This window comes from Prionailurus bengalensis, chromosome A3, assembly GCF_016509475.1.
Source record: "Prionailurus bengalensis isolate Pbe53 chromosome A3, Fcat_Pben_1.1_paternal_pri, whole genome shotgun sequence".
In the NCBI taxonomy this organism is placed as follows: Eukaryota; Metazoa; Chordata; class Mammalia; order Carnivora; family Felidae; genus Prionailurus; species Prionailurus bengalensis.
Window position 1 is genome coordinate 43,722,864 of NC_057354.1, and position 288,358 is coordinate 44,011,221.

Sequence of the window (288,358 nt, forward strand, 5' to 3'; positions counted from 1 at the left end):
CTAATTCCAATTGTGTGTCGAGGGGGGAGGTTCCCCACACCAAAGCAATTCTTGGACACTAGCTGTGGGTCCTACAGTTCAACTCCACTCTGACACTACCCAGAGAGAGCATCAGATCCCACAGATCAAGGGCTCCATCCTGCAAGACTGTCGCTTCTCCCCCAGATGCCAGTCACAGCCCAAGTCCTTCTCACCTGTACTTCTGCCTGTGGCAGTACACTTCCAACTCTCTCTTTGGACTTCAGACACCAGTCTCAAGTCCAGGTTGTTACCTATATTTTGACCCACCGGCTATATATAGATCAGAGATTCCCATGACCCCCTCCTTGGGTTCCATTAATGTGCTAGAGCAGCTCACAGAAACTCAGGGAAACATTTTACTGACTAGGTGAGTGGCTTAGTATGAAGGGAAGTAACTCAGGGAATGTACATTTATTCCAATCAACCATCTAATGTTTTAAATTTTTTTTTAACGTTTATTTATTTTTGAGACAGAGAGAGACAGAGCATGAATGGGGGAGGGGCAGAGAGAGAGGGAGACACAGAATCGGAAGCAGGCTCCAGGCTCTGAGCCATCAGCCCAGAGCCTGACGCGGGGCTCGAACTCACGGACCACGAGATCGTGACCTGAGCTGAAGTCGGACGCTTAACCGACTGAGCCACCCAGGCGCCCCAACCATCTGTTTTAGATGGAAGCACAGGGCCAGGTGTGGGGAAAGGGAGCAGAGCTTCCATGTTCTCTCCGAGCACATGTCTCTCCAATATCCATGCATTTACCAATGTGGAAGCTTTCCAAACCCCATCCTTTTAGGGTTTTATGGAGGCTTCATTACATAGGCATGACTGATTAAATCCTGGGCCATTGTCAATGGAACCATATCTCCAGCCCCTTTACTCTCCCCAGAGGTTGGGGGTGAGACTAAAAGTTCTAAGCCTGTAATCACATGATTGGATCTCCTGACAACCAGGCCTCATCTTTAGGTGGAGTCCAAAAATCACCTCATTAATGTAACAAAAGACACATTTATCACTGTCATCACTTAGGAAATTCCAAGGATTTTAGGAGCTCTGTACCAGGAATAAAAGAAGACCAAATATATATTTCTTATTATAAATTACAATATCACAGATTATTAAACACATTAAAAGCACTTGCTAGGGGCACCTGTGTGGCTCAGTCGAGTGACTTCGGCTCAGGTCATGATCTCACCGTTCATGAGTTGGAACCCTGCGTTGGGCTCTCTGCTGACAGCTCAGAGCCTGGAGCCCACTTTGGAATCTCTGTCTCCCTCTCTCTCTGCTCCTTCCCTGCTCGCACTCTGTCTCCTTCTCTCTTGAAAATAAATAAACATTAAAAAAAAATTTAAAAAGTACTTGCTACCTTCTTTTCGCCTGATACTCCAAGTTTAGGATAATTTTTCTTTACAGCATCCTGACAGCACTCAGTCATTGGCAGTGTCAGGACTCAGGGGCTCAGTTTCCAGCCCTGCCTGGTAATTGCTGCCTCACCAAACACCACAGGTGAGTTGAGGGTCACATCCAAGGTAAGGAAGTAATTTGAGAGGATTTTGTGGAAGGGATCAGATAGGCAGGGCTGAGATGTAAGGGAGATGATTCACTTTCAGAAATACCAAATAAAAGCTATGCTGTCTAATTAATAATAGGTTTACAACCTATTGGAAATATGTACAACACCCCCCCCCCCCATGGAGTCCCAAACCTTTAGACACTTCACTTCCAGGTTCTTCTTCCCGTCTCCCTTTTGTGGGCTTATTTTTGCTGGCTTTGCAATGAGCATGCGCCAAAGAACAAAGGGAGGAGGGACTGTAAGTCTCTACATCACCTCAGGGAATGTACATTTGTTCCAGTCGGACTACTTTTTGCCTTACATGCGCATAAGCAACATCTGGGTAAGGCTGTAACCTCTGTAGTACTCAGCCAATAAGGAACCAGGGGAGGGACTTGCATGCTAGGAGATAAATTGTCTGTTGTAACTGCCCGGAGTGTGCCTGTCCATCAGACACCTGCTCTTACAAGAATGTTGATTAAAGCCTCACTTCACCATGCTCTGAGTCTCCGTGTCTCTCCTTTGATTGGGTTGATGGGCTTATTTCTAACAGGGTCTTTCTGGTGATAGCGTATCAGAGGGCTATCTTGCCATGTTTATGTATTTTTTCTGTCACAGATTCAGCCTATGTCAAAATGAACATGAGACTCTCCTGACCTTTGTCTATTTTCAGAGAAGAAAATCATACCCAATTGTGTACTGATGGAACCAGAAATATATCTAAGTGGCAGAAGTCAAAGAAGCAACAGTTAAGGTTCTCCTAAGCCATCGAGATCCACCTACTGGGGCTGAAAAATAAGCTTTTGGGGGGACACTGCGCCCCAGAGTGCTCTAGCATGCAGAGTGTTGGGCTTTAAACACTCAGGGAAGCTCTGCTTTACCCTGAATTAGACTTTTATTCAAACTTTTTTTTTTTTTTTTTGAGAGAGAGAGAGAACGCAAGATGGAGAGAGAGGCAGAGGAACACAGAGAATCTTAAGCACTGAATTAGAGTTTTTAAGATGAATTACATGATCTATCATCATTTCCAAAACGACAGATTTGGCCCAGACAGATATGATGGATATATGTAATTGTAAAAATATGCTTAGGTTATTTGCTTCAAGATCATTTTTTGAGATCTCCTGTATTATGTTTACTCCTCACCACAATCCAGATAAGATATTATCCTCACTTTACAGATAAGAAGACTGAGGCCAAATGAGGTTAAACCATATTTCCTAAGGTCACACAGAAAGGCGTAGACCTGGGACAGAAAGCAAGGGTTTTCTGGCACTAAAGCTTAAGCTTTTTGCATCATACCAACCTCCTCTCATAAAGCAGAGAGGGAGCTATTGACTATAAGCTTTGAAAAGAAACACTGAAAACTTCTTATTTTTCTAGAATCCAAATGCCAGAAAGTTCAGTTACCGGAATGTTTTATGCTGTTGTGAGAGCCAGATCACAAATGAAAAACTACCCAGGGTTCTAAATTTATTTTTTTAATGTTTATTTGTTTTTGAGAGAGAGACACACACACAGAGTGCAAGTGGGGGAGGAGCAGAAAGAGGGTGAGACACAGAATCTGAGCAGGCTCCAGGCTCTGAGCTGTCAGCACAGAGCCTGATGTGGGGCTTGAACCCACGAACCGTGAGATCATGACCTAAGCCGAAAGTCAGATGCTTAACTGACTGAATCGACCAGGTGCCCCTTCCCTCCCCCATCAGGGTTCTATTAGAAACGGAAGTTCAGGAGCACCCGGGTGGCTCATTCAGCTAAGTGACTCTTGGTCTCAGCTCAGGTCTTGATCTCAGGGTCATGAGTTTGAGCCCAGCATTGAGCCCTATGTTGGGTGTGAAGCCTACTTGAAAAAAAAGTTCAGTGAATTTAAGATAATTAACAATTTGACCACATATTCTATCCATTGGCTATATTACATGTTATCTAATAGAATGGTGGTTGATGATTTGGGACAGAGCAGCATCCTGTATCATCAGAGAAAGGATGAAGGTGCAAAGGGAATTTTTAGTATTACGTGTATTTCTAGTGCTAAAATATGTCATATCCAGATATTACTATACACAAAAAATATCTCCCATAGCACAACTAACTCAGAAGCAGAAGCTGTCTAGTTCATTTTTCACTTATTCTTTCTTCATTTGTTCATTCACCTATTCAGGTCATGTCCATAGAGTACCTACCATAGTCACCACCCTGGAGGGAATGTAAAAGTAATTATTCTATGCACAACTCACAGGTTCTGGGATGAACAGTTACTTCTTTGTCTCCAATTTATATCAGGTTAATAACATCTTCCATTTAAAATGGCTGGAAATGGACAGTTCATTAACACAGTGTCTTCAGAAAAGTACTCCTATTTGGAATTTGTGGCAGAGACTGTTGACTTTTTCTTCCACAGGAGTATTTGTCAAAGTCTATTGCCTCTTTGAAAGGAAAGTGGGGCCACATCAGTAAGAGGGTGTGAGTGAGTGATGAGCCATTTCCTGGGCATGGGCTCCTCTTCCTGAGGCCCCTCCCACTGGAGGAGCAGGAAGGTGGGCCTGAGCCATCTGACTAGACCATTCGATAAAGACAACTCCTAAAGAATGGTAGAACAACAAAACAAGGGATGCCTAGCTGGCTCAGTTGGTAGCATGTGCAAATCTCAGGGTGTGAGCTCGAGCCCCACGTTGGGTGTAGAGATTACTTAACAAGAAAAAAAAAATTTAATATGAAATTTATTGTCAAATTGGTTTCCATACAACACCCAGGGCTCATCCCAACAGGTGCCCTCCTCAATGCCCAGCACCCACCCCCCATCAACCCTCACTTTATTTTCAGTTTTTAAGAGTCTCTTATGGTTTGGCTCCCTCCCTCCCCTTTTTTTTTTTCCTTCCCTTCCCCTCCCCCCATGGTCTTCTGTTAAGTTTCTCAGGATCCACATAAGAGTGAAAACATATGGTATCTGTCTTTCTCTGTGTGACTTATTTCACTTAGCATAACACTCTCCAGTTCCATCCACGTTGCTACAAAAGGCCATATTTCATTCTTTCTCATTGCCACGTAGTATTCCATTGTATATATAAGCCACATTTTCTTTATCCATTCCTCAGTTGATGGACATTTAGGCTCTTTCCATAATTTGGCTATTGTTGAAAGTGCTGCTATAAACATTGGGGTACAAGTGCCCCTATGCATCAGCACTCCTGTATCTCTTGGGTAAATTCCTAGCAGTGCTACTGCTGAGTCATAGGGTAGGTCTATTTTTAATTTTTTGAGGCACCTCCACACTGTTTTCCAGAGCAGCTGCACCAGTTTGCATTCCCACCAAAAGTGCAAGAGGGTTCCCGTTTCTCCATATCCTCTCCAGCGTCTATAGTCTCCTGATTTGTTCATTTTAGCCACTCTGACTGGCATGAGGTGGTATCTCAGTGTGGTTTTGATTTGTATTTCCCTGATGAGGAGTGTCGTTGAGCAACTTTTCATGTGCCTGTTGGCCATTTGGATGTCTTCTTTAGAGAAGTGTCTATGTCTTCTGCCCATTTCTTCACTGGATTATTTATTTTTTAAATTTTTTTTTTCAACATTTATTTATTTTTGGGACAGAGAGAGACAGAGCATGAACGGGGGAGGGGCAGAGAGAGAGGGAGACACAGAATCCAAAGCAGGCTCCAGGCTCTGAGCCATCAGCCCAGAGCCCGATGCGGGGCTCGAACTCCCGGACCGCGAGATCGCGACCCGGCTGAAGTCGGTCGCTTAACCGACTGTGCCACCCAGGCGCCCCTGGATTATTTATTTTTCAGGGAGAGAGAGAATCTTAAGCAGACTCCATGCCCAGCATGACTGTGAGATTATGACCTGAGCTGATATCAAGAGTTGGATGCTTAACCAACTGAGCCACCCAGGTGCCCCTTATTAGTGTTGTTTGTAAATGTTATAGAAATCAATATTTAACAATTTTTCTTAGTTGTAATTTCTAATATAGTAAATCTCCTTGGATATAAGCTAGATAAGCAAAAGCTGTTTGGGGTGTTCCATAGTTTTTAGTAATGTAAAAGGGTCTTGACATGGTTGTGCCTGGCTGGCTCAGTTGGTAGAACATGTGACTCTTGGAGTCATTGGGGGCAGAGTTTCTTAAAAAAAAATTAAAAATATGGGGCACCTGGGTGGCTCAGTTGGTTGCTTAATTGATTCAGCTCTGACAGTTTGTAAGTTTGAGCCCTCAGCTGAGAGCCCTCTTCGGATCCTTTGTCCAGCCCCCTCCAACGCACTGGTTCTCCAGTTAATCTTTGTCAGTTTAATTGTCAGACCCAGCCAGAGACCCTAGGAGTGAGAAAAACTTAAAATCTGAAATTTGTTTACATTAAATCAGCAGAGCTTAAACATTTCACCTCAAGACCCCTTTCAAGTTTTTAAAAAAATTTTAAGTTTATTTATTTTGAAAGAGAAAAGTACAAATAGTTATTTAAATTTTACATGACAGAGTGGCCTTCATAAGAAAACGAAGACCCGAAGAAACAGTTAGACCTGTGTATTCTTATGCGATTTATTTTTTATTATTTTATTAAACATTTTTTAAAGATGTTTATTTTTTTTGAGAGAGAGAGACAGAGTCTGAGCAGGGGAGGGGCAGAGAGAGAGGGAGACACAGAATCCAAAGTAGGCTCCAGGCTCTGAGCTGTCAGCACAGAGGCCAACGAATGCTCTCCAAGCACAGGGCTGGAATCCATGAACGGTGAGATCATGACCTGAGCCAAAGTCAGACGCCCAACCGACTGAGGCACCCAGGCACCCCTTTTACGCTATTTTTGATGGAGAGTGGACATCATGGAGGAATATGACAGGCCAAGGAGTATGAGGTAAGCATAGTAAACTGGAGGAAACTTTGAAAGGCCTGTTTGTTCTTGCCATCCCTTTGTCTTTGGAGATAAGAGTGCACCTCTCACCCATGGGTTTATGGCCTGTTTCAGGATAGAAGGGTGGGGGGAAGGTCAGAGTGACTTTCCTGCTTCTGCCTCTTTCTCAAGCTCCATTAAAGTATTCAATATGCCAATGTGCCTTATTTTGGGATAGCCTGTTCTTAATACCCAGTAATACTAGAAGGCACACGGAAAGGGGCTTTATTTTTATCAGTGATAATAATTTGTTAGGGTAATACTTGTACAGTCCTTTGCGGCTTTCAAATCATTTTTACACAGTCTATTTTATTTAAACCTCCTCTAACAACCCTGGATGGGGGAGCTGCCAAGTATTAGTATTAGAGAAACGAGAATTACAGGATCATGTATCTCCGCACTACCATGGCATGGTTAAGTCGAATGAATACTTACATACTGTAGTTAAATGGTATTTTAGGCAGCAGATTCTGTTCTGTCTGGTTTCTGAGAAGCACTGAGGCAGGAAAACAAGAGAAAAGGAATTTGGGAACATCTGGATGGAAGGGTGGAAGGAGGAACACGGGATTAGGATTCAGGACAAAGCTGGGATTGAGGGATGATTGGCTCTTAGGTCGGAGATGTGAGAAACATCCGGTGCATAAACTGCGGTTTGGGCACAACTGAGTCTGGGTAGGGGGTGACAGCTGGGCGCGGGTTTCTGGGTCCCAGGGTCCGAGCTGGGCCCACCTGTGGCCTGGGCGGGACTGAGGGAGGGGCGGGGCCTATCACCAGGTGGGCGTGACCTATGCAGGCGAGGCCAACCTGTAGGTGGGCGTGGCCGACGTAGGAGGGCCGCCGCCAACAGGGTCTGACTGGGCCGTCCGGCGCGCTTCCTGGTGTCACCCCCAGAGGGCGCCGGCCACTGAGTCGCCCGCAGAGTCGCGAGGCCGGAAGGAGCGCGGCGCCGCCCCACTCGCCCCAACCGCCGCCATGAAAGCCGTGGTGCAGCGCGTCACCCGGGCCAGCGTCACAGGTCAGTCGGGCGGGGCCGGGGCCGGGCCCGGGAGGAGCCACCCCTGACCCCGCTCCCGGCTGTCCCCGGCCGCCCCCGCGAGGGTTCCCCCGCGTCGTCCCCGGGGCCCTTCCAGCCGCCAACGGCCCTGGCGAGCTCGGCCCCCGCAGCCCCAAGTCCCCGGGCCGGCTCCGGGCGTCGCCGCGGCTGCAGAGCCGTCCACGTGCCCGGCGGGCCCCGGCGCGGCCCTGGCTGCAGGGCTCCGTTTTGGGTTCACGCTAAACGCGCCTTATTATTACCGTTTTTTGTTTGTTTTGTTTTTTGTTTTTGTTTTGTTTGTTTTGGTCCTGACTACCGGGTGGCAGAATCTCTGAGCATCCCCGCGGCCCGTTCTTCTGTGCAATGTTGCACAAACAACACGTAGGCAGCATTTCCGGAGCAAGGACCCCCTCCCCCTCCCCTTTATAATCTTCTATTTTAAATTTCCTATTTTTGCCCATTGTCTAAATGTCCCAATGTTTATGGAGCTTGACTGCCAATAAAATGCACAGATATGAAGAGTTGTTCTTACGGTTCAGTTGTGACAGTTATGTACACGTGACCAGCGCCCCATAAGACAGAATGTTCCCCGCGTGAGGACACCTCTCACTCGCCTAAGCCTGCAGGGATGGGGTCAGAATCTAAAGAATCTTGGATGAAATGTTTCTCTTTGCCACCAGTTTCTTGTGGACCAAGCCACCCGACCATTAGTCATCGCTGGATCTACTGTAGTCTAGTTTGAACATCAGGGGTGCAGATGATTAATATATATAAGGTAGTCGTTTTAAAAACAAACCCAGTTAAAAAGATGTTAAAAAAAATTAATGACTAATTTTAGATTGTCTTCTAGACTTCGGTTTGTTTTGTTTTGTTTTTGCAGAATTATAGTATTGTCTCAGTCCAAGTATTTCCAGATAGACTTTTCTTCCAGCCGAGTCTACACCAAGTACATGTTCTTATGTCCATAAAAGTATAAATCTAAAAAAAACGAAGCAACAGAATCCCGTAAAGAAACAACCAAACCCAGGAAAACCATATATTTACATCAGAGGGTCTACTTTTCAACCCTGCCTAGTGATTTCTAAGTTGTTCTGTTAACTCGTTTTGGATATGGTCCTGAAATAGCAAGGAACAGAATAGCATTGGGATTTATGGGATTTTAAAACGAAGGTTTTTTGGTATTTCAGTTAATATTTAAATTCACGAAAACTGGGAAAATTAGTAGATGAGAAGATTTTTTGCCTCTTTGAGCAAAATTTTACATTCTACTCCATATGGTCATCACCAATGAGTGAAGTTTGGAGAATTTTAATCTCTTACTTGAATTCTTCATTCTGCTGATCTGGAATATTGAAAACATGTGTTTTGTGAGATTTGCTAAATTGTTTGATTTTAATTTACAATTTAAATTGTATGCTCTTGTTAAAAACCAACAAACCTGCCTGTTAAACAAGTTAAGGGTATTAAAAAAAGATACAGGTATTAATTGTGGGAAGGTTTTGAATAAAGTGGAATTCTTTCTCAGTGCTGGAGGGACCTTCAAGGTAGGCAGGCCTTCTAGTTCAATTGTAATGGAAAGACATTTTCTGATTCCTTTAGAATGTGACTGGCTTCACTGAAATGTGGTTGTACATGAATGGCATTTTATTTCAGGGGTTCTAAAATGTCACTTCTGATTTTATGGTTGGGACAGACTACAGTGTTAGGATTCATATTTTATTATATGGCAGGCTCACTTAATGAGATTGGTCAAGCACATTTTGATGCCTTAGCATGGTTATTGTGATAATCTAATTTTAAAAGCTTTATTATGGAACACTTCAAATGTATTTGTTTGGTTACACAGGCAGCAAAGTGTGGTAACCATGTCCCATTCTTCAGCTTCAGCAGCTAAAATTTGAATAGAATCATGTTGGGAAGAGGTTCTGAAATGCGTTTGAATGAATGAGTTAATTTGAGAGCTTGTGAATTCTTCTCAAAGAAGTGGTCAGAGGTGATGCCAGTATACATGGGAAATTGACCAAAGATCTCAGGTCTTTTCTAGTCCTGTGATCTGTTGCCTAAAATGGTGATTCTCAAGTTTTTTTCCCTTGAAAATCCATTTGCCTATAATAAAAGATCCTTTTGAACCTTCTGGTTCTTCTACTTGTCGCTGGAGGTGGGGAGAAAAACTACTCTAGCATAAGAGAGCAGCTGTGTCATATACAGGCTTTGGGGCATAATTTGTTTCTTATTAAAACAATAATACATTATAAAAATGTTGAAACTCCTCAGATAGTGATTTGAATCACTTTAAATACTGATTCTGCTTTTGAGAATCTATTCTAAGAAGAGAATCCTAATTATAGGAAAAGATTTAGAGGAATGAATAGCAGAGCATGGAGCATTCTTAGAGGGCAGTGAAACTACTCTACGATAATGTAAGGTGGATACATGTCATTATATATTTGTCCAACAAATCTATAGAATATGACATCAAGAGTGAACCCTAATGTAAACTATGGATTTTGAATGATAATGTTGTGCCAGTGCAGGTTCATCAATTGTAAGGAATGTTCCCCTTCCGTGGGGGATGTTGACAATGGGGAAGCTATGCATTATGGGGCAGTGAGTATAGGGGAATCTGTATACCTTTGCTCAATTTTGTTGTGAACCTAAAACTGCTTTAAATTGTAAAATGTAAAGTCTAGTATTCAAAGATTTTCACCACAGTGTTATTTATTGAAGTGAGAATTTTGAAACAAGCCATATATCCAGCCAAATGAGATGGTTAGTTGGTCCATTGGATGGAATGCAACTGTTCGACTTGATGGGATGCAACTATTTAAAAGATGTTTAGGAAAATCTTATAACGTGAAAAAATCCTTATGCAATGTTAAGAGAAAAGGTGGAACACAAAAATTTATGTGTTATTGCAGTAATTGAAAACAAATATAAAGTAAAACGTATGAATAGAGAAAATATCAAAGGGAAATTATTGAAATATTGAAGCGCTTGTCTTTGGGTGTTCTTTTGTCCTTCCTGTTTCTTATATTTTCCGAATTTTCTATATTGTGTATGCATTAGTTTAATGGTGGATATAACTCAATAACCATTCTTTTTAAGCTTTTAAAACATACTATGGGGAAAATTTGAAAAATATTTTGATATTGTAAGAAAATAATACTGATTTATTTAAAGCACAAATAAAGCTTGATTGTGTTCTAAAGCAACAAGCCAGCCACCCCAGTTGTTTACTGCTTATTTCAGGTAGATTATTCCTGTTTCAGCTTCTGAGTCATTGGCTCAAAGGACAGTAAATCATTCATAGTCCATTGTAAGAAAAGTAGCACAGAAGAAAAATTTTTTTTAGCATAAAAAGAAGAGAAATTAAGCTTTACTGATACTTGGTTTGGAATGGGTTGATGCTGATGCTTCCCTGGGGTCTGCATAGCAGGTGATCCCTTGTCAGGGTGAAGGAAGGGGGGGGGGTTCTCATTCTTTCCTTAACTTGCTGGATATTATAACATGTTACAGTCTATGATGCCTTTTCAGATATATTTATAGATATTATTATCTAGCAGACGCAAACAAGAAAATGGCAGAGTTGACCCTTCTCCTGATTGGAATGTTAGGTTAATAGATGGTAAAATAACAAGATGTCAGTAACATGATGAGATTTGGCAAAAAGTTGGCCAAAAATATGGACAGTTATGAAGATTAACATTTGAAATATGGATTTAGGTTCACTGTAACAATGATGGATCTTAGCCTAAGAACTGAACCAGCACTGAGATACTGCCTAATGGTGGTAGAGCTATGCATTTGACTATAAATACATACACAAATGTTTGGAATATATGTTTAGAGATTTGTTTTTTTGTGGATGAGGTACATGATTGAAAGGGATTTGGAGGTCATTGGCTTAGAATACAAACTTGAGTACTAAACTAGGACATAATAGAAGTTTGCTGACTTGAAGCTTAACTTTTAAACTATGGTTTTTGTATATATTTATCTTCTTGCAGTAAGTAGAAAAATTCTTTTTCTGACATAAATGTTTATTATTTTGTACTATCTGTATATTATGTACCATATTTGCTAATTCTGAAGAAAAGCAAGCATCTCCTTTCAGAGAATTAGTGCAGCTGGGCTGGATTCCCTGGGGAGGAAAACTCTTGTGTTTTTACAGATAGGCAAACTCTATCATGGAAAGTTTGAGGTATCCTGCCCAAGGTAACAGAAGAAAATGTGGCCCTAAAAGTTAGCTTAATGGTTGTTAACAGCTCGTTCATTCCAGATATAAAATCAGAAAGGACCTAAATCTTGATAGTCTTACTGCATTTATGAAACTCATTTTTCAATACCCACTGACTTTACCAAAGAAGTTCTAAGAAGTATGTGTGATGTTTAAACATTCTTGTGGTTACTTAAAAGTTCATCATGGCACCTGTTTGGTTCTGAGTTTCTTTCTTCTTTTGTTTCCTTTCTAGTTGGAGGAGAGCAAATAAGTGCAATTGGACGGGGAATCTGTGTGTTGCTGGGTATTTCTCTGGAAGATACACAGAAGGAACTGGAGCACATGTAAGAGGCCAATTTCTAAGTCATTTCTGTTTGAATGGGATATGTACTGGATATATCTGTAGCTCTGTATTTCTACCTGCCTAGCTATCTGAATTATGTATATACATACACTGGGAACTTCCATGATATTTTGTTCCTGTGAAGTGAGCCCCTGTTACTTTTTTTTGTCTGTCCTGTTTGATGTAATGTGGTTATCTCTGTGTTTCAGATGAGGGGGCCAAGGAAGAGTAATTTGTCAGATGATACCCACCAAGTCAGCAGCAGAGCTGAACCCAACAGCCTTGGTCCCTATTTGCTGCTATATCCATGAACCATTCTCTTAATGCAAAACGGAACTTGTTTTCTTATGAATGATTTCTGTTTCCAGTTTGAGCAATATGATCTGGGCACCATTTATCCATTTAAAAAATGTCCAGTTGTTCATCGTACACATAGGATCTGGAGCTCTGATAATTCACTGACTTGCCTAAGATCATGAAATGTACTTAGCAAAAAGCCTGAATTCAAATTAGAATCTATGCTACGTGGGGCGCCTGGGTGGCTCAGTCGGTTAAGTGTTTGACTTCGGCTTAGGTCATGATCTCGCCATTGATGGGTTCAAGCCCCATGTCAGGCTCTGTGCTGACAGCTCAGAGCCTGGAGCCTGTTTCGGATTCTGTGTCTCTCTTTCTCTCTGCCCCTCCTCTGCTCATGCTCTGTCTCTCTATCTCTCGAAAATAAATAAACATGAGAAAAAAAAAACAAAAAAAAGAATCATCTAGGCTACCTGACTTGGAAGCTGGTGCTCTTTTTACTGAGGTAGAGGAGTTTGTCGTTATGTTCTTTTTCAACAGGTGACACTTTGGGGGTATGGAGTGTGTTGGGGGCTTATGATTCTTCAGGTTTCTCTAACCACTGTTTTCCTGCTTAGGGTCAGAAAGATTTTAAACCTGCGTGTGTTTGAGGATGAGAGTGGGAAACACTGGTCGAAGAGTGTGATGGACAAACAGTATGAGGTGCTGTGCATCAGCCAGTTCACCCTCCAGTGCGTGCTCAAGGGGAACAAGCCTGACTTTCACCTGGCAATGCCCACAGAGCAGGCAGAAAGCTTCTACAACAGCTTCCTGGAGCAGCTGCGCAAGACCTACAGGCCGGAGCTCATCAAAGGTAGGCAGAAGGGTGAGCCGCCCAAGAGAAGAGTCTCTGGCACACTTCTAGGCAGGTCAAAAAGAGAATCTGCGATTATGGCATCTCTTTTTCCAGAAAGTTTGTTGTTTGTGCTTATCACTTAAAACAACGTAGTGGCTGCTGCTACTGCTGTTGTGGTAGGAGTTCTCTGAATGCCACGGATACTGTTTACTCTTTTTCATTCTTTCTTTATTTTTTTAATGTTTATTTATTTATTTTGGGAGAGAGAGAGACTGTGAGTGCCTGCATGTGTGAGGGAGGGGCAGAGAGAGGGAGAGAGAGAATTCCAAGCAGGCTCCTTGCTGTCAGTGCAGAGCCCCATTAGGGACGTGATTCCACGAACCGCGAGATCATGACCTGAGCCAAAATCAAGAGGCAATACTTCACCAGCTGAGTCACCCAGGGCACCCCACCCTTTTTCATTCTTCTGTTCACATTTGAAATATTTAGCAACCCAGAAGTGTGTTTGATATAGTGGTGTTTAATTTTGCTTGCTTATGATGTCTGACAGAGAAGACAGTGCAGGTACAAATGTGAGTCAAGTGGCATTTTATTTAAAAATTTTTTTAATTACTTATTTTTGAGAGAGAGAGAGAGAAAGAGAAAGAGCATGAGTGAGGGAGAAGCAGGGAGAGACAGAGACACAGAATCTGAAGCAGGCTCCAGACTCTGAGCTGTCAGCATAGAGCCCCGTGTGGGGGTCAAATCCATGAACTGTGAGATCATGACCTGAGCCGAAGTCAGACGATTAACTGACTGAGCCACCCAGGCGCCCTATAGCCATGTGTCATTTTAAATTTCTAGTAGCCATATTAAAAGAAAGTAAAAAGAAACAAGTGAAATTAATTTTATTTAGTTTTATTTACTTATTTATTTAAAAGTTTATTTACTTATTTTGAGAGAGAGAGAGAGAGAAAGAACATGAGCAGGGAAGGGGCAGAGAGAGAAGAAGAGAATCCCAAGTAGGCTCCACACTTGTCAGCACAGAGTCCAATGTGGGACTTGAAATTATGAACCGGGAGATCATGACCTGAGCTGATGTCAAGAGTCAGATGCTTAACTGACTGAACCACCCAGGCGTCCCTGAAATTAATTTTAAAAGTATATTTTATTTAACTCAGTATATCCAAAATAGTATGATTTCACCTTTTAATCAATATAAAAAGTTATTGAGATAATTTTCATTCTTTTTTTTGTGCTAAAGTCATCTAAATCTGGTGTGTAGTTTATACATATAGCCCATCTAAATTTGGACCAGCCACATTTCAAATACCCAATAGCTGTGTGTGTGTAATGGCTATCATATTGGATAGTGAAGGTTTAGGTCTTTACTTAACTGTTTATTGGAAGGAATGCCAACCTAGTTTGAGATTTAGTCTAGAAAATGCCTTGTTCTAGTGGTCTTGGTTTATGGGAGAATTATGAATCTGAAATTATGTGTCTTTTTAAAAAGGGGACCATTCATTTCTAGTCTGTTTTCAGGTTTCTGGAGGGCAGATTGCATTTAATACCATCATGTTTTGTCTTTTTCTTCAGTTATTAGAATGTTTAGCCTCCTTTGGTAATACATCTCAGTGTGAGACTTTCCTAAGAATGTCTCAATATCTAATTACAATTTCTTTTGCTGCCATCATACCCTTTTATAGACATCTAAGAGTTGTTAACAGTTAACTCTGTGGTATCTCCTATACTTTGACTTTCTCTGGAAGAAACAAACCCTGATCCCTTATTTATTGTATCTGTTTTCAGCCATAAGTAAGAAAAGTTACTGCCTAATTTTGAAGCTCTGTAGCAAAGCCCCACATTGAGGATTATCAGCTCATCAGATTACTTACGTTTAGAAGAGTGATATTCCTATTCCTCTTTGGCATTTCCTTTTATCTTATTTCTCCTCTTACTTGTGTAAGGTGTCTCTTTGCCATGATCAGGACATCCCTGCCTTAAATCCCACTCTTTACTTGGGTTCTGGTTGAACGGAATGTATTTGCCTCTTCTGGAAATAATCCAAGTTTAGAGCTCCATTCACAAGTCTGGTCATGGATGTCTCCAGTGTTTTCTCCCACCCTGTGTCAACGGGGTTCCTTCTGCATGGCCTTGCTGCAGACATATTTCTTCCCAAAATTCAGTAGTTAAGTCAAGTCTTCTGAATAATTATTTTTCTTTGCTGAGCTGGGGATTAAATGCTGTCATCATTGTCTCCTCTGATTGGTATTTGTAGAATCATCCCATTGCTGAGTAATCTCAGACAAATTTTGGAACACCCTGAAGTCCCTTGAAAGGACGAGCACAAGGAATACCATAAGAGTGTAAGTGAAGGCATTTTAGGTGGTGGAACACTGGTGCTTGTTAAGGAATGCCCAAGTGAAAATAAATGAGCATTCACCTGAGTCCTTAAAGAGGAGTGTTTTGTGTAGTATTAGGTGTTTTGTTTTCCTGTTACTTTTTTAATAAAGTTTACTTATTTATTTTGAGAGAGACAGAGAGCACATGCGCGCTGCATGAGTCGGAGAAGGGCAGAAAGACAGGGAGAGAGAGAATCCAAAGCAGGCTCTGCACTGTCAGCATGGAGCTGATGTGGGGCTCGAACTCATGAACTGTGAGATTATGACCTTGAGCTGAAATCAAGAGTTGGGTACTTAACCAACTGAGCCACCCAGGCACCCATGTGCCTTTTACTTTTTGAAATGATGTGTATTTTGTCCAGGTAATTCTGTGAAGTGCCTGAAGCAGTGTACTGTTAACAATATAATTTTATAATGGGTCACAGTTTAAGTTTGTGGGGATATGATATATCTGATCGTTTTGATGAAAAATTGATGTGATTTATTCAAAAAGTTTTAATCAATTTATTTCCAAATCCTTCGGGCTTTCAGAAACAACTACAGTGATATCAGTAGGGTCTCTCTTGTTCTTTCAGCTTTTTATCTCTTTTGTGGTTTTTGATGGAACAAGACGCAGAGAGTATGTTGTACACACTTGCTCTGTTTTGGTTAATTTTGAGTTTTTGGCTTCCAGCTCCAGTATGGAAAGCACCCCCCCCCCAGAGCTGAAGGGATGTTGGAACACAAACAAATTGCTAATGAATACATTTTATTTCTTTTTTTTTCTTTAAAAGTTTATTTTATTTAAAATAAAGAGAGCACAAGTGGGGGCGGGGAGAGAGAGAGGTGAGACACAGAATCTGAAGCAGGCTCCAGGCTCTGAGCTATCAGTGCAGAGCCTGATGTGGGGCTCAAACCCACAAACCGTGAGATCATGACCTGAGCTGAAGTCGGATGCTTATCCGACTAAGCCACCCAGGAGCCCCTATATTTTCTTTATTTTAGGATTCTCAGGGCCACTTCAGCAATTTTAAGACTTAAAGTAGTTTAATTTGTTTTTTGGAAAAAATTAAAATTTTTTTCTAGTTTTACTGAGATACAATTGACATATGTTAGTTTTAGCATTAGTTTTAGTTGTACCACATGATGATTTGATATGTGGGTATATTGTGAAATGATCGCTAATGTTAGTTCAGTTAATGTTCATCATCTCACATAGTTACAGTTTTACTTTTCTTGTGATAAGAACTTTTTTTTTTTTTTAACTTTGTTTATTTGGGTTACCTGGGAGGCTCAGTCAGTTAAGTGTTGCATTTGATTTCCCCTCAGGTCATGATCTAATGGTTTGTGAGATCGACCCCTGTGTTGGGGTCTGCATTGACTGCGTGGAACCTGCTTGGGATATTCATTCATTCATTCTCTCTCTCTCTCTCTCTTTCTCTCTTTCTCTCTCTCTCTCTCTCTCTCTCCCCTTTCTCTCTCTTCCCCCCTCCCCCCCCCCCCAGCTTGCACACATGCGTGCATGCTCTCTCTCAAAAATAAGTAATTCAACCAGAACAAAGTTTATTTATTTATTTTTGAGGGGGGGTGGTGGGAGCGTCAGTAGGAGAAGAAGGAGAGAGAATCGCAAGCAGGCTCAGTACTGTCAGTACAGAGCCCAACTTGGGATTTGAACTCACGAACTGTGAGATCATGACCTGAGCCAAGATCAAGAGTGGGATGCTTAACCAGCCACCCAGGTGCCCCTGTGATGAGAACTTTTAAGATCTACTCTCCTAGCAACTTTCAAATATGTGATACGGTATTGTTAACTTTGGTCATTATGCCATATCTTATATCCCAGAATTTATTTATCTTACAATTGGAAGTTTGAACCTTTTGACCAGCTTCATTCATTTTACCCACCCTCCACCCCCTGCCTCTGGCAACCACCAATCTGTTCTCTGTATCCATGAGCTTGGTTTTTTAGACTCTGTGTATAAGTGAGATTGTATAGTATTTGTCTTTTTCTGTCTGATTAAAAGCCCTTAATGTCCATCCATGTTCTTGCAAATGGCCAGATTTCCTTCTTTTCTTATGGCTGAATAGTATTCTATTGTGTATATATATCACATCCTTTTTTAAAATGGCTTTGTTATTATTATTCTTAATTATTATTATTTTTTTTTCAGAGAGAGCATACGAACAGGGGAGGGGCAGAGGGAGAGAGAGAATCTAGAGCAGGCTTCACTCTCAGCATGGAGCCTGATGCAGGGCTCGATCCCACGACCCTGGGATCATGACCTGAGCTGAAATCAAGAGTCAGAGGCTCAACCAACTGAGCCACCCAGGCCCCCCTCCCACCCCCCTCCCCAGACCACATCTTTTTTATGCTTTCATCTATCAATAGACACTTAGGTTGCTTTCATGTGTTGGCTGTTGATTTAGTTAGATTTAGCATTTATTTTCACTCCCTTCCTCTTCAGTGATTGAACTTTATTTTAAATTTAAATTGTTTAAATTTAAATTTAAATTGTTTCTCTTACTTTTTAAGGATCGAATAGAGGGAAGATTGTCCCTCCCACCCAGTGCTCACACCCAGTGCTCATGTGCTTTCAGGCATTTCCTCACCAGCCACAACTCTTCCACTTGGACCCCCGCCCACTTGGACCCCCACCAGTCTTAAATGAAACAGGGTTTATTGCTATATGACTGAAGAATGCAGAGGTATGATGAGTTCAGGTTCAGCTTGCACTGCATTCCTTCTGTCATTGCTGTAACTGTTTCTCTGGGATTCACTGAGCCCTGCTTTCTCCCATGTGTGTTAGCCTTGTCTTCAGGCTGGCCTTCTGCAGGATGGCCATGATGATTGCAGTCTTCACAACTTACAATCCCAAGGAGAACGAGCCTTTGTCTCTTCATGTCAAGCAGAAGTCCTGAAGGTCACTTTGGGCCAGCGTAGGTTGTATGTCAACTCTGAACCAATATGGGATGGACTGCATGGCTCAGCTTAGGTCATATGTTTCGTGGCCTATGGAGTTGACTTCCCGAGGACCACCGGAGTCACAGTGGAGGTCTGGGGCTCTTGGGAAGGGGGATGGAAGAAGTGGCTCTTGGAAGGCTGCTGAAAGTGCCATTGTATATCCTTCAGTTGCTTTTTTGGTAGCCGTGGGGAGGTGGGATAAATAGAAGGGGTGTGGGCAAGAGGAGTAGGTAGTCCTAGCAGTGGGGATAGAGGGGATGGAGAGGGGACTGTCATAGATGTGTGTGCAATTAATGAGGGTGTCCTTTTCACCTGTGTCTCTTTTCTGGGCACCTGGGAGGGAGGGGCTAGTGGCATAATTACCCCAAATGGCTCTTTGAGGCCTGCTCTGCCCCAGTTGGCCTTGAGTTGGTCCTTGAAAACCAGGCTGACCCACCACACCTACATGACCAGAATTCTCAGCACCTTTGGCCCGTTTGGGTGTAGTCTGTTTGGAACCCCCTTTGCTTTTGCTGTGGCACACCCCCACTCTGCTCTCATTTGGCTGGCCCCCTGACCCTTTGGCTTTGTGAGGGCATCTCCTCTTCTCAAGAACTTGCCTACCTTGCCTTCTGCTCCTGTTAGCTATTGCTGCATAACACACCACCCCAAAATTCAGTGGCTTAAAAATAACCATTCTGTCTTCCTTTTGTGGGTCAGAAATTGAGGAGGGGCTTGGCTGGGCACTTGTCTCTGATCCATTTAGTATTAGCTGGGGCTGGGGGATCTACTTCTAAGATGGCCTGTGTGCATCTTGCTCCTCCCCTCCTCCCAACTTATCCTCCAGGGTCTCCCCCCATCACTTGGGCTTCTCATAACCTGGTAGTCACAGGGTAGTTTTTCTTTCTTTCTTTCTTTCTTTCTTTCTTTCTTTCTTTCTTTCTTTAGTTTATTTACTATTTTTGAGAGAGAGTGCACGTGAGCAAGCAGGGGAGGGGCAGAGAGAAGGAGAGAGAGAGAATCCTAAGCAAGCTCTGCACTGTCAGCACAGAGATGTACAGGGGGCTTGAACTCACGAACCGTGAGATCATGACTTGAGCCAAAGTCAAGAGTTGGATGCTCAACCAACTGAGCCATCCAGGCGCCCCAGGGTGATTGGATTTCTATCATTGTAGCTGGCTTCTCCCACTACAAGCACTCCAGGAGCAGGTGTTTCAACAGACAGGAGATGAAAGTGCCAGCCCCCTGAGGCCAGGCCCGGAAAGGGGTGGAGCATCAGTTCTGCCATATGCTATTGGCCAAAGTAGTCTCATAGCCCATCCAGATTCCAGGAGAGGGATGTAGACCCACCTTGCAATAGAAGGAATGTCAGAGTTTGTGGCCATTTTTAATCCTGCACAGTTCATAACTCTGGTGCTTTCAAAGGGTTTTTCCTGTTCTCTGGCTCTTCTTCCATAATTGCTTTAGGGGTGATAAACCTAATGCATACATTCATCAGTTTTTGCCCTCTACTGCAGGATGAGCCAGAGGTTAAGGGTGCTTTATTGGCCACTCAGACTGATTGAGTGGACCCAGGAAACTGGTTTCAAATGTGCCCCTCAGCAGCCCCTCGGGAATCCCCATCCTTCAGATGGGCGCTGAAAGTGGTGTTCAGTGGAAGGCATTAAATGCTCCTAAAGTTGAGTATTGAGCATGCATTGCTTTTATAGTTAGGAAAAAGTAAGTGTTATACCAAAATGGAATAATTGAAAAGAGAGATCTCTGCTCTCAAGATCTCTGTTTCTTGTTCCAACTTTGAGACATTTGTAATGGGCCTAGGAAAGCAATCACCTGCAGGCTTCGTTGAGCAAATCCAAAGCTGCCATGACATTAAAAAGAGCTACCTGTGTATTCTCTGTGGGGACTGATCTGTTGTGGGCTGCAAATGGCTAGAAAAACGTTGCACGACATTTCAGGAGTGCAGCAGCTTTGTGATTGCCTCAGCTCTGTTCACTCCGTGGGGCATCCATTATGTCCAGGTCTCCTAAAGGTTCATAATGCAAAGAGAAAGCACAGGAGGAGGAAGCCCACATCTAGTGTTTGCTTGTGGTTATTGTTTAATTTAGTTTATAGATTTGTTTAATTTTCTACTCTTTTTACTGCATAAAGCACGTTAGCAGCCTGAGTGAGCTTTCAGTGGAAGCCTGTTTTGTATACTTTGGCAAGGGCTGTGATGCCAGAGGCATTACTGTTGATGTAAATTTAGGAAATCATAACGTGGGATCACATCTTCATTGATGATAAATGGCAAGCGGCGCCTGGGTGGCTCAGTCGGTTAAGCGTCTGGCTCTTGACTTTGGCTCAGGTCAGGATCTCGCAGTTCATGTTTTGAGTCCCATGTCGGGCTCTGTGCTGGTAGTGCAGAGAAAGCCTGCTTGGATTCTCTCTCACCCCCCGCTCTTTCCGCCCCTCCCCTGCTCATGTGCTCTGTCTCTGTCTCTCTCAAAGTAAATAAATAAACTTAAAAAAATAATAGTAAATAAATGACAAGACTGGTGGATGGTGACACAGGCCGATGGCTCTCGTGAAGTGTGATGCATATGTGTGACTGATGTTGGTCAAATCAGTTAGTTTTCTGTCACTCCTTCCTTTTCACTCATTCTCTTCAGTGATTGGCTAACCAGCTTCCCTATTTATTTCTGCCTGTCTCTTTTAGGTCTCAGACTTAGACTAACTGCATCATCTCTGTGGCTACAGTTTACATTCCGTTTGCCCAAATGGCAAAACCATATCTGTTTTTGTTTTTAAATCCTAGCTTTTCATGATTCCTTGATTGGCTTAGTTGATTTTCCAAGGTGAACAACAGCCTACTTTTACCAGTTCTCCTTTCCCCACCTAACTGTCTGGGGCCACCTTAAAACCAGTGTCATCATTGTGGTGGTGGTCCAGTACCCTGCATAATGGCACCCTGCATAATGGCCTGTAGGCACTCAGTTATTTTGTGTGACGAGCGTCCCTGGGCCCAGGGTGATGAGGACAGGCAGTGGGTCTGCTGTCCCATTCAGCTGCTTCCTCTCTGGGCTCCTTCTCCCACCTGTCTTTATTCCCCTTTACCCCTTTTATTTCAATTCCTGAGCCCTCTTCATACTTTTGTCGTGAATTGAGGGGTCAGCCCCCTTTTCTTGTGCAGTGAAGTTTAAAATAGGAATATTTTAAAACCGTATTGATTTGGGGTCTACAAATTCAGAAATGTTGATAAATTAGTTGGCCCTCTTTATATTTTGTGCAAACAAAGGGTCTATAAAACAAATGAATAGTGTACATGATATGGTATCTCAGTTGCTTTCTCTCTCTTTGTTGTGCCCTGAGGGGATCCTCCAGTTTACTAATTTTTCTTTGACTGTATCCAGTCTGGAGTTTAGCTTGTCATTTGAGCTTTAAATCAGTCACTTATTTTTTATTTTCAGTATTCTTTCTTTTTTAAAAAAAAATTTTTTTTTTTCAATGTTTATTTATTTTTGGGACAGAGAGAGACAGACCATGAACGGGGGAGGGGTAGAGAGAGAGGGAGACACAGAATCGGAAACAGGCTCCAGGCTCTGAGCCATCAGCCCAGAGCCCGACGCGGGGCTCAAACTCCCGGACCGCGAGATCGTGACCTGGCTGAAGTCGGATGCTTAACCGACTGCGCCACCCAGGCGCCCCCAGTATTCTTTCTAAAATTAACATTTTTTTTATTGTGGTAAAATAAACATAACATGAAATGAAGCATTTTAAAGCATAGAGTTCATTGATAGTGTATTCACAGTGTTGTGCAACCATCACCACTGTCTAGTTTCAAAACATTTTCATCACCCTAAATAAGGAGACCTGTACCCATTAACCAATCACTCCCCATTCTCCCCCACTCCTAGGCCTAGAAACCATGAATCTGCTTTTGGTCTCTGGATTTGCCTCATCTGGATGTTTTGTACAAATGGAACCATACAATATGCAGCCTTTTGTGTCTGGCTTCTTTGTCTTAGCATAATGTATTCAAGGTTCATCCTTTGAACATACATTGTGCGTGTCTATATGCATACATTGTAACATTTATCAATACTTCATTTCTTTGCATGAAGAATATTCCATTGCATGAATATATCATGTTTTGTTTATCTGTGCATTCATTGTTGGACACCTAGCTTGTTCCCAACCTTTTAGCTGTTGTGAATAGGGCTGCTGTAAACTCGTGTACAACTTTTTGTTTGAACACTCACTTTCCATTTTGTTGGTTATATACTCAGACGTGGAATTGCTGGATCATACAGTAATTCTGTTTAGTTTAGTGAGGCACTGCCAAATTGTTTACCACAGTGACATTTTGCATTCCCACCAGCAGTGAGGGTTCTGATTTCTCTGCATCTTTGCCAACACGTGTTGTTTCCTTTTTTTCTTTTTTTAATGATTATAGGCATCCTACTGGGTGTGAAGTGCATCACTGTGGTTTTGATTTGCATTTTTCTTTCTCTCTCTCTTTTTTGATAAAATATTAATTTTTTTTTTTTTTTAAGTTTTAGAGAGAGAGAGGGCTGGAGCTGGGGAGAGGAGAAGAGGGAGAGAGGGAGAATCTTAAGCAAGCTCCACTTGCAGTGCAGAGCTAAATCCCATGACCCTGGAATCATGACCTGAGCTGAAATCAAGAGTGGGACACTCAACCGACTGAACCACCCAGGCATCCTGTATCTTTTTTCCCCTCCCCTTCCCATGTGTTCATCTGCTTGTTTCTTAAACTCCACATATGAGTGAAATCATAGGTACTTATTTCATGTGATACAATACACTCTAGTTCAGTCCACGTCATTGCAAATGGCAAGATTTCATTTTTAAAAAAAATTTTTTTAACGTTTGTTTATTTTTTGAGAGACAGAGACAGAGCATGAGTGGTGGAGGGGCAGAAAGAGAGGGAGTCACAGATTTTGAAGTAGGCTCCAGGCTCAGAGCTGTCAGCACAGAGCCTGATGCGGGACTTGAACTCAAAAACTGTGAAATCATGACCTGAGCTGAAGTCAGACACTTAACCGACTGAGTCACCCAGGCGCCCCAAGATTTCATTCTTTTTGATGGCCGAGTAATATTCCATTTTGTGTATATGAGTGGTGTGTGTATGTGTGTGTGTGTCTTTGTGTATACTACATTGTCTGTATCTATTCATCAGTCAGTAGACATTTGGGCTCTTTCCATAATTTGGCTCTTGTGGATAATACTGCTGTAACCATTGAGATGCAGGTACCCCTTCGAATCTGTATCGTTTGGGTGAATACTTAATAGTGCTGGGTTGTAGGGTAGTTCTGTTTTTAACTTTTTGAGGAACCTCCACACTGTTTTCCAGAGTGGCTGCACCAGTTTGCATTCCCACCAGCAGTGTCAGAGGGTTCCCCATTCTCTGTGTCTTTGCCCACACCTATTTCTTGTGTTGTTCATTTTAGCCATTCTGACAGATGTGAGGTGGTACCTCATTGTGGTTTTGATTTGTATTTCCCTGATGGTAAGTGATGTTGAACATTGTTTCATGTGTCTGTTAGCAATCTGGATGTCTTCTTTGGTAAAACGTGTATTTGTGTCTTCTGCCTATTTCTTTACTGGTTTTTTTTTTTTTTTAACCATAAATACATACAATTTTTATTTGTCAATTATAGATTGATAAAGCTAGAAAAAAAAGACAAATGCAAGAATGTTCCAAGTAGCACTGTTTGTAAGAGCAAAAAATCTGAAACAATCAAAATGCCATTGACAGGAATATGATTAATTGTGGAATATCTTTTCAATGTAGGTGAAAATAAATGAAGTTACCATTCATGTATCATTATAGATGAATACTTGAATGCTAAATGAGAACAATAAGTCATAGAATAATACATACAGCATGATAACATTTAAAAAAATGCTTAAAAATAAGAACAGCTAAACAATATATTGATAAAGAAGCTAGGGAATGAATGAGCTAGGGAAAGGACACATATGGATACAATTCCAACTGTTAAGTGGATGACAGTTCCATACATGTTCATTTTTTATTATACTTCTTTATGTATGTATCACGTATGTAATAAATCATATATATGAAAAAATATAAAATATCTATCTGTAAGATCCCAAAGACCTTACATAGAAAAGGAAGTGTCCAGTGAAGTTTAAACAAAAGATATCTCTTCATTGGGAATCTCTTTCCAGAAACAAAGAACTTCATTGTCTAAGTACCTTTTAACAGTATTAAAAATTAAAGTTGTCTTTTCCAACATTCTTTATTTCTGATTTTGGTGTTTATGAATGCCTCTGAAATTCTCGAATGATAAATAACAGAGAAACTTACCCTGGCAACCTATTCTTTTCCTCCTTTTTCTTCTCCTCTTCTTCCTCTCTTTTCTTTCCAACCAATTATCAATCATTTGTTGCTTTATAATTGTTACTGATTTTTCTTAGTTGGATATACATCATTTCTAAGATGTTTGCCTCTAAAATACTTTTTTTCCAACATAGAACACTTTCCTCAGATGATAGCTTGTCTTTTCAATATTTTCACTTAACTTTTCAAATAATTCTTCCATGGCTCTGTCAGAGCTTGGAATTTCCCTGGAACTCCACAAACTACGATAGCCAACATTCATGTAGCACTTACTATGCTTTAGGTTGTAGTCTGTTACTGCATTCAGTCATCACGAAAACCCTACAGTGTTATCCCTGTGTTGCAGATGAGAAAGCTGAGGCACAGAGAGGTCAAAAATCACAAATGACAAAGCTAGAATTCAAGCCAAGCAGTTGAGTTATAGATTCCCGCTCTTAACTAACTACCACATCATCATGATGTCCTTTCGATTTTATATCAACCAGTTTTCTGTCTGAAGCAGTAAGAGTATCTATTGCTTATAAGAACAAATTTTCGGTATCTTTCAACTCACCGTTATTATTTTTTAAAACTTAAATTCAATTTCATTAACATACAGTGTAATCTTGGCTTCAGGAGTAGACCCAGTGATTTATCTCTTACGTATGATACCCAGTGCTCATCCCAAAAAGTGCCCTCCTCAATGCCCATCACCCATTTAACACATTCCTCTACCCACCTCCCCTCCAGCAACCCTCAGTTTGTTCTCCGTATTTGAGAGTCTCTTATGGTTTGCCTCCCTCTCTGTTTTAAAAAATCCTTTATTTTTCCTTCCTTTCCCCTCTGTTATCTGTTGTGTTTCTTGATTCCACATATGGTGAAAAAATATGATCTCTTTCTCTGACTGAATTACTTTGCTTAGCATAATACTCTCTAGTTCCATTGACATTGTTGCAAATGGAAAGATTTCATTCTTTTTCATCACCTGGTAGTATTCCATTGTGTGTATGTGTGTGTGTGTGTGTGCAGCATACATATATACGTATATATGTGTATGTACATATGTATGCATGTACACATGTATGTATAAATGTATATACGTATGTGTATATGTACATGTATACATATACATATAATGCATATGTAAGTATATGCATATGTGTATACATACATATGTACGTATATATACCACGTATTCTTTATCCATTCATTGGTCAGTGGACATTTTCCATATGGGCAGTGTAGTCTTTCCATACTTTGACTACTGTTGATAGTGCTGCTATAAACATGGGGGTACATGTGTCCCTTCGAAACAGCACACCTGTCCCGCGTGGATAAATGCCTAGTAGTGCGATTGCTGGGTTGTAGGGTAGTTCTATTTTTAGTTTTTTGAGGAACCTCCATACTATTTTCCAGAGTGGCTGCACCAGCTTGCATCCCCACCAACAATGTAAAAGAGATCCTCTTTCTCCGCATCCTCGCCAACATCTGTTGTTGCCTGAGTTGTTAATGTTAGCCATTCTGACAGGTGTGAGGTGGTATCTCATTGTGGTTTTTGATTTGTAGTTCCCTGATGATGAATGATGTTGAGCATTTTTTCATGTGTCGGTTGGCCATCTGGATGACTTCTTTGGAGAAGTGTCTATTCATGTCTTTTGCCCATTTCTTCACTGGATTATTTGCTTTTTGGGTGTTGAGTTTGGTAAGTTCTTTATAGATTTTGGATACTAACCCTTTATCTGATATGTCATTTGCAAATATCTTCTCCCATTCTGTCGGTTGCCTTGTAGTTCTGTTGATTGTTTCCTTTGCTGTGCAGAAGGTTTTTATTTTGATGAGGTCCCAGTAGTTCATTTTTGCTTTGGTTTCCCTTGTCTCCAGAGACATGTTGAGTAAGAAGTTGCTGTGGCCGAGGTCAAAGAGGTTTTTGCCTGCTTTCTCCTTGAGGATTTTGATGACTTCCTGTTGTAATGTTTAGGTCCTTCATTTTGAGTTTATTTTTGTGTCTAGTGTAAGAAAGTGGTCCAGGTTCATTCTTTTGCATGTCGTTGTCCATTTTTCCCAGCACCATTTGCTGTAGAGACTGTTTTTATTCCATTGGATATTCTTTCCTGCTTTGTCAAAGATTAGTTGGCTATACGTTTGTGGGTCCATTTCTGGGTTCTCTGTTCTGTTCCACTGATCTGAGTGTCTGTTTTTGTGCCAGCCATGCTGTCTTGATGATTACGGTTTTGTAATACATCTTGAAGTCCGGGATTGTGATGCCTCCAGCTTTAGTTTTCTTTTTCAAGATCGCTTTGGCTATTCAGGGTCTTTTCTGGTTCCATACAAATTTTAGGATTATTCTAGCTCTGTGAAGAATGCTAGTGTTATTTTGATAGGGATTGCGCATTGAATATGTAGATTGCTTTGGGTAATATTGACATCTTAACAATATTCTTCCTATTCAGGATCATGGAATATTTTTCCTCTTTTGTGTCTTCTTCAATTTCTTTCATAAGCTTTTTATAGTTTTCAGTGTACAGATTTTTCATCTCTTTGGTTAGATTCATTCCTAGGTATTTTATGGTTTTTGGTGCAATTGTAAATGGGATCGATTCCTTAATTTCTCTTTCTGTTGCTTCATTGTTGGGGTATAGGAATGCAACCTATTTCTGTGCATTGACTTTATAACCTGCTACTTTGCTGAATTCATGAATCAGTTCCAACAGTTTTTAGGTGGAATCTTTTGGGTTTTCCATTAGAGTATCATGTCGTGTGCGAAGAGTGAACGTTTGACTACCTCCTTGCCAATTTGGATGCCTTTTATTCCTTTTTGTTGTCTGATTGCTGAAGCTAGGACTTCCAATACTATATTGAATAACAGTGGTGAGAGTGGACATCCCTGTTATGTTCCTGACCTTAGGGGGCAAAGCTCTCACTTTTTCCCCATTGAGGATATTAGCGGTGGGTCTTTCATGTATGGCTTTTATGATCTTGAGGTATGATCCTTCTATCCCTACTTTCTTGAGGGTTTTATCAAGAAAGGATGTTGTATTTTGTCAAATGCTTTCTCTGCATCTATTGAGAAGATCATGTGGTTCTTGTCCTTTATTTTATTGATGTGATACATCACGTTAATTGTTTAGTGGATATTGAATCAGCCCTGCATCCCAGGTATAAATCCCACTTGGTTGTGGTGAATAATTCTCTTAATGTATTGTTGGATCCAGTTGGCTAGTATCTTGTTGAGGATTTTTGCATCCATGTTCATCAGGGAAATTGGTCTACAGTTCTCCTTTTTAGTGGGGTCTCTGTCTGGTTGGAATCAAGGTGATGCTGGCTTCATAGAAAGAGTTTGGAAGCTGTCCTTCCATTTCTGTTTTTTGGAACACTTCAAGAGAATAGGTTTTAACTCTTCCTTAAATGTTTGGTAGAATTCGCCTGGAAAGCCATCCAGCCCTGGACTCTTATTTTTTGGCAGATTTTTGGCCACTAATTTTTTTTTTTTACTGGTTATGGTCTGTTCAGTTTTTGTATTTCTTGCTGTTTCAGTTTTGGTAGTGTATATGTTTCTAGGAATTTGTCCATTTCTTCCAGATTACCCATTTTATTGGTGTATAATTGCTCATAATATTGTCTTATTGTTTGTATTGCTGCTGTGTTGGTTGTGGTCTCTCCTCTTTCATTCTTGATTTTATTTATTTGGGTCCTTTCCTTTTTCTTTTTGATCAAACTGGCTAGGAGATTATCAATTTTGTTAATTCTTGCAAAGAACCAGCTCCTGGTTCATTGATCTGTTCCACTGTTTTGTTGTTGTTGTTGTTGTTGTTTTTTGTTTTGGTTTTGATAGCATTGATTTCTGCTCTAATCTTTATTATTTCCTGTCTTCTGCTGGTTTGGGGTTTTATTTGCTATTCTTTTTACAGCTATTTAAGGTGTAAGGTTAGGTTGTGTAACTGAGACCTTTCTTCCTTCTTTAGGAAGGCCTGGATTGCTACATACTTCCTCTTATGACTGCCTTTGCTGCATCCCAGAGGTTTTGGGCTGTGGTGTTATCATTTTCATTGGCTTCCATATACTTTTTAATTTCCTTTTTAACTTCTTGGTTAGCCTGTGCAGTCTTTAGTAGGATGGTCTTTAGTCTCCAAGTATTTGTTATCTTTCCACATTTTTTTTGTGGTTGGTTTCGAGTTTCATAGCGTTGTGGTCTGAAAATATGCACGGTATGATCTTGATCTTTTTGTACTTGTTGAGGGCTGATTTGTGTCTCACCATGTGATCTATTCTGGAGAATTTTCCATGTGCACTGGAGAAGAATGTGTATTCTGCTTTAGGATGAAATGTTCTGAATATATCTGTTAAGGCCATCTGGTCCAGTGTGTCATTCAAAGCCCTGTTTCTTTGTTGATTTTCTGTTTAGATGATCTGTCCATTGTTGTAAGTGGGGTGTTGAAGTCCCCTAGTATTACAGTATTATTATTCATTAATTTCTTTATGTTTGTGATTAATTGATTTATATATTTGGATGTTTCCACGTTTGGAGCATAAATGTTTACAATGGTTAGATCTTGGTGGATACACCCCTTAATTATGATATAATGCCCTTCTTCATCTCTTGTTACAGTCTTTATTTTAAAGTCTAGATTGTCTGATATAATCCGGCTTTCTTTTGGTGACCATTAGCATGATAGATTATTCTCCATATCCTTACTTTTAATCTGAAGGTGTCTTTAGGTCTAAAGTGGGTCTCTTGTAAACAGCATATAGACAGATTTTGTTTTCTTATCCATTCTGATACCCTATGTCTTTTGATTGAAGCATTTAGTCCATTGACGTTTAGAATGAGTACTGAAATATGTGAATTTATTGCCATTATGTTGATTGTAGAGTTGAGGTTTCTTGTGTTGTTCTCTGTTCCTTTCTAGTCTTTGTTGCTTTTGGTCTTTTTTTTTTTTTTTTCTTGCATTTTCTCCCTTCAGAGAGTTCCCCTTAAAATTTCTTGCAGGGCTGGTTTAGTGGTCATAAACTCCTTTAATTTTTGTTTTTCTGGGAAACTTTTTATCTCTCCTTCTATTTTGAATGACAGCCTTGCCGGATAAAGAATTCTTGGCTGCATATTTCCAATTGAGCACACTTAATATATCCTGCCACTCCTTTATTGCCTGCCAACTTTTTGTGGATAGGTCTGCTGTGAACCTGATCTGTCTTCCCTTGTAGGTTAAGGACTTTTTTTTTTTTCACTTGCTGCTTTCCTGATTCTTTCCTTGCCTGAGTATTTTGTAAATTTGACTATGATATGGCTTGTTGATGGTCGGTTTTTGTTGAATCTATTGGGAGTCCTCTGTGTTTCCTGGATTTTGATGTCTGTGTCTGTCTCCAGGTTAGGGAAGTTTTCTGCTATGATTTGCTCACATAACCCTTCTACCCCTTTTTCTCTTCCTCTTCTGGGACCCCTATGATTCTGATGTTACTCCTTTTTAATGAGTCACTGATTTCTCGAATTCTTAAATCGTGCTCTTTTGCCTTAGTCTTCCTCTTTTTTTCTGCTTCGTTTTTCTCCAGAAGTTTGTCCTCTGTATCGCTGATTCACTTCTATGCTTCATCCATCCTTGCTGCTGTGGCTCCCATTTGAGATTGTAGCTCAGTTATAGAATTTTTTATTTCATCCTGACTCACTTTTACTTCTTGTGTTCCACTATGTGATCTGTTTTGGAGAATGTTCCATGTGCACTGGAGAAGAATGTGTATTCTACTACTTTAGGATGAAATTAGAATCCACAGAAAGGGATTCTGTTTTCAACCCCAGCTAGTATTCTTATTATCGTGATTCTAAATTCTGGTTCAGACATCTTGCTTGTATCTGTGTTAAGTCCCTGGCTGTCATTTCTTCCTATTCTTTCTTTTGGGGTGAATTCCTTCATTTTGTCATTTTGAAGGAAGAAAAGGAATTAACAGAGAAAAAAATAATTAAAAACAACACAAAAAAATCAATAAAGGATGGTAGATCCTAGGTGTGTTATGGTCTGCTTGTTGAAAGGAGCTTGATAGATTAGAGAAAAAAGGAAAAGATAAGAAAAAAAAAGGAAAAAATAAAAAGGAAAACATTTGAAAATTTGAAAAAAATGAATACAGTAAAACAAAATGAAATGATGAACATAAACTAGAATTTAAAAAATTTACAGGGGCGCCTGGGTGGCGCAGTCGGCTAAGCGTCCGACTTCAGCCAGGTCACGATCTCGCGGTCCGTGAGTTCGAGCCCCGTGTCGGGCTCTGGGCTGATGGCTCAGAGCCTGGAGCCTGTTTCCGATTCTGTGTCTCCCTCTCTCTCTGCCCCTCCCCCGTTCATGCTCTGTCTCTCTCTGTCCCAAAAATAAATAAACGTTGAAAAAAAAATTTACAAAAAAAAAAAAATTTACAAAAAAATAAAAAACATACTAGGAAAAAATTAAATAAAAATCTTTTTAATAAAAATGGAAAATAAAAATGATTTTTTTCTCTTTCTGTATTCAAGAATAAGAAAGAAAAAAATTAAATAGATGGACCAGCAAACAGACTAAAATATGATTAAAATTACATCGGTTTCCCCTAGAAGTCAAACTATGAAGCACTTTATGGTCTGTAAACTAAACAGGCGGAGAGACTTGTGTGTTCCTCAAGAGCATAGTTGGCCCAGTTGGGTGGGGCTTAGTGCTCTGTTCTTCACTAGATGGCGCTGCTTAGTTTACTGGGGTGGACCGTTGTGGTGCATGTAGTCGTGTATGTGCATACATAGGAGGGGTGAAAATGATGTCACCCCGCTACCCAGTCTCTAGTATCAGAGCTCTGTTTTCTCCCCTCCTGGCAATCAAGCACCTGCCTTTGTCTTTGGCTTCTGTTCACTCCAGCTTTTACACTGTCCGTGATCAAGCTGTCAGGCTGCCAGGCTCCACCTCCCTCCTGAGTTTTATCTCAGATGCAGCTGTTTCCCAACCCCTCACATCTGAAGGACTGCAGCTATGACCTGTTCTCACCCTCCAACGGAGGATCTCACCAAGCAATGGCTGGGTGCCCACCTGACCCCAGGAATGTTCGTGGGATCATGCTGCGGCCAATGCCCAGAGACTGTGGCTACATGCCAGCCTGCCCCAGAAAAAGTTCACACAATCGTGTAGCAGCAGCATTTCGGGGATTATGGAAAATCACAACACACATCTGACATGAGACTTCCCCCTTAACGTCCTTGTTCCAACACCAGCAAATGTGGTTCCCCAGGGTCTGCTGGGACCTTTGCCTGTTGGGGAGCCGCACAGCCTCTACCAAATGTCCTCCCAGCAGGGGAATTGCCTCTCCCTCTGTGGCCCGAGGACCCCTTGGACCTCGCTCTCTGCTCTTGGGAATTTGCCCTTCCCACTAGAGCAACGCCAGTTATCAAGCTGTGGAGTTTCAGACTCTGCACTCCCCCTGTTTATAGAGTCTTAATGGAATTTAAACCCTCCCTTTCGCCTTTCTCTCTTTGTTGTTCAGTCCCTTGCATACTTTTCCTTTCCTTTCCAACTGCTTATGGAGGTGGGGGTGCTTTCCCGTTACTTCCCTCCCCCCTCCACCCCGTCTCTGTCCTCTCTCCGCAAGCAGAAACAGTTCCCTGCCCTCCGCAGCTTCTCTATCCCCCAGTTCACCTCTCCATGCCATGTACCTGCTGATTTCTGTGGTTCACGTTGTGCTAATTGTTGTGTTAATCCTCAAATCAGTTTTCAAGGTATGCAAGATGGTTTAGTGTTGACCTGGCTGCATTTCAAAGACGAGAGATGCAAAAAAACTTACATGCTGTTCTGCCATCTTGCCCCCCGCTCCTTTTTTTTTTAAACATTTATTTGTGAGAGACAGAGAGACAGAGCACGAGTGTGGGAGTGACAGGAAGAGAGGGAGACACAGGATCCAAAGCAGGCTCCAGGCTCTGAGCTGTCAGTACAGAGCTTCACTCAGGGCTCAAATCCACAAACCATGAGATCATGACCTGAGCCAATGTTGGATGCTTAACCAATTGAGGCACTCAGGCACCCCTATTTCTGTGAGCTTTTAATATATGCTGTGAGTTGTAGATATTTTTCATCCATTTTGTTATTTGTTCTTTGACCTTGCTTTAAGGGATTGTTTGCTGGACAGACTTTTTTTTTTTTTTTAAATGTTTATTTATTTTGAGAGAGAGAGAGAGAGAGAGAGAGAGAGAATGAGCAGGGGAGGGGCAGAGAGAGGGAGAGAGAGAGTGAATCCCAAGCAGGCTGAACTATCAACACAGGGCCTGATGTGGGGCTTGAACCCTCAAACCGGAAGATCATGACCTGAGTTGAAACCAAGAGTCAGACACGTTAACTGGCCGAGCCTCATGGGAGCCCCTGAGTGATGATATGGTGGTGGAAGGGTGTCCTTGCCCCGTGGGATCAGGCTCTTTCAGTAGGTCTGCACAGGCATTGCACAAGGCCCATGTAGGTCCGCTGGGGCCTCAGACATTACATTGTCCCCACACAGGCTCACTGGTGCCTCAGTGTGGAGACCTGGTTGCCTTCCATGCAGTTATCCCAGATAGAATGATGCCTGGGACCCCAGTATAGCTCAGAGATATCCAAGCAAAGCCCTGATGGTCAGAGAAAACTTTGCCTTGAGCTTCCATGTAATGCAAGGAGGGCTATAACAATTGCCTTGAATCTGACTTCAGAACTTTAGCTCAGATGAGAGTTTAATATCCTAGTGAGAGATTAATTGTAGGCCATTTCCCCTGGAAGCCCCTGTTTCCAGCTCTTTGGTTTGGAATTGGGCTGGCCCCCTTTGGTGACAGGTACCCTGACTCCTGGGAGTAGGCACTTTCCATCCTGGGCCACGGGACTCGTTCCCCATTTTCTCTGGCCATGGAATCCCACACGTGAGACATCTGCTGCTCAGAGGTGGTATTTCTCTTGAGTGGATTGAACCACAACAGAGATAAGCACAGATAAGCAGAGACCACTGGTAAGGGGGACAGAGTCTGAGGAGAAGCCACAAGTTCCAGAGATCGCTGTTTGAGTTCCCTCCATGGGCCTGGACATGGAATGGAATCTGACAGTGGTTCTAATGCTGTCGACCTAGGCTTGGCTCTCATTCTCAGAGAAACTTGGCTGACAGGGCCTGCCATGTACTCTTTCTCTGATAACTGAATAATTTCCCAGCTAAGTCATTTAGGAAGTGCCATTGCTGGAGCTGCTGGTCTTTGCTGATGGCTCCCAGAGCCCATGCCTCTGCTTTACAGGCTCCCTTGAGCCAGATCAGCCCACCTGGGAATCCGTGCCCTACTGGTGGCACCCTGAACTGGCTGAGCCCTCTGGGGATATAGGGCCAGGAGCACTCTAGAGAAGCAGTTCTGTGCTGGTGGACAGAGCTGCCATAGTACTTGTGGCCCACCAGGGTCACACTCCTCTGGGCTCCAGGTGTGATGCAAGCCTGTGGGTCTAGACCACACTCCTTTAGCTGCAGTGGCCTTCGCCTTGCCACATGCTTATTTTGAGTACCTCACTTCCACACATTTTCTTGATTTCTTGGTTCCCAGCCTATGCACCCGATGTTGGGTCCCCCATCAATAACTCTCTTCTGGGGTGCCTGGGTGGCTCGGTTGAGCATCCAACTTTGGCTCAGGTCATAATCTCGCGGTCTGTGAGTTCAAGCCCCGTGTCAGGCTCTCTGCTGACAGCTCAGAGCCTGGAGCCTGCTTTGGATTCTGTCTCTCTCTCTCTCTCTCTCTCTCTCTCTCTCTCTCTCTGCTCCTCCTCTGTTCATGCTCTGTCTCTCTCTGTCAAAAATAAATAAACATTAAAAAAAAATAACCCTCTTCTGTTCCTGCCCAGGCTCTGAATAGCTTTAAGGTAGAACAAAGAGGTAGCCTTGGTGGTGAGGACTTTGCCTTAGTGACAGAGGGAGCTGCCTTTGGGGATGTACTTAGATGGGCTGGCCCAAAGGTAGGCTGGTCCCTAGAGGTAGGCTGAGTCCTAGCCTGATCTTGGCCATTGCAGGCTGGCTCTGGAAAGCAGAATGAGTGGGCTTGCTCCCAGCCAGGCCAAGAAATGACCATCATGCCTTTTGTTCTCCATTTTTCTTCAGTAGCATGTTCTTTCGGTGTGGTTTTCTTGCCCCCTGCACTCTCCCTGCCCCCATTTGTCCATATTCTACCATGGAGAGTGGTGGGAATGACAGTAGTAACAGAGACTCAGATTTCCTGTACTCTGACTGCCTGGCTGTGGACCCAGTGCCATGCCTGTACTAACATGCATCTTCCTTGTGGTGACTGTCCTGCTATCATCCTTGAACAAATGGGCACGGAGAGGCAGGGCAGGGCTTCTCGGGGAGTGGTGACTGTCAGTCAAGCATTGTTGAAAGGGAGGGATGTCAGCCTTTGCACATTAACGGGGCGCATTGGTTTGGAGCTGGTAAGGCCCTTGGATAGTGGCTGCTGGAAACCAGGTCACAGCAGGTTTGGGGCTCATAGCTGGGAGTTTTCCAGCTGGAGCATGTGGCACAAACATGCCTGACACGTGCTTCTCCTCCAGCTCTGGATAGAACCCTGGGACTTATATTTAAGGACGACTTGATCATATCACCACTTGAGCCCAGATGTAGTTTTGCAGATTTGTTGCTGTCTTTTAAGATTATTTTTTAAAAATGTTTTTATTTCCCCTGGCCAGTATAATTTTTCATGGGGCTTTACTCTTTGATCTGAACTGTAAAAAATGTACCCATGTTAAGACCTCTTAAAACATGTCTTTGGATTTATTGTCTGTACAAATGGAAGTTCAGATAATAGTTCTGTTCATAACTGAAGAAAAACAGGAAAAGAAGATAAATTTCTCACTACTTGGAATGATAAACACGGTGAAGCATATGCTGTAATCCTGGCAACAGAAATTCAAGGTTGGAAATAATTCCTTTCCTCCTAAGTCTGCCTTCATCTTCCCTGAGGAGTGCAGCGGCTGAAATTTGCTACTAATTGTAGCCATAATTTTAGCATGCAATTAAACACATGATTTCCTTCCCAGCTGATGTCTTTTTTGCTAGTCTGACATGGATAAAACAAACGCTCTGTAGATTTGAATGGCCACTTTAATCTGATAGGAGTTCAAGAAAAGTCACCATTGTTTGAGCACATTGGGCTACCCAGTAGGAACTAAGTTAATCTTGCCTGTAAAAGTTGTGAACAACGTGGGTGCTTCTAATGTATTTTTTAATGCTGCTGTCTGTACGTTGAAGAAAACATTGGTGTGCCCATTTTGCTAAGACCCTCCATGAGGGTAAGGATCTTTGGAGGGAGTGATACCAGGGGAAAGAATCAGAGATGAAAATTGTGCAGTTGTGGTAGGAGCAAATGCTCACAGAGATCTCCTCATGCAATGGTGGGTCTGGTACTGGGGGGACCCCAGGACCTGAGAGCATAGCTGCTCTCCAGGAAGGAAAGGAGCCAGAAAGGCTCCAAGCTGGCCTGCCCTGGGTTAGTGTGTTCATTTAGTGCTTTTCTTTTCCTCGACCTCTCCCAGAGGGTCGTTTGCCCTCTAAAGGATGTTTTGTTTGAAAATAGAGCTCCTTGCCTAGGGGAGTTTGGGAACCAGCAGGGTAAAGAAACGAAACAGATTTCTCTACTCAAGGATGTCTTGACAGCCTATTACTTGCTGCTGTGCTTTGTGATTCTCTAAGGGAGAGTTCAAACAAATGTGGTTTTCCAAAAGTATGTGACCGTGGTATTCTTTATTCAAGGCATACCTGGCAGGGCACAGGGAAGCATGGTTCTGGTTGTGTGGAGCCTCTCAAACATGACTTCTTATAATAACAAGAGCAAATGCTGGTTTTGCACACACCATATGTGAGCCGCTGTCCTAAGCACTTGCATGCACTGTTTCATTACATTTTCCCTGTGATTTAGTCCCTCTTGTTAGCATCCCTGTGATACAGGCAAGAAACTGAGCCATTGGGAGGTCAGGAAAATTGCCCCAGGACTCAGAACTTGTTGGGGCGGGGCCTGTCCTCTTCCAGCCTGGGTCTTTGTTGTCCTTCAAGTCCTGGACCTTGTGAAGCTTTATCCAAGAATCCCCCAAGGGGGATTTGTACCCTCCTCTGGCCTGCAGAGCCAGAATCCCTCAAGGTCTCTGCCATGCTGCATTGTCACCACAATGTGCCCAACTGTCTTCCATACTAGACCACAGGGTTCATGAGCGCCAGGGCTATCTGTGCCTTTGAGCTGAGTCTTTGCTCTCTAGCGCCATGCCTGGCACAGGGTTGCTATGAGTGAAAAGCGGTGAGCGATTTTCAAATGTGGACTGGATCTCATATGCTCTCTTTGCTCCTTAATGGTGGGTGGCAGCAGAAGAGTTCCTGATGGTTCTCAGTTTCTGAGGACTTCTATTTCACTCTGGACCCAACTCTTTTCTTTCTTTCTTTTTTAAATGTTTTTAGTTTTGATTATGTTGAGAGACAGAGAAGAGAGAGAGGGAGAGAGAATCATGCACAAGCAGGGGAGGGGCAGAGAGAGAGAGAGAGAGAGAGAGAGAGAGGGAATCCCAAGTAGGTCCCATGATGTCAGCATAGACCCCCATCTCAGGGCTGGAACTCACAAACTGTGAGATCATGATCTGAGCTGAAATCAAGAGTCAGATGCTTAACTGACTGAACCACCCAGGTGCCCCAAGGACCCAGCTCTTCTCTTACTTTGGATTTATTAGAGAGAAATTGTCATGACCAGTGTGTTACTTTGAGTAAGCATCCGTATGTGTCATCAACAGTGTTTAGACCCAGGGCTTAACATTGGTACTTGGATGTGTGGAGTTGACATTCTGATATTCCATGGCATCATCTCTCAAGGCATATTCTTGGCTTTTTTTTTTTTTTTTAAGTTTATTTATTTATTTTGAGAGAGACTGAGGTGAGGAGGGGCAGAGGGAGAGAGAGAGAATCCCAAGCAGGCTTGCTTTGGTAGTGCTGAGCCTGATGCAGGGCTTGATCTCACAAACCATGAAACCTAACCTGAGTCAAGAACAAGAGTCTGATGCTCAACCGACTAAGCCATCCAGCCACCCCTTGGCTTTCTTTATAAGTGTAATTTAGCATTTGGGGATTGATAGACACAATTGAGTGGGTTTGAGTGTTAGAAGGTTTGAAATAGGACATAGAGAGGTGCTCTTTTCTGGGGCAGCCCATAGCCATTTTGAAATGAGTCCTAGGGAGCTGAATGGTTCCAACAGTGAGGAAGCAGGACCTCCCTCCTCACCTTATCTTTTTCCTTTTCTATTTAATTTGTTTGAAAATTTTAAATTATGAAGCATGCAGAAAGTAGATACTAGTGTACTCACTACCCAGTTAGTCATATTTATCTGAGGTCTGTCTTTCTCAAATCCCACCATCCTCTGCCTTCTCTTCAGTATGAATGTGGCTCCTGTCCTGTGTTTGGCATTCACCTTTCCTGCTCACATTTTTTTGGAGAGAGGTATATATATATATATATATATATATATATATATATATAATATGTATATATATGTAATATGTATATAATTTATTAATATTTATAATAAATAACTTAATTATTATTTAATTAAATAATGGATATGGCTGCCACACAGTATTCCACTGAGGAATTAAAGTAGAGTTTATGCATTTATCCCCCAATGAGGGGTAGATTGTGTCGACTTTTTCTGTTATAAACACTGCCATAATAAACACCCTTAAACATTCCTTTTGTATAAGAGTTTCTGAGTAGACTCTTCAGGGGGGAATTCCAGACTTGTAGAGTTTCTTCAAGCACCACCATGCCCTCCAAAGTGGTTAAACCAATTTACCTTCCCGCTATTTTATAGTCCCGTAAGCCCACATGTCCCCACCCTGGTGTTCTCAGATCTTTTCATTCTTGCCAAGTCTGTAGGGCATGCAGTGGCACCCCTGCTGTTTAATTTTTCATTTCCCTCCCTATTTTTGGAGTTGATCACCTTTCCCCATGGTTACTGTCTAGTCGTATTCCTCCCGTTTCTGATCCCATTGATCTGGGTGGCTTTTTAGATAGGAGTAACCTGGGGCTTCCCTCTCTCATAACTGTTTGCATTGCTCTTTCAGATGGCAAGTTTGGTGCCTACATGCAAGTCCACATTCAGAATGATGGGCCTGTGACTGTAGAATTGGAGTCCCCAGCACCTGGCGCTGCTGCCTCTGACCCAAAGCAGGTAAGCCTGGACTCTCTTGGGTCTGTCTTCTGGCTTTGGTTTCACTGGAATCCCTGGAGCAGTTCTCAATCTGAGGTGGAGTAAGGACTTCACTGTAGTAACCTGATACCTATTTTAATGCATCCCTTCCCAAGAATGCATCTGTTTACACTGCATGTCCTTGGTGCTGTGGTAGGCTCGACAGCACTTCTCCCTTGACTTTGTGTTCCAGGGAACATGTCCTTTACAAGAGCCAAGCTCTTCCTCTGGGCTCCTTTCCCCGTGAGGTGCGTTGGTGCCTACACGCCACTGGGTGGCAGCAGAGTAGTGGCATAACTGCACTGAGCCCTGGACTGACCTGTTCACCAGTTCGGAATGGTTTCCTGGAGTGGGTTTTGTCCCAGGTGTCGGTACATGTGTCACCTGAGGTTGGTTGTGAATCCTCATTTTTCTAAAGTACTGTCTCATCAGGATTTGCTGCCAGCTCTCTCTAAGCTTCAAGGAAAATTTTTAATTAAAATAGAGAAAGGAAATCTGTGATAGTTCTTGCAACCTGAATGGTTCTTATAGATGCTTAACACTTCTTAAGGCTTTAATTCATGTGCCCACTTAGCCTTCAAGTGGGCAGAGGAATGAGAACTGAAGGGACATTTCTTTCTTCCCCTTGTCTCTCCCTCCCTTGCTAGAAAGCTATGAAGTGGAATGATGCAGTAGGTGGGAGAAGTATTATATAAATTTAAAGCTGTATGTCACCTGTTTAAAGTTATAATGTTTTTTTCATTGGTATTTATTGAATAAAATACTTTTGAGATACTCTCTTCACAAGAATACAGTATGAGAAATGACAGAGTCCATAGTGTGAATCTTTTTCTTTTATGTTTATTTATTTATTTTGAGAGAGAGAGTGCATGTGCGCACGCAAGTGGGGAAGGGGCAGAGAGAGAGAGGGAGAGAGAGAGAGTCCCCAGCAGGCTCTGCACTGTCTGTGGGGAACCTGATGTGGTGCTCGATACCACGAACCCTGAGATCATGACCTGAGCCGAAACCAAGAGTTGGACGCTTAACCAACTGAGCTACCATAGCCTGAATCTTCACAGACAGTGTCTGAAACCTACATAGTCCCCAGTCCAGCCACTGGGACAGAGTACTAAGGCTCTGTAAGCCTTACAAAACAGTTTGTGTGAATTATTTTGTGCCTGTTTGCTAATAAATTCTTATCTTAAATATCAAAGACTGCGGAATGGCAGAAGTTGATCTGAGATTTGCCATTAGTATAACCTGATACTAGTCTATAGGAGAATAGCAGACTCTCATCCATTTTGGGTCCTTATTGTTATCAACCAAGAAGAACCTAATAGTTACGCAAAATCAAACTGGCTTGGGTCCATTCACAGATTGCAGCTGATGGTCCTCTCAAATGCAGAAAACTAAAACTAAACTCCTGCCGCCCCACCATCAGAATGTTCCTTCTGTCTACCATTTATCTTGTCATCCAGGCCAAAATCTGGTGTCCTCCTAATTTCATCCCTGCCTCTCCCAATATAATTTCCCACATGCCAGTATTGCTCTCAGTTTTTTTTTTTTTAATGTGTTAAGTAATTTAATCTTTATCATTGGGTATGTTGAGGAAGTTGCAGCACAAAGCTTAAGCAGCAGCTTAAGGTAACATGGCTGCTAAGAGGCAGAACTAGGATTCAAACCCGGTTTTAAAAATCAGAAAGCAGAAAATTATTGCCTAAAATCTGAGGTCACTGGACATTGTTTTTGAAGAGATATCTAGTAGTCAGTCTCTGAATGCTTGCCACCTCCCAGCCTTTTTTGGAGAAAAATGTCTGTGGTTCCTGTGCATTGGGGGGGGCATGGTTTATTTTTAATTTTTATATTCTTATTCAGTGTATTTAAACTAAAAAAAAAAATAAGCAGTTTACCCATGAGTGATTTTTTAAAAATAGTTTAGCTGTTGTCTTTTTTTCTTAGGTCAAAGTTATAATTTTTAAGGGGAACATAACCATTCTTTCTTGTTACTGATTCTTTGGATTGATAGAGAAGCAGGAACACGTCTGACGTGGTAGTGCTGGACTTCAAAGGTGATAATCAAGGTTCCTGGAATTACTGATAACATTAAAGAAAATCACAAATGAAAAATCTACGTGAAAATTTAAAATTTATTTTGGAATAATTTGAGATGTAAAGAAAAGTGTCACATTTCCCATGTATACTTTACCCAGCTTGCACTAATTTTACTGTCTTACATAATCATGTCCACTGATTGAACATTGAGATTAAAATTGATATAATACCATTAATTACACTACATACCTTATTTAAATTTCACTAGGTTTTTTTTCCCTCTAATGTCCTTTTTCTATTTCAGGGTGATGCCACATTGCACTTAATTGTCATTTCTCTTCTCTAATCTGGGACAGTTCCTTAGCCTTTCCTTGTCTTTCATAACCTTGACAATTTTTAAGAGTACTGGTATGCTAGGGGCGCCTGGGTGGCTCAGTTGGTTAAACGTCTGATTTCGGCTCAGGTCATGATCTCGCGGTCTGTGGGTTTGAGCCCCGCGTCGGGCTCTGTGCTGACAGCTCAGAGCCTGCAGCCTGCTTCAGATTCTGTGTCTTCCTCTGTCTCTGACCCTCCCCCGTTCATGCTCTGTCTCTCTCTGTCTCCAAAATAAATAAATGTTTCAAAAAAAATTAAAAAAAAAAAAAGAGTACTGGTATGCTGTTTTGTAGAATATTCCTCAATTTGGGCTTTCTCTGTTTACATTGAGGTTATGTATTTGACAGGAATAGCAAATAGCACAAAACTGATGTGCCCTTCTCAGTGCATCATAAGGAAGTACGAGACTGATTTGTCTTAGTATAGCTGATGTTACCCTTGATCATTGGGTTAAGATGAAGTCTACCAAGTTTCTTCACCCTACATGGAATATTAACCTTTTCCTCCTTGTCTGCTCTCTTGCTTGTTCATAGGAGATGGCTGTCTTTCTGCTTCACAGAGAAAGAAGCCACAGAGAAGAAGGGCAGAACTGCCCTTCTCAGTGCTGAGGCCAGTGCCTCTCCTAGGCCAGGACCAGCTCTGTAATTTGTGAGGCCTACTGCAGAATGAAAGGGAGGGACCCCTTGTTAAAAAAAATAATAAAGAATTTCAGGATGGTGACAGAGCATTAAGCCAAGGGTGGGCCCTTCTACATGTAAGGCCCCATGGGACTGCATTGGATGGGGCCAGACTAGTCTGGGCTGTGGTGCCTTCTCCAACCTCCTCCCTTCCCAGCAGCCTCCATTAAGCCCTTTGTCATCTTGTCCAGTCAGTGTGTCTCCCTCACTCATCCATCTGATTCCCTTGGCTTTTAAACCTTCCTGAGTATTTCCAGTTGAGAAATGCCTCTATTTCCTTTCTTCTTGCTGCCTGCTCAGTGTATACTGTAACCTGCAGAGGCTCCCGCCAAGGCCCCCGCCAAGGCCCCCACCAAGGCCCCCTGAGCTCCACATTGTCTGACTCGGGGCTGGCAGGCCCTGATGACATGACCACTCAGCAGCTCTTGCCACTGTGGCCCGCTTGCCCCTGGACATGGTCTTGAACCTTATTTTCTGGGGCACCATTCTCTCCTGGTTTTCCTCTTGCCTTTGGCTACTCTCTCTGGTTTGGTTTGATTGCTGTTTTGTAGTTCTGATTTATTATTCTGCTTTAACTCTATTTGAAGAAAATTTTCAGTCAGGCTTTTTTTTTTCATTCTAAATGTCAGACGCCCTTCCACCTTTTTCAAATATTTTATTTTTAAGTAATCTCTACATGTAATGTGCCGCTTGAACTCACAATCCTAAGACCAAGAGTCTCATGCTCCACTGATTAGCCAGCCAGGTGCCCCAGAAAGTCTTTTATTTTAGTTATTTCTGAGGCTGTCTTTTAGGAGCTTTCTTTTCAAACGCATGAATTGTGCTCTATCAATTTCATTTGTTTTACTAGTTAACTGGCCTGGGAGTCTCAGACCCTGCAACAGTGCGCAGATCTGTGTCTTTCACTCTCCAGTAGGTGGTGGCAAGTAGGCATGGAGGGCTGTTGTGATGGTGGATGCCGGCCTTTGCCTATGGTTTGTCTCTGCCTTTCCATTCTCAGTAAGATGGGGGTTCCTCTTTGGGCACATAGCTAGTTTGCTTTTGTGTTGGTAGGAATACTGCAGCCAAATTCTTTTCACTGATAGGTAAGTATGACTTTCTATTCTGAGCTTTTAATTCTGTTTTATTTTCTCAGTATAACCCAGCTAGTAGTGAAAACTACATACATTGTAGAGAAATGGTTATTTTTCTATTTTTAAATACAGGCTCTTTAAACCATCTGAACAGATGTGCAGTGTGTGTGTGTGTGTGTGTGTGTGTGTGTGTATTTATGCATCAAGTGTCATTTTAGTACACGAGAGTGTACTGGGTACTTGAGGGAGAGAAAGAAGTGCTGTGACCCAGTTCCTGCTCCTGGTGGTAGATCTAGGGCAATATAAATCTGGAAGGTTAATAACAGAGAGAGGGATGAAGAGTAGTTATATGGCAGAGTAGGCTGTGTCACAAGACTATCATGTAATGCTTCTCCTGGAAGCCCTTCAGTGCCTTCCAGATGCATTTAGATTACAATCTAAGTTCCCTCCTGTCACTTACCATGGCCTGAATGCCCAGACTTCTGTGGCTCTGCCTGCCCTGCTCCGCTGCCATCTGCCTCTGAGTCCCTATGCTTTACCTATTGTCACTGCCTCTCTGTTCTGAGAACAGATTGAGCTCTTTGCTACCTTTGGCTCTTGTCTCAATGTCAGTGTCTCCTCCTTCCTCAGAAGTGATCCTCTGACCCCCTCAATCCCAAGTAAGCCCCTGCTGGCTACTCTCTCACGGTGCTCTGATGATTAATTTCATAGCACTTGGCTTCCTATTATTATCTGCTTGTTTCCTTGTTCCTTATCTGTCTAACCCACTCCTAAAACTCAGGCTCCCTTGTTCTTGTTCACTGCCATGTCCTGGAAGCTGAGCCCGGGGTGTGTCATGGGCTGGGTGAGCTGTGCTGTCTGCGAATGTCCTAGGTTCTCAGAAGGCCAATGCCACTGCTCTTGCAGTCAAGTTGGGCAGGCCTCCCAGAGGATTGGAGGTTTCCACTGACCTTTAAGGACCCTGAGGGGAGGAGGCATTCTTGGTTATTGTTTCCAAACTTGCACTTCAGTTAGAGGTAGATTATTTCCATGAGTGCCAGAGCTCTATGGGTGATGCAGCTACTTACTGCTAGTGAAGCCTGGGCTGGTGCAGGTGACTAGTGGTTTGCCTGCCTTAACTAGATCTCTGCTTGCTTTTGGAACGGGCCCTGCAGCTTCTGCCTGCTTTCCTGTGGTTACATTGGCAGCACGCCCCATGCGTTTATAAGTTGCTGTGTGGGTCCCACGGTATGTTCTGACTGTGAGAAGAAGTTGGAAGAAGAGCCTTATGTGGCTCTGAAAGAGGTATTTCCAAAAGGAACAGGGCATGGAAGCAGTAGCAGAACCACCAGACGGAAGTTCTTTTCCTTGTTGCATTCTTGCGGAAGAACATGATTCTGGTAGGAACATGCTGATGATTACCTAGAAAAGATCGCTAGAGCATGAGTTCTTCCATGGGTGGCTAGATATTGGGAGATTTCAGCCCCCTACTGAGCCATTCCTGGTGGTAGAAGGTTATTCCTGCTCTTGTTTTAATTAAATACTCTTCCCCTTAAGTGGGGGATGTTTGCCTGGGTCTCATGTAGATGGGGTTGCATGTATATGTGAGCAGATGGGAAGGTATATTTTGTAATTAAGGAGTTCTTCCCTGAGGCCCAGAGCCCACCTAGTTTGTAGTGTTGCCATTAATTATTTATATTCTCATTTATTTAGTGTGCTTGAAACCCTCACTTAATTGAAATACTAGAAGGAGGTGAAAAAAATGAACTTTGAAATACGCATCTTTGAATTAGCTCACGTGTGTATTGACACATTGCTGGGGTAAAGTTGGCCAGTGAAAAATGGTACCAGCGCTTTTAATTTTCTGCTTGTCTGAATATCACCATCATTTCATATATAACTTTCTCCAAAGACTTGTTTTATCAACAAGTATCCATCCCCATGCCTGGGAACCTTGGAATGCCTAGCTTCAGACATGCATGGCTTCTGTGGGATCAGAAAGAAATATGTAGGGTAGAGAGGTGGGTGGGGCAAAGAGCTCCATTTGGTTTTATTGGTACTTTTTATTGGTACTTCTGGAGACGAGGTACCCTTTTTAGTAGTACATGCTATGGAAGCCAGAAGGTGAAATGGCGGACAGACTAGGACACAGGTGACCGCCTGTCGCAGGTGCAGGGAGGAGGGCTCTTCATTCCTGCATGTTCCACTTTGAGGTTCAAATCTAATGAGAATTATTTTGACTATAAGACAGAATTATGTTGATGTCCGTAAGTCTGTTTTCATAGAAAAAATTTTATTTAATGTAGGTTTTTCTTTTTTTATTCTTTTTTTAAGGCTTGAGTTCCCAGTTTCTATTGGTTTCCTCTCAATTTTTGCATGACCTGAACCAGGCTTACCTTGTTGACTTGCCACAGGAGTGTGCTTCCAAGTCTGGTTGCCAAAGTGGTACCCAGATCCTGTCATTTATTCCAGTTGTTAGTTCATTTTGTCATATTGATTTATCAAACAGATGTTGACAAGAGTCCTGCTTTGTTTATACAGAAGTGTTGCTAAAACAGAAGCAGAAACTTAGCCAGAGCTTCTTCATTACAGAGTTTTTGTTGTTGCTGTTGTTCATCTTTGTCACGGTATCATGGTGGGCGTGCTGGTGACCCAGAGTCCTGGGACTTCACCTGCCTCACAGAAGGCTCCCAACAGGACAGGGATGGCACTTTGCCAGATCTCTTGGGCTACAAAGATCATTCTTGATTTTCTTTCAGTGTGAACACTCACTTTGCTGAGTTAGGAAAGCAGCATAACCCTCTGGGGAGAGAGTTTGGTGTGGAGGCTGGGTGGGTTCTTGACCTCCCTCAGCCCTGCCCTTTGCTCACCAGCAGTCACAATCTCTACTGAGTCCATCAGTATGTGTGTGTGGGTGCCCTGCCCTGGGCGTGCAGACAGAAAGGTTGGGAGCCTTGAAGATGTTTCCAAGAAGGCTGGCTTCTTCCTAGTTGGGGAGCTGCAAGGGGTTGCTTTTGTCTTTAATTTGTTTCCGTATAGATGATTGTCCTGCGTTGGTACACCGTAGAATTAAGAAGAGGCCTTTCCAGGGCACCTGGGTGGCTCAGTCAGTTAAGCATCTGACTCTTGGTTTCTGCTCAGGTCATGGTCTCATGGTTCGACAGATCGAGCCCTGTGTCGGGCTCTGCAGTGACAGCATGAAGGGTGCTTGGGATTTTCTTTCTCTCTCCCTGTCTCTCTGCCCCTACCCTGCTCACTATCTCTGTCTCTCGAGATAAATAAATAAACTTAAAAAAAAAAAAAAAGGCCTTTCCAAGAGGTATATGACTGTGTCTCTGCTTGAGGGTTCATTGATTGATCGATTGATTGGCCTTCATCTTATCTTCTTATATTCATAACATGTGTTACTGAAATTACAAAAATTGAGTTTGTTCCCTCCTAGTGAAATATGGCTGGTAGGGGTGCCTGTGTGGCTCAGTTAGTTAAGCGTTTGACTCTTTCAAGAGGTGGGTTGTTTTTTTTTTTAAGTTTATTTATTTATTTTGAGAGAGTGAATGGGGGAGGGGCAGACAGAGAGTTAGAATCCCAAGCATGTTCCATGTGGACAGCACAGAGCCTGATGTGGGGCTTGAGCTCATGAACTGTGATGTTCAACCGACAGCCGGATATCCAGGTGCCCCAAGTGTTTGACTCTTGATCTCAGCTCAGGTTCAAGTCCCACGTTGGGCTCTGCACTGGGCATGAAGCCTACTTTAAAAAAGTATATATGGCTGGTAAACTAAAAACTATGAGCCTCTCCTTTTCTGTCTTTGACACATAAAACATTTGTAATCTTTAACTAGGTTAAACAACTCTCTTGGCAGTAATGTTTTAGTGCATTTGAAGTTTAAGGGCTTTATTTATTTGTTCCTGTGTATGTATTTTGGGAAGATTCTTAGTTATCTTAATCTTCTAATGTTATTTGTGGATGTGTTAAAAACACAAACTCCTTACCTTACTGACTTGACCTGCCAAAGATTAGCTTTTCTTTTTCCCAAGGCGGGGGAGGTAAAGTTTATCCTCCCATGGATTTATACTTTGAGCAACAGCAATACTTTAATTATACAGACTCAAGATTTTAATTGGGAATTTTTAGCTTTTTAGCTAATTTATTAGGAGGTTCATAGTCCTGGATAATTGTAGAAAAATGTTTGGCAAATCAGTGGTGTTTTGTAGAAGGGCTTGTTCAAACATTCGCATTACTAATGGAGAGAAAAGAATGATGTGGAAGAGATAGAAATAAAAAATGGGCTTTCATCAGATTCTCAGAAGGCCCTAAAGAAATGAAGATACTGGCGGGCTGGGGGCTGTTGTGTGCAGGGATTCCACACTCTCTTTTTCCACCAAAGTCACTCGGGCTGGTAGTCGTGTTCTTCTGAGGGCTTCAAGCTGCACAGGGTGCATATTAAAATGCAGAGGCTTGGTACATCCTCCCTGTTCCCCCCCCCCCCCCCCCCACCTTTTCTGAACCAGAGTTCCTGGCATGTCTAGATGTGGAAGGCAGAAGAGTAGCATATTTATGTTTTTAACTAGTTCTTTGTGTGTTCTTCAAGTACACTGATGTTTGAGAACTACTGGACCAGAGGAAATTGAACATTGCCATTTTTATCTGCTCCAGGCATTGGTCTCTCTGGACCACCCTGCCTCCCCCCGCCACCCCCCTCAGCTGCAGTGTCTAAAAATACTTTACAACCTGTGTTCCTGCAGCTGCCAGGAAGCAAGATGGCTGGGCTTGATTATTGAAGTCACATATGAGGCAGCTTTTATTCATCAGTGTCCCCTCAGTTCCTCACTCCCCTACCCTCCGTACACACAGCGATGATGAAAATATTCCCAGAGCCTTCTTGACACAATTGCAAATGTGTCAGGGAAAAGCCGATAGAGAACAACAGCTCAGTACATTAGTGATGGATGATGGGCTTCTCTGCCGAGTGCCACTGAGGCATGTGCTGGTGGAATAACTTCTTTCTTAAGGCACACCCAATGTGTGGATTGCCCAGTGGCTCGATGAGCTTGCCTCTTAAGAGTTTTGGTTTGAAAAGCGGTATATAGTTCTCTAGGTTTTTTGGGTATGAGGCATGGCTTACTCACTGGTTGATTTATTCATGGGACTTGAATAAAAACCCAGGGTGACCATCACCCAGGCCTTGGCTGGGAGAATTACAATTTAATGGAATGCATGAATGTTGAGGCTTTGTGGGCAGTTGGCTAATCATTTACTTTTAACGTTTATTTATTTTTGGGACAGAGAGAGACAGAGCATGAACGGGGGAGGGGCAGAGAGAGAGGATAACACAGAATCGGAAGCAGGCTCCAGGCTCCGAGCCATCAGCCCAGAGCCTGACGCGGGGCTCGAACTCACAGACCGCGAGATCGTGACCTGGCTGAAGTCGGACGCTTAACCGACTGCGCCACCCAGGCGCCCCAATCATTTACTTTTAAACACAGGGGACGTTGTTAGGGGTTCATATTTTATGATGTATTACTTGTTAAGTTCATGGTAAAAGCTTTTCACATTAAATTGTAGGATTAGTTTCCTGCAGATTGCTTACTATTTTTTGATTTTTTTTTTTTTCCTGCTTGTGTTCTTGGTCATCCACTTGAAATGAACTCCTTCCCTGTCTCCACCTGGTGCTGTCCCCCCCACCGTCTTTTAAGGTCCATTTCAGATAGTGCTTCATTCATGATGCTTACCTCAGGGCTGATCTGAGCAGGCTCTTCCTGCCTTTGAATCCTCACTGCATGGTGTGGCACTGGTTGCATAGTGGTTAATGCTTTAAATAATGACCCATCCTTATTTATTTGTTAGTTTGTTTGCTTGTTTATTTATCCACCATGTGTCCATCCATCCATGTACCTATTCAACTGTTCACTCACCTACCCCACCCACTCCTCCATCTGTGTAACAGATACTGATAGGGTGCCTGCTCTGCGCTGGCCTTGCATATTAAGTACAGTACTGAGCCGAGAGTGCCCTCGTGGAGGCTGTGCCCTCATGGAGCTTGCATTCTAGTGAGAAATATACAAAAACAAGCATAATTTAAAGTTGTGATTATATAAAGAAAACAGGGTGAGGTATAGAGAATACTGTTGGGGTCAGGACTACCTTAGGTATGAGGGCTAGGGAAGGAGGTGGAGCTGAGAGGGAGCCAGGCACATGAAGCCCGGGAGAAGAATGTGCTTGATGGAGGGGGCAGCAGGTACAAAGCTCTGAGGCGATCAGTGGAAGAAAGGCCAGTGTGGCCGGAGCTTGGAGGGTGTCAGGGAGAGGGTAGGACAGTGAGGGCAGAACTGTGACCCAGGCCTAATGGTGCGAGGCCTTTTGGCCAAGGCAGTAAGCCAGATGGTTGTTGGAATTTGAGAGTATCTATCTGTGTGTGTTTGTGAAGGTGGCTGAGCTGGACTGTAGTGTAGCTGGAGAAGGGGCAGTGGGGAAAGCAGTTAGGAGCTCGTGCAACAGGTAGGTGAGAGGCCTTGAGAGAGTCTGGATGTACTTTGGATGCTTTTGACCATTCTGGTGTTCTGCCTTCCACAGTAAGACTTCTCTATAAATGATTCATGTTTGAATTTCTTTTATACAGGGGTTTGAGCAGTAGGACATACTGTAAAGTCTAACCTCCCACAGTTCACTACTAGAAAGACCCATTTCTGCCTCTAGTGGAGGACAGTGAGGGGATTCCGTGGCACAAGTTTCTTTGAGTTTCTAGGATGAGATCAGACATTTAGACATCAAGGGGTATGATACTCACCCCTGGTTCTGCGTGATCCTGGGGCACAGTCTGGACATAAAACCAGAACCTCTGTTTGATGATGTCAAACAACAGAAAAAGCATGTTTCAGGGATTTAGGTCCCCTTCTTCAAGTCAGCATGAAGCCACATGTTTCACTATCAGCCAGCTTTTCCCCAAATGCAAACAACTTTAATTATAAAAAGAAATCATAAAAAGCCCCAAAAACATTTATGGTGAATTTGATTTACATATGCTCATGTCGTCAGGACAATTTCTAAATCTAAGTGTTCAGAACTTGTCGAGGAAAAAAAGGATTTATTTTTGGAAAAGTATGTTTCCTGGTATTCATTGATCTTGGAAATTATGGAGGTAATTGTCAGAAGGGCGGCAGCGGCTCCAGAGGTAGAGTGGCAGTCCAGGGCTGGAGGGGGCTGCTGTGTCGGGTGGACGCTAGCATACTGCTTGCTGGTAGCAGGTCAAGGGTTTCATAATCGCCTTTTCTGCCTGCTTTGTTCCACCATCTTACTTATTTTTGTCAATACAAAATGAAAAAGAATCGCACTTCTATTAAGATTCTTCACATTAAATGTATTCCTTTGACTACTCTCCATAAAATGTGAAGTCAATTTCTTTTTCTATTTTTAAGCATGAAAGTGGAGCCCAGAAGCCTCAATTTCTGTGCAGTGAAAAGATATAAGTTTGTGGCCTTGTTTCCATTCTGCCCTCCTCTGCTCGGGCAGGAGCAGGATGCCCACAGAATACCCCCAAGCAGTGGCTCTGTTCAGGAATTGCAGCACTGTTTGACTGCAGGGAGGGCAGAGGCTGTTGTTAACTGTTGGTGGTGTCATTGTTGGGTCATGAAACCCTCAGGGGATGAGTACAAGTCCTATAAAATTTCATTTCAAAATCCAGACTAGATCTGGCCTTATGCTCTGTGGATTCTTTTTTTTTTTTTTTCTTTTTTTTCTGTTTCATGTTGTGCTTGTGCCCCCTTCATTTTCTCTTGGGAAGAATCTCCTATTATTGTTTTTTAAATTTTGTGCAAGCAGTGTATTAACTGGAAAGCACCAATATAGAAATGTTATTTTGTTACTAGTGAGTTTTTATAGTATTCCTGTGTAGGAAGTTATTTTTATAGAAGTTCTTTTCCTGTCTTTAAATTTTCTCCTGTGCTCATAATATGCCATTTTCATATAAAAATTTCTTATATATAATATGTAAAATCAGTATCCTTTTAAAAATTAGAAGTTTAAGATATACTAACAATGATTTTGACTATAATCTCTCATTTCCAGAGGTGGCACTATTTATACCTTTTCTTCCAGACTTCATAAAAATATGTTTATCCACATTTACCACATACTCATAGAAAATATGTGGTATCTCTGGGAGTGTGTATATCATAAGGTTTTTTAAAAATTATGGTAGGTGGGTGATGGGTACTAAGGAGGGTACTTGTGATGAGCACTGGGTGTTGTATTTGAGTGATGAATCACTGAATTCTACTCCTGAAACCAATACTGCATTGTATATTTTTAAAAAATGTTTATTTATTGTGAGAGAGAGAGAGAGTGCATGCGCAAGCAGGGGAGGGGCAGAGAGAGAGGGAGAGAGAGAAAAGCCCAAGCAGGCTCTGTACTGTCAGTGCAGAGCCTGACATGGGGCTTGATCTCATGAATCACGACCTGAACCAATATCAAGAGTTGAACACTTAACTGACTAAGCCACCCAGGTGCCCCTGCTAACTAACTAAAATTTAAATTAAAAAAAATTTGCGGTAAAATATAAACATACTATTTTAACATGGAGGTTAAAGAACATCCTACTAAAGAATGAAAGGATTAGCCAAGAAATTAAGAAGAAATAAAGTATATGGAAGCAAAATGAACTGTTGGGACCTTATCAAGATGAAAAGCTTCTGCACAGAGAAAGAAATAATCAATAAAACTATAAGGCAGCCTATGGAATGGGAGAAGATATTTTGCAAATGACATATGAGATAAAGGGTTAGTATCCAAAATCTAGAAAGAATTTACCAAACTCAACACCCAAAAAACAAATAATCCAGTGAAGAAGTGGGCAGAAGACGTGAATAGACACTCTTCCAAAGAAGACATCCAGATGGCTAACAGACACATGAAAAGATGCTCAACATCATTCGTCATCAGGGAAATACAAATCAAATCCACAATGAGATATCACCTCATTACACCAGTCAGAATGACTAACATTAACAACTCCGGCGACAACAGATGTTTGTGAGGATGCGGAAAAAGGGGAACACTTTTGCACTGCTGGTGGGAATGCAAACTGGTGCAGCTACTCTGGAAAACAGTATGGAGGTTCCTCAAAAAATTAAAAAAAGAACTACCTGATAACTCAGAAATTGCATTACTAGATATTTACCCAAAGGATAAAAAAATGCTGATTCAAAGGGGCACATGCACCCCAGTGTTTATAGCAGTGCTATCAACAATTCCCAGATTAATGGAAAGAGCCCAAATGTCCATTGACTCATGAACAGATGATAAAGAAGATGTGGTATATATATATAATGGAATATCACTTGATGATCAAACAGAATGAAATCTTGCCATTTGCAATGATGCAGATGAAACTAGAGTGTATTATGCTAAGAGAAATAAGTCAGAGAAAGACAGATACCATGTGATTTCACTCATAGGTGGAATTTAAGAACAAAACAGATATGGGAAAGGGGAAAACAAGTAAGAGAGAGAAACAAACTATAAGAGACCCTTAACAATAGAGAACAAACTGAGTTTTGATGGAGGGAGGTGGGTGGGAGATGGGCCATACAGGTGATGGGTATTATAGAGGGCACTTATGATGAGTACTGGGCGTTGTATGTAAGTGATGGATCACTGAATTCTCCTGAAACCAATATTACACTGTATGTGAACTAGCTAGAATTTACATCGAAATTAAAAAAAAAAAAAAGAAAAAGGAATACACTTCTCTGGTATAGAATATTGATGAATCATTAATTATACACCTGAAACTAACATAACACTGTGTGTTAATTATACATGAACCAAAAAAAGACATGGATCTTTTGAAATATAATATTCACTAAAAAATATATCATTGTAATGTTAAATAAGTTTAACATATGAGAATTATTTTTCATGCCAAAGAAAATTCTGGTTATGTAACATTAAATACAAACGTAAGACATATAAGTCATTATACAGTAGACCAATGTGTGATAGTATGTATAAAGAACAAAATATTTTCCAAAAATTAAAAAAAAGCCATTTTAACCATATTACCATTTTTGAGTGTACAATTCAGTGTCATGAAGCACATTCATGTTGATGGTGCAGCCATCAGCAACATCCATCTGTAGAATTTTTTCATCTTCCTAAACTGATATTCTACCCATTAAAGTCTAATTTCCTATTCCTTTCCATGCCCCTCAGCCCCTGGTAACCAGTATTCTACTTTCTGTCTCTGTGAATGTGAATACTCTAGGTACCTTACGTGAATAGAATCCTTATAATATTTGTTGTTTTATGACTGGCTTATGTCACTTAGCATAATATCTTCAGAGTTTATCTGTGTTGTAGCATATGTCAGAACTTCCTCCCTTTTTGGGGCTGAATAATAGTCCAGTGTAGGTATATGCCACATTTTGTTTAGCTGTTCATTAGTTGATAGATTATGGGTTGTTTCCACTTTTTGGCTGTCAAGAGTAATGCTGCTGTGAATACAGGTGTACAGATATCTGTTCGAGTTCCTGCTTTTAGTTCTTTTGGGTGTATACATAGGAGTGGAATTGCTGGATCATAATCATAATATCTTTAATTTTTCGAGGAATTGTCCTATCATTTTCTGCAGTGGCAGCACCATTTTATATCCCACTCACAATGGGCAAGGTTCCAATTTCGTCACATCCTTGCCGGCACTTATTTATTTTTTTCAAAATTTTATTTAAATTCTAGTTAGTTAACATACAGTGCAGTATTGGTTTCAAGAGTAGTGTTTAGTTATTTCCTGTTTTCTTGATAGTAGCCATCTCAGTAGGTGTGAGGTGGACCTCGTGATTTGCATTTCCCTTTTGCTTTGTGGTATTGAGCATCTGTTCTTGTGCTGATTGGCCATTTGTGCATCTTCTTTGAGGAAATATCTATTTGTGCTTTGTTTATTTTTGAATTATTTTGTTGACTTGTAGGAGTTCTTTATTCTGGAAATTATCCCTTCATGAGGTACATGATTTGCAAATATTTCTCCCATTCTGTAGATTACGTTTTCACTTTGTTGATAGCATCCTTTGATACATAAAAGTTTTACATTTTGATGAATATCACTTTATCTGTTGTTTCTTTTGTTCCCTGTCCGGTTAGTGTCATATCCAATATATAAGAAGGTTATAAAGGCTTTCTCCTATGTTTTCTTTAAGAGTTTTATAATTTTAGCCTTGTTTTTCCTTTTAAAGTTTATTTACATATTTTGGGAGAGAGAAAGAGTGTGTGTGCAGGCACGTGCGCAAGTTGGGGAAGGGCAGATAGGGGGAGAGAGAGAATCCCAAGCAGGCTCCACACTCTCAGCATAGAGCCTGATCCGGGGCATGAACTCAGAAATGGTGAGATCATGAGCTGAGCTGAAATCGAGAGTCAAATGCTTAACCTACTGAGCCCCCACCAGGCGCCCTGAAATTTTAGCTCTTAATGTTTATTTTGACTAATTTTTGTGTATGATGTGAAGTAAATATAAGGCTTTACTTTTGAGACAACTTAAAACAGATATTTTTTCTAAACCATTTGGGAGTGAGTTGCTGACCTGATGTCCTATCACCCCTGAAAACATTGGTGTTTGCATCCCTGCAAACAAAGACATCTCTTACAAAACTCCAAAGCACCCATTAAAAACAGAAAATTACCATTGCCATTTCAGTACCATCTAGTCCTCACCTTTGAGCGGTTATCCCAATAACTGGTCTTTTATAATGGTTTAGAACCATGTGTTGCATGTAATTGTCATATGTCTTTAGTTTCCTTCATTCTAGAGCAGTTGCTCAGTCTTTCCTGACGTTGACTCTTTGGAATAGTATAGGCCAGTTGTTTTGAAAAATGTCCCTCAATTTGGGTTTCTTTAGGACTAGATCCTGTGTGTGTGTGTGTGTGTATGTGTGTTTGTGTATACATGTATATGTGTATGTGCATGCATGTTTGTGCATGTCCTTAACCTAAATGATACTGTTCTGAGACATGCTTCTTCTCCCAAATCAGCAATGTCATTTATTTTGTTACATCTACAACTAGTTCATTCATTTTAACTGCAGGAAAGGATTCTGTTATATGAGTATGCTGTATTTTGTTTAGCTGTTCTCTCTTTGATGGACTTACAAGGTTATTGGCAATTTTTGCTGTTAGTAATGATGCAAAAATCATCCTTGTTTACATTTCTTTTTGTGGATGTGGATTTTCTAGGCAAGATATTTTTATTATTTTTAAAATTTGAAATGTTTCAAACATGCAAAAAGTATAGAGAATAATACATTAATACCCAACTTTAACAGATGTTAATATTGGCTCTGAATCTTTAAGTTGGTAAAGTTGTCATCCTATTCAGTGAGTGGGAGTTTTACTGGGATTTGCTCAAAGTTAGCATCTCACTGAGTGAGAATTACTATTAATGACAGATTCGATTGCCTCAAAAGTATGTAGTTTTATTCAAGAGAGAGATATTTTGGGAGAACCCGTCAGATTTAAGAAGCAGAAAATGTAGGCCTTCCACCCAGATGTGAACTGTGAATAAAATACCAGGTAGGCTCAGCCAAATTTTCTTTTAGGCGTCTTTCATGTCTTTCTTAATAGAACTTAATGAAATGAAACAGGAGGAGGAATCACGAAAGGTTAAGAATAATAGACCTGAAAAAGTTGTTCATTTCTCCTCTTGGATCCCTTCCTTGGCTCTGGTGTTGAGTGAGGTGAGAAGTGCATCCAGGAATTCATTCCAAGCCTATTTTAGTACCCAGGATAGATCTGGATAAATCATGCATGACATTAGGCCAATCAAGGGAAGAAGAAGGAAAGGAATCAGGTCAGAGCCCAGCTTACTTTACGAAGCTATGGGAAATGGAATTGTCTAAAGAAAATAAATACATAAATTCAGGACTCTTGGACCTTTTGCAGCCCTCAGCCAGAGCCTAAGGCACGTGGCCAGTTGTATTTTCCTGTAAGTCCTGGAAAAATGTGACCCACTTAAACACCAGCTTCTACGGGCCTTGGAGATGTGGTCTTAGTACCTAGAAGCGAAGTCTCTGTGTTACTGTCAGAGGGTGTTTCCTGGATTTGTTTTTAATGCTAAATAACATCCTTGGGAAAATTCTTTCTGGCTTGTCAATTAACAGTGGAATACAAAGGAACCACAGAATTCTTAACATTTACACTGCGTTGGGATCCCATTCCTGGCTGAAATAGTGTTTGGTGGTAATGTGTCTTTCACTTTTTATGTTATGATTCCTGGAGAAAAGGCCTGTGGCCTCCAGCCTGAAAGACAGCAGTAACCACAACCAGGAGCTGGTTTGGGGCTTTCGTGGATTTCTTGTCCACGGTATTTGAAGTACTATATATGGGATTTTTTTTTTAATTTTTAAAAATGTTTATTTATTTTTGAGAGAGAGAGAGAGAGAGCGAGCATGAATGAACAAGTGGGGGAGGGGCAGAGAGAGAGGGAAACACAGAATCTGAAGCAGGCTCCAGGCTCCCAGCTGTCAGCACAGAGCCCGATGTGGGGTTCAAACCCATGAACCATGAGATCAGGACCTGAGCTGAAGTCAGTCGCTTAACTGACTGAGCTACCCAGGTGGCCCTGAGGTATTATATATGTTAAGACTATAAAAATGAAATATCAGTATTTCAGTATTCAGTGGAGTGGACATAACTTGTCTCAGTCATTGGTTTAGGATTGTGGTGTAGATGGGAATTCTGAGGGTTTTTTTCTGCATCCTTTCTAGAAAATCAGAGTATTTAGCATTTGAAGTGATGCTGTTCGGGGCCTCAGATTGCTGCTGCTGGTCTTGGAGATGTCAGTCTAATGAGCACCAAGTCACATTTGTCCCCAGGCTCTGAGAGACCAAGGCAGAAGTGAACCCTCATTGGAAAATGATGAGAGCAGGACAGCCATGCCAGGACAGCCATGCCAGATCTTTGCTGTGAACTGTGCTTTTGTGGCTACAGGGCTTATGTGCTGGCAGCTGGCATTGGTCTGGCAGTTTTTCTTGTAAGAGGCTAACGAGCCCACTGTGGAAGGAAAATGTCTTTATGGACTTGAACACTGTGCTTGTGCTGTAGGTGAACACTGGTCAGCCTGTGGTGTGGAGGGCAGGACTGCTCCCAGGTACACTGTCTACTGTTCACCCCACCTGCCTCTATTAAATGCTGGGAGAATACACACAGCACAGAGTATAGATTTTCCCTCCTTTTAAAATTTTCTCTCCTGAAGTCTCTTGAGGAGTTTGAAGAAAGGAAAAGAAGAGTAGCCCAAAGCAGGACTGGGAGTTGGGTGCTTGGGAATTCTGGCTTGACTGCTGCTAGATGACCTTGGCCACATCACAGAACCCCTCATATTTGGTGTCTTTGTATTTCAGGTTAGAGGGTTGGGCCAAGTGATCCTTGGGGCCCTTTCTGTTTCCAGAAATCTGTGATTCTGTAATGTTGGTAGTTGGCCATTTATAAGACCTCCTTCCTCATCTGCCCTCATTGACTCTCTCTGTTGATGTATTTTTCCTTAGGCCTTTATTCGCCACAAGAAACCTACAACCCCAAACGGTTTTGCAGTCTCCACTGGAGATCATTAGAAACTGTGCAGGCATTGGTCTCTGTGTACTTGATGGAAATCAGATACCAGCAGAGGAGGGCGCCCCTACTCTGATCACATGTTAATGAGCCTTATAGGCTGATTGCGTTTTGGGTTCTTCAGCCTTGACCTGAGAGAACCACTTACATTTGGCTTTAACTTCAGCTCAGCAGAACAAAGTAAAAACATGACAGTGGAGAAAAAGAATTCCAGCTTTCTCTGCTCCTCTAATCAACCAACCTGAAAGTCTCAAAGGCCAAGTATTGCACAAATAACAAATGCAGATAACATTTGCATTCTGAGTATGTATTTCAAAATGTACATCTTCCAAAATGTATTGGCATTTCTATTTGGTTTGAGTAGGAGGCTGATGTCTATACTTGATCCGCACCTATATATGTAGAAATTGAGCCAGTTACCTCTTTTCTTTTTCCTTTTCACAAATATTTGTTGCCTACCTTCATGTCCAGATTCTGGCTTAGTCATAGGTACAAGAAAGAGAAATAAGGCATGGTTTCTTTCCTCAAGGAGCCTGTCCTTTTTTTTTTTTTTTTTAAAGTTTATTTATCTTGAGAGAGAGAGAACGAGCGAGCACAAGAGGGGGAGGAACAGAGAGAAAGGGAGAGAGAATATCAAGCAGGTTTACACTGTCAGCGCAGAGCTCAACACGGGGCTCGAACTCATGAACTGTGAGATCATGTCCTGAGCCGAAATCAAGAGTTGGATGCTTAACCAACTGAGCCACCCAGACACCCCAAGGACCTGTCCTTTAATGAGATGGAAATCCATAGGGACAGTTCTGAGAGGACATTGTTTGTTGTGGGAGTGAGTGGAATACACAGAACCTTTGGTTGGAGAATGTTCATTAGAACAGGTGTCCATGAGCAGATATCAAGCCTCCGAGTTGAGTCTTGAAGGGTGAAGAAGAGTCGGCTTGGTCTGAAAGATTGGGCAGGAGCTGGCATCTTCCTGGAAGAGCATGATCAAAGAGAGGGAGGCTTGAATCTACCCAGTGGGATAATGAGCTATTGAGTCTTGTGGCGAGAGGCTGCATGTGGGAAGGAGGGTGATGATGGAGAGGTAGGCAGATGGGATGAAAAGATGACAGTGCTATTCAGGGTCTTAGGAGTTTGGGGCTTGGTCCTTTGACAGTGCGCTGTCACCATGGATAGTTGAGCAGGATGGGAAGGTTACATTTGCTCTTTAGCTGTGACCCTTTTGGATTGGATTGGGCAAGACAGGAGAGGTGGGGACCTGAGAGGTGAGCACCACACTGGGTTAGGCTAGACAGGATCAGAATGTGATTCAAATGGGCAGCGGGGACAGTGGACCAGAAAGGAGGGGACTGATTATTGTGGAGGATGGGTGGCTTGGGTTTGTGGTGGAAGCAACTAGGGGATGCTGGCATCATCAACCTAGAGGGGACCCACATCAGGAGCAGTATCTTTTTTTCTTTGTTTTAAGTAGGCTCCATGCAGGGCTTGAACTCACAACCCTGAGATTCAGACCTGAGCTGAATCAAGAGTCCATCGCTTAACCAACTGAGCCACCCAGGTATCCCAGAAGTAGTATTTTTAAAAGGTCTTCTCAAGCGGTGCCTGGGTGGCTCAGTTGGTTGAGCGTCTGACTCTTGATTTCGGCTCAGGTCATGACCCTCATGGGATTGAGCCCTGCATCGGGCTCTGAGCATGGAACCTGCTTAAAATTCTCTCTCCCTCTGCCCCCTCCCCAAATTGTGTGTTCATTTTTTCTCTCTCTCTCAAATAAAATAAAAAAAATAAAAGGTCTCCTCTGTTCCTTAAATTACTGTGGCCCCCTATGCTTGCCATCCTTCTTCATAGTGAAGCCTGCCCTCCCTCCCTTATACTCCCACCCCCCTACTCTGATCACCTTACTTCATTCAGACTGCAGTCTGTCCCTGCCCCTTGTTCCTGCTCTGTACCCAGGGCCCCTGCCCTCTCCACTTCTTACTTCTTTTGCAAGGCTTAACACTTTCTAAAATATTATAACTGTGTCTGTAGGTTATTTATTTTGAAAAACTTACTGTCTGTTTCCCCTGCTAGAATGTAAGTTCCTCAGGGGCAGGGATCTTAGATCAATTAAAGGAAGGCAATAGGCAGTTGAGAATTGAATATGTGATATTTAGTGTGTAAGAGTATAATATGTTACAAAGTAGGTATTACAAATTAATAGCAGATGGAAGGGTTTCTCAGTAAGAAGTAATTGGGAAACCAGTTGGCAATTATGGAAAATTAATCATTTTAGATCTGTACTTTATACTATACCTTAAAATGAATTCCAATGGAATTAAAGAGATTAATTAAAAAAAATCTCACAGAGCATCCTGGCCTTCCTAGATATCAGAATGTATTACAACACTACAGTAATGAAAACAGATGGTGCTGGCAGAGCAGAAGAGAAACTATTAGACTAGACGAGAGACCTGAAAGAATGATTTAGGGGAAGTTTAGTATATAATAAAGACAGCATTTCAGATCATTGGGCAGGAGGTGGATTTTCAACAAAGGTATTACAACTGGCTAGTTAGTTTTAAAAATTGAATGCAATAGAGGTATATGGATTTATGTGAGAAAACATAATGGCTGTATTATTGTATGAAATAAGTATTTCTCCAAAGAATACTTGTGATTCCAGTTATATAAAAGCAAACACTGTTGGTACACAGTCCATTTATTTGCATCCCACTTTCATGGATCCTTTGTTATCTGTCTTAAACTTCTCAGGATTGGGCCCCTTGAGAGTGGCCTCACTGCATCTTTTGGCCTTCTCTGCAATGCTGAGCAGATGCACTCCTGGCCAGTGTTAGAACTCATGGATCCTGGTATAAGGGTGAGCCTGGGCAGCCTGTCCCACCCAGAGATAGGTCAATGTTATTTTGGGGAAAGTGGTCCAAACATTAGGACTTTGCAGAGCTCCTCAGGATTCTAACATGCAGCTAATGCTAAGAACCACTGTTGTAGTTGGATCTGGTAAAAATTCCTTCTTTTGGGGTATAACACAAGATGTAGGCCAGGAATGCTGCTCCAAAGGATTAGGGCATAGGGCTCAGATTCTTCTCGTTATGTAAGGATGGAGGTATATCTGCTATATTTTTAACCAGTCCACTTATTTATTTATTTATTATTTTTTTTAGCTTTCTTTTTTTTTTAATATATGAAATTTATTGTCAAATTGGTTTCCATACAACACCCAGTGCTCATCCCAAAAGATGCCCTCTTCAATACCCATCACCCACCCTCCCCACCCTCCCACCCCCATCAGCCCTCAGTTTGTTCTCATTTTTTAAGAGTCTCTTGTGCTTTGGCTCTCTCCCACTCTAACCTCTCTCTCTTTTTTTTCCTTCCCCTCCCCCATGGGTTTCTGTTACGTTTCTCAGGATCCACATAAGAGTGAAAACATATGGTATCTGTCTTTCTCTGTATGCCAGCCCACTTATTAAAGAGTGCAGAATGTCTTCCAGGGTTGTCTGTCCAGAGGATGGGAGGTGGGCCTTTAGCCACTGGTTCCTGTCCCCATTGGCTATCCAAGAAGGCCAGCAGGATTTCATGGCTTCTGAGAAGGCTCTGAGGCAAAAAGACCCTCAGTGCTTGCTTGAGGAGTCTGACTGTCAGCTGAGCTGAAGCTGGCATGGAACTGTCTGCAGCATCTGGGGCTGAGTTCAGAGGTGGGTCAAGGGGATGGTACTCAAAAGGGTCTGCATTTAAGTTTTTGTGTATTCTTATGCACCCTGTCCTTAGAATTTAAGTGCACTTCTAGGCAGTATGTGGGATTGTCAATAAATATTACCTGGAACATAATAGTTTTAAGAGTAAAATATTCTTTAAAGAAGTGAGAGAAAAGTCCCATTTCTGTTTTATATGTTTAGTCTGGAAGAGTAGCTCCTGGGAAGATTAGAAGTCAGTCAGGTCCTTAGCAATGCTTTTCCTTTCTGGTTCTGGTTTGGCTTCTTTTGGGAACTGGCAAGCTGAGCCTGGATGGGCCCATCAAGATTTTTGGACCAAGTTGGGTAGCCTGGAGGACTTAGCAGGTGGTGAGGGGTGAGGGGCAGGAGCAAGCACCCTTTCAGGGACCTATGAAGTGACCCTTCTGGTTCCTGTTTGTGAAGTGTGTCCCTGGGCAGAGTGTCAGGGATGGCCCTGCCACGTTCAGTGTTTCCAGCCCACCTGGCACTTGGGTCTGTCTTCTGAAAGGACATTCCCACCTTTAGTGTGGCATGCCTCAGATGTGAGGGACAAGATGGCACTGGGGATCAGGGAGGGAGATGCTCAGGAGCAGCTGGCTGATTTGCCTTAGAAGCCTAATTATTTTTTTTTTAACTTTTATTTATTTGAGTAATCTCTACACCCAACGTGGGACTTGATCTCATGACCCCCGACGTCAAGAGTCACGTGCTCTTCCAACTGAGCCAGCCAGGTGCCTCAGAAATCTAATTTTTGCCAGTGGGGCTGAGACTTTCTGAAGCAAAAAGGGTTCATTTGGCTGTGGATGTAGCTTTTAATGAGTGTGTTGTGGCTGAACATTGTGTTACCTAAAATTAAGAACAGTGGCCAGATTCCATAAATTATCATTGTTTGAACTTAAATATTAATCTAAAGTATATATACAAATATATGAAAGTAGTAGTTGAGTATGAGTTTTTGTGTATGAAATAAAAATATTCTTTTTTTTTAATATATGAAATTTATTGTCAAATTGGTTTCCATACAACACCCAGTGCTCATCCCAAAAGGTGCCCTCCTCAATACCCATCACCCACCCTCCCCTTCCTCCCACCCCCCATCAACTCTCAGTTTGTTCTCAGTTTTTAACAGTCTCTTATGCTTTGGCTCTCTCCCACTCTAACCTCTTTTTTTTTTTTTTTCCTTCCACTCCCCCATGGGTTTCTGTTAAGTTTCTCAGGATCCACATAAGAGTGAAACCATATGGTATCTGTCTTTCTCTGTATGGCTTATTTCACGTAGCATCACACTCTTCAGTTCCATCCACGTTGCTACAAAAGGCCATATTTCATTCTTTCTCATTGCCACGTAGTATTCCATTGTGTATATAAACCACAATTTCTTTATCCATTCATCAGTTGATGGACATTTAGGCTCTTTCCATAATTTGGCTATTGTTGAGAGTGCTGCTATAAACATTGGGGTACAAGTGCCCCTATGCATCAGTACTCCTGTATCCCTTGGATAAATTCCTAGCAGTGCTATTGCTGGGTCATAGGGTAGGTCTAATAAAAATATTCTTAAAGTGGCTTATAAAACTGAATAATTTTACTCACCAGAGGTTTATAATTAATGTGAGAGGCACATCAGTTGAACAAATGGCCTGCTTATTTGAAAGACATGAATTCATAAACTTATTTAAAAAAATTTTTTAAATATTTATTTTGAGAGAGAGTACAAGTTGGGGAGGGGCAGAGACAGAGAGGGAGACAGAGGATCTGAAGCAGTCTCCAGGCTCAGAGCTGTCATCATTGAGCCTGATGTGAGGCTCAAACTCACAAACTGTGAGATCATGACCTGAGCTGAAGTCAGACGCTTAACTGACTGAGCCACCCAGGTTCTCCAAATTTGTAAACTTTTAATCTGCCCTCTCACTTTGTATAGTAGCTCTGGTGTTCTTTTTATATTTTTATTTTGTGTTTATTTATTTAAATTTTATTTTTTATTTTTTAAAATTTATATCCAAATTAGTTAGCATATAGTGAAACACAGATTTCAGAAGTAGATTCCTTAATGCCCCTTACCCATTTAGCCCATCCCCCCTCCCACAACCCCTCCAGCAACCCTCAGTTTATTCTCCATTTTTATGAGTCTCTTCTGTTTTGTCCCCCTCCCTGTTTTTACATTATTTTTGTTTCCCTTCCCTTATGTTCATCTGTTTTGTCTTAAAGTCCTCATATGAGTGAAGTCATGTGATTTTTGTCTTTCTCTGATTGACTAATTTCACTTAGCATAATACCCTCCAGTTCCATCCACGTAGTTGCAAATGGCAAGATTTCATTCTTTTTGATTGCCAAGTAATACTCCATTGTGTGTGTGTGTGTGTGTGTGTGTGTGTGTGTGTATGTGTGTGTATGTATGTATATATATATATATATATATATATATATATATATATAGCACATCTTCTTTATCCATTCATCCATTGATGGACATTTGGGCTCTTTACATACTTTGGCTATTGTTGATAGTGCTGCTATAAACATGGGGGTGCATGTGTCCCTTCGAAACAGCACACCTGTCCCGCGTGGATGAATGCCTAGTAGTGCGATTGCTGGGTTGTAGGGTAGTTCTATTTTTAGTTTTTTGAGGAACCTCCATACTATTTTCCAGAGTGGCTGCACCAGCTTGCATCCCCACCAACAATGTAAAAGAGATCCTCTTTCTCCGCATCCTCGCCAACATCTGTTGTTGCCTGAGTTGTTAATGTTAGCCATTCTGACAGGTGTGAGGTGGTATCTCATTGTGGTTTTTGATTTGTAGTTCCCTGATGATGAATGATGTTGAGCATTTTTTCATGTGTCGGTTGGCCATCTGGATGACTTCTTTGGAGAAGTGTCTATTCATGTCTTTTGCCCATTTCTTCACTGGATTATTTGCTTTTTGGGTGTTGAGTTTGGTAAGTTCTTTATAGATTTTGGATACTAACCCTTTATCTGATATGTCATTTGCAAATATCTTCTCCCATTCTGTCGGTTGCCTTGTAGTTCTGTTGATTGTTTCCTTTGCTGTGCAGAAGGTTTTTATTTTGATGAGGTCCCAGTAGTTCATTTTTGCTTTGGTTTCCCTTGTCTCCAGAGACGTGTTGAGTAAGAAGTTGCTGAGGGCAAGATCAAAGAAGTTTTTGCCTGCTTTCTCCTCGAGGATTTTGATAGCTTCCTGTCTTACATTTAGGGTTTTCATCCATTTGAGTTTATTTTTGTGTCTAGTGTAAGAAAGTGGTCCAGGTTCATTCTTCTGCATGTTGCTGTCCAGTTTTCCCAGGCCCACTTGCTGAAGAGACTGTCTTTATTCCATTGGATATTTTTTCCTGCTTTGTCAAAGATTAGTTGGCCATATGTTTGTGGGTCCATTTCTGGGTTCTCTGTTCTGTTCCACTGATCTGAGAGTCTGTTCTTGTGCCAGTACCATACTGTCTTGATTACAGCTTTGTAGTATAGCTTGAAGTCTGGGATTGTGATGCCTCCTGCTTTGGTTTTCTTTTTCAAGATCGCTTTGGCTATTTGGGGTCTTTTCTGGTTCCATACAAATTTTAGGATTGTTTATTCTAGCTCTGTGAGAATGCTGGTGTTACTTTGATAGGGATTGCATTGAATATGTAGAATGCTTTGGGTAGTATCGACATTTTAACAATATTTGTTCTTCCTATTTAGGAGCATGGAATCTTTTTCCATTTTTTGTGTCTTCTTCAATTTCTTTCATAAGCTTTCTATAGTTTTCAGTGTACAGATTTTTCATCTCTTTGGTTAGACTTATTCCTAGGTATTTTGTGGTTTTTTGTGCAATTGTAAATGGGATCGATTCCTTGATTTCTCTTTCTGTTGCTTCATTATTGATGTGTAGGAATGCAACTGATTTCTGTGCATTGATTTTATATCCTGCAACTTTGCTGAATTCATGAATCAATTCTAGCAGCTTTTCGGTGGAATCTTTTGGGTTTTCTGTATAGAGTATCATGTCATCTACGAAGAGTGGAAGTTTGGCCTCCTCCTGGCTGATTTGGATGCCTTTTATTTCTTTGTGTTGTATGATTGCAGAGGCTAAGACTGCCAATACTGTGTTGAATAACAGTAGCGAGAGTGGACATCCCTCTCTTGTTCCTGAACAGACCCGTAACCAGTAAGGAAATCAAATTAATAATTAAAAATCTGGCAAAAAAACAAGAGTCCAGGGCCAGGTGGCTTTCCAGGGGAATTCTACCAAACATTTAAGGAAGAGTTAACACCTATTCTCTTGAAACTGTTCCAAAAAATAGAAATGGAAGGAAAACTTCCAAACTCTTTCTATGAAACCAGCATTACCTTGATTCCAAAACCAGATGGAGACCCCACTAAAAAGGAGAACAGTAGACCAATTTCCCTGATGAACATGGATGCAAAAATCCTCAACAAGATATTAGCCAACCAGATCCAACAATATATTAAAAAAATTATTCACCACAACCAAGTGGGATTTATACCTGGGATGCAGGGCTGGTTCAATAGCTGCAAAACAATTAACGTGATTCATCACATCAATAAAAGCTTTTCCCTTAGAGGGAAAGCTGTCAGTTTTTCCCCATTGAGGATAATATTAGCGTTGGGTCGCTTGTATATGGCTTTTATCATCTTGAGGTATGATCCTTCTATCCCTACTTCTATCCCTACTATCAAGAAAGGATGCTGTATTTTGTCAAATGCTTTCTCTGCATCTATTGAGAGGATGATATAGTTGTCGTTTCTTTTATTGATGTGATGAATCATGTTAATTGTTTTGCAGATATTGAACCAGCCCTGCATCCCAGGTATAAATCCCACTTGGTTGTGGTGAATAATTTTTTTAATATATTGTTGGATCCGGTTGGCTAATATCTTGTTGAGGATTTTTGCATCCATGTTCATCAGGGAAATTGGTCTACTGTTCTCCTTTTTAGTGGGGTCTCCATCTGGTTTTGGAATCAAGGTAATGCTGGTTTCATAGAAAGAGTTTGGAAGTTTTCCTTCCATTTCTATTTTTTGGAACAGTTTCAAGAGAATAGGTGTTAACTCTTCCTTAAATGTTTGGTAGAATTCCCCTGGAAAGCCACCTGGCCCTGGACTCTTGTTTTTTTTTGGCAGATTTTTAATTTCTAATTTGATTTCCTTACTGGTTACGGGTCTGTTCAAATTTTCTATTTCTTGCTGTTTCAGTTTTGGTAGTGTATGTTTCTAGGAATTTGTCCATTTCTTCCAGATTGCCCATTTTATTGGCATATAATTGCTCATAATATTCTCTTATTATTGTTTTTATTTCTGTTGTGTTGGTTGTGATTTCTCATCTTTCATTCTTGATTTTACTTATTTGGGTCCTTTTTCTTCTTGATCAAACTGGCTAGTGGTTTATGAGTTTTGTTAATTCTTTCAAAGAACCAGCTTCTGGTTTCATTGATCTGTTGTACTTTTTTTTTTTTTTTTTTTTTTGGTTTTGATAGCATTAATTTCTGCTCTAATTTTTATTGTCTTCTGCTGGTTTGGGGTTTTATTTGCTGTTCTTTTTCCAGCTCCTTAAGGCACAAGGTTAGTTTGTGTATCTGAGATCTTTCTTCCTTCTTTAGGAAGGCCTGGATTGCTATATACTTTCCTCTTATGACTGCCTTTGCTGTGTCCCAGATGTTTTGGGTTGTGGTGTTATCATTTTCGTTGATTTCCATATACTTTTAAATTTCCTCTTTAACTTCTTGGTTAGCCCATTCAGTCTTTAGTAGGATGTTCTTCAGTCTCCAAGTATTTGTTACCTTTCCAAATTTTTTCTTGTGGTTGATTTCAAGTTTCATAGCATTGTGGTCTGGAAACATGCACCATATGATCTTGATCTTCTTGTACTTACTTAGGGCTTTGTGTCCCAGTATATGGTCTATTCTGGAGAATGTTCCATGTGCACTTGAGAAGAATGTATATTCAGCTGCTTTAGGATGAAATGTTCTGAATATATCTGTTAAGTCCATCTAGTCCAGTGTGTCATTCAAAGCCATTGTTTCCTTGTTGATTTTTTGATTAGATGATCTGGCCATTGCTGTGAGTGGGGTGTTGAAGTCTCCTACTATTATGGTATTACTATCGACGGGTTTCTTTATGTTTGTGATTATTTGATATATATTTGGGTGTTCCCACATTTGGTGCACAAATGTTTACAATTGTTAGGTCTTCTTGGTCTATAGACCCCTTGATTATGATATAATGCTCTTCTGCATCTCTTGATACAGTCTTTATTTTAAAGTCTAAGTTGTCTGATATAAGTATGGCTTCACTGGCTTTCTTTTGTTGACCTGCATTAGCATGATAGATGGTTCTCCATCCCCTTATTTTCGATCTGAAGCTGTCTTTAGGTCTAAAGTGTGTCTCTTGTAAATAGCATATAGATGGATCTTGTTTTCTTATCCATTGTGTTACCCTATGTCTTTTGATTGGAGCATTGAGTCCATTGACGTTTAGAGTGAGTACTGAAAGATATGAATTTATTGCCATTATGATTCTTGTAGAGTTGGAGTTTCTGGTGGTATTCTCTGGTCCTTTCTAATGTTTGTTGCTTTTGATGTATATATATGATATAGTTGATATAGATAGAAAGATGAAAATTTTCATCTTTTCTCCCCTCAGAGAGTCCCCCTTAAAATTTCTTGCAGGGCTGGTTTAGTGGTCACAAACTCCTTTAATTTTTGTCTGGGAAACTTTTTATCTTTCCTTCTATTTTGAATGACAGCCTTGCTGGATAAAGAATTCTTGGCTGCATATTTTTCTGATTCAGCACACTGAATATATCCTGCCACTCCTTTCTGGGCTGCCAAGTTTCTGTTAATAGGTCTGCTGCAAACATGATCTGTCTTCACTTGTAGGTTAGGGACTTTTCTTCCCTTGCTGCTTTCATGACTCTCTCTATGCCTTGTAGATGGTTGGTTTTTGTTGAATCTAATGGGGGTCCTCTGTGCTTCCTGGATTTTGATGTCTGTGTCTTTCCCCAGGTTAGGAAAGTTTTCTGCTATGATTTGCTCACATAACCCTTCTACCCCTAATTCTCTCTCTTCCTCTTCTGGGACCCCTATGATTCTGATGTTGTTCCTTTTTAATGAGTCATTGATTTCTCTAATTCATAAATCGTGCTCTTTTCCCTTAATCTCCCTCTTTTTTCCTGCTTCGTTATTCTCTGTAAGTTTGTCCTCTATATTGCTGATTGTCTGTTCTGCCTCGTCCATCCTTGCCGCCGCTGCATCCATCCATGATTGCAGCTCAGTTATAGCATTTTTAATTTCATTCTATTTTTTACTTCTTTTAACTCTGCAGAGAGGTTCTAATCTATTTTCGACTCCAGCTAGTATTCTTATTATTGTGATTCTAAATTCTGGTTCAGACATCTTGCTTGTATCTGTGTTGGTTAAATCCCTGGCTGTCGTATCTTCATGCTCTTACTTTTGGGGTGAATTCCTTCGTTTTGTCATTTTGAAGGGAGAAAAGGAATTAATGAGGTAGAAAAATTGAAATTAAAAAAATTAAAATTAAAAAAATATTAAAATTAAAAATTGAAAACACACACAGAAATCACACAGATGATCTAGATCCTAGGTGAGGTTTGGTCTGGGTGTTGAAAGTGGTTTGACAGATGAGAGGAAAAAAAAGGGGGGGGGAGAAAGAAAAAGGAAGTTGAGAATTTGAAAAAATGAATACACTGAAGTAGACTAAAATGAGATGATGGGGTTTGTAAAATAGAATTTGAAAAAATATACACAAAAGTAAAGAATGTATTAGGAAAAAAATTAAAGAAAAATAGTTTTAATAAAAATTAAAAATAATGAATTTTTTCATTTTCTGTTTTTAATAAAGAAAAGAAACGAAAAAGAGAAAAAAGAAAAAAGAAAAAAAAGAAATCGTTTCAAAATTTGAAAAAGTGAATACACTGTAGTAGACTAGAATAAAATGATGGAAGTAAGATAGAATTTGAAAAAATTTACATAAAAGCAAAAAGTATAGTAATAAAAATTAAATAAAAATATTTTTAATAGAAATTGAAAGTAAAAATGAAGTTTTTCTCTTTCTGCATTCAAGAAAAAGAAAAAAATGAAAAAGAAAAAATAAAGAAAAGGAAATTGAAAATTTGGAAAGGTGAATACACTGAAGTAGACTAAAATAAAATGATGGAAGTAAAATAGATTTTGAAAAAATTTAGACAAAGTAAAAAATACAGTAATAAAAGTTAAAGATATTTTTAATAAAAGTTCAAAATAAAAAAAAAGAAAGAAAATTGAATAGATGAACCTGCTAACAGATTGAAGTAGGACTGAAATTGCTTCATTTTCCTCTAGAAGTCAGTCTGTATAGCTGTTTATAGTCCATAAATTAAGCTGGCGGTGAGACTTGTGTTCTTGAAGTTGGCCCAGTTGGACAGGGCTCAGTGTAACAGCTTCACTCTCCACTAGATGGTGCTGCTAGCCTACTGGGGTGTATAGTTGGGGTGCTGGTAGGTGCACATGTGTATGTGCATGCACGGGAGTGGTGAAAATGGTGCCACCCAGCTACCCAGTGTGCTCTCCCGGATCAGCAATCATGCACCCATCCTCTGTCTTCAGCTCTCGTCCACTCCACGCTTTTTCACTCTCTGTGACCAGGCCCCAGGCAGTACCTCTCTCCCAAGTTCTGTCTCAGATGCGGCTGCTTTCCCTGGCCCCCCACTTCTGAAGGACTGCGGCCCCGACACGTTCCACCCCTTGCCAGAGGGTCTCACCCAGCAATGGCTGAATGAGCAATGGCCGAATATCGGCTCCACCCAGGAACCGCCCGCTGGACCCCGCTGCTGCTGGTGCCCTGAGACTGCGGCCAGGTGCCAGCCCGCCCCAGAAAAACCCTAACCCTAACCCTACCCTAACAGTGTAGCAGCAGCGTTCCAGGGATTATGGAAAATCACAACACACATCTGGCACCAGGCTTCACCCTTAACGACCTTGCCCCAGCATCAGCAAATGTGGCTGTCTTCTGGGGTCTGCTGGGACCAGGTGGCTTCACCAGTCTCTACCAAATGTCTTTCCAGCAGTAGAACGCTTTTCCCCATGTGGACTGAGAACCTCCCGGACCCCACTCTGTTCCTGGGGATTTGCCCTTCCCACCAGAGCACCGCCAGGTATCGAGCTGAGGAGTTGCAGCCTTTGCGCTCCCCTTGTTTACAGTCTTAATGGAATTTAAACCCTCTCCTTTCTCCTTTCTCCGTTGTTAGTTTAGTCCCTGTGGCTGTTTCCAATTTTCCACTTTTTCTCCAGCTGATTTTGGGAGCTGTGCCACATACCTGCTGAATTCTGTGGTTCAGGTTGTGCAGATTGCTGTGTTAATCCTCCAATCAGTTTTCTAGGTGTGTAGGATGGTTTAATGTTGGTCTGGCTGTATTTCATGGATGCGAGACACACAAAAAGCTTCCATGCTGTTCTGCCATCTTGGCTCCTCTTCCTCTGGTGTCCTTTTTATTTTTTATTTTATTTTATTATTTAAAAAAAATTTTTTTTTTTAACATTTATTTATTTTTGAGACAGAGACAGAGCATGAACAGGGGAGGGGCAGAGAGAGAGGGAGACACAGAATCTGAAACAGGCTGCAGGCTCTAAATGGTCAGCACAGAGCCCGACGCAGGGCTCAAACTCACGGACCGTGAGATCATGACCTGAGCCGAAGTTGGACGCTCAACCGACCGAGCCACCCAGGAGCCCCCCTGGCGTCCTTTTTAAATTTAACTGTTTTTCTTCCAACTTTATTTATTTATTTATTTATTTATTTATTTATTTATTTACATCCAAGTTAGTTAGCATAGAGTGCAATAATGATTTCAGGAGTAGAATCCATGTATTCCCCCATGTATAACACCCAGTGCTCATCCCAACAAGTGTCTTCCTTAATGCCCCTTACTCATTTGCCCATCCCTCCACCCGTAATCCCTCCAGCAACCCTCAGTTTGTTCTCTATATTTAGAAGTCTCTTATGTTTTGTTCCCCTCCCCATATTTATATTATTTTTTTCTTTCCTTCCCTTATGTTCATCTGTTTTGTATGTTAAATTCTTCATATGAGTGAAGTCATAAGACGTTTGTCTTTCTCTGACTAATTTTGCTTAGCGTAATACCCTCTAGTTCCATCCACGTTGTTGCAAATGACAAGATTTCATTCTTTTTGATTGTAGAGGAATACTCCATTGTATATATATACACCACATCTTTTTTCTCCATCCATCCATCAGTGGACATTTGGGCTCTTTCCATACTTTGGCTATTGTCCATAGCGCTGCTGTAGACATTGGGGTGCATGTGCCCCTTTAACACAGTACACCTGTATCCTTTGGATAAATACCTAGTAGGGCAATTGCTGGGTCATAGGGTAGTTTTATTTTTAGCTTTTTCACGAACCTCCATACTGTTTTCCAGAGTGGCTGCACCAGTTTTCATTCCCACCAGCAGTGCAAGAGATCCTCTTTCTCCGCATCCTCGCCAACATCTGTTGTTGCCTGAGTTGTTAATGTTAGCCATTCTGACAAGTGTAAGGTGGTATCTCATTGTGGTTTTTGATTTGTATTTCTCTGATGATGAGTGATGTTGAGCATTTTTTCATGTGTTGGTTGGCGATCTGGATGACTTCTTTGGAGAAGTGTCTATTCATGTCTTTTGCCCACTTCTTCCCTGGATTATTTGCTTTTTGGGTGTTGAGTTTTATAGATTTTGGATACTAACCCTTTATCTGATATGTCATTTGCAAATATCTTCTCCCATTCTGTCGGTTGTCTTGTAGTTCTGTTGATTGTTTCCTTTGCTGTGCAGAAGGTTTTTATTTTGATGAGGTCCCAGTAGTTCATTTTTGCTTTGGTTTCCTTTGTCTCTGAGACGTGTTGAGTAAGAAGTTGCTGAGGGCAAGATCAAAGAGGTTTTTGCCTGCTTTCTCCTCGAGGATTTTGATGGCTTCCTGTTTTACATTTAGGGTTTTCATCCATTTGAGTTTATTTTTGTGTCTAGTGTAAGAAAGTGGTCCAGGTTCATTCTTCTGCATGTTGCTGTCCAGTTTTCCCAGGCCCACTTGCTGAAGAGACTGTCTTTATTCCATTGGATATTTTTTCCTGCTTTGTCAAAGATTAGTTGGCCATATGTTTGTGGGTCCATTTCTGGGTTCTCTGTTCTGTTCCATTAATCTAAGTGTCTTTTTGTGTCAGTACCATACTATCTTGATGATTATAGTTTTGTAATACATCTTGAAGTCTGGGATTGTAATGCCTCCAGCTTTAGTTTTCTTTTCCAAGATTGCTTTGGCCATTGGCAGGGGGGGGGGGGTCTGGTTCCATACAAATTTTAGGATTGTTTGATCTATCTCTGTGAAGAATGCTAATGTTATTTTGATAGAGATTGCATTGAATATGTAGATTGCTTTGGGTAGTATCAACATTGTAGCAATATTTGTTCTTCCTATCCAGGAGCATGGAATCTTTTTCCTTTTTTGTGTGTGTCGTTTCTTTCATAAACTTTCTACAGTTTTCAGTGTATAAATTTTTCATCTCTTTGGGTAAGTTATTCCTAGGTATTTTGGTGCAATTGTAAATGGGATCGATTCCTTGATTTCTCTTTCTGTTGCTTCATTATTGATGTGTAGGAATGCAACTGATTTCTGTGCATTGATTTTATATTCTGCAACATTGCTGAATTCATGGATCAGTTCTGGCAGTTTTTTGGTGGAATCTTTTGGGTTTTCCATATAGAGTATCATGTCATGTGTGAAGAGTGGAAGTTTGATGTCCTCCTGGCCAGTTTGGATGCCTTTTATTTCTTTGTGTTATCTGATTGCTGAGGCTAGGACTTCCAATACTATGTTGAATAATAGTGGCAAGAGTGGACATCCCTGTCATGTTCCTGATCTTTGGGGAGAAAGCTCTCTGTTTTTCCCCATTGAGGATGATATTAGCGGTGGGTCTTTTGTATATGGCTTTAATGACCTTGAGGTATGATCCTTTCTTGAGGGTTCTTATCAAGAAAGGGTGAAAAACAAAAATATTTTCTCTGTATCTATTGAGAAGATCATGTGGGTCTTATCCTTTCTTTTATTAATGTGATATATCACCTTGATTGATTTGCAGATATTGAACCAGCCTTGCATCCCAGGTATAAATCTCACTTGGTTGTGGTGAATAATTCTTTTTTGTTTTTAATTTTTATTTATTTTTTTAAATGTTTATTTCTGAAGGAGAGAGAGAGACCCCTGAGTGTGAGCAGCAGAGGAGCAGTGAGAGAGGGAGACACCGAATCCGAAGCAGGCTCCAGGCCCTGAGCTGTCACCACAGAGTCTGATGAGGGGCTTGAACTCACAAGCTGTGAGGTCATGACTTGACCGCAAGGTGGACGCTCAACTGACTGAGCCACCCAGGTGCCCCAGTGAATAATTCTTTTAATATATTGTTGGATCTGCTTGGCTAGTATCTTGTTGAGGATTTTTGCATCAATATTCATTGGGGAAATTGGTCTGTAGTTCTTTTTATTTATATTTTATTTTATTTTATTTTATTTTATTTATTTTATTTTGTTTTATTTATTCTATTCTATTCTATTCTATTCTATTCTATTCTATTCTATTCTATTCTATTCTTTATTTTTGTAGTTCTCCTTTTTAGTGGGGTCTTTGTCTGATTTTGGAATCAAGGTAATGCTGGCCTCATAGAATGAGTTTGGAAGTTTTCCTTCCATTTCTATTTTTGGGAACAGCTTCAAAAGAATAGGTGTTAGCTCTTTAAATGTTTGGTAGAATTCGCCTGGAAAGCCATCCAGCCCTGGACCCTTGTTTGTTGGGAGATATTTTGTTACTGATTCAATTTTTTTACTGGTTATAGGTCTGTTCAAATTTTCTATTTCGTCCTGTTTTAGTTTTGGTAGTTCATATGTTTCTAGGAATTTGTCCATTTCTTCTAGATTGCCCAATTTATTGACATATAATTCCTCATAATTTTCCTTATTATTGTGTGTATTTCAGTGGTGTTGGTTGTGATCTCTCCTCTTTCGTTTGTGATTTCATTTATTTGGGTCCTTTCCTTTTTCTTTTTGATCAAACTGGCTAGGGGGTTATCAGTTTTGTTAATTCTTTCAAAGAACCAACTCCTGGTTTCATTGATATGTTCTGTTGTTTTTTGTTTTTTGTCTTTTTGATATCCTTGATTTCTGCCCCATTCTGTATTATTTTCCTTCTGCTAGTGGGCTTTATTTGCTGTTCTTTTTCTAGCTCTTTTAGGTGTAAAGTTAGGTTATGTATTTGAGACCTTGCTTCCTTCTTTAGGAAGGCCTGGATGGCTATACACTTCCCACTTACTACTGCCTTTGCTGCATTCCATAGATTTTGAACTGTTGTGTTTTCATTTTCATTGGCTTCCATGTACTTTTAATACCCTCTTTAATTTTTTGGTTAACCCATTCATTTTTTAGTAGGATGTTCTTTAATCTCCCAAGTATTCATGGTCTTTCCAAATTTTTTCTTGTGGTTGATTTCGAGTTTCATAGCATTGTGATCTGAAAATATGCAAGGTATGATCTCAGTCTTTTTTGTTCTAGTTGAGGGTTGATTTGTGACCCAGTATGTGATCTCTTCTAGAGAATGTTCCATGTGCACTTGAGAAGAAAGTGTATTCTGCTGCTTTAGGATGAAATGTTCTGAATATATGTGTTAAGTCCATCCAGTCCAGTGTGTCATTCAAAGCCATTGTTTCCTTGTTGATTTTCTGTTTAGATGATCTGTCCATTGCTGTAAGTGCGATGTTGAAGTCCCCTACTATTATGGTATTATTATCAATGAGTTTCTTTATGTTTGTGATTAATTGATGTATATATTTGGTTGCTTTATGGGGGGGGGGACATAAACATTTACAATGGTTAGATCTTGGTGGATAAAAACCTTAATTATGATATAATGCCCTTCGTCATCTCTTGTTACAGTCTTTATTTTAAAGTCTAGATTGTCTGATATCAGTGTTGGTATTCTGGCTTTCTTTTAATGACTATTCACATGTTAGATGCTTCTCCATCCCCTTACTTTCAAACTGCAGGTGTCTTTAGGTCTAAAGTGAGTCTCTTGTAAGCAGCATATAGAAACTCATTGATAATAATATCATAATAGTAGGGGACTGATACCCTATGTCTTTTGATTGGAGCATTTAGTCAGTTTAGTGCTATTGTGTTACCTGTAGAGTTGGTGTTTCTGGTGATGTTCTCTGGTTCTCTGTAGTCTTTGTTGCTTTTGGTCTTTTTGTTTTGTTTTGTCTTTTCTCCATTCAGAGAGTCCCCCTTAAAATTTTTTGCAGGGCTGGTTTAGTGGTCACAAACTCCTTTAGGTTTTGTTTGTCTGGGAAACTCTTTATCTCTCCTTCTGTTTTGAATGGCAGCCTTATGGGATAAAGAATTCTTGGCTGCATGTTTTTCCAATTCAGCACATTGAGTATATCTTGTTACTCCTTCCTGGCCTGCCAAATTTCTGTGGATAGATCTGCTGCAAACCTGGTCTTTCCTTATAGTTTAAGGACTCTTTTTTCCCCTTGCTGCTTTCATCATTCTTTTCTTATCTATTTTGTGAATTGACTATAATATGCCTTTTTGATGGTCAGTTTTTGTTGAGTCTAATGGGAGCTCTCTGTGCTTCTTGGATTTTGATATCTATGTCTTTCCTCAGATTAGGAAAGTTTTGGTATAATTTGCTCACATAAACATTCTGTCCCTTTTTCTCTCTCCATCTTCTGGGACTCCCGTGATTCATATATTATTTCTTTTTAGTAAGTCACTGAGTTCTCTAAGTCTTGTATTGTGATCTTTTGACTGTTTCCCTGTTCCCTTTTTTCTGCTTCATTATTCTCTATAATTTTACCTTCTGTAGCACTGCTAACTGTTTTGCTACATCCATCCTTGCTGTAGTGCAGTCTTCATTTGAGATTGTGTCTTGGTTATAGCATTTTTAATTTCGGCCTGACTAGATGTTATTACTTTTATCTCCGCAGAAAGGGATGTGTCTTCTATGCTTTTTTAACCCCAGCTAGTATTCTTACTATTGTGGTTCTAAATTCTGGTTCAGACATCTTGTTTATATCTGTGTTGATTAAGTCCCTGGATGTCTTCACTTACTGTTCTTTCTTTTGGGGTGAATTCCTTCATTTTGTCATTTTGGAGAAAGAAAAAGAATTAATTAGTAAAATAAAAAATAAAAATTAAAAAATTTAAAACAACACAAAAAAAATCATATAAAGGAAGCTAGATCCTAGGTGTGTTTTGGTCTGCTTGTTGGAGGAAGCTTGATAGAATAGAGAAGAAAGGGAAAGAAAAGAAAAAGAAAAAAAGGTAGGAGATTTTTTAAAAATTAAAAAAGTGAATACAAAAAACAATACAGTGAAATGAATAAGGTAAAATAGAATGACAAAAAATTTATAAAAAATATAGTAGGAAAAATTAAAGAAAAATCTTCTTTTATAAAAATGGAAGATGAACGTAAATTTTTTCCTTCTGTATTCAAGAATAAGAAAAAGGAAAGAAAATTGAATAGATGGACCGGCAGACAGAGTGAAATATGAATGAAATTACATCCAGTTTCCAAAAGAAGTCAAACTTTGAAGCACTTTATAGTCAGTAAACTAAGCAGGTGGAGAGACTGTGGTGGTCCTCTAGAGCTTGGTTGGTGCAGGTGGCTGAGGCTTGGTGTAACAGCTCCATTCTCCACTAGATGGCTCTGCTTACCTTACTGGTGTAGATCGTTGTGGTGCCTGTATGCATGTATGTGCATGTGTGGGAGAAGTGAAAATGGTGTCACCCAGTTTCCCAGTCTCTAGCATCAGAACTCTGTGCGGTCTCAGATTGGCAGTCAAGCACCCCTCCTGTGTCTTTGGCTTCCATCCACTCCCTGCTCCTACACTGTCCCTGACCAAGCCGTCAACCTGCCAGGTGGCACTTCCCTACTGAATTTTATTTCAGATGTGGCTGTGTTTCCAAACCCCTCACTTCCCAGGGCTCTATGGCTTGGACCCACTTAGACCCTTTGGGGGAGGGTCTTGCCAAGCAATGGCCAGGTGCTGGCCCACCCCAGGAACGCTTGCTTGACTGCACAACTGCAGGTGCCCAGAGACTGCAGCTGGGTGCCAGCCCACCCCACAAAAAGTTTGCATGATCATGTAGCAGCAGCATTTCAGGGATTATGGTAGATTTACCAACACACATCTGGTGCTGGGCTTCACTGCCTCCTGAAGTCCTTGTTTCAACACCAGCAGACATGGCTGTTCTTTGGGGTCTGCTGGGACCTTTGCCTGTGGGGAGGCCCCTTGGCCTGTACCAAATGTCCTCTCAGCAGGGGACTGCCTCTTCCTATGTGGGCCAAGGACTCCTCGGACCTCGCTGTCTGTCCCTGGGGATTTGCCCTTCCCACCAGAGCTCCTCCAAGTATTGAGCTGTGGAGTTTCAGACTCTGTGCTCCTCTGTTTATAGAGTCCTAATGGTATTGAAACCCTCTCCTTATTTCCTTTCTCCTTTTTCCTTTCACTCTTTCTTGTTCAGTCCCTTATGGGTGTTTCCACTCTTTCTCTCCAGCTGCTTTCAGGGGGAGTACTTTTTCTTCTGTTCCCCGCCCCCCATCTCTGTCCTCTTTCCACAAGCAAAAACAGCTTTCTACCCTCCGTGGCTTCTCTCTCCCATTTCACCTCTAGGCGCCGCCTGCCTCCTGAGTTCTGTAGCTCAAATTTTGCAGATTGTGTTAATCCTCAGAGCAATTTTCTAGGTGTGCAAAATGGTTTGGTGCTGATCTAGCTGCATTTCAGGGACGAGAGAAGTAGAAAACTTCCATGCTGCTCCGCCATCTTGGTCTCTCCTCCCTATTTTTTTTTTTTTTTTAAAGCTTATTTATTTTGGAAGAGAGATAGTGTGTGGGGGAGGGGCAGAGAGAGAGGGAGACAGAATCCATGGCAGGCTCCATGCTGTCAGCATAGAGCCCAATGTGGGACTCGAACTCATGAGCTTTATTGACTGAGCCACCCAGGTGCTCCTTTTTTCAAATGAAATACTGTGAAATGGTTTCTTTTTTGAAACGTGTAACTCTAAAGGTACACTTGTGCCTTTCAAAAATGAAATTGTTATACATGAAGGAGGATTGTAATAAATACCAGACTATGATTGTTAATAAAAACAGATTTGAGAACTGATAAGTTCCACATCCAACCACGTGACCCACACAAGCACTGTGAGAGGGGAGCAGCTCAGTTTTCACTTTAAGTGACTGGTTCAAGGTCATGAGACATGGCCATTAGGTAGGAGAGCTGGGTTCTGACATAAGGGTCTTTTTAAATTTTATTTTATTTTTATTTTATTTTTTAAATGTTTATTTTTGAGAGAGAAAGAGAGAGAGGCAAAGAGGGAGCGAGATAGAGAATCCCAAGTAGGTCCTGCTCTGTTAGCACTGACCCTATTGTAGGCTTGAACTCATGAAATGTGAGATCATGCTGTGAGCCACAATCAAAAGTTAGGCACTTTAACTGACTGAGCCACACTGACGCCGCCACAGGAGACAGTCTTTCAGACTGCACTACCTCAGATTTCTGACTTTATTTTCTTAACTACCATCTTTCTGATTTATTATGTGGTCTGTTTAAACAAATGAAGCCTCAGGATTTCTCAGGCTAGTGGGTGCTTCTTTGTCTTCCAGCTAACTCCAGGAGACCTGAGGTTTATGGGTCTCCCCAAGGGTTGGATGGTATTGACCAAAGTCCCTCAGTATCTGCTTGCAAAGCTGTTCTTTGGAGCTTACCCATTCTGTGGTTATTTCTCCAGGCCAGAGCTCTGGAAATCACTGGTCCACCTCCAGAACCTCTTTATCTCACAGTCAGAGGCATTGTCTGAGTTTGACAGGCTGGAAAAAAAATTTATTTTGTAAAATGTTAGCTTAGTAAGGGAAGCTTCAGTTTTATACATATGCAAATAAGTGTCTTACACTGTTAAAAGACCCCCCTTTTTTGAACATTACTCAATATTAACAGTGCTCTTTTGGTTAAGATTGTATTATTGTTAGCATTTTTATTTTATTTTATTTTAGTTTAGTTTAGTTTAGTTTGCTTTAGTTTACTTTCTACTTTACTTTTTACTTTACTTTACTTTTTACTTTAGTTTTTTAAACATTTATTTATTTTTGAGACAGAGAGAGCATGAACAGGGGAGGGTCAGAGAAAGAGGGAGACACAGAATCCGAAACAGGCTCAGGCTCTGAGCTGTCAGCACAGAGCCCAACGCGGGGCTCGAACCCACGTACTGTGAGATCATGACCTGAGCCGAAGTCGGATGCTCAACCGACTGAGCCACCCAGGTGCCCCAGCATTTTTATTTTAAAAAATAATCATGGCTTGGAAAATGAACACATGTATATGGATCATGTTTCCACATTTTATTTTAATCTTTAATTTAGATTATAAAGTTATTTCAAAGAGTGTTTTTTAGTTATTATAATGTTTAGCTGTGTTATGATAATCACATTTAAATTTAATTTCAGTAACACCAAGACAAGAACCCTGAAATTTAGGGTTTGCAGTACAGTGTAGGAAATGAGGGTCCATTGGGAATGCTGCCTATTCAATATCTTTGTTTTTCAGACAAGCTCAGGAACTCTCTTAAGTTAATGTAGATACAAATAGCTTCGATTACCACTGAATTTATGTGAGTGATTATGGTAGACTAATGAGTTAATCAGCTAGCAGCCCATTCTAGCCACTGATGTACTAGACTAATTGCTTTATTTGCCTGGGTTAGTTTTCCTGCCTCTTTTAGTGAACATCATAATTTCTGTTTATTACAAGGGTTAGTCAGTTTTAATTATGGCAATTTTTTCTGAAATACACATTTTTAAAACTTTGTACTGTAGAAAACTTCACACTCACATAGAGAGGATAGTGTAACAAATCTCCATATAGTCATCATCCTGTATCAGTAACTATCATCCATTACAGAAAATTCACATTTCTTGGGTATTCCTGTATGCATGGCATGGCTGTGGGCCCTGCTGGTTGAGTTCAGCTGGAGAGAGGTATGGGGCAGAACACACATCAGAGAGGGACTGTGGTGGGGACCACAGAAAATTTTTCACTGAATGTCTTCTTTCCGTATTTGCTGTCTTCTTCCCTATTTGATTTAGTTTGTTTTAATTTTTTTTCCTAACACAGTCAGTGTAGCAGTAAACTTGCTTGTATGTAAATCTTTGCCTCTTTGTATATTTCTTTAGGACAATGGAAGGAACATCTAAATACGAAAGAAGCTTGAATATTTTCATTCTCCCCTATGAAGATATTATTGTAACCTGATCAATTTTAGCAATCTTGCCCTTTTCTTATTAGTTCTAGGTCAGTTATTTTCTTTTTTCCCTTTTTTTAAATGTTTATTTTTGAGAGAGAGTGAGAGAGTGGGTGTGTGCATGCAAGTGAACAGGAGTCGGGGAGGGGCAGAGAGATGGGGAGACACAGAATCCAAAGAAGGCTCCAGACTCTGAGCTGTCAGCACAGAGCCCAACGCAGGGCTCCAACGCACAGACTATGAGATTGTGACCTGAGCCAAAGTCGGATGCTTAACCAACTAAGCCTCCCAGGTGCCCCTAGGTCAGTTATTTTCTGAATGGAAATATCTTTATTGGGATTATCTTAAATGCTAGCTGCTACAGCACACAAACTCAGAATCTCTGTGGTTTAACTCACAGTTAATCTCACCAAAGTATAACATGGTTTGGAGGGGATCTACTCCATTTGCTGACTTGGGGGTCCAGGGTCCCTCCAGTTTATAACACTGGCCTCCTAGGCAGGGGAAGAAAGCAGTAGAGTCACCTCATCAACTCTTATGCATCACCTCTGCTCATGTTCCCATCTGAATCACTTCATGAGAGGCTGAGAACATAAAGTGTAATGCACTCCCAGACACTTGAAGTATGCCCACCAGGGAATAGGTGGTTTGAAATCAAGCGTTTTGACCATTTTGGCATAGCCTTTCCAAGTACATTCTGTAAGTCCAGCATCAGAGCCTTTCAAGGAATGGATTTAGTGTTATTTACATTTTAGTGGCAGTATTCTTTTTTGTTGTTGCTTTAAATGTATTTTAATTTTTAGACTTTTTAATTTTGAAATAGACATCTGTGGGTGATATGTTCCAGAATCCCTAGTAGATGCTTGAAACTGCAGATAGTACTGAACCTTACATATACTATGTTTTGTCCTATCTGGACATATATCTATGGTAAAGTTTACTTTATGAATTAGGCACAGTAAAAATAGCAACAACTAATGATACAATAGGAAAAATTATAACAATGTACTGTAATGAAAGTTACGTGAATATGGTGTCTCTCTCAAATATCTTCTTGTACTGTACTCACCCCTCTTGTAATGTGAGATGATAAAATGTCTATGTGATGAGGTGTGGTGAATGATGTAGGCACTGTGATGTATTATTGGGCTAGTATTAACCTTCTGATGATAATGTCAGAAGGAGGATCATCTGCTTGATGACCACATTTTACCACGGATAACTGAAACCATGAAAAACAAAACCTTTGGTAAGGGGAGACTACTATTTTAAAAAGTTGTGAAAATAGTACACAGGGGGCCTACTCAAACTTTCCCTAACATTAGCATCTTTCATAAGCATAGTATAATGATTGAAACCAGAAAATTAACATGGATGTACTAGTCTACAAATCTTGTTTGAATTTTGTCATAGGCAGTGGTATCATTATTAAAACCAGAGTTGTTCTCAGCTTCCTGTTTGCACATCCTCCTCTCCCATAGGTGGTCTGTCTTTGCTTACAGGTGTCACTTACTTTATAAGTCAGCAGGATGAACTGAGAATCCCCCAAGTACTCGAGTCTAGGCCCCACATTGCTGAGTAACATGTAAGCTAGCACTGGGCCTTTTGTAGTTCATGCATTACTACTTTGTTGTCAATATGCCAGAACAAATCAGGGGAAGGAAAGACTTTATTTATTAGACAGTAGACAGAGAACCTCCAGTAGTCTTGGGGACTTTTAAGATAAATATGACCTAAAACTGCTTTAATCATCACTTTTCCATAACCTCCTCTGTGGCCACAGATAACATCTCTAACCTTAATTAATTGGGTTATCCAAATATGGGCTTAGACACACAAGGGTCAGATTGAGGAAGTCTGGATCATTCAGCGGAAAATCATTCTAACTGCTGCCTTAATTCAAGTCTACTGAGTGCCTGGAACCTTGTAAAGAAATAGGGGTATGTATATTAGTGCTTTATTGCTGTGGAACAAATTACCCAAAACTTAATGGCTTAAAATAACAATAACTCATATACTTCTTGTGAGTCAGGGATTCAGGATTGGCTTCACTGGGTAGTTCTGGCTCAGGGTCTCTTGTGAGGTTGTAGTTATCAGTTGGCTCTGTAGTCATATGAAGGCTTGACTGGGGCTGGAGAATGTGCTTTCAAGTTGGTCCACGGGACTGGCAGTTTGGGCTTGGCTACTGGTGGGAGGCCTTGATTCTTCTCCACATGAGACTCTCTATGGATTTGTTTGATGTGGCTTATAATGTGGCAGCTGGCTTACCCTAGGGTAAACAGTTCAAGAGAGAGCAAGGTGGATCACAAGTCACACACCATCATTTCCACAATATCTGTTGGTTACATAGGTTAGCCCTACTCACTGTGGGAAGGGAGTATGCAAGGCCTGAATACTAGGAAGTAAAAATTCTTATGTGCTGTCTTGGCGGCTGGCTACCACAGTGGGAGATAGAGAAGCGACAAGGCTCTGTAATACTGTATGTGTCATTTATTGAAAACAACATTAATTACAATTACATACTACTGGATATTTGGCTCTTGTGGCCATTGTGGTATTTTGGATTTTAATGAAAAATCAAAACCAAGAACTATCAAAAGAAAGTAGGCCGGAGTACCTGGGTGGCTCAGTTGGTTAAAGCATCCGACTCTTGATTTTGGCTCAGGTCATGCATGATCCTGCAGTTGGTGAGATCCAGCCCCACATTGGGCTTTGTGCTGAAGTGTGGAGGCTCTTTGAGATTCTCCCTCCCTCCCCCACTTTTACGTGTGTGTGTGTGCATCTACATTCACTCTCTCAAAAAAAAGAAAAAGAAAACGGGTCTCATTAACATTGAAGTTTGGTAGGCAGAAGTAGAGAGTTTGAGTCAGAGGCTTGAATTCCAGTATTGACCTCTGCTGCCTGCAAGATCGTCATGGGGGTTAAAGAGGATGGTTATCTCTGCCCTGTGGACCTCATGGGCTGTTTTGAAGGATGCAGTTGAGTGTGAGGGGATACATGAATTATGCAGTGTGTTATGGGAATATCAATCGTGATAATGAGAGAGATTTAAAAAATGCAGTGAGATTTGTTCAGTACTTGGAAGCAACTGAGGTATTTTTCAGACTAGATGTTTTAGTATTGAGCTTTATTTATTTTTGTGCGGGATAGAAATACCAGTGACTACAAGTGCCTTTATTATGAGGAGCTGTAAGGTCAAAGCCATGGGCTTGGTGTGTGTGGAGGGTGGGTGGGGAACCTTCATAGTTCTGTAAGGAAGTTTAAATCTAAGTGACAAGTCCATTTGGAATTTTCTTTAGAGCTATTCTATCTAGGATTGGGCCTTTCCCCTCTTTGCCATCGCCATTTGGCCTGTCGCAAATGTTTGCCTCTGACTTCTTTTCGTAGATCAGTGTTTCAAATCTAAGGATTCTCTTTTGCTCTTTCATTGTGGGAAGGCAAAAATTCACTCAAGGGCCTCAGTCTAATGGTCGTTTATGAGGTCCATGGCTGAATGTGTGGGCTATGGTCCCTGAGATTTGAGTGACAGATCTTGGAGAAATGGCTAAAGAGTGAACTTAAGGTCAGGCAAAGATTTCTGAAAATTCATGTTAGAGGTAGGAAAAGCTTGAATTATCATAAATATTTGGTGCCCAGTGTTTTGCTGTAAGGTTTGCTCATTAGTGTTACATCTGTCCACACAAAGTTATTATTATTAAGCACCTTTACGTGGATATCTGGGGGAAGAAGCATTCCAGGGAGAGAGCTTAAAGGTTTGGGCTGTATGTGGATTTAAAGATGTAAAGGGGCATCTAGCTGGTTCAGTCAGTAGAGCAAGTGACTCTTGGTTTCAGGGTTGTAAGTTCGAACCCCACATTGGGGATAGTTTACTTAATTAAAACAATTAAAGTTTATAAAAAAATTTAATTTTAAGTCTAAATATCAAACTGTTACCATTCTCTTTTCTGTTCATGCTTAATTTCTATAACTGAATGCTTGTAATGTTTTATGTCTTTGCAATAGATATTAATACATGAAAGTGTTGATGAAATGTGCCTTTTTTTTTGTTTTCTGAAATGAAGGAATTGTGCCATCCAGTTTCATTTCTCAATGGCCGCTAATGATTTGTAGTTTGTGTTCAACCCCCAATAAATACACAGGTAATTTGGTTAGTAGGAGTATAAGAAGAGAGATTCATGACTTTACTGTTTTTCTTTTTTCTGCCAGATTTATTTCGTTTTTAAAAATTTATTATTATTATTATTATTTTAATTTTTTTTTCAACGTTTATTTATTTTTGGGACAGAGAGAGACAGAGCATGAACGGGCGAGGGGCAGAGAGAGAGGGAGACACAGAAACGGAAACAGGCTCCAGGCTCTGAGCCATCAGCCCAGATCCTGACGCGGGGCTCGAACTCCCGGACCGCGAGATCGTGACCTGGCTGAAGTCGGACGCTTAACCGACTGCGCCACCCAGGCGCCCCTATTATTATTTTTTAATGTTTATTTAGTTTTGAGAGAGAGAGAGAGAGAGAGAGAGAGAGAGGAAGAGAGAGGGAGACACAGAATCCGAAGCAGGCTCCAGGCTCCAAGCTGTCAGCACAGAGCCCTATGTGAGGCTGGAACCCCTACGTGAGATCATGACCTTAGCTGAAGCCGGGTGCTTAACCAACTGAGCCACCCAGGCGCTCCATTTTTTTGCCAGCTTTATTGAGATGTAATTGACATATAGCATTGTGTAAGTTTAAGGTGCACAATGTGATAATTAAATACACATATATATTGTGAAATGATTACCACATTGAGAATTACAAGTTTTCTTTGGTGGCGGGAACATTTAAGATTATTCTCTTAACAACTTTCAAGTCTGTAGAACAGTATTAATATAGTCACCATGCTGTACATAACATCCTCAGAATTTATTTATCTTATAACAAAAATTTTGTATTCTTTAACTAACATTCTCCCCATTTCCCCCACTCCCTAGCCCCTGGCAAGCATCATTCTATCCCTTTATTAGTATTTTGTTAATTTAGATTGCACATACAAGGAGATTATACAGTATTTGTCTTTGTCTAACTTATTCATTTAGCATAATGTCCTCATGATCCATCCATGTTGTTGCAAATGCAGGATCTCTTTCTGTCTTTTTTTATGGCTGAATAATATTGCATTAGCTAGCTAGCTAGATAGGTAGATAGATAGAGATAGATATATCACACTTTCTTTATCCACTTATCTGTTGATGGACACTTAGGTTGTTTCTATGTTTTGGCTATTATGAATAATGCTGTAATTAACTTAGGGGTGCAGATATTTCTTCAAGACAGTGATTTCATTTCCTTTAGATGTTTATCCAGAAGTGCAGTTGGTGGATCATACAATAGTTCTGTTTTTTCTATTTTTAACTTTTTGAAGAGCCTTCATACTGTTTTCCATCATGGCTATACCAGTTTCCATTGTCACCACTAAGGGTTCCTTCCCTTTTCTCCACATCCTCACCAGCATTTGTTATCTCTTGTCTTTTTGATGATAGCCATTCCAGCAAGTGTGAGTGGTTTGATTTGCATTTCTCTGATGATTAGTCATGTTGAACTTATTTTCATATACCTATTGGGCATTTGGAAAATGCCTGTTCAAGGTCTTCTGCCCATTTACAAAACAACATTATTGGGAGTTTTTTTGCTGTTGTGTTGTATGAGTTTCTTATGTATTTTGGATATTAACCCCTTATCTTATATATGACTTGCAAATAGTTTTTCCCATTCATTTGGTTGTCTTTTCATTTTGTTGATACTATTTGTTTTTCTTATCTCACTGTTTAAGCATGATTGACTTAAAAATTTATGCTTCTTGGGGCGCCTGGGTGGCGCAGTCGGTTAAGCGTCCGACTTCAGCCAGGTCACGATCTCGCGGTCCGGGAGTTCGAGCCCCGCGTCAGGCTCTGGGCTGATGGCTCAGAGCCTGGAGCCTGTTTCCGATTCTGTGTCTCCCTCTCTCTCTGCCCCTCCCCCATTCATGCTCTGTCTCTCTCTGTCCCAAAAATAAATAAACGTTGAAAAAAAAAAAAAATTTTTTTAAAAAAAAAATTTATGCTTCTGTTTTTCTGAGGTAATATTTATTTTACTTTATTATTTATTTATTATTTTTTAATTTAAAATACTTATTTATTATTATTTTTATATGTATATAATTTATTGTCAAATTGGTTTCCATACAACACCCAATGTTCATCCCAAAAGGTGCCCTCCTCCATGCCCATCACCCACTTTCCCCTCCCCCCCACCCCCCATCAACCCTCAGTTTGTTCTCAGTATTTAAGAGTCTCTTATGGTTTGCCTCTCTCCCTTTCTGTAACTTTTTACCCCCTTTCCCTCCCCCTTGGTCTACTGTTAAGTTTCTCAGGATCCACAATGAGTGAAAACATATGGTATCTGTCTTTTTCTGCCTGACTTATTTCACTTAGCATAATACTCTCCAGTTCTTTCCATGTTGCTACAAATGGCCATATTTCATTCTTTCTCATTGCCAAGTAGTATTCCATTGTGTATATAAACCACATCTTCTTTATCCATTCGTCAGTTGATGGACATTTAGGCTCTTTCCATAATTCGGCTATTGTTGAAAGTGCTGCTATAAATATTGGGGTACAAGTGCCCCTGTGCATCAGCACTCCCGTATCCCTTGGGTAAATTCCTAGCAGTGCTATTGCTGGGTCATATGGTAGATCTATTTTTAATTTTTTGAGGAATCTCCACACTGTTTTCCAGAATGGCTGCACCAGTTTGCATTCCCACCAAAAGTGCAAGACGGTTCCTGTTTCTCCGCATCCTCACCAGCATCTATAGTCTTCTGATTTGTTCATTTTAGCCACTCGGACTGGCGTGAGGTGGTATCTCAGTGTGGTTTTGGTTTGTATTTCCCTGATGAGGAATGACGTTGAGCATCTTTTCATGTGTCTCTTGGCCATGTGGATGTCTTCTTTAGAAAAGTGTCTATTCATGTCTTCTTCCCATTTCTTCACTGGATTATTTGTTTTTTGGGTGTGGAATTTGGTGAGTTCTTTATAGATTTTAGATACTAACCCTTTATCTGATATGTCATTTGCAAATATCTTCTCCCATTCCATAGGCTGCCTTTTAGTTTTGCTGATTGTTTCCTTCGCTGTGCAGAAGCTCTTTATCTTGATGAGATCCCATTAGTTCATTTTTGCTTTTAATTCCCTTGCCTTTGGAGATGTGTCAAGCAAGAAATTGCTGCAGCTGAGGTCAAAGAGGTTTTTTCCTGCTTTCTCCTCGAGGGTTTTGATGGTTTCCTGTCTCACATTCAGGTCCTTCATCCATTTTCAGTTTATTTTTGTGAATGGTGTGAGAAAGTGGTCTAGTTTCATTCTTCTGCATGTTGCTGTCCAGTTCTCCCAGCACCATTTGCTAAGGAGACTGTCTTTTTTCCATTGGATACTGTTTTCTGATGTGTCAAATATTAGTTGGCTGTACATTTGTGGGTCCAATTCGGGATTCTCTATTCTATTCCATTGGTCTTTGTGTCTGTTTTTGTGCCAAGACCATACTGTCTTGATGATTACAGCTTTGTAGTGGAGGCTAAAGCCTGGGATTGTGATGCCTCCTGCTTTGGTTTTGTTTTTCAACATTACTTTGGCTATTTGGGGTCTTTTGTGGTTCCATACAAATTTTAGGATTGTTTGTTCTAGCTTTGAGAAGAATGCTGGTGCAATTTTGATTGGGATTGTTTTCAATGTGTAGATTGCTTTGGGTAGTATTGACATGTTAACAATATTTGTTCTTCCAATCCATGAGCATGGAATGTTTTTCCATTTTTTTTGTGTATCTTCTTCAATTTCCTTCATACGTTTTCTATATTTTTCAGCATACAGATCTTTTACATCTTTGGTTAGGTTTATTCCTAGGTATTTTATGATTCTTGGTGCAGTTGTGAATGGGATTAGATTCTTTATTTGTCTTTCTGTTGCTTCATTATTAATGTATAAGAATGCAACTGATTTCTGTACATTGACTTTGTATCCTGAAACTTTGCTGAATTCATGTGTCAGTTCTGGCAGACTTTTGGTGGAGTCTATCAGGTTTTCCATGTATAATATCATGCCATCTGCAAAAAGTGAAAGCTTGACTTCCATCTGTGCCAATTAGATGCCTTTGATTTCCTTCAACAGCAGTGAGAGTGGACATCCCTGTCATGTTCCTGATCTCAGGGGGAAAGCTCTCAGTTTTTCCCCATTGAGGATGATATTAGCTGTGGGCTTTTCATAAATGGCTTTTATGATGTTTAAGTATGTTCCTTCTATCCCGACTTTCTTGAGGGTTTTTATTAAGAAAGGATGCTGACTTTTGTCAAATGCTTTTTCTGCATCGATTGACAGGATCATATGGTTCTTATCTTTTCTTTTCTTAATGTGATGTATCACATTGATTGATTTGCAAATGTTGAACCAGCCCTACAGCCCAGGAATGAATCCCTCTTGATCATGGTGAATAATTCTTTTTATATGCTGTTGAATTTGATTTGCTGGTATCTTGTTGAGAATAGTTGCATCCATGTTCATCAGGGATATTGGCCTGTAATTCTCCTTTTTTGTGGGGTCTCTGTCTGGTTTGGGAATCAAGGTAATGCTGGATTCATAGAATGAGTCCAGCAGCTTTCCTTCTGTTTCTATTTTCTGGAACAGCTTGAGAAGGAGAGGTTTTAACTCTGCTTTAAATGTCTGGTAGAATTCCCCTGGGAAGCCATCTGGCCTAGGACTCTAATTTGTTGAGAGATTTTTGATAACTGATTCAATTTCTTCACTAGTTATGGGTCTGTTCAAATTTTCTGTTTCTTCCCGTTTGAGTTTTGGTAGTGTGTGGTTGTCTAGGAATTTGTCCATTTCTTCCAGGTTGTCCAGTTTGTTGGCATCTAATTTTTTCATAGAATTCTCTGCTAACTGTGTTTCTGAATGGTTGGTTGTGTTAAGTCCAATTTCAGTAGTGATTTTATCTAATTGGTTCCTTTCTCTTTTCTTTTTGAGAAGTTTGGCTAGGGATGTATCAATTTTTTTTTTTTTCAAAAAGCAGCTCTTAGGTTAATTGATCTTTTCTGTGTTTTTGGATTCTGTGTTATTTCTGCTCCAGTCTTTATTATTTCTCTTCTTCTGTTGTCCTTGGGGTTTCTTTGCCGTTCTGTTTCTAGTTCCTTTAGGTGTGCTGTTAGATTTTGTATTTGGGATATTTCTCCTCTCTTGAGATAGGTCTGGATTGCAGTGTATTTTCCTCTTAGGACTGCCTTTGCTGCATCCCAAAAGGTTTGGACTGGCATGTTTTCATTTTGACTTGTGTCCATATATTTTTAAATTTCTTCTTTAATTACCTGGTTGACCCGTTCATTCTTTAGTAGGGTGTTCTTTAACCTCCATGCATTTGGAGGTTTTCCAAACTTTTTCCTATGGTTGATTTCAAGTTTCATAGTGTTGTGATCTGAAAATATGCATGGTATGATCTCAATTCATATTTCTTTTTTATTTTTGAGAAAGGGAGAAAGAATGAGTGGGAGAGAGGGGCAGAGGAGGGAAGAGAGAGAGAGACATAGAGGGAGGGAGAGGGAGAGGGAGGATATCTTAAGAAGGCTCCATGCTCCGTGCAGAGCCCGACTCAGGGCTTGATTCCACAACCCTGGGATCATGACCTGAACTGAAGTCAGGAGTCAGACGCTCAACCTCCTGAGCCACCCAGGTGCCCTAAGAGATAATATTTGTTACTAACATAGCCCATGTTAATATCAAAGGAAGAATTTTTGGTACAGCCAGCTTGCCCACTTACTTAAGGCTGGGACACTGGTTAGCAGTTGAAACTGTGGCTGTGTGGTGCAACATGAGCCTGCACTTTGAGGTGTAGCACTCTAAGGCATTCGATCTGGTTCAACACTGCCTAGCTGTGTGGCTTTGGACAGGTTACTCACCCTTCCTCGTAGAAAGTAGATAAAGCACCCGAAATGGCATCTGGCACATTTTAGGCACTGAAAATGGAACTTTATCATTTATAATGCTTTTAAGATATCTGGGATGTCTGAATGAATATGTTCTTTAAAAAAAGAACACATATAAGTACAGATAACTCAAATGTGCATGGCTGATTTCTTAAGAATCTACAATTTCAAAATAAGGTCTTTTTGTGCACCTCACAAGAAAAATGGAACAGGCATCTTTCTGTGATATAGTCTGATGGGTAGATCCTGAGTCAGGTGTTGAAAAACTTGACCAAAAGCAATGCCTGTTGTTGGTTTGCACTTTTGGCCCTGTTGCCCCCACTGTGACTGCTTACTTAGGCTGATATGGGTTGGGGGAAATGGGTGTGCTCTAACATTTACCTGGCTTTATAGAATCTTATCTCCCTCCTTCATGAGCAGCTACATACACATATGCTTTTTCCATTCTATTCATCATGTTTAATTTCTCTTTTCTTGTCATATCAATTAAGCCTGAAATTGAGATCACAAAAACATCATTTGTTTAAGATCATGTTTAGTAGGTTTATTTAATTTTATTATCTTTCATAGGGTTTCTTATGGCTAATTAAAACAGTACTTTTAAAGACTTCTTCCTTTAGCATAAAAGACTTTTTAAAATAGATGCTCTTTTTAGCAACTTCAAGAAGATTGCAAAGCATTAAAAAATTAGATAAATTCAGGAAACACAGAGAAGTAAATTTTACTGGATAAAAATTAACCCTTCATATATATAAAGAAATTTGGAAGATAGGGACAGCTGGCTGGCTTAGTCAGAGGAACATGTGACTCTTGATCTTAGGGTCATGAGTTTGAGCCCCACATGGGGTGTAGAGGTTACTTAAATAAATAAAACTTTAAAAGAAAAGAAATTTAGAAGATAAAAGTTAGACTAGGAGAGTCTTTGGCTTTTGGCTTGGAGGAGGCCAAGGTGCAACTTTCTTCGGTTCATTCGACACCAGCCGCCTAAGTTCGACCCCAATGAGATCAAACCATGTACCTCAGGTGCACTGGTTGGGGAATTGGTGCCACATCTGCCCTGGCCCCCAAGATTGGCCCCTTGGTTCTGTCTCCAATAAAGGTTAGTGATGACATCACCACGGCAGCCAGGGATTGGAAGGGTCTGAGGATTAATTACAGTGAAACTGACCATTCAGAACAGAGAGGCCCAGGTTGAAGTGGTACGTATGTTCTGCCTGTCTTGATTATTGAGGAACCACCAAGAGACAGAAAAAAAAAAACCATTAAACACGGTGAAAATATCACTTTTGATGAGATTGTCACCATTGGCCAACAGATGCAGCACCGTTCGGTAGCTAGAGAGCTCTCTGGAACCATTAAAGACATCTTGGGGACTACTCAGTCTGTGGGCTGCAATATTGATGGCCACCACCCTCCTGACATCATAGATGACATGACAGTGGTGCAGAGGAATGTTCAGCTAGTTAGGAACTACAAAGGAAAATATTTCAATAAAGGATCATTTGACAACCAAAAATAAATACATAAAGTTAGACTAGGAGAAAATATTTTCATCTTTTCTTTTCTTCTCTCTCTCTCACTTTCACAAAATCAGCTTTATTTGTACAAACAAGGATATCATGGGAGTGATTTCCAAAGCCTTGTCTCCTATTTTTAACATTTTAAAATCGAATTTTTCATTGAGGTAGTTATAGGTTCACATGCAGTTTTAAGGAATAATACAGTGAGATATTGCATACCCTTCATCCAGTTTAATGTCAGTATCTTATAAAAGTACAGTATAATATCACTGCCAGGACATAGATTCGGTTCACCTATCTTTAGGGTAAGTGATTTCTCTTTTTGCTTACTGATGTCCAATTGATCCAGCACCATTTGTTGAAAAGGCTGTCTTTTCCTCCACTTTTATCCTTTTGTCAAAAACCAGTTGGACTTGCTTGTGTGGATCTATTTTTGGGCTCTCTTATTTTGTTCCATTGACCTAGGTATATATCCCTCCACCATTATCATGCTATCTTGATTACTCTAGCTGTATAGTAAGCCTTAGTATTGGGTATAGTGATTCCTTCCACTTTATTCTCCTTTCCAGACTTGTTTGAGTCTGTGGCCTGTGCTTTCCCATATAAATTTTAGAATAAACGTATCTGATAAAAACTAAGATGGGATTTTGATAGGAATTGCATTAAACCTGTATATCACTTTGCAGTGAGTTAACTTTACTATGTTGAGTCTTCTAATGCAGAAACATGGCTCCCCATTTATGAAATATTTTCTTTTCTATGAAAAAATAACTAGTACTTGGAACCCATAAAGAGCCTCTACAAATCAATTTTTAAAAGGCCAGAGGTCATTAGGAAACTGGGAAAAGGCTATTTTCAGGCAGTTCCTGTATGAAATACAAATGGCTTCTAAGATTTGAAAAGATGCTCAATCTCACTGGTGTTCAGGAAATGCAAATTATAAGATCCCATTGTTGTGTGTGTTTAGATTGGTAAAAATAAAACAGAGATAATATTATCAGTTGATAAGAGTACAAGGAAAATGGGTACTGTAATATGCCGATGGTGGGAGAAAGCTGATGAAGGCTTTTTTTTTTTTTTTTTTTAAGTAGGTTCCATGCGCAATGTGAGGCTTGAACTCAGGATCCTGAGATTACAAGTCGCATGCTCTGCTGACTGAGCCACCAGGTGTCCCATTGGTGAAGACTTTTTTAAAAGGTTAATTACTTTTTTTAGTTCCAGTATAATTAACTTACGGTGTTACATTAGTTTCAGGTGTATGATATAGTGATTGAGCAATTCTATACATTACTCAGTGCTCATCATGGTAAGTGTACTCTTCACCTATTTCACCCATTCCCCATACCTGTCTCCCCTGTGGTGACTATATTTAAGAGTCTGTTTGCTGGTTTGTCTCTTTTTCTCTTTATTCATTTGTTTTGTTTCTTAAATTCCACATATGAATAAAATCATATGGTATTTGTCTTTCTCTGACTGACTTACTTCATTTAGCATTATATCTTCTAGATTCATACATGTTGTTGCAAATGGCAAGATTCCACTCTTTTGTATAGCTGAGTAATATTCCTCTGTGTGTATGATGTGTATCACATTTTCTTTATCCATTCATCTATTGATGGACAGTTGGGTTGCTTCCATAGTTTGGCTATTGTAAATAATGCTGCAATAAACATAGGGGTGTATATATCTTTTTGAATTAGTGTTTTTGTATTCTTTGGATAAATACCCAGTAGTGGAATTACTGGACCATATTGTAATTCTATTTAAAAACAAATTTTTTTTGATGTTTATTTTTGAGAGAGAACATGAGTAGGGGAGGGGCAGAGAGAGAGGGAGACACAGAATCTGAAGCAGGCTCCAGGCTCTGGGCTGTCAGCACAGAGCCCAATGTGGGGCTCAAACCCAGGAACCGTGAGATCACGACTTAGGCTGAAGTCAGACTCTCAGCTGACTGAGCCACCCAGGCGCCCCTTGTAAATCTAGTTTTAACTTTTTGAGGAACCTCATACTGTTTTCCACAGTGGCTTCACCAGTTTGCATTCTTACCAACAATTCACAAGTGTTCCTTTTTCTCCACATCCTCATCAACACTTGTTTCTTGTGTTTTTGATTGCAGCCATTCTGACAGGTGTGAGGTGATAGCTCAGTGTGGTTTTGATTTGCATTTCTCTGATGATTATTGATGTTAAGCATCTTTTCATGTGTCTCTTGGCCATCTGTATGTCTTCTTTGGAGAAATGTCTGTTCATGTCTTTTGCCCATTTTTTTAATTGGATTATTTGTGGTTTTGGTGTTGAGTAATATCAGTTCTTTATATATTTTGGCTACTAACCCATTTTCAGATATATCATTTGCAAATATCTTCTCCCATTCAGTTTTGATTGTTTCTTTTGCTGTGCAGAAGCTTTTTATTTTGGTGTAGTCCTAATAGTTTGAGTCTGTGGCCTGTGCTAATAGTTTATTTTTGCTTTTGTTTCCCTTGCCTTAAGAGGCATATCTAGAAAAATGTTGGTTTTTCGACAAAAATGGCTAATGTCAGAGAAATTACTGCCTGTGCTCTCTTCTAGGATTTTTATGGTTTCAGGTCTTACATTTAGGTCTTTAATCCATTTTGAGTTTATTTTTGTGTATGATGTAAGAAAGTGGTCCAGTTTTATTCTTTTACATGTAGTTGTCCAGTTTTCCCAACATCATTTGTTGAGGACACTTTCTTCTATAGCTGTTCAGTTTTCCCAACATTGTTGAAGAAAGAGACTTTCTCCTGCTGCATATTGTTCCCTCCTTTGTCAAAGATTAATTGAACATATAAGTGTGGGTTTATTTTTGGGCTTTCTATTCTGTTCTATTGATATATGTGTCTGTTTTTGTGCCAGTACCATACTGTTTTTATTACCACAGCTTTGTAGTATATCTTGATCTACCTTGATCTTTGTAGTATATCTCCACCTCCATTCTTCTTTTTCTATGTTGCTTTGGTTATTCAGGGTCTTTTGTGACTCATACAAATTTTAGGATTATTTGTTCTGTGAAAAATTCTGTTGCTATTTTGATAGGGATTATATTAAATGTGTAGATTGCTTTGGGTAGTATTCACATTTTAACAAATTTTTCCTTCCAATTCATGAATATGGAATGTCTTTCTATTTCTTTGTGTCTTCAGTTTCTTTTATCATTATTTTATAGTTTTCAGAATACAGGTCTTTCATCTCCTTGGTTAAATTTATTCCTGGGCATTTTATTGTTTTTGGTGCAGTTATAAATGGGATTGTTTCCTTAATTTCTCTGTTGTTTCACTATTGGTGTATTGAAATGCAACCAATTTCTGTACATTGATTTTTTTATCCTATGACTTTACTGAATTCATTTATCAGTTTCAGCAGTTTTTTGGTGGAGTCTTTATGGTTTTCTGTATATGGTGGCATGTTATCTGCAAATAGGGAAAGTTTGACTTCTTCCTTACCATTTTTTTTTTTAAGTAAGATTCATGCCCAGTGTGGAGCCTAGTGTAGGACTTGAACTCACAACCCTGAGATCAAGACCAAAGCTAAGATCAAGAGTCAGATTTTTATTTATTTTGAGAGAGAAAGAGACAGAGAGAGAGAAAGAGAAAGAGAGAGAGAGAGATGGAGAGAGAGAATGAGCAGGGAAGGGACAGAGAGAGAGAGAGAGAGAGAGAGAGAGAGAGAATCCCAAGCAGGCTCCACACTGTCAGCATGGAGCCCTTTGCAGGGCTTGAACTCACAAACCATGAGATCATGACCTGAGCTGAAATCAAGAGTTGGATGCTTAACTGATTGAGCCACCCAAACGCCCCTTCCTTACCAATTTGTGGATGCCTTTTTGTTGTTGTTGTCTGATTGCTGTGGCTAAGACTTCCAGTACTGTGTTGAATAGAAGTGGTGAGAGTGGCCATCTTTGTCTTCCTGTTCTTAGGGGAAAAGCTTTTAGTATTTCACCATTGAGGATGATGTTAGCTGTGGGCTTTTAATATATGCCCTTTATTATGTCGAGGTATGTTCCCTCTAAATCTTTGTTGAAGGTTTTAATCATGAGTGGATGTTGTACTTTGTCAGATGCTTTTTCTGTATCTGTTGAAATGATCATACGGTTTTTATCATTTCTCTTGTTGATATGATTTATCCTGTTGATTGATTTGTGAATATTGAACTACTCTTGTGTCCCAGGAATAAATCCCACGTAATTGTGTGTGAATGATTTTTTTTATACATACATTTTTTTTTTTTAAAGTAAACCCTACCCCCAACATGGGGCTTGAACTCACAGCCCTAAGATCAAGAGTTGCATGCTCAACTGACTGAGCTAGCCAGGTGCCCTTGGTTTTTGGTTGGATTTGGTTTGCTAGTATTTTGTTGAGGATTTTTGCATCTATGTTCATCAGTGATATTGGCCTGTAGTTCTTTTTTTTTTTTTTTTTTTGTGGTGTCTCTATCTAGCTTTGGTATAAGGGTAATGTTGGCTTTATAGAATAAATTTTGAAGTTTTCATTCCTTTTCTATTTTTTTGGAATAGTTTGAGAATAGAAGGTATTAACTCTTCTTTAAATGTTTGGTAGAATTCACCTATGTTGGTCTCTGCTCCTGGACTTTTGTTTGTTGGGGGTCTTTTGATTACTGATTCAATTTCATTGGTCTGTTCAAATTTTTAATTTCTTTGGTTCAGTTTTGGGAGGTAACATGTTTCTAGGTATTTATCCATTTCTTCTAGGTGGTCTAATCTGTTGGCCTGTAATTTTAGATATATTTCAAATATTTCAGATATTCTCTTATAATCCTCTGTATCTCTGTGGTATTGGGTGTTATTTCTCCTCTTTCATTTCTGATATTGTTTGAGTCCTCTCTCTCTCCCTCTCTCCCTCCTTTTCTCCCTTTCTCCCTTTCTCTCTCTCTCTCTCTCTCTCTCTCTCTCTCTCCCTCTCTCCCTCTCTTCCTCACTCCCTCGCTCCCTCTCCCTCTCTCTGTCTCTCTTTCTCTTTTTGACGAGTCTGGCTAAAGGTTTATCAGTTTTCTTGATCTTTGCAAAGAACCTGGTCCTGGTTGCATTGATCTGGTTTTGTTTGTTTCTATTTCAGTTATTTCTGTTTTAATCTTTATTATTTCCTTCTTCCTACTGATTTTGTGTTTGCTAGTTCTTGTTTTTCTAGCTCCTTTAGGTGTAAGGTTAGGTTGTTTATTTGAGATTTGTCTTGCTTCTTGAGGTAGGCCTTTATTGCTATTGCTTTTGATGCATCCCACAGATATTGTACTGTTGTATTTTGATTTGTCTCCATGAATTTTTTAATTTCCTCTTTGATTTAATGATTGACCTATTCATTGTTTAGTAGCATGTTATTTAACCTCCATGTATTTGTGGTCTTCCCAGATTTTTTGTTGTGGTTGATTTCAGGTTTCATAGTGTGTGGTTGGAAAAGATGCTCTACAATTTAAAAAAACAATTTTTTTTACATTTATTTATTTTTGAGAGACAGACCGTGAGTGGGGGAGGGGCAGAGAGAGAGAGAGGGAGACACAGGATCCGAAGCAGACTCCAGGCTCTGAGCAAGCTGTCAGCACAGAGCCTGATGTGGGGCTCGAACCCACGAACTGCAATATCATGACCTGAGCTGAGTCAGATGCTCAACCAACGGAGCCACCCAGGCGCCCTTTTTATTGTGTTTTTGTAATTTTTTTTAATGTCCTCTACTATTTTTTTAAAGTATTTATTTATTTATTTTTATTTTGAGAAGGAGAGATAGCGCAGGTGGGGGAGGGACAGAGGGGGAGGGAGGGAGAGAGAGAGAGAGAGGGAGAGAGAGGGAATCCCAACCAGGCTCTGCACTGCCAGGACACAGCCCACCATGGGGCTTGAACTCATGAACTGTGAGATCATGACCTAAGCCGAAATCAAGAGTTGGATGCTCAACCAACTGAGCCACCCAGGCACCCCTGGAGTCCTCTACTATTATTGTATTACTATTGATCACTTCCTTTATGTTTATTATTAACTGCTTTATGTATTTGGGTGCTTCCAGGTTGGGCACATAAATATTTACAATTGTTGTATCTTCTTTGATTGTTCCCTTTATGATAATGTAGTGTCCTTCTTCATCTCTTATTTCTCTTATTTGGTTTGTCGTTTTTGTTTTATAGTGTTTTAGTCTTTTTTGTTTCATAGGTATTGCTACCTCATTTTTCTTTTCACTTCTATTTGCATGATAAATGCTTTTCTGTTCCTTCACTTTCAATCTGCATGTGTCTTTAGGACTGAAATGAGTCTCTTGTAGGCATCATGAAGGTGGGTCTTGCTTTGTTGTCTATTCTGTCACCTGGTGAAAACTGTTTAGGTGGTGTTTAGCAATGTTGATCAAAATTTGAACCACACATAAGTGGCCTGAGGAATTTCACTTCTTTGAACCTCTTTCAGAAGTTTGTGCACATGTGCACGAAGTTATTGGTATAGGGGGGCTCAGTATGGCATTATGGAAATGGCTAGAATGCTCATCAGTAAAGGAAAGGTTAGACAAATCATATCTATAGTGTAGAATACTGTGCACCATTTAAAAAGAATGAGGCTGGGGGCGCCTGTTGGTTAGGTGTCTGACTTCAGCTCGGGTCATGATCTCATGGTCTATGAGTTTGGGCCCCACGTTGGGCTCTGTGCTGTCAGTTCAGAGCCTGGAGCCTTCTTCGGATTCTGTCTCCTTCTCTCTCTGCCCCTCCCCAATCACATTCTGTCTCTCAAAATATGAATAAACGTTAAAAAAAAAAAAGAATGAGGCTGAGGGGTACCTGGGTGGCTCAGTCAGTTAAGCATTTGACTTTTTTTTTAAAGTATATTTATTTATTTTGAAAGAGAGAGAGAGAGAGTAAGCAGGGGACGGGCAGACAGAGGGGGAGAGAGAGAATCCCAAGCAGGCTCCCCACTGTCAGTGCACAGAGCCTGATGTGGGGCTTGAACTCACAAACTGTGAGATCATGACCTGAGCCAAATCAAGAGTCAGATGCTTAACCGATTGAGCCACCCAGGTGTCCCTAAGCATCTGACTCCTCGTATCAGCTCAGGTCATGGTCTCGCAGTCATGGGTTGAGCCCTGCATGGAGCCTATTTGGGATTCTCTCTCTCCCTCTCTCTCTCTGCTTCTCTCTCTCTCAAAATAAATAAATTAAAAAAAAAAAAAAAAGAATGAGGCTGGCCTATTTGTACTGACATTCAAATTAGGTAAGAATAGGAAAGAAGTCAAATTATACCCTCTCCTGTTTTTAGTTCTAGTTTGCTTTTAAACAGATATAAACTGGCCATCTGGTTTATTCTGACTTTCCTGTCACATTGTTGAACTGATACAGCTGCTTCAGATAATTACATTGTGGCCCAGGGAGTCTAAAATTACTGATAAATTAACTTTGTTTTTATGGCTCTTATCTTGAAGTCATCTTTATTGCTTTCGTGGTGTACCAAAATGGGAAATAAAGGTCCAGGGCTGTGGGGAGGGGGCTGTGCCTCAGGCAGGAATGATGTGTCTCTGGCTATGTCTACTGGTCTCATCCTGTCAGTGCCCTGGCCCTTTGTTATCCTACTCAGGTTAAAAGGACATTGCTAACCTCTCTGAGGAATGGCCTTTTCTTTGACAGGGTCTTAATAGGGCTGGCATCTGAAGGATCCTTGTTTTTCTGATGCAGTTGGGAGAAAAGTTTCATAAAAGGTAACCATGAAACAGTTGAGTAAATACTTTGATCTATATGCCTATCAGAATGAATTGATCATTACATTTAATAAAACAAAATACTTATTTTTTCAAAGACACATCAGAACAGAACTTCTATGACCAGAGCTCATTTCCTGTATATTCTTTTCCAATTAAAAAATTTTACTATGAATTATTTAAGACAAATAAGAAGGAATAAGACAGTGAACACAGTGTATCTACCTCTGAGCGTAAGAAAGTAGGTTCTTGAAGATATCTCAGTCAGGAGAGGGCTGGCCATTTTCTTGCCCATTGTGCTAGTGCTTTCTGAGGCTCAGCTGTTGTGGTGTCCTTCTAAGGCAAGGCCCAGATTCTGTAGTGATGCAGTGCTGCAGAAGAGACTGGACTGGAGGATCAGACTCAGAAAATTGCTTCTTGTGATTTCTTTGTAGGTGAAATTTAGTCTTTAATGTAAAGTTGATTGGAAGCTCTTTCCCCTGCTCTTGCCAAAGCTGTTGCAATAATGGCACCCTTGGGTGGGCCAGTGAGGCTCTTATCCTTTACAGTGAAGGAGTCCAGATCTGGTCCCTTTCCCCCACATACTTCAGTGCCTTCCTATCCATCATCTCTCTGTCTATCCATCCGTCCTTCTGTCTGTCCATCTGCCCATCCATCCATCCTAACATCCTGGCATCCCTTCATCAATGCGGTATTCGTTGAGTATCTACTGTGTTAAGGCTCTGTGTTTGGCATGGCCAGGCTGTTGAAGACCTGCTTAGAGCAAGAAGGGCAGCTATAGAGCACGTTGGACCAGCCCTGTTCATTATTCTGTATCTTCTTCTGGTCCTGCAGTGGTTTCAATGTGGAGTCAGGGTGGAGCCATGCTCTACATAGGTGTTTGAGTCTGGTGTGGTACTGCTCATGTAGGCCACCCTGCCCAGCATGTGGTCAGGACTGACACTCTGGTTGTTGGAGTCACGCTGCTAGTGGCTGTCCAGGTGGCACTAGATGCCCTTCAAAGAGGAGAACTGCTCAGGGCACATGGAGCATCACTTTGGTGTGGCTTTTGTGGTTGTGTTCTCATCAATGAAGATCTCAGGGCAATGGATGCATTGTAGGTCAGCCTTCTTGGAGAGCTAGGGGTGGCGGGTGAGCACATGCTTCTCCAGCCACCAGTTCTGGTTGTAGTCTGGTTGTAGTGTCCTTGCAGACCATTGCTGCCCACAAGTTTCTCCCAGTGTCCCAGCTGAGAGAAACAAGTAATTCTAGCCTGTTTTAGGAGCTTTTCTAGGAGAGGAATGTCCAGGGTACTATGGCAGAGTGTATTGTATGTGTATTAGTGTATATTTAAGAGATAGATGGAGACAGGGAGGGAGGAAGGATCTGTGTATGGGTAAGTGAGAAGGACATAGGACATTTCAAAGTGAGGGACAGGTTTTTGCAAAGACACAGGGAGAGAGAGCATAGCGTATTAGGTATTTATTGTTAGATAACGAAATACCTCAAAACTTAGTGGCTTAATATAACAGTATTTATTATCTTATATGCTTTCTGAGCATCAGGAATTCAGCAGCAGTTTAGCTGGGTGGTTTTGGCTCAGAGTCTGTGGTGGGGTTGCAGGCAAGGTGTCAGGCCAGGGCCAAAGCCATCTAAAAACTTGACGAGGGCTGGAGGGTCTGCTTCCAAAGTAGCTCACTTACATGGCTGGCAGGTTGATACTGGCTGTTGGCAAGACATCTCAACTCCTTTCCTGATGCCTCTTTCTAGGACTGCATGACTGTCCTCACAGCAAGCTGCCAGCTTCCGCAGACCAAGTGATCCAAGAGAGAGCAGGGTGGAAGCTGCAATGTCTTCTGTGACCTAGCCTTGCTGGTCATTTCATAGTGTCATGCAGTGACAACCCCATACTATCATTTGACAATGTCCTGTTGGCCACATAGGCCAGCCATATCTGCTGTGAGGGGGATGGGGACTACGTAAGGGTATGACTGCCAGGAGGCAAGGATTATTTGGGCCTTCTTGGAGGCTCCTGCCACAGCATGGTCCTGAATCCGCAAGCTGGTCTGAAGGCTGGAGGGGGATAGCTGAGAGTGGGGGGAACTGATTAGGGTGGGGATCCCGGTACAGGCTCTTGACACTATTTTAAGCACTTTGTATTTTATCTTCAAAGTCCTGGGGAGTCCTGGAAGGATTTTACTCAGGCAAATGACATGCTTAGTGTGCTTTTTAGTCTGTAGCTCTGGTAGAAGTGTGGCGTGTGTTGGGGACGGAAGGTAGATGTGTGACACAAGGGCTGCTGGTGGTGGTCTGTTTAGATGTTCTGTAGGTCTCACCCTCCCTGGAGCACCTGGAGCTGGGTTAGAGTCCCCAGTTGTGGTAAATCCCACCTCCCCCTACCTCCTTCTCCATAAGGGAGACTTGGCCATACAGACTGGAGAGGCTATAGACTTTTTTTTTTTTTTTTCAATATATGAAGTTTATTGTCAAATTGGTTTCCATACACACGCAGTGCTCATCCCAAAAGGTGCCCTCCTCAATACCCATCACCCACCCTCCTCTCCCTCCCACCCCCATCAACCCTCAGTTCTCAATTTTTAAGAGTCTCTTATGCTTTGGCTCTCTTCCACTCTAACCTCTTTTTTTTTTTTCCTTCCCCTCCCCCATGGGTTTCTGTTAAGTTTCTCAGGATCCACATAAGAGTGAAACCATATGGTATCTGTCTTTCTCTGTATGGCTTATTTCACTTAGTATAACACTCTCCAGTTCCATCCATGCTGCTACAAAGGGCCATATTTCATTCTTTCTCATTGCCATGTAGTACTCCATTGTGTCTATAAACCATAATTTCTTTATCCATTCATCAGTTGATGGACATTTAGGCTCTTTCCATAATTTGGCTATTGTTGAGAGTGCTGCTATAAACATTGGGGTACAAGTGCCCCTATGCATCAGTACTCCTGTGTCCCTTGGGTAAATTCCTAGCAGTGCTATTGCTGGGTCATAGGGTAGGTCTATTTTTAATTTTTTGAGGAACCTCCACACTGTTTTCCAGAGTGGTTGCACCAATTTGCATTCCCACCAACTGGAGAGGCTATAGACTTAATAAGCCAGTGGCCTCCAGGGTAGGGTGTGGGGGAAAAAAAAAGTCATTTGGAGTATGAGAAGTAAATATTACCACTTTTATTTGTATGTATCTCATTTTTTAAGATGTCTATTTTTAGGACTATTTTATGATGTCCTTAGCATGTGAGTACTGCAGAAGATGTATATAACTTATAAGTTAGTGAGTGTACATCGTTGGGAGTATGTGTCCTGTGTCTTTTACCAATAGGGTAGATCATCACTAAGAGGGAGGCTGGTCCTGGGGTTGGGGGCAGGATCGGCAGTTGTGCCCAGTGTCACCTTCCATGACTGGGTGCTTTCATAGAGGCCCTGCCACACCTCAGCACTGTCTTCAGGAGACCTGTGGTGGCATGGTGCCCACTTAGCCGCTTGGTGGTGGCTGGCCCCTAGCAACTGCCCCTTGTGATCAGGGTCACACTGGGGAAGCCATTCTCAGGTATCCCCTGGCCTCAAGGGTCATACCTGCATTGACATCAGGCTTAGAAGCATTGGTAGTTCTTCCCTGCGCAGGTCATTCAGTTTCTCTGAGGGCTTCTCTTGGTTTGTAAAACAAGGGTGGGCCACCTCTGCAGGGTGCTTTGGTGGAAGGGGCTCGCGCAGTGCCTAGCATGTAGTATTCTTCTGCCTTCCCACACCCCACGTTATGCATAATAGGCCAACATGGCTGAAGATTCCTTCCTGACAGTGTCCAAAGTCAGGACCCCAGGGAGGCTACCACTACCTGTTGTTTAGGCCCTGGGGCCCCAATGACAAATTGAGTTCCAGGAAGATCCTGGCTTATTCACCTTGGTCACCCATACTGTGTTTGAATGGTGCTCCTGAATTAAAAACATGAGAAGTAGCTTTGATAACAAAGTGAAATGTTCTTAGCAATTGGGACCTCTGTTCCTGAAGAATGACAGTTTTTAGTCTTTGATGAAGGTACCCATCCTGTGCAGCCTTTGTTTGCAAGGTGTACTTTGTAGTCTGAAATTAAAAAAAAAAAATAAAAGTCAGTTCTATGGTCTTTTCAGTAACTTTGAAGTATCTTTACAAAAGAATGCATCTGGTCCACAGAGCTTATTTTTATAATCTCTTGCATGTTATTTGCAAAATATCTTTTTAACCTTTTATTTTGAAATAATTTTAGATTTACAGAAAAGTAGTAAAAATAGTAATGAGGAGTTTTTGTACCCTCTTCTAACTTCCCTTAATGTTAACATTTTACATGAACGTAGCACAGTTATCAAAACCTATCAAGAAATCAAGAAATGAACATTGATATACATATCAAGAAATGAACATTGATATAATGTCGAAGTAAGTACAAAGTTGAAGTAATCTTCAACTCTTACTAGAATTTCCCTGATATTCCCACTAGTGTCCCTTTTGTGTTCCAGGATCCAATCCAGGATCCCATCCAGGATCTCACGTTGGATTTGTCATCCTGGGACAGTGCCTCAGTCTCCATTTTATATTTTTGAAAATGTGTAAACCCGAGTTTGTAGAAATCCTTTGAATGTAATTTTGTTTTCTTCACAAAGTCCCTGTTGCCCCCCAGCTATGACCTGGCTTCTTCTGCTGGGTCATAGCCAGTTACATGGCTGGCACATAGTACTTGCTCAGTAACTAGCTGCTGTTGTTTTGATGGTCAATGAAGCATGGTCATTGGTATGCTACCAGTATTCTTTAGTTACTTTTGGAGCTTACTGTCCTCCTTACATGGCACCTGTGGAGAAATGCTTTCTAGTTTACTCAAATTCAGGTTTCTAAATGCAGGTGTGAGATGGGAAAGTGCCTCAGACTGTGTGCCGCAAGCATCTGTTTTCAGTGTCCGGATGTCTGCTGCAGGAGTGGGGCTCGGTGTGGTGTTCTCTATCACAGATGCTTTACGCAAAGCCTGAGAAATCCCAGATCTCACTGTTCAAAGTTTATGCACAGTAATAAGCCACACCGTCTCGGGTAGCCTGACTGCTTATGGGATGGCTTTTCCCAAGACTCTTGGGGTTCTCTAGAAGTGCCAGGGCTGTAGAAGGGCACATGCAAAGGAGACACTCTGTGTATATAGACTATGGCAAGGAATTCTTTTCTTTCTAGGCCTGATATTAGGTAAAAATATATAGTGGTGGTAAGTGGATTGGTGGGGGAGGGTGTTTTATTCTAGAGTTTTCTGTAAAAGTGAATTCATTACCTGGATTCTGGGGTTGTGCCCAATTTTTTGTGTATTTAATTCAACCCACTGTGTGTGTGTGTTTGTGTGTATGCATGAGTGTGTGCATGTGCACCTGCGACAGACACACATACATACATACACACAGGGAGACAGAGACTGAGAAGTCTAGGTTTTCCCACAACTGAGGGGTTCTCTGGGATGTGGGACTTGCAGTGCTAAAACTGGGACAGTCTCAGGCAAACTGGGACGGTTGGTTGCCCTGTAAAGGGCCTACTTGGGACAGAGGATGATGTGGATTGGTGACACCTACAAGATTCCCAGTGCCAAGTTTCTAGTCATAGTCTTCTGCCATTTGCTGTGTTCCTTTTTAAAGAAATCCTTATTTAATTTTTTTATTATAGTTACCAGTATTTTATTATTCTTGGTTTATTAATTCCCTTCCTGTGTTTTGCTGGAGAGTTTTGAAACATTTCCCTGATACCCTCTCATTTCCTTACATTTGATTCTATAAAAAAATGTTTATGTATATACATGTATATATAAAGTGTGTGTGTGTGTTGGGCACCTGGGTGGCTCAGTTGGCTAAGCATCCAACTTCAACTCAGGTCATGATCTTACAGTCTGTGAGTTCGAGCCCCGCGTCAGGTTCTGTGCTGACAGCTCAGAGCCTGGAGCTGCTTCAGATTCTGTGTCTGTCTCTCTCTCTGCCCCTTCCCCATTTGTGCTCCATCTCTCTCTTTCTCTCAAATATAAACAAACATTAAAAAAATTAAAAAATATATATAAATTCCAGAAATGTTGCTGAGGATACAGAATTCTGAATACCCTGCATCCAGCATATCCATTGTTACCATCTTACCTTTCCATGGTTCATTTGTCAGAATTAAGAAATTGACATTGACACATTGCTATTAACAACATCCAGATTTTATTTGGATTTCACCAGTTTTTCCATTTGTATCGTTTTTCTGTTCCAGGTCCAGTCCAGGGCACCACCTTACATTTTATTGTCTGTGACTATTTCCGACATTGAGGGGTAGTGGCCAGGCATCTTGTAGAATGGCTTCAAATCTGGGTTTGTCTCATGTATTTTGTGATTAGACTGGGATTATGGGTTTGGGAAAGAGCATCACAGAGGTGAAGTGTCCTTCTCATCTCATCATATCAGGGGATCTGTGACACTCATGTGACATCCCCAGTGATGTGAACCTGATCACCTGGTTGATGTAGCATTGGCCAGGTCTCTCCACTGTGGTGATACTATTTTTCCCTTTCCCTCTTTAGTTCTTCTAAGTAAACCCTGAAGCACACGTTACCTCAAAGCAGTTTAGGAGGATTAAGCTCCACTTTCTAGAGGTGGAAGTATTACATGTATTATTTGTAGGGTTGCAGGACACCCAGATGACTTTGATTTTCAGATAAAAAATGAATAATTTTTTAGTGTGTGTCCCTTATGATATCTTAACTGCAAATTTAACTGGGCATCTTTTATTTTGTTAAATCTGGCAACCCTAATTATTTGGGATTCTTCTGTAAGAAAAATTAGTGTCTCCCCCCACTCCCCATGTTTGGTTTTTAGTTTGGTTCCACCAGCTTCTTGGTACAGTTTTCTTCCCACTCTCTGTCATCCTTCAGCAGAGTTTGATATACTTAGTGCTTGTACTTTGTCTATTTAATTTTCTTTTAAAACAGCGTGGAAATAATTGTGTTTTGCTCAAAAATGAATTACTGTGTGTGTTTAATCAAAGGCTTTTTCTCATTACATGAGCCAAAAAGCACATTAGTTTCCAACCTCTATAAATCAAACCCAGAGATGAAGGGAACAAGAGATTTGCACTGAATTTCCAAGTGTGGATCTTGAGAGGTGTAGGGAAAAGAGACTCTGCTATTACTTAAGCAGCCCCAGGGGGAGGAAGCACATGGATTCTGGCTGAACTTGGCAGTGTGAGGCACTTGTGATTGCTTAAGATCCCTGACTTCTGGCAGGTGTGAGAGCACCCTAACTAAGTGGATGTGGAAGTGAAGGTGGACTGGGGTGGTGGAGATGCCGAGGGGAATCCATGTAGTTTTCCTTTCAAAAGAAAACCAGACCTCTTGTTTCCTGAAGTGCACCTAGCCCATCAGATGGTTGCATTTCATCAAAGCGGCAGTTCTGCAGCATGATTTCCTCGGGTGGTGTGCTCTCAGCAGCTGACACCCATCAAACCAGGGCCTGCTTCTCAGCAGCAGCAGGTGTTCTGGGAAGCGGCAAGGGGCTGCGGAGTCAAAGGGTGGCTCAGCTCCTCCTGGACGAGAGACTGCAGCTGTCTCAGGGACCCTGACAAGCCTTCCCAGAGCTGAAGGGCCAGGCAGAGAGGAAGTTTTGGAGCTTGGTTAACTGCATGTGGCTCTGCCCTACTGACAGTTGCCTTCTTATCAGTTCTTTTGAAAGGATGGCACTTGAGAGGGTTCCTGTCACTTAAAGGCGGGATCCTACCTGGCACACTAGGTGTTTTATTAAATGTTTGTAAACCAGGTGAGTGCACTCATTCTTTGCTCTGTCACGTGTTCAGGTAATCTTCAGCAAGTTGTGACATGGATCTATCTCCCTTACGTAAACTAAACCCCGTCTGCCTTGTTAACGCCATTCACTTGTCATTGCTTAACCTAAATCAGTTTTCCTGGCTACAGGGCCTGATTCCTTTTGGGTCTCCATTGAAAGTCTCCAATACTTCCTTCGACCCTACTACCGTCTCTTTTTTCCCCACCAGGATGGGGCTGCCCACACCTCTACCTGTTAAGAGCCTTTCTTTGCCATCTCATCTCTGGCACCAAGCACAGTCTTCAACCTGCAGAAAGTCCTGGTTGGGTACGTGGGGAGTAAATAAATACCCACCTTAGGCTGGAATGATTTCTATGTCCCAAGAAATGCTTACAGGTGCCCAGGGCAACTTATTAAAATATTCACACCTGTGTAGTGTTAATACATTTAGTCTGAGGCTGCCAATTCTTTTTAATAAGACATTAAGAAGCATTACTTTTAATATAGCTTCCTGAAGGTATTACAGATGTCTGTGTTTGGTTTTTATAATCTTCCTGAATAGAACGACATATGTTTGTCCATGTGTTTATATTTCTTAAGATACCACATGTCTGTAGTACTAGTTTTTATTATATGTTTTTGAATTTTGTTTTGACACTTAAAAACACATTTTGGGATATTGCTATAGAAGTGAGTGCTGAGTGCTACCTGATTGTAGGGTATGTTTTGGCAAGGTATTTTGAGTTTTGAATTTTCTTGAATTTCTGGTTATTGGATGCCAGCATGTGAAATACACAAATTGTAAACAGTGAGGTCAGTCTCTCACAGCTCTAAAAAAGCAGGCAGTTATATTTTCGGTGAGGATTTTGGAAGGAAAGCCTAAGCCCTGAAGAAGGACAGCCAGATTCTGCTCCATTGAGACACGAGGAAGCCAGGAGCAGGGTACTGGGACAGTGGCATCATTTCTGGTTCCTGGTTGGCCGGTAAAGTCAACCTGACCCACACCTGTCAGCAGAGCCCCCATCCTGGGGGTGGGCCAGCAGCTTATGGCAGCCACGGCTCCAACTGTCCGTGGTCAGCGGCATAGGAACAGAGCCCTGCAGTAATTGTTATGAGGTGTGCCTCTCAGAGTCAGTGCTCTTCTGTGTCTGGAACCACAGAAGAATTGCTGAGTGAAATGAGCTATAGCGTCTTGTTTTTACAGAGATCACAGTTTCTTCTGAACTGCTCCCTGTTCTTTTATGAGGAAACCGAAACAGCTCTACTTACCCTTTTCCAGATTTTCTGCTGCTCCTTTTTATAGCAGAATATGAGGTCAGCAGAAGGTTTTCTTTTCGGCGTTAATGTTAGTGAATTGAACAATTTTTGCAGCTGTGGCTCCTTGTTTTCAGATATTTGTTTCCCTGAGTTCTGGCTAAGGAGCATCTTGGAGGTGGAGAGAATCCCCCTCTAGAGGGGGTCTTTGAGAGGCACAGCTCACCTGGGGTGGCTCAGCTTCATCCTCATTAGTAGTTAGGCAACGATTCTCCACAGAACACTTGTTTTCAAACTTTATTAGTAGGGGACCTCTTTGTAGACATGTAATTATATGCTGAACAGCAATAAAAGACCAAAATGAGTGAGCTGCTATGTGACGTGGGGACTGGGATAGTGAGACAACAGAGGGTGTAGAGCTGTTTCTGCAGGAGATGGTGGGTAGGGGTGTCTCTGATGCCACTTCTGGGGAGCCGTTGGTCACAGAGCCCAGAAGCCACAGCTCTGGGGTTGAGCATTTGTGGGCAGGGTCGTCTCATGCAGTCGAGGGTCTGTCCTTGGTGCCGCCCGCCTCTCTCAGGCCAGCACCTCTCTGAGCTTTGGACCTAGGTTTCACCAGAGGCCAGATAGTTCTGCTGGGAAGTCAGTCAGTCTCAGCATTTCTTCTACTGTGTTTCTCTTTTCCCTCCTGTATTCATGATCTGTCACTGGCTCAGGCTCTTGGCACCTGCCCCTCTTCCCTGGCCTCCTGTTACTCATTTGTACCCAGGGCCTGTTTGTCAGTGTCTTGGTGATAATTAAAACAGCATTAGTGGCCAGTGTTGATGGAGCTGTTGCAGTGTGAGGCTGCTGTCAGTGCTTCACTGTGTTATCATACTCACCCCGGCCTTCTCACAGGAGGTGCGGATGACCCATAAATTCCATTTCTTGAATCACTGCTGAACCTGAGTTCACTTCTCGCCTCACACTGGAACTATTCTAAATGCCCCTGATGAGTCTGCATGCTGGGGATTTCTTTCTGTAGTGTGTCTTGCATACCAGGGTTTGATTAATATCTCTTCACCACTTTGATCACAGCAGTCCTCTCTAGAATCCTTGCTGCCTTCACTTCTCTTAAAGATCAGACTTGAGCCCAGCACAGGTCCGGGTCTCCAGCCTTCTCTGTAGGAATTGTCAGCAAGAACACACACTTCTTTTTTGGCTCCCAAGACCATGCTCAAACTGTTTGACCTACATGGTTGCAAATTAGTGCACCTTTTTCCTGCTCTCCTTTTCTTGCAGGAGTGTGTCTCTTGCTTTTGCACTTGAGTGGCAGGCCTGTCTTATCTGTGTATGTATGGTGCTGGCATGTACAGCCATTTGTTATCACTTTCATTGCCTTGAAATGTAAGTCATTTGCATTTGACTTCTCAAGATGCAATTAAATTAGGAACTCTTCTATAAGAGAACCAGAATTTAAAAATCTCCCCAAAGTCTCCATGACAGTGCACAGAGCAGGCAGTTGACAAATATTTGCTTCCTATTAGAGCCCTAAAGAAAGTTGTTACTCGAGATGAAGCTTTGTCACTGCATGAGAACACAGTACTCCTAGTTCTCCAACCTTGTTCTGCATTGATGTTCCCTGTGAGAGGCTCACTTTGAACTAATCAAGCAGAAGAACAAGAAGCCAGTGGTGACACTTTCTAAGGTTTCTGTACGTTGGGACAGTGAAAACACTGACATCATTATCAGTATTATCTATTAATAGAAAAATTAAGTCTGGGGTTCTGGTGGCATTCATAATTAATTGTTTCACATCATTTCTTCTAATGTTTATGGTGTGGACCAGCTCCAGATTCTTGGGGTAGCAGTGGCTGACAGCCTCATGGAAAGAGGAACTGAGAGTGGCTTTGTCCTCCCTTAGTAGTGTGCTGACGCAGTCTACTGTGTAAGTGCACTTGAATCTGCAGAGTATAGGGGCCTCTGTTGCTTTCTAGGGGAGAGGCTGCCCCCTCACATGACATTCTTAGACTGAAGGGCTCCTTCTCATTCTCTAGTATTTATTTTATTCTGAGACCTTGGTCTCATTATAGTTCAAATCTTGTTCTCTTAATTTTGCAGCTTATTTAATTGAGAACATTTCAATGAAAAAAATGTTTAAAACATTGCAGTTGTAAAGAATCCGGGGTCATGCAGAGGTCTTAATTGATCCATATGATGAACGAATGAGTTGAACTCCCTGGTGAAGGGCCTCCTTTTCATTATTTCTCAAGGCCTTTATCCCATCTTGGTCAATGTGCAACAGCTTAATGTTTTTGGCTGATTGCACTGTGAGTTATGCTACTTTTTAAAGCTTTGACTATATAACCAAGAGGCTGAAGCCAGAGTAAACTGGATAGCATACTCCTGTGCTATTTATTGCATGAGGCAGTAAAAACAGCACCAACGTGGTCCTTTGTTTTACTCGTTGTGGGCTCTGTCCTCACTTTAACTAGTTGCTATTAGAACAGATGTTTTAAAAAGAATATTTTGGCATGACTGTATTTGCTTATTTAATTTCTGATGACTTGCAGGACATTTATATTTATATTAAAAAAAAAAAAAAGGAGCTGTGGACCAGCAGAGCAGAGCAACCCCATTGGCCCTTTCCAGACCTGGTCCCAAGGAGAAATACTGAGGATCCCAGGGGGAGCTTTGCCGGGAAAGAGGCTTGAGGGAAAGAACCATACACTTGAAAACCCAGGACCAGAATGCAGAAACCTCTCCATGTACAGTCAGTAGAACATTCAATATCAATCCAAATGTCAAACCACCTTGAAAGGTAGCTTTTAACAATGCAAAATGCTGGGGTGCCTGGGTGGCTCTGTTGATTAAGCGTCCGACTTTGGCTCAGGTCATGATCTCACGGTCTGTGAGTTTGAGCCCCACGTTGGGCTCTGTGCTGACAGCTCAGAGCCTGGAGCCTGCTTTGGATTCTGTGTCTTCCTCTCTCTCTCTTCCCCTCCCCGACTTGTGCTCTGTCTCTTAAAAATAAATAAATGTAAAAAAAAAAAAAAAAAAAGAATGCAAAATGCCAATTTATCGGGGTTTTAAGGTTGACAAAATTTAAAAAGAAAATTGTCAGGGCACCTGGGTGGGTCACTCGGTTGAGCATCCAACTCTTGATTTTGATCAGCTTGGGATTCTGTCTCTCTCCCTTTGCCCCTCCTCTGCTCGCATGTATGCCCATGCTCTCTCTCTCTTTCTCTCTCAAAAAAAAAAAAAAAAAGACAGAAAAAAAGAAAATTATCAACCTGTTTAGAGAGAGCTTATGAACCAGTTAAAGCTTTCACAACTCTGATAACCTTTGTGAAGCATCGAGCCAATTTCAGACTTGGACATGAGCTTGGTTCCTATGCTCTAGCTAAAGAATCCAGTGATTATCTTTGGCTCTTTGAATTTGAGCATTCATAGAAAGGCTTATCAGTACTAACTTTCAAAAAATATTTGTTTCCATATATGGGTGAAAATATACTTTCTAAATTGCTATTTCATAACAAGGTTTGCAAAATAATTAATAATGTAGCTTAGTATTTTGAAGAATTTTAGATTCAGAGGAAGTCTCTAAGGATGGAAAGATTATTTTAAGGGTTCTTTACTCTTTTTACTATTTGAATCCTCTTATCTGCCCTTTTACAAACTTGGGTAAATGGGAGAGCTCCATTGGTTAAACCTAAAGTGGACACCTAATAAGTCAACAGGCATTGTCATTGGAAGTGGTCATGACGGATCCTGTGGTCTAGCAAATTTCCTTCTATGGTTAATACAGTAGCTGATTTGGGGCTGTACCATTACAACTGTACAGAAAATGTTTATTTCAGTCAGCCAGACAGATGTTGCTCAACTTGTAATCCAAACTTCCTTGATGTAGATGCCTCTTGATTCTGAGCCAGGAAGTGAACATGTTCTGTCATCCAGCTGGGTTCTGCCTTGTTTTTCTTGCCATTGCACAGGACTTGTTCAGTGCATAACAAGCATTCAGTAACTGTTTGTCTAATTAATGAATTGCCAAAAGAGTTAACAAGTGACCAGATGTCATTTGTACCTGGGGGTAGCATATTGCTGGAGTGCCACCTGGTTTCCACGGTGTTATTATCTGTGAGTGTTAATTGATAGCCAAGCTACTTAATCTGTCCAGTATGTTTAAGCCCGAAGTTGAAATTGTGAGGTTTTCTTGAATGGTAGTAGGACTTTTTGTTTTTATGGGATATCTTAAACCATTTGAGATCAATTGAGCAATCTTTTTTTTTCTTTTTTCTTTTTTGTTTTGGTATTTTGTACCTGCCTAAAGCATTTTAGAGTTAATAAAATGTTAAACTGTTTCTGGGTTGAAAAATGGCACAGATCAAAGCACATGGTAGAGCATATGTAGGAATCATATTTTCTTTTGTGATTGTTATTCATTTTCACATGTTATTGGGGTAGAGGTTGGGACAGAATTAATTCTTAGCAGATTGTTACTCTTATATAACATAGAGGGAAAGGTCTAGAGTGATGAAAATTATTCTTGTCAAGTTTGTGATTCTTGACCTTCATAAAATAATGTCTATCTCAGTTGATTTAAAAAAAAAGTGTAGTTTCTTTGAGATACTGTCACTTATTTTCAAAAGAGCTCTTCAACTCTTTTTTTTTTTAATTTTTTAATGTTTGTTTTTGAAAGAGAGAGAGAGAAAGAGAGAGGATGAGCAGAGGAGGGGCAGGGAGAGAGGGAGACACAGAATTTGAAGCAGGCTTCAGGCTCTGTTCTGTCAGTATAGAGTCCGATGTGGGGCTCAAACCCATGAACTGAGATCATGACCTGAGCTGAAGTTGGATGCTTAACTGACTGAGCCATCCAGGTGCCCCCCCCCCCATTTCCCTTCTTAAATTGCCAAATTAAGTGTCTCAGGTTTTCCATTTTTTCCTTGTATTTGCATTGCTAAATTTTCTGTTTTCTCCATGTAAATTTGTATTTGAGGTGCTTCACTCCTACTTTGGTGATTTTTTTTTTTTTCGGTTTACTAATGATTTGATGGTATACATATATGTGGAAACTGTTGCTATTGAAATATTCTGAGCAGTAATAATTTTATTGACTTGAAAGCCTGAGTTGTCTTGATTTCCACTGGTTGCTAACAGTGTTTATGTAACTGACAACCCTAGGATCATCACCAATAGTTTATGATTAGAGAAAAGGGGGGCGGATAGGATGGGAATGGAAAGAATGCTGCTTGAATTACAAATTGCTTATGGCATTACATAGAAATTGCAGTTACCCCAAGTCCCTTAAAATATGGTCATACTATTGAGAATTAAAAATAATTTATCTGGGGAGGACCTCAAAAGTGAATATCAAAAAGTCCAAATGAGCATCAAAGGAATTGCTGGACAGCATGCACCATTTTAAGTGTTCCTTTGTGGATGGTCATCCGTTCTGTGGGTTTGCCTGTAATCTGGGATGACAGATCTGTGTGATCTTATGACTCCTGGATTGATTGGGAATGCCTCTTTGTTGACAAGGTCAGGTGTGGTCTCCTTTGGAAGAGGTAGTATCCCTCTTCTATTCCCCCAGTTAGAGTGTGCACTGAGTCATATTGGAAGTTAGCTGGCTTCCCGGGTGTCACTGGAGGAGCCCTAGACATGGGTGATAGAAATGTATCCCTACCTCTGCTCTCACTGGAGCTTCTGGCTGAGCAGCGTACATGCCGGTGCTGAGACCTCCTTCCTGGCATCTGCCTGTAGCCATGCTGGTGAAAGACCCTCAACCTCAGCCCCTGCGAAGTTAATTCTGGCTGGGTCACATGGGTTGTAGTGTAAGTCAGACCATCTGTGTGCTGTGTAGCAAATTAATCTAAACTCAGCAGCTCAACACAACAATAAACATTTTTCACAGCTTCTTGCGGGTCGAGAATTCAGACCGTTTAGCTGAGTGGTTCTGGTCAGGGGTCTCTCGTGCAGTTACAGTCACAGTGTCAGCAGGACAGGCAGGAGGGCCTCCTTTCTGTGTGGCCCTCAGGAGGCTGGTAGGCAGGTGCTGGCTGTTGGCAGGAGGCCTTGGTTTCTTGCCATGCAAACTTTAACTACAGGGCTGCTCAAATGTCATCAAATATGACAACTGGTTCCTCCAAGAGACCTACCCTTCAAAGTAACACACTGTCATTCCTGCAATATCTTGTTGGTTACACATATGAGCCCTGTTTATTGTGACTGCACAGGTCACGAATACCAGGAGGCCAGAATCACTGGGGAATCTTGAAGGCTGGCTGCTGCACCATCCCAAACATGCCTTCCTTTTGGTAGAATCCATCCTGTTGACCCATCATGAAGGTAGAGATGAACAAAATGTTTACTGTGTATGGACACTGTAATGAATCATATTCTGGGAAGCTTGTGGAGATGGCTGCCTAGACATAATAGAGAAAAGCTTATCTTTGCTGAGTGTGTGGTAGGAGGGTTTTCTTCAAAGTCCTTTTAAAATCAGTGATAACACTTAATCCATTTTCACAAGGAACATGAAATCCTATTCTACCCTCCACAGTACCCAAGTGCTTTTAGTTTTTTTCCACATAGTCCTGTTTTTCTGTACCTATGTTAGCACATGCCCCTCAATATCTACTTATATATTTACAAAATGGGATCACACTGTATTTTTCCACTTCTAACATCATGGACATTTTTGCATATCTTCAAATAATCTTTTTCAAGCTCACTTGTGATGAGAGTTTACCACTGTGTCGTAAGAGGTGTAGTCTCTTACCTAACTCACTATTGTTGGAATGAAGTTTTGTCCTAGCTTTCCAACTTAGGAGCAGTGCTGCAGCAAACTGCATTGTGTCCTAAATCTTGCTGTGTATCCTACGTTGATTCTTGGCATGAATTTCCAGACCTGTAACTGCTGGGGCAGAGAACAGAGACATACTCAAGATTTTGATGCTTTTGATCAGAAGCCCCCCTCCTGATAGCCCCCCTATTTTTATTATTTGTTTTAAGTAGGCTCCACACCCAGCGTGGGGTTTGAACTCAATGACCCTGAGATCAAGAGTTGCATGCTGCACCGACTTAGCCAGCCAGGCGCCCCGCTCCATGGTATCTTTAGAGTTTGCCTTTAGCTGGCAGAGTTCACCAGGTGCCCCTTGCTGAGAGTTGGGCTGAGCACATCAATGTGAATCTTTGCCAATTTGATAGATTAAAAAATGGAAAAAGAAATTTTGTTTATCTGGAGGATGTCTCACTTAAAAAAATAAGAAGTCAGTTAATTTCTGTTTGTCCAAAGAAATTGTATGGAGGTATAGTAGGGAGGAGGTGAAGAATGACCTGGCCATGTAGAATGATCTGCCAGGCAATGCAGGCAGAAACCCAAGTAGCCTCCCCTGCAAGCAGCTGTTTTCTCCACCTGCGCTGAAGCCAATAAATTGGAAAATTGACTGTTGTATGTTTCATCCTTCATTTGTCTCTGCCCACTCTAAATCTGATGGTTCTGCGGAGCCACAGAACAGGCAAGAGCAGAGAGCAAAAGCACGGGGGTGCTCATCACCAAGGTAATCGGTTTATTTTCAGAGCATTGAAGGTGGTGATGTCCTATGTGCCTTTGCTGACTGCCACTAGTTATTAGGGTGGCATTTTGGTCATATTTATTCTCAGTATCTGCTGGTGGTTAATGCAGGGCTGGGTGACGGACAGACCTTTGACTCCCAGTCCAGTGTCTCCTCCTTGTGTGTACTGGACACATACTTGTTGGCACTTTGATAATTCCGTCTCAGCCCCCCTGCCCCGAAAAGGGCAGGAATGGAAAGGAGAAGGGAACTTATTCAACACCTGACTCCTACTTGCCAGGCATTTCTCTTGTTTTTATTTTTACTAAATTCCCCTCACCCTTCCAGAGAAGGAAAAGAAATAGGCGTTTTGTATACATTATTTTACTCAAGTGACAAAGTGGTTAATCATGGTCATAAATAACGTACAACTTAAAAAATTTCTCTTACACATGAACTTTATGAGCAAGTAAATATTTTCTTATTTGGGGCCTTTGTTTTCTCTGCCTGATTCAAGAGTTTTACAACCCTTAACAGCCCACGTGCATTTAAATGGTTTGAGGTTTCAGTTTGCTGTTTCTATAAACGTAAGGAAAACATACACAACTTCTTTCATTGAGGAGATAACATGCTAACTTTTGCGCGCCTGTGTGTGTGTGAACTGGAGCCCTGACTTTGAACTGCTTGCCTAAGAATCCACGTTGTCTCTGTGCAGCTGTGAATGACCTTGGGAACATTCAGTGAAATTTCATTTCCTAGTTTACAATTGACTCTTGAACAGCATGGAGTTTTGGGGTGCTAGCCATACCCCTGCAGACAACAGTCCATGTGTAACTTTTGACTCCCCCCAAACTTAACTACTCATAGCCTACAATTGACAGAAGCCATAATCATAACATAAACAGAGTCGATTAACACACGTTTTATAGGTTATACGTATTACATACTGTATTCTTTTTTTTTTAAATTTTTTTATCGTTTATTTATTTTTGAGAGACAGAGACAGAGCTCAAGCAAGGGAGGGGCAGGGAGAAAGGGAGCCACAGAATCTGAAGCAGGTTCCAGGCTCTGAGCTGTCAGCACAGAGCCCATGTAGGGCTCGAAACCCACAGACTGCGAGATCATGAGCTGAAGTCGGACGCTCAACCGCCTGAGCCACCCAGGCGCCCCTACATACTGTGTTCTTACAATAAAGTAAGCTAGAGAAAAGACAGTGTTAAGAAAATCATAAGGAGGGGCGCCTGGCTAGCACAGTCGGTTAAGCATCCAACTTTAGCTAAGGTCATGATCTCATGGTATGTGGGTTTAGGCCCTGTGTTGGGCTTCATGCTGACATGGCAGAGTCTGCTAGGGATTCTCTCTCTCTTGGCCCCTCCCTCACTTGTGCTCTCTCTCAAATAAATAAATAAACTTAAAAAAAATCATAAGGAAGAGAAAATACATTATAGTACTGTGTTTATCGAAAAAAATCTGCATATAAGTGGACCCACACAATTGAAATCTGTGTTGAGTCTGCTGTATTTTACTGTTTTGTTTTTCATCTTGGAGTTGTTTTCTATAATTTAAAAATATTGGACACAAGGGGTTAGGGGAGGGTGGTAGAGATTATCGAACATGCCTTGAATGTCCACCCAGTGCTGCTCTGCTGTCTCTTGTGGTGGAAATCTGCTCCCAGGGAATGCTTTCCAGAAGGCCCATGCTTACCTCTGTGTCTTGTGCCTTAGATGTTTAGCAAATACTGTTTAATGAAGATGTTTTACTTTCCAAAGCATTCAGAACCTTCCACAGATACTGTTTGTTAAATTCTCCCTGTGTCTCAAAGTAGACCTGCTTGGATTTTACTGATGGGGCAGACAGAGAAACAGGGAGACTGAGTCAGATGAGAACTAGAGCCCAAACTCCCTCTTCTTTTCTTCTCTTTCCTTGACTTTACCCAACTTTTATCTAAGTATGTCTACAAACAAAGGCAAAATTCAGCAGCGTCCAGTCTACCAAAGTCTTAAGCAGTAATTTGAGAAATGTAGCTGCTTCTTTTAAAAAAAGGTAAGCCTCAGCTCTCCTTACTGGACATATGAGTGTAATCTTAAAAAAATTTTTTTAACGTTTATTTATTTTTGAGAAGAGAGAGACAGCATGAGCGGGGGAGGAGAGAGAAAGAGGGAGACACAGAATCTGAAACAGGCTCCAGGCTCTGAGCTGTCAGCACAGATCCCGATGCGGAGCTCGAACTCACAGACCGTGAGATCATGACCTGAGCCGAAGTCAGATGCTTAACCGACTGAGCCACACAGGCGCCCCTAGTGTAATCTTAAAATACGTTTGGCTAGAGGAAAGTAAGGGCTCGTTTCTAAAACACTGCACTCCTTGATGCTCTGGTCTTTGTGGAATAAATTATAAATGCAGGTTTTCCTGAGGTTTTGGAGATGATATGAGAGCCTTATGAGTGGAAAGGCTTAGAAAGCCTTAGAAGAAGAAAGTCTTAGAAAAGAATTTGAGAGCAAGAGGTGCTGTACATGCAGGACAGCAAAAGCAAGAAGGAAGTGAAATCTGCTTGTATGTTGAGGAATCTGATGTGGACAGCTTCGGGTTTAGAGGGATCTTGAGAAGCCCGTAGCCACCTCTCTCAGCTGGCCGTCGTCTGCAGGTGCACTGTGCCAGCCACCTGATGGGAGGAAGGAGAGTTCATTTTAAGAGGTGTCTAGGCGAGGGATGTGCTGTTAACACCTCCACTGGTAATTCAACTTTACTGTCTGGAAATGTTCTTTCTTTGAAACTTAAGTCTTTCTACATTAACACATTGTCTGCTTTTCCCCACATCTCCCTGGAGATGTAGTATCTCTTGCATTCTGACACCATTTTCTGGAAACTCATCATAATAATTTTCAAGCAATTTATGTTTTGAAACTTGATTATGGGACCATATTATAACTGTGATCTTTTCTGAAAGAAGAGATCTGAAAAATATGTCAGAAATTCTACACATTTATCTAAATGCTTGATGTTGAGGTGAAATTTTTCAAGTGAACTGTTACCTCCCCCCACCCACCCCCCAGGAAAAAAACATTTTACTTTTTTGGTCCTGTATTTATTTTTTGTGTTTATCTCCCCATACCTGTCTCTGTCCAGCCCCTTGTCACTACCTCATCCCCTCTGCCTGCATCACCTCATCTCTCCCCTGTTCACCCCAGATCCCATTGAGAATTGATTTCCCTTGAGGATATTTTGGGCTTGGAATCAGTAAACTCTTCTGGATACAGGTCTCCTCATGTCCTTTCCCTTGGCTTTCTAGGAGAGCTATTTCCTCCACATTTAATCTTACCATCCATCTCTAGGATGGCTTCTGAGGAGTGGAAGGAAAAGCTGGCAAGACCTCAGACTTCATGTCATGGGTTATCTTTGAATACTAAAGAAATTTCCGATTTGTTAGCAGAGTAAGACCCACAATGAGCCACATCCTTCTCCAAGTCCCTGAGTGAGCCAGGGCCTTCTTTCTGGTTTTCCTGAGACCATACTTTGAGTTCTGAAAGTGTTTCTTGATTTACATTTTCTTTGATTGCATCTGAAAAGGGCTGTTGGCCTGACAACAGTTGCTATGGGGATGATACTTGTGGTTAGTGCTGCGGGGCAGTCACCATTATTGAGAGCACCAGGTGCCTATTTTTTCGTGGTGTGGAATGAGGTCCTGTTCTAAAGCACATGAAAGTGACTCACCCTAACCTTGTTCAGTCTGATTATAGTCTGGGAGCCTACATGACACCTATCCCAACTGTGGTGTTTGTAATCTGCCACTGCTGGCTTTAATTTTCTAAGGAGTCTGGAACTTGAGGTACTTTTCTTGAAGAACAGATATTAAAAGTGAGATCTTAAATAATTACCCTTCCTGGTATGATTTATATGTAATACTGACCTGTCTGATTGACAGAAGGAAAAATGAATAAACCGCTTTTGAGAACCGACCTAATCAACCTGGCCATGCCAAACTCTTAGATTCTTTTTTGGTAGGTAATAATCACCATCAAAATGTGTGAGGTGTGTTAGGGTTAATTATTCCTTCCACCCACCTCCCTTTCAGATGTGATGGAAGTAAGTATCAGACCAAATTCTGCTCTATAGGATTTATTAAAGAGACATGCATTAACAGGCCAGCACAAAACAGTTCCTATAACTTGTTCTGTTAGCTTGCTAAAACACTAGTGCTCAAGAAGATGCTGTATCTTCTTCTAGACTTAGTGGCAAGAACTATTACCTGTACGGTCTATGTTAGGCCGCTGGATCTATAATAGGATCGTGATCCAGGATCAGTGTAGATAGCACTGCTCAGGAATTAAGGCTAGGGCCCCTTTCTCAGGCATAGAGGCTACAGACCTGGGTAGATTCTCACACCCTGTTTGTGCAGGGTCCTGGGAGTTTGCCTCAAATACTGTAGCCATTCCATGTTTCATGTTGTGGTGAGATGGGTGAGAATCCATTTCTAATAGCTGTTATGTGGATTAACCAGTCACTCATTTGCTACTGAATGCCCACTTCTGACATTCATTTTCTCATAACACAGCCATGGCCAAGGTGTGGATAATGAAGCCAGTCGTGGTGTGGTCTCTGAAATGTGGGCCCTGATTAGAACACAGGCTGCCCACCCCTGCCATGTCAATAATTGACAGCCCATTTGGCCAAGGCCTCAGTGTCTCTGCTGAAGAGAGACAGCAAAGAAGTCATGCACCTACTTTTTATGGCATTTGGAGGCAGCTGTCTTATATAAGGTGACCTTGAACAAGTGGGGGAGTTCATACTTCAGGAGGTCAGAGTACAAAGTGAATCAGTTTGGAGTGGATGATGAGTTCACCTTTGGCAAGGTTATCTTAAGGTGGTTCCATGAATTAATGAGTTTATCTCTATCACAAGGATAATTTTTTACACTTAATAGAAGTCTTCCAGTTTGTTCCTTATCCCTAAAGCCACCATAGACTGGCTTCTGTTTGTGTATCAGTAGTTTATTTGGCTCATAATAGTTTTTAACCAGTCTTTCCATAAATGTGACAGGTAACCAGCTACATGAAGTAAGCATCATCTACTCTTTATCTTAGTGATTTATTTTTTTTCAGTTTATTTATTTTAAGAGAGAGAGAGAGAGAGAAAGAGAGAGAGTGTGCTCAAACGGGGGAGGGGCAGAGAGAGAGAGGGAGCCAGAATCCCAAGCAGGCTCCGTGCTGTTAGCACAGAATCCCATGAACTGTGAGATCATGACCTGAGCTCAAATCAAGAGTTGGACGCTTAAGCATCTGAGCCACCCAGGCACCCCTTAGTGATTTATTTTTATTTTTAGGCCTGGCAAGTGACTAGTAGTTATTTGTTTAAGTGGTCCTGAGTACTGAGCCATATACCTTCATGCAGGAGCCTTCCAATGGGGAGTGGGAGTCTGTTACCTCTGGGTCACACAACAGCTGGGCCTGCTGAGTTGTCAACTGGAGACGTTTTATGAGCAGACTTGTTTACAGGCTGGTTTGCTGGCAAGGTGTGGACTTATTTTAAGCATTATGATGTGAAAATTAGGTGAGGCCCTTCACAGACACTTTCATGACAAGATGTCCTCTACTTGAGCCAAGTTAATTTGCCTGGATTGCATGTAGTGTTCAGGTTTTACCTCATTGGGCATTTTTTGGGATCCTCTGTTTTTGGAAGAAGGTATTTTGCTTGAAAGCTTTCAGTATGGAAATGAAACATCATTACCTAGAGAGGAATAGGGATAGGAATTAGAGCGGGCTTCTTGTCAGAAGCTGTGTAAGCAAGAGGAGAGTAGAGGAAAATATTTCAAGTGTTGAAAGAAAAACCCACTAATTTAGAATTCTACATTCTGTGAAGTTACCCTTCCAAAGTGAAGGAGAAGTAAAAACTTTCTCACACAAAAACTGAGAGAATTCATTGTCAGCAGACTTGTTTTGTAAGAAATGGTAAAAGAAGTTCTTTAGGCAGAAGGAAAATGATGTAGGTCAGACACTTGGGTCTCCATAAAGAAAGGAAGAGTATCCAGGAAGGAATCAATTATGGTGGAAGAAATGTTTTATCTTATTCTCAGTGGATCCAAAAGTTAACCATTTGTTCAAACCAATATCAGTAATGAGAGTATGTAGATAAGCAAAATGAATGACAGAGGTGTCATAAGAGATGGGAGAGAGGAATTAGGAATTCTGTTATGTGGGACCTGCACTACACATGTTAACACTATTGTGTTAATTTGAAGATGACTTAGGTTAGTTTAAAATGCATGTTGTGAGCTTCAGGGTAATCACTAAAAGTTTTAAAAAGAAATATAATTCATCCATTGAGAGAGTGAGCACACATTTGTGAAGACATGTGTTTATCTCTTTCTATTTTAGACAACAAATACTTCAATTCCTTGTTCCAATTCTTGGTCTGTCTACTACCCTGAAGGTGATGTGACATGATATGGGTCCATTTGATGTGATATTTCTTGCCCGTTGTTGGACACTATGTGTTATAAACTGTCTTGCTTGGTTTGAAGAAATGTAACCTGGTGGCCCAGGTGGGTACAGTATCTTTTGTTTCAGTCCTTCAGCAGTGTTTCGAGCCTTAGCATCTGCCACCCAGTCTGCAAAGCCCAATCCAGACTAAGTGTATATTCACATCAGGACCTATTTATAGCATCCTAGATCGATAGGCAGCAATCCCTGTTGTCCATTTGCCAGCTGCATGCAAGACCTTCCTTTGAGGAATCTGCCCAAGAGCTTCCCAAGTCTCTTTCTTGTTAAGGATGGTCTTTGTTGGCATGTTGTACCTCAGAGGATACAAGAGGAATATGTTGACAGTCAGACCATCTCCACATGGCTATAGCTCCACTGTATCCATTTATTTCATGGAGCTGGCTGGCTCTCCCAAGTGAGTACACCAGGATATCCACTTGTTGGTTTCAATCACCTTCTGATCCTGGAAGAAGGTTCTTCTTATGGGCATGAACATGTCCATTAAGTCCCTTAAATTTCCACTGCAGCTTTCGTGGCCCTTGCCCCATATGGATATCCCTTTAATAGACTAGTTTTCCATGCCCGTCTGCTTGACCATGTGGCAAACCATTGACTACTGCCCATGAGTCTGTATACACTCAAACTTTAGTGCTCTTATTGTTGTCTAATTCTTCCATTATTTTAAAGAAAACAGTATGCAATTAGGCCACTGAGCTGATTTATCCTTAACCTTCTTTAATCAGACTATTTCCATGAGTTAGTTGTAGTGTGGTATATTTCCAAACAGGATACTGTCCATCCATCTTAGAATACCAGCTGAAAACCAAGCAGCTCTTGGTCAATTGGGAGTTTTCATAGGGCATGTACTCAGCTCTTTATTTTTTTTATGTTTATTTATTTTGGAAAGAGAGAGAGAATGAATGAATGAGCAGGGGAGGGACAGCAAGAGAGGGAGACAAAGAATCTCAAGTAGGCTTCAGGCTCTGAACTGTCAGCATAGAATCTGATATGGTGCTCGAACCCATGAACCACAAGATCTTGACCAAAGCTGAAGTTGGATGCTTAACCGACTGAGCCACCCAGGTGTCCTTCTGCTAGCTCTTTAGACGGTTCCAAAGTTGTTGCTAGGGAAAATCAGTCTATCTGCTCATGAAGGCAGTAACTCTACCTTTCTCCAGTTCCCTATTCCTGTATAAACCATTTCTATTTAGGATGGCTCTTTTCTGGTAACTGCTTTCCTTATTAGAGTGTTTCTCTGACTTTACCTAAGACATGGGTATTTCAGATTTCAAGATTATTTTATGTCCTTCATTCATAGAGACCATTTTAATTAATACCCAGTAGCAAGCCAATAATTATATCTCAGATGGCATATAGCATACCACCATATCTAGAGATTTTCTCCTAAATTCCAGTGGTCACTGCTTAGTGGCACTATGGGTTTTTGCCATACACTCTAGTCTGTGTAAGTGCAAAATCTAAATCTGGATCCGGGGGCCCAAAGCCACCGCTTTTTGTAACTCTGACATAGCCTGATACTATTTAAACTTCCATTCAAATAAAATATGACCCTCTTTTGGGTAGTTTTATGTTTAGGAGCTAGCAATATTCCCAGATGTAGGATACTTGTCCTCCAAATCTGAGCAGCCTGCCCAGGCACTGTGCTTTTTGCTTAGTTCCAAGGGTAGACAAGGACAGCACTTTACTTTTAGTTGCCTGTGGAATACCACAGGTGGCTCCTGCCAAAGTTATTTCTAGGAATTTTACTATTTGGTTGGGCCCTTGAATGTCTGTTGGGTTTATCAGCCAGCCTGTGTTAGTCATGTGTGTCATCACTGCATTTAATTCAGTTCTAGCTTGCTCTTCAGTTTCTATTATGATAGTAGTGTGGAGTACCATCACACTCAGGACCTGCGTTGAGTACACCTGCCTAACCAGATCATAAAGTAAGCTGGTGAATTCAAGTAACTCTGTGGCAACACAGTAAATGTAAATTGGGATCCATTGTATGTGAAGGCAAATTGCAGTTGACTCTTTTGAGGTAGGTGTTGAGGAAAATGCATTTGCAGGATCAGTCACTGTATACCAGTCTCCTATAGTTTGTATTTTGTGCACCATTAAAACCATATCAGGAACTGCTGATGCTATAGGTGGTACTACTTTATTCAAGCCTCAGTAATCTACTGTTGGTCTCCGTGAGCCATCTATCTTTTTCACAGGCCATGCAGAACTATTATACAGAACACTTGCTGGTACTAATAAAATATCATTCATTAAGGCAATAATTTCTTTTCATCTACCAGGTATTCTGTGTTGTTTCAAATTAACAATACTAGGCAGAGAATGTGTTCCCCAGTCAGACATAATATCCATCTCAACAGTACATTCAGGTAAGGGAGACACAGCCAGTTCACATCAAGTCTGTCCAAACACTCCAGTTATCATCTGACCTTTTATCTTAATCCCATCAACCATTGCATCCCCATTTCCTCCCAGTCTAATTGTAGCCCCTTTCAGGACTTCACCAGCAGGTTCTAGAATCATGGAGAATTGGGCTTCTGTGTCAAGGAGCTCAGAAAAATTTCTCCTTCACTCCCTGGTCATTTTACCTACACGTGCTTATGGCCATGGGTCCTTAGCCAGGAGTCAGACCAAGAGACTGGCTCCTTTTTCACTTTTTAAAAAAAAAAAAAAAATATATATATATATATATTTTTTTAATTTTTTTTTCAACATTTATTTATTTTTGGGACAGAGAGAGACAGAGCATGAACGGGGGAGGGGCAGAGAGAGAGGGAGACACAGAATCGGAAACAGGCTCCAGGCTCTGAGCCATCAGCCCAGAGCCTGACGCGGGGCTCGAACTCACGGACCGCGAGATCATGACCTGGCTGCAGTCGGACGCTTAACCGACTGCGCCACCCAGGCACCCCTAAATATATTTTTTTGACATTTATTTATTTTGAGAGATGGAGAGAGGCAGAACATGAGCAGGGGAGGGGCAGAGAGAGAGGGAGACACAGCATCCAAAGCAGGCTCCAGGTTCTGAGCTGTCAGCACAGAGCCTGATGTGGGGCTCGAACCCATGAACTTGTGAGATCATGACCTGAGCCGAAGTCAGATGCTTAACTGACTGAGCCACCCGGGTGCCCTGCTCCTTCACTTGTAATTCTGATTAATCAGTCATCCTATCATCCCCAGTGATTGGGAGGTCAGGCTTCTCATTGTCATCTTCACCTTCTGGCTTTTAAAATTCATCCAAACAGTAGTAAATAGAGCAGTTTTATTTAGGTCCCTTTAATATTGGAGGACCCTTCCATCAGTTGGCCCAACCTGTGATAATGTTATATTAAGGCCTTTGTGTTGACCCATCAGTGCCCAATTTATTTATTTCTTAATAACAGTTTAGAGACTCCACTCTGTTGGGAGAGTCCCTTGGCCATCTTCTTTATCTTTCCCCATTTTCTTGTGAACTGCCTTTTTTTAATTTTAAAAATTTTTTTAGCATTCTTAAGACCTGTAAGGGGAAGCTGAGCTATTAAGTCTGATATAGCTTCTCAAAGTGTTCCCTGATTCTACAGCAGTGAGGTTACATGGGGGCTGTGTCAAGGGGCTTCTTAATACCAACCTTTTTTTCATGATCTTGGTAAGGGGTAAAGTGGTGAACATCCCAGTCATAAAGCCAATCCAGAATGGCTTGCTATTTGGCATTTAATGGAGGGGCAGGCCTCCTGAGCCTTGCATCAAGAGCCTGCTTAGGCTTCTCTCTCTCTCCCTCTGCCCCTCTTCCCAATTTACACTTTCTCTCTTTTTCTAAAATTAAAAAAAAGTAAAGGAGGGGCAGGATAATTATCTTTGTTGTGTCAACAAACTTTATAGTAGCCTGTGTTCTGTCTACCAGGCTGGCTGTCCCCTTGGAAGCAGGCCACTGTGTGTTCGTATCACGTCAAGTATCTGTAATTGTTTAGTGTTCACTACTAAGCTGTGGGTACAGCATTTATCCAGACATGCTCTTCTATTCTGTGGTAGTTAGAACCAAGGAGCCAATTGATTTTAGTTAAGTTCTTCAGGAAGCTGGCAGTATTGACCCACAAAATGAGAACGGTCCTTCATTGTGTACCCCCTCGTTTCAGTTTTAGTAGTTTCTTGGTTTTTCTCCCCACCCCTTGCCACCTGATTTACCTTCTTGGTGGCCAAAGGTCATAGAGGTGCTTTCTATTGTTTCAGCACAATTTTTCCATTTGGTAGTGACCATGAGGTTAGTGGTTGTAGCATGGACTGCCTGAAACTCAGAGTTGATGTAATGCCAAGATCTGTTCCAAAGCTGTCCTTTAGTTTCATTTGAGTTATCATAGCTAACAGCAATCCAGGGATTGTACATATAGCCTGTTTCTCATTATTTTGCATTCTTTTTTAGAGAAAGAGCGGGGGAGAGGAGCAGTGGGAGAGAGAGAGAGAATCCCAAGCAGACTCCATGCTCAGCGTGGAGCCCCACGCAGGGGCTCAATCCCATAACCTGATCATGATCTGAGCCAGAATCAAGAGTCAGATGCTTAATCAACTGAGCCACCCAGGCATCCCTATTTTGCATTTTTTATGTATCCAGTGAACCAACTCCTTAGGAGTTAGAGCCATCATTTCTAAATTCCATGGGAAGCCTACCTCCACCAATGATCAGAATGCAGCTGCTGTCTATACCATGGATGACTCTCGCCATCAGACATCAAAGGTTTGTCCTCACTGCTCCTTCATCCTTTTCCCAAGCAGTACTTTTGCCACAACCTAGTGAGTTAGAGTCATTTTAGTGAATCCCACTTTTGACACCTCTTACTTCTGTGTTGAGTCTCCAGGTCCACCATCAGACTTGTTTTTCGAGAAGGACTCACAGGACTGAGTAGTTACACTCATGGTGGTTTATTACATTGAACAGATACAGAGTAAAATTAGGAAAGGGAAAAAGTGCATGAGGTGGAGTCTGGAGGAAACTAGGTACAAGCTTCCAAGTGTCCTCCAAATGTCTAATTCCCCCAGCAGCAATGTGTGACAATATGTGCAAAGTGCTGCCATCCAGGGATGTTTGCTCCACCTGAGTGTCCAAACTTTTTACTGAATGTCAGTTTGTAGGCATACGGAACCTTTGTGGCCGACCTCAGGTACTGAAGCTCCATGCCCCCAGAAGGAGAGCAAGTGTTCCCCACAAATGACATTGTCATTATAAACTATGTGGGTAAGCTTACAGTGTTGCAAGTCCTTAGGCATGCAAAAACATCCTTATACAGAAGATTTCCAAAGGCTCAGTTCCCAGGAGCTACCCACGGCTAGTCATGAAAATGGGTCTTTCCTGGGCATATGCAGGGTTTAAGCAACCCAGGCTTGTGGAGTTAACCCTTTTATGCACACCTTGTTATTGTTTATTGACAGCCACACATGTTGGTTAGGGTTTAGGAGCTGAGGTAAATAGATCTGATAGATCTTTTCTCTTTGTTTCAGGGAGCACTACACAAGCAGGGAAGAGGGGGAGGTTATGGGGGAGAGAATCTCAAGCAAGCTCCAACACAGGGCTTGATCCCTTGACCCTGGGATGATGTCCTGAGCCAAAATCAAGAGTTGGGTGCTCGACTGACTAAGCCACCCAGGTGCCTCTAAATAGACCTTTAATGTAAGGATTTACGTTAGTATGATTAGAGTTGGCTTTGTTTAACAGTTGTTGTAGTAAAAGATACCAGAGGCTTCAAATTTCCCTGTTGCCCTTAATTTTGTTTTCTTGACTTTGGGCTTAAGTATTCCTCTCAGAGAAAGTCTGTGTCTTCCAGCTCTTTGAGCTAGAAATCGTTGTTACTATACTGGAGCCCTGTTGGTGTGGTGGTAAGGAATAGGGAAGGAGCATTCTATAATCTTCCCATTAAATTTTAGTCCTGTAGTGAACCTGTGTCTTGGGCTGTGGGGTGTTTTTCTCCATCCCCTCTTCCCTTCCCTGCCTGCAGCATTCCTAATCTGTTTCCTTGGAGCCCTCACCCTTTTGACAATATTTTCCCCCACTTAGGGAACCTGGAGGGGGCTAGAATGGGAGAAACTCTCCTTTCAAAGCTGAGATAAGGATCAGCAAAGTGTGCTTTCCTGGAGAGTAAGCCTTGGTTCTGGAGAAGTTCTTCACTGTGAGACTCTGGTTCAGTTCCTGGTGATAAGGGTGCATGAGTGCAGGAACCCCCTAATGCGTGCCCCCTAGAGTTTCTCCCCTACACTAGTGTACACCCTGTCTCCAGCAGTTCACTAATATTACCATTTAAGTGTTGCTACCAGTTTATGGCTCTGATGGCTTCTGTTCCACGTAAGCAGACCTTGGCAATGTCTCTTGATGTACCTGTCTTTCCATGTTTCAGGGTGGTGGTTTGCCCACACCTCTGTGTGAAGCTAAAGTTACATCTCAGTACAAGAACATATTTCCCTGATTCTCAGAAGATATGTAGTCATTCTCTAATCCATTTGTTCACCTTTAAATATTTATTGATTACCTGCTATACCATGCATGGTACTGGGCTTTGGGGAACAGAATTGACACAGAGCCACTCCTCACTGATTGTTCAGACTTATGGGGGTTAGGTAGACATTCTCAATATAATAATAATAATAATAACAACAACAACAATTATTATTTATCTTAGAGAGCATGTGCGAGTGAGGGAGGGGGCAGAGAGAGGGAGACAGAGAATCTTCAGCAGGTTCTATGCTCAGCACAGAGCCTGATGCAGGGCTCCATCCCACAATCCTGGGGTCATGACCTGAGGCAAAATCAAGAGTCAGACACTCAGCCAACTGAGCCACCTAAGTGCCCCTCTAAATAATAATTATTATATTATTCTCTAAATGATTTTGTAGGTAAATATGTAATTATAAACTGTGATGAGTGCCATGAAGTGTAAATACAGGGTGTCGAGAGTGTGGATCTGGGGAACTCATCTGGAGTGTCAGGAAAGCTTCCCTAGGGAAGTGAAGTTGAGGTAGACAGAGGGGCGTTAATAAGGAGAAGTGGGATGGGAGGAGCATTCTAGGGAGCAGGGGCAGCCTGTGCAAAGGACCCAAGAAAAGACTGCAGGTTAACTCTGGGTATTCTTACATAATAGCAGGGAAATGTGTCATAGTCTTTAGACATAGCTAAATACACTTTGGGGGCATAAACAGCTCCCCTTTGAGCATCTGGAAGGTTCTTTATCTGGAGCAATTTACTATAATGGATAGCCGAATGTTATTTTTGTCATCTGCTCTCATTTTATTTTCTAGTGTTTGGTATTTTAGCTATGATGCATTCCCAGAAATTACCTGAGTGAAGATGTTCTTCTTAGGGAAGTGGTGTTTAATTGGATAACACATGTACCTGGGGGAAATGCCAACAGAGCACTGTGTTGGAGAGCTTGGAAGTCTTGGCCCCCGTTTGCTATTGATGGGGGTTGGGAAGGAGATAGAACATGTTGGAGCCAGCAGTCGCCAGGAGGGATGACCGAATGAGAAATAAAAAATTCAGAACCCTCTGAAAGCATTACAGACCATTATGGGAATTGAAATTAGAAACATTGTGTGCATTTTTAATATCCTGCTAGGAAAAAGACCTTAGCCATATTAATGTTTAATGCACGGCCTGTAATAGAGAGCTGAACAGTTCTCCCTGGCTCCGTTTGTTCCAGACTTGTCCAGAAAAAAGAAGTTAGGTTCTATTTTAGGCCTGTATTTGAGAACTGGATTCTGCCATGGAATGAGAGCCCTTGAGGTCTGAGTTGCGTTTTCTCTCCTACATGACTAGGTATATTGATAGAAGAAAAATGGTTTGCTCTGGGTTATCTGCCTCTCACCCCCTTTGTGTATATGTTATGTGCAGTTTTCAGGGGCTGTACACAGTATGGCAATTACAAATTCTTTTGCCAGTTTTCTCTCCAGATTTTCATAGAATCAGCTATAGACTTTCTTTAAGATTCTGTTAGGGACAGAAAAAAGGAATGGAATACACCTTAGTCTTTTTTTTTTTTTTCTTCACTTTTAGCATTTATTTGAGCAGTAATACAGCCAGGATTTTAGTCTGCTCCTTCATTAGAGTTATCCTCTGTCACTAGGCAGATTTATTTGGACAGTGGCATATTGGGAGAGTCAAGAGAACAGAGAGGAGTATTGTATCACTAATATTGTTTAGAATTGCCAGTGCATATTGGCACTAAAAACCAGAATGACTTTCAGTCACTTTTGTTATTGTTTCAAAACTATCTAGACCAGTGCTGTCCGATAGAATTTTTTGTGATGTATGAAGTATTCTGTGTCCGCATTGTTTGGTGCATTAGCCATTAGCCACTTGTGTTTGATGAGCACTATGAGTGTGGCTAGTGTGATTGTGGAACTTTAATTTTTTTAAGTTTAAATTTAAATAGCCACATGTGGCCAGTGGTTACCGTATTGGACAGTGCAGGGCTGAGCAGTGCCGCACCTTGTGGCCTGAACCTGGGGTGGATTACTCCCATTCTACCCCTGGCCCCCACTGCTTGGAGAATCTTACACTTGGTAAAACATCAAGCCAGCTTGTGGGCTGCAATCCACCCACCACTACCATGGTGTCAGTGCCATGAATAGAGGCAGAAGACTGAAGAGGTTGTGCCCGTGTCAGAAATTACCACCTTGCTTGCAACTTAAGGTGCGGTGGTGAATGTATAAAAGAACATACTTCTATTGAGTGCTTACTGTATACCAAAGATGTGTGAGCCATACCCAAACTGTATTCTCTTCTGTAGTTTATTCTTCAGTTAGTGTACACATTGGCTAATGCAAGGACTGAATGGAGATTTTCCTCTTTCATGTGTAATTAAATACTAACATGGTATCTGAGACAGGGAGTGTGCAGATTGGATGCTTGTCAGTGATGGAGATAATGAAATGGTTTCTAACTTCTTAGAGGAAAGTCTCTGGCATGTAGATGTTAATACACATATTTTTAAGTTTATTTACTTATTTTGAGAGAGAGAGAGAGCATGGGGGAGGGGCAGAGAGAGAGGGAGAGAGGGAATCCCAAGCAGGATCTGTGCTGTCAGCATGGAGCCCAACGCGGGGCTCGAACTCAGAAAGAGTGAGATCATGACCTGAACCCAAACTGAGAGTTGGATGCTTAACCAGCTGAGCCACCTAAGCATCCCTGGCTATTGATTTTTTTTTTTTTTTAAGATTTTATTTTATTTTCAGAGAGAGAGACAGTGAGTGCACGTTCATAGGGTAAGGACAGAGGGAGCCAGAGAGAATCTCTAGCATACTCTATACCCAGCACAAGAGTTGATGTGGGGCTTGATTTCACGACTGTGAGATCGTAACCAGAGCTGAAACCAAGAGTTGGACTCCCAACCGACTAAGCTGCCCAGTAGCCCAGGATGTTGATATTTTTATCAGCTATAAACTGTTTTGATCTTTGCTTCCTTTGGCCATTTCTCAGTGGGAGTGCCTTTCATCTGGGGCACTTGGGGCAGGCTAGTGGAAGAAGAAGAGAGGTCATCTCCTCTGCCTTTATCACAAAGTCAGTTTCATTAGGGCTAGAAGAAAACCCCACTGGTAGATAGGATCATATAGAGTAGAGTACAGATGCTCTGCCAGCCAAGATTTAGTCATCTCTGAGGTTAGTAGCTCAAAGGGATGTGCTAGAGGGGGGGATCAGCCAGATTGGAGTTGGAAGGAGCCCTGCCAACATGCCTGAAATGGAGAGGCGTGGCTCTGAGCCTTGGCTCTTGGCGGTAGGCACCATAGGCCTAGAAGGTATGTTTACTTTCCACCTCTCACAGTCTTTCTACCTCACAGGATAGAGCTGCACATGAACTAACCAATACTGTCAATACTCTTCCTTCTTGAAATGTCTTATACCTTGAACTCTTTTAATTTGATATATTCTACTTAATACATTTGAACATTTTCTGGAAACATGACATGGATATTGATTCATCTTTTCTGCTTTTAATTGGCACCTGAGTAACCATGACTCAAATTTCTTGATAACTGGTATATTTGGTAACAAAATTGTTATTTGCTTTTTTTTTTTTTTTTTGACCTTTTCCTACTCTTTCTTGTGGTGGTTGGTGGCAGGTAGGAAGGGAGGTGACGTTTGTTCTCATGACTCACTGATGTCAATGAAGAGAAAGTGATCAGTGACTAATGTTGTTTCCCACCAGCTTTTGTTGTAGTCCCAAACTTGTGTCTTCAGCATGAGTCATGCTTATTTGATTCATTTAGTTTCTCCTGTAGTTCCTTAACTAAGCATCTTGAAAGTAGCAGCCTTAATATCCACCATGTGTGCAGGGCCAGCATGGTTCACAGAGAATCAGACTTGAGCGGGAGTAAAGCCTGGAGCAGAGATGGGAAGCATCACCAGGGAATGTTGGTGTTTTGTGGGAAATCAGGAGAGGTTAGACCTGAGTCCAGCAAGGGGGTAGTTGTAGCCATGGAAATTTAAAGTCATGAAAATCAAATAAAGTAGAAAATCCTCTTTAGTCCCACTGGCCACATTTCAAGGCTCAGTAGCCACATGTCTCTAGTGGCTACTGGACAGCCAGGTATAGGATATTTCCATCACAGAGACAGTATTGGATAGTGCTGTGGTAGCCATTTTTTGGAATGCGCTTTATTTGTCCAGTCAGCAGATAGTGCTGAATATCTTATCCTTGTCAGACCCTGTTCTGAGCACAGGGACACTGTGAGGAAAAAGAAAGGCAAGGCCTGGCCCTCATGGAGCTACTGTTTCAGTGAGGAGCAAGGTGCAAGAAGCTCAACCAGAAATTCCCACGTAATAAATATCAGTACTTCTGTGCCCACCACTCCCTGGGGACACAATGATGATTCTGGGGATCCTATCCCTCTCTCTCCTCGGCAGGGAAGAAAGATAATTAAGCAGTGTTTTTATGAAAGAGGAAAATGATTAGTACAAAGAAGTTGAGCCCAGTGTGTGCCTTGCAGTTAATCTCTTAACCTCTCTGAGTCTCATTTTCTTCCATTTTAATAGTGGGGTTTTTCGTACTTGTCCTATGGAACAGTGGTGAGGGTTAAAAGAAAAAAGATTATCTGTAAAACCTAGTGCTCAGCACTCAGCATTAAATAAATTGAGGCTATTATTACTGTAGTCTTTTCCATCATAAAAATGCTTTAGAAGCTTAAAAAGCAACTTCAGCAGAGGCAGGGGGAAGGGAGGCCTATTCCAGGAACAGGAGCAGTGGGGTCAGATGGAGCTGGCCTCGAACTGTCCATGAGAAATGACTGCACCACCTAGCAAGAACACTTTCCAATGAAATCCCTGTTGAAAATGGGACACTTGGCATATTCTGACCATGTTTTTATGGATGTTGTTTTGATATTTGTATCCAGGCTCCATTGAACTCTGTGTAAAGAGCACAACTCCACTCATGAATCTTTCCTAGATTTCTCCAGAAATGAGAAAAATGTAGGCATTACTTCTGGTCCCAGGACATTTCTTCACCAGTCAGAACTGCGTGTCTTTGAGCAAATCATGTCACTTGTCCAGGATGGTCTCATCGTGAGTGAAAGTGGGGATGACATGATCTTGTCATGATGAGGAAAGATGACACCTGTGGTTTTCATGTCTTTCTCCTTAGGTTTTGTTAGGTCTTCCCCTGCCCCTTTAGGTCATGCTGCCTGAATGTGCCCACCCTCGATTTGGGAGTCCTGTTGGGGTAATTGAAATGTGCATTAGTGAGGAAATTTATGAGACTGAATAACATGTTCCAGCGGTCTAGAAAGTTACTGTGCTCTTAGGTGCACTATATTTTTTTATTGCTTCTTATTAAAAAATTTAAAACTAGAGAAAAGATAGTTTATTTATTTATTTTTAGGTTCTTATTTAAATTCCAGTTAGTTAACATACAGTGTTATATTAGTTTCAGGTGTACAACATAATGATTCAACACTTCCATACATCATATGGTGCTCATCATGACAAGCGCACTCCTTAATCCCCATTCCCTATTTTACGCAGCCCCCAGTCCCCCGCTCTGGTAATCATCAGTTCTCTATAGTTAAGGGTGTTTCTTGGTTTGTCTCTCTCTCTCTTTTTTTTCCGTTTGCTCTTTTTTTTTTTTTTTTTTAATTTCTTAAATTCCAGGGGCGCCTGGGTGGCTCAGTCGGTTAAGTGTCCAACTTCAGCTCAGGTCATGATCTCACGGTCTGTGAGTTTGAGCCCCACGTTTGGCTCTGTGCTGTCAGTTCAGAGCCTGGAGCCTTATTTGGATTCTGTGTCTCCCTCTCTGTCTGCCCCTCCCCCACTCATGCTCTGTCTCTCAAAATATGAATAAACGTTAAAAAAAAAAAGTTTTAAATTTCTTAAATTCCACATATGAGTGAAATCTTTCTCTCATTTATTTTGCTAAACATTATACTCTCTAGCTCCATCCATGTCATTGCAAATGGCAAGATTTCATTCTTTGTTATGTCTGAATAATATTCCATTGTGTGCACACATGCGTACATGTGTGTATACCACATCTTCTTTATCTGTTCATCAATTGATGGACACTTGGACTGCTTCTATATCTTAGCTACTGTAAAAAATGCTGCTATAAACATCAGAGAGTATGTATGTCTTTGAATTAAGGTTTTTTGTATTCTTTGGGTAAATACCCAGTAGTGCAAATGCTGGATCATAGGGTAGTTTTATTTTGATTTTTTGAGGAATCTCCATACTGTTTTTTACAGCGATTACACCAGTTTGCATTCCCACCACCAGTGCACGAATGTTCCTTTTTCTCCACATCCTCACCAACACTTGTTGTTTCTTGTGTTTTTGATTTTAGCCATTCTGAGAGGTGTGAGGTGCTATCTCATTTTAGTTTTGATTTGCATTTTCCTGATAGTAAGTGATCATGAGCATCCTTTTATGTGTTTGTTGGCCATATGGATCCCATCTTTGGAGAAATGTCTGTTCATGTCTTCTGCCCATTTTTTAATTGGATTATTTGTTTTTTTAGTGTTGAGTTGTATCGGTTCTTTATATATTTTGGATACTAACCCTGTATTGGATATGTCATTTGCAAATATCCTCTCCCATTACATAGGTTGCCTTGATTTTTGTTTTGTTGATTGTTTCATTTGCTGTGCAGAAGCTTTTTAATTTGATGTAGTGCCAGTAGTTTATTTTTGCTTTTGTTTCCCTTGCCTTAGGAGACACTTCTAAAAAAAAGTTGCTATGGTCAGTGTCAGAGAGGTTACTGCCTGTGTTATTTTCTAAGATTTTTTTTTTATTTGAGAGAGAGAAAGAGAAAGAGAAAGAGAATCTTAAGCAGGCTCCATGCTCAGTGTACAGCCTGACATGGGGCTGTATCCCACGACCCTGCGATCATAGGTCAAAATCAAGAGTTGGATGCTCAACTGACTGAACTGCCCAGGTACCCCTCTTCTAGGATTTTTATGGTTTCAGGTCTCACATTTAGGTCTTTAATCCAGTTTGAATTTGTTTTTGTGTATGGTGTAAGTAGTCCAGTTTCTTTCTTTTAAATGTTGTTTTCCAATTTTACCAGCATCATTTGTTAAAGAGAATGTTTTTCTCCTGTTGGATATTCTTTCCCTGCTTTGTTGAAGATTAACTGACCATATAGTTGCGGGTTTATTTCTGCAGTTTCTGTTCTGTTCTCTTAATCTAGGTGTTTGTTTTTGTTTTTAAAATTTTTTTAATATATATATATATATATATATATATATATATATATATATATTGTTTTGAGAAAGACAGAGAGTGAGTAGGGGAGGGGCAGAGAGAGAGGGAGACACAGAATCCAAAGCAGGTCCAGGCTCTGAGCTGTCAGCACAGAGCCCGACATGGGGCTCAAACCCACAAACCGTGAGATCATGACCTGAGCCGAAGTCAGATGCTTAACTGACTGAGCCACCTAGGCGCCCCTAGGTGTCTGTTTTTGTGCCATTGCCACATTGTTTTTATTACCACAGCTTTGTAATCTAACTTGAAGTCTGGAATTGTGATGCCTCCAGCTTTGCTTTTCTCTTTCAAGATTGTTGTGGATATTCAGAGTCTTTTGTGGTTCCATTCAAATTTTAGAATTGTTCTAGTTCTGTGAAAAATGTTGGTATTTTTCATAAGGATTACATTAAATGTGTAGATTGCTTTGGGTAATATAGACATTTTAACAATACTTGTTCTTCCAATCCATGGGCATGGAATGTCTTTCAATTTCTTTGTGTCATCTTCATTTTCTTTCATCAGTATTTTATAGTTTTCAGTGTAAAGGTCTTTCATCTCTTTGGTTAGGTTTATTCCTAGGTATTTTATTATTTTGGGTGCAATTGTAAGTGGGATTGTAAATAAATATATATATATGTTGTATATTATATATATACACATATATAGGTTATATGTATGTATATATATACATACATATATACACACACACACATACACATATATATATGTATTGGTTTCCATACAACCCCCAGTGTTCATCACAACAGGTGCCCTACTCAATGCCCATCACCCACTTTCCCCTCTCCCCCACCCCCCATCAACCCTCAGTTTGTTCTCAGTATTTAAGAGTCTCTTATGGGTTGCCTCGCTCCCTCTTTGTAACCTTCCCCCCCTCCCTTCCTCTCCCTCATGGTTCTCTGCTAAATTTCTCAGGATCCACAATGAATGAAAACATATGGTATCTGTCTTTCTCTGTGTGACTTATTTCACTTAGCATAGTACCCTCCAGTTCCATCCATGTTGCTACAAATGGCCATATTTCATTCTTTCTCATTGCCAAGTAGTATTCCTTTGTGTATATAAACCACATCTTTATCCATTTATCAGTTGATGGACATTTAGGCTCTTTCCATAATTCGGCTATTGTTGAAAGTGCTGCTATAAACATTGGGGTACAAGTGCCCCTATGCATCAGCACTCCCGTATCCCTTGGGTAAATTCCTAGCAGTGCTATTGCTGGGTCATAGAGTAGATCTATTTTTAATTTTTTGAGGAACCTCCACACTGTTTTCCAGAGCGGCTGTACCAGTTTGCATTCCCACCAACAGTGCAAGAGGGTTCCTGTTTCTCCGCATCCTCACCAGCATCTATAGTCTCCTGATTTGTTCATTTTAGCCACTCGGACTGGCGTGAGGTGGTATCTCAGTGTGGTTTTGATTTGTATTTCCCCGATGAGGAGTGACGTTGAGTATCTTTTCATGTGTCTCTTGGCCATGTGGATGTCTTCTTTAGAAAAGTGTCTATTCATGTCTTCTGCCCATTTCTTCACTGGGTTATTTGTTTTTTGGGTGTGGAGTTTGGTGAGTTCTTTATAGATTTTGGATACTAGCCCGTTGTCCAATATGCCATTTGCAAATATCTTTTCCCATTCCGTTGGTTGCCTTTTAATTTTGTTGATTGTTTCCTTTGCAGTGCAGAAACTCTTTATCTTGATGAGGTTCCAATAGTTCATTTTTGCTTTTAATTCTCTTGCCTTTGGAGATGTGTCAAGCAAGAAATTGCTGCGGCTGAGGTCAAAGAGTTTTTTCCTGCTTTCTCCTCGAGGGTTTTGATGGTTTCCTGTCTCACATTCAGGCCCTTCATCCATTTTCAGTTTATTTTTGTGAATGGTGTGAGAAAGTGGTCTAGTTTCATTCTTCTGCATGTTGCTGTCCAGTTCTCCCAGCATCATTTGCTAAAGAGACTATCTTTTTTTTCCATTAGATACTGTTTTCTGATGTGTCAAATATTAGTTGGCTGTACATTTGTGGGTCCAATTCTGGATTCTCTATTCTATTGGTCTATGTGTCTGTTTTTGTGCCAAGACCATACTGTCTTGATGATTACAGCTTTGTAGTGGAGGCTAAAGCCTGGGATTGTGATGCCTCCTGCTTTGGTTTTGTTTTTCAACATTACTTTGGCTATTTGGGGTCTTTTGTGGTTCCATACAAATTTTAGGATTGTTTGTTCTAGCTTCGAGAAGAATGCTGGTGCAATTTTGATTGGGATTGCTTTCAATGTGTAGATTGCTTTGGGTAGTATTGCCATGTTAACAATATTTGTTCTTCCAATCTATGAGCATGAAATGTTTTTCCATTTTTTTGGGTATCTTCTTCAATTTCCTTCATAAGTTTTCTATAGTTTTCAGCATACAGATCTTTTACATCTTTGGTTAGGTTTATTCCTAGGTATTTTATGATTCTTGGTGCAGTTGTGAATAGGATTAGATTCTTTATTTGTCTTCCTGTTGCTTCATTATTAGTGTATAAAAATGCAACTGATTTCTGTACATTGATTTTGTATCCTGAAACTTTGCTGAATTCATGTATCAGTTCTAGTAGACTTTTGGTAGAGTCTGTTGGGTTTTCCGTGTAAAGTATCATGTTGTCTGCAAATAGTGAAAGTTTGACTTAATCTTTGCCAATTTTGATGCCTTTGATTTTATTTTGTTGTCTGATTGCTGCTGCTGGACTTCCAACACTATGTTAAACAACAGCAGTGAGAGTGGACATCCCTGTCATGTTCCTGATCTCAGGGGGAAAGCTGTCAGTTTTTCCCCATTAAGGATGGGTATTACCTGTGGGCTTTTCATAAATGGCTTTTATGATGTTTAAGTATGTTCCTTCTATCCCGACTTTCTCGAGGGTTTTTATTAAGAAAGGATGCTGACTTTTGTCAAATGCTTTTTCTGCATCGATTGACAGGATCATATGGTTCTTATCTTTTCTTTTATTAATGTGATGTATCACATTGATTGATTTGCGAATATTGAACCAGCCCTGCAGCCCAGGAATGAATCCCTCTTGATCATGGTGAATAATTCTTTTTATATACTGTTGAATTTGAACTGCTGGTATCTTTTGAGAATTTTTGCATCCATGTTCATCAGGGATATTGGCCTGTAGTTCTCTTTTTTTGCTGGGTCTCTGTCTGGTTTGAGAATCAAAGTAATGCTGACTTCATAGAATGAGTCTGGAAGTTTTCCTTCCCTTTCTATTTTTTGGAACAGCTTGAGAAGGATAGGTCTTATCTCTGCTTTAAATGTCTGGTGGAATTCCCCAGGGAAGCCATCTGCTCCAGGACTCTTATTTTTGGGGAGATTTTTGATAACTGATTCAATTTCTTCACTAGTTATGGGTCTGTTCAAATTTTCTGTTTCTTCCTGTTTGAATTTTGGTAGTGTTTGGGGGTTTAGCAATTTGTCCACTTCTTCCAGGTGTCCATTTTGTTGGCATATAATTTTTCATAGTATTTCCTGGTAATTGCTTGTACTTCTGAGGGATTGGTTGTAATAATTCCATTTTCAGTTGTGATTTTATCTATTTGGGTCCTGTCTCTTTTCTTCTTGAGAAACCTGGCTAAAAGTTTATCAATTTTGTTTATTTTTTCAAAAAAACGAACTCTTGGTTTCATTGATCTGCTCTACAATTTTTTTGGATTCTGTATTGTTTATTTCTGCTCTGATCTTTATTTCTCTTCTTCTCCTGGGTTTGGGGTGTCTTTTCTGTTCTGCTTCTAGTTCCTTTAGGTGTGCTGTTAGATTTTGTATTTCGGATATTTCTTCTTTCTTGAGGTAGGCCTGGATTGCAATGTATTTTCCTCTTAGGACTGCCTTCGCTCCATCCCAAAGCATTTGGATTGTTGCATTTTCATTTTCATTTGTTTCCATATTTTTTAATATTTCTCTCTAATTGCCTGGTTGACCCATTTATTCTTTAGTAGGGTGTTCTTTAACCTCCATGCTTTTGGAGGTTTCCAGACTTTTTCCTCTCATTGATTTCAAGTTTCATAGCATTGTGGTCTGAAAGTGTGCATGGTATGATCTCAATTCTTTTATATTTATTAAGGGCTATTTTGTGACCCAATATGTGATCTGTCTTGGAGAATGTTCCATGTGCATTTGAGAAGAAAGTATATTCTCTTGCTTTGGGATCCAGAGTTCTAAATATATCTGTCAAGTCCATCTGGTCCAATGTATCATTCAGGGCCCTTGTTTCTTTACTGATTCTCTGTCTAGGTGATCTATCCATTGTTGTAAGTGGAGTATTAAAGTCCCCTGCAGTTACCACATTCTTATCAATAAGGTTGCTTATGTTTGTGAGTAATTGTTTTATGTAGTTGGGTGCTTTCGAATTAGGTGCATAGACATTTATAATTGTTAGCTCTTCCTGATGGATAGACCCTATCGTTATTATATAATGCCCTTCTTCATCTCTTGTTACAGCCTTTAATTTAAAGTCTAGTCTGTCTGATATAAGTATGGCTACTCCAGCTTTCTTTTGACTTCAAGTAGCATGATAGATAATTCTCCATTCCCTCACTTTCAATCTGAAGGTGTCCTCAGGTCTAAAATGAGTCTATTGTAGACAGCAAATAGATGGGTCTTGTTTTTGTTTTATCTATTCTGATACCCTATGTCTTTTTATGGGAGAATTTAGTCCATTTACATTCAGTGTTATTATTTAAAGATATGGGTTTAGAGTCATTGTATTGTCTGTAGGTTTCATGCTTGTAGTGATGTCTCTGGTACTTTGTGCTCCTTGCAACAAAGAGTCCTCACAGAGTCCACCTTAGGATCTCTTATAGGGCTGGTTTAGTGGTGATGAATTCCTTCAGTTGTTGTTTGTTTGGGAAAACCTTTATCTCTCCTTCTATTCTGAATGACAGACTTGCTGGATAAAGGATTCTTGGCTGCATATTTTTTCTGTTCATCACATTGAAGATTTCCTGCCATTCCTTTCTGGCCTGCCACTAGTCTTCAGTAGATAGGTCTGCCACAAGTCTTATGCGTCTCCCTTTATAAATTATGGCCTGTTTATCCCTAGCTGCTTTCAGAATTCTCCCTTTATCCTTGTATTTTGCCAGTTTCACTATGATATGTCGTGCAGAAGATCGATTCAAGTTGCGTCTGAACGGAGTTCTCTGTGCCTCTTGGATTTCAATGCTTGTTTCTTTCCCCAGATCAGGGAAGTTCTCAGCTATGATTTGTTCAAGTACACCTTTAGCCCCTTTCTCTCTCTTCTTCTTCTGGAATCTGATACAGATATTGTTCCATTTGAATGCATCACTTAGTTCTCTAATTCTCCCCTCATACTCCTGGATTTTTTTTATCTCTCTTTTTCTCAGCTTCCTCTTCTTCCATAATTTTATCTTCTAATTCACCTATTCTCTCCCTCTTCAATCCATGCTATGGCCGCCTGCATTTTATTTTGCACCTCATTTATAGCATTTTTTGGTTCCTCATGACTTTTTTAGTCCCTTGGTCTCTGTAGCAATAGATTCTCTGCTGTCCTCTATGCTTTTTTCAAGGCCAGCGATTAATTTAATGACTATTTTTCTATATTCTGTCACCCTATGTCTTTTAATTGAAGGATTTAGTCTGTTTACATTCAAAGAAATTATTGATAGATGTGTATTTACTGCCATTTTATTATTTGTTTTATGGTTGTTTCTAAAGATTTTCTCTAATCCTTTTTTGTTTTCCTTTCATGTTTTGCTGATTTACTTTAGTGATATATTTGGATGTATTTCTCTTCATTCTTTGCACGTTTATTAGTAGTTTTTGACATATGGTTACTATTAGGTTTGTATATAACCTAATAGTTGATGGTTGCTTAAGTTTGATCCATTCTTTTCTCCTCTCCTTCCCATGTTTTAGGTATATATTATTATATTTCATATCCTTTTTTTGTGGTGAGTTTCTTGACTAATTTTTTCAAAAATATTCATTTTTACTGCTTTTGTGGTTTCTATCTTTAAACTGTCACTTTTGGTCTTTCCTTTCCACTCAAAGAGTCCTCTTTAATATTTCTTGCAGGGCTGGTTTAGTGGTCACAGACTCCTTCAGTTTTTCTTCGTCTGGGAAACTCTTTATCTCTCCTTCTATGCTGAGTGATAGGCTTTCTGGATAGAGTATTCTTGGTGGCAGATTTTCCCAGTCATGCCATTTATCATGCTACTTTTCTGGGCCTGCCAAGTTTCTGTTTAAAATCTTCTAGCCTTATGTAGTTTCCCTTATATGTTACTGTCTTCTTTTGTCTCGCTGCTTTTAAGATTTCTTTTTTTTTTTTTTTTTTAGTGTTACATTTTGCAAATATGTCTTGGTGTGGTTCTGCTTTTGTTGATTTTCAGGGGAGTTCTCTCTGCCTCCTAGATATAAATTTCTATTTTCCTCTTCCAATTAGGGAGTTTCAGCTGTTATTTCTTCAAATACATTTTCTGTTCCCCTTTTTTTTCTTCTTCTTGGACTCATATAATAGGAGTGTTATTATGTTTGATGGAGTCACTGAGTTCTCTAAATCTATTTTCATTTTATGTAATTCTTTTTCCACTCTTTTGTTCAGCTTGATTACTTTCTATTACTCTGTCTTCTAGGTCACTGATTTGTTGCTCTGTTTTCCTACATTTTACTATTTATTCCATCAAACGTACTTCTTGTTTCATCTATTGAGACCTTTATCTCTGCTATGTTATTCTTTATCTCAGTGTTCAGGGTCTCATTCATGTCTTCCACTCTTTTCTCAAGTCCAGTGCTTATGATCATTGCTTTAAATCCTCTATCAGGTATGTTACTTATATCTGTTTTGTTTAGATCTCTGGCCGTGGCCTTGTCCTGTTCTTTCATTTGGTATAAATTTCTCTGTCTCCTCATTTTGTCTGCCTCTCTGTGTCTGTTTCTCTGTGTTAAGAAATTCAGCTATGTCTTCTGCTCTTGAACGTAGTGACTTTAGGGTGCCTGGGTGGCTCAGTCAGTTAAGCGTCTGACTTTGGCTCAGGTCATGATCTCATGGTCTGTGAGTTTGAGCCCCGTGTCGGGCTCTGTCCTGACAGCTCAGAGCCTGGAGCCTGTTTCAGATTCTGTGTCTCCCTCTCTCTCTGCCCCTCCCCTGTTCACACTCTGTCTCTCTCTGTCTCAAAAATAGATAAATGTTAAAAAAATATTAAAAAAAAAAAAGAAAGTAGTGACCTTATGAAGAAGAGGTCCTGGAGTGCCCTGCAGTGCAGTGTCCCCTGTTCACCAGAACCTGGCACTTCTGGAGAGTATCCTATGTGTGTTGCTTATGCCCTGCTATTGTGTCTCAGTCACTTTTACTTTCAGTGAAGTCATCTGTGCTGACTCTCTGCCTATTGTGGGCTGTACTTGTTTTCTGTGGTGTTAGTGGGACCCATGAAGTCCAGCTCTGAGGAGCAGGGTGATGGTGTTAGCAAAATTTTTTCTGGGCTGTTAAACCTATTTTGGAACCTCCAAAATGCTGCTATGGCTGGGGCTGTGCACCAGGATGGCCTGGGGCATGAGATTGGGTGTAGCGTGTGAAAATGGATGGCTGGGCGAGGCTGGTCCTGGTGCATGATGGTTGCTGGAGATGTGTGGGTGGGTGTGATGTGGCAGCTGGGTGGGATGCACATGCAACTTTAACAGAATTTGCCCTGAGCCAAGGCTATAAGGGTCTCTGCAGCCCTACCTCCTGCAGGTGAATCTTTGTTTATGCTGGGAGGTGGGGGGGGGGGAGGTGAGGAAATGGCACCTGCGAGCTCCCTATTTTTGGAGAAGTCTCCCACCATACTCCGAAACCAGTGTGAACAGATCTACCTCCTGTTTGCCCCTGAGCATTGTGTAAACTGCTGTTTTTATGTTGCCTGTCTGCATAGGCTGCTTGTCTCTTTGAGAGCAGCGACCCAGCTATCACTCTTACTCTCAGCTCACCCAGTGCTGAGTCAGCTGACTTTTAAAGCTCCAGGCTCCAAGTTCCACTATTTTTACAAACTCATGGAATTCAGCCCCTCTGGTTTTTAAAGCCAAATGTTATGGAGACTAGTCTTCCCCGTGTAAACTTCCTGATGCGAGAGCCCATTTCTCTGTCCTGTCTGGGTGCACAGGTCCCTCCCTTCTGCGGGAAGCCTCCGTCTGCCTTTCTTTCCTTCCTAACCTTCCAGATGCAGCTTCTTTTCTGTATTTAGTTGTGGAGTTTGTTCTGTCAGTGTTTGGATCCCTCTCTGGTTTATGGATTTGGATGTGGATGATATCTAGTTGTAAACGTGGGGCCGGTGAGCTCAAGATCCTCTTACTCTGCTATTTCCCCAAGCTCCAATTGAGAAATTCCAGTTTACTACAAAACGTGCATGACACTCTCTTATCTGGCCTTAGAAGCCTCAGGAAGAGACTGACTGAGAGACATATGTCATGTTGGACCCTCCCATTTTAATGCAGACTCTTTTGAGTAAATTTCTAAGAAGTTGAAACAATTTTGGGTAACAGAGGAAAAGACATTGTCTCCAAGTTGGATGGGAAGATGATCTGGCTAAACAACCTGTTAATACACTATGACCAAGACTGGAGGCTTGATTTGTTACTGAAGGCTCATATTATTTTTCCAGCCCTTCTCTCCCAGTTAGCTGTACTGAGATGTAATTGACATATAACATTGTAGCAGTTTAAGGTATACAACATAATAATTTCATATATGCATAGCATATTTGTGAGAGGACTTATGTTTGAAATAATTTCAGACCTAATGTTGCAAAAATGGAACCAGTTCCCCTATACCCTTTGCCCAGTTTCCCCAGTTGTTAACACCTCACTTCTCTATAGTGGTGATCAAAACCAGCAACTTACCTAATATCATTAACTAATCTATCAACCTTCCTCAGTTGTCCGTTGTTCCTCTTGTGTCCTTGTTTTGGTCCCAGATCCACCTTAGAATCCCACGTTGCATTCAGGGATTGTGTCTCCCTAGTCTCATCTGATCTGGGACAGTTCCTCAGTCCTTGTCTTTCATGATCTTAACACTTCTGAAGAGCATCGGCCAGGTATTATGTAGAATGTCCCACAGTTTAGGGCTTACTTGATATTTTGTCATGATTCAGCTTTTGTGTTTGGCAGGAACACCACAGAATTGATAGGTCCTTTTTGTGCATCACATTAGGGGTACTGGGTATCAATATGTCTTATTACTGGTGATGTTGACTCTGATCAGTCATTTGATCAAGGTGGTATCTTCTAGGTTTCTCCACTGTAGAATAACTGTTCCTTTATTTATTTTTGAGAAGCATATTTCTCAGGCTTTTTTTAAAAAAAAAAAACACAGTTGCTTTTAAAAAATGGCTCATCTTTTGACCATCCCCAGTAATCTCTGCTGGCATATTAAAAAAAAAAAGTTAGCATGCCCTTGGTTAGAAAAGTCAAACAATATAAAACCATAAAAAAAGAAAATTCTCTTACTTACGTATTTCTCTAGAAAAATTTTCCTGTATACACAGTGGTGACCTTTTTTGACCCAGTTTCAACAGAGTGGTGGAGCTGAGAATCGGCTGTAGGAGCCTGGTATGTGAATGGAGGTTCCAGGAAGCCTGATGGGGAAGAGAAGGCTTAGAGCAAAGCACAGGGAGGAAGGAAGGCTTTCACAGGACAGATTGTGTGGAGAATGGCTATAAAATTACTTCCAGTACAAAGCACTGTACAGATTAAAGGTAGCACTAAAGTAGTGCGTAATGTTATGAAGTGGAAAAGCTACCTATGTTTTCCCACAGTGTTTTCTGGAGCATTCCTAACAAAGGTCAGTACATCAGTAAAGCACAAGTTGATTGGTTTTTTTTTATTCATTATGAAGTAACTCAGGGGATGCTGGGTTTTCCCATCAGGGATTATGAGCCCCAGAGAGTTGCTGTCACGGGGAATGCTGGCAGGTTTTCTGTCCCCTACCTGGTGCCTCTCACAAGAACACAACTTTTTCTGTATATGAGGTCCCTGGGCCACAGAGAGAATGTGTTGCCTAACAGACTTGGCTGAATGAATTCCTGATAAATGAGATGTACCAACAGGTACCCTAGTAAAGGGAACATATAGCAAATGTCTTTAAAAACATTACAAATGGCCTTCTTTAAATAGGTTAGTTCCTAATAATTCATTGTGGCATTTGCTAGACCCTGGCAATATTCTTTGAACTTTTTAGGCCTTTTCAATAATAGAGTTTTTGCCCTTAAGACTTTATACTTTTGCTTTATTATGTATAATCTGCAGGCAGGTTGGAGTAATAGATCAGGGGACATATCTCCAGGGCACTTGGTTCTGCTGCCCTGTGTGAACTGAATTCACTCAAGGAATCCCTCTGGCCTTGGAGTGTCCAGCACAGTTAGGATGGAACCAAATGGCTCACTTAGGAATTATCATTTGCCTTGTCCCAGTGCTGGAGACGTAGTAGGCTGACTTTCAGTAAATATTTACTGAGTGAGTGATGTTCTGTGTGTATACTTTGGCTTCTGCTTTTAAAGAATAATTTATAAGTCTTTCCGACTGCTGATTTGTACATCCATCAGATAAAACGTAGAAAGTAAATTGATGATTCTGAATAGGAACAGAACTCATTTCTGGTTGATTTAAAATATCATTTAGAGTTGCTTGTTTTGCACAGAGCTAATGTAGTGCAATGTGCCCGATGTCCATTTTAAGGTCCTTTTAAGGTAACCTTATCATTGTTGATAGGAGAAATTTACCTATAATCACTTTAATCTGTTGCATAATAAGCATTTAGGGGTCCTCTTATTCACTTCCACATCAGGGGTTTTTAGAATACGCATCTATTTGTCCTTCAAAAGAGACCAAAGGTGAAGCAGAAGTGGTAAAAGTAGAGATCCTTCATTGGTCCCTGGAGCCAAGAGAGGGAAGAGAGGATAATCTTTTCAAAGAAAGGTTTTGGTTTCCATTCCAAAGCCTGTAAGTCTCCCCACCTGTGTATGATGCCGCCTTTCTCCTCATTCCCTTCCTGTCTGTAACAGGCTCTCCTTCCTTAATTTTTCTTTCCTTGGCAATGCAGCCCTTCAGTTGGGTGCCTACCTCCCTGTTTTAAATTTCCCTTTTCCCACTTCACAGCCTGGGCAAGTATTGAGTCCAGCATGACTTGGGAAGGTTGGTGGGTTTAGCAAGTGGTGTGGAATAAAGATCCAAGTCCAAGGCAGACTGGAGGAGCCACGCTGTGGTAATAAGCACCAGAGGTCCCAGATAGCAATCAGCTGCAGTGGCCTGCCTGCCCTGCAGTGTCAGTTCTTGAGGCAGGGTGCCACAGGTAGCAGGGCCATCACAAAAGATGGAGATCAGATGGAGATCAGATTGCAAAGCTACCCCTACTTCTGTTGCAGGACGAATCATGTCTGGAGTAGGCAAAAAGGGGAATTGTTTACACATATTTTTTATTTTTTTCAAGTTTATTTATTTTGGGAGAGAGAGAAAGCACAAGTCAAGGAGGGGCAGAGAAAGAGAGAATGAGCAGGCTCCACATGGTCAACACAGAGCCTGACATGGGACTTGAACCCATGAACCATGAGGTCATGACCTGAGCCTAAGTGGGATGCTTAACTGACTGAGCCCCCCAGGCACCCTATACACATTTTTAAAAGAATTGGCAAACTAATGTCCTTCTTAGCACATATCTTTGCCATATTCCTCCCTGTCAGCCTTGGTTCCTTTCCTGTGGGACCAGTTTTCCTCCCTGAGCACCCTGGCCTGGCCCCGGCCCAGTGGCCTCTGGGCCTGCTGCTGCCCACAGACAGTCCCAGGCCCCTGTACCTGCACCCTGGGTCCCCTCCTTTCTTCATCATTCTTGGGTTGCTTTTTTGTTTGTGCTGAAGTCCATCTTCAAGTAGTTGTTTCCTAGGAAGAAATGACTTCTTTAGAAATCTGAAATGTTGGGGCGCCTGGGTGGTTCATTTGGTTAAGCGTCCGACTTCGGCCCAGGTCATGATCTCACGGTCCCTGGTTTCAAGCCCCACTTCCGACTCTGTGCTGATAGCTCAGAGCCTGGAGCCTGCTTTGGATTTTCTCTCTCTCTCTCTCTCTCTCTCTCTCTCTCTCTCTCTCTCTCTCCCTTTCCCACTCATGCTCTGTCTCTCAAAAATAAACATTTAAAAAAATCTGAAATATCTATATCGTTCCTTACACTTGATTGTTAGCTTGGATGGATGTAAGATTCTAAGCTCAAAATTGTTTTCTCTAGAATTCCCAGTCGTTAGGTGTTTATGCAATGATGTTTGCAGACCACGTTCTCATTGCTTGTTTGGTTCGTAGTCTTTCTTTTTTATTTCTGGGATCCTGTTTTTGTTCTCTGGTGTCCTGAAATTTCACAAAGATTGTTCAGTTTTCATCTTGTTTAATGATAATCTAGGATTTTCTAAATCTGGATATTCTTGCCTTTCTTTAGCTCTGGGAAGTTGTTTCTTCCTCCTCCCCCCTGCCGCCTCCTCCTTGTTCTTCTTCTTATTATCATCACTATTACTGTTTTATCCCCTCCATTTATTTTCCTGTTCTCTTCCCTGGAAAGCTTGGAGATCAATTGATAGTCTTCCTAGATTGGTCCATTGCCTTAAATTTTCTCAATATTTTCTTTTTCTTTTTCTGTTTTTTTTCCTCTCTTAGACAATTATTGAACTTTGTTTTTATCTTTTTAAAGTTTATTTTATTAAAAGTATTTATGTATTTATGTATGTGTGTATTTATTTATTTATTTATTTATTTTGAGAGAATGTGATTGGGGGAGGGGCAGAGAGAGAGGGAGAGAGAGAGGGAGAATCCCAAGCAGGCTCCGTGCTGACAGCACAGAGCCTGATGTAGGCCCTGTCTCACAAACCCTGAGATCCTGACCTGAACTAAAATCAAGAGTTGGAAGCTCAACTGACTGAGCCACCCAGGCACCCCTATTTATTTTATTTAAATTTTTTTAAATGTTTGTTTATTTTTGAGAGAGAGAATATCCCAAGCAGCTAATGTGGGGCTTGAACTCATGAACTGTGAGATCATGACCTGAGCTGAAATCAAGAGTCAGACGCTTAACTGACTGAGCCACCCAGGTGTCCCAGAAGTTTATTTATTTATTTATTTTTCAGTAATCTCTGTACCCAGCATGGAGCTTGAATTCATGACCCCTAGATCAAGAGTTGTATGCTTTTCCAACTAAGCCAGCCAGGTGACCCTGAATTTTTAATGTTCAGTCATATTTCAGAAGCCAGGAACTCTTTTTTTTGTTGTTCTAATGCTTGCTAGTTTTTGTTTTTGTTTTGTTTGCTTATTTTGTTTCTAGGGATATTCTATCTCTCTGATACTCTCTGAAGAGGCTAATTGGAATTTTAAAACATTTATTTGTATTTGCTCAATTAGATCTTGGAGTCAGTTCTGTTTATTTTACTTGATCCTTCTCTTTTGAGGAATGGATGCTCCCTCAGATATCTGGATGTTTTGGTTGTGTGTCCATACTTAAGAGTGCTGAGTGAAGTAGATTAATACAGGTGGTTGGTGAACAGTTTCAAAGGTAGGTCATTTTGGTCTTCAGTGGGCCTCTCCCCTGAACAGGAGGGCAGCTGGATGCTCACCTTGTGTGCACATGTGGGAAAGAACCTCAGAAAAACAGTGTAGGGGCTTTGATTGACTCTGATTTTGAAGGGGGATGTGCAAAGAGTGAAAAAGGGTACCTAACCAAGGGCAAGTGTGAGACAGTAGCCTAGTCTGGGAATACCTGTAAGTCTAAGGTTACAGGTATTCTAAGAATAGTGCTGGTGTTGTTTGTTTGTGTTTGTTTTTTAAAGTTATTTCTACTATAATGGTTCTTAATCATTTTGCACCCCAAGGACATTGGGTAATTATCTGGAGACATTTTTGGTTATCACAGCTGGGGAAAGGAGATGTGCTACTTGGCTTCTAGTGAGTGGAGGCCAAGGATGCTACTAACCAGCCCAGAATTCACAGGATAGCCCTCACATCAAAGAGTTCTCTGGCTCCAAATGTCAGTAGTGCTGAGGTCAAGAAATGCTACCACAGAGGAGGATGTCAGGGCAGGGTGAAGGATGTCAGGAAGCATGTCATGTAGGGTGTCAGTTTCTGTTTTGCTTGTCCACGCTGCCAAGGGGAGACACTTGGGTAAGTTAATGTTTCCATCCCAGAGAATTTGTAAAAAAAGATGTCTAGACATTGTCCAGTGCAGTGTTACTAGCCACAAGTGGTTATTTAAATGAACTAAAATAAAAACTTTAATAGAGTTGCATTAGCCACATTTCTTGTGCTCAACAGCCACTTGTGGCTATTGCATTAGAGAGTACAGTGATAGAACATTTCCATCATCATAGATAATTCTCTTTTACAGAGTTGGTCTAGACAGTATTGGGAATGTTTCAAGGAATTTGAAGACTAGAAGGGGTGCTGTTTGTTACAAAATTTAGTTTTGTATTTCAAGGTACCAGGGGATAAGGGGAGTTAGAGGTTACAATTGGCACAAATTCTCGTTTTAACAGATTGATTAATCAGAGTTTATCAGTGTCCTCACACGTAGACAGATATCTGTACTACACTCCCCACACCACCCCAGAAGCCTACTCACACACCCATAGCAACCCCTGCCTACAGCCCGTACCATTTCTGCACTGTTGGTTCATAGCTCCTATATGAAGAGGGATGGAACTCAAGTAGATGGAAGGTGAGGGCAGCTTTAGATTCATGAAGTTCTCCAGGAAGGTTCAGGACAAAGATGTTCGGTGCCAAGTCCAAGGATGCTGTAGAGATTATAATCCCAGCCACATTTGAGCCCATGATGTCTTGTTGGATTGGATGTTCTTCTAGGGGGTCTAATGTCATATTCAGGCATCTGTGAGATTGTGCTGACCCTGAAAGGGTTAATGACTCTCTTCAAGGTGAACTGGTGTCTGTCTCTTCACAAGAAGGCCTCCTTGAGGCATCGTGTGTTAGTCCCATTGGAGACTGATCCACTGTTGAGGGTGGATCTTAGAGCTGTTTTTTTCTTCCTGGATAGGTAGATTTTGCCACTGGAAATCTTAAAAATACATGATAACATACATGCGTGTATGAATGCAGGCACCCATGTCTTAATGCTGTCTCCTCTCTAGCCAGAAGAGTAGAGCAAAGGTCTATAGCAGATCACAAGTTGCATTCAGGTGCCAGTAGAATATCAGATTTGGAGTCAGGGTGAGCACCCCAGACAAAGGAAGTGAATGCAAAACCTTCTCAAACTGCCAGTAACTAATTAGTGATAGTGGAGGAAATGAACATTCACTGGAAAGAATACATTTATTTTTGCAAGTGCTGCTTTGCTGGGGGATACATGTGAGAAGGAGTGTAGCTTATCGATAAGATAGCTTATTGTGGAAGGTGAGAGTTCCATATTTTCCTGAAAAGATGCTCAAGAATCTGAACACTTTAATAACATGATCAGCTCAAACACAGATGTCTCAGTGGAAAGGAGGAGATGGATGGAAGTGATTTAGCTCAGTCATAGTGGTCGCCATGAGTTAGGAGATCTACTTCATGTGAGAATGACCAAATCAAAGACGAGGGGACTCCATGAGCCCCCACTTCCTTTCACCTGTGCAGAGACATATATCTGCTACAGTTGTACTTTTTCTTCCTGGAGAAGGCAGTGATACTCTGCTCCTTTACAGACTTTGAAAGAACTTAAAAGAATTGAGTGTGGAGATATTAGAGACAAAATGCCAAAGGAGAGAAGCAGTATTGGAATCTTAAATACGTTCTGAAATGGAAATTTGATCTTGTAGCCCAGTTCATTCTCAGTGTGTTTGCTGGTGTTTGAGCCAGTGTCCTTTAAAAGGCACAACCTTTTGAATTCTTCTTTTGCACTGTTTTTGCCTTGACTGTCTGCTGGTAGAGCCACGACTGATCAAACTTTGAGCTAAGACTGTACTAGAAAAGGGGACTGGCTTAATTTTCTTAGTTTTCTTCAGTTCTCTCTCTTTTTTTTTCCCCCTTAGATTTGGATAAAGAGGCTAAAGATTAAATGAGCTGTTATCAGCAGTTGGGGTTTGATGGTAGAGATTTAACAGCTGTTGACCAACCAGAGCTTTCAGAACTCTTTCCCTGCATCAGGGGCCTTGAAGGCCGGGGTGGTTGTGCTTATAGGTTGTGCTGTTTATGCTGGCCATGCCCTGTGTTCATGGGGGTAGATTTGCCTTCCTGCACGGGAGTTTATTAGGGGGCATTGCTCTTCTTTAGTACCTGGAAAGGTCTCTTTCATGAAGGACACCATTGCAATCGCAAGTAAAAAAAGAAAAATTAAAAGATAAAATCTCTTTGCTACTGCTTTCGATTTTCTCCTTGTGGTGTTGTGGAATAGAATCTTTTTCCTTTGATTTCCAAACAGGTATCTTGTCAAGTGGGTGGGATTGCTCTTGGTTTGGGCAGTTCAGGGAGTCATGGTTGACTTTGGAAAAGGAAAAGGAATATTGGGACTTCTTTACCAGTGGAGGATCCACTACCTTTAAAAATGAGACTTGATGCTTTGACAGTGATGTGGGAAGTTGCCTCCAAGGAACTAGATTAAGAGCTAATCTGTTGAAAAAATAACACAGAGAATGACCTTTTCGTTCTGTTCTCTGAGGCAGATCAAGTGGAGTACATTTGTAGGCAGAAAAACATTTTGTGTGAATTATACCCAAGGAAGCAGTGTGACTCAGTGCTCTGTAATTAGCCCTGTCCTGGTGTTTAAGCTTCTGAAAGGTAGCACTGCCTTTGTAATTGAGTTCTTTTTAATCTCTGTAGTGGTACATTTACATATTTTAATTGAATGTTTCAGCATTCCTCAGGTGAAGCATTTTTGAGTGTTGCCATCATACCCATCAGGTGTGCCCCATCGAGAGTGCTGTGCCCAAGGCGGCTGAACAGCAACGTGAGCCCAGGGCCAAGAAAGTGCCTGATTTTAGATGGCTTCCTGTACATTGTGTTTTTCTTGCGTGGCTTGCCATTTTTCACCTGGTGTTCATCTCCTTTAAGCAGTTAATGTCTTCATGAGAGAGGTGCAGAATCCTGGTAACTCCAATCTTCTTAGCTTCCTCAGATATTATCAGGATTTCAGTTTGTTCAGAAAGAGAGCTTTCTTGGATAAAGCACATGGTAATTGATTATGGGAAACCAGAGACCTACTTGGTCGCAGCTCAAGTTCTTCAGTTTAAACAACCTCTTTAGTGTTTAAAACCACACATAGTTGTTGTCTAAGTAAAATGCTTCTGAGTGCATTAGGATAGATTATTTCTTGAGCATTCTATGTCTGGGACTAATCTTGTTCTTTCATACATGTATCTGGTCTTACAAAATAGAAGCTGTGGTGGTCAGTGTCTGGGACATGCCAACTCCTTAGGCCAAAGAGTACTGTGTAATATAACGGAGCCCTGGTTGCCTGAAAGGGTTAATGACTCTCTTCAACGTGAACTGGTGGCTGTCTCTTCACAAGAAGGCCTCCTCGAAACATCATGTGTTAGTCCCATTGGAGACTGATCTACTGTTGAGGGTGGATCTTAGATCTGGTTCTTTTCTCCCTGGACAGGTAGATTTTGCCACTGGAAATCTTAAAATACATGATAACATACATGCGTGTATGCATGCATGTACACATATCTTAATGCTGTCCTCTCTCTAGCCAGGAGAAGGGTAGAGTGAGCAAAGGCCTACAGCTTCTTAGAGCTCCTTCCCCTGGCCCTCCCCATAACCTGCTGATCCTCAGGAACTTGGTGTTCAGCCCGGCCAGAGGCTGAACAGAGGTCTTGTGAGTGTGTCTATGTGAGAATTGTGGTGCAAGGAACACCTTTACAGACCTAGCTATGCAGCTAACCTTCTTATGAATGGGCAGGGCTTGGAGGATTGTTGGCCATGCACATAGAGGGTGGTCAGGAGCTTGGGGAGGATGGGGCTTTCTGTCTGTCTCTTGAAGTGTGGCTAGTCCTAACTGAAATGTGTTGTAGGTATAAAGTATACACTGGATTTCAAGAAGTTAATAAAAAGCAAAGGTATAATATCTCATTAATGATTTTTATGTTGATTACATAATATGTATTGTAATTAATTTCACTTTTTCTTTTACTTTCTTTTTTTATTATTTATTATTATTTTTTATTTTAGAGAGAGTGGGAGAGGGACGGAGGGAGGGAGGGAGGGAGAGAGAGAGAGACAGAGAGAGAGAGAGAGAGAGAGAGAGAGAGAGAATCTCAAGCAGGCTCCATGCTTAGTACGGAGCCCAACTCGGGACTCCATCCCACAACCTTGGGACTGTGACCTGAGCTGAAATCAAGAGTTGGACACTCAACTGACTGAGCCACCTAGGCTCCCCATTCTTTTACTTTCTTAATGTGCCTACTGGAAAATTTAAAATTATATTGGTGCCTCTTATTTGTGGCTTGTGTTATGTTTCTGTTGTACAGCACTGATTTTAAGGCCTGTAGTGTCTAATTGCTTTCAAGGACAGTCTGGTGAACAAAGTACATCTTGACACAATGGTATGTGCTGGCTTTTGGTCTTTAACAAAAGGGTGTCATCTGTAGCAACTCTTAATGAGAAGATTACAATAAAAGCAAGGAATGTGTGTTTCTCTGTATGTGTGCCTGCATGTAGATATAGTCATATATGGATGCATGTAAATTGCCTAGGACTTTGAGAATAAAATGACTAAAATCTTAATTGTAAACTGTGACCTTTCTTATCTCCACAACTCTTTCTCTACATCTCATTAGGGTATGTTGTGGGAAAATCATATGAAAATTAATTATGTAGTAAAATGTTTCAATATCAAGAGAGCAAGAAAGCGCATTTACTGTTGAAGTAAAGTTTCTTTGAATAAAAATGTTTTTATATACAAGGAGGTGATTTTACTGATCACTGGCTTATTGGTTATTCACTTAAAATTTTTTTTTAACATTTATTTATTTTTGAGAGACAGCACAAGGGAGAGGGGGCAGAGAGAGAGGGAGACACAGAATCCAAAGCAGGCTCCAGGCTCTGAGCAGTCAGCACAGAATCCGGCACAGGGCTCAAACCCACAAACCATGAGATCAAGACCTGAGCTAAAGTCAGACACTTAACTGACTGAGACACCCAGGTGCTCTGGTTATTCATTTTAAAAAGAGGAATGTAGTTTCAGAATTTTTTATCAAATGAAATTAATTGTTCATTTGAAATGATTCTTCGTGTCCCCTCTTTGTTCCACTTGATACTGTTCTGCTGCCGTTCAGGTAAATAGGATGTATCCGTCAGCTACCTAGAGAATGCGAGTTCAGAGGGAAAAACAGTTTTTCATATTAATGGTCAAATTATAATTTTTAAAAAGTTGAGACCTAATTCTCCTACAAATGTACAGTAAGTAGGTGTGAAAGATTACTTAACTCCTGAGTGAGGTAGCCGGTTGGATGGCAGTGGAGTCGGCAGAGGCAACAAGAGAGAGGTGGGAATGAGCAGTTAGCTACAGAACGTTAGAGTAAGGGCACTAAGGTAAATACAAATTGGTGAATGGCCATCGAACCATAATCTTGGGAATGTCTCTCTGTTTCTACAGAAGTCATTTGCAGGTCCTCAGACTTTTAATATCTAACTTCACAGGGTCAGTAGTGACCAGTAAGTCACACAAAGCTACATACCCTGAGAGTGAGGTTGGTCTTGCTAAACCATGCTGCACAACAACATTGAAGGACAGCCCAGTTATCTTTTGATTCCATTTCCAAATTCTGGCTAGTTTTTTCCTCTTTCCCAGTAGAACAGGCTTATTTGATCTTTAGTGTTCACGATGCCCCTGAGGCCTTTTCTACTCTTGTAAACTCTAAAGGGTACTTAACGATGTTTCAGGATCGCGTGGGCCTACAGTTATGCTTTCCCACCCTCCCGGTCCTCTTCCCCTGCCCCATGTCCCCACTCATGCCAGACCAGCTTACGGTCTAAGTCTCACTGACTGGGCCCAAATGCCCAAGGAGAGTTAAGTGGAGGGATGGATTGTTTAGTTAGAGAGGTGCTTCTCTCACTGTCTGTGGGGAAGTGCAGGTGTTTTGCAGTTGTTTTTGTTAGTGTTTTTGTTTGTTTTTAATGTCCAGTCTCTTGGGGACCAATATAAAAATGCACAGCAACATCAAATTGCTGCAAAAACTTCTGAGCACTCTCACTGTTTGTACTTACATCCTCACAGAACTGCACAGTTTAGGGCAGGCAGTGGTCTGTTGCCTTTCCTTTGAATAGTGTCAAAGGAAATAGTCTTAGAGGGCAGTCTCTTCCAGCAGCATTGTCAGGATAGAGATGCGGTCCCCTCTCATCTGCAACAGCAGTGGCCCTACGAGTGGCTGTGAGATATGTAGGCCCCCCTCCCCCTCCTGGGTCTCCATCAGTCCTGCCAGCTGTTCAAAGTACATGCGTCATGTAAGTCAAAGTGAAGGGTTTGCAGTGCACATATGGCTTCAAGACAAGCCCCCCTCCTCCTTCCCTCCACTGAATTGGCACAGTCAAACAAACCCCTTGTAAATAGAAATTCTGGAGCTATTCCTGCTTGCTACCTCTAGGAAAAATGTGCTTTCTTTTAGACTACTGGTTGAGACTTTCAGTCTTCACATGCTTTGAAAGAAAGACTTAGGAATGTACAGAGTATGTTATTTCCTAGCCTCTCTCTCACAGAATAAGACACTTACGGAAAGAAATATACACAATAAAGAAAATCCCCATTTGCTCAGAGAAATTTTTGGTCTTTTGGGAAGAGGCTAGCTAGTTTTACTTTCAAAGGCATCATCAAACTTCCCTTATTCATTATATACAAATGAACTTCTATTTAAAAGTTACTTAAAAAGCAGATCAGAGAAACCCCCTGCTATCTTGTAAGTTTGGAAAGACATTTTCCTTCCTTGACAGTCTGTTTCTTTAGCCTCATCATGTTCCAGGGAGCTTCTGTAAGTGATGTGACTGGCTTTTCTCTTGGTGTTTGATGCCTGCTCAGGTCTGTAGGGTGGGCGGTTGTTCTGGATCCAGTGGGCCTGTTCCTGTCCAGACTTGATAGAACCAGGGAGCATTGTCACAGAGGTCACAACACCTCCATGGCTTCTCTGCTCAATTTAGAACAATTGTCCACCAAATGGGTTTCTGTACCTACATTCTTTGATAGCACTGGTCATTCTTACTTGAGGGTGGAATGTGGTCTTCCTGTTGCCCTTTGGCTGTTGAATTTCTCTGGTAAGGGAAGAGCACACGTCTCCTTGGAGATGGACTGATGTACATTGTGACTCCCATCGGGTCTGTGGAGGTCTGGGCATAGCTTATATTTTTACTTCCACAGCTTTCTACAGTTTGTGCAGTACCCACCTAACTGTCACTTACCAAAGGTTTGTTGTGCCCAGACGAGACCCTATTTTAAGACAGTATTTTGAAGACTGGTTCTAATTTTATTTAGGGGATTTGATTAGGTAAGGTGAATGCTCAGGCTGTGTACTTATGGGCCATGGGCAGTACAGACATAATTAATAGAATAAGTGTGGTGACCTGAGTATTGGAGACTCAGGCTTACAGACTGGGAGCCCATACAGGTGTGTTTGGCCAGTCAGTATGTATACCTTTAAAGAAAACTTGTTGCTATTGTTATAAAAAGTTCCAAGTTTTCAGCCCCCTCCCGCCCCCGTCCAAGAATCTGGCTTCCATGGATATCCTGATGGCAGTGGGTTGTTGGCCCTTGAGTCACAGCTGCCTGTTTTTGCAGGACACCCTCGGTCTTGTCACATTTGCCCTCTTTGTGTGTGGCTTTACTTTCCTCATCTCCCTGAGGCATTAATTTTGGTTCCCCTGATTTCATATGCCTTTGCTGATAATTTTGGGGATGTTAATTGGTAGTGAACTCTTGTCTGAGCACGGATCAGTTTCCAAAGTCATCATGTAAGGTGGAAATTGGGTATGGTCTCAGTGACCCATGGTTTTGTATAGATGGCCCTCCACAGTAGAGAGCATATTTCTATAAATCTGTTTGGTATGCACTGGTGAACATGGTGAAGTCCATAAGAGTGTGACTAATGGTGACATCAGTGGGCTGCTGTTCCTCTTCATTGTCATCATTGTGTTTGGATAAACATGGTTAATCATTTTCCTTACTCTCCCGTGGTCATTGTTTCTCTATGACCCTCTATTCCTTCTTGTCTTCCTGGAAGGTGTTGAAGGAGACTTACCACCCATCTGCTTGGCCCCTAAAGGTCAAATCTCTGCCCAAGACCTGCGAGTTCTAGCCACAGGTCTCCTCAGATGGATGGGTGGTCCCTTGTTGCCATTGCTATGGGGAGATTCTCACCAAAGGTGATGGATGGTTGGCAGGAAGTCTTGGCCTATGGGAATCTGAATTTCTTTCTTTTTTTTTCTGAGTGCCAGGTAGTTGAATTCTTGTAAATTAAATGTATCTATGATATAATTGATGATACTGGTGTAGACTTGGCATAAAAAAAAATCTTAAAAGTTTCCCTGGGGAACCCTACTGTCAAACAAAGGGAATGGAAGCAGCTGGTAAGGACTTACTAAGGCACCTTACACTCAGAAGTTAGGGACTAGGAAGGGATGGGGCATTTTCACTTGTGACTGTTCTTTTCTTTCTTTCTTTCTTTCTTTCTTTCTTTCTTTCTTTCTTTCTTTCTTTCTTTCTTTCTTTCTTTATGCATTTATGCATTTATGCATTTATGCATTTATTTATTTAAATGCCTGGAAAACTGTGTAGAAAATGGGCAATCTGGAAAGTTTGGGCCTTCATTCTGATCTTATTTTTGATTCTGGGATACATTAGGCTAAATCACTTCTTGTGGTTATATTTGAGGATTAGGTCACTTTAAGAAGTACAGTATGCTCGCTTCCATTATGAATAGGGCTACCCTAATATACTGTCCAAACTTGGGGCACTTTTGAGAAGGAAGAGGACAGTAGGTATGAACTTTGATTGTTCTGGGCAAACCATAATGTGTGTTCACCATGCTTATGAAGATCAGTTTGAGTTAGTCATCTAAATTCAGCAATGTGTGTGGGTTTTTTTGTTTTTGTTTGTTTAGTTTTTTTTATTGAGAACAATTTTGATAGAACTCAGGTTAGGTACTCATAATCTTTCTGTAATAGGAACTCATAATATAATAGAAATAATAACAATTATAGAAATATGTATTATAATACAGTAGAGAAATTAAAAAAAAAACTATTGTCTTATGAAACAAATCTATACCAAGGTCATTTCACAAAAAATGGAGTTTTTGACAAGCAGTGCATTATACTCTCAGAATCTTATTAAATTATTTTGAGAAATTTTTTTATGGACAGTATTTAGAGGTAAATAGTGACAGTGGTTCATCTTGTCGAGAATTCATGTGTAAAGCAAGCTACTTGTTTGAAATTACCTCAGAGATTCATAGATATCACTCAAATCTTTAATAATCAGTTTATTTTTACAGGATGGGTATTTCTAGTAAAATTTTATCTCATGATATAGAATTTTGTTCTGTAAGATAAGCTTGATAAAATATGAAAGGAAAAATTTGCACCTTCATTATATTAAATTGTTCCAGTGTGAGAAACAGCCAAGTAATTAAGATTTGTCTAAGCTTAGAAAGCTGTAGGGAAAGATTCACTGCACTATTTCTCAAACAGCAGCCCTTAAATGAAGGGGGCTGGCAGTGACAAATGCCACTGATAGGACTGCACACTGATGTGCTTTCTGAACCCAGATGATAGTCCCACTGAAGCCCTGTGCCTTCCTGTGCAGAGTCAGGAAGGGGCTCCATGCATTGAGAGTAATGGCTTATGTTTTCTCTGCATTCCCTTGTATGGCCATTTGTGGGTTGGGCAGATTTTTTGTATTCCTATAAATTCCTATATTTTTGTATTCCTGTACAAAACATTCCTGTATATTTTGTATTCTTATATTTTGGTATTCCTATAAATATTCTTGAGCTTTTACTTGAGTTGCTTGGAATCAGTTTGATTCTCTTGGGTCTTGCTTTTATGATTTCTTGAGTCCAGAGCATTGCTCATTCTAGGGCCAGTTGTTTCCCAGTACTGAGGCAAGACTTTCTGAGCACCCTACCTACTGCCCTGTGTATTAGGAGGTTCTTCCGCCTGGTGGGTAGGAAGAGGCACTGTTCTCAGCCCTTTGTGAGCACCAGATACTGTAACCTCTAATGCTTTTGAGCAGTTCTTTCCGGCCCTCGAGAAGTCTCCTTACCCACAGGCACTGCCTGGTGCCCTGTCGAGTGTTCAGTCTCTGTCGATCTCCAAGGCTGTCCATGCAGCTGTCTCTTCTCCAGTGCTCTGCCCCAAGTGCTTTAGCTGCATTGGCCTCCAGGATTCTTAATTCCATCTTCTCCATTCAGGAAGCCTTCAGGCTCTGCCTCAGTTCCCTTCTCTGTACTGCAGCCTGGAAAGTCTCAAGGTTGTTGGCTGGTGCTGCTACAGGATTCTCCTTGTTTATTTCCTGTGTCATCATCACTGACCTTTGCTGCCTTAGGTCCAGTGTCGCGAAAATGGTGGTTTCTTACATTAGTCTGTTCTTTCTTCATTTCCTTTTTTTTTTTCTTCAGGTGGAAAGGTATATCTATTTCCTGTTGTTCTGTCTTTGAAAGAAGCAGAAGTCTCAGGATGATTTTTTTTTTTAAGTCTTGTTTCACTATAACCTTTTTTCCTCTTACGAACTGTTCTGGCTCCCAGTCCTTTCTCTAAGTCAAAGGTGGGGTGTCTGGGTTGCCTTGAAGTCCTTCCTTCTCTGTGCTGCTTATTTAGGTTCAGACCTTCTGTAAGAACAAGCCCAGGTCCAGCTTCCTCCCGCAAATCTTTTTTCACTGGCTCCAGTTTGCATGGCTTCCCTTTCTTCAAGAACTTAAGAGATGTTAGCAGCCAGTGGTGTGCCTTCCTGCAGTACTTCATCTTTATCTGTACAGTGATTAGATCTTGCCTTTCCAGGGGTCCTTGTTTATATTTTCTTGTGTCTCTCGTATTGAGGAATAAGCCCAGAAAACAGTAGCAGCTACTTGTTCATGGGAATGAACATTTGGCCTTTGTGGCCAAAGAATGCACAGAGAATGTCATTTTGAGAAATATTCTGTGCATGTGGGTTTGGGATGCAGTAATGGCCCTCCCTGCACAGTCAGATGTCAACACGACCATCCTTACTGTTGCAGCAGCCTCTCTCAGTCTGCCTCAGGCGGCCTTTTATTTACCATGTGAGTGTTGGGTCACAAGTCAGCAAGGTCACCTGAGGGACCTTATGAAAACCAAACCTTAACAGTCGATACAAACACGGTCAGATTAGGTCATTACCCTTTCACAGGCCTTTTAATAAAGCAGCAGTGGGCTCACTGCATCTGCGTAGGTCCCCAGTGGAAATAAAGCCCCCAAATGCACACATGCAAGATCTGTAAGCATACCGGGTGTTTTTCTCTTGTGGCTCTATCTCAGTTTAAAGTGGTCATGGTCTTAACACTGACTCACATGGAACCTATTTTCCCAGTAGCTGTGCCGACGCTGGAGTCTTCTTTCTTCAGTCCACACAAGGCCTTTCGTGTGCAGACCCCCCTCCTTGCCACCCTACATGAGGTACCAATTCCAGCACAGGGGTCTGGCACAGCTCTCGAGGTTTGACTGTCACTAGATCTCCTTGTAATGCGATTATCGTTTTAATGTGTTCTCTGTCCTTCCCCTGACTGGGGATTTCCATTTCCCCAGCACTCCTTCTGTTCCTGGTGCCTTGGCCGGAAGGGGCTGCTGGAGAGCTTCTCTCAGGGCTTGTCAAAGCCTCTGCTGCCCCTCCGTGGCCTCCTGCCGAGGTTGGCCCACAGGGCATCCTTTGCAGAGGTCACTCTTTGAAAGATGCCTCTTTGTGCTCTTCTTCCAACTGCTCTTTCTTCCTGGTGCACGTCCCCTTGGCATTTTAGGAGCTGTTTCACGTAGTGCCTGGCTTTGTAAGTGTGTACCTAAAGACAGTAGAAAAAGCTTTAATTTTAAACAGGTATTTTCTTCCCTAAACCTTTTTGCCCTTTCAGAAATGTCCTCTTGTTAAAATCTTCCTGGAGTCCCTGTGTGCGGTTGAGGACTCGACTCTCCAGTTTCCTTGAATGAGCTAGCCCAGTAGGAGCATATCCTGCTTCCTCTAAGGGCATTATGTTCTGCTTAAGGGCTGGGGCAAGGACCCGACAGGATCACAGTGTTGTGAGTGTGGTTGGTTGAGATTCTCAGTATTTCTGAAGTGGGTCCTTGGTGCAGGAGTAAAGATTTGGAGGATCCTCAGCCTGGGTTCATGTCCCCGTCTTTATCTGACCACATCACTCATCACTCCTTAGTTGGAGCATGAGGCTGCTGCTTCTGCATTGCTCATCCCTGATCATTTTTTCACATTTACTTCTCTCTGTTCCTTCATGCTTTGCCTCTGGACTGAGAATTCTTCCTGCTAATCTGGGCTCCATCCATTCTTGAGGGCCCCACCTTAGACTGTCCTCAGCAGTGCATGGTGTTCTCTTGAGGGTCTGCCTTCCTTGGCTTTGCATCCCTTTCTGGACCTGGCACGACTATGGATAGAGTGGGTTGTCATTAGATGTGTTCATCATCTTGATGTGGGTGAGCCCTGGTTCACACCCAGGAAGCCTGACCTCAGGCCTCTACTCTCTTGTTCTCTAGAAATGTGAACCTAGGAAGGCACGGAGTTCTCTGACCTTCTCTTCTCCTGCCTATCAAATGAGGATGATAGTGAGGCCTACTCAGCCCCTAGGTCATTGTGAGGCTCCAAAGAAAGGATGGGAGATGAGGGGGTCTCAGGTGAATACAGAGTGTTCTCATATCAAGTCACTTAACCTCTCAGGCCCCACTTTTCTGACCTGTGAAATCAGAAGACTGTCCTAGATATATATATTTGAACCAAATCGCTTGTTTGATTTTCCCGTTTCTCATTACCTGTAGGTTTGTTTATGTATTTACTGTTGACCTGAGTCCCATGTCACTAGGCTTCATGTGTTACTGCCTTACCACGTGAGTTGTATGGAAGCTGTTTTTGCTGACATGAATCCCCCTATTCTGTGTGGATGACTTCTGCTATAGGGATAATGATTTTCACTTCAAATTTTTTTCTGCTTGAAATTAGCTTTGGAACTTTTCCTTGACCCTGTGGTTCCAGGTAGACTAATTAGGATAAGCAGGTTTTTTCCCTTGGTTCAATTCAGTGATTCTTGGGCTACAACAGGCTGATTAAGCACAGATGCCAGGTGATGGGTTTAATCAGTTCTGCTTCCTTCGGTGCTGCCCTGAACCAAGGTGGAGGCCAGCCTGGTCAGCGGTTATCCTCTAGGTTGGGCCCAGTGAGGCCATCCTGTAGGAGGACTCAGGCCCCGTTGCTTGGTGTCCTGCTCAGCTAGGAGCAGTTAAGAGTATTATATGTGATTCATCATCTAAGTCCTGGAGAAGTTTTAAAAATTTTCCCTCAGAGCAAAACTTATTTCTTATTTCAACTAGAAGATTTGTTAAAATAGGCTGTATGTTCAGCACCTCAAAGGGAGACTGGACTGCTGACACTCCTGCCCCTTCAGCCAAACCCCCGTGCATGATACCAACCAGTGTCTAGTGTACAGGGCTTTTAAGAAGTCTCTGGTTCCAGTGTCCAGGCCAATCCTGGATCCCAGGCTCCGAGGATCTTCCTGTCCCTAGTTGCATGCTCAGTCACAGTGTGAAGATCAGTCCTGACCTTGGACCTCAGGGGTGGATGAGGTGAGACTCTGCCTTCACCTCATCTCCAGCTCTGATAGTGGGTGTTGGCCCTGTGCCCTGGTACTTACCTGAGTACTGCCAGACACCTTTTCCCCTTGCCCCATTCCCTCTGGAGCCTGAATACAGCACAGCCTGTCCCTGAGGTCAAACCCTGAGAGACCTTCTTGTGGAAGAATGCCTGTCCCCCAGACCGTTCCCTTTACCTAGGCCTTGCTTGTCCACAGCATGAGGCATGCTGCGCTGGCCTTCTCACCCACCCCAGAAGTTGGGGCGCTCATCTGCACATCTGCTTCATTTTAGGGTGTGGCTCTTCCCACGCTACCTGTCTCCTAGCCCTGGGCTAGACTACAGCATCAGTAGGTAGAGAACATCAGAGGAGAACACCAAACTAAACCAAGTCACAGAGTCAGACATTTTTGGAACTTCTGTTTGGGTGTGGGAAGGGATTGACACTATTGTTTAAAATGAGACTCTGGGATTTTCTGTGGATATAAGCTATAAAATGAAGACTAATCAAAAGTTGACAAAGCTATTTTTGCTTTCTTTCCTCATTACAAATTCTTTGGACTCTGAAAATTTCCCCAAATTTCTAAAGGTTAGTGTATCAGGTTCTAGTTCACAGGCTTTATGTTCTGTGCAAACAGCAGGGGTTCATTACTTTCACCGCTTTTTCCTTGGGAGGATTTTGGTGTTGAATCTCTGGTGAATGGATATTCTAGGTGTATTTGGAATCCATCATTGGTGCTGACTCTTGTCTGACCTAGTTTACGTCATGTTTGAAATGCAAATCGAGTAATTTGAAGTTGGACATACTATTATAAGAGATTTTGGTAAGGAAAGGCCAATCCTGCCATGCTTTTGTTTACTGAATGTTTCAACTATTTTTCAGGCATTTGGCATTTAATAAAACCCAGCACATTTCAGTGGTACCTTCTCCCTCCATTGTGTTTTTTCCAGTAAATGTAATCCATGTGATTCTTTTGATTCCTTTGATACCCCAGAAGAATTTAGATTCCCCTCTCTCTCTTAAAAAATTATGTTTCCCCACTTTCCAGAAAGGAGAAACAATGTTTTAAGACTAAAAGGGAACCTGAGCTTTAAAATGTTTCCAGATTCTGGTTTGTGGCATGTGGGGCCTGACTGGTTGGGCAGCCTTGTCACATCATCCTGGCTCTTCCACATAGAGGCCAGACAGTGACACATAAACTTCTCAGACATCTGCCTGGCAAGCCCCGCATCTTAGGAGGAGGCCCATGGACTCATCCAAGGTCTGCTTTCTGACTCCTAAAAGGAGTAGACCTAAACTGTCTGAGACATTTGGGGCCTTCTCTATTCTGAAAGGAGATTTTACAGTCTTTTAAAATAGCATAACAGGCCAACTTATGATTTTATAAATTTTGATTTAGGTAAAAGGGTAATTCATTTTTTGGTAATGAAACCAGTTTATCTCCTTTTGGGTTTGTGATTGCGAAGAGGTCCTGTTACTTCAATCTTTCTGACTATCCCCTTGGAAAGTTTAGAGCTTAAGCTAAATGTAATCAGTGAGGCCTTTTACTTAACTAGCTACTCTGTGTTTATTCAAACTTCCTCTACAGAGGGTTGTCAGTGGAAGGGGAGAAATTAGTATGCCATTCTCCTTTAAGCTGGAAAAAAATATGATTCTTCTAGTCCAGGATTAAGAATTTAGAAGGTGAAAAGAGCTAGGAGAATGTAGACAAAAGAGAAGATCTGTCTGTGTTTCTAAGAAACTTGTCTATAAGCCTCTTGGGAAAACAGCCAAAGAAAACTGAATGGAAAGAAGCAACAAGGGGTTCAGTTTAGGATTAGAGTTAGGTTTTCTTAACCAGTCTTTATTAGTTTCTCCGAGTGGATTTTGAGTTTATTTCTTTAAAAATATTCAATGAGCTTTGAAGATTCAGGTAACATTAATAAAGAGATTTATTTTGGATGAAAAGTTGGAAATCTATGCTTATTCATGGAATGAAGCTTAGATTGTTCAAAATTAGAAATGTAGAACAAAGCCATTAGGATACCAATAATCAATGCAATGTTATATTTGTATTTAATATTTAATTTTGATAATGTGTAATATACAATAATATATGCTACATAGATTATATTAGGTTGAACTATATGACCTTGCTGCTCTTTGACCATATGTTACCACCAATATTGCAATTTTATATGACTCAATCTAATATAATGTTAAGTGTAAATTCAGAAAATTCTCAAAAAGAAGTTGAAGAGGAAAGATACCAGCTTGGTAGCTAGACCTCTCCAAGTTAAGGCAAACTTCTCGCACATTCCCTTTGGCCCACATAGGAACCCAGAGTTAGGCAGGATGGTGGTGGGGACTCTCTCTTCTTCATGTTGGCGAGAGGCCAAACCAGATGCATGACTTGGGTCCCTGTCTGCCATGAGCAGAGAGCTATAAGCCTTTATCATTGCTTGCGGAGCAAATCTCCTGTTTCGTTTTTTTATGTAACGTTCTGCTTATATGAATATTTTCAATACCTGTGTATTTCTCCACATCTCTTGTTGCCCTAACCTAGTTTCTATCATTGCCTTAGGCAGAGTTACTTATTTATGCACATCTAAAGACACATCCTAGACCAGTTTCACAAATGATTCCTTAAAATGTGGCTTCTGAGGGATTTGCTGCTAAAAATCTTCCGTCAGCTTGAATGGCTGGAACATTTAGATGAAATGGGTGTGGTAGAACATCAAGTTATGACGAACTGTTGGGACAGAAGTTATGAAAGCAGGTGTTATTTTGTGCATAAGAGCATAGCATCTTATGGATTGAGTTGTTTTTCCAAAACAAGCTGCCGGAGACTGAAGCTGTATACCAAGACTTAAGCCTCCAAGGGGCACATGTGAGGGACGGGGAAAACTGCTATTTCCCTGCCGAAAGTGTCCCTTATGTCATAACAAGGGTGCTAGCATTCCAACAACTGGCCCTTGCTAATGACTTATGATGCTTATTATTTTTTAAATGTTTATTTATTTATTTTGAGAGAGAGAGAGAGAGAGAGAGAGAGAGAGCGCGAGCAGGGGAGGAGCAGAGAGAGAGGGAGCCAGAGAATCCCAAGCAGGCTCTTCACAGTCACCTGGGTCCGAGATGTGAGGCTCCAACTTGTGAACTGTGAGATCATGACCTGAGCTGAAACCAAGAGTCAGACACTCAACTGACTGAGCCACCCAGGTGCCCCAGTGATGCTTATTTTTATATAAAGATGTAACAAAGCATTTAAATCATTTTGTCCGAATAGCTAGTTTTGTCAGAGTGGGACATTTTATGAAGTCGTGATCTGTTGACATTCCAGAATTCTGATTCTTGAAGAGTCTGGTCTTATTACTGTTGATTAAAATAGAGCCACACTTTACTCAAAGGCTGAGAGGGCATGGAGTGCAGCTTTTTAAAGATTTCTTGTAGAACAAACAGGTACAATTTTCTTTTAGATATTAGACTTCAAAGTATAATAACATCAAACTGTAAGTAACATTATAGTCTTCTCTGATTTGCATGAAGAGCCTGTCTGGTTTGTAAAGTGTTAGATCCAATGGTTCACATGCCACACTCAGGTTTTACCAGTAATCATTTCTGTATGGCTTAGCAGGGAGGAAAATGGCCAATAGATTTTTCGCCATTGCCTGTTAAGAACTTTTTTTTTAACAACACCAATGCAGATCAGACATAAAACATTTGTTTAAACCAGATCACTTCATCTGCACCTGTCTGCAGAAAATCTTTAAGCCAGCAGACCTCTTCCTGAGAAATATAAGATAAACTTGGCCCTTTCTCCCCCGAATTACCTAAAATTTTCAGGAAATATTTGTTTAATTTATTCTGTTTTAATCATTTCTCTTCATCCTTATTGTATTTTTAGTGTTTTATCAGCAGATTCTCATTTCTACTCCCAAATGGTTATTTTTAAAAGTTTATTCACATGTTAGGTGTGATTTAATTATTTCCTGTACTGTATTTTCTTTCTTTCTTTCTTTCTTTCTTTCTTTCTTTCTTTCTTTCTTTCTTTCTTTCTTCTTTCTTTTTCTTTCTTTCAATTTATTTTATTTTATTTTATTATTTATTTATTTTTATTTTTATTTTTTTTTTTGGATTTTATTTCTAAGGACACATTAATTTAGTTATTATATACAACAACATTTTTAAACAAACTTTCCAATAGCTTAAAATATGTAGACTGTAGATTATTTTGGGTTTTCCATGTAGATAGTCATACCAGCTGAGAATAATGATAATTTTTACTTTTGGCACTATAATCTCTCTGCTTTTTATTTCCTTTTCTTATCTTAGCATACTACTTAGTATTTCAATACAGTGCTGAACAGAATTGGTGAGAGCAAACTCCCTTGTCTTTCCCTAATTTTAAAGGGAATGTTTCTCTTGTTTCACCATTGAGGTGGTGATTGCTATAGGGTTGTTTTGTTTTAATAGATATTCTTTTTCGGATTTAAGGAAGTCCTTTTCTGTTCCCACTTTCTTAATATGTGTGAATGTTGAATTTTATCAAATAGTGTTCATCAATTTAAGGCAGCCACATGGGTCCTCCCCCCTCAGAACCTGTCAATGCAGTGGAGTAATTTTCTTATCTAGTCTTAAACTGACCTTGCATTTCTTGACAAAAGCCTGTTTGGGTCATGATATATCACCATTTGGTAGGTTTGGCTTAATATTTTGCATAAGGCTTTTGTGTCTGTGTTTGTGAGTGAACTTGGCCTATCATTTTCCTTTTTTTTTTTTTTGGCTGTATTATTATCTGGTTTGTAATTGAGTTAATATTATTTTCTTAGAATTAATTAGTTGGGTGTGTTATTTCTTTTTCTCTCTTCTCTGTTACTGTAGAAGCTTGTATCTGATTACCATGATCTGTTCCTTAAATGTTGGTAGAAAATATCTATAACACTGTCTGGACTGTGGTTTTTTTGTTTGTTTGTTTGTTTGTTTGTTTGTTTGTTTTGTGGGAAGTGTTTTTTGCCTCCACTTTCAAAGCCATACTTGGTTCCTTTTGGGTTTAAAAACCTTCTGCAGGGATGCCTGGGTGGCTCAGTTCGTTGGGCGTCTGACTTTGGCTCAGGTCATGATCTCGCGGTCCGTGAGTTCGAGCCCCCATCGGGCTCTGGGATGACAGCTCAGAGCCTGGAGCCTGTTTCGGATTCTGTGTCTCCCTCTCTGTCTGACCCTCCCCTGCTCATGCTCTGTCTCTCTCTGTCTCAAAAATAAATAAATGTTAAAAAAAAATTAAAAAAAAAAAAAACAAACCTTCTACAGACTCTGAAGGTCATTTGGGATGGTGGTGGAGACAGACAGGAAGCTGCAGGGGTTAGGCAGGCAGTGATGGTTCTTCTTCAGCTCCAGCCCTGGGCTCTGTCCTAAAAGAGAGACAGGTGGTCACATCAGCATCTGTGCATCATGGGAGATGAGGAGACACCATTCTCTTCAGGTAGCTCTCTAGAATTGAGTTGGAGCCATCCTAGGGCTCCTTGAGGGTCTTGGCATTGTTTTCATCTGACCCACATGTGTTAGCCAGGCTCCAAATGACAAGCAAGTCTGCTCTGGCCACCCATTATTTTTATTTTTATTTTTATTTAATTTTTTAAATGTTTATTTTTGAGAGAGAGAGAGAGAGAGAGAGAATATCCCAAGCAGGCCTCACACAGTCAGTGCAGAGCCCGATGCAGGGCTCAAACCCACGAAACAAGAGATCATGACCTGAGCCAAAATCGAGTCAGACACTTAACTGACTGAGCCATCCAGACACCACAGGCCACCCCTTCTTTTTTTTTTTTTTTTTTTTTACATTTTATTTAATGAATGAATTAATTAATTAATTAATTATTTTTAAAAATTTACATCCAAATTAGCATATAGTGCAACAATGATTTCAGGAGTAGATTCCTTAATGCCCCTTACCCATTTAGCCCATGCCCCCTCCCACAATCCCTCCAGTAACCCTCTGTTTGTTCTCCATATTTAAGAGTCTCTTATGTTTTGTCCCCCTCCCTGTTTTTATATTATTTTTGCTTCCCTTATGTTCATCTGTTTTGTGTCTTAAAGTCCTCATATGAGTGAAGTCATAGGATATTTGTCTTTCTCTGACTAATTTTGCTTAGCATAATACCCTCCAGTTCCATCCACATAGTTGCAAATGGCAAGTTTTCATTCTTTTTGATTGCCGAGTAATACTCCATTGTATATATATATGCCACATCTTCTGTATCCATTCGTCCATTGATGGACATTTGGGCTCTTTCCATATTTAGGCCACCCATTCTTTTTTTTAATTTTTTTTTTTTAACGTTTATTCATCTTTGAGACAGAGAGAGACAGAGCATGAACGGGGGGGTGGGGGGCAGCGAGAGAGGGAGACACAGAATCTGAAACAGGCTCCAGGCTCTGAGCGGTCAGCACAGAGCCCGATGCGGGGCTTGAACTCACAGACCGTGAGATCATGACCTGAGCCGAAGTCGGACGCTTAGCCGACCAAGCCACCCAGGCGCCCCAAGGCCACCCATTCTTAAACACACATGTCCAGTTCAGACCTCATTCACACCTCCTTTTGTTTCCCTGTACCCTTTTCTTTGGCACAGTCACATGTTCTTACAGCTCTAGTGGACACATTCACACTATAGTCTGTGAGAATGGGGTCCCCTGGAGGTAGGCCCTGCCCCGCCTGCCCAGTCCCAGCCATTCTGCATCCCTTGGAATCCTAACATATCTGGGACATTTGCTTAGAATCCAGTGGTGGAAAGGCATAGGGATGATGTGGTGAGGTGCGGCATGGCATATGGAATTGGGCACATGCATTTTAAGTGAAGGTGAGTGGGATGGTCATGTAGGAGGGGATGGGAAGATTTTACAGGTGTGTTTAAGATACCCACCATATTTGGGGCGCCTGGGTGGCGCAGTCGGTTAAGCGTCCGACTTCAGCCAGGTCACGATCTCGCGGTCCGGGAGTTCGAGCCCCGCGTCAGGCTCTGGGCTGATGGCTCAGAGCCTGGAGCCTGTTTCCGATTCTGTGTCTCCCTCTCTCTCTGCCCCTCCCCCGTTCATGCTCTGTCTCTCTCTGTCCCAAAAATAAATAAAAACGTTAAAAAAAAAATTTAAAAAAGATACCCACCATATTTGATAATTTTTCTTGACTGTATGCGTGATTAGAGATTTACAGTTTTATGTTGGGTTCATCTAGCCTAGATGAAATGTACTTTTTATTGACTCATTATCCATCTACATGAATTTTGTTGACTTGTGTGGAACAATCTAGCTGTGTTATTGGGGACCATGCTTGTTCATCATAGCACACTCTGAAGGCTGCACTGTTGAGAGCAGAATAAGAGACATCATATAGGTAGGTGGACCTGCTGAGTCTGCAAAGTATGCTTTCAGGGAATGGGCTGTTGTAGTGTAGAAATGCCGGGAAGATGGTAGATTGGTGCTTTGCAAAATCATTCAGATAAAGCAGATTTCAGGCATGCCTGAAATTTGTATGTAAAGTTCCCTTGAAATCTAAAAATTCTGTTCTAGTTGGCTGAAACACAGAAACAACATAAAATAAATGCTGGAGATTTAATTAAGTTAATGAAATCAGTTTTTTTATGTGTCTGGCATGTGGAAGGAATCACATCACTTTAGACCCGGTCTTCTCAATTTTGACACCATTTCCATTTTAGGCCAGATAATTCTTTTTTTTTTTTTTTTTAACGTTTGTTTATTTTTGAGACAGAGAGAGACACAGCATGAACGGGGAGGGGCAGAGAGAGAGGGAGACACAGAATCGGAAGCAGGCTCCAGGCTCTGAGCCATCAGCCCAGAGCCCGACGCGGTGCTCGAACTCGCGGACCGCGAGATCACGACCTGAGCCGAAGTCAGATGCTTAACCGACTGAGCCACCCAGGCGCCCCAGGCCAGATAATTCTTTATTGTTGGGGGCTGCCCCATGCATTGCAGGATGTTTAGCAGCATCCCTGGCCTCTGCCCACTGGATGCCAGCAGTTCCTCCACTCAGTTGTGACAAGCAAAAATGTCTCCAGACACTGACAAATGTTAGTCCCTTCCCCAGGGGAAGGCCTGGAGAGGCAGGAGGAATGCTAAGTCCCCTCCAGGTGAGAAGCACTGTTCTAGATGCTTTGCTGTTCATGTGCTCACCTTGGGTGCTTTGCTGTTTTGTACTTGCTACTTTGCTGTGTTGTGAGGCACAGACTAGTGATAGCAATAGTTGTATGTTGGAAAACTTAGCCAGCTTCATCTATACTGCTTATCTAAAGCATTCACTAAAGCAGACATGTTCCAAAGGATTCAGTGTTTCCAAGATTTTAATTTGTGGAATAGAGTCTGTTACCAGGCTGATCACAAGAAGACATGATCATCATATTCCAAACATATTATTTTCTGTAGTTAGCTCTGATACTCAGCACAAGGTTTGGTTTCACATTGCATTATACTTGGTTTTATACTTCTGCATGGTGATATGCATGTGTAATTGTGTAATGTGCAGTGTATAATAAAGACTGATTTATTTAATAACACAAGAGATTGTTACAGGTGAATTTGCATTCATCACATGCATGTTGGTTCCAGTTCTTTTGTAGAGTAAAAGCATTTAACTTATTGCTTCCTACACTTAACGGTTCTATGAGTTTGTATGTTTTGGCTATAGGCATAAAAAATGTTTAGGTGGTTTAAATGATAGAGACATTTATTGTATCACAAAGCAAAATGTTTAGTGGTCAGGCTTCATTAATACAATGGCTCAAGTAATGTCCTCCAGGTCCAGGTTCCTTTCATTTTCCACTTACCTTTCTAAGTACATTGCCTTCATTGACTTTTTTTTTTTTTTTTAAAGATGGGGCTTGAACCGTTGACTCTGAGATCAAGACCTGAGCTTAGATCAAGAGTCTGATGTTTAGCCGACTGAGCCACCCAGGCTCCCTCTCCTTTATTCACCTAAGTGTACTTCCACGTGTTGCATGCAGACAGACAGTAATGTCCAAAGGCAGAAAAAGGACCATCTCCATCTCATGTCCCTTTTTAAGACCTTCCCCAAAGCCTCTAGCAAACTTTCCTTCATGTTTGTTGGCCAGAATTCTATTGCATACTTTTGTCTCAGTCAATACCTGTCAAGATATATGGGGTACATAGGCCATATTGGCTTAAAGTGGGACCCCTGAGAAAAGTGGGTGGGCAGGAAAGGAGAGTGCCTCCCACCGAGGTATGTCGGGAGTGGTGCCTCTGAGCACCATGTCCTAATTCAAGAAATACAGCTAGGTTGTGGGGTTCCTGTTCTACAGAAGAGTGATGTTCTTTCTTGCCTTAATAAACAAAGTTTTCATATTTTTCTATCTTTGTATGAGCTCTTGATTATAAACATTAAAGTTACGTAGGAGTATAAATGCCAATTTTAGGTACAGCGTGGAGAATCCCACAAACAAGGACAAGATAGCAGCAGTGAGTAACAAAGTAGGGAAGTGATTAAGACAGTGGTTGCAGATGTTCATAGGAAGTAAAGAATATCCCGCGTTAGCACAGGTTAGAACAATTATTACCTGAAGGGTGGCATCAGCCTTTGAAGTTCAGAGTCTATACATGTTGACATAGGTTTAAAAGTGGCTTATGTTGTCATAGGGAAGACCAGCCTTGGGTACTCATCCGAACTACATAGAAAAAGGAAGTGGAGGTTCCTCAAAAAATTAAAAATAGACCTACCCTATGACCCAGCAATAGCACTGCTAGGAATTTACCCAAGGGACACAGGAGTGCTGATGCATAGGGGCACTTGTACCCCAGTGTTTATAGCAGCACTTTCAACAATAGCCAGATTATGGAAAGAGCCTAAATGTCCATCAACTGATGAATGGATAAAGAAGTTGTGGTTTATATACACAATGGAATACTACGTGGCAATGAGAAAGAATGAATTATGGCCTTTTGTAACAACACAGATGGAACTGGAGAGTGTTATGAAATAAATCTTACAGGGAAAGATACCATATGGTTTCACTCTTATGTGGATCCTGAGAAACTTAACAGAAGACCATGGGGGAGGGGAAGGAAAAAAAAAAAGTTAGAGAGGAAGAGTGCCAAACCATAAGAGACTCTTTAAAACTGAGAATAAACTGAGGGTAGCTGGGAGGTGAGAGGGAGGGGAGGATGGGTGATGGTCATTGAGGAGGGCACCTGTTGGGATGAACACTGGGTGTTGTATGGAAACCAACTTGACAATAAATTTCATATTAAAAAAAAAAAAAGGAAGTGGAAAAGAGAGAGGCTTCATGTGTAACTTTTTAATGCCAAGTGACCCTTCTTGCTAGCATATTGGACCCCAGCAATAGCCTGGAATTTAGTCCAGAGTCCTTTCTCTTAAGGAGAAGCAAGGGAAAGAGGAAGAGAGGGAGGTAGACAGGTGGGTATGTGCTTTTGTTTCTTTAAGGACAGTTTTAGCCCAAGCAAGGGGCATGTAGAGGATGATCTAGCCTCAAGCATGTTGACTTCATCCAGATGGTTCCAGTTTAGGGATGTGGAACTCAGGGGTTCTTTTTTCCAGGAGACTCTCACATTGGAAAATTTGGGGAAGGAAATGCCATGCAGATTTAAACATGATCAGTGTTTGGGATGTGATGCTCCTCTTCATTTACCTGACTCTCATTGCCTGGTGCCAGCTTCTGGTCCATGTCTGCTGAGGGCATGTGAAAAGACAGGGCTGCGCTCAAGAAGATAAAAATTAAAGCACCAGGCAGCAAACCGTGCTTCAGTCCAGGAAGCCTCACAATGTTCAGAAATCTGTAGTAAGAATCACGTACCTAAAAGGAGTGGGTATGTAGGCCTGCAAGTGCTCAGAAAAGAAAAAGCTAGGAAACAGAGGTTGGGGTGGTGGTCCAAGACTTGTATTCCCTGACCTTTTGTGTTTTGTCTGTGATTTGTCCTCAGCCTTATTTGAGAATTCCATGGCCGGAAACCTCAGTTCTTCCACCATAATTGCTGATTGTTTTTAATAAATTGGCTCCTACTACGTGATATTAGATTTCAAAATTCTATTGGTAAATATTATTATCAAAACAGAGAATAATGTGAATATCACCCTACAGCTCAGTCATGGTTTGTATATTATGTTGCTAACCTAGAATGTGATTTGGGAGCTGTAATGTGCACTAAATTGTATATATTTTTTCATTTTCCCCCAAATTGTCCTAAAAAGAAGAGCCCTCCATTCCTCTGGCAAGACTTAAAGTATTTGAAAATATTATTTTAGTTTCAGATAAATCAGGATCTATTTCATTTTTTGTGTAAGATTTCCAAAGAAGGAGATCTGTAAGCATTAGCGACCTGTTGTACACCCTCCCAGAGTAAGCAATAGAAATTGGACTAGCATGCCCCCTCCTTTTTTTTAGTAATGGAACGGATGATAAATGGATTTATATTTTTATTTGTAGTTCATGAGAAAATAGTTATGAACCTATTCTTCAGCCTCTGTTGGGAAGTCAGAAATTTGGGGTAATTTGGTTCTATCAGGCCCAGTTCTGTTGGCTCTAGTTCTCTGACCTGACAAGTTCATCATGCCTTGGCAGGAGCCACTTTTTGATGACATTTTCTGTAAGGCACTGTAGTCATCTTGAGTGAGGTGCCATGATAGTCTCACTTTGAACTCTCTGAGGTGCTTCTAGGTTGGCTCAGGTTAGACCTCAACTCCTTAGACCTCAGCTCCTAGTCACAGTGTGTTTTCAGTTGACTCACATCTCTCTCTGGGTGACAACAGTCCATGTCATTATCATACTACATCAGCATTTTCTCAGACACGGCCTCCCAGTTATACTGTGCTTTGGCGGAAACCTCTAAGGCATGGTCAACACTTACTCTCATTCCCACATCTTGGTCTGTGTCTGGTGTGGTGTTTGTCCCTTGGAATTCAGGTGGACCTTCGTAGGTGGTCGTAGGCAGACGTCAAGGAGCCCTGAATGCCTTCCTCACTCCACTCTACTCTCAGACTCTTTCCAGGCAGATGGGTGCTGTGGTTGGTTCTAGAGAACTGGCATCTCTGTGTGCTGCTGCCTCCATCTGGATGGTTTTGTTTTAGTGGAGGAGGTCGCTTGGTGCCAAAACATCGGATTGTCCTCAAGTTCACTTGTTCAAGGTCCTCACGGGTTCAGGGATGTTTCTGAATTTATGGGTGTGGGGTGGGAAGGCCTCTGGCAGAGCCAGTCTATGAATAACTGATAGAACCTGAAATTTAGACATTTATCTTGCTGGCCTGACCTTTCTGGTGACAGTGGAGGCATTTTCTTTTCATGCTTCATCAAACTCACTCTTCATCTATTTGTCCAGAAATGTTCCTGATCTTGATCTAATCACTGAAAGCCACGCAATTTTTTTGTCCTCCTGTGAGTCCATATTTACATTAATTCTCATTGTGAAATTGCATTGTAAACTGATCTAACACCCTAAGTACCATCAATGAAGGGGGGGCGGTGCATGCCAATCCACAATCTTACAGGGTGCTGACATAATTCAGCCAGTTATCCGTGTACACATCAGCTGTTGGCACTAAAATTTAGGTGCTTTGTGCATGGATGTGAAGAGAGTGACACCTTAGAGATGTTTCTGAGGGATGTTCTGTTGGATGATTGGGAATTCACCTTCAGGAAGGTGGTTTCAGTAGAGATAGTTGCCTCTTTGCCTGCTGAGGAGGATCCAGATTTAGCCCTGTGGCTTTGGTATGATTTAGTGCCATCTGTTGCACTTTTGCTCCCAGTCCAGACTAAGGAGATGGGGACACAGTGTTTTCTTAAGAAGTTAATTGCCAGTGGAGGGGTAGGGAGAAGGAACTTGGGAGTGACTTTCCCAGAGAAGGGAAATGTTGGAGACTGAAATTGGAAAATTACTATCTTCATATTCCAGGAGCCTGTTCGTTGGCCTTGTGAGCTGAGAACTGTGAGGATGGTATCTGGCTTCTGTGTGCTGGAGCCTGTGGTGGTGGGGAGTGGGTAGGGGGATGGTGTGGCCCTTCCTTAGGTGTGCTGGGACAGGGTGGTGGTATCGGGCCCCATGCTTGACTGCATGCATGTAGGCCTGGTTGGAGCTAACTGTGAGCTCTAGAGCTGCAGGCCAGACTGCATGCTCTCTGAGCCCCTGGGACGTGGGGGGGCTACACTCCTCGGGGAACCTGGAGGAGGGTTCTCGGTCAAGCTCCCAGAGAAGACCAAGATGCTGAAGCTGAGGCTTTGAAGATCATTAGGAGCGGGGTAGCATGAGAGTCCAAGCATGGACATAGGCCTGGGCAGGAAACAGGGTGATAGGGTGGGATTGGGAGAGTTTAGAAATCCTAGAGCATGAAAGACAAGGTGAAAGTGGGAAACGAAGCAGTTTGAGGCCAGTTCATGGAGAACTTTCTGTAAAGGACTGAGGAGCATTGACTTGGTCCTTTGGAAATGGAGCACCTTGGAAAGGTTCTAAATGGGGAGTGACTTTATTTTTTCAACATTTTTATTGAGATAATATTCATATATAGTTCACCCACTTAAAGTGTACAATTCAATGACTTTTAGTATGTTCAGTATGTTCCCACAATGGATTTTAGAACACTCCCATCACCACAAAACTCAGTACCCCTTAGCTGTCACTCCCCATTCCCTCCATCTCCAGCCTCAGGCAAACAGCACATTTACTTTTTGCGTCTACAGATTTGCCTGCTCTGGACAATTCATGTAAGTGGAATCATGCAATATATGGCCTTCGGTGCCTTTTTTTTTTTTTTCCACTTAGCATAATGTTTTCAGTGTTCAGCCACATTGTAGGATGTATCACTAGTTTAGTCCTTTTATTTCCAAATCATACTCTGTTGGATGGCCATACCAAATTTTACCCGTTCATCAGGTGATGGACATTTGTGTTGCCTCCACTTGCTGGGTATCATGAATAATGCTGCTAGGGAGTGCTATATGCAGGCTATTGAACTGTCATTTTGACTACATCTCTTGCTGAGTACAGAAAAGGTGTGAAGGGGACAAGATGAGGCAGGGAATATCGCTAGGTAGTTACAGAAGTCTCTAAGTCTTTTCCACACTTCTTTAGGTGTGGAATCTTGGGTTTTAGCTAAAATGCCATGCAGAACCAGAGTTTAGAAAACAGATTAAAGGGAGCTACCCTTGACAGTGGTGTGGAGGCCTAGAATCCCTTGCCTTCAGCATCTCCCTTCTGTGGGGCTGATGGTGGTGGTGGTAGTAGTTGCTTTTTGAAAAGTTACAAAAGTTGGTCATATTGGTCAAAGAGGGGTTCCCATGGGCAGTGTGACTGGCTGGAGGAGAAGGAAGAAGCCAAGAGCCAAAAGAAATGAAATGGAGAGTTTGGGAGAATCAGAGCCTAGGTGCTGATGGCTGAGAGTGGCATACCGAGTTTTACTCTTCTGAAGGTGAGAATTCTGGGTAGGGGGTAGCTATTGGAATAAGGAGCCCTGGGAACTACGAGGTTGGGAAGCTGGGTGGACCTTGATTAGAAATAGTGTTGCCCAGGGTGATAGTGAGGCCTGGGCCACAGACTGTGATGGGGGCTCTGTCTGGAGGTCAGAAGAAGAAGGATAGAAGGTGGTGTGGCCCCAGCTTATAAACTCCGCCCTTCCTGGGGTGGAGTGAATACATTGGGGACAGCCTGGGGAGGAAGGGAAGCAGGGAGAGGCAGGCCTCCTAGTGGGTGGTGGGCAGGAGGGTAAGGTGGAGTGGAAGTTCTTCCCTGGGGGGCCTTCGGAGGAAGCATTATCCACACGGGACAGGTGGCCTAAGGTAAGGCAGAGGGGAGGCTACTGTAGAAGAGGGGCCTGTGTATACCATGGAATGGAGTTCCTGGATGAGAGATGGGGCCGCAGGAAAGAAAGCCAGAGCTTCGAACAGAGTGTGTGTTTATGTATTTACAAGGGGTGGAGGGGGAGAGGCCTGGAGGGGTTTCGATTTGGTGAAAGTCATTGACTCAGAGTCTCATGAGCCCCTAGTAGCCCCCTGCCTCCCTGTCTGGCATAGACCACTTAGTGAGTAGTAGCAACCCCTCAACTATAAGGCTGGTGGGATAAAGTGGCTGAAAGGTCCCAGGGAGGTGTGGGAAGATGGAAGGCAGTCACAGTGGGGTGGATGGCTTTTGGTCAGTGGGGGTGGGAGTCACTTCTTCCCTCCATAACCTCCATTAGCCCCTCTCCAAATTGGCTCACTGCGATCTAATTGAAGACGGTGCTCCTCTACATCCTCAGATTAAGATAAGCCCTTTAGCCCGGTGTGTCTCAAAGTTAAGGTGCACATGAACCCCCGGAGGGTCTGTTCCAACACAGACTCTGATACTGCAGGTCTGGATGGGACCAGAGAGTCTGTCTTTCCGTCTAACTCCCAGGAAATGCTTGGAGCATCTTGGAGCGGCCGGGGAAGCTGGGTGGACCCATCTCCAAACAGGTTGTTGTCGCTCAGCCTCTTTTCTTTTGGTGTCTGGATGTGGGAATTTAGAAAGTAGAGGGAAGCAGAATAACCAAAGGTTGTCTTTTTAGGACTTTATCGGCATAAGAAACTTGACAACAGCACCTGATTAGGATGCAATAGGTCTTCCTCCTAGTGCAGAGTGGGGCTGATGTGTTAGGAGAAGCACTTATACTGTTCCCTGGGTCTGTTTAGTAATATGTGTATTTTGAGGCAGGGGAATCAAAACAGTAGGACCACTAGATGAGCAATGCTTCTATTCTCTGATTTCATTGTTAGCAAATTTCCTCTCAGGAGGGGATACTCCTGATAGCATCCTGAAAAATGAGTTGTGCCCAGTTACAAGTTTATCTTGAAGCGGGGTGGAGCAGCTTTCATTTGTACCGAAACTATAGCTGATGCTTAGTACAAATATGTTTTCTCCCACACAAATGGCATTCATGAGCATTTTAGTGGTGGTTTGCTAACATTTCTTTATAGAGGTAAATAGTAATGATAGCAATCATCAGATTTCAGAGAAAGTTTGCCTACTACAGTTCTGGTTTCTAGTGGGTTTTCTGCATGTGGACGCTGAGACTAAGTAAGCAAGCCCCGCCACGTTGCAGGGGCATTCGGAGCTGAAGTTGCAGTCGAATCCTTGGGAATGTCAGAATAATACTATTGAAGAGCACTTCCTTTTCTCTGATAGGCTGTATCCTTGAGAACTGTAAGTTTGTGACCAGGAGTTTTTTCCTCTGTAGATATTCTCTTTGGAGGCAAGTCAGATTGTTGGAACTGTTTGGGCAAAGGAGTGACTAAAGATGAAGTGTCATCACTCTTGTGTTCTAAAAAAATTATTACACAATATTTGATAGCTGGAAGAGAATGTATATAAAACACATGTGTGTACATTGAGATGAACACCCAAGGATCTGCCTCCTAGCTTAAGAGTAGAGCATGTGCCCTACGCAGGGGGCCTTCCTGTTTCCATCCTTCACCACTGTCTCCCACCTCACCTGCCTGGCTGTGACCACTGTACCACATCCTGTGGCAGTCAGCTCTGTTCCTCTCTTTCAAAATGGCTTTAGGCACATGTGTATCACTAAGCGGCAGTGTGTGGCTTTCTTGTTTAAGGATAAAGAGATGAGAATTGTAGCTTCTGATGACTGCAGTCACAGGCTTTTTTATAGCAACACCTCAAATCAGGTGAATCAATTTGTACAGAATGTCCCATACTTTATTTAAAGAATTCCTTTTATAGTAGAGTTTTAGGTTGCCCCACAGTTTTAACTATTGTAAAAACCAGTGCAGTGAACATATTTTTGCATGTTATCTTTGTGTACTAAGCCACTTGTTTTCCACAAGATGGATCTGAAGAGGTGGAATTACTGGGTCATACTGTGCTTATTAGTGCTTTGAAATGGGCATTGCCAACTTTTGCCCCAAAGGCCCAAATTTACAGTCTCCATCACCAATAATATATAATGTTCTTTTCCAAAAACCCTTTCATAGGCTGAGTATTATCATTGTTTAATCCTTGGCAACTTGATGAATAATCATATATTGTATCTTACTGTTTTTATTTGCGTCAACTTAATTGCTAGTGAAGTTGGACATCTTTTTCATAAACTTATTACGTGTTTGCATTTCTTCACATTTAAAAAAATGTGAGTCTGGATTTTTGGATCCTGATAAGTTTGATTAATTTCTCATTTGCATTTTTTAATTCACTAGCTAGTTCTGGAACTTATATAACTCACTTTATTGGTTACATTACTTAACACAGTTTCCATTATTACTCTCTCAAGAGGCTCCAATTCTATGAGTAATTTATTTACACTTTTTTTTTTTTCTTTTAAGGATAGGAATGGCTGTAATACTTTCTGAATACTGGCATGTTTGCAGACATCCTGGTCAATAGGGAATATTTGGGTCACTGTCTTTTACCCTCAGACCCTGCAGGCATTGTCCTGATGCTTGGTTGGCTTTCTTCTTTCCCTTTGTCCACTCGTCTTTCATCATGCAGTCAGTCTTTCATTGCTCCAACACGCTGTTTGTTAGTTGTTCCTGTGTCCTGATTCCCTGGTGGCATTTAGTGGCATGGAAGAGAAGATTGTGCCCTCTGGATTTCTTTTAAATTTCTCTGATGGTTGGTTCTCCTAGGACATGCTTGAGCCTTTCCATAGCTGAGGTTGTCCTCTGGTGATGGCTTTGCTTATTGTTTTTTCTGTATTTGCTGTGATCTCTTCTTTTACAAATTTTGTCCTGCAGCTGACTTCTAAGTTTCTGCTTTTTCTTATTGTCTCTTCTCTCGATATTGGAAGGATTATATGACTTCATTTTCCTGAATCATTAACTTTTTTTGTGTGGTATTGGATCTGTTACTATAGCCACTATATGAGTTTTCTTTCTTAAACAAATTTTAAATTGTTTATTAAAGTAATTATGTGCATACACTCAGATCAATGGAACAGAATAGAGAACCCAGAAATGGACCCACAAACATATGGCCAACTAATCTTTGACAAAGCAGGAAAGAATATCCAATGGAATAAAGACAGTCTCTTCAGCAAGTGGGGCTGGGAAAACTGGACAGCGGCATGCAGAGGAATGAACCTGGACGACTTTCTTATACCAGACACAAAAATAAACTCAAAATGGATGCAAGACCTCAATGTAAGACAGGAAGCCATCAAAATCCTTGAGGAGAAAGCAGGCAAAAACCTCTTTGATCTTGCCTGCAGCAACTTCTTACTCAGCACGTCTCCAGAGTCAAGGGAAACAAAAGCAAAAATGAACTACTGGGACCTCATCAAAATAAAAAGCTTCTGCACAGCGAAGGAAACAATCAGCAAAACTAAAAGGCAACCGACAGAATGGGAGAAGATATTTGGAAACGACATAGCAGATAAAGAGTTAGTATCCAAAATCTATAAAGAACTTATCAAACTCAACAGCCAAAAAATAAATAATCCAGTGAAGAAATGGGCAAAAGACATGAAAAGACACTTCTCCAAAGAAGACATCCAGATGGCCAACTGACACATGAATAAATGCTCAACATCATCATCATCAGGGAAATACAAATCAAAACCACAATGAGATACCACCTCACACCTGTCAGATGGCTAACATTAACAACTCAGGAAACAACAGATGTTGGCAAGGATGCAGAGAAAGAGGATCTCTTTTGCATTGTTGGTGGGAATGCAAGCTGATGTAGCCACCCTGGAAAACAGTATGGAGATTCCTCAAAAAACTAAAAATAGAACCATCCTATGACCCAGCAATTGTACTGCTAGGTATTTACCCATGGGATACAGGTGTGCTGTTTTGAAGGGACATATGCACCCCAATGTTTATAGCAGCACTATCAGCAATAGCCAAAGCATGGAAAGAGCCCAAATACCCATCAATGGATGAATGGATAAAGAAGATGTGGTATATATATACAATGGAGTATTACTTAGCAATCAAAAAGAATGAAATCTTGCCATTTGCTACTATGTGGATGGAACTAGAGGGTATTAGGCTAACTAAAATTAGAGAAAGACAAATATCATATGACTTCACTCATATGAGGCCTTTAAGAGACAAAACACAGGTGCCTGGGTGGCTCAGTTGAGCGTCCAGCTTCGACGTGGGTCATGATCTCACAGTTCGTGGGTTCAAGCCCCGCATGGGGCTCTGTGCTGGCAGATCAGAGCCTGGAACCTGCTTCGGATTCTGTGTCTCTCTCTCTCTTTTCCCCTCCCCTGCTCATGCTCTGTCTCTCTCCCAAAAATAAATAAACATTTTTAAAAAAAATTTAGAAAGACAAAACAGATGAACATAAGGGAAACAAAAATAAGATAAAAACAGGGAGGGGGACAAAACATAAGAGACTCTTAAATATGGAGAACAAACAGGGGGTTACTGGAGGGATTGTGGGAGGGGGAATGGGCTAAATGGGTAAGGGGCATTAAGGAATCTACTCCTGAAGTCATTGTTGCACTATATGCTAACTAATTTGGATGTAAAATAAAATAATTACGTGCATAATTAAAAATCAGGTAATAACTCCCTTTGCCTGCTTTTCCTCATCCACCCAAATGAGCAGCTTTAGCATATTTTAAGCTATTTCCTTTGGTACTTTCTTCTCTATCCCTAAACAATAACCTTTTACTGTTTCTTAATATATTAAAGTCTGGCATTATTTCATGCTACTTAGCACTGTTCACCTCCTACCCTCTCCATCTCTCTAGTATTATATAATTATTAATTTATTCTTGATATATTTTTAGGTTTATTTCTTTATTTTTGAGAGAGAGAGAGAGAGACAGAATCCCAAGCCGGCTCTACTCTGTCAGCACAGAGCTCATTGGAGGGCTCGAATCCACGAACCCTGAGATCACAACCTGAGCTGAAACCAATAGTCCGACAATTAACCAACTCAGCCATCCGGGAACCCCTGATAACATTTTTTTTTAATTTTTTTTTTTCTTCAACGTTTTTATTTATTTTTGGGACAGAGAGAGACAGAGCATGAACGGGGGAGGGGCAGAGAGAGAGGGAGACACAGAATCGGAAACAGGCTCCAGGCTCTGAGCCATCAGCCCAGAGCCTGACGCGGGGCTTGAACTCACGGACTGCGAGATCATGACCTGGCTGAAGTCGGACGCTTAACCGACTGCGCCACCCAGGCGCCCCGATAACATTATTTTTAATTAAATTAATAAATTGTGTTTACACTGTCATGACTCTGTAACTGTTAGTTACCACAGAGTCAAACTGTATTTTAGGAGTTTTTTTTTTTTTTCTTTTCAGCCTTTTGCTTTTCTGGGAGTATGAACTTGTCTTTCTCTTCTTGAAATTTTACTGAAAGTACTGTATTTACTCCTTCTCCCAAACTGCTGTTTGCCAGGCATCCCCTCTGTGAGAACCCACCTCTGAAACCCTCACTCTGCTCCCCATGGATGGGTCACTCGCCAGGCTGCCAATCCCTCATCTTGCCTAAGCCTGGCCATGATTTCTCTCCCAGAGAATGTCCACTGTTTCTTTGGGTCCAATGTCTTCCTCTTTTCTGGATTATTGTTATTTTGTACAGTAATTCTTCATTGTTCCCAATCTGCTTCATTGGCATTTGTACAACATATAGACCAAGTGGGGCAGAGAAAATGTCCCACTCCCCCTTTTTAAAGACTTGCAAATTGAAGAAACATTTTGAATCATTTAAAGAACACTATTGATTTGAAATGCTTGTGAACAGTTTTCTGTTACCAATTATGCCCTGGAATAGTAAGACTGAAATTGCTTTAGTGTCTCCTTAAACTTTGCTACAGTTCATGATTATGAACCAGACATGTGCCAACAGCGTGATAGATGTTGACTTCATTCTCAAGTAGATATTGACCAAAGAGTTGCCTGTTATTTCTGCCCTCACATAGCTTATGGCCTAAAAAACAATAAATGCACATAGGCACGGAGGAGGAAAGAACCCATTTGCTTGGTGTGTGGAGTAGAAGACGGCCAGCCTCTGGACTCCCAAATGCTGTGGGTTGTTCCTTCCCTTATGGTGGAGGAGAAGTGCTTACTTCTTTTCCGTAACTCTTGAAATTTTAAAATTAGCCACCATCAAAGGAAAAGCCCAGGTCACTGATATAATGAAAAGTTGAGGATTGTTAGAAGTGCAGTGATACCCTGTTCTCCAGTAGAGTTAGGCAATGGACTGCAACATAATAAAAACCTTGGCTACTAGAATATGGAGTGTGCCATGTAGATGGGTGATCAGTGTTCACAACATCAGTATATGTAATAAAATGTCACAGGATTACACTCCTGACTTGCTCAGTTGTCCCTTCACGTGTCTGCATCATTTAGGGCTGTGAGTGGGGTTGGAATCCTAAGTATTGCCACTGCCTTCCAGTGTCCAAGCATGTAAACCAGTGTAGGATACTGGTTAGTAGGGGGCCAGGTAACAAGTTACACATAGCGAATTATCACGTTAGAACGTGGCTTATTTTGAAGAATTGAAATGTTTCAGGTTTGGGTCTTCCTAGAGTAAGAGGATTTAGATAAAGGTAGTTAATTTGGGAGGTCTTCCAGGAAGCATAGTGAGACAGGACAGAGAAAAGCCTATTAAGGCTGTGTTGATGATCCCTGGGACCCTCTGGGGGACTATGTAGAACATATTTCAGAGTTGGCATGATGGGTGAGGAAGCTGAGGTTTTGAACCCTTCAAGTCTCATTTCTTGGTGACTGAGCTCACTCCTAGAGGTGTTGACTTCCTGATTATTCTGGCCTGCCCTGCACTCAGGCCTCACCCCTGCCCATGGCCAGGGGGTGTCCTGAGGCAGAGAGTTGCAGGTCGGAAGTCATGGGCTTACAGACCGTTGCCCGCTGACACTGCAGTGACCTCTGGACTGGGGGACACGGCGGGCCCTGGTAGCATCTGCTGCAGGGGACTAACTTGGAGATCTGAGGGCAGCTGCACCGATAGAGAAACACATGCCTGGGCTGACCTTGAAGCCCTTGGTACATCCCACAGTGGCCTAAAATAAGCCCCACTGGGGCCTAAAGTGTGTGCCTGCGTGGTGAGAGAGTACACCGAAGGAGACTTAGTGAGGTAGAAATAATAGGAAAGACCACTGAACACCCCCATCCTCAACCCTCCGTCATTTTTGCATGCCTAAGAGGGTTTTTGTAAACAATGGGGAATTAGAAAATAAAATTAGCTTGCACGATTTCAGATGGGAACAGATGCCTGCCTGCTTGCTTTTTTTTTTAATTCCCACAAAAACCTCAAGCAGAGTTAATAATGTATGAAAATTAGGTACCATGTGTGTACTTTGCTTCGTAATGTTTTTATTAAGCAGCCCGTTGATTTAAAAATAACACGACAGTTGACATAATGGCAGACGCCGTGGTGTATATGGAAACATCCTCTTCGAATGTTCTGTCAGGTTTTCCATTACAGAAGGAATTTTTTTTAAAAAAAGCTTTCAGAATTATCACATAATACTAAATTATATCAAATTACAATTTGATAAAACAAATTGCCCAAATACAAATTCCAGTTCCTTTTTTGAAAATGGCCTGGTCAATTAGAGACAGTCTGTAGAAGTTTTACAGATTGTTTAAAATTCCACAGTAGATTCACACTTCTTTCTTCTCAAATTTTTATCCATATCATTTGCTGGTTGGAATTTGCCTTCTCTTCTTTCCCCGTCGCACCCTCTGCCACTCTCGCCTGTAAGCAGTAAAAAGAAACAAGGAGAAGCCGAGGGATTTCCAGTCCCTGTTCTGAAGGCAAAGCGAGTCTATACTAAGTTGATCTGCAGTGTTGCACTAGTAGGTGAAGTATCCCCTCCCAGAGTGCCATTCCCTGAAGAATCCACTTCTAAAGGTGTCCCAGTCCATTCTGGAAGGGTAGCCGACGGCTCCAATCACTGTGCTAGCCCCTTTGGGCTCTACTGCATCTCCACGGTAGTAATGCAAGGTTGCCTCCCGGTTTATGTGGTCTAGGAAAGCACACTGAGTCACAGGGAAGTCCAGTAATTCAGCCTAACCCTCAGGAGGTTCACTGCTGATTGAATATTTCTGTATTCTACAGTGCTTTACTTATACATTACCTTGGAATTATTAATCAACAAAGCTTATATCTAGTGTCAGCTTGTTCTGTTTATCTGCAGGGTGAGTGAAGATCACACAGGCAGTTTAAATGACTTGACAGAGTCAGGACATTTTTTGCTAGCAGTGGGAGTTGCTGGACACTTAGGAAAGAGCATTGTGGAAAGTTCTAAAACTATTGAAATGAGTTAAGGGGGCTGATTGGTTTGGGGCATTTTTTCCTTTAACTCATGTCCTTACTTCTAAGGGAGCCTGGCTGGGCATGTCCTTCCTTTGCAGCATTCTGTGATGACCCAGTTGTGCCTCCTGACACCGACAGGGCCACAGGTGTGGGCCAGCGCCCTCAGAATAATAGGTATTTTAGAAAGTGATTGCAGAGGAGACATTTGATCTTTATAACTTGCACCATAAGACTTTCTTGGAATCTTTGCAAGGGGTTGGTTGGAACAGAACTTTTCCATCTACACTACGGTCTATAAAAATCATAGTAACTGACTTCATGGGGCTTGAGTTTTTCTTTTGTTATTTTCTTCACTCTCTAATTAGATTTTGCTCATATGTGGGACAGAATAGCCTGGCAGGAAATAACGAGCATTAAAATAACTCAAAGATGGGGCCATGGGGGCCGGCTCAGCATTGCCCTAGCAAGAATAGAGACCAGGTTTGCTGCCCTGGACCTGTGGCTAACCCCAGGAGCTCCTGTCCTGGTGAACATTTGCTCCTAAAAGGGGCAAGTCGACTGAAGGCTTGGCCAGGAGTCCAGAGACCTGGTGCTCTTCTTAGCCTGGGAGATGACTGGATGTGGTCTTGGGTTTGCTCTCTCTTGACTGACTTTGACTCTGTAGTGCTCAAAAGCAATCTGGGAATCATATCTCCCCTTGACTTCTTGGAATGCTAAAGGTGGCAAACTGGTTGTCATAATCTAAGGGGTCATTTATTTCCCGAGCATGAAGAAATTTTCAGCTTATGTCCATGGGGCCTTGGAGGAAAGAGATGCTCTCTTCTGTCTAGTGTAGGCTCAAAAAGAAGAAAGGGGAATATGTGAAGTGGTCTTCATGGGACATGTGGGAACTTGTGAGGACATCTATAAGAAGCTGTAGTTTTTCACCGGTAGTACCCCAAACCACGTTGGAAGCAAGTTTAAGACACCATCACTCTAAGAGTAATCCTTCCATCAAGAATTCTTGGGCACCTGTTTTGTTCTGAAATGATTTGTAAAGAAGTCGGTTTTCTAGGACCCCTTCAAACCTGCATCTGGCACCTTGCGGCCTGGCAGGCTTGGATGTTCCCCAGAGAAGCAGGCAGAGGTGACAGCAACAACAGATGTGGATCACCTCTGCTTACACCCTTCCAGCCCACGTGGGTGTCCCTCACCTGAGCTTCTCCTGGAGTGGGTGGAGTCTAGGGGAGCCTGGAGTCCCACTGCCCACACAGCACTGAGCTCTCAGATTTTCTCATCAGGGTACTCCTGGCAGCTCATTAGTGTCCACAGAAGCCTGAAGTTACCCACTCACTTTGTGTTTTATGACATTGTCACACTGGAAGATTCCACAGTGTGAAATGATCAGTCTTTGAAGATCCCTCCAAAGTGCTGTTTTGTGTGTGAAAGGACAGAGCAGGTAAGAATGATCCCTGTGTGTTTGGTGCTTTCCACATGCCAGCTCGTATGCCCGTGCCACACTGTGTCCTCACTTGTGCCCTGGGCAGGCCGACTGGGCAGATAACCATGTAGCATTTACAGAAAAGCGAATGGAGGTGTGGAGGATTAAGTGGCTGCTCAGAAGTGCCTCCTTTTCACTTTCCAGTAAGCTGCTACCTGCATAAGAGACAGCTGTCTGCCCCAGAAGCCAGACTCACTGGTAAGGCTGACACTCAGTGTGTGCTGCTGGGCAGGGGCCTCACACTGTTTCCTTCCCCCCAGATGCTGGGAAAGAGCTGTTCAGGCACAGAGGTAACATGAGCAACAGTTTGAGTGTCCCTTCTCTCTGGGGCTGTCACCTGGTCACTCTTCAAACAACAGGTCCTGTTCATTCATTTCTGCACTCACTCATCCAGGGTTTTGTGTGCCACACCATGCAAGTCACATTACTGTGGCTGTCTTAGCTAGGGGGGACCTTGGGGAACATTTGTTCCTAGGGCTCCCACATACCAGCAGCACCCCAGCCTGCCGTTTGCTCTGTCTGGTCTGTCCCCCAAGTCTCTGGTGATGGTTCCCACCAGCAGTGTGTTGACTCACCTGCCATTCCCGGATGGTGACACTTTGGTTTCTGCTGGTGGGGCACTCTCACCAGAATTCACCCCTCACTCTTTCTTGTATTTTCCTGGGTTGTCCCTGCCCCACCTTGGCCTCTTGCTCTTCAGCCTCTCCTTCTCTTCTGTCCTCTCTGCCTGTCGTTTTCTGGTAGGGTGATCTGCACTGCCTATGCTTTCCACCTTCATGTGTCTGAAGAATCTTCATTGTTCTTGAAGAATCAATATACAGAGGATGCTGCTGGGCTCTGGAGTTCATGTGGCTTCTTAGCCCTCCTACAGGACACTGACCCGACCCTACCCTCAGCCATGGCTTCCATTGGCCCTCGCTGGCCTGCTTTTGCCAGTTCCTTCCTGACCTCCCTGAACTTGGGGCTTGCTCCCCCCCCCGCCTTGAGACCCACCACCCTCTGGCTACTCTGTGTTCCTTGCTGTGATTCTCCGATACTGACTGCTTGCTTTGGTCGCCCCTCCTGCTCATAGCTGGGCCTCGAGAGCCCCTGTCCTGCCTGCATTCTCTTGATGCTGGCAGCAGACTGTTTCCTGCTCTGTATCTGCCATGTATCAGTGAATGGGCCTGGGGTTAGATTCCTCTCTCTCAGCCTGGCCTGCCTCTCCCACTGCTGTTGACAGGCCACACAGGGTGACATGGTCTTTTCCTGAGGATCAGTGCCAGGGATATCAGAGAACTAACTCTAGACCTTGTTCCTTTCAGCAGTTTTGCAATGGTGGCAGCTCTCAGAATGAGGAAGGGGTGTCTAGAGGTATGCAGAAGCCTCTGGAGAGTTGTGGCAGGGCCGAGCTGGGGGCGCCACTATCCTATAGGTGAGGTCATCCAGCTCCTTCCTCTTTAAGCCATACTCAGGTAGGTTTATAGCTCTAGCAGCTGAAAACAGAGTGTCTCATAAAATGCCCACTGAACTAAATGAGAATATGGGTGTTCAGTAGGTTATGTAATTTGCGTAAGTTTTCACAACATGCAAGTGGCTGAGATGGGACCAGACTCTAGGCCTACAGTCACCAAACTCCACATTGCTTTCAGGGAGCCACATGCCTTCTCTTGCTTAATTGGTGAACTTCATTTAAGGTGTATATTGAGGGGTGTCCGGGTGGCTCAGTTGGTTAAACATCCTATTTGAGCTCAGGTCATGATCTCACGGTTTATGAGTTCGAGCCCTGCATTGGGTTCTGCGCTGACAATGTGTAGAACCTGCTTGGGATTCCCTTCCCTTCTCTTCCCTTCCCTCCCTTTCCCTTCCCTTCCCTCTCTGCCCCTCCCCAACTTGTGCTTTCTTTCTCTCAAAATAAATAAATAACTTAAAAAAAAAGACGGGGGCGCCTGGGTGGCTCATCAGCCATGAGTTCGAGCCCCACATCGGGCTCTGCGCTGCCAGCTCAGAGCCTGGAGCCTGCTTCAGATTCTGTGTCTCCCCCTCTCTCTGCCCCTGCCCCACTCACGCTCTGTCTCTCTCTCTCTCAGAAACAAATAAACATTAAAAAAAAAAAAGACATATATTGAGCACTGGCTTAGGAGTCCTGCCCCATTCTAGGTTTGAGGGACACAGAGGCAAACCAAGCAGGCCCCTGGCTTCCTGGGGCTGACTGTCCACCAGGTATATGGTTGGTGATGTCCACTCATGACAAGCCAGTATTCTAAGCATTTGATATGTATGAAGAGTAATATAATCCCCATTTTATTTTATTTTATTATTTTTTTAACGTTTATTTTATTTTTGGGACAGAGAGAGACAGAGCATGAACGGGGGAGGGGCAGAGAGAGAGGGAGACACAGAATCGGAAACAGGCTCCAGGCTCCGAGCCATCAGCCCAGAGCCTGACGCGGGGCTCGAACTCACGGACCGCGAGATCGTGACCTGGCTGAAGTCGGACGCTTAACTGACTGCGCCACCCAGGCGCCCCTATAATCCCCATTTTAAAGCAGAGAAAGCTGGGGGTGCTGTCAATCCTTGGCACTCTGCCTGTAGCATACAGCAGGCCAGTCTGTGATCCTTCTTTGCTCTTATCTTCTTTGCTAGAAAATACACAGGGACCTCAAGGCCATCTCTGTGCCAAATTAAAGAGAAACTCGTCCAAATGCAGGTCTAGCTCCTTGGTGGTTTAGCAACAAGCTGCTGCAGGTTTTGCCTGTACATTTCTGTCTTGATGGTTGAAGAATTCAGAAAGCTCAAACACAATAACTCAACATTAATCAGCTGGGAACAAGGCTGGTTGATAAACCTGTGTTTATTAGGGAGAGAAACCTTTCTCTGCACCCCTCCCGCCCCCGCAGGCCCCTCAGGTCCTGTTGGCTGTGATCTCCATTACTATGCCCATGAGATAGGAGGGTCAGAGATTGTCACTTCTGAAGTGGCAAGTTGCTGGGGTCAGCAGGGAGGGAGGAAGAAGCTGGGAAGACCTGTAGTGCCAGCAACTGATAGTGCTTTCCTTTCCTTTCCTTTCCTTTCCTTTCCTTTCCTTTCCTTTCCTTTCCTTTCCTTTCCTTTCCTTTCCTTTCCTTTCCTTTCCTCTCCTCTCCTCTCCTCTCCTCTCCTCTCCTCTCCTCTCCTCTCCTCTCCTCTCCTCTCCTCTCCTCTCCTCCCCTCCCCTCCCCTCCCCTCCCCTCCCCTCCCCTCCCCTCCCCTCCCCTCCCCTCCCCTCTCTCCTCTCCTCCCCTCCCCTCCCCTCCCCTCTCCTCTCCTCCCCTCCCCTCCCCTCTCCTCCCCTCTCCTCCCCTCCCCTCCCCTCTCCTCCCCTCCCCTCCCCTCCCTTCCCCTCCCCTCTCCTCTCCTCTCCTCTCCTTTCCTTTCCTTTCCAAGTTTGTTTATTTTGAGAGAGAGAGCAAGCAAGCAGTGGGGAGAAGCAGAGAGATTGGGAGAAAGAGAATCCCAAGCAGGCTCTGTGCTGCCATCCCAGAGCCCAGTGTTGGGCTTGATCCTATGAACTGCAAGATCATGACCTGAGCAGAAAACCAAGAGTCAGATGCTTAACAGACTGAGCCATCCAGGAGCCCTGACAGTGGTTTCTCTGTGGGACATTGATGATAATACCACTGTTATGGGTTGTTCAGAGCAAATGGGATCACACAGGTGGATGTGCCAAGTGGAGGTTCCTAACAGGTGGCTCATACCTGCCTCATTGACATTACATTTGTCCAGATGCTTAAAAAGAAATGTGAATGTCCTTAGGTGGGGTTTGTCCTCTCCAGTGTGGCTGCAGTCTCCACCATGCCCTGTTGTCTCATGCTTTGTTACTTCCCTCTTTTGCTACCTGCCTGGTCCTTCAAGGTATGTAGGTTTGCAAGCCCTACGTTAGTATCTGTGTTCAACTAGTTTATTCTTACATTTTGCTATTTGAGCATGGAAATCTTAACTACAAAGAAATCCTTTATTTTCTCAGTGGATTTAATCATGAGTTGGGGTGTTTGGGATCTAGATATTCCCATCCCCCCTGCTTCATCCCCCAACGCCCAGCTTGCCAAGATCTACCATGAGAGGTACAGGCTGGCCATAGGACAGTTATCTGGCCCCTGGCAGTGTCTGTGTGCCCAGGGGAAGGTTGGATTTCTCCCCATGACACTAAGGCCTGTGTGGTTTGGACAGTGTTTCCTTTGCATTATGGACACCCTCATCAGTTAATTAAAAAACGAGCAAACAAACAAAAACCCAAAAGTACTCCATTTCAGTGTTTGTGGATCATGTGTTCACAGGGCCTGTACTGGTTTACATTCTCCTTGACATGCATCTCCCTGTGAATTTGAAAGCTGTTGACATTCTACATAATTCCATATGCATTACCAGTTTCTTTTCTGCTTCTTTTTCTTTCTTTCTCATTTGTTTTCTTAAAAAAATCCAACTGCTTTCTTGCCTTGAGATGCAAATTCCAAGTTTTGTCTGCCTTGGATTCCAAGTTTTCTGAGAAAAGGCTTCAATTTATTAGGGTAGTTCACAGTGTTCTCACAGAGAACTTTGAGGCATGGAACCATATGTGGTTGGGTTGTATTAAGATAAATAATGTAAGAGAATCAGCATCACATCATTTATAGAAACTCAGGCTATGCTTGTCACTTAAATAATTATCACACATGATTTACAAGTGTGGTCTGTGGTGGGAGGGGACAGGGTTGGGGTGAAAGGTCAAACTGATGTTTCCACAGTCTCACACTCTTTTGATGGCACCTCTGAGTCAGTGCAGCATCAGATAGGTACTGCAGGTACCCAAGGAACCTCGGAGAAACCTGCTTTAATTGGGAATGATTCCCTGCCACTCTCCCAGAGTTTGGTTTCTCACCAGCATTTAAGAGCAGAAAGTGAAGAACAGGTTGGGACAAATAGGCCTTTGCATGAGATTGAATCTTAGCAGTGGGGGGAGGCTTGGTGTGGTTAAGTCATTGGTGATGTTCACATTTTCTGTATTTATACCTCTAAAGAGGGGAAACATAATGGAGAGAGTCTCTTTTTAAAATAAAAATCATGCTTTCTTAGTGTCTAACTTAGAACATGTTCATGGTTTTCTATGTGTATGTGTATAATTTGTCTATAGATACGCGTATATTATACATACATGTATAAACACATACATAGACACTGATGTAAATGTAAGCTGCTGGCAGCAGAAGGCAACTTATCACAGTTCACTGCAGAACACTGATTTCCAGATGTTTGGATTTCATGAACTAGAAATATAAAAAGATAAAAAAGAAATTGGGGGGGGACGTCCAGCATAGAGTGCCAACTCTGTGTTTTCTAAGATCACTAACAAATTTTTTTTGGTGATGGCTATTAGCTAGACTTATCGTGGTGATCAGTTTGCAGTATATACAAATCAAATCATTATGTGTACACCTGAAACTCTTGTAATATTATATGTCAATTATATATAGCACAATAAAAAGTTTTTTTAATTGTCATAAAATACACATAAAATTTACCATCCTAGCTATTTTTAAATATACAGTTCAATAATGGTAAGTACATTCACATTGTGCAATCCAAGATCATTTTGCCAAAAACAAAAAAGGAGCAAGACAGAAGGATACCCATCTACTATCCTCATCATTTCATAAAGAAAAGGAGCATTTTAATTCCAAAAGAGGAATGGGGATGGAAGGCTGTCACCTTAGATACAGGAAATTCCTCCTTTATCTGTGGTAAAATAGTACAGAGAAAAATGCCACCAAGTACATGGTTCAGTAGCTGATACTTTCACAGCAAGACTTGAAGGAAGTTATGTGTTGGTTTACATCCCGGTGCAAGCATTTTACTGGTGGCATGGTCTAAGTGCTGGTAGCAAGCAGTTCACATACTACAACTGGTCAGCAGCCCTGTTCTATACCTGGTGTGTTTTTATAAAAGTGAAAGTTGACAGTTATGGTGTGAACCCATGTGTATTCATTCCACTGTGATCACATTCTCTCCTCTGTCTCCCCATAGTTAACTATTGTACTGAAATTGGTTTGTATTCACCTAGTTCATACCATATCTGCATAAGCCCATTAGCAATATATAGTGTTGTTTTGTGTAAATGGAATCCTGCTGTATATAACCTTTGAAACTTAATTTGGTTTGCATAACATGATTTTAAAGACTTACCCATTTTGATATATGTAGATTTGCGTTATGGTATTGCTTTATTTGAGTATATATACCACATTACATTTATCTATCCTTATGTCAGTTGACATTTAGGCTGTTTGGGTTTTTGCTGATACAAACAGTAGTGTATTGCTCATTTCTGTGAGCCTTTCCTGTGCACACGAATGAGAATTTTTCCAGAGGAGTTACCTGGGAGGAGAGTTGATGGGTCAAAGGTGAAGTGATGTCTTTATTCACAAAATCTACTTAGCATGTTAACCAACCTCATTGTTTACTAGAGCTTTTCTGGTAAATGGGAAGTGGGAAAGACAGTGTTACAAGTCAACCAATTAATAAATGTGATTTTCTAGACCAAATTGAGAGCAGCTGATTGTTGATTGATCTTAAGGTTTTGCTCAGTCTGTCTGTAATCAAGAGATGATATGGCAGGTTGCTTGTAGTGAGTTTTCGTTGTGTGTTTGGATGTGGGACGTGGATCGGCAGGGGCAAGAAGCCAGCCCTTCATTTAGTTTCCCTCTTTCCATGTGAACTATAAAATGTTTGCAGTCTTTGTCTGGGAGGCAGATGAAACTGGGTGTTGCTGTCTCTCGGGCTTTGTTACAGATGGCTTTTTTGGTCTAAGAAAATCCTGTGGGCTCACACTTGGCCAATGTGCTCTGACAAGTTTCTCAGCAGGCCTTTCTGGAGTGGACTTGCTGTTGCTCAGGGTGTCAGATGATCTAAGTTTCTTTCAACTGTCTAGTCTGTGGTTTCCACTAGAGAAGTGGACCCTGGTTCCTCTGGAGTCGGGTGCCAGAGGCATGTCCCCCAGCCGGCCTGAAGAAGTCTGAGAGGGCTCCCTGTGGCCAGTGTCCGTGTGTAGCCACCACATGGCCTACTAGGAACACTTGCGGTTTTGGCTATGGATAAGTTCAGTCTCAAAGAATAAATTGAGAATTGAGACGATGTCTAAATGTGCTTAATGTACTTTATTCGGAGCCTTCTCTGTTATCTTCAGCAAATAGTGGAGTGTTTTGATCAGTCTTTAGAAAACAGTAAGTGGGAAGACAGTTTGCTTAGAAAAAGCTGGAGAAACATCAGAGAAAAAAAAAACGGATAAAAGACTTTTATTTATAGGGCTCTTCTCATCTCAGCCTATCAGAGAAGCCTGTTAGCTGACCATTTTCAAATAGCACATGGCAGGATGAGTTATGGGTGGGGAAAGTTCGGAGAGATCACACACGTGACTAATCTGTGTCAACGACTCAGGTGCCTGACTGACTAACGTACATGTTGCTGGCCACTTGGCACATCTGAACCGTTACGGCACACAGGCTTATCAGACAGAAGCACTTTCAGTGGTTGCTACGTGGGAAGTAATCGGTGTTTTTGATATACAGGCACACGTTTACGTTTGTAAAACAAATCTTTTTACTTTTTATAATCAGCTGTCAAAGCTTGAAAAACAACAGCAGAGGAAAGAAAAGACCAGAGCCAAGGGGCCTTCCGAATCAAGCAAAGAAAGAAACGCCCCCCGAAAAGAAGACCGCAGTGCCAGCAGCGGGGCAGAGGGCGACGTGTCTTCTGAGCGGGAGCCGTAGACTTAAGGATGGAACTCAGGTAGGAGCCTCCCCTCCCTGCATAGCTCCATCTTCTGACATTTTGGGCAAATGGTAACAAATTGAGAACAGAATGGCTTTTGAGGCAGAATTCACTTTATGGACATTCATCCATAGCTTCCTGAAATCTGCCGCCTTCCTGGATGGAGAGAAAAGTTGAGGTGCGGGGTTGGGTTGGGGGTACCCATGGGCCTGGAGTGTTCTCCTCCCTCACTTGCCTTTGTCGGCTAACAACTGCCGCTACTGTGAGCATTTCCAGAGTGTTCGCAGATGTGTTTTCCGGACCTGGAGCCTCACCCAAACCGTACCTGGCCATTGCGCCCTCCTCTCCATTGCTGCTCTCAGCAGCTCCAGCGGGGACCACAGTCACCTGCAGCCGCCTCCTCTCATAGCTGCCCACCCCATCCTTCAGTTCGCTCTGCCTGTCACAGCACCTTGTCACCTCCACACCCAGGAGTGCCTCTCAGCTCACTGTAGTAGTAGTCTCCCTCTCTGCCTGATGGTCAGAGGCATCTAAACCTTGACCTGGCTGTCTGATGGCCCTTTGCTCAAGTTTGTTCCCCCAGTGAGCACGTTATTGAGAGCCTCATACTTGCCGGAGTTCACAAGTTCAGGGAGAAGCAAAGGAATAATTGTAGCATGGTTTGTTGTGGGGGTGGTGGGAATGTGAGGCTCCGCGGAGGGGAGGATGTGTGGAAATGGGCAAACGAGGGGCAAGGTGGGAGCTGCCACAGCCAAGAGAAAAGCAGATGCAAACACTGGTGTGGGGAAGGACAGAGAGTTTTGGAACAGAGGTAGAGAAGAGTGGCTAGAACACTGCGTGCAAGTGGGCAGTGGGGTATCCAGGGAGCTTCTGTAAAATCAGACAAATAGGATTATGGGTCATAAGGGTCTGATGTGCAGTTGGGAAATTTGGGTTTCATCCTGAGGTGGCAGGGAACCTCTTAAGGTTCAAAGATACAAATGACATGATCAGGTGCAAAGTTTAAGGAGATGACTCCAGCAGCCATGGGGAGTGAGGCTGGAACCATCAGGCCAGTTAGTAGGTAGTAGCAGAAATCAAGAGAGGAGCAAGGTCTGGCCATACATTTCAGAGCTTTCGGCTTATACATAGTCTGTGGTTCAAACCATGTCAGCATATGGGTTCATCCTGGAGATGCTGAATGGTGAGAAAGGAGAACATTCTTAAGATGGCTTTCTGCCTTCTCTTTCCTTCTGAAAGGGAAGTCCATTTGTGAAATGACCTTTAGGATGCACACTACTAGACACTGAGATATACTAGAGAGTCTGTAGTGATAATTGGGTGTTGTGGAATTGGCTTGCAAACATAAACAGACCAAAGGAACAGAACAGAGAGCTCAGGAAGGTTATGTTGTTGATCCACTGATGGTTTTTTTTTAATGTTTGTTTAATTTTGAGAGAGAGAGATGAAGCGCAAACAGGGGAGGGGAAGAGAGGAAGAGAGGGAGACAGAGAATCTGAAGCAGGCTCCAGGCTCTGAGCTGTCAGCACAGAACCTGATGCGGGGCTTGAATTCATGAGCCATGAGATCATGACCTGAGCCGAAGTTGGACGCTCAACTGACTGAGCTGCCCAGGCGCCCTGATTCACTGACAGTTTTAAGGGGAGGGAGACGCTGGATAATAAATCCTGTAATGTCCTCTTGACTTTTCCCCTAATCACTCTGTTTCCTTCCAAGTAACTCCGGGAACAACAGAGCCATGGTCACTTGTCTTGGCTGATTTTTCTCACACTAATGGGAAAGCAAAGCAGGAATCAGAGAGAAGTTTTTTTCACACTCTGCTTCATTTGTCACAGTCACAAGCTCCCCCTTTTCTTGGCCTTGACCTAAAGACATGGGTTTTTATTCATGAACTGACACAGTTGGTGTGAGTTAGGGAGAGTCTTCTGAAGCTTGCTATGTGGTGTCTAAATAATTCACAAATACACAGTAATATTTTATGTGGCATTTGTATCATATAAAACTTCCATTCCCACTCCCTTAAAATTTCTGTGATGATTTGCTCATATCAGCTGTGAGTGTTGTCATCACAAATATTGCTAGTGCTTCTGACTTACAGTCTGTTCACTAACCCTAAATTTCTGAGGGGTGAATTGCACCACGCAGACAGTGCGCAGAGTGCCTTTTTAAGTTACTTTTACAGTTATGCTCATTAAGTGGGTCCAGCGGTCGCACAGGATCTCACTGAATTCTTATTTCCATCCTGCCAATTTCTGTGTGACATTAAGTTATGTAATCTTTGCTTTCTTGGTTTTCTTTATTAACTAAGAGAGTCAAACTCATTCCTTTCACTAGTGGTGTTGTAAATGTCAGGCGGGTAAAGCCATAATGCCTGGTGACAGTGCTAGCAGGCTGGGGTGGGAGGGGCAAGTTGAAGGGGACTCTCCCTATGTTTCTGTGGCACCTCCCTTGCCCCCTGGCGATTGTGTTGGAGAGAGCACCCCAGCATCCACTCCTGACCCCTGGATGAAGGATGAAAGACTGGCTAATCTGATGGGCAGGGGATGACATTCATAATAGTAGGTGGTTCCTTGGTTCAGAAGCAAAATCCGGACCCAATATATTCTATTTCTGCTCCTTGAACTGAGGGCAGCTGCCCAGCCTACATGGCTTTTTATTCTTATGGCCCTACTCTGACACAGCACCATGTCTTTTCCATGTAGTTTTAAGATTATAAATAATAGCTTTTTCCTCAATGAGTATTGGGACCTTACAGTAAATTTTTAAAAATTGAATTTTCAGACTCCCATGATGAACTCAATGAATAGAAAAGTAGTAAATATAGAATCACTCCTCTCCCAGTAACCAAGCACAGCTTATCAACCTAAATGGACATGCGCACACATGCGTGTGCACACACACACATTCAGATGTGCCTTGGACCTTGTATTTTCAAAATGGCTTTAAAAAATTCTTATGCCACCTAGTTGCATCTTTTCTTGATTATATTATCAACCTGCTCATATATTTTATAAATTTAATGTCTTGATTTTTGATGTAACTGTGTCTGTTCAGTACTACAAATCTTTGTTTTGTTTATTGAGGGGTGTTGTTGAATTCTACTCTTTATAACAGTGCAAAACATAACTTTCTATTTGAGTTAGATTTTGGCCTTAGAATAATCCCAGTAGAAAGGTATCCTGGACATTAGTTTCCTGTACCCAGTGGGTAGCTTGGGAGTGATTTTGCCATCTCTATGGGCAAGAAAAATACCCGAATGCCTCATGCGTAGAGAAGGAGACAGTAACTGTGTGTCACAGAACATGCTAGAGGACACATTCACAATAGAAAACAAGGGAAGAGGTGAAAGTGGGCATTTCTTTCCAACATCTCCCAGAGTTTAAGAGGTGAAATTTCTTATAGACTGGTAGGTATCTATTTTTGCTTTTCTAAAATTGATGGAAAAGTTAAAAACTGTAACCATATTTATTTTCAAGGTATTGCTGATTGGGTAGTGTAGAACTTGGGGTAAATCCTACTACAGTTGACTCTTGAACAACACAGGTTTGACCTGTGTGGGTCTCCTTATACATGTTTGTTTTTTTTTTTTTTTTCCAATATATTGGAAACATTTTTGGAGGTTTACAACAATTTGCAAAAGCTTGCAGACAAACTGTGTAGCCTTAGAAATATAAAGAAATTAAGAAAAGGTTAGGAATGTCATGAATGCATAAAAAAATCTATGTAAGTACCAGTCTATTTTACCAGTTACTACCATAAAATATACATACATCTACTATAAAAAGTTAAAATTTATCAAAATTTATACACACCAACACTTACGTGGCACCATTTGCAGTGGAGAGAAATGCAAACAAGTGAAAATGCATAACTGCATAAATTAGCTATAGTACGTGCTATATACTACTGTAATAATTTCCTAGCCTCTGTTGCTATTACCGTGAGCTCAGGTGTTGTGAGTATCCACTTAAAACATCATGTGACGCTAATTATCTCTGCACGAACAGTTTGTCCCTGCCGTAAGTTGTGTATTGTAGTAAAATGTGATACCTCATGGTTCTTGCGTACTTTTCATCGTGTTTATTAGTACAATACCCTAAACCTTGAATAACACCATGGGACTCATCCAGAGTGCCACTAGTGATGCTCGAAGTGCTCCCAAGTAGCAGAGAAAAGTCTTAACACCACAAGAAAAAGTTGAATTGCTTAATATGTCTCATGGATTTAGGTCTGAAGCTTCAGTGCCCACCATCTCAAGATAATGAATCCAGCATCAGGAACATTGTAAAAAAAAAAAAAAAAAGAATTTGTGTAGCCATTGCTGTAGCAATGCCAGCAGGCCTGAAAGCCTTGCACTTTTTATGAAATATCCTTTTATCTCATATTGGTAATGCAGCTTTTATGTCGGTACAGGATTGCTATAAGAAAGACATACCGGCACACCTGGGTGACTCAGGTGGTTAAACATCCGACTTGGCTCAGGTCATGATCTCACAGTTCTTGAGTTTCCAGCCCCGCATTGGGCTCCATGCTGACGGCATGGAGCCTGCTTGGTATTCTCTCTCTTTACCCCTCCCCCTGCTCTCTCAAAAAATAAATAAACTTAAAAAAAAGAAAGGCATACCTATAGACTCTTAAGATGATTTGAGAAAAAGTGAAATCATTATGTGACAACTTAGAGCAAAAGCAAAGAGAAAGATCTAAAGCTGGAGAATTTAATGCCAGCAAAGGATGGTTTTTATAATTTTAGAAAAATGTTTGGCTTTACAAATATCAAGATAATAGGAGAAGCAGCATCTGCCGATCAAGAGGCATCAGATGAGTTCCCAGATGCCACTGAGAAGATCATTGAAGAGAAAGGATATCTGTCTGAACAAGTTTTTAATGCAGACAAAAGTACCCTATCCTGAAGAAAATGTCCCAAAGGACATTTATTAGTAAGGAAGAGAAGCAAGTATCAGGATTTAAGACAGGAAGGGAGAGGCTAACTGCTGTTTTGTGTAAATGCAGTTGGGTTTATGATCAGGACTTCCCTAATCTATAAAGTTGCTAACCCCCCAAGCCTTGAAGGGGAATAAACACACACCAGCTGCTATCTTTTTGCTTGTATAACAAGAAGGCCTGGACAATGAGAACTCTTTTTCTGGATTGGTTCCATTGATGATTTGTTCCTGAAGTACGGGAGTACCTTGCCAGGAAGGGACTGCCTTTTAAAGATTTTTTGGTATTGGACAATGTCCCTGGCCACCCAGAACCCCGTGAGTCCAACACTGCAGGTATCAAATTGGTCTGTGGCCTGCAAACACATGATCTCTAATTCAGGCTGTAGATCAGGGAGTCATGAGGACATTGAGGGCTCATCACACACAGGACTCCATGGAAAACATTGTTAGTGCTATGGAAGAGAACTCTGATAGAACATCAAGAAGGTCTAGAAGGATTACTCCATTGAAGATGCCACTGTTCTAGAAAATTCTGTGAAAGCCATCAAGCCTGAAACGATAAATTCCTGTTGGAGAAAACTCTGTCCAGATATTGTACATGACTTCACAGGATTTATAACAAAACCAACCAAGGAAATCATGAAAGAGACTACTGATATGGTTTTAAAAAAGGTGAGTTGGGGGGGGGTGGTAGAAGGGTTTCATGATATGGATCTTGGAGAAATTCAAGAACTAGTAGGCACCACAGAGGAATTAACAGAAGACGACTTGAGAGAGATGAATGCTTCCGAAACAGTTTCAGATGATGAGCAAGAAGGCATAGAAGCAGCAGTGCCAGAAAACAAATTGTTAGTCTGGCAGAAGGGTTCCAGTTATTCATGACTACTTTTGACTTCTTTTATGATTGGACACTGAAACTAAAGCAAAGGTGGAAGAATGATTGGTGCCATATAGAAACATTTGAAAACAGAAAAGAAAAAGCAAACAAGTCAGACAGAAATGACAATGTTTGGTATTTCCATACAGTTACACCGAGCGTGCCTGCCTCACCTGCCTCCCCTCCTACCTTCTCCACTTCCTCTGCTTTCCCGCCCCTGGGACAGCAAGACCAGCCCTCCTTCCTCCTCCTCTGCCAACTCAGCGTGAAGACAGTGAGGACGGAGACCTTTATGATGATCCACTTCCGCTTAATGAATAGAAAGTCATCATCATGCCATCCATACAGTTAATAAACTTAGGGTTGTCTATGTGTGTGTCCTTGTGTGAAAACCGATTAATTGTATGAGACATTTTTTGTCATCATCTTCATTGTCTACGTATTCATCATGTAGAACGTTGTGTGCAAGACCTGTGCGGAGGTGGAGAACCTGTCCTTACAGAGGCGTAAGGTGAGTGATAGTTGACATGAAATTGAAAATGTGTTTGTTCTCTTACTGTTTTACAACTTTTCTTTCAAAGAATTGCTATACAGTATGCCCCTCTCTCTTATAACTGGAGAAACTGCATATTGGCCTATTGTCACAGTGGTAAAGTGGTCTTGACAGTACTGTATTATGAATATGACTGTAAAACTGTATGCCACAAAAATTTCATAACCATTCATTCATTAGTGTGTAGGCTAGGCTACCATAAAGCAATCCTGTTGCTACTACTTCATTATTAATGCATGAATCATTACACCTGTAAATAAATATGAATTTCTTTTTCACATTATCTTTTCATTTTTGATGTCTAGCATTAGTAATATGTATAAAGTGTATAGTGTTTTGTATCATGTAGGATGATGATGTAAGTACTGACAATGCATCTTGTTAACAGATGAAAACTTCTGGTGATAATAAACTCAGTACAGGACTATAAATGTATTTTTTCTTCATGATTTTTTAATAATTTTTTTTAACGTTTATTTATTTTTGAGACAGAGAGAGACAAAGCATGAATGGGGGAGGGGCAGAGAGAGAGGGAGACACAGAATCGGAAGCAGCCTCCAGGCTCCGGGCCGTCAGCCCAGAGCCCGACGCGGGGCTCGAACTCACGGACCGTGAGATCGTGACCTGAGCCGAAGTCGGACGCTTAACCGACTGGGCCACCCAGGCGCCCCATCTTCATGATTTTTTTTTTTTTTTTTCTGAAATTTATTGACAAATTGGTTTCCATACAACACCCAGTGCTCATTCCAAAAGGTGCCCTCCTCAATACCCATCACCCACCCTCTCCTCCCTCCCACCCCCCATCAACCCTCAGTCTGTTCTCAGTTTTTAACAGTCTCTTATGCTTTGGCTCTCTCCCATTCTAACCTCTTTTTTTTTTTTTTTTTTCCTTCCCCTCCCCCATGGGTTCCTGTTAAGTTTCTCAGGATCCACATAAGAGTGAGACCATATGGTATCTGTCTTTCCCTGTATGGCTTATTTCACTTAGCATCACACTCTCCAGTTCCATCCACGTTGCTACAAAAGGCCATATTTCATTTTTTCTCATTGCCATGTAATATTCCATTGTGTATATAAACCACAATTTCTTTATCCATTCATCAGTTGATGGACATTTAGGCTCTTTCCATAATTTGGCTATTGTTGAGAGTGCTGCTATGAACATTGGTGTACAAGTGGCCCTATGCATCAGTGCTCCTGTATCCCTTGGATAAATTCCTAGCAGTGCTATTGCTGGGTCATAGGGTAGGTCTATTTTTAATTTTCTGAGGAACCTCCACACTGCTTTCCAGAGCGGCTGCACCAATTTGCATTCCCACCAACAGTGCAAGAGGGTTCCCGTTTCTCCACATCCTCTCCAGCATCTATAGTCTCCTGATTTGTTCATTTTGGCCACTCTGACTGGCGTGAGGTGATACCTGAGTGTGGTTTTGATTTGTATTTCCCTGATAAGGAGCGACGCTGAACATCTTTTCATGTGCCTGTTGGCCATCCGGATGTCTTCTTTAGAGAAGTGTCTATTCATGTTTTCTGCCCATTTCTTCACTGGGTTATTTGTTTTTCGGGTGTGGAGTTTGGTGAGCTCTTTATAGATTTTGGATACTAGCCCTTTGTCCGATATGTCATTTGCAAATATCTTTTCCCATTCCGTTGGTTGCCTTTTAGTTTTGTTGGTTGTTTCCTTTGCTGTGCAGAAGCTTTTTATCTTCATAAGGTCCCAGTAATTCACTTTTGCTTTTAATTCCCTTGCCTTTGGGGATGTGTCGAGTAAGAGATTGCTACGGCTGAGGTCAGAGAGGTCTTTTCCTGCTTTCTCCTCTAAGGTTTTGATGGTTTCCTGTCTCACATTTAGGTCCTTTATCCATTTTGAGTTTATTTTTGTGAATGGTGTGACAAAGTGGTCTAGTTTCAACCTTCTGCATGTTGCTGTCCAGTTCTCCCAGCACCATTTGTTAAAGAGGCTGTCTTTTTTCCATTGGATGTTCTTTCCTGCTTTGTCAAAGATGAGTTGGCCATACGTTTGTGGGTCTAGTTCTGGGGTTTCTATTCTATTCCATTGGTCTATGTGTCTGTTTTGGTGCCAATACCATGCTGTCTTGATGATGACAGCTTTGTAGTAGAGGCTAAAGTCTGGGATTGTGATGCCTCCTGCTTTGGTCTTCTTCTTCAAAATTCCTTTGGCTATTCGGGGCCTTTTGTGGTTCCATATGAATTTTAGGATTGCTTGTTCTAGTTTCGAGAAGAATGCTGGTGCAATTTTGATTGGGATTGCATTGAATGTGTAGATAGCTTTGGGTAGTATTGACATTTTGACAATATTTATTTTTCCAATCCATGAGCAGGGAATGTCTTTCCATTTCTTTAAATCTTCTTCAATTTCCTTCAGAAGCTTTCTATAGTTTTCAGCATACAGATCCTTTACATCTTTGGTTAGATTTATTCCTAGGTATTTTATGCTTCTTGGTGCAATTGTGAATGGGATCAGTTTCTTTATTTGTCTTTCTGTTGCTTCATTGTTAGTGTATAAGAATGCAACTGATTTCTGTACATTGATTTTGTATCCTGCAACTTTGCTGAATTCCTGTATCAGTTCTAGCAGACTTTTGGTGGAGTCTATCGGATTTTCCATGTATAATATCATGTCATCTGCAAAAAGCGAAAGCTTGACTTCATCTTTGCCAATTTTGATGCCTTTGATTTCCTTTTGTTGTCTGATTGCTGATGCTAGAACTTCCAGCACTATGTTAAACAGCAGCGGTGAGAGTGGGCATCCTTGTCGTGTTCCTGATCTCAGGGAAAAAGCTTTCAGTTTTTCCCCGTTGAGGATGATGTTAGCTGTGGGCTTTTCATAAATGGCTTTTATGATCTTTAAGTATGTTCCTTCTATCCCGACTTTCTCAAGGGTTTTTATTAAGAAAGGGTGCTGGATTTTGTCGAAGGCCTTTTCTGCATCGATTGACAGGATCATATGGTTCTTCTCTCTTTTTTTGTTAATGTGATGTATCACGTTGATTGATTTGCGAATGTTGAACCAGCCCTGCATCCCAGGAATGAATCCCACTTGATCATGGTGAATAATTCTTTTTATATGCCGTTGAATTCGATTTGCTAGTATCTTATTGAGAATTTTTGCATCCATATTCATCAGGGATATTGGCCTGTAGTTCTCTTTTTTTACTGGGTCTCTGTCTGGTTTAGGAATCAAAGTAATACTGGCTTCATAGAATGAGTCTGGAAGTTTTCCTTCCCTTTCTATTTCTTGGAATAGCTTGAGAAGGATAGGTATTATCTCTGCTTTAAACGTCTGGTAAAACTCCCCTGGGAAGCCATCTGGTCCTGGACTCTTATTTGTTGGGAGATTTTTGATAACTGATTCAATTTCTTCGCTGGTTATGGGTCTGTTCAAGCTTTCTATTTCCTCCTGATTGAGTTTTGGAAGCGTGTGGGTGTTCAGGAATTCGTCCATTTCTTCCAGGTTGTCCAATTTGTTGGCATATAAGTTTTCATAGTATTCCCTGATAATTGTTTGTATCTCTGAGGGATTGGTTGTAATCATTCCATTTTCATTCATGATTTTATCTATTTGGGTCATCTCCCTTTTCTTTTTGAGAAGCCTGGCTAGAGGTTTGTCAATTTTGTTTATTTTTTCAAAAAACCAACTCTTGGTTTCGTTGATCTGCTCTACAGTTTTTTTAGTTTCTATATTGTTTATTTCTGCTCTGATCTTTATTATTTCTCTTCTTCTGCTGGGCTTAGGCTGCCTTTGCTGTTCTGCTTCTAGTTCCTTTAGGTGTGCTGTTAGATTTTGTATTTGGGATTTTTCTTGTTTCTTGAGATAGGCCTGGATTGCAATGTATTTTCCTCTCAGGACTGCCTTTGCTGCGTCCCAAAGCGTTTGGATTGTTGTATTTTCATTTTCGTTTGTTTCCATATATTTTTTAATTTCTTCTCTAATTGCCTGGTTGACCCACTCATTCGTTAGTAGGGTGTTCTTTAACCTCCATGCTTTTGGAGGTTTTCCAGACTTTTTCCTGTGGTTGATTTCAAGCTTCATGGCATTGTGGTCTGAAAGTAAGCATGGTATAATTTCAATTCTTGTAAACTTATGAAGGGCTGTTTTGTGACCCAGTATATGATCTATCTTGGAGAATGTTCCATGTGCACTCGAGAAGAAAGTATATTCTGTTGCTTTGGGATGCAGAGTTCTAAATATATCTGTCAAGTCCATCTCATCCAATGTCTCATTCAGGGCCCTTGTTTCTTTATTGACCGTGTGTCTAGATGATCTATCCATTTCTGTAAGTGGTGTATTAAAGTCCCCTGCAATTACCACATTCTTATCAATAAGGTTGCTTATGTTTATGAGTAATTGTTTTATATATTTGGGGGCTCCGGTATTCGGTGCATAGACATTTATAATTGTTAGCTCTTCCTGATGGATAGACCCTGTAACTATTATATAATGTCCTTCTTCATCTCTTGTTACAGCCTTTAATTTAAAGTCTAGTTTGTCTGATATAAGTATGGCTACTCCAGCTTTCTTTTGGCTTCCAGTCGCATGATAAATAGTTCTCCATCCCCTCACTCTCAATCTAAAGGTGTCCTCAGGTCTAAAATGAGTCTCTTGTAGACAGCAAATAGATGGGTCTTGTTTTTTTATCCATTCTGATACCCTATGTCTTTTGGTTGGCGCATTTAATCCATTTACATTCAGTGTTATTATAGAAAGATACGGGTTTAGAGTCATTGTGATGTCTGTATGTTTTATGCTTATAGTGATGTCTCTGGGACTTTGTCTCACAGGGTCCCCCTTAGGATCTCTTGTAGGGCTGGTTTAGTGGTGACAAATTCCTTCAGTTTTTGTTTGTCTGGGAAGACCTTTATCTCTCCTTCTATTCTAAATGACAGACTTGCTGGATAAAGGATTCTTGGCTGCATATTTTTTCTGTCTAGCACCCTGAAAATCTCTTGCCAATTCTTTCTGGCCTGCCAAGTTTCAAAAGAGAGATCAGTCACGAGTCTTATAGGTCTCCCTTTATATGTGAGGGCACGTTTACCCCTTGCTGCTTTCAGAATTTTCTCTTTATCCTTGTATTTTGCCAGTTTCACTATGATATGTCGTGCAGAAGATCGATTCAAGTTACGTCTGAAGGGAGTTCTCTGTGCCTCTTGGATTTCAATGCCTTTTTCCTTCCCCAGTTCAGGGAAGTTCTCAGCTATGATTTCTTCAAGTACCCCTTCAGCACCTTTCCCTCTCTCTTCCTCCTCTGGGATACCAATTATGCGTATATTATTTCTTTTTAGTGTATCACTTAATTCTCTAATTTTCCCCTCATACTCCTGGATTTTTTTATCTCTCTTTTTCTCAGCTTCCTCTTTTTCCATAACTTTATCTTCTAGTTCACCTATTCTCTCCTCTGCCTCTTCAAGCCGAGCTGTGGTGGTTTCCATTTTGTTATGCATTTCGTTTAAAGCGTTTTTCAGCTCCTCGTGACTGTTCCTTAGTCCCTTGATCTCTGTAGCAAGAGATTCTCTGCTGTCCTGTATACTGTTTTCAAGCCCAGCGATTAATTTTATGACTATTATTCTAAATTCACTTTCTGTTATATTATTTAAATCCTTTTTGATCAGCTCATTAGCTGTTGTTATTTCCTGGAGATTCTTCTGAGGGGAGTTCTTCCGCTTGGTCATTTTGGATAGTCCCTGGCGTGGTGAGGACCTGCAGGGCACTTCCCCTGTGCTGTGGTGTATACCTGGAGTTGGTGGGCAGGGCCGCAGTCAGACCTGATGTCTGCCCCCAGCCCACCGCTGGGGCCACAGTCAGACTGGTGTGTGCCTTCTCTTCCCCTTTCCTAGGGGCGGGATTCACTGTGGGGTGGTGTGGCTCGTCTGGGCTACTTGCACCCTGCCAGGCTTGTGATGCTGGGGATCTGGCGTATTAGCTGGGGTGGGTAGGCAAGGTGCTCGGGGGCAGGAGGGGCAGGCTTAGATCGCTTCTCCTTAGGTGATCCACTTCAGGAGGGGCCCTGTGGCAGCGGGAGGGAGTCAGATCCGCTGCCGGAGGTTTGGCTCCGCAGAAGCGCAGAGTTGGGTGTTTGCGCGGAGCGAGGAAGTTCCCTGGCAGGAACCGGTTCCCTTTGGGATTTCGGCTGGGGGATGGGCGGGGGAAATGGCGCTGGCGAGCACCTTTGTTCCCCACCAAACTGAGCTCTGTTGTCAGGGGGCTCAGCAGCTCTCCCTCCCTTTGTCCTCCAGCCTTCCCGCTTTCCGAGCAGAGCTGTTAATTTCTGACCTCCCAGACGCTAAGTCGCGCTTGCTGTCGGAACACAGTCCGCCCGGCCCCTCCGCTTTTGCAAGCCAGACTAGGGGGCTCTGCTTGGCCGGCGAGCCGCCCCTCCGCCCCAGCTCCCTCCCGCCAGTCCGTGGAGCGCGCACCGCCTCGCCGCCCTTCCTACCCTCTTCCGTGGGCCTCTCGTCTGCGTTTGGCTCCGGCGACTCTGTTCTGCTAATCCTCTGGCGGTTTTCTGGGTTATTTAGGCAGGTGTAGATGGAATCTAAGTGATCAGCAGGACGTGCGGTGAGCCCAGCGTCCTCCTAAGCCGCCATCTTGCCGCAACTCCCTTCATGATTTTTTAGATAACATTGTCTTTTTTCTTGGTTTATTGTAAGAATACAGTGTATAATATGTATAACATACAGAAAATGTGTTGTTTATGTCATCAATAAAGTTTTGGCCAGCAGTACACTATTAGTAGTTAAGTTTTTGGGGAATCAAAAGTTATATGGACTTTTACTGTGTAGGGGTTGGCGTCTCTAACCTCCATGTTGTTCAAGGGTCAAAAAGAACTAACCAGAGAGGGGACACAGTAGTGGGGGAAGCAAACTCAAGGGCACAGTGTTTTGAAACGAGTAGATGTGTTTTCCTTTTCCCTGTAAATCAAGCTCACTGCAGCTGTGTCATCATCATGGCCCTAGGGAGGAGGCAGGGAGAGGGTGAGTGCAGGAGAATGATGTAGAGGGGCCCTGTCTGGTAGGAGGGAAGGTGAAGGAGAGCTTCAGTTTAGGAGACATAGTGGGAGAGAGAAAAGGGACATATGGAGGAGAAGCCCAAGGCCGCACTTGGTGTTCTGGCTCCAGGCTAGAGTCCTTGGGGTGGTGGTTAGGTTGATGGGAGAGCTGGAGGCCTGCGGTCCTGGTGCTCTGGTCCCTGGTGGGAATTCTGGAAGGAGACTGCTGTGTAGGATGGCTGCAGGTCTCTACGAGACTGCTGCAGCTGAGTAGAAGGGGCAGCAAGACATGGTTAGGCATCAGGATGCAGCAGGAGCTAGTAGAGGGTCTCACCTGCCTTGTGAGGTGTGCAGAAGAGAGGTTTGTGGGGGTTCATTGGGCTGGCCATAGGTCCTATTAGAAGGGGTGAGGTGAGCCTGCCCCAGAGGCCGAGAGAGGCCAATGTGCCCAGAAAGCCAGGAGGGTCATGACCTCAGCTCTTCATAGCACTGAGTCTTTGCAGGTCTCAGCCACGATCTCCATGTGGTTCCCAGGGTAAGGCGTGAGGGGTCTGTAGTGCTAGTGAGAGCTGAATTGAGGTCAGGTCAGACAGAGGTGGGGGCTCTGGCCCCTGAGCAATCAGGTGCTGCTCAGTGGTGTGCCCCAGGGCTCAGCACCAGGTGCTGAACCACACCAGCCACCAAGGCACAAAGACCACTTGAGGACTCAGCTGTTCCAACACCCAGGCGAGCAGAATTACTGTGCGTTCAAGATTTCCCCTGCTGCTACTCAGTGGGATGGAGACTTGTGAGGACATTTAGATGGGCCCATGAAAATACAGAAGCCGTGTTTTCTTTGCATATTTAGCATATTTAGCACTGTAGCACTGTCTGGGTTTTTGACTGAGTTCATGAGGAAAACCATTTGCTTATTGTCAGTTTAAGGTGGATGTCCAGTTGGAATTCAAACCAGAGATGACAGCAGAGGCTGGGTGGCTGGTGCTGACATCCAGGTATGGACAGATGTGAGGAATCCTCTGAGGCACCTCTGCTGCAGCCAGCCAAGGATCAGGGAGGAGCTGGGGCACCCACCCCTCTCCTGCACCTTTCTGGGATTATAGACATGTACTCAGATTTGAAGACCCTAAAGGGGGCCAGGAGTAAATGACAGATGGTCTTCCAGTTATGTATTTGGGGTTTTTGTTGCCCATGGGCTTTTGTTGCCCCATCTGCTGAAATTTGTCATCCCAGTAGACCCCCAAAATCACCACCAAATATTCAGATATCTGTAAGAGCTGAATTAAGTAGTGACAGAAGGTGACCTTGGCATTGACTGTGCTCCACAGAAAGACAGCAAGCCCCACCCCTGCCTCTGTGAGGGGAGCTGCAGTTTTCATTTGCTTTTCTTTACAAACAGGAAGAGCCCTAAGGAGCCTCACAGGACCTAAGGGAGCAGCTTGGAGTTTCCAAGGCATGAGAGAGAAAGAAAAGGCAGAAGAAAGTGGAGTGAGAAGTTGCATGAGCTTGGGCATATTTTTCTTTGAAAATGAGAAACCTTTAGAGGATACTCCCAGGGTGTTGACATTTCTGTCACATTGCAGATGTTTCTTATTTTATCAAATGAACATGGAAGTGCTAAAGTGCACCTCTGTTTTTGTCCTCTGCCTCATTCCTTCAGGCTCACTCACCTTGCTGGGAGGGCTCAAGGTTTTCTGTGAGGCTGCACCTCCCATTTCCCCCTGTGCTAGCTATGGCAGCCTCTCTGTGGGACCATGTGCTCTCTGCCTTTGATTGCAAGGGCGAGTATTGCCTCATTTGCATATTTATTTGGCTGCTGTCATTAGGGTGTGAGAGGAGCGTGCTCCTGAGCAGCACCCCACATTTCTGTCCTCAAATGTCAACGCACTTGAAACCAAGCAAGGAAAGTGTTTTGGAAACTGCCATCTGTTTGCTTTTTCAACTTGACCTTTGTCTGAATAATAAGACATATCTGGCTGAGCACATTTCTTCCTAATGAGCTAGAGCAGGGTGTGTGTGTGTGTGTGTGTGTGTGTGTGTGTGTGTGGTGTGTGTGTGTGTTCTGTTAAAGGATAGTCATGTTTTCACTGTGTTTTTCCCCTGTAGAAGGTAGAATCTCTTTCATTTCCAAGCTTTCATTTTGCTTCCTGTGTCAACGTGTGGTGGTGTTTCATGTATAAAACTAACTATGCCTCTGACGTGCTGTTTCTATTTTTTTTTTAATTAAAAAATTTGTAGTGGTTGCCCTAGAGTTTGCAGTACACATTTTTTTTAACTTGTTTTATTTTTTATTTTTTAAAAATTTACATCCAAGTTAGTTAGCATATAGTGCAACAATGATTTCAGGAGTAGATTCCTTAGTGCCCCTTGCCCATTTAGCCCATCCCCCCTCCCTCAACCCCTCCAGCAACCCTCAGTTTGTTCTCCATATTTATGAGTCTCTTCTGTTTTGTCCCCCTCCCTGTTTTTATATTATTTTTGTTTCCCTTCCCTTTTGTTCATCTGTTTTGTCTCTTAAAGTCTTCATATGAGTGAAGTCACATGATTTTTGTCTTTCTCTGACTAATTTCACTTAGCATAATACCCTCCAGTTCCATCCATGTAGTTGCAAATGACAAGATTTCATTCTTTTTGATTGCTGAGTAATACTCCATTGTGTATATATACCACATCTTCTTTATCCATTCACCCATTGATGGATATTTGGGCTCTTTCCATACTTTGGCTATTGTTGATAGTGCTGCTATAAACATAGGAGTGCATGTGTCCCTTCGAAACAGCACACCTGTATCCCTTGGATAATGCCTACTAGTGCAATCGCTGGGTCGTAGGGTAGTTCTATTTTTAGTTTTTTGAGGAACCTCCATACTGTTTTCCAGAGTGGCTGCACCAGCTTGCATTCCCATGCAGTTTTAACCTAAGTCCACCTTCAGATGACCTGTACAGCTTCACGTGTATCACATGTTATCACATGCTAATAACAGCGTCCCCACTTCCTCCCTCCCCCTTACCCCTTTCCCTCAGCTTCTTTCAGGGATTTCTCTCTCTCTCTCTCTCTCTTTTTTTTTTTCCAGTTTGGGATGTTCTTACCCATTATTATGTCAAACACTCTGTTCTCTCTCTCTCTTCCTGATATTCCAATTATATGTATATTATACCTTTTGTAATTGCCCCATGTCCTGGTTGGTCAATTCCCTTTTTCCTCCATTCTTTTTTTGTTTTTTTTTTTGAAAGTTATTTATATTGAGTGTGTGTGTGTGTGTGTGTACGTGCACATGAGTGAGCAGGAGAGGGGCAGAGAAAGAGAATCCCAAGTAGATTCCATGCTATCAGTGCAGAGCCTGACATGGGGCTTGACCCCATTAAACAAAATCAAGAGTTAGATGCTTAACCAACTGAGGCACCCATGCCCCCCTACCTCCTTTTCCAATTCTGTTCTTTTCTCTCTTTGCATTTCAGTAGTTGGGAAGTTTATATTGACGTATTTTCAAGCCCACTGATTCTTCCTTTGGCTATGTCCAGTCTACTGATGAGCCCATCAAAGGCATTCTTCTTTTCTGTTATGGTGTTTTTTATTTTTAGCATTTCCATCTCTCTGCTGTATTACCCATCTGTTCTTGTATATTGTCTACTTTGCCTATTAGAGCCCTTAACATATTAATCATAGTTGTTTTTCTTTGATAATTCCAACATCTGTATCACATCTGAGTCTCACTCTGATGACTGCTTTGACTTTTCTGAGCTTCTTGAACTGGTAAATGTTTCTTTCAATACGTTTGGGAAATTTTAAGCAGTGTTTCGTCAAAGATTATTTTCTGCCCCGTTCTCTTTCTTCTAACCTAGAGGAGGTTACTGTTTCCATTGCTATTCTGGCCACTGCTATACATGAGGCTGAACTGCTTCCTCACTGATGCACAGTAGGCACATTATGTTTCTTTACCAGCAGTAGAATTGGATTTTCTGCATACCTAGCTTCTGCCTCAGTTTCATTTATTGGAAAATAAATTGGCAAGAAGCTGGCCACAGTTAGTGATTCTGTTTTTTGCTGAAGTGTTGAGCTAAGCTTACAGATAACGTAGAAATATGCCATCTGATGCAGTAGGTACTACCTATGTATGGATACTTAAGTGTAAATTAATTAAAATTAAGCAAAATTTAAAATTCATTTCCTTAGTCACAGTAGCCACATTTTAAGTGCCCAGTAGCCACATCTGGCTAGTGGTTGCTATCTTGGATGGTGCTGAGGTAGAACAACCCTGTCATTGCAGAAAGTTCAGTTGGATAAGTGAAAATTCTGAACCACTGCCAGTTCTGTAAGACAGGCATGATTAATACGTACAAATATATGTGAGAAATAGGGTAGAAGTTAAGCCCAAATTAAAAACTAATTTCTTTTGGGAGTTTCTTCCTTTAGTACACCACACCAAGGTTTCCTGTCTTAATGGGGAAATCAGATCACTGGCCCCTTATACACATCACCAGGTCAGGACCATCAGCCTCGAGTAAAGGCAGAGATTCTTCACCTTGACAGTTCAGTGCAGGCTCACTGGAATCGCAATAAATGCTAGGTCAGAGTGAATCCTTCTCTGATAACATGGACTTCTCAGCGACCCATGTTTTCTCATAGAACAGCCTTTCTTTTCTAGGTAAGTGAATTCAGATTGGATTCCTAGCTGTGGCCTGAAATAAATATATAAAATCTGGGTTCTTTTGACAGTGGTTTGGAGAGCAGGTCCGTGGTCTGTGTATCTTAACTCGAGCACTTACATCTGTGGTTGCTCGAATGGCCTACAGCCAGAAGCAGATCGGCTGGAAATCAGCATCTTTGAGAGACTCGAACAGGCTGTTGAGGAATTCCTTGCTTCTGGTGCTGGATTATCCCCCACTGCCCCCAGTGTTTGCAGGCAATAAAAGAGAACCATTCCAGAAGCTTCTTTCCACAAGGTTATGAAATTATGGTGCTGTTATCTCAGGTGCTTACTACTGCCTGTTGCCTCCAGCCTGCGGGTCATGTCTGCCCTGAGATAGCTCACCTGACTCACAGGGAGTAGATGTCGTCCTCTGTTGAGCTCTCATAGGGAGGCACCTTACCCTTCCTCCAGGGTTTCTAAATTTTGACACCCTCTTGTGCAGAATTGTGTGTTTGTCAGTTTGCACATGACTTCCACTCAGTGCTTCTGATGTGGCAGGTGGACCTCACAGATAGCTCCTCCCCACCTCCCTTTTCATACGTCTAGCTGTGTGAGTGTTATCTCTAGCCACTCCCACTTGACAGCCAGCAACCTGGCCTCTAGGTTTTTCCTTGGTCATGTTTAAGAAAATGAGAAGGAGCATTTGTTAAAAGTGAGATCGAAAGTAAAAGTGGCATCTATTTGACCAATCCATGTATCGTGAGGGGCAGGGGGCAGTGTCTTTCAGGTGGGACAGTGTCTACTGCTTGGCCAGAAGGCTCTTGCATGCAGTTTGGGATCTCATCACTCAGAATATTAATGTTGATGTTATGACTAGGTGCACCTGTTGGGTATTCCAGTATTAGAACAGTTAATTCTTGAAGGAATTCTTAGTTCAGATCTTCAGGGTCAGTGCTTAATGTAGTCCCTAGGCCTAAGTGGTTTACTTTAAACTTTGAGAACCCCTGGCATGAAACCTCTCAGGATCCTTTCTAGTTCTGTGATTCTCTGGTAGGGAACTAGAATTTCTAAATTGTCTTCCTCGTAAAATTTCTTTTGAAAGCCATTTTGTATTATAGAACTAATGCTCATTCATCACAGAAAATTTTTTAAAATTCCAGAATGCTCAAAGAAAATAAAAGTCACCCGCCATCTCATCAAAGATAATCATTATTAACATAATGCTTTTATAACATTTTCTCTAATCAGATAATTCTGTATCTTTCTCTAATTTTACATACTTAAAGATAGACTGTATATATAATGCCACTGCTTTCATCATCTAATGGAATATTGTGAACATTATCATTATGTAAACCTTATCATTTCCATCTGCACATCAAACATTGGAAGCATAAATTTATTATCTCAAAGCTTTAAAACATCTAGGATATTTATCTGAAGTAATTGTAAAAGAATAATATATTAAAGCAGGGTCCCAAAGCTCATTTTAAGTTCAAAACAAAGGTTTTAATCTGCACCAAGATGAAGTTCCCCAAGGGTCAATGTGAGATCCAGTTTCAGGATTTCAGTTATTACTATTGCAGATGAGGAAAGAGGCTTCAATACACCCAGGTGCCTATGTTTGGGTTACTATCTTGATTAAAATATAGGAGCAAATGGACTGCTTTTCTTGACTTAAAAATAGAACTAAATATGGTCCCCAGGAATTATATTGTATAATCCCTATTCCCTTGTGGTCTTTGAGATCTCTTAGAAATAGTGCAACACTATGACTGGTGGGTTTTAGAGCGTGAGGGTAGGCCTTGGGGGAAATTTTAGTTCCTTGTGTGGGTCTAGAGAACTGAAGAACATAGCTGAAGTTATAATTAGCCTTTCTGGTGTGGGCCCGTGGACCTCCATGTCAAGCTGGGCGCAGGAATGGAAGGCTGTTAATTCTATTGAGGCATCTGCTCATAATACAACCCTTTGTTAAGAATGTGACCTGTGCTGAGTGTACCCAGAAGCATATTCACAGATGTGGTATCACTGTGCAACCCACTATTACCAGAATCTTCTGCTTTTACCAAAGTTCATCCAATTAGAATTTAGATCTGAGAGAATAGAAACTGCTGTGTTAAGTTTGGGGTTTAAACTCTTGGTTGACAATTGCCTGCTTCATAGATCTTGGCAAGACCGGCTGGTTTTTGTTGTAGCCTCAGAATTACAGAAGAAAACTTGAGGCACTTGGAGATTTTATACTGAAGAGCCTACCATTATCCTTTGAGCAGCATTAAAAATATCCCAAAAGCAAGTGTTTAGCTTATTCCCTGTCTCTGTGCTTTATTTAGGTTCCTCTCTGCCTCCCTCATTATTAAAAGGATTTGGAAATAAGGTTTTGTATCTTTTTTCAAAGAATTTGTCCATTTCATCTGTGTTGTCTAATTTGTGGGAATTACGCCGTGGTATGTCCTTTTTTATCCTTTTAATGTCTATAAAACATGTAGTGATGTTGCCTCTTTGATTCCTGATATTCATAATTTATGCCTTCTTTTTTCTTGGTAAGAGGTTTATCAGGTTTATTGATCTTTCCTTTTTTTTTTTTGTTTTTGCTTGAAATTTCATTAGTTTCTATTCTTTATTGCCTTGGGTTTACTCTTTTATTCTTTTAGTTTCTTATGGTGGAAACTCAGATTATTGATGTGACATCTTCTTTTCTAAGATAGCCATTGAATGCTATGAATTTCCCTCTAAGTACTGCCTTAGGGAGTATCACAGATTGTGATATGTTGCATTTTCATTCACAGTCACGTTTTAACCTATTTTCTAATTTGCCTTGTGATTTCTCTGATCAAAGGCCATTTAGAAGTGAGTTAATTCCCAGATATTTAGTGTCTTTCTGAGCTCTAAGAATGAGGTTCTAATAAATTGGAGACTTTGATGAGGTGTTTGGATTTATATGTGACAGCTTGGCAGATTTTTCGTAGTAAAGTGAAACTCTGTCATGCTGTTGTCATTTATGGACTGAAAGGGTATCTTCAGCTATTTTCTTTATGCTTGGTCATATTTTTAAAATAGGATTTGAAGGCAAATTTGAAGGCACCTTTTCCTGTAATGTGTCTTATCTTTGTTCTTTTTAGTGCATTATCATCAGGTGGAACTGGATCCTGAAAAATTCATGGAAGATGCTAAGTACCTACACTGCTTTAAGAATTTGGAACTGAATCATGAAAAGGAAGACAGAAACAAGAAATAGGGAACCTGAGTAGCCCTGCAAAAACAAAGCAGAATGAAACCAAACACCACCACCAAAGGAACGTTACCATTCTCTGTTGTTGCTGTGGTCTGACGGAAAGGTGGGTGCCGGCGGTGCAGGGGAGCACACCCCGTGCGTATTGCAACAGGACAGACACCCATGCTCCCCCCACAGAAAGACTTTGCTGGTTCCTGTGAGTTCTTGGCTTGCTTTTGGAACAGGCTGGTCCAGCGTTATTTGTCACCGAGTCCTCCTTTCACACTGTGGTGTATTTCTGCGTGTCCATGATGGGTCGCAACTGCAATTCATGCTGTCCATGCTCTTCCCAACACCGCCTTAGCCAGGGCCCGTGTTAAGGTGTACAGAGAACAGACTTTAGTGATAATGTATTGTGTAAGACCTTTGCATCTTGTAAATTTTCTCATTTTTCTAAAAAGAAATAATAAAATTCCAAACCTCAACAAACCACTTTATTATTAAACAAATCCTGCTGTGTTTCTGCTTAATGATTTTATCTGTAGACATACAATGTGTCTGACCCCACTCTGTGCATATTATTTTTAAATAACCCTGTCCCAAGAGGTGTTCCCTGAGTGGCCCACACAGGCCTCTGATTCCATGGTGAGAGCCTATCAGTGGCAGTTTGTAGTTGATGACATTTTACTCCAACATGGGAAGGGAAAAGAATGGCCAAATGACGGAGACTAAGTGTGGCTGCAATCTCTCATTTATCCAGCATTGGGAGGTGGAGAAAGGCCACAGCATGTTGGACCACACAGATGCCCCTTTTCCAGGAGCTGAATGGTTGTCCATATATCCAACCCGTATTCTCACAGTTCTGTGAAGAAGAAACTGTATTCTGCCAAAGAGTTTCTCAGCTAATTTTACTGTTATTAGTGGCACAGCTGTACTGGTCGTTTTTAGACATTATATGATGTTAGCAGTTACATATATATTATTATATGGAATATATATTTATATGACATCTATAGTATTTTAATGCTTATACAGAGTTATCCTCTTTTGAAATACTTCTTGCCCAACTGTAAAGGAGACATCTTTATTTGGCACTTTTGTAATGCTGAAATTCTATCTGTGACCTTTATAACTGAGCCTGTCTAATCTGACCCAGTTGTCTACTTCAAAGAAAAACATAGTTAGAAAATGGAAACGAAAGTTAGGAAAAGAAAGCTCAAATTACACCTCTAATATGCATTCAAGTACAAGGATATGGAATTGAAAAGGGGTTTGCCAGACTGCCTTTCTCCGAACCAATACAGGTGGTCTGGGATAATCCATGATAGCAATAAACTCTGGATTTGAAATCATTACATTCCAGATGCAGATCCCTGGTCAGGGATGGGATGCCCAGTTGGATGGGCAGTGAGGTCCAAGAAGCTCTCCTGTTTGAATTATCTACATAGGCTTTTACAGAATGAATTAAAATTCACTTTAAAGTTACTCCAAACTACAGTTTTGTAAACTTGGCTTAGGGTCATGGACTTGCTGAACACATTTGTCAGACATTTCTCTGCCACAACATTTTATCACCACCAATTAATGCTTGCTGAACAGCTGCAACCTGTCCTTGTGCTAATGGGGAATGAGGATGACATAGAATAGCTAATGTACTTGACGTCTGGACGGTGGGAAAATGATAAAGACCCTCGGAGCCCACAGTTCAGTTCCTGGATCTCATTTTAAAGGGACGTAGACAAATTGGGGCATAAGCAGAGTCATGTGGGTCATTTGCTGAAAACCATAAAGGAAGAAGGACTGAAGGGGAGAAACAAAACTCTGAATATTTGAAAGATACGAACAAGATACTTGGGTCAGGAACAAAATAGGAGTAATAAGTATAAGTTGCATTAACATAGATGCTGGCTTGATACAAGGTAACGCTTTCCAACATGATTTAAAAGTAGATGGCAATGTCAGGACCGTTCAGCATTTGGGCAGAAGTTCTGAGCCTACTTACATATGGCGAGAATTTTAATTAATTAAAAAATCTTTCCTCCCTGATAGTATGTAGTGATTGTCAGAACCTGTAGGTAGCACTGGATTGGAGGAAGCTTTTCCCTTATCCTGAAGTCCACTTTAAGCTCCTAGAAACAGAAGCAGCAGCATGTACACTAAAGACTGGCTCCATAGGGTCTAACCACAGGCCAAGGTTGTGCAAAACAACAACAACAAAAACGCCCGAAAGCTCAGGATGAATCCCCATGAAACCCACAGCTGCATCCAAAAAGAAGTTAATCCTGCCTTCCCCCTCCCCTTCGCTCTGTTTCTGAAGGTCATTTCTAACCCTTACTGTGGGACTCATGGCTAAAATTAGATTTGGGGTCCAGTTCCTCTTGTGGAGTATAAAACTCAGTCTTTACACCCTCCTAACATCTCCTCCTGTTTTCTGCTTATTTTTAAGCTTGCTCTTTGTGGTCCATTAACACATCATTTGAATGGGGATGGGAGAGGAGAATCGTCCCTTGTATGGCTTCTCTGAGAAGGCTTGGCAGACTGCAGGCCTGTACTTTAAACAGAACACTGTCTGATAACACTGGGTAGCAGGGTCCGTTTCATCTTGCCTTTCATGGGTTACTTGATAGGAGACCAAGCTCTTGGGAGACACACAGCATAGACCAAAGAAAGGCATGTCCTGGGGCTGGACATAGCATCCCCTCATGGTTGGTGGTCCTTAGGAAGGCATTTTCTCTACCAAGTTGCATCCTGCAGAGATGGGTGCACACTGGCAGATGGAGAAAGCGCTATTACATTGAGTTGATCATAGGGAACAAACATTCCGCAAACACACTGTTTCCTCTGACATGCTGCCGTTATAGTCACTCCCAAACCAGGGAGGTGACCTTTTCTGTCCAACTGGTTTATCAGAGTTCTTGCCCTTTTTCAGCCAGGCACTGACAGAATTCTTGATTTGCAATTCATTACTGATTTGGCTCTTTTAGGAGTAGAGTTAACCTCATTTTAGAAGACATGGAATAATATCAGAGGTAGAGCCTCCCGTTGATCATATGCAGGAAGAAGATGGAAAATCACGATTTTGAGGCAGGTCTGCCTCTCACTGCTGCTGCTGCTAATGTCTTTGTCCTCTTCTGGGGTGCCGACGCGTGCATGAAATTTCTAGAGGTCTGGAAAACAAAACCTTAAATTCCCATCACCAAAGTATCTATTAGTGATGGTATTTTAGATTTATTAAACAATTTTTGATAACATAGTTCATATATGTAGCGGCCCTTGAAATAACTCTGCTTGTTTTTGAATCTTCCCCAAGGTTTGGTGCATGAGAGGCTCCGTCATCAAGCAGGAAACGTGCTGAGGTGTCTGTTGAAAGAGATTCCACCGTTGTCCTATAGCAGGGGTGGGCTCAGACCAGGCCTGGGTCTAAGGTGGCCATCTCCCAAAGGGAGCTGAGGTCTGGGGGATGGGGTGGAGTTGGCCAACTGAAAGGGGCACGCCATGGAGGAGGGCAAACCATCAGGTGCAGTGGAGGGGGGCTCAAGCAGGCCGGTGGGGCTGGATTCAGGGAGACAGGAGGCATGTGGAGGGACATGGACAGACACAGGTGGGGAGCAGGGACAGGACCCGCAGAGGTCTGGTAAGTTGTGATTATGTACTTAGGCTTCATCCGTCTCCCTCTTTCTCCAGGCTGACTTGTTCTAGTTCCTCTGCAGTTTCTCACGTGGCACAGCTTTGACAGTGACCTGCCTGGAGGACTGGGTGCAGCTCTGCTGGTGTGGGGTGACCAAGGCCACTGGACAGTAGTGTGGAGGTCTCAACAGGCCAAGGGGTGGCCCAGACTTGGAGTTCCATCCTGGCTGTGCAGTGGACGTGCCCCATGATCTCGGCACAGCGTACATGTTCTTTCAGCTCTCTGAACTTCATCCTCTTCCCGTGTGTCTGGGGCATGGTTAGGGTTAAATAAGATGTACACAAGGCGTTGGGCATGGTGCCTTATGGCGGCACACACTTGGGATGCCGGGCCACATCCCTGTGATAATGCATCTCATTGTGACTGAAGCTGCTTTCTTTCAGTGGCTTGCATCACGTCTCTGGCTCTCACCAAGCCTTCAAGTAACTAAAATCTTGCTGTTGTTGTTGTTGTTTTTAAAATTTTTTAAGTTTATTTATTTTGAGAGAGAGAGAGAGAGAGAGAGCACACGCAAGTGAGGGAGGGGCAGAGAGAAGGAGAGACAGAATCCCAAGCAGGCTCTGCACCATCAGCACAGAGCCCAGTGAGGGGCTTGAACTCACAAACTGTGAGATCATGACCTAAGCCAAGATCAAGAGTTGGATGCTTAATCAACTGCACCACCCAGGTGCCCCAAACCCATTTCTTTTTTTTAATTTTTGTTTTTGCTTTTGTTTTTTTAACTAAATTCCCATAGCCACTGTCTGGCCTGTGAGGAACCCACATGAAGAACTGAATTCTGTTCCTATTGGGCTAGGCTGTGGAAATATTTCAAATGGTATGCTGGCTATTTCTCCCAGCTTTGTGTCATCTTCAGAGCTATTTTCTGTGTTTTTGTCCAAGTCTAGGCTAACCCCGATGCACGGGATAGAGTCGGCCCTTCATTGGAAACCTTCTTTCAGGTCAGTAGCTGCATTATTTATATTCCCATTCAACCCCCGTTCCTCCATCCCATGTCACCCTTTTCTGCGGACATCATGCTACACTGTTTTCACAGTATTTTGGTGGTTAACCCAGTAATCCTGTCAGAAAAAATATTAGTACCATACAGCACGTTACTTGTGAACTCATGCTGGCTTCTAGCGTTCCCTGTGTTCTTTACCACAGGCTCACAGACCATCTGCTTCATCATTGATTCTAGAATGTTTTCAGGAATCTGCATCTCACTGGCCCGTGTGCTCTGCCTGGAATCTGTCTTTTGAAACTGGGATTTTTGACATTTTTGGTCTTCTCTCCCCTCTTTTCAGAAGACTATTTTTCAGAGTTACAAGTAGTACGTCTGTTCCATGATCAATTCTGTAGGTTATTTCAGGACTTCTGAAACTTCAGTTCACTCAGAGACCCTAGTAAGTCTGTCTCTTCCCCCACCATGGGCTTCAAGTCCCCTTTTATGATATTTCTTTTCCTTTTTGAAGTTTGAAACATTTGCCATACAGTACTAGATAAAATCACTACCTTAACTTGAGCGTGTGTTTGGGACTGAAAGCTATTCTAAGTCCTTTATGTATATCAACACTTGAAATCCCCACAGCCCTTTTGTTGTTCCCATTTTGCAGCTGAGGCAACTGAGACTTAGAGAAGTGAGCTGTCAAGAGCTGCGAAGGGCTTGAGATCTTGCCCTGTTGACACAGTAGCCAGCTGGCCTGCCACACAAAGTCTCCTGGGTGCCGGCAGCACACAGGAGGCCCCAGTCCAAGACAGGGCTGAGCTTTGTTGCTCACAGCACTAGTGGGAGCTCGTGTCAGCATTTGTGCCAACTCTCTGCACCCCAGCTTCCATAGATGACACCAAGGAGGGCCAGGTGACGCCTCACACACAGCGGGTTATGCTACAGAAGAACCCAGAAAACCCAAATCTTTTATGATGCCTGACCTTTGCTCTGGAGAGAGATACACTCCCTCTCTTCCAAGGCTGTTTGTTACTTAAATATCCTCAGAAATATAGTCAAGCAAAGACAGTCAACACCTGTGCTCACAAGATGTACAGAGACACCAGAGACCATGAGTGTCATCACCCCATAGGAACCTAACCCAGATCAGTCCGTTAGCAGGTAGTGGAGTCAGGGTTCAAAGCCAGGCTGGCAGGCCCCAATGGACGGCCACTGCCATGACAACATGAAGGTGCCCTCCTCACACGCCGTTCTCATCGCCTGACATCGTTCTCATCCCTCCTTTCCTTACCACTCATTCCATCCATGCCGCGTCACTTCGCGATGTCTGTGTCCAGAACCCCTCTCTGCTCTTCCCTGAGGCTGACCATGTGTGCTTACTTCCAGCTTCCTGTCAAGTTCGGACCAGGGGAGGCATCAGCAGATGCTCTGAGGACTGAGAGAATGAAGGCTTGGTGTGGGTTTCCTGGCTCCTTCCCTCCATGAAGGCCAAGGCTGCAACCCTTCCAGGCAGCCATCTCCCACAGCTCCCCCTGCCTTCCCCATGCCACAGCCTGCTGCCGTGGCCCAGCCGCCCTGTCTCAGGGTTTCCTTCTCTGTGAAATGTGCAGCCCCCTCAACTGTGCCTGTGTGTTGAGATTGAAGCCACAGGGCTGTTGCCAGCTCAGGGTTAATTTCTTTGAAAAATTGTGGGGATTTTTCTCTCCTATTCCTTCCTATGTCACGTACATTGTGTAATGGTTTTACCTGAGCCCCCTTTCCTCTTTTGCTTTGAAGTCCCCAGTCAAGGTCCTGCATTTCAAGTGTCCGCTGCCCTGGTGTTGCAGACCAGAGAAGGCCTGGACCTTCTTCCTCTTCTAAAACTCACCTTATTATTTTTTTTTTTTAATGTTTATTTTTAAGAGAGAGAGAGTGTGAGTGGGTGAGGGGCAGAGAGAGAGGGAGACTCCAGGCTCCAAGCTGTCAACACAGAGCTCAACATGGGGCTAAAACTCATGAACTGTGAAATCATGACCTGAGCAAAGTCAGATGCTTAACCAACTGAGCCACCCAGGTGCCCCTACAACTCACTTAAAGGAAGAGATGGTAACACCCCATGTGTCCCTAGGTCTCTTGGTTTCTACCCAAATATCAGAACTTTTAGACTTGCACTGTCTAATTTAGTAGCCACCTAGTTACATATCACTAAATTAATTAAAATTAAATAAATTTAGAGGTGTCTGGGTGGCTCAGTCTGAGCATCTGACTCTTGATTTCGGCTCAGTCCCACGTGGGGCTCTCTGCTAAGCGTGGAGCCTGCTTAAGATTCTGTCTCTCCCTCTGCCCCACTCATGTGCTCTCTCTCTTTCTAAAATTAAAAATAAAATAAAAATGCCACATTTTATTTATCCATGTGTTCATCAACAGACACGTAGCTTGTTTTCATATCATAACTGTTGTGAATTATGCTGCAATGAATATGGGAATGTTGGTGTGTCTTTAAGATACTGATTTTGTTTCCATCGCTTATATACCCAGAAGTATGATTGATGGATCATGTGGTAGTTTTATTTTTAATGTTTTGAGGAGCCTCCATACTGTTTTCTGTAATGGCTGCACCAATTTACATCCCCATGGACAGTGAACAAGGGTTCCCTTTTCTCCACATCCTCACCAGCACTTGCTATCTCTTGTCTTTTTGATATTAGCTACCCTCACAGTGATATCTCATTGTAATTTTGATTTGCGTTTCTCTGATGACTAGCGATGTTGAGCCTCTTTTCATGTGCCTGTTGGCCATTTGTATATTTTCTTTAGAGAAATGTCCATTCAGCTCCCCTGCCCATAAATAAGGTTGTTAGTATTGTTATCATCATAATAATCATTATCCTCATCATCATTTTTGCTATTTTTTTTGACATGTATAAAGTTCTTTATGTTTTGGATTTAACTGCTTATCACATATATAGTTTACAAACATTTTCTTCTATAAGTTTGCCTTTTCATTTTGGTAACTGTTTCTTTTGCTGTGCAGAATCTTTATAGTCACTGATTTAGTCCCACTTGTTTTTGTTTTTGTTGTTTGTGATTTTGGAGAAATCATTGCCAAGGTCAAGAAAGTTTTTTTCCTGTGTTTTATGCTAGGAGTTGTTTTTCTTTTCAATTTTTTTTGATGTTTGTTTATTTTTTTTTCAACGTTTATTTATTTTTGGGACAGAGAGAGACAGAGCATGAACGGGGGAGGGGCAGAGAGAGAGGGAGACACAGAATCGGAAACAGGCTCCAGGCTCTGAGCCATCAGCCCAGAGCCTGACGCGGGGCTCGAACTCATGGACTGCGAGATCGTGACCTGGCTGAAGTCAGACGCTTAACCGACTGCGCCACCCAGGCGCCCCATGTTTGTTTATTTTTGAGAGAGAGAAAGAGAGACAGAGCATGAATGGGGGAGGGGCAGAGAGAAAGAGGGAGACACACAGTCCAAAGCAGGCTCCAGGCTCTGTGCTGACAGCTTAGAGCCCAAAGTAGGGCTCAAACTCATGAACTGTGAGATCATGACCTGAGCCAAAGTCAGATGCTCAACCGATTGATCTACCCAGGTGCCCCTTATGCTAGGAGTTTTATGACTCAGATCTTAGATTTACATCTTCATTCCACTTTGAGTTACTTTTGTGAGTAGTGTAAGATAGGGGTTCAATTTCATTCTTTGGCTTGTGGCTGTCCAGTTTTCCTAGCACCATTTATTGAAGAGACTATCATTTTCCCTTTGTGTGTTCTTGGCACACTTGTCAAATATTAGTTGACTTACGTAGGTTTGTATCTGGGCTTTCTGTTCTTTTGATCTCCATGTCTGTTTTCATGCCAGTACCATACTGTTTTGATTACCATAGCTTTGTAATACAGTTTGAAATCAGGATGTGTGATGCTTCAGCTGTTTTCTTTCTCCAGAATTAATTTGGCTGTTTGGGGTTTTTGGTGGTTCCATATGAATTTTAGGATTGTTTTTTTCTATTTCTATGAAAAATGCCAATTAAATTTTGATAGAGATTGCATTAAATCTGTAGATCAACTTGAATAATATGGATATTTTAATAATATTAATTTCTCCAATCCATGAGCATGGAATATCTATTAATTTATTTGTGTCTTCCTCAATTTCTTTTATCAGTGTCTTATATTTTTCCATGTATAGGTTAAATTTATTCCTAAGTATTTTCTATTTTGTATGCTGTTATAAATGGGGTTATTTTCTTAATTTCTCTTTCAAATAATTTGTTGTTAGTGTATCGAAGTACAAATGGGGGTGCCAGGGTGGCTCAGTCGGTAGAGTGTCCAACTCTTAATTTTGGCCCAGGCCATGATCCCAGGGCTGTGGGATTGAGCCCTGCATTCTACATGCTGAGCGTGAAGACTGCTTAAGAGTCAGTCAATATCTCTCTCTCCGCCCCCCCCCCCCGCCACTTTCCCCTTCTCACACACTCTCTCTAAAATAAAAAAAGAAATGCAAATTATTTTTTATATACTGATTTTGCATGCTGCAACTTAACTGAATTTGTTTATTCTAACAGTTTCTTGGTAGAGTTTTCACATATATATATATATATATATATATATATATATATATATAAGATTATGTCATCTGCAAACAGATAATTTTACCTCTTCCTTTCCAGTTTGGATATCTTTTATTTCTTTTTCTTGCCTATTTTTTTCTGGCTAGGACTTCAAGGACTATGTTGAATAGAAATGGGAATAGTGGGCATGTTTGTCTTGTTCCTGATTGTTTTTGACCATTGAGTCTAATTTTAGCTATGATCTTGTATATTTGGGCTTTATTATGTTGAAGTACATTTCTTCTTTACGTGATTTATTGAGTTTTTATCATGAAAGGATGTTAAGTTTTGTCAAATTCTTCTCTACACCTATTGAGGTGATTATATGACTTTATCCCTCATTCTGTTAATGTATCACTGATTTGCATATGTTGTAACTATCCTTGAATCCCAGGGATAAATCCAACTCGATCATGGCTATTATCCTTGTAATGTGTTGACGAATTCTGTTTGCTAGTATATCGTTGAGTATTTTTGTGTCTATATTCATCAGGGATATTGGCCTATAATTTTCTTTTCTTGTAGTGTCCTTGTCTGGCTCTGGTATCAGGGTAATGCTAGCCTCATAGTATGAGTTTGGAAGTGTTCCCTCCTCTTCAGTTTTTGGAAGACTACAAGAAGGATTGTTAAATCTTCTTTAAATGTTTGGTAGAGTACAGGGGCACCTGGGTGGCTCAGTTGATTAAGCATCTGACTTTGGCTCAGGTCATGATCTCACGGTTAGTGAGTTCAAGCCCCACATTGGGCTCGCTAATGCCGTCAGCACAGAGCCTGCTTCAGATCCTCTGTTCCTCTCTCTCTGCCCCTCCCTACTTGCACTCTCTCAAAAATAAATAAAACATTTTAAAAATGTTTGGTAGAGTTCACCCATAAAGCCATCAGGTCCTTGGCCTTTTTTTTTTGCGGAGGTTTTTAACTACTGATTCAGTCTCCTTACTAGTAATTGGTTTATTCAAATTTTATGTTTCTTCATGATTCAGTCTGGGTAGAAAAAGAACAAACTAAGTTAAAAGCAGAAAAAAAAAAGGAAATAACAAAGATCAGAGCAGAAATAAATGAAATAGAGACTGGAAAAACAATAGAAAAGATCAATGAAACTAAAAGCTACTTTTTTGAAAAGATAAAGAATATTGACAAATCATTAGTTAAACAAAACAAAAAACAAAAAAAAAAGAGGACTCAAATAAGTAAAATCAGAAATGAGAGACCTTGCAGTTGATACCACAGAAATACAAAGGATTGTAAGAGATAACTATGAACAATTGCATCCCAGCAAACTGCATAACCTGGCCAGGTGCTGACAGCCTCCCATATGCCTTCTGAGGGCAGTGCTGAACACCAGGTTTGTGTGATATCTCCTGATCCTGCAGAGTTGGCCAACTTTCTGTGCATGATCCCTGGCTGTCTACAGAGGCTTGCACTTGTTGCTGCCCTTGGCAACTACACAGGGAGCTGTCCGTGGAGGAGGGGTTATGTGAGTGAGGTGTGCAGAGCATTGGGGTGCCAGTGGGCCAGTTGGGGGGATCTACAGGTGAAGCATCTCTATTGGCCTATGGGTGAGGTAGTTAGTAGGATCCACATCTCTTTGATGCTTTTGCAGACATGACCCCTGTGCTGAACAGTTCTGTGCTAGAACCAGAGAAGAATCATCACCATTATGTACATGAGGTCACCAAGAGGAAACTGACTTGCTTGAGAGCAAAGAAATAGTGATGCAGCCATGGCTTGAACCTAGGGATCCTGTTGGGACTCATTACTTTTTCATTTGTTCATTCACTCAGCAGTCTGTCAACTACTGTACTAGCTGCTGGGCACATACGGACAAATGTAACTGAGCCCTGACCCCAGGATGCACAATCTGCTGAGAAGACACAGGCAGATGGAGACCAGAGCACGGTGATGAGTGCTTCAGTACATTGAGCAACAAAGGCCTCTGAGGATGTGAGCAAGCATTCCAGAACATCTGGGGAAGTGACATTTGAGGGGGATTTCCAGGGAAGGTTGGTTGGTGGTCTGGGTGGTATCCTGAGGGCAGCACCAGCACTCTAAGCTCTGAACCATTTGGTGTGGTATTGAGAAGAAATGGGCTTTGGTCTCAAGGTCTTGTCTCTTCTTGGGCCAGGCACAGAGGCAGGCTTTGCCTTATTTGTGGTATAATGAATGGGTGCTCCTCACCCCCAGAGGCTCTGTATGGGATATGGGAAAAGCCACTGGTGGCCTAGGGGGTGGCATTTGAAGCAGATTGAGCAGAAAGAACAATATGCATTGGTCAGAAGCCCCAAGTCTGGCTTCTCATCCTATGCAGTTTCTCAGCCTTTTTACCTCTGAGTCTCTTTCTTGTCTGTAAGGTGGCTGTGCCTCTTGCATGTGAGACTCAAGGCTGTTATGCCAGGGGACAGGTACAGCAAGATGGCAGCTGCTCCACTGATGCTGGGTTGGCAGCAGAAGAGAGGACAGGGTTGGGAGTAGGGGGCTTTTGCCTGCTTTCCCTGCAAACTCTGGGCCCTAGACTTGGGTTCTGAAAGTTATGGGCTGGGATCAGATCAGGGAACAAGAGGGCATAAGAGAAGCCTGCTGGGTCTCTGCGGGCATCCTGCTGACTTCAATTTTTGGGTTACTTTTTGGCATACATCGATGCAAGTATTGCTGCTCAAAAGGAAAACAGAAATTCCACATTGATAACTGACAGCAAAGCAATGTTCTTTTCACGTTTCTCCCTACTTCCTACATCCCTACATCCTAGATGGGATGTATCCAAATAAGGACAGGGAAAGAAGAGGCCCTCCCTTCCCAGGGTGTAGTCCCAGAGAGAACCAAACCAAGCTGTGCTTTGATTGAGAACAAGGCCTCAGGCATAATTGTGTTCAACCCTGGCAACCATTCACCTTTGAATAGAGTGGGGTTGGTTCCCCCCTGACATACCTTATTCCAGATGCCCTTCCTTCCCAAGATAGCAGTTATGCATTTTAGTAAGATCACCTCTCTGAAAAGCAGTGTATATTAACAAAAAATAAATACACTATATTTTGGCATTTTGGGGCCAGTGATATGGAGAGACTAAAAATATGAAGGAAAAAAAATCCCCGGATTTCCAGGAATGTAGAATTGCAACCTATTATTTTATTATGTGGTTTAAAGGATTACTTTTTAAGCCTTTTATTTGGAAATAATTTAAACTTATGGAAAAGTTGCAAGAATAGTGCAAAGAACCCATATATTCTTTATCCAAATTTGCTTACTGCTAACATTTTGCACCATTTGCTTTATCATTTCTCCCTGCCCAAATACATAAACATACACATATACCTAAATATATACATATACATATACACAACCCCAGTTTAATGTTCTTTAATGTACTTATTCTAATTTTGTTGAATGACCCATTAATGTCCTCTGTTGCTACATTTTACCTTTCAGTACTGGATTCAGTCTAGGATCAGGCTGCCTTTCTGTAGCTTCTTTTTCTTCCAGACTAGCAGAGCACTACCCCACTGTGGCATAGTTTCCTCATCTGTAAGATATGGGAGCCAGAGTGGCTGACATCTGAGTTCTGTGATTATCTGATGGCCTGGGGTGCCCAGCACAGTGTTCTACATAATAAGGTGTTCTTTAGATGTTTAATGGAAGTCCGCTTTCCAGAAGGATTAGGAGTAGTTTTCTATTTGAGGGAGCATTTGTGTCTCCTCCCTCTTTAAAACAGGACTGCTGGCATTGGAAACAAATCTAAAGGTTCTAGTCTGGTCTCTAAGAGATCACAAAGGTAACTGTTTAAAGTAACAATGGTAACAATGTATTTGGTCATCACAGCATATGGATAAGTGAAAGGAACAATAGCAATGTCACCAAGCATGTTGGGGGTGGGCGAGGGCGGGGGAGAAAAATCTGTTACAACGTACCTGAACTACAAGAGGAACAGAATAGTGTTTTTTGACGGTGAACTTAGATTGATAAAAATGTACATTTTATTACTTGCTTTCTTACTTAACTAGATTGCTGGTTTGTTATAAAAGAATATAGCTCAGAAACAACATAGGGGCAGGCATGGAGAGGTGCATAGGGAAGGCAGGCATGGAGAAAGGACACAGAGCTCTCATGTCCCCCTGGCCCCCACACTGCCACAAGTTCACCAGTCAGAAAACTCTCTAAAATGTATATTTTAACCTATAGGGCAACTACTATATGTTTCCTGTAAGAAAACTATTTTCAAAATAAAGACTGATAGGTTAGAAATAAAGGGATAGGAGGGATGGACCATGCTAATAGTAATCAAGAGAAAGCTAGAGCAGCTATATTAATTTCAGACAGAGAAGGCATCAGAACAAGGAAAATGAGGGGCGCCTGGGTGGCGCAGTCGGTTAAGCGTCCGACTTCAGCCAGGTCACGATCTCGCGGTCCGGGAGTTCGAGCCCCGCGTCAGGCTCTGGGCTGATGGCTCGGAGCCTGGAGCCTGTTTCCGATTCTGTGTCTCCCTCTCTCTCTGCCCCTCCCCCGTTCATGCTCTGTCTCTCTCTGTCCCCCCCCCCCAAAAAAAAAAAAGTTGGAAAAAAGAACAAGGAAAATGATTAACAAGGATAAAGAGGGGTACTACATCATGATAAATGGGTCAGTTCTCCAGAAAGACATAACAATGTATGTACCTAACAACAGATCATCAAAATATGTCAGGCAAAAATTGATAGAGCTAAAAAGAGAAATAGACAAATCCACTATTGTAGTTGGGGACTTCAATATCCCCCTGTCAGTAATTGATAGATCAAGCAGGCAGAAAATCAATAAGGATAGAGTTGACTTGAACAGCACTATCAATCAACTTGATCTAATTGACATTTATAGAACACTCCATCTACCAACAGCAGAGTACACATTTTTCTTAAGCTCACCAAGATAGACCACATTCTGGGTCATGAAACACAACTTTAAAAGATTAGCAACCATACACAATCATTTGCCAGACCACAATGGCATTAGACTAGAAACCAGTAACAGAAAAATATTTAGGAAATCCCCAAATATTTGGATATTAAACTACATACTTCTTTAAAATTTTTTTTAAATGTTTATTCAATTGTTGAGAGAGAGAGAGAGAGAGAGAGAGAGAGTGCGTGAGTTGGGGGGGGGGGGGTAGCAGAGAGAGAGGGAGACACAGAATCTGAAGCAGGCTCCAGGCTCTGAACCTATGCAGTGCTCTAACTCACTGACTGTGAGATTATGACCTGGGCTGAAGTCAGACACCCAGCTGACTGAGCCACCCAGGTGCCCCTAAACTACATACTTCTAAAGAATTCATTGGTCAAAGAAGAGTCTTAACAGAAGTTTAAAAATGTTTTTAATTAAATGAAAATGAACATACAGCTTCTTAAAATTTGTGGGATGAAGCAAAAGCAGGGCTTAGAGGGAAATTTATAGCATTAAAATTCATATAATAGAATAGAAGAAAGAGCTGAAATTAATGACCTAAGCTTCCATCCTAAGAAAGTAAAGAAGGAAGAGTAATTAAAAACCAAGGCAAGTGGAAGGAAAGAAATTAAATATCTATTCAGCCCCTCGCCCCCAAAGTTACTAGACTGGAGGAATAAGTGTGATAATAATAATAACAATGGCATCAACAGTGATGATGTACCAGCTGCTCTTCTAAGCAGTTCTCATATACTCACACATTTAATACTTACAATAACCCTAGGGAGGAGGGTAAGTCCTATGAGGAATCCCCATTTCACAGATGAGACAACTGAGGCATAGGAGCCAGTTAGTAACTTGCCCAAGGACACATGGCTACTAAGAGGAGGAGAGAGGATTTGAATGAGGCAGCCTGGTTCCAGAAGAGGCAGAACCACTCAGTTCCTGTTCTGTGTCTGTCTGCTCCAGAAGAACAATGACCGGTCTTCTAGAACAATTTATGTAGGTAGACCAGGAATATGTCAAGTATATAAGGGGAGACTGAAGATGCCATCATGGGGTGTACAGATGAGTTATGACCCTAGGGAAGCTGTTATTAATGTTTGAGAACTCATGGAGGGTAGGAATGCTCCGGGAGGTTTGTGGCGGATAAATTCTCCATAAGAATTTGTCTGCTGAATGCCATAAAGCTGGGCTCTAAACAGTACATTTATCAATGTCTTGGATGAAGTCAAGCTCATCAAATGGCAGATTCCACAGAGTTGAAAGGAGAGCCTCAAGTGATGCCAACATGTAGAGCTCACTTTGAGTTAAATACAATTACATGATATTTGGGTAAAAGAAAACTTGCAAAATATAGAGTAGGCAGGACCTGAGTGAAGAACAGTTTTTGTGAAAATGAATTTGGGGCTTAGCAAACCACAAGCTACCAATGGGTTGGAAGTGCGATGTAGCTGCCAAAACATCTGGTTCTGTCTCTAGCTGCACTGAAAGGGATGTGGTGTTTGTGCTGGAGGCTCTTAAGTTGGACAGCACATCAGAATCATTTAAAAATTGTGAATGCCTGGGCCCTACTTCCACAGATGCTGACTCAATAGGTCGGGACTGAGAATGTTTAAAAGCTCTCAAGGTGTTTGGAATGGCAGGTGGGATTGAGAACTGGTCTCATGGGTCTAATAGTTGTTTGTTGCCTAACAATGGTTCCGGAAATGGAGTCAAGGTTGTTCTGTTCAAAGTGGGGAAAGTCTGAGGAGCCAGGCCTTCCAGGGTCAGTCTGGTTCATGGTAGAGGCCAGAGGCCACACAGGCATTAGCAGTCTGTGGCCAAAGATGCCTCTCAAAGCTGTTACTTCACTTAGTCTTGGGCCGTCAGAGCATCTTAATCTTGGTCAACTCCACAAGGTAGAGGGACCTTCCTTCTGGGTTTTTCCAGCTTTCATCAGAGATGTCAAGAGACTGCAGGCTTGGGGCTTAATTGTGGTTAGAAAGTATCTCAAGGGGAGTCTGGCACACAGAAGGTCCTCCCCTCCAGAGATGTTGGAGCCCTGTCTGCCTTTCCTTTCGTTTGCTGTCCAGGTGTGAGGCATGCACTGTAGCAATGCAGCCTTTCAAGTGGTGTGGTAGTGAGCTTCAGTGATGGCCCTCCAGTATCATCACCTCCTGGCTTCCAGGCTCTTGTGTAGTCCCCTCTTTCACTGAATCAGAATTGACCCCTGTGAGCAGTAGAACACAGCAAAATTAATGATAGGGGCTACAGGGGTAGGTCAGAAAAGGCCTGGAAGCTCCAACCTTGTTTTCTTAGATTGCTTGTTTTGGAGGAATCCAGGCACCATGTTACAAGGACACTCAAGCAGCCCATGGAGATCCCGACGAGGAGAGGAATTGACTCTGACACTAACTTGCCAGTCATGTGAAGGAACCACTTTGGAAGTAGATCCTTCTACTCCCAGTGGAGCCTTCAGATGACTGCAGCATCAGCTAGCAACTTGCTGAAGTGTCACCAGAACCACACACCTCATACCTTCTTATTACATGAAACAAACAAACAAACAAACAAACAGACAGACAAACTAATTTGTCTAAGCCAAGTGTTGGAAACTACAGCCCATGGGCTGGCTGCCTGTTTTTGTAAGTAGTCTTATGGGAACACAGCCACATGCATTTTTAAAAATGTATTGTCCATGACTGCTTTTACATCGCAATGGCAGAGATGAGTACTTGTGACAGAGACTCTGTCCCATAGACTGAAAGATTTACTATTTTTCTGGCCCTTTGAGAAAAAGCTTGCCAATCCTTTAAGCCGTTGCTTCTTTTTCTTTCTTCTCTCCAGCAGCTGAAGATAATACCTAAGTGATAAATTGTCCAATCTGCAGGACATTTCTTTTTAAAGAACCAGGAGGCTCAATGATGTGGAAGCTCATGGAGAATCTTGTCAGAAAGACTATCTGGCTATCTAAACTCTACATCGACCAAAGGTTTAGCATCAGTCAGGAATTAGAATCCATCTTAACTGATGTAAGAGACTTTAATGAAAGGACTTACTACAGAGGTGAGAGAGGGTCAAGAGAGAAACACAGGATATTGGGGCACCCAGAAACCTGTGACAGTGGGATTACTTCCTGCAGATCTCTAGGAGAAGAGGAAGGAAGTGGTTTTACCAGATGCTATTTGGTACCCTTGTATCCTACTGATACATTAGGATCAAGCAATTATGGTTGAAACTACTCCCAAGAATTCAGACCCAATTTGAACTGGCTGGAACAGTTACCCAGAGGAGGCAGCCTCTGGGATCCCTCTTTGCTGTAAGTCTACTGGGTAATTGAGCAGAGTAGTTTGTGGCCTCATTGGTCTGTACAGTTATTGCCTCTTTACTTGATTTTTCACTGATAAACTGATTTTTCTATCTTACCACATATGCCCAAACCATGTTTTAGTTTTCTTGTTTTACCAGATTTTTTTAAGCCATGAGTATTATCTGTAATTAAAGGGAAACCTGTGAGTTCTTGTGGCATTTTTCACCCTAAGAGAGGCTCATAATGTTCAAACTCTTTCCCAAGTACAAAGTAGTCTCTTCTGTAGAGATTTTTGAATTTTGTTTGCTGGGTCAAACTAAAAGAGGCCTTGAAAAACAGAAGCATACAGGATCTCCTCTCATTGCCCTCCCAAGTGGGTCAAAGCCAAACCCTCAAAGTGATCTCACCTCATAATTTGAAAACATTGCCAAGCTGAATCTTATTTTGGGGGTATCAGTGGTCTTACCAGGGAGTGCATGCTAGAGCGAGATAGCCATCTTCCTTTTTAGGCGCTGACACTCAAGTTCAACCCCCCACCACAGTTCAGATGTTTAGCTGAGAGGCTAGATTCCTTCCCCTAAGATGCCCCCAGGGACTCTGCCTGTATCACAAGAGGAATTTCAGAATACCACTCTGTTATATACATGCTTTTTTGTACTATAACTTGCCACACCAGTTACAATTGCTGTTTAACAAATTACCCACAAAATTAGCCGTTGAAACAACCATTTTATTATACTTAATGAATTCAGGCAGAGCCTGCCAGGGATGACTCGGCTCTGCTCCACAATGTCTAAGGTCTTACCTGGGAAGATTTCAGTGCTGGTGGTGGGGGTTGGAATCATCCAAAGGCTCCTTTGCTCTCATGTCTGGTGCCTGAGATGGAAAGACTTAAAGTTTAGGACTGGAGCATTCACCGCAGCTTCTCCATGTGGCTGGGCTTCCTCACAAAATGGTGGCTTGACATGGTTGAGCTTCTTCAGGGCAGGGCAGACTCCCAGTGCTGGTGTTCCAGTGCACAAGGCAGAAGCTGCATGGCCTTTTTTGGGATCCAGTCTTGGAAGTCACACAGCATCATTTCTGCTTTTCTTTATTGCTCCAAGCAGTCACAAGCCCATCTAGACTCAAAGGAAGGAGAAATACTCTCCTACTCTCTCTCCATGAAGGGAGAATCATAAATTTTAGAGCCATGTTTTAAAACTGCTGTGTTTGCAAATGGGGGAGCAGTTTCATTTGCAAATGAGGGAGAAGTTTCAGTGGAAAGAGACATAAAGTTAAATGTAGCATTTTCTCATTGGGAGATTGGAGAAACCCCATGCAGATACCTGTACAGGCCAGGTTGAGTGAATTTTTTAACTGGACTGCAGAGGCCAGAACTTTAAACTCCAAATAATGGATGTGTGGCAGTGAGGGTGGTGATGCAGTGGAGTGTTATTAAAGAACTGTGGGTTGGCCATTTCTGTGCCTTCTTTCTCTCCTAACATTTGAGATCCATTGCAACCCTGACAGGAGAAACTTAGGAAATCATATAACTGCCCTGTTGGGGTAGAGTAGAAGGATGAGCTGAGGAAGGACAAGGTTCTGAATAAGGTGTGGCCATTTTCTGGTTTCTAAAAGAGATGGGGCTGCTATCAGGCTGAGCACACCATGAAGCCAGGAGCAGGAAAAGACAGTGGTCAAAGGAGGCTAAAGAGAACTTAGAATGGATTGGAAGAGAAATCCAGATCTATCAATAGCTAGTAAGTAGTTATAAAGGGAAACTTTGGCTTTGGGGGCAGGAAGGAAGAGGAATGAATTTAATGGAGGGCATGGCTAACAGTCATGTGAAGAAGAGATTTAGAGACCCTCAGTACAGTCTCATGAACAGTGGGGCTAAGGTGTTGCTCGTGGTTTGGAGGAAGCAAAATAGAAATTTCAAAGCTGACCATGTGACCAGCATGGACATTAGACATTTTCCAGGTACTCTAATGGAGGAAGTTCATTATAAATATATACCAATAAGGTCATGCTTTTGCCATGGAACATCCCCAGGAGAATTGGCCTCCCATACACTGGCAGAAGCCCTTATAATGGTGTGATTGGCAATTGTTTGCACATATGCTAATATTCTGAGAATATTAGGACCCAGTGGCTTCTTGATGTTGCATGATTAGCTGGCCCTTAAGTTTGTTTAGGGCTTTTGCATTCATTATCTCATCTACTCTTTAAAGTTTGTAAAGTAGGCAAGGAAGGTATTATTAGGCCCATTTGGGGGATGAAGAAACTGGAGTTGGCTTCTCCAAGCCAGGCGGCAGCAGGGCCAGGACTAAAATCCAAGTCTCATGCCTCCTGGTATTGCCAGGGCCTCTGGCCTCTGCCCCATCACCTCCCATGCTGAGCCAGGAGCTCAGTTGTTTTGTCAGCTGGCCGGCCCCCTCTTCCAGGAGCACATGCGAGCAGTAACGTCTGACTGCTTCTTATACAGTTAGAGTCCATTTCAACTTCAGTCTTCCTTCCCTACACATACATACACCCACTTTTAGCCTGGTACATGATGTTTCTGTTATAGTTACCAGAGTGTTTCAAAAGCTGCAGGGCCCTGTGCTCCTTTTCTTTCCGCATTGATCAGTTGTCTACTGCTGTGTAATAAACCACTTGAAACCCTGGTGACTTAATACCATTTATTATTTCTCACCTTTCTGTGGGTCATCAGTCTGGGCAGTTCTGCTGATCTCACTTGGGCTCATGTATGCGGCAGAGATCATCTGATGACAAGGCCAGGCCTCAAGAGCCTGAGATACCCTCACTCTCTGGAGGTTAGCAGGACACTTTGGTTCTCCTCCAAGTGGCCTGTAATCCTTCAGTAGGCTGGTCTGGGCTTCCTCACAACATGGTGGTCTCAGGGTTCCAAGAAGGTGAAAGTGGAAGCTGTGAGGCCCTGTAAGGCCCAGCCTCATGAATCTACGCAACTTCACATCCACCAAGTGCTATTGATCAAAATAAGTCATAAAAACAGCCCTAGTTCCAGAGGGATAGAGAAATAGACCCCAAGGATGGAGTCTTGATGGGAGGGGCAGCAGTATCCCATTGCAAAGGGGCACAGACTCACTGGAAACCATTATCATAATGATCAACTACACTCCATGATCTGCTAAATAAGGATTAACTAAAACATGCCCCTAACAGGAAAAAAGCAAGCCTCTCTCTGCTACTGCACTTGCCTATCAGCAGCTAGGGTTCTTTGGTGGCAAACAAGAGAAACAGACTCTAGTTAACTTAAACAGAACAGTCATGTAGTAAGAAGCCATCAGGAGTCTCCCAGACTCAACTGAAGAGTTTTACAATGAGACCTCAAAAGTGAGAGGAAGAGAGCAGCTCTGGGGAGGTGGAGGGGCAGTCTCTGAAGCAGGGATTGATGGACAGCCTTTGTAGGGAACCACCACTGGAATAACTTAGTTCCAGCTGATTTTTTTTTTTTTTTCTGGTCTTTGTGTCGTTTGGCTCAAGATTCAGATTCCTTGGGGAGCTGACTCGGGACATGTTCACACTGCTTGGGTGGGTAGTTGTAGCTGGGCAAGTTGATGGATTGGATCACCTGGAATGGGGGAGGTGGGTGTCCCAGCAGAACAGCCAGGAACTGTGAAAAGTGGGAGAGGGCCTAGGCAGGCAGAAGTGTCAGCTGCCTATTGATTCCTGACCAGTTCCTGTGGGTGCTTATTTGGATCTATTGGGCCTGACAGTCACTTCTCTATGAGCAATATCATTCTGTCTCAATGCCTCTTCTTCCCCCTCCCCATCCTTCCCCCAAGAATAAAAAGTTAAACTTTTTTTCCTTCTCCATGCAAAATGTAATCTTAGATTAACTTTTGTCCCACTGGACCTAACTTCTTAAACGCAAGTGTTCCCCAATGTTCTATCGTTCACTCTCCTTTGTTCTCAGTGTCCTTTCTGAACTGTTTTACTCCCCATCTCCCTGCAGGCGACTCCTTGATCTCCCATTAAGTCATCGCTACTTCCCATGTTCAATTTCCTGTGGGAATCCTCCACCCAAATCCATTGGCCTCAGCCTGCTCTCCCTCCAGAATATGCTATGACAGATATACCACACGGTGGCTTGCTCAGCACCCACTTCAATCCCTTTATGCATGCCTCCCTGTACTGGAGAGTCTGGAAAGATAAAAATGACATTTCTCAAACTCCCGTGCAGCTAGGGAGCCATGTTTGATTGGCTTCCACCAACAGGCCCTTCCGCGTGAGGCATGGGAGGCATAAGTGGGTGATGTGAGTGATGGGGCTCTATGGAAGCTGAATGCATGGCCATGTGGGTGCCACATCTTGTGTCCGAGGCATTTGGTTCTTCTAGGGCAGCACGGGAGCTTATTCTGTGGGTGGTGGCAGCATCACGGTTTCTGCTAGGGAAGTTTGTATGCATCTCCTGGCTATATGTCACTTGGTGCTTGGCATTGGAAATGTGTGATACCTAATGGACTAAGCCTTTTCTGCTTGTTAGAGTGGATTCTATTGTCTGCAACTAAGACCCCTGCCTGATACAAACACTCCCTGTCTCCCTCAGCGCTGTTCTATGTTAATAGACATTGAACAACAGGCTCTTTGGGGGAAAATTTGCACTTCCACCAGCAGTGTGTGAGTGTCTCAGCTGCTCTTTCTCCTTGCCAGCACCTGCTTTGTCAGCACTTGATTGATGTTGGTAAAAGAAACTGTGTAATTTTTAAAAATGTTCCAATATCATAATATGACTTTGAATAGGAGGTAAGATCACACACACACACACACACACACACACACACACACACACACCTTACATTACAGTAAAAAAAAAAAAAGCATGTCTCTTATTAACACTGACTGGGTCTTGTGAATATAACTTCTTTCTTTTATCAGCCTATATAGTACAGATCAAGAATTTAGGCAAATCTGCAAGCTATTGTTTGACTTAAACTAGAAATACCTGTCTGAATTTGTAAACATAGCTTCCCTAACTGTTCCTGTCTTCTCTCCAGGTGGGTGGATGGCCTGGGGACAGAGCTGCCTCATCATCAGTGCAGGGCACGTTTCTTCACACCCTGAATTGTCCTTTTTTTTTTTTTAACTTTATTAATTTTGAGAGAGAGAGCACACAGGAGGGGCAGAGAGAGAGAGAGAGAGAGAGAGAGAGAGAGAGAGAGAGAGAGAGAATCCCAAGCAGGCTCTGCACTCTAAGTGCTGAGCCTGATGTGGGGCTTGAACCCACAAAGCATAAGATCATGACCTGAGCAGAGATCAAGGGTTGGATGCCCAACCGACTGAACCACCCAGGCACCCCCTGAATTTGTCCTTTGAATGGGGGAGGAAACTATGAATAAAATGGCTCAGGTACAGAAGTTGAGTGTCTGGACCAGTCTGTAATTTAACCATTATTCTCTCTTTTTTTTTTTCAATATATGAAGTTTATTGTCAAATTGGTTTCCATACAACACCCAGTGCTCATCCCAAAAGGTGCCCTCCTCAATACCCATCACCCACCCTCCCCTCCTCCCACCCCCCCACCAACCCTCAGTTTGTTCTCAGTTTTTAAGAGTCTCTTATGCTTTTAGCCATTATTTTCATGTTGAATTGGGAGGCACATTTAAAGACAAGAGGCATATGGTTAGTGGCTAATCAGTGGCCTTGATAGAATTCTTAGCATTTCAGGAGGCTGTGCTCATTTGAAACTAATGCTGGCTTCCTCTGTTAATTCTGTTCTGTTCCCCCCACCCCTTCCCCAAGCTTCCTCCCTGATTCCTAAAGTCTGTTGCAGAGCTGGGTAAGAGGATTTCCACCTGCATGCCAACCATGACCCAAATCTTGATGAAGTTGGAATCTGACCACAGGACCCCAACTTTAGTTTTTCGTCTGAGGGGGATTTTCTCATTTCACCTTCCAAGGCAATGTTCAAACACATGATCCTTGACATCCAGAGAAATCCTTGCCTATTAGTGTCAGGCTTTTTTTTATGGAGAGACTAGGGCACCGTGTTGTGTTGTGTTGATGGGTGTATGTGTTGGGGGGAAGATAGAGAGCAAGGTGGGTGGAGAGGGAGGTGGCAGAGGGGTGGTGAGTTCACCCATTACAGAGAACCAAATAAATTATTTCTGCATAGTCCATCAGTTCAAATTTTCCTGTTGCCTTTTCTTTCCTCCTTGGTGCTGACGACTGGACTCTTTGGGATCCAGTGACTGAAGAAGGACAGGGATGTGGTGAACTTGCTCAGGTTGAAGCATCTCATACCCTTTGCCCCTTTGAAAGTAGATACAGGAATTTCATTCCTTATCTTGTGCTCCACTTTTGAAACTTCCAGAAATAGGAATTTTGCTGTCAGTCCTCAGTGCAGGGAATCCCTTCCCTTCACAATAAGAAAGAAACTAAAACAGCACACAGTGGGGCCTGTAAAGTGTGGTGTTCTTGTAAAATATCAGACCCAACCTTTTGTCTGGTTTTAACTAACATGCCACACTGTAGGTATGTCTATAACTCATTCCTGAATTCCATGACTGCTGTATTATTGTCTGTTTTTTCATGTATTTATGTGATTCTGAGGTGACAGATTTTATTTCTCTTTGATTCCCCTCCCCACCCAAGATCTGACCCAGTGTATCAGTTAGCTTTTGCTATGTAACAAGCCACCCCAAAACTTAGTGGCATTGAATAACACATATTTTAATAGACTTTATTTTTTAGAGCAGTTGTAGGTTCACAGAAAAATTACATGGAAGGCACAAAGATTTTTCATGCACTCCTACCCACCCTCTCATGCACAGCCTCCCCCAGTGTCAATATCCCCCACCAAAGTGGTACATTTGTTGCAATTGATAAACCTACACTGAGACGTCATTACCATTTAAAGACTATAATTTACCTTAGAGTTTACTCTGGGTGTACATTCTGAGAGTTTGGAAAAATGTATATTGACATGTGTTCACCATTATAATATCATACAGAGTAGTTTCACTGCCTTAAAATTCCACATTCCAACTATTCATCCCTCCCTTGCACCCCCTCACCCCTGTCGACTGCTGGTTTTTTCACTGTGTCCATAGTTTTACCTTTTTCAGAATGTCACATAGTTAGGATCATACATTTCACCTTTTCAGGTTGGCTTCTTTCACTTAGTAATATGAATTTTAAATTCCCTTGATACCTTTTCATGGCTTGATAGCTCATTTCTTTTTATCCCTGAGTAGTATTTTATTGTCTAATGTACCAGTTTATTTGTCCACTCACCTACTGAAGGACATCTTGGTTGCTTCCAAGTTTTAAAATTATGAATAAAGCTGCTATAAACATCCATGTGTAGGTTTTTGTGTGGACATAATGATGAATGAATACCAAGGAGCATGACTGCTGGATCATATGGTAAGTTTGAAAGAAACTGCCAAACTTTCATCCAAAGTAGCTATACTATTTTGCATTTCCACCATCAATGATGAGAGTTCCCGTTCCTCCACATCGTTGCCAGCATTTGGTGTTGTCAATGTTTGGGATTTTGGTCATTTTATTAAGTGTGTAGTGGTGACACATATTTTTAATTTTTTAAAATGTTTATTTACTTTTGAGAGAGGAAGAGAGAGCGTGAGTGGAGGAGGGGCAGAGAGAGAGGGGACACAGAATCTGAGGCAGGCTCCAGGCTCTGAGCAGTCAGCACAGAGCCCGATGTGGGGCTCAAACTTACAAACAACAAGATAATGACCTGAGTCGAAGTTGGACGCTTAACCCAATGAGCCACCCAGGTGCCCCACATAGATTCTGTGGGTTGTCTAGGTGGCTTTTCTCAGATGGCAGCTCAGCTGGGACTGGATAGTCTAGGGTGCCAGATGGGACTGGATAGTCTAGGGTGTTCTCACTTTTACTTCTGGGGCCTTGGCCAGAATGGTGGGGGGACCTTGTTCCATGTGGTTTCTCATCCTCCAGCCGGCTATCCCAGCCTTCTTCACATGGCGGAAAGCATTCTAACAGCAAGAGAGGGCGTGTCCAATTGTGCAACACTTTTGAAGGCTTTACTTATGTTTGGTACATCCCATTGTTTAAAGCAGGTCACACTGGCCAGGTCCAGACTGTAGAGATGGAGAAATAAACTCCACTTCTTGCTTAGAGGAGGAAACTATTGTGACCACACTTTTCCAATCACAGCAGTTGGTGAACGTGATGTCTAACTCAGCAAAGGGATAATAATCTCTGACGTTCCTTTAAACCACTCTCAATCCCCACCCCAGGGGGGCACCCAGAAAAGCAGTTATGTGGGGAAATATTATAGAAAAGATATTAGGTAATCTCATTCTTCTTTTCTCATTACCCAGTTGGTATTATTCCAAAGGGGCAGTGATCATTTCCTCAGACCCTAGCATTAAGAACTCACAGCCTCTGGTCCTAATGTCCCGTACAAGAAAAGCAACACATTTATTCTTGTCTTCATTTCTTAACTGCCGAGAAAGAGGTTGCTGAGGTTTAAGGGCTGATAATTAATCATGCCTCTTCCCCTTCCATCTTTGGAATCAGTTGAGAAATAGATGCAAGCATGGGAATTGGAGGTCAGAATGGCACCTCTTTGTCAGCAGCGCTGGACCAGAGAATGTGGTTGGGACTACAGCCAGACAGGCCTTCCTGCTTCTTCCCTTCAGGACAGAACTGGGCTGTCCATGGAGGAGAGCCTGGGTCTGCAGAGCAATCCACCGGCCTGGCCAGACAAAAGGAGAATTGTTGCCTCTCACTTTCAGGTCATGACAGTCAAGACAGAAGGATCAGAGCAGGACTCAGGAACGGGGAGATAAAGGGCCACCCAAGCTGTGGGTGGCTATGGCTCCTCCTCCCTCCTCACCAGCAGTTGGGAGCAGACAGAAGGTTAGGTGGAAGCTTTCCCCGATACTTTCCATTTTGACTTTTTTGCAATTTTCTCAATGCATATATTTCTTAAACTTCTTTTTGAAGCATAATGTACATACAGAGAAGAGCACACATCATAAGTGTGTGGCTCAATACGTTTTCACAAATTGAAAACACTCATGTAACCAGCACCCATATCAAGACTCAGAAAATTACCAGCTCCCTTCTGGCATGTGGGTGGCTCAGTCAGTTGAACATCTGAGTCTTGATTTCGTCTCAGGTCATGATCCCAGGGTTGTGGGATCGAGCCCCATTCTGGGCTCTGTGTTGGGTATGGAGCCTGCTTAAGATTCTCTCTCTGTCTCTGTCTCTCTCTCTCTTCTCTCTCTCCCTCCCTCCCCCCTGCCCTTCCCCCCCGTCATGCTCTCTCTGTCTCTCTCTCTAAAAAAAAAAAAAAAAAAAAAAAAAGAAAAAGAAAATTACCAGCTCCCTAGAAGCTCTATGGAGTCTTTTTTGTTCTGGCTTGTTTTGCTCACAATTATGATTGTGAGCTTCACCATGTTGTGTATAGATTTATATTGTTAATTTTCATTGCTGTGTAGTATCCTACTCTGTGAATACCATGTGATTTACTTCCCTTCTACTGTTGATGGGCATATGTGTAGTTGCCAGCTTTGGCTGATTTGAAACGTTCTAATATATGCCTTTTGTGAAAATATGCAGTTATTTCAGGTTGATGTATCCCTAGAAATATCCCCTGGGGCCCAGTGATTCTACTTCTAGAGTTACAGTCAACAAAAATGTCTAGCAGTTTTAGAAACTGAAACTGTTTTCCAAAGTGGAACTGTTTGGTACCCCCGCTGGCAACATTATGAGAGTTCCGGTTGCCCCCCTCCTTGCCTCCTTATACTGTGGAAAAGACAGAAGTTCCTGTTCTATACATGAAGGTGAAATACCAGGATAGGGAGGAAATGAGCCCACCTATAAAAGAAGAATGAAAGGTGAAGAATTTTACAAAGAATTTTAAAAATGTGTCAATCCATCTTATTTTTTGATGCATTTCAAACTAAGTTGCAGACAATTAACAGATGGGGTCTTTTTAGGTGCCAAACACCCCCCTATAAGCAAGAGAGTGATTTGTGATCTAACTTTAGACACTCGAAATGCTCTCAAAGTCTCACCCAGCTCTGTGGAGGAAGGGTTTGCAGACAAAATGTTCCCTCCACAGAAATTGTGATAAAACACCAATTAGTGACTGCAGCCATGAAGTGGGAGTGTTTAACCTTTCAGGCGTGCCAACAGTGTGCTCCTTAATTCGAAAATAGGGTACAAAGTGTTAGCAAGTGAAGAATAGTAATCATTCATCACTCAACTTGACATACCTCCTTTGCAGCAGAGGCAAAAGAAGGAATCCTCTGCGCTCCACTTATTCTGGCTTTCGTCTAACTTCTCTGAGAAAGGGCCTGATGCTTTAATGAGGGGTAGCAGACACAGAAAATAGGAGAAAACAGGCTGACAGCTTTCCCTTCGAGAAGCCTACCTTCCTTCCAAGCTCCTCAGCGTACTTTATATGCATTACCCAGCGGCAAGTCTTACTATTCCTTTTTGCAAACGTAGAAAAGTGGTGCAGGGAGGCTAAAAAGGCTCACTGGAGGCTACAAGGGAAGCCAAATGTTCAGCTCAAAATAGAAACTGAGAGCTCTGGGAAACTCAGGCAGCCTGAGAGGGTCCTTTAATCTCTGGACCCTTCCGTGTCTTTTTAGACAATAAGCCTTTCCTTGAAAGAGCTTTTATTCCCCCAATGACAGGGCTGCCAAATCTCCCTCCAGGATGTTGTAAAAAGGTGACATTTAACAGTGGAAATTGAAACTGTAATTGACTTCTCTTAAAACAGAAAAACAAGTGCCCTGTATTCCTTCTCGTGGCCAGATGTTTGTAATTGTCCCCTTGGGATTCTACCTTGAGGGAAGCTGAAGAGGCAAAATACAACAGTTCACTTGAATTAATAGAGTTACACTCTCAAGGTTTGTTTTTACTGCATGGATGGAAACCCCATCCAAGCAGATGGAGGTTTCAGGAAGAGGGTTCTAGCTCATGTCGCCTAGCCCTTGGGACCAAAGAAGGCCCAGAATCTCTTGCAGTGATAAGTAAAGAGCTGGAGGTGAACCCTTCATTTCCATATGTGGGTGTATGGGGGCCCAGGATTGTTTAGATTAATTGTGTTACTTGCTCTAACCTAGTGAAGTTTTGGCAGAGATCATGTGAGCAAAGTCTTAAAATGTACTTCTACAGGAAGTCTTGCCTTCTTGTATGTCTGTCATCATCATCATGAGAAGAACATGCCTCAGGGAGCTTGCTGGTCAAAGAGGATGAGAGACATATGGAGCCTGGATCCTAGTCCAACTGAGCCCAGCCTAGACCAGCCAATCTCTAGCCTCTCTGCCAACATGTAAGCAAGAGACAATTGCTTATTGTTGTGAACCCCTGAATTTTGTGGTGTTTTGTTATGTGGTAGATTATGTTATAGCTGACTGATACAGGCCCATTGAAAGGGGGATAGGGAGAGAGAGATTCTTAGTGGGCTGTGGACACAATTTTCAAAAGTGCTCAGCTTGGGGTAGTCATTACAGCAAGCACCTCATAACTGTGAGAGGAGCTGAATTCAGTGCGGTGACTGTATTTCATATATCTGAGGAAGAATGGAGTGAACCACACTGTGTTCTGAATGGCAGGCCTGCCTGTTGATATTTTCCTCTTAATTGTAACTTTTATAAATCCTTCTCTAATGGCTTCATTCCCATCTCTTCCCCAGTCAGTATGTTGACATCTCCTTATGACTCAATCTTGAGCTGAACCATGAATACCTATGTAACCACCACTTAGATTCTACAATTAGCATTTTGCAGTATTTGCTTTGTTGCATGTCTGTCTGTCCATCCTTTGTAATGCCCCCAGTTTCAAATCTGAGAGACCATCAAGGAGCTGATACTGATGCAAACACACGAGGGTTTATTTGCAAGCTTGAGCTTGGGCCGAAGTATACCCGACACAGTGGAGCAGGGACTTGGACCCCTAGGTTAAGAGGCGTAGCAGTTTTATAGGGGCCAGTGGCCAATGAGATTGTAACACACACAGAAAGTTGCATAGTCATGTCAGTCCACACGCAGGTGGCCAATTGAATTACAATTTACCCTATAGTAACTGTTTGAACTAGCCTATCACTCTGGTCAGAATTGGGTGCAAGTTTGGAGGGCAAAAGGCGGGTTTAAGAATTGGCGCGCAAGTTTGGCGGGCAAAAGGCGGGGTTTACATTCTTTGACGGTTAGGGGTTCCGCATTCCTGTATGAGCCGGTTTCCAGTAAGGGTGTGCTCAGCGGCTTGACTAGGGTGGGGGAGTGTCTTAAGCAATAAGTAGGTCATGTGAGGGTTATACATGAGATGGTGGGTGTAGCACAAAATGGAGTTAGTCTTGCTCTGCTTGTCCAGGGGTAGGGGATTTTTGTTAAATTCCTTGGGTCCCACACCTTCTTTCCCTCTGTCAATCCATCTTATTTTTTGATGCATTTTGAAATAAGTTGCAGATATCAGTATACATCACCCTGATGGTGAATTTTGACAAAGGCATATATCCATCACCACTGAAAGACTATTCTGATTTTGACTTTTTTCTATTATAGATAAGTGTTACCTTGGTTTAGTGTATAAATGGAATTATACACTATGTAGTCTTTTGTGTCCAGCTTCTATTTGGCGTGTTGTTGTATCAGTAAGGGTCCTCATTTAAAAATGAATAATTAGGGGCGCCTGGGTGGCTCAGTCAGTTAAGCTGCTGACTTCGGCTCAGGTCATGATCTTTCCGTCTGTGAGTTCGAGCCCTGCGTCGGGCTCTGTGCTGACAGAGCCTGGAGCCTGTTTTGGATTCTGTGTCTCCCTTTCTCTGACCCTCCCCTGTTCATGGTCTGTCTCTCCCTGTCTCAAAAATAAATAAAAACGTTAAAAAAATTTTTAGATGAATAATTAGACAAGATCTTTGAGGACTCTCTTTACCTTAAGGTTTTGGGCTTCTGTGATGTCTGTACAATTATAGTAACCACTGTTGAGTGATACACTTGAACCAAACATCCTTCTGAAACAGACATCTCTCCTGCTTGTCTGTTCCAGATCTAGTCTTTTGGTTTCACTCTCTCTCCCCACCCACCTCTCTTTAGGGTTGATAAATCTTTCAAAACTGCTGGGGGAATTTATTGAGATTTGTCCCACGAGCACAGTACTTTTGATTTACTGAGTTGAGTAAAATGTAGGGGCTGACTGAGCTCTTTGGATTAATTGCATCTGACTTTTCCCTAAGGGGTCATCAGCAGTTTATCCTTCGCAGGACTCACAACAGTGTGTCCAAACTGTGGGTTAGTGGGAATGATTGAAAGACTTGGCAAGTTGTCTTTCTTACTTTGCTCGGCTCTGGTTGGGCAACCAGAATCCATGGAAGTGAGTGGTAAAAAAATGAAAGAAAATAAGAATAAAGTGACAATCTTCTTCCACAGTAGCTAAAAGCCAGTGCTTTATCCCTCAGACTTGGCTTGAGGATTTAACTAATTTAACTAAAAATTAAAGCCACACTCAGTATGGCGGGCTCCTGGCTTTGTTCCGGTCAATTTAGCTAAGCTGGAACTACGTTTCCCAGAATTCCATTCCCTCAGACTTCCGGGATTAGCGCGGACGGCTTTGCGACTTCGCGAGCTTGGGAAGACGGAAGTGACGCAACGCTGGGGTCTTTAAGTCTTTGAAAGGCTGGTGCTGGTGCGGCTCGGGTGCTGTAGCAGGTTTTGGGATTGGGTTAGATTCCTGGCTCACCGGTGGGCGGGGGACAGCGGGCGGTCGCCGCGTTCCTGCAACCCTTTCGACAGCTGAGCGGCGGTAGGCCAGCAGCAACTGCCATCAGCTTCCCTGACTTGTGGGCCAGGCTGCCTGCTGCGCGGCCGGCCGGGCGCCACCGAAGCAACGGCTGTCCCTAAGCGGTGCAGCCAACTCCCTCCCACAAATGTACCACACGGCCCGTATTCTGTGTTACTCTTGACGCTCCTGCCTCTCTGATTGAATCCCGAGTGATTTCCCGCCACAGAGCATGTGCAGCGTTCACTGCTAGTTCTCTCTTTTCCTCCCTAACACTCAGGTTTGGTTCCAGGATTTCACACTCCTCCACGCAGCTAGGAGATTCAGGGAAAGCTGGATGAGCGCAGCTTCAGAGGTGACTTGGTGAACCTAAGCCAGTGTTGCTAAGGGTAATGGACCCAGTCCTAGCCTGCGGGACGGGGGAGAAGTCACTGAAGGACTTCTAGAGAATAAGCCATTTGGATAAAAGAGAGAAATATGGGAGGAAATGGCTTTGTATAGTTCTACTAGATGTTGCCCCAAAGTGTTGCTTCCACAAGGCACATGCTATGGGAAGATGGAAGGAAGGACGTTGGCCCTTGAAAGCTCATTGAGCTGCTCAAGAAACCAAACCTGAAATAGCCAGCTTATCCCCAGTTGTCTGGGGCTTTCCCAGGTTCAGCGCTGGAGGTCCCGTGTCCCAAGAAGCCCTTCAGTCCTGAGTATGCGCCATGGGGATCACTCTCCCCCTGCCTCAAGACTTCAATGTGAGATCATAATTCCCTTTACTGTTTAAGCCCTGTGAGTTGTGGCTGTTTTTGGTGCGTGTAGCTGAAAGCATTCTGAACGGTTACAGGGCAGTAAAAGAATGTGCCTTTTGTTTCTGAGAGCAGTTATAAAAGAGACACTGTAAACCCTGTTTTGTGTAAAGGCAACATCATTAGAAAAGCGCCACTGATCTTAGACACTACTTGTGTGTCAATTTCGTTTATTCAAAATCAGTGTTACTAATTTATGGGCAGGCATAACTTAATACATTTTACCTAATTAGAAAAAAATTACCATTTGGACATGCCTATGATATATTACAAGATAAATATAACTTCTATTTTAGGTATTTACATGTCTTTGGTCTTTTATGTAGCTTCCTCTTAAAATAGGAGTGCCCTTAAAGCCAATGAAGTGATGCCTTTTGGGTAGGGAGGGAGGGGGTGATCTCTGTTCTTTATGATTAAAATTCTTAAATAAGTTATAGCAGCACTTTCAGCAATAGCCAAATTATGGAAAGAGCCTAGATGTCCATCAACTGATGAATGGATAAAGAAGATGTGGTTTGTATATACAATGGAATACTACTTGGCAATGAGAAAGAATGAAATCTGGCCATTTGTAGCAACGTGGATGGAACTGGAGAGTGTTATGCTAAGTGAAATAAGTCAGTCAGAGAAAGACAGGTACCATATGTTTTCATTCATATGTGGATCCTGAGAAACTTAACAGAAGACCAGTGGGGAGGGGAAGGGGGGAATAAACATTATAGAGAGGGAAGGAGGCAAACTATAAGAGACCCTTAAATACTGAGAACAAATTGAGGGTTGATGGGGGGTGGGGGAGAGGGGAAAGTGGGTGATGGGCATTGAGGAGGGACCTGTTGGGAGGAGCACTGGGTGTTGTATGGAAACCAATTTGACAGTAAATTACATATAAAAAAAGGGATAACAAACTTTCAGTTATAAAATAACACCTAGGGATGAAGGGCACAGGGTACAGAACATACTCAATAATACTATAGTAACTTTGTATGGTGACAGGTGGCAATTACCCTTACCATGGTAAGCACTGCATAACATGCAGAATTGTTGAAGCACTATGTTGTATACCTGAAACTAACATGACCTTGCACATCAACTACACTTAAATAAAAGAGAATTTGAAGTCCTAATACAATGAAATAAAATAAAATAAAATAAAATTCTTAAATAAATTACTGGGACTTTAAGAATATATTTGTAGGTGAGTTTGGTGTCGTTTAGTTGATTTTTTCCCCCCAGAAATAAAGGCTTCTAGGGCTTGACACTGTCCTCCTGTGGGTGTAGAAGATTAATTGCATCATTGATCTTTACCCTTTCCTGTGTCTACACCTGTCCTAGCATGGGCTGCTGTAACAAAAATACCATATTGGATGGCTTATACCTAACAGGAATTTATTTTTCACTGTTCTGGAGGCTAGAGGTCCCAAGACCAGGATGCCAGCATGGAGAGGTTCTGATAAGAGCCCTCTTCTGTGTTGCAGACTGCCGACTTCTCATTGTAGCCTCATATGGTGGAGAGCAGAGAAGGAAGCAAGCTAAGCAAGCTTTCTTGTGACTGTAATGATAAGGTACACTAATCCCGTTTATGAGGGCCCACCCTCATGCCTCATCTAATCCTCACTGCTTCTTAATACTAACAAATTATGGTGGTAAAATTTGATTTTATGAATTCTTGGGGTACACAAACATTGAGTCCATAATAACACCTTTTGCCATGTAGCCTGTGCCCTCCCACTGTGACTGGGTTTGCCCTGGTGTTGTTCTTTGTCCAACAGGTGCCAGCAGAGGCTGGAAAAGTACTCACATAGTTGGGATTGTTCATGCACTGCCTCCAGTATGACAATGTGCCTAGGTTAGCCTGTTAGGGAACGAGTGTCACATGGCATGACCACACCAACTGAAAGACAAACTGCCAAATGTGAGTGAGCCCAGAGGAGACAGAAGAATCACCTAGCTGAGCCCAGCCTAAATTGCTGGTCCATTAACTCATGAGCGAAAGAAATGGTTATTGCTTTAAGCCAGTGAGTTTGGGGGTGTTTTACTACACAGCTTTATTGCAGTAATGGATAACTAAAGCCATCTTTTATCCATCAGGGACAGTTTGGAGGAGCTGAATGTGTTGGCTTTACAGACAGTCATATCTTGTAGAATTTAACTCAGAAGTTGCCCAGTAATTACTCACTTGGGCGTGCTTATGTTCTATTCAAAGATAAATATAACAGTACCATTAAAAAAAACAGTATCATTTTAAGTATAGATCTATATCTATATCTGGTATCTATATCTATATAGATATAGTTCTATCTTTAGGTCTTTAGCTTTGTCCAAAAATGGGATGCCTTCACATGGACCAGATCCCACTAATGGGAGCTGGTCTCTGTTCCACATGTATAATAGTCTCAAGGGAGTTATTGGGGATTTTTATATGAGTCTGGTGTAATTCAGCAATTAAATTCAGGGACAGCATCCACTAATTTCCTTATGGTGGTTAAGACAGTATTGGGTTTGTTTCCTAGAGTGCTGATGCAAAATTGTATTTGACTATTTAAATTTGAATTCATTGTAACTAAATAAAATTAATCTGGTTCTTCAGTAATACTGGCCATATATCAAGTGCTCAACAGCCACAGATGGATAGCGGCTACCGCTTTGGAGAGCACAGATACAGAACATTTTCATTATCTCAGAAAATGTTATTGGGCAAGTGCGGTCTCAGTGCTTCTGTTCACATTTCTTATTTACAACATCTTTTCTGTCTAAGCTTCTAGCTTCTGCTGACTGCTTGATTCTGACAGCCCCTCAATCTGTACCCTTTGGGAAAAATGAATTATTGTTTTCTAGATATTTGATAAAACTGAAGCTAGCCTGTTTTGACATTTACAACGTTAAATGTTCTCTTAGTTTACAGGTTACAAAACTAACTGACAGAAGGAGTATCCATGCAGTGAGACTTGGCGGGGGTAGTGAGGGCAGCTGAGAGAATCCCTCAGTTTGAGTTGTAAAATCCCTGACAAAACTTGAAGGGTAAAGAGAAGAAATTGAGTGTGGGGTGCCTGAGTGTTTCAGTGGGTTGAGCATCCGACTTTGGCTCAGGTCTCAAGCTTGTAGTTAGTGAGTTTGAATCCTGTGTCAGACTCCATGCTGACAGCTTGGGGCCTGGAGCCTGCTTTGGATTCTGTGTGTGTGTGTGTCTTTCTCTGCCCCTCCCCTGCTTGCTCTCTCTCTCTCTCTCTCTCTCTCTTTCAAAACTAAATATTTAAATTTTTTTAAAAGAAGAAAATGAAGTCACAAAGAGAGACTATTGGGCAAAATTGTGTTGCATTGGTCAGGTGCCCCTGAACTTTCCCTCCCCACACCCACTGCAGCTGAGCTAGCTTTGCTAGAGGACAGAGCCCACAGCTGGTCTCTACTCTCTGCTTTCCTCAAGAAGGGATTTCCTCCCAAAGCAACTTTTTTTAATGTTTATTTTTTTTGAGAGAGAGAGAGAGAGAGAGAGAGAGAGAGAGAGAGAGAGAGAGAGAGAGAAAGTGTGTGTATGTGTGTGGGTGTGTGTGCGTGCGCTCACATGCACATGCCCATGCAAGTGGGGGAAGGGTAGAGAGAGAGGAGAGAGAGAGAATCCCATGCAGGAAGGCTCCACGCTGGCAGTGGCAGAGCCTGATGCATGGCTTGATCTCACGGTTCATGAGATCATGACCTGAGTCAGACGCTTAACCAACTGAGCCATCCAGATACCCCCGTCCCCTCCAAAGCAACTTCTCCCTGGATCACTTCTGGCCTCTCTTCACCCTTTTACTCACTTGAATGAGAGGACTTTTTTTTTTTTACTTGGTTTTATTTTATTTTTATTTTGAAACAATCTCAATTATAGAAAATTTGCAAGTGTTCTCATTTCCTGAATTATTGTTTTAATATTTTTAATTTTAATTCCAGTATAGTTATCATATGGGGTTATATTAGTTTCAGGTGTATAATATAGTGATTCAACAGTTCTATATGTTACTCAGTGCTCATCATGGTAAGTGTACTCTTTACTCCTTATTACCTATTTCCCCCATCCCCTCACCACCTCCCCTCTGCTAACCATCAGTTTGTTCTCTGTAGTTAAGAGTCTGTTTCTTGGTTTGTCTTTCTTTCTCTCCTTTCTCATCTGTTTTGTTTCTTAAATTGCACATATGGGTGAAATCATATGGTATTTGTCTTTCTCTGATTGACTTATTTCACTTGGCATTCTCCAATTCCAACCATGTTTTGCAAACAGCAAGATTTCATTTTTTATGGGTGAATAATATACCTTTGTGTATATATATATATATGTATATATATATGTATATATATATGTATATATATATTCTGCAACTTCTTTATCCATTCACCTATTAAAGGACACTTGGATTACTTCCATAATTTGGCTATTATAAATAATGCTGCCTTAAGCATAGGGGTGCGTATGTACCTTTGAATTAATGTTTTTATATTTTGGGGGTAAGTATCCAGTAGAATGCTTACTAGATCATAGAGTAGTTCTATTTTTAACTTTTTGAGGAAAATCCATATTGTTTTCCATAGTGGCTGTACCAGTTAGCATTCCCACCAACAATGCATGAGGATTACTTTTTCTCCACATCCTACCAATACTTGTTGTTTCTAGTGTTTTTTTTTTTATTTTAGCCCTTCTGACAGGTGTGAGGTGGTATCTCATCATGGTTTTGATTTGCATGTCCCTGACGATGAGCGATATTGAGCATCTTTTTATGTATCTGTTGGCCATCTGTATGTGCTCTTTGGAAAATGTCTGTTCATATCTTCTGCCCATTTTTAAATTGGATTATTCATTTTTTGTGTGTTAAGTTGTTTCAGTTCTTTATATATTTTAGACACTAACCCTTTATCAGATATGTCATTGGCAAATACCTTCTCCCATTCAGTAGGTTGCCTTTTATAGTTGATGGTTTGTTGATAGTTTCCTTCGCTGTGGTAGAAGCTTTTAATTTTGATGAAGTCCCAATAGTTTATTTATGCTTTTATTTCCCTTGCCTCAAGAACATATCTAGGAAAGTGTTGCTACAGCCAATGTTAGAGAGATTGCTGCTCTATTTTATAGTACTTGTGGTTTCAAGTCTCACATTTAGGTCTTTAATCCATTTTGAGTTTATTTTTGCATTTGATGTAAGAAAGTGGTCCAGTTTCATTATTTTGCATATATCTCTCCAGTTTTCCAAACACCATTTGTTGAAGAGACTATATTTTACCATTGGATATTCTTTCTTGCTTTGTTGAAGAGCAATTGACCATATAATTGTGGGTTTGTTTCCAGGTTTTCTATTCTGTTCCATTAATTTATGAGTCTGTTTTTGTGACAGTACCATACTGTTTTGATTACTACATCTTTGTAATATAACTTGAAGTCTGGAATTGTGATGCCTCCAGCTTTGCTTTTCTTTTTTAAGTTTGCTTTGGATATTCCATCTTTTGTGGATGCATACAAATTTTAGGATTGTTTGTTCCAGTTCTGTGAAAAATGCTGTTGATATTTTGGTAGTGATTGCATTAAATGTGTAGTTGCTTTAGGTAGTATAGACATTTTAAAAATATTTGTTCTTCCAATACATGGGCATGGAATGTCTTTCCACTTCTTTTTATCATCTTGGTTTTTTTTTTTATAGCTTTCAGAGTACAGGTTTTTCATCTCTTTCATTAATTTTATTCCTAGGTATTCTGTTATTTTGGGTGCCAGTGTAAATGGGATTGTTTTCTTAATTTCTCTTTCTGCTGCTTCAGTATTATTGTATAGAAATTCAACAGATTTCTGTATATTGATTTTGTATCCTGCAACTACCAAATTCACTGATCAGTTTTAGCCATTTTTTTGTGTGTGGAATCTTTCAGGTTTTCTATATATAGTATCATGTCATATGTAAGTAGTGAAAGTTTTATTCCTTCCTTACCAATGTGGATACCTTTTATTTCTTTTTGTTGTCTGATTGATATGGCTAGGACTTTCAGTGCTATGTTGAATAGAAGTGGTGGTGTGGGAGTGGACATCCTTGTCTTGTTCCTGACCTTAGGGGGAAAGCTCTCAGTTTTTCCCCATTGAGTATAATGTTCACTGTAGGTTTTTCATATAAGGCCTTTATTATGTTTGAGGTATGTTCCCTGTAAAACTGCTTTGTTGAGGGTTGTTCTCATGATGTTTGGGATGATTCTTTTTGGGTGTTAAACCTGGGAAGTAAAAACTAAGCTCCTCCACATCCAGAACTTTCCCTTGGTAGGCCCCTCACTATAATCCCCAGGCATTAGCCTCCCAGGAGTGGGGCTGATAGGTAGTTGGATAGCTCTTGGCTGTTGTGAAAAATGCTTCAATGAACATGGATGTACCAATATCTGTACAGGTGCCTGCCCTTACTTATTTTGGGTATGTTCCCAGAAGTATGTGATATACTGGATCATATAGTAATTCTATGGTTAATTTTCTGAGGAGCCACCATGCTGTTTTCTATGGTGCTGCACCATTCTTCATTCCAGCCAGCAGTGTACAAGGGTTCAGATTTCTCCATATCCTAACCAACACTTGTTTTCTATCTGTGTGTATTCTTTTTTTTTTTTTCAACGTTTATTTATTTTTGGGACAGAGAGAGACAGAGCATGAACGGGGGAGGGGCAGAGAGAGAGGCAGACACAGAATCGGAAACAGGCTCCAGGCTCTGAGCCACCAGCCCAGAGCCTGACGTGGGGCTCGAACTCACGGACCGTGAGATCGTGACCTGGCTGAAGTCGGATGCTTAACCAACTGCGCCACCCAGGCGCCCCTATCTGTGTGTATTCTTAACAGTGCCTAGCCCAGTGCTTTCCATAGTAGATGCTCAACAAATATGTTGAGTGGATGGATATGATGGCGAACTTTAGGATCCTTGAATACTCACATTATCCAAATTCTTGTAGGATTTTGATGAAATTTAGTGAAGAAAAGATCTCAGGAATTCTGGGACATTTCCTCAGAACACCTGACCTTTACAAAGAGGTCATCCTGATGATAATGATGACAGTGAGTTGTGGGGAGCCCTTCCTGCCTGAAGTGAGCTGCCTCCCCTTTTTCTTTAAAAAATTTTTTTTTTCACCGTTTATTTATTTTGGGACAGAGAGAGACAGAGCATGAACGGGGGAGGGGCAGAGAGAGAGGGAGACACAGAATCGGAAACAGGCTCCAGGCTCTGAGCCATCAGCCCAGAGCCTGACGCGGGGCTCGAACTCACGGACTGCGAGATCGTGACCTGGCTGAAGTCGGACGCTTAACCGACTGCGCCATCCAGGCGCCCCTCCCCTTTTTCTTTAAAAATTTTTTTTAAATGTTTATTTCTGAGAGAGAGAGAGAGAGAGAGAGAGAGAGACCGAGCACAAGCAGGAGAGGGGCAGAGAGAGAGGGAGACACAGATACTGAAGCAGACTCCAGGCTCTGAGCTATCAGCACAGAGCCTGATGCGGAGCTTGAACCCCTGAACTGCACGATCATGACCTGAGCCAAAGTCGGATGCTTAACCAACTCAGCCACCCAGGCGCCCCAATGCCTCTCCTTTTTCAACGCTGACTAATTTGTTGTCAGATGAAGATGTGGATCCAAGGTTATGAATCTCTCCATGCATATGAAAAAAGTCACAAATCTGGATCTTAAAATGTGGATTCTCTCTTTTTTTATATGTCAGTAGCTGTGGCAGATTGCATTGTTGGTCCTAACTTTTCTCTTCTCCCTGCCTCTTGCCCCATCATGGTGTCTTCATGGGTAGGGTGTGCTCCCCCAACCTTAGACTTTGCTCCTGGCTCTGAGAGTTGCTTTTGCTGCTAGTCTAGGGCAGGAGTGGCATTGAGCCAGGGCCGAGCCTGGGCCTTTCTGCTTGCAGCTCTTGTATTTCTGCCATTACCACAGGAGGGACATGCCTGGCTGGCCCATTGATTGCAGAGAGGTGAGAGACACATGTGTCCTAGAAGAACAACCTCATCCTCAGCCGAGGGCAGCACACCCCAGCCACCCAAAAGACATGTGAGAAGTAGCTGTTTAATGGTAAATATTGAGTTTGTTTGTTTGCCACATAATATAGCAAGAGTTAATTGATATAAGACTTAATTAAAAGTTTAAATTATGCATCGTAGTGCAATAATAGCAACTGATAGATATAGGAACTAATTAAATAAAAAAGGACCCACTGTTCCAGAGGGCTTGTGCCCTCTGCTTTAGATAGAGCTCATACCAGTAGCAACATGCCTCTTTTTTTTTTTTAAAGCCAGGTTTATTGAAGTATAGTTTACATATTTAAATGTATCCCTTTTAGTGTACAGTTCTGCATTTTGTTTTTTTTTATATTTTATTTTATTTTATTTTATTTTATTTTATTTTATTTTTAAACCTTTATTTTTGAGACAGAGAGAGACAGAGCATGAACGGGGGAGGGTCAGAGAGAGGGAGACACAGAATCCGAAACAGGCTCCAGGCTCTGAGCTGTCAGCACAGAGCCCGACGCGGGGCTCGAACTCATGGACCGCGAGATCATGACCTGAGCCGAAGTCGGCCGCTTAACTGACTGAGCCACCCAGGCACCCCTACAGTTCTGCATTTTGACAAATACATACGATTGTGTAACTACCACCACCATCAAGAAAAGTTCCATCACTGCACTCCACGCCCACCAAAAAAAAAAATTCTCTCTGTCCATTTGTAGACAAATTCACTTTTTACCACCGCTCATTTTTTTGTTTGTTTGTTTTTACAGTTTTGTCATTTTTAGAGAGTCATATGAATAGAATGATATAGTATGTCATCCTTTGAATCTGTCTTCTTTCTCTCAGCATAAGGCCTCTGAGGTTCATGTGTGCTGTAGAGTGAATCAAGAGATCATTCCCTTTTGTTGTTGGATAGTATTCCATTCTATGATTATGCCAATTTTCTTATCAAAGAGGAAGGACATAAGAAAAGATTTGGATTATCTCCTCTGTTTTGCTTTTATGGACAGTGCTTTTGGGAACATTTGTTATGTGTCTTTTTGTAGACACGTTTTCATTTTTACTGCATAAATACCCAAGAGGAGAACCTATGGGTTGTGTGATGAGTGTATGTTTGACTTTGACCACCCTACCAAGCAGTCTTCCACAACTGCAGCAACCTTGTGCACTCCCACCCACCATACACAGGAGCTCCAGTTGCTCCACAGCCTTGCCAACACTTGCCATTGTCAGTCTTTCCAATATTAGCGATTTTAGTAGATGGGAAGAAGTATCTCATTATAGTTTTAATTTGCATGTCTTCAGGGACTCATGATGTTGAGCACCTTTCCATGTGTATATTGGCCATTCATACTGGAATTCCTTTTTTAAGTTTATTTTTTTTTTATCTTAGAGAGAGAGAGAGAGAGAGAGAGAGAGAGAGAGAGAGAGAGCAAGCTAGGGAGGGGCAGAGTAAGAGGGAGAGAGAATCCCATGCAGCTCCCCATGAACCATGAGATGAGCCAAAACCAAGAGTCAGACACTTAACTGACTGAGCCACCCAGGTGCCCGCATACTGAAATTTCTTTAATGGTAGAAATACTTAGTTGTAAAAGATAGGAACTCATGAAGGGGACAGATATGGGCTTGGAACTGTGTTCCCCTCTGACATGCTGAGGCAGGAGTGGACCTGTGTGAATAATTCAGAAGGAACAACCCTGTCCTGAGGAAAAGCAGTTATGGATGGGGTGGGTGGCAATGGGGCCAGTTCACTGTTGATGGCTCACAGCAATATTACTGAGGAATTGCTCACCTCTTCATTTAAAATTCTCTATGCAAATGTCCATACCAGGTGGCTTCAAGGTGAAGTCTTGGTTTTGGAGGCCACTGGGTTTTATTTAACTGATCCATGTTGATAATACCAGCTCATCCATCATGTACCAAAGAAAATATACCAAACCTTTTTTTTTTAAATTTTCTGCATTCCTCCCAGAGAGAACAAAGCTATCAGCAACTCCATTTAATATAGTTTCACTTGCATATAAAAGCAGCATAGCTAGGAAAGGACATAGACACCAACTTGGTGGAGCTCCCAATGGCCAAACATAGGACAGTGTGAGCAAGAAAATAAATAATGATAGTAATAGATTATGACCCACAGAATAAAATAAATATTACAAGTCCATACTGAGATAAAAATATAGTTGAACAAATAAAGAAATGGGGGAGATGGGACAGCAATTCTTACAGCAGAATTTCAATTGTTAAATCCAAGGGGAGTGATGGAGATGGAAAATGGCCATTTGGCACACATCACACTGATGGACCACTGATGGGTGCAAAGAGGAGACGGTTGAAGTATGATTTGAAACGGGATATTGGCAAAGTCTTAGTATCTCCTTATAAGTTACTTATTACAAGGGAGAAACAGTAACTGCAGTGGAGAAAACTGGTGGACATCACCTTGACCAAGTGATCAAGGTCAGTGTCACCAGTAATGGGACACAGCAATACCATGTAGCTCCTGATATGATGCACTGAGAAGGACACAAGATCATCTCTGTGGTACTTTGGCCCAAAATGCATAACCTCAACCTGATCATTAAAAAACTTTAGACCCCAATGAGGGACATTTTACAGAATAACTGGCCAGTATTCAAAAGTCTCAAGGTCATTATAGACAAATACTGAAGAACTCCCAGACTGGAAGGCACTAGGAAGACATAAAAACTAAATTCAGTGCAGGACCCTGGACAAGAAGGTGGATTGTGGACCAGAAAATAGATATTAGGGGGACAATTGGCAAAATTTGAGTATGGTCTGTAGATTAGTTAATAGTATTGTATCTACATTTCTTTCCTGGTTTAGATCATAGTACTGTGCTATGTAAAATATTAACATTTGATTAATATTTGGGGAAATGGGATGCAGGTGATACAGGAAATCTGTACTGTTTTTAGAAACTTTTTCTAAGTCTGACATTATTTACAAATAAACATATACTTGGGTTGTAGAGTCATTCTACCTCTGTTTAAACCTGGCTACCCTACTAACTAGTTGTCTGACTTTGGACAAGTCATTTCATTCCTTGCCTCAGTTTCCCCCTCTATAAAATGGGAATAAATATAGTACCTACTTCAGAGGGTTGTAATGAAGATTAAAAATGTTAGTACATGTGCCATGCCTACAACAGTGCCTTCACACAGTAAGGGCTGTATTATTACTTGCAATTATCGTGTGAGGTCAGCAGCATCTTCTATTGATCTTAGGGATATTCCTTTCTCCCCCCCTCTCACTGTGCCTATGAAACTTTCTGATGCAAGACCTGGTGCTGATTCTTTCTCTGACCAGCTATTTTTCTCTAAAAGCATTTCCCCTTCCGTCAGCAGCCAGGTAATGCCAAATCCAACATCAGGATCTGTGCATTAAGGATTATCCACTTTTGAAGGAATCAAAATAACTGCTCTCTGAGTTAAGATTGCTACCGGAGATGCCTGCATTGGAAAGACAGAGCTCACATCACCGAAGAACCTTCTGGGGTCCCTTTCTCTTATTCCTAACATGGGGTCCAGAACTTTCCAGACTTGTGAGACTAACAGCCCTGATTGGTTTGAGGGAGCGGTGGTGTGGTTATGCCTCACAATTACCTATCTGAGACTTCACCCCATGTCACATTTTAGTATCTGTTTGACCAATAAGACTGCAGCACACACACCGGCCTCATTCCTTGCTTGGGCCTTACCTTTGATGTCACAATCTGACTTATAGATATTAATCTGGCCACAGCTGCTCACAAACCAGACGGCAAGGTCAAGAGGAGCAGCACAGTAAGATGTGGAAGAGAATTGACCATCAACCCAAAATCAAAGCAGGGGATGGACCTCAGGCAGCCCAGCTCAAAGAACTGGGTGCAGCTCAGGAACCTGCCATGTTACATGCTCTAGAGCTGTCAGAATTCCAGAGCTTTCCTGTGTTTGAAGACATTAGCCATCACATCAAAGAAGAGGGGGCACAACTGGTAAAGAAAGTCAATGCCATCTTTCAGCTGGACATCACCAAAGATGGGAAGACCATTCTGCAGTGGACCATCGATCTGAAGAATGGTTCTGGGGACATGTATCTAGGACCTGCCAGGCTCCCAGCAGACACTATCTTCACAATCCCAGAACCCATCTTTATGGAGTTGGTTTTGGGCAAAATGAACCCTCAGAAGGCTTTCCTTGCTGGCAAGTTCAAAGTGAGTGGCAAAGTTCTGCTTGGTCAGAAGCTGGAGAGGGTTTTCAAAGACTGGGCTAAATTTTAAGCATGTAAAATAACAAGGAAATGATCAGAACTTCTCTCCGATTATGTTGAGCGGAAATCATGCTTGAACTGAAGATTAAAGCAAAAATATCCATTATTTTTACTCAAATGCTTCCTATTCAAGTTTGATTAATTTTCATGCTGATGTGTTCATTTTTAGTGAGGGTTCTAGAGCAGTAAAGAGTGTTGGAGTACATCACCTAAAATCTTTGTCTTTTTCTTTTTTTATACTCATGTATGCTATAATGTGCTAGGGTGAAAGCCATACAGAAAAATGGGTGGTTTTGACAGTTGGATTTAGATGCTTTCACGATTGAGTTCCTGAGAAGTTGTTTGTTTGTTTATGCTTTGGGGAAAGAAGTGCCAACTATCACTGTGTAGGTTTGCATGCCAGTTGGTAACTTGGTTCTTGGAGGAAATTTTAAGTTTGCAGAGCTCTGGGAGGGTGGGCTCCATAGCTGTGTGGGTGGAGCAAGGTCTAGAGGTCTTGGTGTATCATGACTTCAGATGCATTTAATTCCAAGAGAATCCAAGGGCTTGGAAGATGTTCTAGGCTACTGGATCTTAAACTAGAGCCCATATCACACCACTTGCAAGACTGATGACAGCCTGCTGGGGTCCACCTCAGGGTTTCAATGCCATAGGTCTGGGCTGGGGAGAATGTTCATTTCTAACAGGTTCCCAGGTGATGCTGATGGGACCACCGCTGGAGAACCTTTGCCTTAGTTCGTGCTGCAGCTTTCAGGACTGACCAAAACCATTCTGTTCTAGACCATTGAGATGTTGCCATTATTTAAAGGATCTCTTAGAATATCCCCACACCCATGGGCCATTTCTGAAGTGTCAGGAGCTTGTGCACTGAGCATTTTACAAAACCAAAGGTCATCCTGGGAGATTTTCCCTCTGGGAGCCCTGTCCATACATTGGGAGGACTGGAATGAGCCAGCTGCTGCCTGATGTGACCTCTATGGGTGACATTTATTCCCATGTGGTCTGTGTATACCTTTACCATGCATACCTTTATACTGTGAAACCCACACGAAAGGGTCCTTAAAACAGTGTGCTCAAACATATGCCTACCAAATGATCCAGCTATTCTGTTCTTAGGTATTTTCCAAGGAGGAAAGAAAGCATGTGTGCAGGCACAAAAATGTGTACTTGAGTGTTCACAGCAACTGCATTTGCAATAGTCCCAGACTGTAAATAAGCCAAAAGTCCATCAATAGGTGAATGGATGAACAAATTGTGTTATGTTGTACCCTGGAATACTACTTGGATGTACAACAACATGGATGAATGTCAGAATATGCTGAGTAGAAGAAACCAGAGAAAACCAAGTATGGGCTATGTAGTTCTATTTATGTAACATATTAGAAAATGCAAACTGTGAGGACAGAAGATCAGTGGTTGCCAAGAGACAGGGATGGGGAGCAGGGGGGTTTGGGTGGGGCGATTATAAATGGCTATGAGGAAACACGGGGATGATGGATAGGTACATTATCTAGATTGTGATGATGGTTTCAGAGGTACATATATAGGTAAAACATCAAACTGTATACTTTGTATACACATAGGCAGTTTATTTTGTGTCAGTATAAACTCAGCAACACTGGACAACCTGCCATCCTTATCCAAAGTGAAGGCTTTATAAAGAGTATTTAAAGCTCTGCCTTTCTCTCAGCACAAGTCCTCTGACCTCATCATGTGTCTTCCTTTCCAAGCCATTACTGATTTTGGTGGTTCTGTAGAGGACTTCCTAAGTTCCCCTTGTCAGAAACAGGCAGAGTGAGGGCTTGTTGCTAACAAAATCTCATTCTCTCAGTGGGAAACAAAGAGGCCCTTTGTTTAGTCCGTGTTCAGCTCCGTGGTAAGGGACTGTTCAGGGTTTATGAGTGGGGATGTGGAGCACTCCCTGGTCTCTTTCATTACCTCGTCATTAGGTAGATGATGTATGTGGTGATCCTGCCAATGCTCCTGCCTAGGGGAGCAGTGGGCATCTCAGAGGCTTCTGACTGATTTTGAGTGCTGTTGTGACTACTCAGCTTGCCTTGTCCATGCACATCCATTACAGCCATATTTAGGAGTTGTCAGGCATAGCCAGGCAGGTGTTTGGGATGCTGTGTTCAGATATGGCTTGCTCAAGCTCATTCCCTGAGTTGGTTCTGTTCACACTCTGAGTTGGTCCTCGCCTCTGGGGGCTGGCCTTGAGATGGGGGTTGCTCAGAGATGAAGTAGGAGGGGGAGAGGGGTGAGAGTCAGGGAAGGGTTGCAGAGGGTCATGTCTAGGCTGCTATCTGACCAAAGGGAGGCCCATCACATAGACTGGACAGTCACCTACGACCCATTATGGCTTGGGACAAAATGTGTCCCAAGCCAATTAGATCCTTTTCTCAGAGATTTGGAAGTGAGAAGCAGAAAGGCTGAGCTACAGGTGAGCAGTGGGAATGGAATCCATCTGAAAGGCTGGGATGTGGGGTATTGGGGGTAGGTGAGGAAGGTGCTGTGGGGGATGGGCAGCCACCATGGTACTAGGTGGAGTTGGAAGAGCCAAAGCCTTGAATAAGAAGAGTGATCTGGTTCACACCTGAGAGAAGAATCCATACCTTGGGAAACACAAGAGCAAACCCCTTTTCGAAAGGAATAAAATCGCACAGTGCTGGGATGCCATGTGGAATAGCTGGAGCAACTCAGATTTTAGAATGAGAAACGTGGTTTTGGGCTCTGGGTTACCACTTCACATCCAAGTAATAACAGGGAATTACTGAACCACCCTGTACCTCAGCTGCCTCATCTAGAAATGAGGCCACTAGGTCTTATGACATCAGGTTGTTGGGTAGCTCCTAGTAGGTCATGCTCAGTGTAGTCACTGGCCCAGGTGGGTTTTCCATGCTTATGTGAGTTCCATTATTTCTGGATGAGAGGGAAGAGGGGACTTTCCCTGGCTTCCTGCTGCCTCCCAAGAAAGTCCATATTGGGAGACTTTCTTTCTGCCTTTTCATCTCACTCAGTTGATGCCCCAGAAGGTCACATCTAGCTCAGAACACACATCTGTATGTTGCTTGGTCTGCACAAGTTTGGTTAGTACAGTGTTTTTAAAGATTGAATGAAGATATTTTATATAAAAATTAGATTTCTGTATTCTCTTGAAAATTTGGATTATTTGGTCACACTGAGCCTGAACTCCTGCCAGACAACAGCTCAGGAAACAGAGAATGGGGTGGACTCTCCGGACAGGCCTGGGCCCCACCCTGCACACTGTCTTCTTGACTCCCAAGATAAATTTTGGTGGCCTTCTGCCCTTGAGCCTGGGCTGTCGTTTCCTCCAGCTGGGCCTGGTTTGCTGGGGCCCCTGGAGGTGTTTGCCTTCATGACCGCACCTCCCCACAATACATGGTCTTACTCTTCCCCCTAATGGAAATACCTGGCGTTAGTTTTCTATTGCTGTGTGACAGATTACCATAATTTAGCAGCTTAAAACAGTGCCCATCTGTTATCTCACAGTCTCTGTGGGCCAGAAGTGTGGGTGGGCTCAGCTGGGTTCTCTGCTCTGGTGTCATCTAACAAGGGCTAAAGTCAAGATGCTGGCCAGGCTGGGCTCTCATCTGGGGTTTGTGGGGAGAATCTGCTCCAAGCTCATCTGGGTGTGGCCTTATTCAGTTCCTTGTGGTTGTAGGACTGAGGCCAGTGTTTCCCTGCTGATTGTGAGTCAAGGATGCTCTGTCAGCTCCTGAAGGTCCCCCACATTCCTGGTCACATGGCTCCTCCATCTGCAAAGCCAATGGTGGTGTGGGAGGTCCTTCTTAGGCTTCAGACCTCTCTGACCTCTTCTGCCTTCATCTTCTGCCTCCTTTTAAAGGACTTGAGGGATTGTGTTGGGCCTACCCAGAAATCCAGGATAATCTCCCTATTTTCGTGTCAACTGATGAGTCACCTTAATTACATCTATGGATTCCCTTTTGCCATGTAAGGTGATGCTATGGACTGAATGATTATGCCTCCTTCCCCCAAGTTTATCTGAGCTCCCTCTTTTCTACCATGTGAGGATATAGCAAGAAGATGTCACCTACAAGCCAGGAGGAGAGAGTTCACCTGCCACTGACCATGCTAGTGCCTGATCTCAGACTTCCAGCCCCCAGGACTGGAGGAATAAGTATCTGTTATCTGTTGTTAAAAACACCCAGTCTACAGTACTTTCGTTATGGCAGCTTGAGCTGACAGGCAGTATATTCATGGGCATGACATGCCATCACATCCACAGTCCTGGGGACTAGGGCATAGAATCATCCTGGGGCCATATTCTGCTCACCTCCCCCCACCCCTCCAAATCTACCATCTAAACCCTACCCACCGTTCCTCCAGGAAGCTGCCCCAACTCCACTGTCAGCTTCCTCTCCCGCAGTGCTTCTGACCCTCTTCTTTCCAGCCCACGTACTGTGGGTGCCTGACCTCCTGTCTGGGCCATCCAGACACCTTGGGTTGCTCAGCACAGTTTCATTTTACATTTCTGGCTTGATGTTCGGTTTGTGGCACTGCCTCCTTCAGAAGGGTCTCAGCGTGGATGATGGGAGATGTGGCTGGCCTGCACACCTCCCTGTGCTGGTACACTGCTGAGGGTAGGGATCACTCAGGGCCTGATTTCACTTTGTCTCATCCTTTCAATGCCTGGTACCCACTGTACATTCCCTAAATGTTTGTAGAATGAACAAACAAACTCCTTAATTTTTTTTTGAAAACTATGCACATGGAAAAAGAATTCAAATAGTGCAAAAGAATATGTGAAGAAAATTTGCTTCTTCATACTTTTCCTGACTCCTTTCTCCTAATTTTATGCCAAGAGGCACCCAGAGTTACCAGTTTCTTGTGTGCTCTCCCAGATAGGTACAAATCCCCCTAATGTACATGTGCCAATTTCCACTTTTTTGTTTTTACAGGAACAATAGCTGACCACAGAGACTGTTCTCCACCTTGCATTTTAAAAAAATGTTTTATTTATTTTTGAGAGAGTGCAAGTGGAGGAGGGGCAGAGAGAGGGGGACAGAGGATCTGAAGTGGGCTCTGTGCTAACAGCCATGAGCCCTATGTTGGGGCTTGAACTCACGAACCGTGAGATCATGACTGGAGCTGAAGTCAGTGCTCAACCAACTGAGCCGCCCAGGTGACCCCCTCCATTCTGCATTTTAACTTATTCTAAACGGTTACACATAGATCCCTTCTTCAAAGAGTGCCCTCCTGAAGCGTTAAAGGTTCCACTTGACTTACCCAACTGAAACTTGTCTCACATTTCCTTGTGTTCTTTAGGGAAAACCTGACAATAGGCAGCTTTCCTGATGAAGGTTGGAAAGTGGACCCCTCTTCACTGGGAAACAACCCTCAGGGCAGGAATCTTGGGTTTAGAGAGGCTAAAGTATGGTGAGGTCGGCTGGAGAAAGGAGTTAGGTCAGGGCTTGGGCTAAAAGAGCTTCCTTGGGGATCCACCTCCTTCAGCTCAGAAAAGACTTAGCCTACTTTGGGCCTGGAAGGGATGAGGCAAAAGACTCATGGCCCCCATGGAGGTTTCTCTGATTACCCATGCTGGGGTATAGTCCAGCCTGAGGTTCTGGAACCTGTGGCAACTGTTAGGGCTCCTACTGTTTTGCAGCTGATTTCCTCGCTCCTCAGAGGGGAAATGGCAGTCTCAGCTCCCAAAGGTAGGTTTGTTCACATGTCTTTAGGCATGAGATCCAGGAAAGCATCAGCAACAAGGGCAAGCTTTCTGTTCTGGAGAGTTTAAGTTAGGGCAGATTTTGGATTTTTAGTAGTGAGCTGCCAGATTTCATTTGTTCATAGGCTGATTAATTCAGTACTCTAATAAATATTTGCTGAGCACTTATCATTTGTTAGACACTAATGATATTATATTGGTATTACACCAGTGATTTATGAGACCAGGATTTGTTCCCTTTGGTCAGACCCCATTATGATGGGTTTCTTCTTTACCATACTTGTTACTAAATACTCTGGAAATCACTATTGGTTCTAGGTGCTAGGGGACAAGTGCTGAGCAAGCAGAGGTTCCTCTTCTCCTAGGCTTTCATTGTTGGACGAATTGTTGGATGGGGGCCATATGTGGGTGGTGGGGAAACAAACAGTAAACAAATAACCAAGCGAAATGATTTCAGAAGGTGAGCACAGTTGTCCCACAGTGGACACGGGTCCACTTACATGTAAATTTTTTTTTTGATAAATGCAGTACTGTAATTTGAATATATTTTCTTTTCCTTATGATTTTCTTTTTTTTTTCAACGTTTATTTATTTTTGGGACAGAGAGAGACAGAGCATGAACGGGGGAGGGGCAGAGAGAGAGGGAGACACAGAATCGGAAACAGGCTCCAGGCTCTGAGCCGTCAGCCCAGAGCCTGACGCGGGGCTCGAACTCATGGACCGCGAGATCGTGACCTGGCTGAAGTCTGATGCTCAACCGACTGCGCCACCCAGGCGCCCCATCCTTATGATTTTCTTAATAACATTTTCTTTTCTCTATTTCATTGTAAGAATACAGGATATAATACATATAACCTACAAAATATGTGTTAATCAACTGTTTATGTTATTGGGAAGGCTTTCAGTCAGCAGTAGGCTATTAGTAGTTAAGTTATGAGGGGTGTCAGAGTTATACATAGATTTTTTTACTACATGGCGGGGGGTCGGTGCCCCTAACCCTCATGTTGTTGAAGGGTTGACTGTATAACTGAAAAGGAGAAAAGTGGTAATGTAGCTACGGGGAGCTGGGTGGTCAAGGAAGGTCTCTCTGAGAAGGGGCTGCCTGAATTTGATGCCCTGGAAACAGACCACAGGGCAAAGATTTGACTGACAGCAGCTTACTTGGAAGGCAGTCCTGGGAAACACCTGTCAGGGAGTGGGGACTATGAGACTGGACAGGAAGGCAGGAGATTCCTGTTTGTAATTGAACCCATGGGGATGTTCAAGGAGATACACTTTAGAGAGAATCATCTCACCAAGGAAAGGCTGTGGAATTTTTAAACCAACTCCCATCAGCCTTTGGTGGATAGCTGCTCCTGGACCAGGGGCTGTTGGCTCCCAGGCAGAGTGAGCTCCAGGCACCTAAGAAAGCTCTCAGGCAGGTGGAAATCAACTGGAGTATACAGTGATAGTGAGATCCAAAAACGGACCGTAGTAGGTGCTGAGTTTGGCCACCCTAGCAGGACTCTAACTTGTTGGGGGTAAGAGCTTGGACTCTAGGATGAGACTGCCTGGGGCTGGGTCTTGCCCTTGCCACTTCCTAGCTGTGGCACCGTGGGCACATTGCTTTTATTCATTTACTTTTTTAAATACACTTTTTATAGAGAAAAGCTTGCAAATCCTAGGTGTGCAGCTCAACAGACGTTCCTAAATGGAATAAACCCCCATAACCAGCACCTGGCTTGGGAAATAAGACAGATCAGTACCCAGGACCCCCCCTCTCATGCTGCCTCCTACTTACTTCCTCCTTGAGGGTACCCACTATTTTGACTTCTAACATCGTAGATTTTAGTATTGCCTGTTTTTGTATATATATAAATGGCTTCTTCCACCCAGCATTCTGTGTCTGAGACTCAGGTATACTGTCCAGTGTAGTTACGGTTGTTCATTTCACAGTTGAGTGGTGTTTCATTGTATTCAGATTGTTTCCAGTTGATTCCAGGGCTATTTTGAATAGTGCTGCTGTGAGCCTTCTTGTAGGTCCATGTGACCAGAAGTCCCTCTCTGTCGCTTAGTATCTGAGTTTGCAAAGACAGCTGTGGCATAGCATCTTGCATAAGTAGGTGCTTCATGAATGTTTGTGGCATGAATTGAGAGGCGGGGGAAGTCCAGAGGTAGAGAAATAACTCATGTTGGGGTTGGGCATGGGATTTACTTGTTGTCTGACCTGCTCCATGGTCATGGACTTTGGACCCCACTTGCTGGGTTTTGAAGGGAAACTCTTCTAGCTGGAAAGAGCTCTGCCCAGTGCCTGCACTGGCCTACCTCATGGAGTACCCACAAGCTGCTGCTGAAGATCCTTTTTAACTTTGCTTTGTGGAAAAAAAGTTCTTCCAGAATTGTAACTTGGCTAATCACAAGAAACATCTGTGACCTCCTAAAAATATCTGCTTTATACCATTCTGTGGAGCACAATATTTATATAGCCCAGCAGTGTACTTAAGTTCATGTTTAGCCAACTCTGAAAAACAGCTGGGGGCTCCTGAAGTCCAGGACAAGATTTGCAGGTGGCCAGTGAACCCAGATGGGAAGGAGGCCCCTGAGGATGCTCCCACAGCTTGAGGGGGGAGGAGTGTGGAGTGATCTGGAAATGGGGGTGGGGTGAGGAGTCGAGGAAAATACCATGATGGAGGGCCGCTGGGCTCACTGGGGCAGCTGAGTAATGACTATCTCCATGGTTCTGTCTGGCAGCCTCTGGAACATTTCCGGCCGAGGAAGACTTTCCCTTAACTGATCAGAAAGTGCCTCATCCCTAAGTACCTTTTTCGTTGTTTTGTAGCTTGAGTGTACTAAGTGGGGGACTGGTAGATTTTTCTGGAGATGTCCGTGCTTGTTTCCAGGGAATTACATATATTAATCAGGATTTTAACCAGTAAGAGGGTGGAGCTGTGTGTGCTTTCTCGCTCCTCACAGATAAAAGAGCATGGCTGAAGACATCTTTTTTAGACAAAAGGATCCCCTAGCTTTTCAAGTTTATTTGAGTCCCTGGTGGTCTGCAAAGCAGGATGGAACCTGTTACAGGCAAGCGATCTCAAAACTTCTCTGAACGCTTGAGGACTCCATTCAAACATGGGTGTCTTCAGGAGTGCTTCCAAAGCACAAATGTTTTGGGGGGTGGGATTCAGAAGAGCCTCTGGGAGAGTTTGATGAGAAGTCGGGAGTTAGGAAGACAGTTCAAGGCTGGCACCTCTCCCTTTGACTATCTTCTTCATTGGGAATCCTGCTCTTTGCATAAGGAAAAGGGACAAACTGTTGATGTTGCCAACCCCTAAGCATATATTCATGCATTCAGTGATAATTACTGAGCACCTACTATGTAATGTGTCTACTCGGCCTTGTACTGAGTGTAAAGGATGCAGTGGTGAGCAGTGCATGGACCCCTCCTGTCCTCAGGGAACCTCCAGTGTGATCCCTGGCTACACATTGTGGTGAAAGCTCATAAGAAAAAGCTGAGGAGGTTCTCGCAGACTGCATGGGGGTCAGGACAGGCTTCCTGGGGAATGAGATCAGAGGAGTGAGTGGGAGGTAACTTCAGATGGGGCAGAGATGAGACCATTCCAGGCACAGGAAACAGCATGTACAAATGCCCTGTGGCTGGCAGAGCAAGATAAATTCCAGGAACAGAAGACCAGGCCTGTGGGGCTGGAGCATGGTGGTCAGTGATGGATATTGTCAGAAGGCTGGTCAGGCATGGGAGCCAGCCAGAGCATGGCCTTCTAGTCTGGAGATAGGACTTGTCCTCCTCATGGGATCTGAGTCTGAGAAATGCCTTCAAAGATGTGGACACAATGTTGGCTGGCCCTGTATAATGGAAGAGTAGGTTCAGATGGGGGATGTTACTCTCCAAATTGGGTCCAAAGACTCATAAAGCTGGGATTTCCAGAGGATACAGTTTTTGGTACCCCAGATTCCTCCAGGCTCTGTTGGTAAACCTCATGATGAAGGTGGTTCTGCGACATCACTGAAGGGACAGTGACAAAAGACCTAAATATAAGACTCTGCCCCAGGAAACTGAGGGTTTTGTATCAGTGTCTGTCCAGGCTGCAGCCTAATGGGTTAGTAAATAGGCTCGAGAGGAGAAACAGGGGCGCCTGGGTGGCTTAGTTTGTTGAATGTCTGACTTGTGATTTCAGCTCAGGTCATGATCTCAGGGTTGTGGGATCAGGCCCTTTGTGGAGCCTGCTTGGGATTCTCTCTCTCCCTCTCTCTCTGTCCCTCTCCCACTCTCCAAAAATAAGAATAAAAAATAAGATGTTAAAAAAAAGAAGAGAAACAGCCAAGGGGAGAAAGAAAGCCTCCCATTCCCAATGGCACTATCTTTTCTCCCAAGTCTAAAGGAACCTTGAAGCCATAAATTTGTGGCAAGGCCATGGTGTGCAGCAGGCAGGCTGGGGATGTGAGGCAGTGGGAAGCTGTAGGAGGGTCAGAGAATGCCATGGCATCCTGGTTCTATGGCCAACCAGACGTGCGATGCCATCCTTCCATCCCCAGTGGGCCTGTTTCTCTTCAAGCCTGTGACGGGAGACACAACCCCAGCTGATCCCCATTTGCCTTGGATATTTATAATTCTTAAAAAAAAGAGAGTCAGTATTTGAAAGTTACCTGGGAAAGGAGATGTCAGGTCAGTGAAAAGAGTGAGGTGGCATCTTGGGCACATTTGTCTAGGTGCCAGTCACCTTAGTCCCTTGTCATCTCCACTGGGAGAGGTCCTGAAATTATTTGATTTCTACTGGGAGGGTGAAGACCTGGCAAGGGCTAGGCCTCAAAAAGATGATGGCGCTTCCTCCCACTTAACACATGTGATTAGAAATAAAAAATGTGCTAAACTATAAATCAAGCACAAAGATAGGCCAAGGTCTGAGTTTTTCTCCCTGATGACTGGTTTGATGTCTTTTGAAATGTCATATATAATTTTAGTTATTTTAAATGTGAATTTGAGTGACGTGATTCTGAAATCATTTAATATAAAATTATAACAAAGTCTCACTTCATGATACAAACATAGAGTATCATTACATTAAAGTTGGTTGGGAATTGCAAAATTTGAAAGCTGTCAAGAAAGAATGGTTTGTAAGGTGCGTTTAAGATACTGCCCATGGCAGCAGGCTGCTTGAGCTGGTAAAGCGAAAACCCACCAACTTTTGTGAGGGTCTTGCCTTATGTGAGCTGGGATTTACACAAGGTCTTCAGGAGAGCAGCTTTCCAATAAATACAACTGCCACATAGCAAATTATTTTTTCGGAAACAGAGAAACCCCGAGTGCCTTTGAATTGCAGGTGGCCGTGCTAGGGACTCACTCTGCCTGCTGGGTCATCTGGGTCATCTAGGGAAGATAAATTGAGTGACTTGGGCAAGGGCACAAGATAAGGGTGGGGACAGGATTTGAAAATGGGACGTTTGACTCCAAACACCTTATTGAGAGAGGTTTAGTGTCCTTAACCTCCTCCCATAGAATTGTTTAAAAAACAAAAATCAAAGTGCTAGATAGGACTTTGAAATTCACCTAATCCTGGGTTTACCTTTCAGAGTGGAATAAACTTAAATCCAGAGGACTGAAGAATGCAAGGCTATGGTTGTTGTAATCCCAGGGGTTTACTGGTCTTCCTGGGAATCTTCTAAAGGTGGACCTGAGCTCTATTCCAAGCAGGTTCCCAGCCTCACTTGTGTGACCATCAGGAGGAAACTTGCCCTCCATGAGCTCCAGCCTTGCCTTTCTCAGGGAATCAGATAAGTTGGATTAGGTGGACTCCCACATTCCTGCAAGTGCCAGAATTCTCTAACTCTGATTCCAGATGCTTCTTGCTGAGCTACTTCCCCTGTCTCTTAGGAAAGACATTGTGGTGGTGGAAAGGGGCAGGCCCCATAAGGGATGGGTTTGTGTAGGTGAATCAGTAATGCATAGGTGATCATTTTTCTGAGAGAAGTTTAATAAAGGTCAAATAAATTTTTCTTTCTTTTTTTCCCTTTTATTTAAAGAAATAGCCAGCGTCAGAGCTCAAGACAATGGACTAGTGACTGTGGAATTTTAATTGTTCTTCATTACAAAGAATCATCCAAAGATGCTGTCCCATTTTCATACTCCGCACACAGCACAAAATCCACTTGCACATACCTGTGTATCCCATACCCTCTGGGACTCAAGCATCACGATGAGCAGGTTATCAGTGAGCTGGTTCAAGGCAGCCAGGTATGAGCAGGACTCAGGCAGTGGCTTTGATGGGACTCTCTGGACAAATCCACCCTGTAGTTTCATTCTAGAATGTCATTGACCAGCTTGGCTGACATATTAATTTGTCTCCTATTTACGATGTCTTCATCTTAGCCAGTGCTCTCACACACTATTAGTCATAAGGCTTTCTCACATTTCCTAAATATTCTTTCTGAAATGGGCCCCATGTCATTTTTGTGTGGTGGTGCACCATTTACTTAGAACCACAAAAGCCCTGTGTTACAGGCTATGTCAACGTTCTGTGGCTTGACCGATGCTGAATTATTCTCCTGGGTCTGCAGGCTGGCTGAGGGTCCTCTAATCTTGGCCAGGTGTGGCTGGGGTGACTTTACTGTGCTGCTTTGGTCCCTACCCCTTTTCCTCCTCCTCCAACCAGCAGCCTGGCCCTACCAGGTGTGTTTCACCCGTGGTGATGGCAAGCCTACTTGCACAAACCTGTTCCAATCTCATGGGCACATCACTGCACTAACATCCCACTGGCCAGAGCAAGTCACATGGCCATACCCAAAATCAGAAGGTAGGGAAGTGCATTTTGCAATTAGAAGTGGTGGTGGTGGGGCACCTGGGTGGCTCAGTCGGTTGAGCATCCAACTTGGGCTCAGGTCATGATCTGGCGGTTTGTGGGTTCGAACCCTGCATCAGGCTCTGTGCTGACAGCTCAGAGCCTGGAGCCTGCTTCAGATTCTGTATCTCCCTCTCTCTATGCCTTCCCCTGCTCTCTGTCTCTCTCTCTCTCACATGAACACAAGGGAAAGGAAGCAAAAATAATATAAAAACAGGGAGGGGGACAAAACATAAGAGACTCTTAAATGTGGAGAACAAACAGAGGGTTACTGGAGGGGTTGTGGGAGGGGGGATGGGCTAAATGGGTAAGGGGCATTAAGGAATCTACTCCTGAAATCATTGTTGCAGTATATGGTAACTAATTTGGATGTAAATTAAAAAAAAAATTAAAATAAATAAATAAATGGTAATAAATAAATAAATAAAAAAGTGTGGGAAGAGAGTGAAATATTGGGGCAATAATTGTCAGTATCCACAGTTATAATGTACAGGTGGTGGTGGTTTTAAAACATGCCTCAAATTCTTACACACTCCTCCCATGAAGAGGTGGAATCTCGGTCCCCTCCCTGTGAACCTGGGGGGCCCTTGTGGTGGCCCTGTTGGTTATAAAGTGGCAGAAGTGATGCTGCATGGCTTCCTAGGCTTCTGCCAGGGTCTCATGGACACATTCAGCCCATGTGAGAGGTCCTGCCACCCCGAGGTCGCTGCATGGAAATGCCACATGGGGATACAGAGAGACCTGCCTGAGGACCCCAGACCCCCAACAAGGGGTCCTTGGAGATGAACGCAGTCATACCACATCTCTCTGCAAACTCATCAGAGACCCTGAGCGAGGACTGCCCGGCTGAGCCAGTTAGCCCTCATACTCTGAGCAAAGCAAGTTCCTGTTTTAGCTGCTGTTTTGTGGTGGCTCATTATGCAGTATTACATAACTGAAAAATCAAGGTTATAATTTCCAACAAGGAATGGAACTCTGGGTGAATCACAGCTCCCCTTCTTGCTGTGCTTGGATAAGCCCTGTGAGCCCTCTGTGCCTCAGTTTCTCCATCTGTGAAATGGCCATGTTTCCAGCCTCATATGATTGTTGTCAGATTATATCAAACACCTAGCACAGGACTATGTCATGGCAGGTGTTAGTCAATGTTGGCCGAATAAATAATCGCTCACTGTTAAATTTGGCTTATCGAATGTTGGAGGAAGGGAAAGTAAAAACTGGCTGGAAAGAGATTGGGGGCCACCAAACAGACAAATGGAATGAATGAAACAGAGCTATGACTTAGCCTAAGTTGCAAATTACAGCTATCAGAGGTTTTGAGTGCATCATGTGTGCACGTGCGTGTGCATGCATATGTTGGAAGTCTTCCTTTAAAAAGGAAGCTTATAGTCCGACTTCAGCCAGGTCATGATCTCGCAATCTGCGAGTTCGAGCCCCGCGTCGGGCTCTGGGCTGATGGCTCAGAGCCTGGAGCCTGTTTCCGGTTCTGTGTCTCCCTCTCTCTCTGCCCCTCCCCCGTTCATGCTCTGTCTCTCTCTGTCCCGAAAATAAATAAATGTTGAAAAAAAAATTAAAAAAAAAAAAAAGGAAGCTTATAAAAGAGTAGATCTTAAAAGTTCTCATCACAAGAAAAAACTTTGTAACCAGGTGAGGTTCTGGGTGTCAAGTGAACTTATTGTGGTAATTGTTTTGCAATATATACATACTTCAAATTATCATGTTGTACACCTGAAACTAATACAACGTTATATGTCAATAACAGCTCAATAAAAATGGGGCCCCGGGGAAGGAAGCTGACGCCTTTCAAAGCCTTGATTGACACATGTGTGAAATGCATTTCTGAGGGCTGTCAAGGGAGTTCTTTTTTGTTGGCCGAGCCTTGTTTCATTAAGTTGTAGTGACATACAATATATAATTAGCTTGGAGTGATGCTTTAGTTTCAGGCAGGATGATGGAAGTGGAAACCAATGAGTCAGGGTTGTCTCCTTTCTCTAGATCCTATAGGCAGCCTGTTTGGGTTTCTCTCTAGTCTCAGTGACCAAAGGAATCTTCCCTTTTAAAACACTTTTTATTAAAACTAAGTTTTAAAACTTAAAAGAAACCCTTTAAGCATACATACACGAAGAAGGTCCATACATTGTAAGTGTACAGCCCAATGACTTTTCATAAAGTGAACATATGCATGTAACCACACCCAGACTATCCCGAGCATCCTTATGCCACCTCCCAGTCCCTTCCTGGTCTCCCCACCAAGGGAAACAGCAATCGCAACATAAAATAACATTGTTTAGTTTCTCCAGCTTTTGCTTTTTATTTATTTAATTTTATTTTCGCTTCTTATATAAACAGAATCATGCACTCTTTATGATTTTTGCTTTTGGATTCTTTGGCTCAATGTGCTATCTGTGCCGTTCATGAGTTTCTTGTACATTCTTTGACTTGCCTGTCCTGTTTGTTGCACCATATTTCCTTTTGTGAATATACTGCAATGTGTTTATCCAACCTACTGTTGGTGGGTAGTTTCTGGATTTGCTTTCTATCTCCTTGGCATGTAGATTATTTAACATTTTCCGAAACACCTACAACATTTACTTGGAACCTGAAGGTGAGAAGGCACATTTTTTTGTAAATTCAAATCCATTCCCCCCAGGTTGTCCAGGCTGTCCATGTGTCTTCATTGGCTCACTTTGCCAGATTTCAAGGAGTGGTGGGTAAGAACTCATTCCTCACTCCCCCAACCTTCCTTTCTGACTGCCAGTGCCTGAATCCCATTCTTAGAGGCTCTTCCCTTTGCCACTGCTAAAATGCAAGTATGCTAGGGAACACATGTTCTCTTGAGCCTTCCATGTCCTCTGTCTCCCAGGGAGAAGAAAGGAACAAAGCTTTTTCTGAGAATTGACCCAGACAAGGGATCCAGTGGTACTTGATATCTGAGGGAAGAGGTTTTTCATTTAAGAAGGAAGGGAGAGGGAAGTGACATAAAGTGAGGGTGGGGATGTGGACTAGGAACTCAATGTGGCTCATGGTTCTGCCTGCATCTGGCCCCCTTTTGAGCACTGTGATTGGGGTGAGAGATTAGATCTGGGATCTGGTGAAGCCCAGTATAAAATGCCATCTTTAGCCCCACCTGGTCTTAAAGTGCATTTTTATTGCTGTCTCACCAATGAAGAAAAAGCATTGCCATGAATACTTTGGCATCCTGCTTTCTTATCATTCAGAATTTATCCTTAACATATTGAAAGCACTCTTTCAGACTCAATTACATGAAGGTTTTATCATATATTCCTCTTTGGTGAACATAAAAAAAATACAAGCAAAACAAATTGGTGAACGTACTCTAGATTTCTTAACACTTACTTAATTGTTAAGTCTGACTAATCGGACTCACTTTTGACTGGTTCCCTCTCTCTCCCCAGAAGTATTGTCCTCAGTGTCCTCAAGAGATATGTTGGTGTAGCAATTCTAGATGTAATCCATACAAGAACTAAAAGCCCTTGGCTTTGGGCTTATAAGCTGGTTTTGTCATTATGGAAAGCTAGCTTGCTTTCAATTCCTGCTCTATGGGGGGCTGCTGAGCCCATATTTCACCTTCTTCCCACCCCCACCAATTGGGTGCTCTGCTGTTGGCTGCCACCACCCTGCCAGGTTTGATACTGGTGCTCTTGACATTCAAGCACATGTAGGCCACAGTTACTAGACGACTACTTCCTAGAGGAAGTGTTTTTCAGGAACCTTTGATAAGATGCATCCCAGCTCGGGGCTGTTCAGATGGGGAACCAAGTCCGTCTTAGAATCAGTGCCTCACCGTATCCCCATGGCTGCCTGTAGGCTGGCTCCCCGACTCCCAGGACCCAGACCTTCCACAAGTCTGCTGCCTTATGATCACAGCCTGTGTCTGCACACTTTACTTTTCTATGGCTCCTGAAGATATTGTCTGCAATAGATGTCGCTCCATTCCCCACACTCTTCCAAAACAAGCCTAGTAACACAGCTCAGTGATGTTTCTGGAACAAAATGGAAAGGTAATGTCAGCCCTCAGACCCAGAGGAGCTGTGGGTGTGTTCATTATCTTTTTGTGAAAAGAGTCAGCATCAGAGCAGCCCCTGGAGGGTTTGGGCGATGCTGCCTCCCACTCCCACTCCTGGCCTTCAACACACCGGCCCTCCTAGTAGGGTGAGCCACATTCTGCACTGATGAGGACGGAGGGCCAGCCAGGGAGAGGAGCTGGAGCACAGGCTTAATTTTCTGTTTGATTTTCCCAGCTTGCCTGGGGATATGCTTTAGGGCTAGCAGATGGATTTGCTCCATGAAAGCGTTGCCCCTGAGACTCCTATGAAAGAAGTTTGTATTGTTTGTTTTTTGGACAGAGGTTCATTCAGAAAGAGACTCATGCAATTCCTCAGGGGAACCTGACTCTTTATTTTGAATGGCTTGGGAGTCTGGAAATTCCATATTCATCTCCCTGACTTGAGAGCTCACAAGTGAAAGAGTTTGGAGGGTGGACGGTGATGGCTTATTTTTCTTTGTAGAGTGACATAGTGGATGGCTCAGCAGCATCAATAGCCACAGACTGAGGGGCTCTGCCTAAGCTACATGTACATTTTAGGCAAATTTAATTTTTTAGCAAGCTTCCTGGAGATGGGTGGGAGAGATCTATTTGTACTAAGGAGATGTGCTGAGCTTGGAGAAGGAAACAATGCTTCAGGTCTGAATGAAAGGGAAACCATCTTGCAGAGATGAAGAAGAGGTTTTTTTTCTGGAGCCCTGGAGGGAGGTGAAGTGAAAAGAGGAAAGTAGAGGGAGGTGGTGTGGGGCTGAGGGATGGCAGGAGACCCCACAGTGGGAGTTTGAATAGCTAATCTCAGTTCTCCCCTCCCCTCTGGTGTTATATTGCCACACCTTTGCCGTGGTCTCATGGATGGGGGGCTGAGTGTTGGCTCCACCTCTTGACTTTAGGTTTGTCCACTTAACTTGATTTGTTTGATGAGATGTTAACAGATATGACATGAATGGAAGCTTAAAATGCTCTTGGGCAGGGATTTTGCTGTGTTGCATTTCTCATTTTCACCATGGTAAAAACATGCCTTGGATATATGCAAGACCAAGGGCAATGAGGGTCATGTGGAACACACCTGTACCCAATCCACAATGTGTGCCATGCCTACTTAAAGTCTACACTAAATCAGCCAAACCCCAGCCATTCCATTGATATGTGATCAGGGAATAAATTCTTATTGTATGCCACTGGGTTTTGGGAATGTTTGTTACACAACACGTTGTGGCAATAGCTGACTAATCCAAGTATCTGTTTTTTACTGTCTCAAAATTTTAGTAAAGTCAATGAACTCATGAAATGCTTAAGATAATTTTTTTTAATGGAAACCAGTGAGGGGTTGGGTTTGTGTATGAATTACAAGACAGTATTAAGAGAGAAAGAAGCATTTAGAAGAAACCTCTAGATGAAGAGAAGCCATAGGGAGAGCTTTGAAACCTCACACAGACATGGAAATTGGGGGTGAGAAAGTTTTATCAGCTTCTTGAGAGGCATAGACCACCCAGCTGACATCTAGTTTACGTCATAGAAGGAACATAAGCCAGGCACCCAAAATATGGATGTATTAGTTAGGGCTCTCCTGAGAAACAAAACCAACAAAATGTGTATGGAGACAGAGAGAGAGAGAGACAGAGAGAGAGAGAGAGAGAGAGAGAATATTAAGGAATTGGCTCATGTGATTATGGAGCCTAGTGAGTCCAAAATCTGCAGTGGGCCAGGAGTCTGGAAACTCAGGAAAGAGCTAATGTTGTAGTTCATGTCCAAAGATGATCTGCTGGCAACATCCCCACTTGCTTGCTTGGGGGATGTCAGTCTTTTGTTCTGTTCAGGCTTTCAACTTATTGGATGAGGCCCACCCACATAAAAAACCAATCTGCTTTACTCAAAGTACACCAATTTAAACGTTAATTGGATTAAATGTTAATCTTATCCAAAAACACTCTCACAGAAACGTCCAGAATAATGCTTGACCATATGCCTGGGCACTGTGGCCCAGCCAAGTTGACACATAAAATTAACTATCACTATGGACTTTAACCTTTCTCTGGCCCTGAGAAAAGGAAACCCATTGGTTCCATGCCAACAAGTTGTAAGTCAGCAGTAAGAGGGCCAACATCCTACCACAATGCTTTTATTTACCTTATGATCATATATCCCAGTGAAAGTGACTGGGGCTATTGTTGAGGAAATTTTGGATTGGACCCACTGAATTCACCAAGCTTTGTCAAGATACCATTCCTAACATTCTTAAAAAAATATCTCTTACTGAATTATAGTATACATTCACAAAGTGCACGAATCGGTGCAGCTTGATGAATTTCACAAAGTGAATCAGCCCTGGCTCAGAAAATAGAACATTATGAGAACCCCAGCAACCCATCTCATGTTCCTTTCTAGTCACTGCCCTCTTCCTAATGGTAATAACTATCTTTCCTTCTAAAACCATAGATTGGTTTTGCCTATTTTGTATATTATGGTAGGTATGTTTTTCAAAAGTGAATGTACTAATGTAACCCATCTTACCTCTTCTGAAAATGTGGTGCTGACCTTCCTCCTTTGAGGGGTGGAATCTCCATTCTCTCCCTTTGAATATGTGTGGACCTGTTAACTATGGTGGAAATCACACCACGTGGCTTCTGGGGCTAATTTATAAAAGGCAGTATGACTATTTGCTGATCCTTTTGGGATTCTTACCCTTGGAACCTGGCCACTTGCAAGACTACATGTATATGTTCCAACCACAGTCCCAGTTGAGGATCCAGCTGATAGAGGACATCAACCATCACATGTGTGAGCAAGGAGCCTTCAGATGATACAGGTTTCAGCTTCCCAGTGTCCCCTTCTCCTTCAGAGTGAAGCAGAGATGAGCTGCCCTATGGCGCCCAGCCCAAATTCAGATTCATGAGCAAATGTTGTTTAAATCTACCAACTGTGGTATCATTTGTTACACAGCAGGACATAACTACAACATGATTTATGCAGATGGCATCATACAGTATGAATAGTTTACTTATATTCAACATCATATCTGTGAGATTGTTCCATTTAGTTGTATGTAGATGTAGATTGTTCATTCTTATTGCTTTATAGTATGTGATATTATGTGAATACAAAACAGTTTATGTGTTCATTGTGCTGTTGTGAGACACAAGTTGTTTCTAGTTTGGGGGCTATTAAAAGACAGACATCTTAGTACATATCTTTTGGTAAACATAGTATGTATTTCTGTTGGGTGTGTACCTAGAGTTGGAATTATTGTGTCATAGAGTATCTATGTTCTGCCTTAGTGGTTACTGCCAAAAAGCTCACTAATATTTTTTTCTGAACAAAATATTAAAAGCAATTTCCTGAGCTTGTTTATGGACTGAACTGAGTATAGGAAGGGAGTTCCGATCGGAGGTATCCTTGTCATCACTAGAAAAGGCTCTAGATCAAGACAGTTTGCTTTTTCACTCTGAAACCCCAGGCCCGGTAGGCTAGCAAGGAACATAAATTTTAACAACATTGATTTGCAGAATGGGAGCCTCCTAGTGTCGTGTGACTTTTTAGTAGCTCTGTTTGATATTCCTCCTTTCTCTTCCCTTTAACATATCTGTGAAGACACACAAAAGCAAAATTTGGCCTCATCTTTGGAAACTGTTATTGCCATGCAGTCCAAGGAAGTTACTTGTTGGTGTTCTATGATTAAGCAGATTCCATAGAGCATCTGGGTGGCTCAGTTGGTTGAGCATCTGACTCTTTATTTTGGCTCAGGTCATGATCTCATGGTTGGTAGAATTGAGCCCTGTGTCGGGCTCTGCACTGATAACGTGGAGCCTGCTTAGGATTCTCTCTCTCCCTCTCTCTCCCCCTTCCCCTCTTGCTCTTTCTCTCTCTCTCTCTCTCTCTCTCAAAATAAATAAATAAACTAAAAAAAAGTATTTTCTTCTAGAAAATATTCTGGCTATTTTTTCCATACTACCACATATATATGAAAATTTTTCAAAATAGGCTGTCACTAGGTAAATGTGATTGAAGCAGACACATATAAACTAAATGACATATAAACTTTAGAATCCTTCATATGCCGAGGGAATTTCTGGGACTACCATTCATATGGGCAGTAGAGTCTATTGGTCAGAAGCTTATGTTCTGCTGGGGTTTGAATCCTAGCTCTGCTGCTTACCAGCTGTGATGTTGGGTAGGTCCCTTAACCCCCTGAGCCTCCATTTCTTACCTGTAAAAGGGAAACAATAGTAGTGTCTATTACATAGAGTTGGTGTGAAAGCTAAATTATTTAGGTAGTTAGGTAGGAAGAAACCTAATTACATCTTGGGCACATAGATAACACTCAATACTTACCAGCTATTATATTTGCAATGGAAGGGTAGGTCAGGGCCAGATTCATAGGGCATCCTGGTTAGGTGAGTGCTGAAAACCATTTGTTCCAGGTTAGACTAAATTAGAATTAGGCTAATTCTAAATTAGTCCTCCTTCCCCTCAAAGTCCGCCCTCGCTGCTAATGCCACGTGTCAGAATGAGACAGGGAACACATGGCTCATCTTGGGGAGGTTGTAATGAGAACTGAATGCAGTTGACAGGCAGAGGAAGGCAAGTCTTCATGCCAGGATTTGGTTGACAGAAGGCAGCAGATTCCTGAATATCTACATCAGGCAAAAGATGTAGAGGCTGTGTCACTCTAGCAGAGTGTTGCATAATTGCTTTCATTTCCTTAGGTTTCCTATCAAGACACTGTGTTTCCTTTGAAGGGCAGCTCCCTCCTGGTGTGCCTGCAGCCCCAATCCCTCCAGTGCACCTGACTTTTAGATGGTAAGGAGTTGGGAGAGAAGGACCTGGATGTCTACAGATGGGCTTGACCAAGAAGCCACCATCCCAGGCTCCACTGTCCATGTGAGAGTCAAGGTTGAGGTGGGACTGGCCTACTGCACACAGCAGACATGCAGCTGCCCAAGGGACTTCTGTGGAGGTCCTTCTTCTTGGCTGTCCAGCATTAGCACCACTTCCTTGATGGGTTTACAAAATGTCCCACCTTATTTATCTTGACAGAAAACAAGACCTAACCCCCAGATAGAGTGGCTACAAAATGCTGGGTGCTTAGTGTTTTTTTCACACTCCTTTATAGCTGGGGTACAGGTGTGTGCTTCAGATCCTGTCAGCTCAGACTTGCTGCATCCATTTTCAGACGTGGGCACAGGATCTAGTGCTGGAGAGAAGCCAGAAACAGAGTACAGTATTCCCTGGAAGGGTGGGGCAGCAGTGATGTGAGCTACCCCATTCTCTGAGGTCACAGTGAGAATGGTTACAACAGCAGTGTCCACTGTGGTTGGTGTCACTGCCCAGTAGTAGTCAGCAGTAGTGGCACTGTGTTTCTTCCTCCCCCCACCCTCCAACCTGTTCTTCACCCTTCTTTGTCCTGATGGGTGTCCTGAGAGGCTGACCTCTGCGGGCTTTATCACTGGACTCTCTTGCCTTCAGGCTTCCAGTTCAGTTTGGTCACTGGGTGGTACCACAAGGAAAGAAGACAGAGGTTAAGGTGTCTCTTCTCTCCTTCCTACCTGTCTGGGCCAAGTTTCTTCAAATGGCCATATCTTTCCATGTCTGTAGCTCCTGTCCAATGGCTCCTCCTCCAAGGTTCTAGTGCTCACTGGACTCCAGTTAAAGCCGGGGGTGGTAATGACTTCCTCCCATGGTTAGTCTCTGCATGCTTTAATCTGCCCTATCTTTATTCCTTAAGCCTTCCCACTTTAATCAGTTTCTTTTTTTTTTTTTTAAGTTTTTTTTTTTTCCCACGTTTATTTATTTTGGGGACAGAGAGACAGAGCATGAATGGGGGAGGGGCAGAGAGAGAGGGAGACACAGAATCGGAAACAGGCTCCAGGCTCCGAGCCATCAGCCCACAGCCTGACGCGGGGCTCGAACTCACAGACCGCGAGATCCTGACCTGGCTGAAGTCGGACGCTTAACCGACTGCGCCACCCAGGCGCCCCAATCAGTTTCTTAAACTACTCAGAGTTGGGTTCTGTTCCCTGTTTTTGCTGAACTCTTAGGAAATTTCTCTACCCAGACTTGGGTCTTGGAAAATTGCTACTTTGCCAGTTGATGATGTTGAGATTGAAGAGCTGTCCCATGGGAAGCATGATGAAAAAGTGCCTTGAATTTAAGCCCATGTGAAATGGAAAGTCCTGGGGTGTTCTTGGACCAAAGCTGCTCTATGAAGGATATTTTAAGGCTGTTTTCATAGTTTCTGGACTCTATGATAACTGGTCAAAGGATCCTGTGGCAAGCTATGGAAAGTTGCCAAGACTGAAAAGGACCACACTTGTTCATTCTTTGCCATATCTTTCTCTCCTGCACTATGACTTTGCAGCTCCTCCTGTCCAGAGGGGAGTCTGTTTCCATACCCCTTGAATCTAGCCATTTTACTTGCTTTAGCCAATAGAATGGAGTAGAGAGGGTCCTGTGCCTCATGGGGCTGTGCAAGCTTTTGCTTGCTTCCTTCAGATCCCTGACTCTACTGTGTTAGTAGGCCAGGGCTGTCGTGCTGGGGGATGAGAGGCCTACAACACCTGGAGCCACGTTGTCCCTGTTGAGGCCCATACATGTGAGAGAACCCAGACAAGATCCGCAGAGCCCCTCTACAGCTGGCTGCAGGTGCATGAGGGCATCCAGCAGAGATTAGAAGAACCAACCAGCAGAACCCGGCCTAAATTTCTGACCCACAGAATTGTGAGCTAACTACGTTGTTATCATTTTAGAGAAATGTGTTGCAGAGCCATAGCTAACTGATACAGTGTCCTTTGGGTGGCCCAGCAAAATCTTCCAAGGGCTAGGTGGGTGGGTGGCCACTTTGGCCATGTTAGACTATTGACAAGCCAACCCATTGCTGACTTCATTTCTTGTTACAAGGAGGTGAAGAAAATATCTTTGTTATTGAGCTTAATAAGGGAGTGTGAAGTGGCAAACCAGTTGCTTCTGCCCTCGGTGTGTATCTCTGAGAGCCAAAATTAGTAGTTTAGCTGATACCTTCCCTCTCTCAACACTGCTTCCTGTGTCCTGACTCCTCTGTTGCTTTTTCAGTGGAAGCAGCTGCTTGCCTGCTTGTGGTCTGTCTGTATCTCACAGCTAGTGTTGCACTAGTGCACAAAAGGCAGACTCCAGAAGCAAAGAACTCCCGTGTCTTCACTGTTCAGCTGGCTTCTGAGCCATCCAGGAAGTGGTGGGAACCTGCCTCCCTGTAGCTCTAAATGGGAAATTAGCAAACACAATGTGATAAAATTGGCTTAAATTGGGAGGATTAACGCAAAGGATATGAGATGGACGGGAGCAAAAACTGTAATCAGGAACTATGGCAGGCAATGAATAGAAGGAAATGAGAACGCCCCGGGTGGTGCCCAGAGCCCAGTCTTGCTGATCCTTCCCCCACAGATTCCTCTTCTCCAGGCTTCCAAGCTGGTTTTGCTTATCAGATACTTGCTGCTGGCTTCCTTGCACTAGATTCCGGCCATAGGACTGGGTAAGCTTGCAGGGGCATCGTCCCCCTGGGCTCTGGGTGGCGCTGGCCCACGATCTTCAGTGAAATGATGGTGTGAACCCAGACTGCACACTGACCCCCATCTCCTCCCCCAGAGGACTTGACTGCCCTTGAAATCCACAGCCTGTGTCCACAGGTGTCCTTAGTGTGTATGTAAGGTTAGTGTGCCCGTGTTGTCTGTCAGATTTGTGAACTAGCAAACTAGCAAAGTCATCCCCAAGGGGGAGGAACAGGGCAGTCCGATGTAGTCTGCAGCCATGGTCACCACAGAAAGAAGTGCAATTGGGGCAGGCAGTGAAGAGTTCTCTTTTCGGGAAGTTTCTGTATTTGGGGGAGTCCTGAACTTGATCACCTTGGGTCAGAAAGCTCTCAAAGAAGCCAGGCTTCACCTCAAAACAACTATCAGTTCATGGGAAATAGCCTCATAAGGAGTCCAGTTACAGCTGAGTTGAGGACTCCTGCTTTGAGAGCCAGTCACTTCATTGTGGGCAGTTAAACACTTTTCTGATTGAGTTAAGAGAAGTAGGACAATAGTTTTTAGTCAGTTGACCAGACCGTGGAAGTAGATATAGATGTTAGCTTTGCTGCCCTATGGTACACTATTCAGGGCTTACCTGTTGCTTCAAGAGGTATAATTGGAAAGTCAGCACCATATAAAGAGGTAATGGCTCCACAAAGAACAAAGAGTCTTATTGGTTTCCTGTGGCTTGATGTGACACATCATCATAACCAGAGTGGCTTATTTTTTTTTTTCAACGTTTATTTATTTTTGGGACAGAGAGAGACAGAGCATGAACGGGGGAGGGGCAGAGAGAGAGGGAGACACAGAATCGGAAACAGGCTCCAGGCTCTGAGCCATCAGCCCAGAGCCCGACGCGGGGCTCGAACTCACGGACGGTGAGATCGTGACCTGGCTGAAGTCGGACGCTTAACCGACTGTGCCACCCAGGCGCCCCACCAGAGTGGCTTAAAACAGCACAATGTGATTCTCTTATATTTCTGGAGGTCAGAAGCCTGAAATCACTCTCACTAGGCTAATGGGAAGGTGTGAGCAGCGCTGGTTCCTTCTTGAGGCTCTGAGGGGAGAATCTGTTTCCGTGACTTTTCAGCTTCTTACGTCTGCCTGTCTTCTTTGGTGTACTCCCTCTTCTTTCATCTTCAGAGCAAATCACTCCAGTCTCTGCTTTCATCATATCACCTTCTTGGACTCTGACCTTCCTGCCTCCCTCTTATAAGGACCATTGTGATTACACCTGCATCCATGCAGACATTCTAGGATAGTCTTCCCATTTCACACATCTGCTAAATCCCCTTTGTCATGTAAGGTAACATTCACAGGTCCCAGGGATTGGGACAGGGACATGTTAGGAAGTATTCAGCCAACCACAGGGTCATTTGATCAGCCTTTTGGAAAATGAATTCTACATTCATTCAAGGCCAATGGTTCCAAATAGACCATTTCTCTCAGGACAGTGATGTTGTCTTTGAATTTGACAGTACATTTCCTAATTTGTGAGGGGGATATTGGAGGCAGCAAGGCCCCCAAACAGTGCCTCTTAGCAGCTCCTAAAGAGCAGAGCATTTTAAAATCCAGTGGAGATATTGGTGGAGGTGGAGGTCATGCACGCGAGCAGATGGCACCATGGGGTGACATGTGCAGAAGAGTGTTTATGAGAAACAAATTCCCAAATGTCAGCTAAGTTACAGGTCATGGAGAGAGCAGTGGAAAACAGGGCACAGTATCATAGTAGGTAGCCGAAGGTAAACAGCCAGATGGAGGCCCTGGGAGCTACCAGCAGAGACTTGCTACTTCTCCCAGAACACAGCTGGTGGGGTTTTCCGAGGTCCCGACTAATTGGTTTTCTCTCCCAGCTTTAGAGCACCAGCATT

The 288,358-nt window shown here is 42.2% G+C and overlaps 2 protein-coding genes across 5 annotated transcripts; both read left to right on the forward strand.

Moving 5' to 3' along the window:
* The first annotated feature begins 7,271 nt into the window (after window positions 1-7,271).
* DTD1 (D-aminoacyl-tRNA deacylase 1) lies at window positions 7,272-218,679 on the forward strand. 4 transcript variants are annotated; one of them, XM_043602973.1, is made up of 8 exons: window positions 7,274-7,456; window positions 11,947-12,037; window positions 12,948-13,183; window positions 38,886-38,992; window positions 39,714-39,715; window positions 40,949-40,954; window positions 45,480-45,485; window positions 48,067-48,160. In XM_043602973.1, the coding sequence occupies exons 1-8, from the start codon at window positions 7,414-7,416 to the stop codon at window positions 48,143-48,145; spliced, it is 570 nt and encodes a 189-aa protein (XP_043458908.1). In that variant the 5' UTR covers window positions 7,274-7,413; the 3' UTR covers window positions 48,146-48,160. The 4 variants fall into 4 exon arrangements, 3 of the variants coding, with proteins under 3 accessions (XP_043458906.1, XP_043458908.1, XP_043458907.1); XR_006300877.1 differs by lacking the exons at window positions 39,714-39,715; window positions 40,949-40,954; window positions 45,480-45,485; window positions 48,067-48,160 and adding exons at window positions 196,798-196,969; window positions 203,226-203,282; window positions 218,079-218,679; XM_043602971.1 differs by lacking the exons at window positions 39,714-39,715; window positions 40,949-40,954; window positions 45,480-45,485; window positions 48,067-48,160 and adding exons at window positions 196,798-196,969; window positions 218,079-218,679 and having other exon boundaries at window positions 7,272-7,456.
* Window positions 218,680-261,819: 43,140 nt separating this feature from the next.
* On the forward strand, window positions 261,820-262,554 carry SCP2D1 (SCP2 sterol binding domain containing 1). Its single transcript, XM_043602974.1, has one exon. The coding sequence runs from the start codon at window positions 261,886-261,888 to the stop codon at window positions 262,354-262,356; it is 471 nt and encodes a 156-aa protein (XP_043458909.1). The 5' UTR covers window positions 261,820-261,885; the 3' UTR covers window positions 262,357-262,554.
* Window positions 262,555-288,358: the final 25,804 nt, after the last annotated feature.

Coding starts and splice junctions, on each gene's coding strand:
- DTD1 (XM_043602971.1), top strand. CDS start 7,414: ATGAAAGCCGTGGTGCAGCGCGTCACCCGGGCCAGCGTCACAG. Junction 12,038..12,947: donor CAGAAGGAACTGGAGCACAT/GTAAGAGGCCAA, acceptor TTTCCTGCTTAG/GGTCAGAAAGATTTTAAACC. Junction 38,993..196,797: donor CTGCCTCTGACCCAAAGCAG/GTAAGCCTGGAC, acceptor TTTTATAATCAG/CTGTCAAAGCTTGAAAAACA.
- SCP2D1 (XM_043602974.1), top strand. CDS start 261,886: ATGTGGAAGAGAATTGACCATCAACCCAAAATCAAAGCAGGGGATGGA.